Source organism: Pelobates fuscus, chromosome 5 (genome assembly GCF_036172605.1).
Source record: "Pelobates fuscus isolate aPelFus1 chromosome 5, aPelFus1.pri, whole genome shotgun sequence".
NCBI lineage: Eukaryota > Metazoa > Chordata > Amphibia > Anura > Pelobatidae > Pelobates > Pelobates fuscus.
This window is the reverse complement of record NC_086321.1, coordinates 19,466,620-19,754,977: the sequence shown is the minus strand read 5'-3', so window position 1 is coordinate 19,754,977 and position 288,358 is coordinate 19,466,620. Positions and strand designations below refer to the sequence as shown.

The 288,358-nt window shown below is 41.0% G+C and overlaps 2 protein-coding genes across 2 annotated transcripts; one reads left to right on the top strand and one right to left on the bottom strand.

The window, feature by feature from the left end:
- Positions 1 to 81,513: 81,513 nt before the first annotated feature.
- TMEM232 (transmembrane protein 232) lies at positions 81,514 to 212,995 on the bottom strand. The gene is made up of 13 exons (XM_063456373.1): positions 212,863 to 212,995; positions 210,721 to 210,832; positions 210,001 to 210,106; positions 207,666 to 207,823; positions 205,985 to 206,084; positions 200,105 to 200,232; positions 198,457 to 198,629; positions 175,174 to 175,297; positions 162,808 to 163,021; positions 154,002 to 154,180; positions 136,124 to 136,368; positions 102,935 to 103,028; positions 81,514 to 83,037 (listed from the first exon to the last, which is right to left on the bottom strand). Exons 1-13 carry the CDS (start codon positions 212,985 to 212,987, stop codon positions 82,858 to 82,860), a joined length of 1,938 nt encoding a protein of 645 aa, XP_063312443.1. The 5' UTR covers positions 212,988 to 212,995; the 3' UTR covers positions 81,514 to 82,857.
- Positions 212,996 to 261,481: 48,486 nt separating this feature from the next.
- Positions 261,482 to 287,949, top strand: SLC25A46 (solute carrier family 25 member 46). Its single transcript, XM_063453636.1, has 8 exons — positions 261,482 to 261,774; positions 268,292 to 268,334; positions 271,025 to 271,082; positions 272,625 to 272,702; positions 274,573 to 274,673; positions 275,061 to 275,117; positions 278,466 to 278,523; positions 285,822 to 287,949. Exons 1-8 carry the CDS (start codon positions 261,528 to 261,530, stop codon positions 286,398 to 286,400), a joined length of 1,221 nt encoding a protein of 406 aa, XP_063309706.1. The 5' UTR covers positions 261,482 to 261,527; the 3' UTR covers positions 286,401 to 287,949.
- Positions 287,950 to 288,358: the final 409 nt, after the last annotated feature.

Below are 288,358 nucleotides of genomic sequence, written 5' to 3'. Positions count from 1 at the left end.
AAATAAATTATTTCAATGAGAGACATGTTTAGTTTATAATCCGGACAGGCCACACCTATCAATCACAGAGTCCATCATTTTCTCATGCATTAATTCTTCCAAATTGTCCAAATCATATTTAACTTTCAGTTGAGAAAAGGAGAGAAGTGTGTTAGAATTAAGTGAATGTTTAATATGCATGATTGAATTAGATGACCAGTAATCTGTGTTAAAATTGGGAATATCTATTTTCAGCACTGATATGGGAGAGGCTCTGGACCACAATGTAGATGGTCTAAGTTCCCTGTACAAAACATCCCAAGCTTTAATCGTAGTTTTTTTTAGATGGAAACATATTTGCTAAACGCGGTCTTTGAGGTGAGGGCAGTCATAACACCTCTTTTATGAGATGTGGAAGAATATTGTCCGCCTTCATCTCAAGCCATATTCTAATTTCAGCCACTATGGCTCTTCCACCTCACTGGAAGTCATCTGCAGTTCCGGATATTAAGGAAGTTTTTAACCATTTGTTTGAAAATACAAGATGAGAAATTGTGCTTAGATTACCGTCCCATACTCTTAACCTTCTTAGATGTGAATGGGATATCAAATAAAAATACATCAGACAGAAGTTTAACTTACATTTTTGACCTCACCTGACCAAATTGTTATATATACATTGTGATATTGTGTACCTTATTACTCTACATTTGATTTTTATTACATTATACCCCGGTTTGTTTGTTGTATCACTATTTTACTTATCTCATATTGATTGTTCATTTTATTGTAAACATTTTAAATGTTTCAATAAAAACTATTTAAAAAAAGGGTGCATGCTTTGCCGTTGTCTAAGATAGACACTAAAAAGTGAGCTTCGCTTACCTCCTCTATTGTCATCCTTATTATGGGCAGAAAGAATAGATCTTTGGCCTCACTATCTTTCTGCTGTGCTGCTTTGGCAAAAACTATCTTCTAACCTGACACATTGAAAATATATCTAACAGACGCTCCGTTCATCTTGCCAGCATCCAAGACGGTGGCTCTCCCTTCCAAGCTTTCCCTTTTTTATAATTTATGTAGTTGAGTTTTATATTTTTAGCTTTCATTTTTTTACATTTTCTCTCACTTCCCTTCAATGTTTTGAATTATACTGGAATTTTGTTTGTTTTATAATCCTCCTCTTGCTGTATTCATGTTCCAACATGTATAACCCTACTTGGATGCTCTTGTTAATTTGTAATGCTTGCATACAATGTGCTGTGACTTTTGTTTTTCTAAAAAAAAAAGTTGTTTAAATTAATAAAACATAATTTGATTAGGCTCTTCCCCCTGCAAAACGTGTCTTCGTTACATTTGGCAATAAGCCATTCTTCTACAGTGGGAGTTGCTTGGATTCCGATGAGTAGGATATGACCTTTCCTACCATCTGAGACTCACTGAAATGACATAGCAAACCATTGCTCTAAAGTAACCTTACAACTTAACTTCTTTACATACAGATCATCAAAATGCAGGAAATAGATAAGTAAAAAAAATCCAAAATTGCAGGATTCAGAAAGTAACACTGTCTTTGATACAAAGTATTTTAAATCGTTCTGTGCTAAGCTAGTTTTGCGCACAGATATTCCTCGATAACCATGACAAAGATGAAATCCTTGGATCTACCAGAACTTTAAGCTTAAGAGATTATATTACCGGAAAAGAAGATTTAGAAGCTGAACTCCTGGCCTGGGAGGAAAGAGTTTATTTCTATAATTGCAGTTCTGCATTAACTAGAACACTTTTCAGCTGACAAAATGTTTGAGATCCTCTGTAGACTAGTTTGGCCAAGTGACCTCTATCTACTTTCTCAACCACCATTCTTACATTACTTGTACATAAGAAATAAGCCGTAGTAAGGAACGTTCTGCTAAAGGAAATGTATTTTGCCTGGTTATCTGTCTACTTTATGGTTATTTTTTTCAATGAGAATTCTTTTAAGAAAAATAAATGAATGTGGAGCCTTGTTCTAGTGAAATAAGCTCATTATAAAATGATTTGCATGCTTCCTTTGCTACGATTTAATGCTGTGATGTATTTTGCAGCAACTCTTGTAGCATACTATTAGCTTAATAGTGTGTGCAGTTCAGCAAATGGTATTGAAGCAAATTAGTTTTACATTTCGCAGATAAAACTAAAACAACAGTCAGTAGAAATAGGCACGAAGCAGACATTTAAATTATACAGCGGTTTTTACAGTACTTTTAAAATTAGTTCAACTCATGTGTTAATGTTGACTGGATTTTTAAGAAGGATGCCGGCTCCCTTTGTTGTGTTGTTTCATAAAAAAAATGTTTTTTCAATTGTGCTCATATAATATCTTAGAATAAACTAGTTATTCCTATTGTGAAATTGGATTTTTGCATACATGCTTTTTTTTTTTTTGTCAGTCTGGGTTAGAACAATGAAAATAAGACTAAATATATCCCTGGGATGCAGAATTACAATATTTTTGATTAGAAGAGAGCAGATTTCCATCTAATTACACTACGTAACCGAAAAATGGTCTGCTCAATAAAATCTAAAAAAATATCCTGTTATGTTCTTATAAGCTGCTGTCAGACAGAAAAAACTTTAACATTCTATTTTTGGATTGTTTAATAAACGAGATAAATAAGGCCAGAAAAAAGCAAATATTCATTTAGTTATTTATTGATAAAATATGTTACCACGAAGGATCTATTGAGATTTCGCTCATTTTCAAGTATGTCCTGGGCCCACAAACATTGCATCGTTACAATAGGGTACAATATAATATTAAAAATACAAAATAATATTAAAATAGACATATATACATTTAACATTGAACAGGAAAGAAATATAATCAACCATGATTACAGGGGCGTTCTGAACTGAGATATGTTGGCAGAGATCTCTTAAAGGATTTTAGACGGGAGGAAGATTTGATTGTGTCCGTGAGCTTATCCCATAATTGCGGCGCTCTGTAGGAATATGAGAATCAACTCACTTTCTTTTTGTATTGTGGTATATTAAGTAACTTGCTAGTACTGGATCGGAGGTTATCGTCTTCTATATAATATTTAATATTAAATGTTAATTTACCTTTACTGACTAAACAGATTTAAAAAAGGTACAAATGCATTTTATCATGAGGTTCCGAGTAATAATTTTTTTCCTGACCTACTTTTTCATTGCATTACTTGCTGTGTACTGTGAAATTTGCAGCCTTTACATGATGTAAAGAGCACAATTGCACCGATATTTAGCTCTCTGTGCTTCTGTCCGAAAAGCTACGGTATATTAAAAAAGCAGTCTGTTGCTAAGAGACCAAAGAAATGTTGGCAGAAAATCCTAAAAAGAGAAATAAACCAGCTTGGTATAATTTGCTGTTATTTGCACAGCATTTTTGGTGGAAAAGAAATAATTTAGAGATTGTGATATGCATATGATTCAGTCAATGGAGAGTTTCCGTGGTGTATTTTCCTACGAATATGTTAGAATTCATCTTCCTGAGCTTCTGGCTGTGAATTTTAAAACTGCGGGCGAGGAGGGGTGTGAGATGCATTGACCCTGAGAGTGCCAAATTCCTAGCAAGGGGTAAGTTCCTGTTCTCTCTTCCCATGAGTATAAGGCAAAACACACCAGACCCACCAGTCCTTGTCCTAACCAAACCAGCATTCTGAATGTCCCACCAGTGGACCACTGTTGCCAACAGGAGCTGCTGTTAAAGCAAGGTCAAGTGTTACCTGCACTTAGATAGTAGGTTCCCTTTCCACCTAAAGGGGGCCAATTGAACTCTGGGTCCAGTCAACTTCAGTAGGCTCCATTGGTAGTAGGTGCAGGTCCTTCCCTGTCCCTCAACCCAGTAATTATTGTATATTTACATTTATTTTTCTAAGCTGGTATGATAAAATAATTTGTAATATACTTTTTGTACAGATTTTCAGAAGACAGAAATATATAGATTGGTAGGTAACTATGGATAGACATATTTCTGTTAATATTTCTAGAACAATTGTGCAATATAATTGGCGCTACAAAATAAGCTATGAGTATATAGCAAAGTACAGCTATTTGACACCGTGAAATCAATCACACATATTTCACCTTAATAAAACAAACAAACAAACATAAACCAATAAAAACGTGAAAAGTGTGATGTATGAATATATTTGAAATTCTCTGTTTGCATGTTTTTCTTTTTATCTTTTATCTTTTGTTGGATGTTTATTATGAGGTACTGTGCATTTGTGTCCTTTGCCAAGACTCTAATTGTTTTTTTCTGCTTTATTTCGTATATATCACTTTTGCCCAAACTGTATCACTGGTTGAGGACTTTCCAAAATGGCTGCCGGATTTGTTTTGGTGGATTGGAGCATTTATGGGTGTGTAGCAAGGAGGACCAATGTGGCCAAAACTGTAGCATGGCCACCGCTACATACACGACGCAAGACACACACATCAAGACCAGAACCGCGTCATAACAATGTGGATACAAAATGGCTGTTGGAACACAACCGGCGGAAGTGATTAAGTACACTTTCGCGAGCAGTAAAATGGCTGCTGCCAGGATAGGTGTAATATTGATAGGCCAAACCGTATAAGATGGAATATAGAAGAGGAGGCAGAGTTTAGAACATTTTGGCTCCGAAAACGACTTTAAAGCCTGGGACAGTATCCACTAGAATTATACACCTGAGGAAGACGCTGGGACGTCAAAACTAACTGTACCACATCTGTTATTGTGGACTCCATTTACCTTTAAGTGGCACTGTCATGCTGAACTTACCTTTACCTATTCATTTCCTCTTCTCTCCCTCTCTCAGGATTCTTCTTTTCTTGCTAACTGCTCTAGTTTTCTTTAAAACATAAGACAAAGTAGGGAATACTTTGCCTTATGTATTTTTCCTACGCTTGACTAGCTCTGACCTACTTCCTGTGGGTCAGAGAAACTTTCCCACAATACTCACCCTTTCCTCCGTGATCTTGCAATGCCTGCTTTCATTATTCCCGAATGTCCTGTCATTTAGACAGAACGCCGGCGAAACTACCGAATTTCATCCTAACACAATGAGAACAGTTTGTTCATTCATGTTTGGACGACATTCGGTACTTTTAGGTCGGTTTGGAATTTCATTTGAATTAATGAAATTCCGATCCGATCCGTGCTGCCGCTTCATCTTGCAGCTGCTTAGTAGATAGCTCCAGAATTCCCATGGTATCAGGGAGCTATCTACCAAAAGGCTGAAAGACCTAAATGTCCCCTCTGAGCTCCCACCCATTCCCCGCGAGTGGGGGCTATTCAACTAAACGGGGGACATAGGGTCCCCTTGGCCCCAACTCATGAGTGGCATGTGGGGGCCCTAAAGGACAATGTGGGGTATCTATTTTCCTCCCCCGGCCCCCACCCACTTTTTTTTATTTTATAAGTTCGATAGGTATTATGGATTTTTATTTGGCCATTTTTGGGGCGGAAAAAATAAGGTTTTAGAAAAAAGAAGACATGAAATGGTAAGTATTTTTTTTTAATTTATTTACAGGTATTTCATTTTATTGTCTCCCCCCTTAATATTTTTAGGGTGAGCGGGGTAGGTAGGGCTTTATTATGTCCCCCAAAGATGGTGGCGCCCAGGACCTTGGTAATATGGGGTAATATGGGGGGGCCTAGGGGCATTTGGGGGTGACTAGGGGGGGGGGAAATAAATGTAGTGGAGTCGGAAGGGGTTTTAAAAAAAACTGGATTTGGCCATGACAGTGCCACTTTAATATAAGAACTTTTCAGACTGTGTTTTAATAAATATTATTGGTTTTACTTTAACTGGTGGTTTCGTTCTCCTATTTACTATTGAGGCTCAGTTTACAACAAACTCTATATTGGGATATCTCTATCACACTCAAGCTGATTTATCTAAACACGTTTTAAAATAGGCTCAATAAAATGTGAGTGCGATACCACATAAACTGTTTTTATCTGTTTATTTACTCTGTGCGTCTACTCTAATGCACTATCAAAGTGTCTTATCTTATTATTTAGTGATATCAAGTTCAGGCCATTTCATGCTGGATGTATTTATGTTTTATATCACATTATCACACATCTTTGTATAGTGTATTTTACACATATCATTTATATACTTTTTATTAGTTTATATCTGTTAAAATGTTGTTTGTCAATATACCCATGCTATGATATAACGCACTGAAGAATATGTTTTCGCTATATAAAAAAATAATAATAACATATAGATAAATATATATATATATATATATATTCCCTTTTATTTGTTCTGGAGGATGTTTGGCACAGATCAGAATTCTGAATGTTCTAGGAGATTTATTGTACAAGGCAGAATTCTAAACCTAACAATGTAAAGAAAAATATAAAATAGAATTTTAATACTAACACTGTCAAGATGTTAATTTGCATACAAATTACTATTATATGCAAACCATATAATACAAATTCAGTATTAATTAATGTCATGTTCAAAGTTAAATCTGGTATTAAAAAAATAATAGTGATAGTTTTTTTTGTTTCCTTTTGAGGCTGTCTTTAAAGATAGGAAGGATTGAAGTTGTTGAACGCCGAAGCGAACGGACGCCAGCAAAGGGAGCTCCGAGCCTTAGGCAGTGAAATATCTGAAATACCCCCCTCCTCTGCACCCTAACTGGCAAGCAAACACCCCAAGACCTCATGGGAAGAAAGGGGAAGAAAACGATACCACACAAGCCCACCTCGGGACTTACGATAGGGGAGATGTGGAGGCAAACACGTGGAGCCCCAGAATCCAGCATGGCGGCTCTGCATGGCGGGTGCTCGGATTTCTCGGAGGACATATCCGAGGAGGAGGAGTACCCACAGCCTCTTCAACCACCACAGAAGGCAAACCGAAACGGCATGGGGACAGAAGCGGAGCCGATCACTACGGCGGTCCTGAAAGCGTTATTAGCGGACCTGAAACGCAGCATCCACGAGGATGTCACAGCGCTCCGCGCTGATTTGAAAGGCCTGACGGGACGCATCTCCACACTAGAGGGCTCCTCACAATCCCAGGCCCAAAGTGTCACTGCACTGCAACACACCGTACAAGCCCTGCAACAGCAGAACCAGCAATATGAAGGCCGCCTTGCGGCGATTGAGGACGCCAGGCGAGCTCTAAACATCAAGATTAGGGGAGTCCGGGAGGACATCCCGGAGGCCGACCTGCCTAAACTTATGGGGCGCCTGATACCAGCAGTGCTACCACAAAGACCCACCATGACAATCACCCCAGCGGAGGTCTTCAGAGTCCCTAAACCAAAAAGCGCGCCTGACTCGGCCACGAGGGATGTCATTCTGACCCTCCGCACCAACAGGGAGAAAGTGGCGATTCTGTCTTCCCTCCGGGGCAATACCCCCTTTCGCTTTGAAAATATGGACCTTTCATTTTATACAGACCTGTCCTCTGCCACCCTCGCCTGGCGCAGGTCGCTCAGATCCATCACCTCAATGCTCCGTGCCCACAGGATTGACTACCGCTGGCGGTCCTCTAGAGCACTAACGGTCCAGCGAGGATCCAACATACTTACCCTTCAGGACATCCGGGACGCACCGACCTTCCTACAAGCTCTAGACCTGCCACAAGACTCGCTACCCCAAGCAGCATTGGTCGCCAACGGTTCCCCAAACCGCACCCATGTCTGGGACCCGGACCGGATTGCCCCATTCATCCCCCAAAGCTCCACACCGGACATGTATGCTACAATTACGTCCTAAAGGCACAGAGACACCTCACACCGCGGTCTTGGACCTGCCGCTTGGCCCCGGTAAGGACACGGTACACATCACCCTAACACCTGCTGGTCTACCTATAACCGGGAACGGCACAGACGGGCAGGACCCCCTGAGACCCAACGACACGGACCCCTGACACCACCGGAAAATCCCCCTTTGCCGGGCAACACTGGGTCCTCGCCCCAACGAGACCAGACGGGCGGGCCCATGCCGAGACTCTGGAGACTTTTGGGCACTTACCTCAACTGTTTTAATTTCAATTTTAATTCTTTGCTTTTCACTTTTTACTTTCTGGTTCTTATCCTGCAACTCATTAGCTAGGTTTAGCCTGTATGCATGCTTAATTCGTCCAGGTGGGCATCGAGAACCAAACCTCACGTCATCACATGACCCGTACAGGTCTATTTAACTATGTACCAACATACAGTTGCGTAACCTGGGCGCCCTCATTTGCCCCCATCCACTGCCACTGCGGCTCTCATGACTTACACTTTTTTATATTGACACCCCGGTCAGTAGCTTGCGCTCCCACAGACTATAGTAGGTACACTTACTGTAAAAATTGAAATTAGTCTCTGATTAGAGCACTAGCTCTCCTCCAGGCATGGCCTCAGGGGCCGCAGTAAGGCATGTACTGTTGAATGGTTAGTTTAGTTTATCGTATTTTCGGTTATGCTTCAAAATTTTATCGCATGCCAATTGCTTCTGTTCATGCTTTCATGTTGACTCAACCACACTCCACACTAGTGGCAGCAAAGTTTACTCAACTAACATACATACTGATGCCAAGGCATTAGCTCACTATTTTCAATGCACCTGAATATACCTATTCATGTCCCTAGTTGAAAACCCACATCTTGCCTACCAGTCGTAACAACTCAGCGTAAAAAGGCGACTGGCGTGACAATTACCTACAGTGAACGTTTGATAGCATTATTTTTCACCTTTTATGTCACCTCATGCCTACAGCATGCCCTCACCCCCCTATTACTGAGCGTGCAACTGAGGACACTGCTTAGCAGGTCCATATTACCCGTAATTTACGGCAGTACCTGCTCAATCATAAATGCGCTCAGCCCATGCTGCCTTCAGTACGCATTATAGGCTAATCAAACATTTACATTCACAGACAGCACTTACTTGTATATTGTTTTTCATTAAAGTACATACCCTATGTACAGTTCCTTGCATGCATGTTTAATATAAAAACTGTGCAGTACTAAATTGGTTAAAGTTATAAGCATTACGTAAAAATGCACTACTGTCAATGCCACTGTTTCGCCAGCTTAACATGCACCTGTTCTCTCATCTTGATTTTTGGTTAGAGGGTACAAGTATACTTCATTCATGTTAATGCACATGCTATATCCCGCACTTAGCATATACACCCACAGGAGCTGATGCATAGGATGTGAGACCACGCATACAGATATAGCACTGGTAATATGCTAAACTATGTGCACAGCCATTATATTGCTGCTTATTGGATAGGAACAGGTATTGAGCTATGTTTACCTACTGTTTAGGTTTCCTCTTAAAAGCTAAAACTCAGCGACTATTACATTTTTTATCTGATATGTATGCACAAACATCTAGGAAAAGAACAGCCAACGTTTAAGCAGACATAGTATTTTTAGTGTGTACAGCTAGATGTCAACTCACTGGAAACGGGACTTAAGCTACGATTTACCATTGATTGTTTTAACTCTGTAACAACCCGACTGTTTATACTTTAAAAATGTGCACATATTAATGCCACGAATAAGCTTGTATGCATATCTATATGAACGCTGTTGTGGCGTATAGAAATGTTATGTACCTACCTGCACAATAAAAACATAGAATTTAAAAAAAAAAAAAAAAGATAGGAAGGATTATAACGTTTTAATGGCAGGTTTTCAGAATGTGAACATTATCTCTTATAAGAGATCTTATTACAGAAGAGATTTTCTGTGAATGAATAAATCATGACAGCAATATCTTCAATCTCTGGAAATATTAAAGATGCCATTTTTAATGTAACTCGTGTCTGGAATCCAGTTAAAAGTGGGAAAAAAAGATTGAAAAGCGCTGTGGCCCATTTTCATGTAGAAGTGTCTTATAATGAAAAAACCCGAACGGTTTCATGCAAAATAAAATAGAAGAAATTATTGATGTTTTATCTATTTGCTCTTAGAATACTTCAATTGTAAACTTTGATAAAAATGAAAACGATAAGTGTCCCAAACCATTAAATATTTGCCATGGCTAAAAACGGATAAAGTACTTGTACTTCAAGGGCCGTGATGATTTGTTAAACCCATTGAATAGTTTTTTTTAAAGTATTGTCCATCTTTCCTAATATGAATAAATGTGCTTTATATAATGGAAATATCAGCAGTTATTTAGCCAGGTCAGTAACTTCAAGGAACATTATAGTCGCCCAGACCACGTCATCTTAATGAAGTGGTCTGGGTGCCATGTCCCTCTCGTGTTAACCCTGCAATGTAAAACATTTCCATTCTACAGGAAGCAACAATGTTTACATTCCAAGGTTTAAAAGCCTCTGGTGGGTGTCACAATGACAGACATTAGTGATGATTCCACCAAACTAGCCGAGTAAAACTCTATTTCAATCAGATTGTCTCATAGAGACCATTTGATTGGTGCTATGTGGCATTTTGCCGTGCAAGCGCACCAGTCTCCCCATGTTTTCGTATGAGAAAGCATTGGATTGACTGAGATTATTAAGACTGATTATATCAGCCAAGGAGATGGGGCTGGCTGCGGAGTGAGCACTGTGGCTTTTAAGAAAGGACAAGCAAAAGTAAATTTTTACTCCATCCCAAAGGACAACGGGGTGTTCTAGACATGTAGTCCTGCACTATAGCATTTGGAAAACGTCTATATTCTTAACACTGCAGTGCCCCATTAAATACTACATTGTACTTCAAGAAAAAAGAGTTATAATGCCCCAAAATACGTTTTAAAACAGAAGGTTATTGGAGATGTTGAACATTCGGCATTCGAACAGTAAAAAGTATTTTCATGACCTCTAGATTGCCATCTAACATCAACATCTTAATGTGGTAAAAAAAAAAAAAATTAATTATCCTCGCCATCAGTAATAAAAGTCAGCTAGTTAATTATCTCAGTAAAGTTTAATTGAGATAGTGGCTTAATCTGTAAGACAGAGCATTATGTGTGCCCTGACCTTTATCTATTCTCGTCTCGGAACCCGTCACATATATTCAATGCAGAACATACAGAATGTTTATCTAGGAAATCCAGGGAACACAGATACTCTATAGAACAAGATGATTTTTGTCACTTTACATATTATTAGGTTATATATTAATTTGTGCTATACTATATTCAGAGCTTTTATCTTGATTCACTTGCTTGTCTGAGGAAAAAGGTTTCTGTAGTGTTCATAGCTATGGGTAAAGCAATGGTTAGCTATTGGTAGAGCTATGGGTAGAGCTATGAGAAGAGCTATGGTTAGCTATGGGTAGAGCTATGAGAAGAGCTATGGTTAGCTATGGGTAGAGCTATGGGTAGAGCTATGAGAAGAGCTATGGGTAGAGCTATTGGTAGCTATAGATAGAGCTATGAGAAGAGTTATGGTTAGCTATGGATAGAGCTGTGAGAAGAGCTATGGGTAGAGCTATGGGTAGCTATATGTAGAGCTATGAGAAGAGTTATGGTTAGCTATGGGTAGAGCTTTGGGTAAAGCAATGGTTAGCTATGGGCAGAGCTATGAGAAGAGCTATGGTTAGCTATGGGTAGAGCTATGGTTAGCTATGGGTAGCGCTAAAGGTAAAGCTATGGTTAGCTATGGGTAGCGCTAAAGGTAAAGCTATGGTTAGCTATGGGTAGAGCTATGGGTAGAGCTATAGGTAAAGCTATGGGTAGAGCTAAATGTAAAGCTATTAGTAGCTATGGGTAGAGCTATGGGTAATGCTATGAGTAGCTATGGGTAGAGCTATGAGAAGAGCTATGGGTAGAGTTATGGGCTAACCATAGCTTTACCTATAGCTCTACCCATAGCTAACCATAGCTTTACCCATAGCTCTACCCATAGCTAACCATAGCTTTACCTTTAGCACTACCCATAGCTAACCATAGCTTTACCCATAGCTATAGAGCTATGGATAAAGCTAACATTAGCTATGGGTAGAGCTATGAGCAGAGGGTATAGCTACAGGTAGAGTTGTAGGTAAAGCTATGGTTAACTATCGGTAGAGCTATGAGAAGAGCTATGGTTAGCTATCGGTAGAGCTATGAGAAGAGCTATGGTTAGCTATCGGTTGAGCTATGAGAAGAGCTATGGTTAGCTATCGGTTGAGCTATGAGAAGAGCTATGGTTAGCTATCGGTAGAGCTATGAGAAGAGCTATGGTTCGCTATGGGTAGAGTTATGGGTAAAGCTATGAGTAGCTATGGGTAGAGCTATGAGAAGAGCTATGGTTAGCTACGGGTAGAGCTATGGCAAGAGCTAGCGGTAGCTGTTGAAAGATATATGGATAGCTATAGTAGAGGGATGGGCTAAGGGCCAGATTACTATTGGTTCCATGTCCTCTGTAATCTCCATATCTATGTCTAAACCCTCATTTCCTACTCTGACATGCCCAGCTCCGGCCTTGTATATCATCGGTTTGACAGCCTGTCTTGTCATCCTGTCTCGTCATCCTGCTTTTTGCCAGGAACCTAAGTGTAACAGACATAGGGAATAAAAGCATGAACTGAATAATGAACTAAATTCAATAGGCAGCAATTGCCCAGTGCACCTGCCCTGCAAAGACTTCTCAATGAGCTGCATTGGGAAGTCTGTGATTGGACAGTCACAGAAAGTCTGGGTGGAGTTAGAAGGGGAGGGCTTACAGGCAAAGCTGCAGACAAGAGAGCTGCAGCTTTTGCAAACTGTTTATAGATATACAACCAAAGAAACAATGCACAATTAAATACATGCATGTATTCATTGGGAATATATCTGATAAATGTTGATATTTATTTTTATTTTGGCAGTGAAATATATCTTTAATGTTTTACATATTCTTTAAAGTGAATTAAGCTTTGGATCCATGTGTGAGTGCATTTGTGCGGTCTTTATGTGATTTATATTTGCATTGAGCAAGCATGACAGGTGAAGAATAGCCTTAAACACAAATAGACACCAAATCGAATCTTATGACCACCCAATTAGTACAATTCATTAAGGTCTCTTGTACATACAGGTCAACTTTAATTGTCCTTGCTTTATCCACTCCTGGCTTCTATGCTCCATTTGGTACTTTAAAACAATAACTCCACGTCACTTGTAACTGCAAACTATACACCCCTCCTGGGGACTGTTAACATCAATCACCTGTAGTCGGTCTCAGATAACCCTCACCATAAACAGCGCTCAGCAAGTGACACATGCTGTTAGCTACACAGGACTAATAGAATGATTTGTAACTTGTGCAAAATAGGAGAAAAATACCCCGAAGATATCTTTTTTTTTCATTAAAGAGTCGAAAATAACTTAGACATACACAGCTTCAGTTTTTGATGAAATAATTACATTTCCAGATTTCTAGACTGTGTGTTTTGAATATAAGATAATGCGATTACAATTTAACAGTCTGTTTTGGCTGAAAGAAACACAACAAAGATTTCAGGGAGAGTTTTATTAGGAATAGAGAACCTTTCTGTTCAGACTTTGCCATGGCCACTAATTTTGTAATTTCAAGCAGAAAACCTTTTTTTTTCTCTCTGAAAATGTGATTCTTCCAAAAGGATTCAGGAATGTAAGTTACAGTCATTTATGTTCAATTACTTTGTTGATCTTATTGTGGGAAGCTCGGATTTCCATCATCATATCAGCTGTGTCTAGTATGTGTATTATTTGAAGTCTAATATCTCCTTTAAAGGATCACTATAGGGTCAGGAACACAAACATGTATTCCTGACCCTATAGTGTTAAAACCACCATCTAGCCCCCCTGGACCCCTCATGCCTTCATAAACATAGCAAAATCTTACATGAATTCAAGCCTGCATGCTGTTTGACTCAGAAAAACAAGCAGTCTGCTGACATCATCAGAAGTGGTAGCCTTATCCAATCACAGTGCTTCCCCATAAGATTGGCTCAGACTGACAAAGAGGCAGATCAGGGGCAGAGCCAGCATGATTCAAACACAGCCCTGGCCAATCAGCATCTCCTCATAGAGATGAATTGAATCAATGAATGTCTATGAGGAACGTTCAGTGTCTGCATGCAGAGGGAGGAGACACTGAATGTTTGGATGCATTTTAGGCAGCCATGACCCAGGAAGGATCTCTAACAGCTATCTGAGGAGTGGCCAGTGAAGTTATCACTAGGCTGTAATGTAAACACTGCATTTTCTCTGAAAAGACAGTGTTTACAGCAAAAAGCCTGAAGGTAATGATTCTACTCACCAGAACTATTTCAATAAGCTGTAGTTATTCTGGTGACTATAGTGTGCCTTTAAGCCTTTATCAGTTATGAATACAAGATGGCCATTCTCTTTATATAGTGTTCACAAATAACTGGTCATATCTTTATCCTTTGGGTTGTCCAAATTGTTTTATGTAGAATAATAAAATGGTTCGGATGGACCAAATTTCATCCCTGTGGCATTTTTGATTGGATGAATTTTTACGATAATTCCAGGAGAAATGTTTCTGATCAACCAAAAAATAATTGGCAACTAGAGGGTTAATCATGTGGCGGCTAGCCAGTGCTTGCTAGTCAGCCACTATGTATAAATGTTTCAAAAGAATTTTTAAAAGACCTATGGGGGTCAATATTGCCCTCCATATTAGAATAAGGGAGGTAAAAAAAAAAAACGAATTTATGCCCCGACCCACCATGCTAAGAAAACTACCTCATCCCATGGGGCCTGTAAATACCAGGGGTAACTGGCACAGATACGCCCCATGCCCTCACCCTTTAGCATCTTGTAGGGACTTAAATTAATGCCTCTGTCCCCACACTCCCCACACATGGCCTGTGGGTAAAACAATATAAAAAAAACATGGATGTCTCATGTCACTTCACCCCGAGTGTCCCAGGTCCCTTAAACCTGAGCAGGTAATTATTGCAGTTTTCAGGAAGCTGCAATAATGACCTACTATTGTTATTATTATTATTATTATTATATTTATAGAGCGCCGTCAAATTCCGCAGCGCTTTACTATGGGTGTACGAACAGACATGTAGTTGTAACCAGACAAGTTGGAAAAACAGGAACAGAGGGGTTGTGGGTCCTGCTCAATGAGCTTACATGCTAGAGGGAGTGGGGTAAAATGACACAAAAGGTAAGGATAGCATTAGACTAGTGACAGTTGCAGAAGAGGAATCAGTTGGGAGCTATTAACAGTTTAATTGATACGCTTTTATGAAGAAGTGGGTTTTTAACGATTTTTTGAAGGAGTGGAGACTGGGTGAGCATCTAATTGAGGAGGGAATCGAGTTCCACAGGAACGGTGCAGCCCTCGAGAAATCTTGAAGGCGAGCATCAGAGGTGGGAGTACGGACAGAAGACAGACGTAAGTCTTCAGCAGATCGTAAGGGCCTAGACGGGACATACTTGTGTATAAGGGAGGATAGATAGGTGGGAGCAGCATTATGTAGAGATTTGAAAGCAAGAACCAGAATTTTAAATTGAGCTCTATATTTTATAGGAAGCCAATGTAGGGACTGACAGAAGGGTGAGGCATGGGAGGTGCGGGCGGACAGGAAGATGAGCCTCGACGCCGCCTTCATTATGGACTGTAACGGCGCAAGTTGGGAGCACGTAAGACCACTGAGAAGCGGATTACAGTAGTCAAGGTGAGAAAGGACAGTGGAATGGACCAGCACCTTAGTCGCATCTGGCGTTAAGTAGGGTCGGATGCGCGCAATGTTTTTGAGATGGAAATGACAGGATTTGGCGATAGATTGAACATGAGGCTTGAAGGAGAGGTCGGAGTCAAAGAGAACACCTAGGCAGCGAGCCTGCGTGGTGGAGCTGATGGTAGCACCGTTGACTTGGAGGGAGACAGACACAGGAGTAACAACACTTGAGGGAGGAAAGACCAGAATTTCAGTTTTGGTCAAGTTTAGTTTAAGGAAGTGGGCAGCCATCCAGTTAGAAACAGCAGAGTGGCAGTCAGAGACACTAGTCAAGAGGGACAGGGAGAGATCAGGAGAGGACAGGTAGATTTGCGTGTCATCTGCATAGAAATGATATTGGAAGCCAAAGGAGCTAATGAGTTTACCAAGGGAGGCAGTATAGATGGAGAAGAGTAGGGGACCAAGGACTGAACCTTGGGGGACACCAACAGAGAGGAGTTGGGGAGAAGAAGCAGATCCAGAGAAAGAAACACTGAAAGAGCACTGGGAGAGGTAGGAGGAGCACCAGGAGAGTGCAATATCTTGTAGACCGATATTGCGGAGGATGAGAAGAAGCTGTTGATGATCAACAGTGTCAAAAGCCGCAGACCGGTCAAGGAGAATTAGGATAGAGTAGTGACCACGAGATTTTGCAGCGAGTAGATCATTGGATACTTTGGTCAGTGCCGTTTTCACAGAGTGCATAGCGCGGAAACCAGACTCCACCTCGAGTGGCTGTATACCAGACAGCCACTAGAGGGACAACCAGGCTGTTAGGTGACTTTTGGTCGCCTAACTAACACTGAACGTTCTCACGCTATGCATGGGGATGTCCAGCCTCACCCAAAATCCCATAGGAAAGCATTAACTAATGCTTTCCTATGGGGAAATCCTAATGCGAACATAGCCATTGTCGCGCATGCGCATTAGTTCTCCCCCGCCCGCTGATGTTGGCACTGGACCCAGGTAGTGACAGAAGGAGTTATCAACCACTTCTACACCGGAGTGAGGGGAGGGAAGGGAGCTTGATGGGGGGGGGGGGGGGGGGAAGCTATAGTGTCTGGAAAACATGTTTGTTTTAATACCACTATAGTTTACCTTTAATGATATTTAAAGAGTGCGGTGCATATATATTTATAATTATACTTGTGCATTTATCTACATTGAAACTCTTCATAAGCATTCAACACCTCTGTTGAATGTTTCCACAATTTAGTGTTACCCAGAATTTTATTGGCATTTTTACCTTTACTTTACATCAAACATGTCAAACTCAAACGCTAACACGGCCAAATAAAAAAGGTTAATGTTTATGTGGGCTGCAAAAAAAAAAAACTTCAGTTTTCATAGAAACGTTGGCTTACTTAGAAAAGTACAGTATAAAAAACTGACACTGGACGTTCTCACGCTCGTAAGACTTCAAAGTAAACAAAAGAGCTAATTTATTTTAAGGAGATATGTATTTGCATATAACCAATGTTTAAGTCCAACTACCTTGACATATTAAGAAATGTTTGGTAATGGGATTGAAATGGTGAATGTATGCTGCTGCAGAGCTGTAAAAAGCAAATTACGTTATCTTGTTGATTTTGAAGTCCTATGAGTGTGTTCATCACTAGTGATGTTGCGAACATAAAATTTTCGGTTCGAGAACGGCGAACTTCCGCAAACGTTCGCGAACCGGCGAACTGGGCGAACCGCCATAGACTTCAATGGGCAGGCGAATTTTAAAACCCACAGGGACTCTTTCTGGCCACAATAGTGATGGAAAAGTTGATTCAAGGGGACTAACACCTGGACTGTGGCATGCCGGAGGGGGATCCATGGCAAAACTCCCATGGAAAATTACACAGTTGATGCAGAGTCTGGTTTTAATCCATAAAGGGAATAAATCATCTAACATTCCTAAATCACAATGGATATGGATTGACACCTGACATATGACATATTGACACCTTGACATATGGATTGACACCTGTCCTCAGAGACCCTGATACACACTGACACAGAGTAGAATAGGGACTGTTCCCCCTACATAGGGTCACTTGGCAGATATGGATTGACACCTATCCTAAGGATCCCTGATACACACTGACACAGAGCACAATAGAGACTGTTGTCCCTACATAGGGTCAGTTGGCAGATATGGCTTGACACCTGTCCTCAGGGACCCTGATACACACTGACACAGAGCAGAATAGGGACTGTTCCCCCTACATAGGGTCACTTGGCAGATATGGATTGACGCCGGTCCTCAGAGACCCTGATACACACTGACACAGAGCAGGATAGGGGCTGTTCCCCCTAAATAGAGTCACTTGGCAGATATGGATTGACAGCTGTGCTCAGGGACCCTGATACACACTGACACAGAGCAGAATAGGGACTGTTCCCCCTACATAGGGTCACTTGACAGATATGGATTGACACCTGTCCTCAGAGACCCTGATACACACTGACACAGAGCAGAATAGGGACTGTTCCCCCTACACAGGGTCACTTGGCAGATATGGATTGACACCGGTTCTCAGGGACCCTGATACACACTGACACAGAGCAGAATAGGGACTGTTCCCCCTACATAGGGTCACTTGGCAGATATGGATTGACACCTATCCTAAGGATCCCTGATACACACTGACACAGAGCAGAATAGGGACCTACTGTCCTCCCCCCGCCCCCACCCCTGCGTGGTGGGTGGGGGTAATAAAAATAATGAGGGGGGGACCTACTGTCCTTCCCCCCGGCCCCCACCCCTGCGCGGTGGGTGGGGGCCATAAATCACAATGGGTTGGGGGGACCTACTGTCCTCCCCCCCACCCCCACCCGTGAGCGTTGGGTGGGAGCCATAAAAATAATGAGGGGGGCCTACTGTCCTCCCCACCCCGGCCCACACCCCTGCGCGGTGGGTAGGGGCCATAAAAATAATGAGGGGGGGACCTACTGTCCTCCCCCATGGCCCCCACCCCTGCGTGGTGGGTGGGGGACATAAATCACAATGGGTTGGGGGGACCTACTGTCCTCCCCCCCACCCCCACCCGTGAGCGTTGGGTGGGAGCCATAAAAATAATGAGGGGGGCCTACTGTCCTCCCCACCCCGGCCCACACCCCTGCGCGGTGGGTAGGGGCCATAAAAATAATGAGGGGGGACCTACTGTCCTCCCCCCCGGCCCCCACCCCTGCGCGGTAGGTGGGGGCCATGAAAATAATGAGGGGGGACCTACTGTCCTCCCCCCTGGCCCCCACACCTGCGCGGTGGGTGGGGACATAAAAATAATGAGGGGTGGGGGCCAGGGGCGGTGGACAGTAGGTCCCCCCTCATTATTGTCATGGACCCCACCCACCGCGCAGGGGTGGGGGCCAGGGGAGGAGGACAGTAGGTCCCCCCTCATTATTTTCATGGCCCCCACCCACCGCGCAGGGGTGGGGGCTGGGGGGAGGACAGTAGGTCCCCCCTCATTATTTTCATGGCCCCCACCCACCGCGCAGGGGTGGGGGCTAGGGGGGGAGGACAGTAGGTCCCCCCTCATTATTTTTATGGCCCCCACCCACCGCGCAGGGGTGGGGGCTGGGGGGAGGACATTAGGTACCCCCTCATTATTTTTATGGCCCCCACCCACCGCGCAGAGGTGGTGGTGGGGGGAAGACAGTAGGTCCTCCCCCCACTGTGATTTATGGCCCCCACCCACCACGCAGAGGTGGGGGCCAGGGGGGAGGACAGTAGGTCCCCCCCTCATTATTTTTATGGCCCCCACCCACCGTGCAGGGTTGGGGGCCGGGGGGAGGACAGTAGGTCCCCCCCCTCATTATTTTCATGGCCCCCACCCACCGCGCAGGGGTGGAGGCCAGGTGGGAGGACAGTAGGTCCCCCCCTCATTATTTTCATGGCCCCCATCAACCGCGCAGGGGTGGGGGCCAGGGGGTGGAGGACAGTAGGTCCCTCCCTCCTTATTTTTATGGCCCCCACCCACCGCGCAGGGGTGGGGGCCAAGGGGAGGACAGTAGGTCCCCCCTCATTATTTTCATGGCCCCCATCAACCGCGCAGGGGTGGGGGCCAGGGGGGGAGGACAGTAGGTCCCTCCCTCCTTATTTTTATGGCCCCCACCCACCGCGCAGGGGTGGGGGCGGGGGGAGGACAGTAGGTCCTCCCCCATTGTGATTTATGGCCCCCATTCACCACGCAGGGGTGGGGGCCGGGGGGGACAGCCCCCACCCACCGCGCAGGGGTGGGGGCCAGGGTGGGGAGGACAGTAGGCCCCCCCCTCATTATTTTTATGGCTACCACCCAACGCTCACGGGTGGGGGTTGGTGGGAGGACAGTAGGTCCCCCCAACCCATTGTGATTCATGGCCCCCACCCACTGCGCAGGGGTGGGGGCCGGGGGGAGGACAGTAGGTCCCCCCCTCATTATTTTTATGGCCCCCACCCACCACGCAGGGGTGGGGGCGGGGGGAGGACAGTAGGTCCCCCCCCCCCAGTGTGTATCAGGGATCCTTCGGATAGGTGTCAATACATGTCTGCCAAGTGACCCTATGTAGGGGGAACAGTCCCTATTCTGCTCTGTGTCAGTGTGTATCAGGGATCCTTAGGATAGGTGTCAATACATATCTGCCAAGTGACCATATGTAGGGGGAACAGTCCCTATTCTGCTCTGTGTCAGTGTGTATCAGGGATCCTTAGGATAGGTGTCAATCCATATCTGCCAAGTGACCCTATGTAGGGGGAACAGTCCCTATTCTGCTCTGTGTCAGTGTGTATCAGGGATCCTTAGGATAGGTGTCAATCCATATCTGCCAAGTGACCCTATGCAGGGGGAACAGTCCCTATTCTGCTCTGTGTCAGTGTGTATCAGGGATCCTTAGGATAGGTGTCAATCCATATCTGCCAAGTGACCCTATGTAGGGGGAACAGTCCCTATTCTGCTCTGTGTCAGTGTGTATCAGGGATCCTTAGGATAGGTGTCAATCCATATCTGCCAAGTGACCCTATGTAGGGGGAACAGTCCCTATTCTGCTCTGTGTCAGTGTCTGGGGGGAGTATCTGAAGTAATACAGAGTGTCTGAAGGGTGTATCTGCAGTAACACAGGGTGTCTGGAGGGAGTATCTGCAGTAACACAGGGTGTCTGGAGGGAGTATCTGCAGTAACACAGGGTGTTTGGAGGGAGTATCTGCAGTAACACAGAGTGACTGGGGGGAGTATCTGCAGTAACACAGAGTGTCTGGAGGGAGTATCTGCAGTAACACAGAGTGTCTGGAGGGAGTATCTGCAGTAACACAGAGTGTCTGGGGGGAGTATCTGCTTGCAACATTTATATGCACTGAAAAATAATAAATAATAATAATAATAATAAATTGGAAAAAAAAATGAATGCAGCTGCCGAATGAATCTTAAATGAATGCTGTCCAGGAGGTGGGAGGGTCTGGAAGACAGGGTCTGCTGCTGATTGGCTGGAATGTGTCTGCTGAATGTGAGGTACAGGGTCAAAGTTTACTCAATGATGACGAATAGGGGGCAAACCGAACATTGCATATGTTCGCCGGGAACTATTCGCCAGCGAACCGTCCGGGACATCACTATTCATCACTTTGGCTGAGATCATCAAACGTGAGGATCTCAGCCAATGCAATGCTTTCCCATAGGATAGCATTGGCTGCTGTGCATGTGTGGCAAAAAGCTTCACGGCCAATCAGCAGACCCAACCTGGATTCTAATACACTAACCACGAATCCAATACATTTCCCCCAAATCCAATACACTGCCCCCCTCCCTCCACTCTAATACACTGCTCCCTCCACCCAATCTATTACACTGCCCCTTAATCTAATACACTGCCCCTCTTCCCTCCACTCTAATGCAATGCTCCCTCCCCCATTCTAATACACTGCCCCTTAATCTAGTACACTGCCCCTCCTCCCTCCACTCTAATTGAATACACTGCCCCTCCTTCCAGCACTCTAATTTAATACACTGCCCCCCCCCCCCCCCACCACCACCACTCTAATACACTGTTCCCCTTCCTCTCCCAAATGAATACACTACCCACCCACAAAGTGGCACCAGGGCCGCTGGGCCGCAAATATATCCACATGCGGCCTGCGGGCCACAAGTTTGACATGCTTGCTTTACTTCATACAACAAATACAGGGTGCACTAAGTAGGACAATGAGAGATAATAAACAAAAATCAGCAATAATATAAAAAGTTTCTTAAGGTACAGCGAAGACCTGGAGTGCATATTCTTCAGTCCTTGCTTTGAATCCTCAGTGGTAAATATGAAATACAAAAGCAGAAATAGAGACCAATAGTGCAAAACCGTTTTAGGAAAGCTGGATCACGAACAACATAGAAGTAGAGAAGTGACAACTCACAATTTAAAGAGCTATGCCCAGCCCTAGGTAAAACAGCATACAGTGGTATTTAATACTCCCCACATGTAGGATATAACTGGACACTTGGAGGTGTATCCTCAAGACTTATTACAGCATTCCAGATAAGCGTCAGCATATAAAATACATAAAAGGGGGAAAAACCCAATGGTGCAATAACGTAGGTTAACTGCAACAACAGACAACACTGAGGTCCTAAGAGTGCCAACTTACAATTGGGAGAGCTATAACCAGCTCTGAGTAAAACAGCATACAGTGGTATTTAAACTCCTCACATGTAGGATATCCTTCTAGCGATGCTTGCAGTGCCGGTCTTATGAAATTAGAATCACAAGAGAGGGCCCATAGTGTTTACCGTATAAAAAACAGCAGTAAAAGGTAAAATGAAACGTACTTACAGTGTTCAGAGCAGCCACACTGCTCTATGAACCAGGCGTAGGTGGAATAATCCCCAACAGGGATTTCTTGTGTAGTACTGGATCTTTAAAGTGATAACAAATCAGCCAGGATAAAACAGCAACAAATAAAAGTGTGCAAAATAAATTTATTGGATTCTTATAAAAACACAATGCGTTTCGCCATAAAAGGGGGAAAAACACAATGGTGCAATAACGTAGGTTAACTGCAACAACAGACAACACTGAGGTACTAAACACAGGCTTTATCAAGTGTAGACAACTGATCCTGGCTATTGGTGAATTGGTTGTGTTTTTATAAGAATCCAATAAAAGTATTTTGCTATTGGTGAATAGCCAGGATCAGTTGTCTACACTTGATAAAGCCTGTTTTTAGGACCTCAGTGTTGTCTGTTGTTGCAGTTAACCTACGTTATTGCACCATTAAGTTTTTCCCCCTTTTATGTATTTTATATGCTGACGCTTATCTGGAATGCTGTAAGAAGTCTTGAGGATACACCTCCAAGTGTCCAGTTTTATCCTACATGTGGGGAGTATTAAATACCACTGCATGCTGTTTTATCTAGAGCTGGGCATAGCTCTTTAAATTGTGAGTTGGCACTTCTCTACTTCTATGTTGTTCGTGATCCAGCTTTCCTAAAACGGTTTTGCACTATTGGTCTCTATTTCTGCTTTTGTATTTCATATTTACCACTGAGGATTCAAAGCAAGGACTGAAGAATATACACTCCAGGTCTTCGCTGTACCTTAAGAGACTTTTTATATTATTGCTGATTTTTGTTTATTATCTCTCATTGTCCTACTTAGTGCACCCTGTATTTGTTGTATCTTGTTCTCTCCATTCTTTGAAGGGTTGTAGGGTTACCCTTCCCCTCAGGTGTGCAGCTCTATTCTCCCCTGTGATCAGTACTGTAGCGCTGTTCCTCTCCTATTTATTTTGCTTTACTTCATACCTAAAAATTGGAAGGTGCTAAATATTTTTAATGTAACACAACTAAATGCCCAACATACCTGTATGTATACACAGTGGAACCTCAGAACTCGAACGTTCCCATTTTCAAACAATTCGGAAGTCGAACTAAAATTTTACATAAAAAAATGTCTACGTACGCGACCAATCCTCGGTACCCAAACCAATCACGCAACATTCACAGAGGGATACAAGTGTGGGGAAGCATGGGATGCAAGTGTAAGATGAGGAAATATGGGCAGATGGACTATGTAAAGAATATAGGTGAATATAGGGAGAGGGAAACCGGAGGGCAGAGGGACACAAGTAAAGGGTGAAGGGATATGGACAGAATTATTATTCAAGGACAAAAAGGAAAATTTGAGGAGAAGGACACCACAGGACAAAGAAACACAAGTAAGGGAAGAGGGACTATGGACATAAAGATACAAGCAGAGGAAAGAGGGGTATAAGATATTTTGAACCTGATACAGCCATGTTATACGCTTTTGTATGTAATGCCAGAAGAGCAGTTACCTATCCCCATCCATGTAATTTTGGGGGTCTGGAACGGATTAAACAAATTTACATTAAGTCCTATGGGAAATGTTAATTCAGTTCTCGAAAAAGTCTGAACTCGAACAGCCTTCTGGAACGGATTAAGTTCGAGATCTGAGGTTCCACTGTATAAATGTAAAGTCCTGCTCAGACTGTGTTACCTTGACTAATATTGTGTCATCTACATATATGAACATGTGACTTTTGATGCCTTTTGCAAGATTATTAAAAAGTTGAGTTACATTACTTTTGACCAACTTGCTAATTTTTACAGTACACTATAGTGCCTTTAGGTCCATCCCTGCCTCGTCCCACTCCCCAATTATTAAAAAAAAAAAAAAAAAACATTTACTGATTCCAGCCCAGATCTCCATTGGTGCTCGGTTGGTGCTCCACCTCCTCTAGTGTCATCCAATGGGGGGACCCCAAGTGCATCAGGCCCTCCCCATAGGAAAGCATTAAATCAGGGCTTTCCTATGGGGATTTTAATGAAGCTGGATGTCCTTATGCAGAAAGTGAGTATGTCCAGTGTCATTTAGGCGAACTAAAGTCTGGTAAACTCCCAGAAGCTCATCTAGTGACTGTCTGGTAGACAGCCACTAGAGTCTGTCTTAGTACTGCAATGTAACCATTGAAGTTTTTCTGAAACTGCAATGCTTTACATTACATGACTAAATGGGACAGAGACATTGCACCCTGACCACTTCAATGAGCTGAAATGGTCAGGGTGCCTATTGTGTTCCTTTAAGGGTAACTCTATGAATTCTATGTTTCAGCTGGTTTTTATAACAAGTGTAAGCATTTTCCTCTGTACCAATCACTTCAATTTGTAGAGTAACATTATGAGAAGAGCATATCGAATGCTTCCGCAAAATCCAATTACATTGCTTCCTCTGCAACATCCTTATCAATATAATTACCGTATTTATCGGCGTATAACACGCACAGGCGTATAACACGCACCTCATTTTTAGAAAGAAATTCCAGGAAATTTCCCCCCTCATGCCATAGTATTCCCCCCCCTCATGCCATAGTATTCCCCCCTCATCCCATAGTGTCCCCCCCCCTTTCCATAGTATTCTCCCCCCCTCCCATAGTATTCCCCCCCTCCTCCCATAGTATTCCCCCCCTCCTCCCATAGTATTCCCCCCCTCCTCCCATAGTATTCTCCCCCCTCCTCCCATAGTATTCTCCCCCCTCCTCCCATAGTATTCTCCCCCCTCCCATAGTATTCTCCCCCCCTCCCATAGTATTCTCCCCCCCTCCCATAGTATTCTCCCCCCTCCCATAGTATTCTCCCCCCCTCCCATAGTATTCTCCCCCCTCCCATAGTATTCTCCCCCCCTCCCCTCCCATAGTATTCTCCCCCCCTCCCCTCCCATAGTATTCTCCCCCCCTCCCCTCCCATAGTATTTCCCCCTCCTCCCCTCCCATAGTGTACTTCCCCCCCCTCCCCTCCCATAGTGTACTTTCCCCCCCCTCCCCTCCCATAGTGTACTTTCCTCCCCCTCCCATAGTGTACTTCCCCCATTACCCTCCCATAGTGTACTTTCCTCCCCCTCCCCTCCCATAGTGTACTTTCCTCCCCCTCCCCTCCCATAGTGTACTTTCCTCCCCCTCCCCTCCCATAGTGTACTTTCCTCCCCCTCCCCTCCCATAGTGTACTTTCCTCCCCTCCCATAATTACTTACCTGCCCTGAAGCGTGGGCCGGCTTCACAGCGCGCACCGCGGTACAGGAACTTTAATTTAAGGTTCCGGTTTCCGGCGGGACTGAAAGGAAGTGTGCACAATAGTGTGCACACTTCCTTTCAGTCCCGCCGGAAACCGGAACCTTAAATTAAAGTTCCTGTACCGCGGTGCGCGCTGTGAAGCCGGCCCACGCTTCAGGACAGGTAAGTAATTATGGGATATCGGCGTATAACACGCACCCACGATTTTTCCCCTATTTTCAGGGGAAAAAAGTGCGTGTTATACGCCGATAAATACGGTATTCAGTTTTTCATATATTTCAACAAAAATTAGTTTGATATGATCTAGACATGCACGTGACGAAAATGTCGATGGTCCAATAACAATCGATACAGATGAACAAAATGTTGTTCGTGTGGTAATTTTGTATGTGCGAATTAACTTAAAACTATTTGTTTTGTTCAGACAAATCTCATTGTAATGCAAATCGAATGCAATGCACAATTAAAACCAAAGATATTACAAGGTATTGTACATCGTTAGTGACACCATGCAGCAAATCTAACCTCAACTTTGGCCAAAATGTTTTAAGAGACAGTATAAGCAGCAAACATCTTTAGCTTAATGAAGCAGTAAAATCACTCTTGTTTTGGTTTATGTAGCCCTGACCATATATCCCTAATTGCTACTCGCAGGATACATGAACATGGTTTAATTTTCAGATCGTTTTACTTTAAACGTTCTTATGTTCAGCTGGGTGAATTTAACTTTAATCACACAGAAGATGCTGTTGCTGGCTCTAGCAGGTTATTGACAGAGCAGGAGACGAGACCTTCTAAATTAAACACACTGTGCAATAAGGGAAACTAAAACCATTTTTAAAAATCAGTAAATGTGTAGGGAGACTGTTTGAGCCTTATGCAGGGAGGTGTGGCTAGGGCTGCATAAACAAAGTGATTTAACTCCTAATTGGCAGAGAATTGAGCAGTGAGACTGCGGGGGCATGAACTGCTTCATTAAGCTAAAGTTGTTTTGGTGCTAATAGTGTCCCTCTAAGGATTATTCACTAAACAATATATTGTTGTTGTCTAGTTTGAAGTCTGAAATGGAACATCTTATTTTGCTTTTTTTAATCAATCCATCTATCACAACATTCAAGTTATGGCTTGCAGATGCATTTCAATAATGCAGCTAATGTTTTAATATTGTATGTGGTTCCTGTCTAGTGACTACTACCTACCTTGATATCTACATAATGCAGGTAATGTATTAATGCTGTATGTGGTTCCTGTCTAGTGACTACTACCTACCTCGATATCTACATAATGCAGGTAATGTATTAATGCTGTATGTGGTTCCTGTCTAGTGACTACTACCTACCTTGATATCTTCATAAGGACACAACTGGAATATTTCCATCATGTGTCCTTAAGGGGTTAATGCTGTATGTGGTTCCTGCCTAGTGACTGATACCTACCTTGATATCTACATAATGCAGGTAATGTTTTAATGCTGTATGTGTATGTGGTTCCTGTCTAGTAACTACTACCTACCTTGATATCTATATAATGCAGATAATGTTTTAATGCTGTATGTGGTTCCTGACTAGTGACTACTACCTACCTTGATATCTTCATAAGGACACAACTGGAATATTTCCATCATGTGTCCTTAAGGGGTTAATGCTGTATGTGGTTCCTGCCTAGTGACTGATACCTACCTTGATATCTACATAATGCAGGTAATGTTTTAATGCTGTATGTGTATGTGGTTCCTGTCTAGTAACTACTACCTACCTTGATATCTATATAATGCAGATAATGTTTTAATGCTGTATGTGGTTCCTGACTAGTGACTACTTTGATATCTTCATAATGCAGATAATGTTTTAATGCTGTATGTAGTTCTGATGTGGAATTATTAAAAATCTTTATTGTACTTGTATTGAATTATTGTACTAACTCCATTTTAACTTTATACTGTGACTTCGTCCTCCATTTTGTCCTCCTAACCTGACTTCTTCAATCCTCCATTTTGTCCTCATGACTTAACTTGTTCATTTTAAAACTACATTACGTGACTGAACTTCTCAACCCAATTAATACAGTAGACAAAGACCGTGTTTCCTTCAAGGACAAGTACCAGGAGGTGCTGGCTACTCCTTAAGACTTGCTGGCTACTCCTTAGAGCTTGTAAGATAGTACAGTTTGAAGGCCACAGAACACAGTAGTAATGAAATGTTCTATTCATAAGAGACCTTGCACCTGGACATAAAGCCTGATATCATTGACCGTGTAAAATGACGCTTAGGACCCCCTTGTCCCCCACCCGTGTCCAGAATAATCCCACCTCTGATGGGTGGGCACGGGACTAACCTCTTAATTTTACGAACCAATAGGTAAGACACTAACCCCGTCACTTAACAATTAATCCAATTGATGATGTTTATTTGCTGATATTCTAATAATCAATGATGACGCAAAATGCCTCTTAAAAGGGCCTGCGCGCCCGCTTTTTCTTCACTTGCCAATAAACTTTCTCGAAGTTATTTTAACCTGAACCTCGTGTGTCAGACTTAATTACTTCAGCGTATATACGCAATTTAATTTTATTGATTTGGACAGGAACAGATAGACTTTGAACATTTTGGTTTACTTTCAAAAAGTACCATAACAACTTGGCGCCCAACGTGGGGCATCGGGCTATGTCCGGCCGGTGAGCCGTCCTAAGGAAGACAAGGGTGGACGGAGGAATCCAGGGGGAAGGAAGGGAGATTGATCACCTCCAGATACACGGTAGAGACTTCTGCAGAGCCACCGGTACGTTCCGGCCCCTTTGATTGACCCGTCCACGTGTCTGTGACTGCTTCCCGGGAGGACATCAAAGACAGGTAATATCTTGCCCGGTGTCTCGTTACTCACTTGTTTACCTGCATTTTAGTCTATCTGTTGCCTGGGTGTGTTTGAATTGTGTTTGAATTGTTTGCCTGTTTCCCCATTTTGAGATAAAGGGGGGGGTGGACCTGCAGGGGATTTGCCTGGGGTTCTGTCTTGCTTGTTTTCCCCTTTTTGGGATAAAGGGGGGTGGACCTGAGGGGACTTGCCTGGGTCTTCTGTGTGTCTGTCTATCTGTTTGTATTTTACCCCTTTTGGGATAAAGGGGGGTTGACCCGTGGATGTGTTCCTGGGGGGTCTTCTGTTGCCTGTTTTACCTCTTTTAGGAACCACGGTGCTGTGGTTGTAAGGAAAAAGGGGGGTTGACCCGTGGATGTGTTCCTGGGGGGTCTTCTTTGCCTGTTTACTTCTTTTAGGAGCCTCGTGGCTGTGGCTGTAAGGAAAAAGAAGTTTGTGGAACTGTGGGATCTGTGTAGAATCATAGTTTCCTGTGATCCAAGTTTGTGACACTTTGATAGCCTAGCTAGCTTCACTGTGCGCGTTCGGACTATCCAGCTCTAGTTGAGTTGGGGACGTCCTGACCCGGACCATCCAGCTCTAGTTGAGTTGGGGACGTCCTGACCCGGACCCGTCGGCTCTAGTTGAGCTGAAGGTCCACTGATTATTTAATCGTGGTAGGAGACTTAGCCTTGTGGCAGGGGACTTTGTTTCCTGGGGGAATTCAGGCAGGTATTGCTTGTTTTTCGCATCACGTGGTAGTGAGACTTATAAGTGGGTTTTATAGGGGCACTACGGGAGTGAGGATAGACGTGGCCACATTCTTGTGGACTGCAGAGTAGAGGGAGGCTGGAAAGGATTTCGGACCGGTGTTAGCTGTTATCCTTGGCCGCTGGTAGTGAGACTTATGAAAGTCGTTCTCCGAGCGGGGACACTACGAGGTTGAGAAAGGTGACTTTGGAGTAAGCACATGTAGAAGGAAAGGGATTATTGTTGATTTTATTTGAACTGTAATGCATGCACTGTATTTCAATTGTATTGTTGTCTTGTCTGTTTTATTAGGAGTCTCATGAACTCCTGTGTCTGTCTCTAAGGATTTTTCCTTGCCTTTCATCTTTTCTAAACTTCCTATATTATTATACTATCCACTCCCATTTCTCTTGAAAGAGAAGTGATTGGTCACACACTTCTCACCTCGCTCCAATCCGTGTCTACCACCCCGGGTAGGCGGATTCAGTGACTAGTCTACGTTTTGGGAAGACGCACCTGAGAAAGTCCCACGATTCTCGGGTGGCAGTCGAGCATTGTAGACGTTCTTGTTCAGTTTTCCTTCTCTCTCCCTATATCTAGGACGCTGGTATAGGGGTAAAGGGATTATGGGACAGGATTTAAGCAAGCCCAGTAAGGGCTGGTTAGCATGTGATTTAGTCGAAGACAGAGAGGGTGAGGAAATGGTTAAAGGTGTTGAAAAGATTGCAAAAGTATGTAGAATTGCTGTACCGACATGTGGAAGATTGCAACCAGAAAGTTGGCGTAGGTTACTGACAGAAAAGAAAGGCAAACTTACAGATAATGGTTTATTAAAGACTGCTGAAGCATGGTATAGAGTAGCGAAGGCTATTCAGCTAGAAGGTTGGGTTGAGGAAGAGATAAATCACAAAGGTGTGAAATTGTTTGTGTATCATAATAATTGTGTTGCTGGGGTCTATCCTCAGCCAGCGCCCAAAACCGGCGCCCAGGGAATGTCTATCCCCAAGGTTCAGTCAGCAATTAGTGATAGCCAGCTGACTATGTTCCCCACTCCCAATACCCATCCCATCACCTCCCCTGTCTGCCCGGTCTTGAATTCTGATGGATCTTTCTTTTCCCCTGCCCCATCTTTAACATTCCCATCATCCTCATCCATCCCTACGCTACCTGCTATACCTTCCCCTAACATTTCATCTGCCATTCCTGCCCTACACTCTCTCTCTGTTCATGACCCCCTCCTCTCTTCTTCCACCCAACTAACCACCTCCTCCGCCCTTGCCCCGGCTCCTCCCTCTACACCCACCCCTACCAATCCCTCTCCGTTCCCTCCCATCTCCACCCCAGCTCAATACCCCACCTCCTTCCCCTCCCCAGCCTGGCCCTACCCCTTCCCATATCCCATGGCCCTGCCCTATCCCGGATATCCACTCCCCACTCCCCAAGCCACGCCCCAGGTTCCGGTCATGCCCAGTCCGGCACAGTCTGCCCCGGATGTGCCCTCTTCCAACATGGCCGCCACTTCTTCCCTTAACCCTAATGTAGTACCTTCTCCGGCCACCAATATGGCGGCCCCCAGTTCGGCCCTGATGCCGGTAATTCCCGGTGACTACCTATCCCCAGGTTATGACTCGCTAGCCACCCCTGCATCTGGGGCTCGTTCCCAACCACCGATCCTTTCACCTCATTCAGGCCCTGCACCACGCAAAAGAGCCAATATCATAGAATTCGATGATGACGAGATGGACAGGGTGTCCCATGTCTCATCGGAGCTTGCCGCGGGAGCCCCAACTCATCGTTCTATCGATGACCCCTTTGGCCACAAGGGTCGGGGAGAACAGGCCCCTCCTAAATATGTTGCTTTCAATCCCACTCAAGCTAGTGCTCTAATGAAATCACTCCCTGACCCAGAAAAACAGCCTATGCCCTTCTACCGAGGGATAGTTCAAATTCAAAAGACTTATTCCGCAGCATGGCGTGATCTACTGAGCATTTGTGCTATAAAAGCAGGGGATGCATATTGGCCAAGCATGGCCCGACACCTCAGTACAGATCTGCTCAGCAGTGATGTTGATTACCCCTCTGGAGTAACTTTTTGCACCCAATTAAGAGAATGGGCTAAGGACAAACTTGCGGATCAGGCTGCTGGCCTTACTGATGTTATTCAAGATAAAGGAGAATCAGTGGAAAGGTTTCATGCAAGACTGTATCAAATGTTCACAGATTTGGGGTTTGATCTTACAGATAAGATTCATTCACAAATGCTGTCAGGTGCGTTTGTACAAGGTGTTAAAGACTCTATACGCAAGGGAATCATTGCTGCACGTCCTGAATACAAGGTTGTTCCTTTGGATACCCTGCTTTTAGTTGCTAGAGGTCTGGAATCTGTTCAGACCCCAAGAAGACCCAATCCAGCTCCACTCATGGTGGCCCGCGCTACCCCCATCACCTCTGGCACCAAGGGTGCCAAGCTAGAGGATGTAACTTGTTTTAATTGTGGGGCTCAGGGACACTACAGAAGTGATTGTCCGGAACCTAAAAAGGAACCTGGGGCACCCAGAAAGTTCTCTAAATCTGCCCCAGGCCCCAAGACCGAGAAAAAGATTCCAATTATTGAAGAACCAGATGATTAGGAAACTGGCAAGCCTGTGTCTGTAATCCCTGTAATGGCAGCGTCTACAGGGGATAAGGGAGGGCCACTTGCCACAGTGACTTTGCCCATTGAAGACCATCCTACTACATTTCTAGTTGACACAGGTGCAGCCCGTAGTGTTCTACGAGAACAAGACCTGCCAGACCCATCCTTCCTGTCCAGTATTGATGTCTCTTGTGTTGGAGTGGATGGCCAGCCAAGACGTAGCCCTTTAACAACTCCACTACGAGTTGGCTCTAGCCTGCTTGCTCGCTTTGTAGTATCCTCCACATGCCCCATTAACCTGTTAGGTGCTGATGTTCTCTCACGCCTGCAAGCATCCATCACCTTTACCCCGGATGGGCAGGTAGAAATGTTTACACCTCTGTCTGTATCAGACACTTCAGCCCTATGCTCTTTGCCTCTGATGCTGCATATAGAAAAGCCCCGTGAGGAGGCAGCAGAATTAAGGTCCAATTTCCCAGAGGAATTAAAAACACAGGTGCCCGCTAAGTTATGGTCCTCAGGCCCAGAGGACATAGGTCACCTAAATGTTCCCCCTGTGGTGGTAAAGCTTATTTCAGGAGCTAAGTTACCAAGAAAACCACAATATCCATTAAAACCAGCACAGTCTGCTGCAATTTCTGTCCACATCAAGGCACTCTTGGGGAAGGGTGCCCTTGTCAAATGTAAATCTGAATGCAACACCCCGTTATTTCCTGTGAAAAAGAAAACTCCAAAGGGTGAGCCAGAGAAGTACAGGATGGTTCAGGATCTCCGTGCTGTTAATGAAGCTACCGTCCTAGACACCCCTCTTGTACCAAATCCTCATACTCTGCTCTCCGGAGTCCCACCATCTGCAAAATTCTTCACAGTTATTGACCTGGCCAATGCCTTTTTCAGTGTCCCACTGGACCCATCCTGTCAATACCTGTTTGCTTTCACTCATGAAATGCAACAGTATACCTGGACTGTCATGCCCCAAGGGGCACAAAATTCTCCAAGTCAATTTGCTAAGGCCATGGGCACCATCCTTGACCCATGGCAAGCTGAGCACCCAGAAGTTGTCCTACTTCAGTATGTGGATGATCTACTGCTGTGTGGAGATGATATTCCCACTACTGAAAGGTGTTCAATCAGTCTTCTTTCCTATTTGGCAGAACAGGGATGCAAAGCTTCACTCATCAAGCTACAATTCTGTCAATCTTCAGTGATCTTCCTTGGACATTGCCTATCTCAAGGTACCAGACATCTTACTCGGGACCGGGTAAGAGCTGTTCTGGACATTCCACCTCCGAGGACTTCAAAGTCTCTTCATGCCTTCCTAGGCCTCATTTCCTACTGCAGAGCATGGATCCCAGAAGCCTCTCTGCTTATGCAACCTCTCTATGACGCTCTTAAGTCTGACCCGTTTTGTCTGACCAATGACGCCCTGGACAATTTCGATGCTTTAAAACGTGCCATTGCTTCAGCTCCTGCCTTGGGCCTACCTGACTACTCCAAACCTTTCAAATTATTCGTCTCTGAAAGACAAGGCCATGCTACAGGAGTCCTCACCCAAACTAATGACTCAAGAGGCCGCCAGAGGCCTATTGGATATTTCTCATGTCAACTGGACATTGTGGCCAGAGGGACTCCTTCCTGTCTCAGGGCTGTTTTTGCTGCGAGAGAACTCATAGAAAGAACCTCAGACCTGGTCCTTGGCCACCCTCTGGTTGTTTTGGCCCCTCATGACATTTCTGCCATCATCAACCAAGTCCAGCTCAAACACGTGTCTCCAGCCAGACATCTGCGCTTACAGTGTCATCTTCTTTTGCCTGACAACATTTCCATACAAAGATGTCAAGTGCTTAATCCGTCCACTCTTCTTCCACTCCCTGAGGGGGGTATCTATTATGGATTTATCACGGATGAAACCTACATTCACCTGCTCTGTGGATGTATCAAGAAAGTCATGCATCCACATTTGACATTTTATGAAGGCGAGAAACCTCTCTGTGAAGGCCCAGATCACGCCTTCTGCACCATGTGGTACAAACCGAACATTACTCCTGAACCTTGCTATGAAGATGAGCTTTACCACCGGACCGATGTAAAGCTCACTGCACAAGACTTCTATTGTGACTCTGAAGGCAATAGCATGGTCTTGATCCAGCTACCTCAACAACTTAACTACCTTTACCGTCATTGGGATACTGCTATCCCACATATTCCTGTTACCAAGTTGAAGACAAGGTCATGGAATGATCTTGGGCCCATGGCAAAACTATGGGCCACCATGAACGAAGAACAGCTACAGGAAAATGGTATTGTCAAATACCCAACAACTGACCTTCTAGAAGCATGGCCACGCCATTTCCTGGAAAAGGAATTCCAAGATCTGGTCATAAAGAATGATTATGACCCAGAAACACCTCATGACTGTTTTGAACAGATGAAAATGGAAACAGTGCACTTACCAACTGTGCATGAGAACCCATTACCAGATCCGGATTTTACCCTGTTTGTGGACGGATCGAGATATGCCGATGAAGGTGGAACATATCACACAGGATATGCCGTAACCACAACAGATGAAGTCATTAAATCATCATCCTTACCGCCAGCAATGTCTGCGCAAGAAGCTGAATTACAGGCTCTGACTTCAGCATGCAAAATTTCCGAAGGAAAACGTGCCAACATCTATACAGATTCAAGATATGCCCTGGGTGTGGCACATGACTTCGGCCTAATTTGGAAGACTAGAGGATTTCTTACCACCGCCGGTACACCAGTCAAACACAGCACTGCAATCAAGGAGCTAATGGATGCCCTCCTACTCCCCAAAGAAGTGGCCGTTTTGAAAGTTAAGGCCCATGGGAAATTGGATACAGATGAAGCAAAGGGCAACCATTTGGCTGATCAAGCTGCTAAGTTAGCGGCCAGGGATCTGCAGGAAGTGGATGAAGAAGTGTCCGGACAAGAAGAAGAAGAAGAAGCCCCTATTTTTGCTTTGCAAACTCTTCCTACTGATTTGCGAATTTTACAAGAACAACAAGCTGCAGTCACTCCTGAGGAAATCCAGAAATGGAAAAAGAAAGGAGCTGTCCAAAAGGACGGAATATATTACAACAACTTCAAATTTTGTCTTCCCAGAAATTTATACCCAGCAGTGGTCCAATGGGCACATGGGCCTGCACACCTGTCAAAAGAACTGATGGCCGCCCTCATACAGAAGTATTATGAAGCACCCGGAATCACAACATTGATAAGCAACTTCTGCAAAGCCTGTGTTATTTGTGCAAAATGCAACCCGGGAAGACCAGTCAAGGTGCCTGCAAAGAACCTGGCAAAGCCCATGTACCCCTTCCAACGAATTCAAATTGACCACATCCAAATGCCCAAGAGTGGGCCCCATGAATATGCACTAGTAATAGTGGACATGTTCTCAGGCTGGCCAGAAGCCTACCCAGTGGCCAATATCACTGCAAAGACAACCGCGGCCTCACCTGGGTACCGTACCTTTAATCCTACCCGTAGATATAGAAGAATGTGTTTTAAGCCTTTTTGCCTATCACTATAATTTTAACAGGTCCATATGTATTGCATGGACAAAGGAGTATCCTCTTCTAGCCAAAGACGTCAAACCCCCTGATGGTATTACCGTATATAAAGGTAATTACACTTGCTATGCCATGTACGATGGTATTGGAAAATTTGTAGGTAACTTTTCCAAAGGCTATTGTGCTACATACAGAACTGTCCCTGTACGTTTGCTGCAACATCACACTAGGTCACTAGGGGATATTTATTGGTTGTGTGGGGATTTACAGCTAAGATCCAGAATGGACACAGAATGGTGGGGAGAGTGTACTTTGACTAAGGCCATTATGCCTATACATATTATTTCTGACACACACCTCAACACCCATGAGTTCAGCCACACTAAGGTTAAACGTGACGCCCCAGTGAAAGGAAGTTTTGATCCTCATGTATACATTGATGCCATTGGAGTGCCCAGGGGGGTGCCCAATGAGTTTAAAGCAAGAGATGAGGTTGCTGCAGGATTTGAATCAATTTTTACCATAGTTACCGCAAACAAGAATCTAAATTGGATAAATTACATTTATTATAACCAACAGCGTTTTGTCAATTACACCAGAGACGCCCTCCAGGGGTTGGCCGAACAGTTGCAGGCCACATCCCAAATGACTTTCCAGAATAGAATGGCCCTAGATATGATCTTAGCCGAAAAAGGAGGGGTTTGTAAGATTTTGCCCGACACTATGACATGTTGTACCTACATCCCAGAAAACACAGGCCCTAATGGTAAAGTCACACTAGCTATAGAAAAATTAAATGACCTGTCTGAAGAGTTAAAAAGGAATTCGGGGATAAAAGATCCCTGGGAAAGATGGTTTGGTTGGATGACAGGATGGCAAAAGGCTTTAATACAGATTGGTATGGCTATACTAATTTTTCTTTTTATTTTTGCTCTTCTCTTTTGTTGTGTCCTCCCATGTCTGAGAAAATCCCTCATGAAGACTGTTGACCAAGCAGCACCCACTTTGACCCATCTCGAAGTTGATGACCAAGAATTCCAAGACATCAACTCACCCTGTCTGCCGCTGCAAACATTCCCTTTTGTTGATAAAGTGCAGGAATTCTAGGAAGGGACTAGCTCAGGGACAGCATCTGTCAGTGAATGGTAAAGGCCCCATGTGGAGAAGTGGTGGGTTAGCTGCCATGGGATACCCTTGGGTGTGAAGCGTTCGAGAGCCATACTGACGGATGGTTAGCCTATTAGGGTCAGATCTAGGGACAGCCTTGCACTTTGCATTAACACCTAGCTAGCGGCCACGGGGTTTCTGTGCCTTTGGGTTAACACGTCTTCTGATACTAATATAATAAAGTTTTATCTCTTAGAATCTAACATTTCATAGGGGGGACTGATGTGGAATTATTAAAAATCTTTATTGTACTTGTATTGAATTATTGTACTAACTCCATTTTAACTTTATACTGTGACTTCGTCCTCCATTTTGTCCTCCTAACCTGACTTCTTCAATCCTCCATTTTGTCCTCATGACTTAACTTGTTCATTTTAAAACTACATTACGTGACTGAACTTCTCAACCCAATTAATACAGTAGACAAAGACCGTGTTTCCTTCAAGGACAAGTACCAGGAGGTGCTGGCTACTCCTTAAGACTTGCTGGCTACTCCTTAGAGCTTGTAAGATAGTACAGTTTGAAGGCCACAGAACACAGTAGTAATGAAATGTTCTATTCATAAGAGACCTTGCACCTGGACATAAAGCCTGATATCATTGACCGTGTAAAATGACGCTTAGGACCCCCTTGTCCCCCACCCGTGTCCAGAATAATCCCACCTCTGATGGGTGGGCACGGGACTAACCTCTTAATTTTACGAACCAATAGGTAAGACACTAACCCCGTCACTTAACAATTAATCCAATTGATGATGTTTATTTGCTGATATTCTAATAATCAATGATGACGCAAAATGCCTCTTAAAAGGGCCTGCGCGCCCGCTTTTTCTTCACTTGCCAATAAACTTTCTCGAAGTTATTTTAACCTGAACCTCGTGTGTCAGACTTAATTACTTCAGCGTATATACGCAATTTAATTTTATTGATTTGGACAGGAACAGATAGACTTTGAACATTTTGGTTTACTTTCAAAAAGTACCATAACAGTTCCTGTCTAGTGACTACTCCCTACATTATTATTATGTTATTATTATCATTATTATTATTATTATTATTATTATTATTATTATGTTATTATTTATATAGCGCCAACAAATTCTGCGGCGCTTTACAATGGGTGGTCGAACAAACATGTAGTTGTAACCAGACACGTTGGACACACAAGAACAGAGGGGTTGAGGGTCCTGCTCAATGAGCTTACATGCTAGAGGGAGTGGGGTAAAGTGACACAAAAGGTAAGGATAGTATTAGACTAGTGACAGTAGCAAGAGAGAAATCAGTCGGGAGCTATTAACAGTTTAATTGATTCATTTTTATGAAGAAGTGGATTTTTAATGATTTTTTGAAGGAGTGGAGACTGGGTGAGCATCTAACGGAGGAGGGAAGTGAGTTCCACAGGAACAGTGCAGCCCTGAAGAAGTTTTGAAGGCGAGCATCAGAGATGGCAGTACGGACAGAAGATAGACGAAAGTCTTCAGCAGATCGTAAGGGCCTAGACGGGACATACTTGTTTATTAGGTAGGATAGATAGGTGGAAGAAGCACTATGTAGAGAATTGAAAGCAAGAACCAGAATTTTAAATTGAGCCCTATATCTTACAGAAAGCCAATGTAGGGACTGACAGAATGGTGAGGCATGGGAGATGTGGGCGGACAGGAAGATGAGCCTCGCCGCCACCTTCATTATGGACTGTAACGGCGTAAGTTGGGAGCACGTAAGACCACTGAGAAGCGGATTACAGTAGTCAAGGTGAGAAAGGACAGTGGAATGGACCAGCACCTTAGTCGCATCTGGCGTTAAGTAGGGTCGGATGCGCGCAATGTTTTTGAGATGGAAGCGGCAGGATTTGGTGATAGACTGAACATGAGGCGTGAAGGAGAGGTCGGAGTCAAAGAGAACACCTAGGCAGCGAGTCTGCGTGGTGGAGCTGATGGTAGCACCGTTGACTTGGAGGGAGACAGACACAGGAGTAACAACACTTAAGGGAGGATATCAACACTTGAGGGAGGATACATTGATATCTGCATAATGCAGGTAATGTATTAATGCTTTATATTGCTCCTGCCTAGTGACTACTACCTACCTTGATATCTACATAATGCAGGTAATGTTTAAATGCTTTATGTGGTTCCTGCCTAGTGACTACTACCTACCTTGATATCTACATACCATACATCTGCTTTGTACATACTTAGTCCCAAGTCCTGCCTACAAACCTATCTACCTATTTCTTGTTTTTTTTTTATTCTTTATTTTTGTTGTGCACATATAACAACTCAATCTTGCCTTGCCACAACAGCAACGACAAACTTGATCATGACATTGAATTGAAAAGACATTAGTGTGGCGCTTCTGAAACTCGGCACATTTTTGAGAATAGTTAACATTTGAGTAAGACCAGCATGTAGTGGGACAAACAAATAGGGTAGTATTGGTAAGACTAACTAGGCTCATCATAGATATGTAAGGAGATAGAGATCGAGAGTAGTAACTGATTAAGCTGAACTGACAATGTAGATTTTGTAAGTAGGACATGAGTAATAAGATATGTGTCATAATACTTGCACAAGGATTACAGAAGTAGCAGCTAGACAAGAAGAGGTTAATATACCGCTGTAACTGACATCGCCCCTGTAAGGCTGAGGCGTGTAAGGTAAGTGTGTTAGAGAGTTTAAATGAAAACATATGCAACTGAATGATAACGCTTCGGGTAAGATGGCTTCAACGGATATTTTGTAGGCCTGGTGATTTGGGCACCTGGGAGGTAAGTCCGCAGTCAACCAACTCCTGATTTCAGGATGCACAGAGGATTTGTAAGGCAGTCCTGCAGGGTTGACAAGTGAGTCAACTGTAGTTGATAGGGAGTTCTGCACTGCTATACCAGGGTGAGGTACCGCTCCCCCCGACCAAAAGGAAAGCCTGCACCTCTTTACCCGAAGCACCTCTTTACCAAGGACTCTTACCCGAAGCACCTCTTTACCAAGGACTCGGCGGCATGGGGTGGCTAGGTGCTTCCCAGACGTGAAACTGCAGCGGGTTCTGGATTTACCATGTCGCTTGGGTCTTCCAGTCCTCTGCTTACGTGGGTGATGTGGTGGGGCTAGACCCTGTCTGGCTTTTGGCCCATGAAGGCCCTGAGAATGAGCAACAGCAGCCTGAGTAGGTAGCTTTTTTATGTGAGGCCTCCCCCTCTTCAGCTTCCGGGACTTCAGCTCTTCCTTAATCATTGGAGAGTCAAGTGCCGTCAGCCCGAACCCTCTATCAGCTTGTCACAGAACTGCTGAATGGCTGTCTCTATGTGGGACAGTATATTTTCGCGTGAGCTGGTCGCGTTGGTGCAGTGCAGCGTCAGGCCTCGCAGTTTTGTAGCAGAAGTGTCTGCCATCTTGTGCAAATCTGATGTCGCCATTTTATTCAGGTCCCTTATCTACCAGTTTTCACAGCAGATATCGATGACAATTTAAAAACATATATTTTATTAAATGGATACTTACATGTGTTCATGAAATTCTCTACCAAAGCACATAATACTGACAGCAGACTGACAGGGTTATTCATTAAAAAGAGAATGTGAGCTAAATTCAAAGAGAATTTCAACATTAAAGTAAAGAATTCTTTGTCAACTATGCTTTCAGTTCAGCTATTCTGATTTTAAAATGGAAATTCGTCCACATGAGGTCAGAATGATACAGACAATCAACTGCCCGTTATTCCAAATCGCTTCAACTCCTAGTCTTAGGTTTAATCCTGAACCTAACGCATTGAAGAACATTTTCAAAGTGTGTGTCAGCTTTGGAAAACAAGTAGGATCATATCTACCTATTGTAGTTATCCCTATTTTTAACACTTTAGTTGAGTTGGGAAGACCTCAGCTGGAAACTATTACTAGAATTATTTCCCTAAATACTTGTGGGTGTACACCATATAACCAGAGGTGTTGAATTCGACTTTAACAACACTGATTTGAATATCAACAGTCCTAGCTTTTCCTTGCTATATGCTTAGATATTTTTTAATAATTTTCTTATTTTTTTATGCCTTATGTCTAATATTTTATGATGTTTCTAGTAGTATACATTTGTTTAATTATTTGCTTTCATATTAATTTTCCTAATAAGTTTAGAAGTTTATTTCTGGAACATTAGCTAAAAGATATATATCAGTTCTATGTTTGTTTTTTACTTTTTTTTTTTTTTTTCCAGAGAAAAGTTCATCTCAGTCAATGAGGTGTGAAGAAGCCTTCGGCTTGTTGAAATTGCCCTTTTTAAAAGTAAGTATTTTGGCAAATCCCGTACAGAATTGTTTATATATATATTTTTTTATTGATCTGTAATGACAGCATGTAATTGCCAATATTTCCTAAATGTGCCCTTACTCAAATGTTTCATAAAAGTTCTACCTCTTTAGTTATCACCAAACCCAGACAATCATTTTTTTCAATGAAACAAGATTGATTTTCCTTAGCTGAAATACTAGTCACAGTGTCCTAATAATGCTGGGTACATTTACATCTTCAGCGATTGAAACATGGTACAGATATACAACATTTTCAGTATGAGATCAACATTTCTTGATGCCCTTTATATTGAAAATGTGCATTTCCACCAATAATGCCTCGACATTAAAACCACTTCATTACACACCAACAATTCTAGCTTACCAACTTTGTTTATTTGTTTATCGGGCTCCTTGCATTCACAAGAAGACATTTCCGATTACCAACCATTTTTGGTACTTACTTTGAAAAAATATAATTTTAACAATTATCTCCTTATAGTCTATGACTACCAAACACCATAAAATTCAATTCAAAATATACTTCTTTTCTACTTTCCATTTACATCTCTGCCTCCTCTAGCAAATCCTAATTTTGCATTCATAATTATAGTAGCAACTTTCTCATATGTAAAATATACACACATAAGGTGGAGCTATTAGATAAAAATACAAAAATGACAAAAAATAGTGCAATATTGCCAGAACACGTGGGTTAGTAAGGTTAAGAGTATCACTCACAAGTGAGGAGCCATTGGCAACATCTGGCGTGGATGGTAAGCATGGATGGACACTTTATAGGATGTCCAACTCTTTTTTCTCTCCGATCCTCTATATGCAACGTTGTCAATTTTGACACACATGATACCAGAGGTTTTCGTCCAAAGGGTCACATAAAATAATCTTTCTAGATGATTTCTTTGAGGTGCATTCATTACTCTCCTTCCTGTTCCAAATCCCTAGGGACATTTAAATAACTGGAGGTTTTTAGTATCACTCCAGGGACCAATTTTATGTGTGGTAACTGGGGTGATACTAAAAACCTCCAGTTGGTAATTCGTCCATATACAGTATATTGTTATATGTTAAAAGTCCCATAAACAGAAATCAGACAAAAAAAAAACATTTTCTGTTTTTTGTACTAAAATCTAGATGTTAATCAAACATTAACCTGACTAATCCATGCTGGTTTTCTATCTTAGTGCATGTCTTAGGTAATATCTCCTGAATATTACCTTGAAGATTAATTTTATAAGAGAGCTTCCTATTTCCCTGAACTCATTCTTCCGAACAATACATTTAATGCTAGTTCTGTCAGTGGTATCAATATGGACCTTACAGGAGGTCATCTCCAGTCCCTATCAATAATCAGCCCCCTTAATTAGTAACAGCCCAAGCACTATGGGGACAACAAACTGCTCACTTGCAACAATCCAAATGTCACATTATTCAGCTTGTCCTACTTGTACCATAAAATTAAAATAAAGCAAAAGTTACCTGCACACTATCCTAAATCCCTATGTACATTTATAGAACTGGAGTTTTTTTGGCATGACACCAATGGCCATTAACGTGTACGCTCACCTGTCACATCAAAGCAAAACTTTAGGTGATTCCTATACTAATAATTCACCTTGCTTCTTCGAGCAAAAAGGCAAAATCTCTAATGAGACAGAAAGGGATATTTTTTGTAAACCCCTAGATACGTATTAACCCTTAATAGGGAACACATGGGGTGGGCGGAAGCATTGTAACATAGCTGTATAATATAAAGGCAAATGCAAACACACAAAATTAAGCCCTGAGCTCAGACTCCCACTACTCCTGGGCGGTAGCACACATCAGCCCCAACACATACAATAAAAACAAAAAAAAGTTACCTGCGCACTATTCCAAAAATCTTTAATGAAACAGAAAGGGGGCAATTAAAGTGATGCTAAAAAAACTCCAGTTATTTAAATATGCTTAAGGATTTTGGATAGTGCGCAAGTAACTATTTGCAACATAATCAGATACCACCAAAATGTATACCCTTTGCTGCATTTGGGATTCTTTGCACACTACCAGCCATTTATACTTAACAGTTAGAAAGAGCAAAGTCCTTCGGCATGTCATGCCTAAACTGAAACTCTCACCATCTTCACTCAAATGGAAAAAAATAATCTTCTGAGATGGCCTAAATCAAGACTAAATCTCCTCCTTCCCCACCGTAACTACATCTGTTACCCAAACTACTTACTTGTTCTAAACATTCCTTGTGACGGTAGTAGTTTGTACCACCGTCCAATATTCCCTTTTTCCCCATAAAAGAATATTCCCAATAATCCACAGGAATAAATATCGCTGGTATCGCCAAATAATCCACACATGAGCCAAAGATTAATGCTGGAACAAGACTGATTTACTGGAAGCAACAGGCATTCAATTTAAACAGTAACAGACTCCTCCGCTGGGCCAGGCTAGATAATTGAGTTTCAGCAACATACTAAACTCAATTATCTGCTGGCCAGAAACATTAAAATTTTCAAAATTTTTAGAAAAGTACTTTCTACAACACATACAAATATAACATTTATATCCCTGGGTAGCTGAGGGTATTGGGAGTCACATATTGAAATCTCACGAAATTCCGTTTGGTAGTTTCCGTGTCACAACGTGTGAAAGTTTGACCGGCTCGCCATGTGGTGGTATCCGCTTTACAGTTCCATGGAATCAGCAGCAAGAGCCGGTCTCCGTTCGCGCCTAATCACACGAAAACTACTATACGAACGTTGCAGTTTTATATATGGAAATGCTCCCCTTGTTCGGTAGGTTCTACCTCCTGAATGCCGGTTTGATTCGTGGGGTGGAAAGTAGTCAGCCGGGACTTCCATGATGACCGGGAGTTCGCATGGTTGCCCTGACGAAAACAGTTCCAGGCAATTCATGCGTAAGTCCCGCTGACCGCATTCGTGAGATTTAAGATGGCCACCATCCTTTGTTCTCGCCACGTGTTCGTATGCCGAATAGCGGCCACCTAGGAGCAAATAGTTTTCACAACATTACTAATTGCTACCCAGGGTGGTCTCTGTTCGGTAGACGAATACATTGATCAACTACATAAAAGAAACAAACCGATTATACGAATTTACACAGCAGGGAGAGGACATAACCGAAGGCACACAGGTAAGTACATAAAAAATCCTTTACATTCCTCATCTGGCATTTCCTCTTTCATGTTGCTAAATGTCTCTACTAAACTCTGTCTGTTGAAGAGCAAGCCCTTCTCCAGTTTGTCAGTTTTCCTCAGTGCCACTGGGACAATTTGCAAGTTTTACATTTGCCCATAGGCGTGCGCAGCCTATTGTATAAGGGTGTGCACCCTAAAGCACCAACACACACGCCACATGTATATATATACATACATACACATACACACACATATACTGCTGTGTGTGAGGGTGCTGTGTGTAGGTGCTGTGTGTGTGTGTGTGTGTGTGTGTGTGTGTGTGAAGGCGCTGTGTGTGTAAGGGTGCTGTGTGTGTGTGTGAGGGCGATGTGTGTGTAAGGGTGCTGTATGTTTGTGTAAGGGTGCTGTATGTGTGTAAGGGTGCTGTATGTGTGTGGGTGATATTAGTGTGTGTGTGTGTGTGTATATGTAAGGGTGATGTTAGTGTGAGGGTGCTGTTAGTGTGTGCTGTGTGTGTGTATGTGTAAGGGTACTGTGTGTGAGGGTGCTGTGTGTGAGGGTGCTGTTAGTGTGAGGGTGCTGTTAGTGTGTGTGTGTGTTTGTGTGTGTAAGGGTGCTGTGTGTGTGAGGGTGCTGTTAGTGTGTGTGTGTAAGGGTGCTGTGTGTGTATTGCATGTGTGTAGATGATGTGATGTGTGTGTGTGTGTGTGTGCTGTATGTTTTGGGTGATTGTGTGTATTGTGTGGGGCCGTTTAGTAAATATCCCCCCTCCCTTCTTACCTTATGCCTGGGAGGGGGGATCGTGCTGCTGCTGCGATTCCTTCCCTGGTGGTCCAGTGGAAAGTGAACTCCTGCGTGGCTAGAGTTCACTCTCGTGAGAATCTCGCGAGAGGTACCCGGCGGAACTGCTGGAAGGAGCTCCCCGGGTCCTCTCCTGCCTTCCTCACTGCCTGTGGGTCGGTGAGGGGAGGCTTAGAGCAGAGCCGGCGCTCAGATTGCGTCGGCTCTGCATGAGCCGACAGGGGGGATTCTGAGATCTCCCCTGCCGGTCCCACTCCATAGGTGTGCCGCGGGATTAAGGTGTGCCCAGGCACACCCGGCACACCCCGTGCGCACGCATTTGCCCAAGATGATGTAAAGTAGGATGTAGTTCAATAATAGAATATGACATCTGCTCATTGCTCCCGAAATGAGTTATGAAAAATTAAATAATGTTGTAATACTACAAATTGTATCCTAATAGATATAAAAGTATGCGGAAAACCTAGAACATTACACAAGCAAACATATGAAAGGAGCACTATAGAGTCAGGAACACAAACATATATTTCTGACCCAATAGAGTTAAAACCACCATCTAGACCCCCTGGCCCTTTTCTTGCCACCCTAAATATAGTAAAATCTTACTTGCATTCAAGTCTGCAGCTGCTACCTCTGCTACTGTCTGCTGACATCATCAGAAGTGATTCTGTGAGCCAATCACAGAGCTTCCCCGCAGGATTGACTGAGACTGTCAAGGAGGCAGATCAGGGGCAGAGCCAGCACAAGTCAAACACAGCCCTGGCCAATCAGCATCTCCTCATAGCGATGAATTGAAACAATGCATCTATATGAGTTAAGTTCAGTGTCTGCATGCGGAGGATGGAGACACTGAATGGCAGTGCTGCTCACTCTGCAGCACTGCCTCAGGAAGCACTTCTAGCAGCCATCTGAGGAGTGACCAGTGGAGTTATGAGGCTATGATGTAAACCCTGCATTTTCTCTGAAAATACAGTGTTTACAGCAAAAATCTTGAAGGGAATGATTCTACTCACCAGAATTAATACAATAAAGTGTAGTTGTTCTGGTGGCTGTAATGTCCTTTTAAGCAATTAGTATTCTCAAATTGAATACTGATCAATGGAAAATGCATAACATAAACATTTCTTGTTGACTGCACTGAACATTCACAAATAGAAATGTTGGTTTAGGAGAAAATATTTCCATCTCAGTGAAGATCAGACGGACATCGCAACCAGCAAGAAAACAAATGATGTTAAGTTTTCTGTCTGTGAGCTGAATATTGAATAAAAGACATGTTTGCATCAAACTACATTTCGTTGGTTTTTGTTTGACACCACTCATGTCTGACTAACGTATCTGAACAGAACGTCCATTTAAGCAGGATTCAAAACAAATTCTGTAACAGGAATCATATCTAGCCATTGGGATCCCTACGGATAGATCAGAACTTGGTGGTCCACATGTGATACATTATGATACTGAGGTTAAATGCAGTATATAATGACACATAAAACACGTTTTCTGATCAGTTGTTAGAACTTACAGTATATTAGACTGTGAATCAGCTTTCTGTAGCATCTAGAGATATTGCCACTCTTTATAATTATTCAATCAGTGTGTATAGGAAACCACTTCATAATATGATGGTGTGTACAGAGAGCTATTAACAAAATGAATCTCGGTAAAGAGACGCACTAACTGGTTCTGTCACTATCACAGATGTGCCCTTGGATTCCGGCCAATATATGTAATTTTCCTTCTGCTTTTCATCTGCCACATCGACACGGTATATTTAGCTCACATTCCACAAATCAATTGGACGGCTTTAAGAAATAAAACTGGATTAATAAAAACATGTTGTGGTATTTGCTTTCTAGGTATTACAGCATCTACAATTTATTCCAGCTTGTACAACGCAAGAGACAAAAAAATATTATCCGAGAAAAGAGTAATGCATTTTGAAATAATACAAAAAAAAAAACGAGTTAATTTAAAAGCAAATATCCTTTGAAGGTCTATATCACTTAAAAAAATAATGTAAAAAGTACTCATACTGTATGACACATTAATTAAATGTGTAATATTAATGCTTTAAAATATACTGTGTCTCCCACTAATAACAGCGACAATGTTTGTTAATGATTAAATAAAAAATTGAAAATGGCTGGTAACGCATTTAGGTAAAGTAGGCATTCAAGAGCCCTGTCTCCATAGTAGTGCGATTAATGACTAGGGGCTAACTGGAGAGATGAGATCTCACCTGATCATCCCAGTGCACAACGTTCTGTAAGGAACCAAAGCAGGAACAAAGGGGAACAAAGACACTAGTTAGTGGGCATGGGTATATAAACAGCAAACAGAAAGAGATGGGTGGACTGATCTCTCTTTGCTTCTAGCTACTATTCTAAGGAACAATGATTTCCCCCTTGCATGACCCTCACATTTGTCAACTGATTGGAGAATCCGGCCTGCAATGCTTTATGCACTTTTTTTTTTTTTTTACCGAATGCTCTCTCATTACTTTTGAAGACCTCTATACCAGGATGTCTCTGTCCATGTGGCGCAACGTGCCATTCTTTTGTACTACTTTAACTTTTCGTCCATTCTGGAGTTATTGTACTTAGTTCGACTCCCAAATGTAGACCACCCCTGTACCTCATTAGAACCTTGGAACAGCAGTGAACATACATGCGAAACCGCAAGGGAAATAATTAATGAGTGCTTCCCCTTTGTGATCGCCAGTTCAGGTAACCGAATGCACATGGTCGACAATAGGATGGTGGCCGTTTTGTCTCCCGAATGCAGGCAGCGCTACTTGGTCATCGAGTGCCTGGAACTATTTTCACACAAACCCTGGCAAAGATTGTACCGCTGCATCCCACTTCCCAGACCAGCTATACAAATGACGTTCAGGAGATAGGAGCTACCAACTGGGGTGAGCATTTGCTCCCTGAAAGCAAGGGAATAATTTGTACGGTGTTTGCACAGGAACCCCCGAACCAAGACCGGCCATTGCACCCATTTCCATGGAACTATTTTGGGCTTTCACCTCGTGGCCGGCCAGTCAGGACTTTACCCTGGTGGCGATTCTATTCTACCGAATGAATCTGAGAGCTATTTGGCCAACTTGGGTGCTCAGATCAGGACTTTACGGATATGACTCTTGTGGGGTTCCTGTTAATATTAGGGGTATTTTTGGGGTATTGTATGCATTTTATGTATGTTTTCCTGTAACTGAGAGAAAATGTAGTTATAGTTTTCTGCCAGCTAGTGGCTTGCTATGTTTCTATATGGAGACCCCCAACAGGGGTTTGTGTATAAATTGAGAGTATATGAATAAACCTGATGACTCCCCGAACTAGGTTTTGTCTAGTTAAAGGGGGGAGGGGGAGAATCCGATTTAATCACACAATGGTTCCATTCTGGCTGAGAGGGAAAATAGCGGAGGTAACCAGTTGGGTTACCCGGAGTCCGGTACAGACCCCCTAGAGATTTTTTCCATTTTAACCAAATCTGCAGTTTTGCCTAGTCACCAAACGCACTGCTTAAAAGACATAGTATAATGCTACTATGTCTGATGAATAAATTTATATTAGGAAACATGAGTCAAGGACATGATATCACTTTGATACAACTCTTTAACCTCAACGCTAGACTGGAAAGATTATTTCTTACATAACTAAATGGGCTGCTGACTCAGGCAACAACCTTGAAGACTGGGCTGATATCTGGAAACAAACTCCCAAATATTATGTTTGTGTAACTATCATATCAAACCTTATTCGATGGTTTGTCACTCCGGTCTCTATCACATGGGTTGTAATTTAACTGACCTACGCTGGAGAAAGTGTGGAGAGAAAGGTGACCACATATATGTGTGGTGCACATGCCCTCAGGTTGCCCCCTTTTTGATCTTAAGTCCATCACTTATAGGAGCAGGTCCAGAAAAAAAACTATTTCCATGGACCCTTGTTCCTTTCTACTTATTTTTAAATCTAATGTCTCTCTGGAAGCTTTGTGAAAACAAACATATCTTTAAAATATCTTTTGACGTACTTGCTGAATATGTATCTCCTCCATCAATGTCTTCATAAAAATTAAAGCTGTAATGCGTATGGACAAGATAACAGCTATTATTTATCATATGTTCCTTGTTCTATAAAGTCTGGATCCCCTGGTTGGACTACACCTCGTAATCACTGGTCACTCTCGTATTGCTATGCTTTGATTATTTTTTATTTTATTTTTATTGTTATTTTCCTATTCTCTCCTATTCTTTTTATTTTCTCTCTGATTGATATCTATTCTTCTCTAGATTTTTGCGACAAATTGGAAGGCGTAGCCTGAAGTTGTGGGAGGGGTTACCCGGCTATTTAAACTCAGGCCCCCTACACCACAGGGCTGATGCTGCCTGGTTCATGACTACTTCCGGTTCAAAGGTCATCAACACAGACTGCCTAAAACTCCAAACAAGCTGGTCTGGGCCTACTGTGGCTCCCATGCCGATCGGACCAAGTTTTTCCCTGCTCCAACAACTCCCATCCTGCTGTTCCAGCCACATGCGGTCAGAGACTCCCACGCTGATTGGTCCAAGTTCTCCCTGCTCCAACAACTCCCATCACGCTGTTCCAGCCGCATGCGGTCAGAGACTCCCAGGACGATCGGACCAAGTTCTCTCTGCTCCAACAACTCCCATCATGCTGTTCCAGCCACATGCAGTAAGAGACCCCCACGATGATTGGACCAAGTTCTCCCTGGTCCAACAACTCCCATCACGCTGTTCCAGCCACATGCGGTCAAAGTCTTCCAAGCCGATTGGACAAGTTCTCCCTGCTCCAACAACTCCCATCACGCTGTTCCAGCCACATGCGGTCAGACTCCCACGCCGATCGGACCAAGTTCTCCCAGCTCCAACAACTCCCATCATGCTGTTCCAGCCACATGCGGTCAGACTCCCACGCCGATCGGACCAAGTTCTCCCAGCTCCAACAACTCCCATCACGCTGTTCCAGCCACATGCGGTCATTGACTCCCACGCTGATCGGACCAAGTTTTCCCTGCTCCAACAACTCCCATCACGCTGTTCCAGCCACACGCAGTCAGACTACTCACCTCCTCTCCAGAACTGGCTGTTCGTTCCCGCTGGTGCTATGAGACCCCTTACCGGCTTATCGGGCCTTTTCCTGGACCAAACCTCCGTGTCCACCAAGTCTGGGTACTTTCCAGCCACATAGCTGACCTCTCGTTTGTTTCCTGTACCAGTCAAATCCACGAACCGTGAGTCTGCCTGTACGGGCCAAATCCATGAACACACAATTGTTCACACGTTTACGTTTTTGCATACCGTATATTCTGGACTTTTTCCCGTTCAGGACTTAAGTCAGTTCACCTACTCCTGCCTGCTCTTTGTTCCATTCCTATTCGCTAGTTTCTTTTCGTCAAATTTCTACCGAACTAGTCTCCAGTCTATCTCAATTACATGCTTCCATATTCCATTCCATGCTTCCATCAACGGCCACCACAATCATAGTACCAATTCGTTAGTTTTACACTGTTCCCTGATACATGAAATGTCCAGGTTCTTTAGCCTGCTACTAGTTATCCTTACATGCCCCCTGTAGTTCTGTTATATTTGCTATGTTTCTTGTTATTATTTACGATTGTGCATGGATATTGTCAGTTTCCCATTACTAATTCAGCTCTGGTAAGCATTTAATATTCACTACATATATAGCATTACCATCATATATCGCATATGTCTTATTCTATCACTTATGGACCTGGTACTGTTCTGAGGCAGTCATCACGTTCACATTTGTTACCATGTGTTATGGCCAATCTGTATACTTGCTCCCACGATAGGTATATTACTTATTTGGAGGACGATCACCTATTCGCTAAACCTTTTTTGTAACACCCCACACTCCTATGTTCATATGTATCGTCATGTTCCCTGGGACAAACCCTAGTGTACCAGGCTTTACCATACAATCATATGTTCCCCCTGACTCTACGTCAAAATAATCACGTATTATGCACTAAAGGTTATTTACTCATTGCTGCTATATTCTACTCAAGCAAGTTCATCATCCTAACCGACCCTTGTATCACTAAACCTACAGCAACTCCACTCTAACTGTTCTATGTTACATCAGCCAACGCTGGCACGCAATTCCTTTGCCAGGCCGTACACAGGCCCACGCCCGGGGATCCTTAATTCCCCACACATACACCCTCCTTCCCATGCTGGCACGACCATAATTACATATTCTAAGTCCTACCGGGATAGCTCAAAACTGCCATCATAGCTTGGTATTCCATATCCCCCTATATGTATTTTAGCTTAAGAAGTCACAGGACCAATTAGCGGTCACTCATGACTCTGCCTATCCCCCATTATTGTCGCAGTATTGGTTAAACACTCCCCATGGTCTCTGGTAATGGCCTAGGATCCTCACCCTACTCACTTATAGGGATATTTGATTTATGTCCTATGAATCTTTTACCCACCATTGTAGGGTCAGGATTCTAACAACTATGTCCTCAGGTTACCTATTCATAGACCAGCCTCAAGAACAACCACCCCGATTATACAAGCGTATTTCGTTCACAGTAAGTCAAGCCCAATTCCAGTTCCAACTTGCCTCCCACCATCATTTCACTGTAGGTTCTCCAATATCTCATTCCTCTGGCAAGGAAACCACATTCTACCCCAAGCAAGGTATGTTTACCCACCTCGCTACTACCCATTACCCGTCCCATTCTCGGATCCGCTATGTCAGCTATCGGCCTGGTACCCAGCTATGCCAGTAACTAGCCTCATCATTATCAGTTCCGTGAGGCCAACACCCATCTTCATCCGCATATGGAGGTACACGCCCCTCGGCCCAACACATAGCTAACGCCTCACATCAACCTCTCCAGGTTACGAGTTAGGGCCTCACCCAGCATGGCCTCTTATATTGACTCTTTTTACAGTCCCCAAGAGGCCAACATTCTTGCCACACCTTTCAGTGGCCCCTGCCCACTAGTCCAAATCACATGAAGTCAAACCGTTGATATCCACTCTACTTGCCTCCATACATAACATCAACGATGGACTACAGAGACTGGAATCTCCACAGACACTGATGCACATCCCAGCCACAGGACTCCCAAATCCCTCTCATGGTTATGTTATCCTTTCAAATCCCTCCCTTAGCACATTGGTTTACATTATTACTCCCTCATACTTTGTGTCCCATACCATACGCAAAGACATCTGGAAAGGTTAATTTAGTCTCCTTACTGATTGCCTCCCACGATGTCTTAGAGTACAAGTCTTACTACTACGATGATCTGTACGTCATTCTATACACCAGAATCCCAGACTCAATCAGAAACTCACTATCCCAGAATTCATCCTAGCCTTCAGACTTTTGTGATGTAAGTGGCTCTACTTCTCCTCACCATAGAGAAGGTTTGCATCGACAACCTGGAGTTTTACCTCTAAGCACAGCCTTTCTGTCACTCAGTCGACTTCTACATCAAGGTTTCCACACACCAGTTCCACACAGGTCTGGTCACACTCCTGTCCGGTATTCACGAGTGTCAGAACCTTCTGTCTGCATTAATAGACCCCGCAACACAATCACGTTGCTTAAGAAGTTATTCAACCATATTAATTACCCACCCCTAGCCTCAACTCATTGATTTCCTCTAAGGAATTCTCCCAGCACTATGCCAAAGGGGTTGACCAGAGCTTGGGTGGGCAAGACAGACATTTCCTATGCCTCCAAGCTTCTACCTATTCAGCCATCCCAAGGGCATGTTCATGGCATTTTATGGAGGGATTGTCATGAATTTCCCACACGTGTAACTTTTAGAGCAAAGAGTAACCCCAAGCTGTTTATCTTATTTTCTAACACACTATGTTGACTAACACTCAATATTAGCGAATGTCCTGCAGTCACCGGTTATCTTAGATAACTTCCTCATGATAGAACACCCTCACTCCGCTTTGGTTAGTATTCACAAGACGATGGCACTTTTCCTCACTATGGGTTCCACTTTCACAAACTGACCTTCTTAGGCATTCATCTTGACACTAATAAGCTACAGAACATGTCCACCTACAGAGAAGGTACAGCGCATCGGAGTCCTGGGAACCTTTCCTTCTGAAGAACAAGCGGGGAGGGTGGGGGGAGAATGGATCTACAGTCCTACTGGGCACATTGAGGTTTGCCATGAGAATTATTCTGCACATTTATTTCCCGACCGCTGAGTCTTCTTCCCACCGACAGTTGCCAGGTTATTCCCGCCATTTCTCATCATTTCCCAGTTACATGGACCAATGCGTCCGCACACACTGATTTCACAGCCAATTTGGTGACTTTTGGTTCTGAGTTGCCTGGCCAGTTGAAAAAAAAAGAATTTCTATTCCTCGTCAACATTTCTTTGGAATCTGCCCCATAGTGGCCGCCTACAAGGCCTGGGGAGGTATGATCGGATAGGGGAAGTCAAGTGATTTTCTGACAATAAAGCAGCTGGCTATACCCACATTCCATGGCTTAATACTGCACTAACTCGCCTCATGGCATTTGGCAGATTTCTGGATTGAGCTGCCCTCTCTGATTATACATCACAAGCATACAATAGACATTTCACCTTTACAACAAGTTTACCACCGATTACCATAAAACCGATATTCGTTCACTAGTCACCATTGCGACACTCCTCTCCTTTTTGCCCACACAATTTATAAAATCTCTCTTAACACTACAAAACTTACCTGGCTGGCTACACCATGTCTTAAGTGCCCATCCTGGTACCAAACAGTCCACATCCTCTTGCCATATGTAATACGTAGGGACAATCATACGGGCAATAAGGTGCCGGTCAAAATGTCAGACCTTTACAGGTTATCACTCACAGGACCAAATCTCAATATGCCCCTATTTAACTGCAGGGCAAACCACTCACTACAGCTAAATTCATAATATACCTCAGAACCCTCTTAACTAGGCGGGGACTCAACCCCAATGCCTTTTCAGGACATTCCTCCAGAATCAGGGCAGCATCAGCTGCTTCCAGAAAAATTTCCCTGCTCACACCATAAACATTAGGACGCTGGAAATCCACAGTATAATACTAGATACATACCACAACCAGAGCTAGATTTGAGTAGGACAAGCCGTTATGAATCTTGCAACGTAAAGATGTGTAATAAGGTATCTTATTCAACTTTTTGCCCTCTTTTATTACAGGCCTACCCCATACGTCGGTTTCGGCACACTACAACCGACTTGCTCATATATCTAACTTATCATGTATACGGCTTTTGTCCCCGACTACAACTACACAATATTGTTCAAGCTAGTCACTTCATGGATTATTCAAATTACCAACAAAACTAGAGCACTTATCTTCAAATCATTTAAGCCCATCTTTGTGCTCTTTCTCACATTGTAGTTGCCTTTTCTACATAGAGATTTAAATACAAAACAAATAAGACTTGGAAAGTTGATCAAAGTATGTGCAACATGAGGACACACGAGGATGGCAAAGGAGATTGAGAACATCATATTTATAAAGCAATGCTGAAATGTGTACATACCAGACTATGATATGCAGTAATTTTTTTGTTAAAATTGTTACATTTCCACTAAAATATTCACTGGCCTCAACAAAAGATACACACGTTGTGGTTATGGTGCTTAAAGAATGACTTTAAGTGCATCAAAAAAAGTTGAGGGGTCTAAAATATTCTTGCGCCAGGAACCTTTGTTTTATTACTTCCACCACTGAAAAAGCACAGAGATTATTCCATAAAAACTCCATAAAAAATTGATATTTAAATAAGCGAATTTAGACCACACTAGATATTTTTTAGAATTTACTTTTCTTACTGTTACACCGTATTTAGTGATCGTTTTGGAATCCACGTTGTTTTTAGTGTTTTGTAAAATGTTATGTTTCTTATTGAACCATTTTTAACATGAAGAATGATTAATTCACCCGCTACCATGATACTGATACATCTGCACCTGTAGTGTAAGCCCCATGCTGTTTTAGTTAGCCGTTGGAATGTCATGAGGCTGGTAAACGTCGTTTGAAGGAATTGACAATATTTTCCTTCCCTGGGGAGAACTTTGACAAAAATAGTATGTCTGCGCATAAAATCGCATGGGAAATTCTGTAGGCAACACTTTGACAGGCCTTTTTCTGACAGTTCTCGGAATATTTAATAAGAAAGTATGAATATTGTAAGATGCAGACTTGTTTGATAAGAAAATGTATTTTAATTAAACAGAGCATTTTAATAATATTTCCCAATTAAAATCTAGCAACTGGATAGACAACAGAAAATATATTGTAATCCTATCTTTTAACTTTGAATGTGCTCCAACAAATAAATTAGATTACTTTTTGATGAGCCACCCACCACTCGTTTTTGGTGTTTTTCTTGTTTTGCTAGTTGGAAAAATACTTCACTACCTGTCTATTTTTATCTTGAACAGGGGTGACCAGTAAAGGTTAACTCTAGATTGTAAGCTCTTTGGAGCAGGATCCTCATCAACCTGTTGTTTCTGCAATTTTGTAATTGTCTCATTTATTGTTAAATTTCCCAATCTATAATATTGTACAGCTCTGTAGAATACGTTTGCGCTATATAAATGACAACGAGAATAATATAAATAATAACATAATCTGTCTGGCTTTTCACTGCCCCCCTCACATGCCCTGCCCCCCTCACACGCACTGCCCACATCACACAGACACTGACTGCCCCCCTCCCACACACTGACTGCCCCCCTCACACACACACTGACTGCCCCCTCACACAGACACTAACTGCCCCCTCATACACACACTGACTGCCCCCTCACATACACACTGACTGCCCCCTCACACAGACACTGACTGCCCCCTCACACAGACACTGACTGCCCCCTCACACAGACACTAACTGCTCCCTCAAACATACACTGACTGCCCCCTCACACACACACTGACTGCCCCCCTCACACAGACACTGACTGCCCCCTCACACACACACTGACTGCCCCCTCACACACACACTGACTGCCCCCTCACACACACACTGACTGCCCCCTAAACACACACTGACTGCCCCCCTAAACACACACTGACTGCCCCCTCACACAGACACTGACTGCCCCCCTCACACAGACACTGACTGCCCCCTCACACAGACACTGACAGCCCCCTCACACAGACACTGACTGCCCCCTCAAACACACACTGACTGCCCCCCTCACACACACACGCTGACTGCCCCCTCACACACTAAACCTCTCATGCAGAAACTAATTGATGTTGTTTTGTAATCAAAATCCTTCCATGGTAATAGAAACTCGTATTATATGTGAGTGAATAACAAAAAGACAAGAAAAGCTACCATTAAAAAAACACTCTTTTCCAGAATGGATATGAAAGGGTTAGAGTGGTAATAATAATAAATATTACCATATAATGTCCTAATAAAAATTATTCATTCAGAAAGAGACGTAAAATATACTACCAGCTTCACCTTCGCCAATAGCCGAAAATCTTAATGTCCTGGACTCATCCGTATTAATTACTCTCATCAAAAAGTCCAACTTTGTGACAGAGCTGCAATAGCAGAAAAACATGTGCTCTCATGGCAACCGGACTATATTTAATGCTCCCCACACTTTATCCGATTCATTAAGATTTCCAACTCGTGGATTATGAATGAACTTTGCACAAAGAAGCATTCGGCATGATTTTTAATAGCACCGAATGCCCTTCTATTATCATACATCAATCAGCGTTCCATGGTAATTGTTATGCTAAATTCTATAAACAGCATTTTAAAACTGCAGCAGCAAATGTCTTTCTCAAAATAGTTACAGCTAATAGTTGCTTAATTGACCGTTAATATTGATCCCAGAGCGTTCTTTATTTTCTATATGCATTTTCATCTCTCTTTAACATAATTATATGAGACAAAAAGCATGAATGATGTAATGCGTGCTAAAGTTTAAAGCAGAAGGCTTTTAAATGTCTGACATCCCACATTCCAGCCCTGCACAATGACAAATTAGCCGCGTAGCAAAGAAAGTTATTTAATTAAGTTTTTTTTTTTTTCTAAAACAAGGGCAGGTAGACAGATAGGTCAAACATGATCCAAGGTTTCCCAGAAGACAGTGAGCACAACACAAGCCTATCTTCTTCCCATAGGGCATCCTGTTGCCATCTTTTCCCCAGTTAAATGACGCACATGCGGGGGGCGGAGCCTGACAGCAGAGGCAAGCAGACGCAAGACAAAAAACAGAGAAAATAAACTTAAAAACGGCTGATACAACCCCCAATAACCACTGACTGAAAGCGGGAACCCCTTAAGCCCTAATGGGACACAAACACAAGAAACAGTTGCTGGACAAACGAGCCCCAGGACTCACAATAGGGGATATGTGGCGGCAAGCATGCGGATCCAATATGGTGGCGCTCCACGGAGGCTGCTCGGATTTCTCAGACGACTGCTCAGAGGGAGCTGAAGATGAATGCCTCCTAGCCCCAGACCCAATGCCGAGGGCAAAACCCAACAAACCAAGGAAGGACCCAGACGCTGACCTGGTAACCACCGGGGTGTTAAAGACCCTGCTAGCGGACCTACAAAAAAACATCCTTACGGATGTCACCGCACTAAGGGGAGAGCTGAAGGACCTGACAGGCCGCATTACTGTATTAGAGGAATCATCCCAAGAACAGCAGCGCACTATTGGCTCACTGCAAAACGACATGCAGGACCTGCGCAACCAAACTATGCTGTATGAACGGCGCTTTGCAGCCCAGGAAGACGCAAGATGGAGACTCAATATAAAGGTCAGGGGAATCCCAGAGGGGTTGCCGGAGGTTGACCTACCGCACACGATCAAACGCCTGCTTACCACCATACTGCCCACAGACCAAGCCAAGGCCGTCATGCCCACGGATCTCTTCCGGATTCCAAAGCCCGCTGGGGCCCCAGACGTGGCGACAAGGGACACTATACTTACCTTTAAAAACGGGACTGACAAATCGACGGTCCTCACAGCCGTCCCGGGTAAAGCCCCCATACAGTTTGAAAATGCTAAATTAACCTACGCCGACCTGTCCAGTGGCACTCTGGCGTGGCGCAGGTCACTGCGGCCTCTCACCTCCACACTCCAGCGCAACAACATACCGTATCGCTGGCGGTCCTCACACTTGCTCCTGGTACAACATGGCGAAACAACACACCAAATATATAGCATGCAAGACGCAGAGGCCCTTCTGCGAACCCTAGGTCTATCACAGGATTCACTCCCACAAGCGGGACCCTGTGCCCCCACCACCCCGACCTACAGCTGGGATCCAGCAAACAGTGCCCCATTCAGACCGCGGAGCACCACACCGGTCACGTACGCCTCAGTGACCACATAAATGGAGCCGAAGGGCGCACTCTCCAAGCTCAGCAACACCACGACCTGCCTGCATGGAACTACCGAGAAAGAGAGTACCGCACTAGGGCCACCAATGCCCCGCAAGGCATCGGCTGATGATATCAATAATCAGGACCTTGAGGACTATTCTTTTCTCATCTCCTTTTTATCTCTCATTATTGACGCCAGCACTTGAAGCAGGACTCTTGCCTGGAGAACCCCAGGGGACCTCGTCGCTCTGTTTAGCATGTTTAGGTTTGCTTACCTGCAGTATTACGCACATAGCCACTGTTTGTTTAATGATCAATTAATCTACTAATACTTATAAGGCACATAACTGTCTTTTTTCCTCCCCCCCCTCTTTTTTTTATTTTATTATTATTATTATTATTTTTTCCTTTTGCAGTTGGGAAAAACGTCAGCAGGGGCTTAGATAGACCCCAGATACTCTAACACCTATCCAACAGTAAAGCACAGCAGCTTTATACACTCTTTAACCTGCGCTGTGATTGCCTTATCAAAGTCACACAGAGCACTCAGAAAATGTGGGTACCATTAATGTGTTACCAACCTGTGTTTCCACCGCCTCCTAGCCTACACACACACAGCACAAAGTACCAGTGCTTCGCCTTGTGGTCAGCTATCGTTACACTACAAAGCAGTATACCTATACTAGCAAAGCCGATCTAGCAAAGCCAATCTAGCGGGGCTAGGCACCGAACATCTTTATTTTATTTTATTTTATCTAAACCTCACTCTGACAAACTAACTGCTTAGCTACACTCGCGAACTATACAAACTGTGAGAAGTATCGTGCCACTGTTTAATGCTGGTGAATCTTGAAATGTGCTGTTGTGGCGTCTGTTGTTAACCTATAAACCTGTAAATCTCGTGTACATCAGGATGCTCATTGCAGAACACTGAATGATGGGCAGGCACTAACTGCAACCCTGCTTACGTATTGGATACTCACCTTGGCTAATCACTCATATGCTGTCAGTCAGAGTACTTAAAGCTTAGCCTGTTGTCTCATTGTTGTTTAAAGACATATGTTTATCGGGTTCTCTTTCCATTATATACCCAAAAAATTGTAACTAGCGAGTCATAGTAATTAAAAAATATGCAGTCTCCAAATGTTTTAGCATCACCAGCCTAGCACTGTTAAGCGCTGACCTTTTCTTTTTTACTCTCTCGACTTCGCTGCTTTACCAAGCTGATGATTGTTATAATTATATAAAACTGTGCAATTCCTCATGCCACTGTTCATCCTAAGTATATTCCCAGACACGTTGTTGTGGCGTATGTCGTTACTATGTATATCATGCACAAGAAAAAAAAAGAATTATAAAAAAAAAAAAATGACGCACATGCACCCAGTCTTTTGCCTAATCTAAAAGAAAATGTGATTCATTAGACCAGGCAACCTTTTCCCATTGCTCTACGGCTCCATAACTCTGACATTCACATTCCCATTGAAAGATTTTCAGTGGTGGGGTCAAGGGCACTCTGACCGGTCTACGGCTATGCTGCCCCATACACAGCAAACTGTAATGAACTGTTTGTTTGGGCACCTTTATATCATGGTCAGTATATAGTTTTTCAGCAATTTCAGCTACAGTAGCTCTTCTGTGTGATCAGACCATAAGGGCTAACCTTCACTCCCAACATACATCAATGAGCCAATTCACTGGTTGTCCTTCCTTTTCCCACTTTGGTAAATACTAATCACTGCATATCAGGCATACCCTACAAGGCTTGCCGTTTTTTTTAGATGTTCTGAACCAGTCATCTAGATATCGCTATTTTAGCCCAATTTTCCTGCTTCCAACACATGAAATACAAAAACTGACTGTTCACTTGCTGCCTCAATTAGTTTAAAAAAGCAGAAATCTATAAGGGACCCACAAGCAATGTATTCACTAAATGGGGTTGAGTTAGGGATATTAAATAAAAAGGGCTTGGGAACAATTATAGATAACTAGGTAGCAGTGTGCAATGTCGTTCTGCTGTTGCAAAGGCTAGTAAAGTGCTGTCATGTACAAAAATGGGTGCAATTTTGGGCACCACTTTTAAAAAGGATATTGTAGAACTACAAAGTGTGCAGCGATAACGGATTATCCCCACAAACAATATGAATGAAGTACTTTAATATTATATAACACTGATTTCTCAGTTCATTTTATATCTGCCATAAATTGCATCTCTTCCTGACTGTATCTGTGGGCCTCTCAGTATGATTGTAAGCTTTGTGTCAGTGTTAATTTTGTCGACTAACAATTTTAGTCAGATTTTAGTAGACTAAACTTTTTCAGATTTAGTCGACTAAAACTAGAATTAAATTAAAACTAAAACAATGTAGATGACTAAAATACAACTAAAACTAAAATGGTGTTTTAGTCAAAAGGCCATGACTAAAACTAAACAAAAATGTGTTGCCTAAATTAACACTGGCACGTAAGACACATGGGGGAGGGAGGAGAGGAAATGAGGCACATGGGTGAGGGAGGAGAGGAAATGAGGCACATGGGTGAGGGAGGAGAGGAAATGAGGCACATGGGTGAGGGAGGAGAGAAAATGAGGCACATGGGTGAAGGAGGAGAGGAAATGAGGCACATGGGTGAGGGAGGAGAGGAAATGAGGCACATGGGTGAGGGAGGAAAGGAAATGAGGCACATGGGTGAGGGAGGAGAGGAAATAAGACACATGGGTGAGGGAGGAGAGGAAATGAGGCACATGGGTGAGGGAGGAGAGGAAATGAGACACATGGGTGAGGGGGGAGAGGAAATGAGGCACATGGGTGAGGGAGGAGAGGAAATGAGGCACATGGGTGAACGAGGAGAGGAAATGAGGCACATGGGTGAGGGAGGAGAGGAAATGAGGCACATGGGTGAGGGAGGAGAGGAAATGAGGCACATGGGTGAGGGAGGAGAGGAAATGAGGCACATGGGTGAGGGAGGAAAGGAAATGAGGCACATGGGTGAGGGAGGAGAGGAAATGAGGCACATGGGTGAGGGAGGAGAGGAAATAAGACACATGGGTGAGGGAGGAGAGGAAATGAGGCACATGGGTGAGGGAGGAGAGGAAATGAGACACATGGGGGAGGGAGGAGAGGAAATGAGGCACATGGGTGAGGGAGGAGAGGAAATGAGGCACATGGGTGAGGGAGGAGAGGAAATGAGGCACATGGGTGAGGGAGGAGAGAAAATGAGGCACATGGGTGAAGGAGGAGAGGAAATGAGGCACATGGGTGAGGGAGGAGAGGAAATGAGGCACATGGGTGAGGGAGGAGAGGAAATGAGGCACATGGGTGAGGGAGGAGAGGAAATGAGGCACATGGGTGAGGGAGGAGAGGAAATAAGACACATGGGTGAGGGAGGAGAGGAAATGAGGCACATGGGTGAGGGAGGAGAGGAAATGAGACACATGGGTGAGGGGGGAGAGGAAATGAGGCACATGGGTGAGGGAGGAGAGGAAATGAGGCACATGGGTGAACGAGGAGAGGAAATGAGGCACATGGGTGAGGGAGGAGAGGAAATGAGGCACATGGGTGAGGGAGGAGAGGAAATGAGGCACATGGGTGAGGGAGGAGAGGAAATGAGGCACATGGGTGAGGGAGGAAAGGAAATGAGGCACATGGGTGAGGGAGGAGAGGAAATGAGGCACATGGGTGAGGGAGGAGAGGAAATAAGACACATGGGTGAGGGAGGAGAGGAAATGAGGCACATGGGTGAGGGAGGAGAGGAAATGAGACACATGGGTGAGGGAGGAGAGGAAATGAGGCACATGGGTGAGGGAGGAGAGGAAATGAGACACATGGGTGAGGGAGGAGAGGAAATGAGACACATGGGTGAGGGAGGAGAGGAAATGAGGCACATGGGTGAGGGAGGAGAGGAAATGAGACACATGGGTGAGGGAGGAGAGAAAATGAGACACTGTGGGGGCTGGGGGATTAAAACACATGGGGAACTGGCGGGAATGAAAGGGATAAAGAGGGGCTGGGAAAGACAGAGGCTTTAACTAAACCCATTAGACTTTATTCGTGTTTAAAAAAAAACTACTGGAGATTTAGTCGACTCAAACTAAATTCAGATGAGGAAAATACGACTAAACTAAAATGGCTTTTTGGTCAAAAGACTATGACTAAAACTAAACTGAAATTTGCCGCCAAACTGCTTTGTGCTGCAATAAAATATAAAATAAAATATATGTGTATGTATTCCCAGGAAATGTTCTTAGAGAGATATTATGATGAGAAATACAATATCTGCACATATTATCCGTAACGCAGAGAAACTATGATACAAAGTGGCAATAATGAGCATCGTATTGTCTGTAGATAGGAGGAGGCGTTTATTGAACAGTTTAAGTGACCTCTGACTTGTTACAAATGATTTCAGTTATATCCTTTGTGATCTTAAGTAGTTCTATTGTGCTCCATGGAGAGTGGAACACAATTGTAAAATGTATTACATAATATTTGTTTTTGCATTACTTACTTATAATATAAATGATTTAAGCAGCTTCACCAATTATTTAATAATATTGTATAATTCTTCTGTTGAACCATTGAATCGATACAATGGAGTACACCCTGCAGTTAATTGAAAAAAAATGCTTATAGTTTATTATAGCCAATGCTATTCATGGGGAAATAAGCTGAAATAACCCCTCCCTACATCTCTTAGAACTATATCATATGAACCACTTTCTATCGTCCTAACGGTATATAAGTAACATATTATAGAGCACCTAATATCTATTAGAGTTAGAGCTTGGCAAGTTCATGGGTTGCAGGATAAAACTTACCAGGAAAGGTTAAAGGATCTTAACATGTATAGCTTGGAGGAAAGACGAGACAGGGGGGATATGATAGAAACATTTAAATACATAAAGGGAATCAACACAGTAAAGGAGGAGACTATATTTAAAAGAAGAAAAACTACCACAACAAGAGGACATAGTCTTAAATTAGAGGGACAAAGGTTTAAAAATAATATCAGGAAGTATTACTTTACTGAGAGGGTAGTAGATGCATGGAATAGCCTTCCAGCTGAAGTGGTAGAGGTTAACACAGTAAAGGAGTTTAAGCATGCGTGGGATAGGCATAAGGCTATCCTAACTATAAGATAAGGCCAGAGACTAATGAAAGTATTTAGAAAATTGGGCAGACTAGATGGGCCGAATGGTTCTTATCTGCCGTCACATTCTGTTTCTAGGTTTCTAAGGGGTGTCATACCTGATTAGTAAAAGTTAAGGACCACACTAAACTTTCACATCTTTTCTTTTACGTCGCAGTTTTCTCCCAGTTCAAGCTGATTTTTTTATTTTTTGGTCCTATTTCTATTCATTTTATATTGCAGCGGCAGATGCTACCAGATTATTATTTTTTTGTCTATCGTTTCCGTGGCTGTTTTCTTCGCACGGTCCAAAGCTCAAAAAAGGCAAAATAGGTGTCACTGAATACACAGAGCACCGTTCATTTCACTGCTAATTATTTATCTTTCCTGCAGTTAAAATGACTCTGGGTAAGGATAATGTGTCCTTACAGACATCCCTAATATTCCAAAAAGTTGGAGAAACATTCTGTCATTCTAAGCCTAAGCACTCTGCATAGTTTGCATTAATAAAGCCGGTGTATCATTTCGGCTGGTGACAGTTCAATTTTCACCCATCCCAGTAAACACAATTAAAGCAATCAAAGGGGTGAGACTGACAGTGAAAGTAAGTACCAGAGTCTTGCCCTGAAGGACTAAGCACATGCATGGGTGTCATCTTACTATAATTGTCACATACATATGGACCAGACATTTTTATCTTCTCTATATTGGTAGAAAAACATCATAATCCAAGGTTAATGTTTAGCTTCTACCTATCTACTTAAAATGTAGACTTGTGCACAGCAAGAAAATTCAGCTTGGCTCAACCATCTTTTCCAAAAGGGGAATATATTTTTGGGGACATCCGAATTTTGGCCAAATGACACGTCGGCTCGACAGAATTCCAAATATGTACGTGATATAATATTATAGAAAGTTCTGGAGTGCTATGGATTTATTTTGTTTTTTCAGTAACTCTATGTATATATTTTGCCGTACACTGATAGGAGCATTTTTTCTAAATTTGGTTAGCGATCAGGTGAGAAAAAGTACCCAACAGAGAGAAAACCTGGAGGAGGTGTTAAAAATAATATCTAGATACATATATAGATTTGGTTACCACTGATCTTTTTTTTTAATCTTTAGCTCACTTCTCTCTTGATCTGCGTATAAAAGCAACATTTAGTGATTGCACCATAATCATCAATTAACATTTTTCCATCAAAAATCATTTTAAATTTTTTTTGTAGAAACCACAATCTCGAGCTAAATGTTCAGCATTGTGTATTTCAGGTGGTTTATAATTCAGATACATTTAGGCCCAAATTTGGCCGAATTGCAGTTCAGCCAGTTCCACCCTGCTGTGGCCACTACCCAAACTAGCCTTTCAGCAGATTAGTGTTCAAGCTATTTTACCTAAAAAAATAAACAGTTAAGAAATGAATTTTCAGTGGCTCCAGTGACCTTCTCCTGTCTGCAGCTCAAACCCCTACTGCTAACTTACACTCTAAGGGCTTCTTAAAAACAAGCTACCTACTCCAATAAGTCTCTCCCCTGAATTTCAATATTAAGACGCCCCTCAAAACCCATCTTTTCAGAATAGCCTATGGCCTCCCAAAGTAACTTTTGTTTCACAAACCTGCCTCAAGTCCTGTCTTAAAAGGCTACACTCTACTCTCACCATCGAGTTCTAATAATTTCCCACCCTGTCCCACCCACACGCTGCCCTTCCTATTGTGTTTTTATACCCCACCTCCTATAGATTGTAAGCTCTTTTGAACAGGGTCCTCAACTACCTATTGTTCCTGTAACAATTTCTAATTGTCTCATTTTTTGTTAAATGTACCCCTTTATAATATTATAAAGCGCTGCAGAATAAGTAGGCATTATGTGTACAGAATGGATTTATTTAATATTATTTGGAGTTTATAAGTCTTCACCCTGTATTTTCTATACATTTAGATCATACCTTTTAATATAGTATAGAAGCCACTTTAAATCAGAAATCAATTATAGGCTAGCCTTGTACATTTTATACTTTCAACATTTAATGGAGAACTTCCTCCGCAAACTCACAAATTTACTCATCAATAGGGATGGACTGAAGATGTCACTGGTCCTCCACATGGGAAATGTGCCCTTGGTTTTAATTATTCAAGGCTTAATATGAAAAAGGATTTGGACTTAATTAAAATAAATTAAAGTGTGACTAATGCTAAAATGCTAAGTATTTCAATATCGAAGACTTGAAAAGATTAAACTGAACCAAATCTAGAAATGCCATGGAAATCAGAAGAAATGACTACACGAACAATACAAAATAATATTAACCATTTCAATAACAGCTGTGTGAAATACAATGCTGTGAATGTGTTTGGCTTAGTACTGAAACTCAAATGCCTAAAGAGACCCTTTACAGCTCGGACTGCTGGCTATGCTGTTTGGAGTCTCTTGGGATCTCCCCCCTCCCCCCCCCCCCCCCCCCCCGGGTTCTATGTCAAATAGCTTGATAGTTTATTGACAAAAAACAAGTCTCTCCATGACCTAGAGAATGTCCTCACGCCCCTCAACTCTCATACCCCATAGTTAATAGGGAATTTAAACTTTGACATGCTTCCCTTCCCCAGCACTCTCAGCCAATCACTGACATCCATTAAGATAAAATTGACCTTAATAATGTTGAATTCTTTTCAATATGTATTTTATTGAAATGTTTTGTTTTTTTGAAAAAGTAAGTTGGGAATACAGAAAAAAAAGAGAAAGGAGAGGGGAACAACGCAGTACAAATCACAATGTATGACTTTAAACACAATATTGATCCATAGACAATTTGCAGTGTTACATCGACATGAGGGTTCTAAGAAAGAATGATTTTTGTGTCTTTGTCATTAGGCCAGCCTGACCATAAGCTGCATTAAGTATGTATTCATAAGTTATGTGTAGTTTTCTCCAATGGTGTATGGCAGATCAAGTTGTACTACACGGTCAGTATAGAGATGGTTCCCGATTGAGTGTAGAGAGTGGGGGGTGGAGTATTTATTTATTTATTTATTTATTATTGCCATTTATATAGCGACAACAGATTCCGTAGCGCTTTACAATATTATGAGAGGGGGATTTAACTATAAATAGGACAATTACAAATAAACTTACAGGAACAATAGGTTGAAGAGGACCCTGCTCAAACGAGCTTACATTCTATAGGAGGTGGGGTGTAAAACACATTAGGACAGTAGAAAGAGAGAGAGAAAGGAAGAGAAGAAAGGGGGTCTGGAACCCTTTTGGTAGGATAGATTTGTGGCATGAAGGAGCAATGTGGTGTCCGGAAGCTCTGAATTATTTATTCAAACTCTAGCAGTATTTCAGGTCACTGATAATGTGAAATTCTAAATTTCTGACAAGGGGATAGATCCCAGTAGTAGTGCAGAAAAGTACACAGGTCCCGAGCAAAAATAAAAACCTGATGAGACCCAGGACCTGTCTCATTAGGTAGAGTAGGGGGTGTCTATTTACAGTACTCATAATGGTCTTTTTTGGAGCTTAAATGGTACCAGAAACCTTGGTCAGTGCCTCCTGTAGTCTAGTTAGTTTTTGCTTAATACATGCCTCCCAACTGTCCTGATTTCAGCAGGACACACACACATTTCAGGTCCTATCTCCTGTTGTCCCTTCTTAGTTTCCTGATGTCCTGCTTTGGGGGACACCAGAGAATTGTCCCCAACATTCATAGCATGAGCGCATCATACGTTTAGAGCAGTAGGGCCCTATATGGAGCACTGAAATGGCACTCCCTGCAGGACCAGCCCTCAGTGGGCCAGGCTGTGATGGACAAGCAGCCTGGTGTGTATTCATGGCAGGCTGACCTGCCATTAACACAGGCAGACTAGGCCCCTTTCTGAGAGAATCTGCCCTTTTGTGGGCAGAACTGGTGACGAGATTGCATCACTGTCCCTCCCCCTTTATCTCTCTCCCAACGGCGTCCCAATTCACAGGATGCTAGAGTTGGGAGGTAAGTTGATATCAGAGCTACATGAATCAAAGGTGTAAAACTTAGTTCAGTCCTTGCTCCTCCAGTGACTGTGTGCAAGGCCACCATCTGCTACTGTATAACAGCTCCTGCACTGAGTACTTTGCATGTAACTCTTTAAACTCCACATGTCTGTACTGTACACAGCCCTTTTTCCCTAACCTAAATGTATCCACTCCCAAAACCAATAAACTCTTTCTTTTGTCCCAAATGTAAGCATTCAAAGCCTAAAGCTGAAGCAAAACTCTTTACCTTAAAAATAGGTTTAACTCCTCTTACATATTAAACACTAGGGATGTGCATGCGCAAGAAATTTAGTTTGGTTCGGAAATTCAGGTAAGTAAAAATATTTGTCTGCTTCGGCAATTCGGACCAATGGAATTTGGTTTGGTTCGGCACGGCAATTCAGAACTTTGGCAATTTGGAAATTCGAACTTTAGACATTCGTAAGCATCTGAATGTCCAAATTTCACAAAATTTGTCCAAATCTACATTCGCATTAACCCCTCTGTAACCTTAAAGGGAAACTATAGTGCCAGGAAAACAATCTCATTGCAGCTTCCCCTTCTGTCAAGGCCCAGCCCGTGGTGCAGAAGGGGGAGACCAAATGAGCATGTGCAGCAATGGCCGCACTCGTATTAGAATTTTCCCATAGGAAAGCATTATAAAATGCTTTCCTATGGGGATTCCGGCGACACTGGAAATCCTCATGCATAGAGTGAGGACGTCCATCGTCATTTAGACGACCAAAAGTCGTCTAAGAACCTGTAAGTCCCTCTAGTGGCTGTCTGGTAGATAGCCACTAGAGGAGGACTTAACCCTGCAAGGTAATTATAGCAGTTTATAAAAACTACAATAATTACATGCTCAGGGTTAAGGGTGATGGGAGTTGGCACCCAGACTACTTCATTGGGCTGAAGTGGTGTGGGTGCCTACAGTGTCTCTTTAAACGTCCATATACCATAACCACTTCTAACATTAACTTTAACCCTGCATGCATTGTACACAGCTGCATACACTCACAGATTTGAAACACATACACATACATTGCAAGCAGAAATGTGCTAAAAAGTTTGCATAAACTGGCAGAAATTGTGAAATATTAGCATTGATTTTGAAAATATGACTGATCGTGCAGACAAATTTCTTTTATTGAAGGATACTGATTATATGAAGCCATTTATTATCACATAGTTGTTTGGCTCCTTTTTAAATCATAATGATAACAGAAATCACCCAAATGGCCCTGATCAAATGTTTACATACCCTTGAATGTTTGACCTTGCTACAGATACGCAATGTGACACACACAGGTTAAAATGGCAATTAAAGGTTAATTTCCCACAACTGTGGCATTTTAAATTACAATTAGTATCTGTGTATAAATAGTCAATGAGTTTGTTAGCTCTCACGTGGATGCACTGAGCAAGCTAGATACTGAGCCATGGGGAGCAGAAAATAAACCGTCAAAAGAATGTGTGACAAGGAAATGGAACTTAATAAAGATTAAAAAGGATATAAAAAGATATCCAAAGCCTTGAAAATGCCAGTCAGTACTGTTCAACCCCTTTTAAGAAGTGGAAAATTTTGGATCTCTTGATACCAAACCAAAGTGAGGTAGACCAAGAAATTTCAGCCACAACTACCAGAGGAATTTTTAGGGATACAAAGAAAAACCCACAGGTAACCTCAGGAGAAATACAGGCTGCTCTGGAAAAAGACCGTGTCGTTGTTTCAAGGCGCACAATACGACAATACTTGAACAAAAAGGAGTTGCATGGTTAAGTTGCCAGAAAGAAGACTTTACTATGCCAATGCCACAAAAATGCTCGGATACAATATGGCGACAACACCTTGACACGTGTCACAGCTTCTGACACAATGTAATTTGGAGTGACGAGACCAAAAAATAGCTTTATGGTCACAACCATAAGCGCTGTGTTTGGAGAGGGGTTTACAAGGCCTATAGTGAAAAGTATACCATCCCCACTGTGCAGCATGGTGGTGGCTCACTGATGTTTTGGGGGGGTGAGCTCTAAAGGCACGGGGAATCTTGTGAAGGTTGATGGCAAGATTAGAAAATACTGGCAGACAATTTGCATTCTTCTTCACGAAGGCTGCGCACAGGATGCTCTTGAACTTTCCAGCATGACAATGACCCTTAGCACAAGGCCAAGTTGACCCTCCAGTGGTTACAGCAGAAAAAGGTGAAGATTCTGGAGTGGCCATCACAGTCTCCGGACCTTAATATCATCGAGCCACTTTGGGGAGATCTCAAACGTGCGGTTCATGCAAGACGACCAAAGACTTTGCATTACCTGGAGGCATTTTGCCAAGACGAATGGGCAGCTATACCACCTGCAAGAATTAGGGACCTCATAGTTAACTATTACAGAAAACTGCATGCTGTCATTGATGTTAATGGGGGCAACACACAGTATTAAGAACTAAGGTTATGCAGACTTTTGAGGGTCATTTCATTTTTTTTCTTTGTTGCCATGTTTTGTTTTATGATTGTGCCATTCTGTTACAACCCACATTGACTATGAATCCCATAAGAAATAAAATAAATAGTTGTTTTCCTGCTCACACATGTTTTCTTTGAAAATGGTACATATATTACCAATTCTCCAAGGGTATGCAAACTTTTGAGCACAACTGTACATAGTCATTAAACTCACTCTATTAGCATTTTTTGGAGGGGGGGGGGGGTAGTCATATCTTGGAAATATGTGCCTACAGCCACCTGACACAATCAAAGTGTCTGCTATAAGTTGTCCCTACTTATTTTGGGAACATGCAAACAAAAAAAACACCCAGTGTAAATCTCTCCAGCTCGCCACCCAGGTGTCACCATTTACTCCCACTATACACAAACACTCTATGACACATTCTCTTTGACACACACTCGCTCAGTAACACGCAGTCACTCACATACAAACTCCCTCAGACACACATACTGACTCACAGACACACTCGCTCGCACACACTCCTATGATGACACCTATCTGATATACATACCGGTAATCTCTCACACACTTACTGAGTAACACAGTCACACAAACTGCATACTTCCATGTAAGTTCATTCTTACCAATAGTACCCAGACACCTTGCTGGGCCAGATGGCATCTATATCTGGTGCCAAGTCAGTCCAATCCTGCGAATAGACGAGACAATGGAAGAGAACAAGGGTATGGGAAGCCCCAAAACTGGCAAAACATGTGCCCAATAACTTGATTATGCCACTGAGCATGTATGTAACTTTTAACGATCATGTTAAATTCTGCTTAAGAATTTAAACTGTATTTTTTTCCTATTACTGCTAGTTAAAACCTTCTTATTTATTTTTTTTTCCTTTTTGTGTTTTTACAATAGAATGGCAGTTAGGGGTCTTAAGGTAATGCAAATTAAATTCATTGTGTTCAGACTAACAATAGGTTTGTTTAACCCCCTTGTTGATTCATCAAACTTGCCAAGTCACACCTTGCAGACTGATCCAGTGATAACCAACAGTGTTACCATGGAAACATCAATATATTTTGTATTCTAAGTCAGTCTAGTGACAAGGTAACACAGAGAATGGAAAGGAAAAATCGCTGTCAACTATAAGATTTCAGTGTGTTTGCATTTAATGTTTGGAATAATGAATATTCTTTCAATATATAAAGGTAATGGACTTTTACTTGATGCATTGTGTATGTAATCAGATTAGCAACAGAACATAGATATAATGAACTCTCACTTTGGAACATTATGTCCATTAAAATAACATAATATTATAATTATTCTTGCTATTTTTTATTACAACAGCTTTTAGGAAGCCCACAAAAAAAGTTATTGCTTCATTTTCGTGCAAGAGATTTTCTTAATGTTTGATCTTTATTTGGAAATAGTAGTGAGTAATGAGATCTCATTGCACACAGGGTTGAATGCTCCAGAATACTAAAGTAAAAATTCAAAGTGAATATAAAGTGAGATTCCAATTTAAGGCCAGTATAGCTTAACTGGAAGCATAGCTCAACTACAGAATTTTTCGGCTCAGCTATTTTGACCTTAAAGGGACACTATAGGCTTCAAAACACCTTTAGCTTAATTTTATTTATTTTTTTAAATTGGACAATTTTTATTTCAAGTTCAATTCAGGTACAGAAATAAAGAGGGGTAGGGAAGGTTTGGAGCAACAATTACCAGTTATTTACTTTCAATTTTACAACATAGTCCTTACATCCGTAGTTGCTTTCATATTTACATAAGGTTTCGCGAAAACTGTGGTGTGCGACTAGGAATGTGTTGGAGTTGACAGTGGACAGTAAGGATAGCTTTGCGATCTTACACATAGTGCTTTCTGTTTTCGGGATTTACCCGATTCGCGTATTTATACTGAATCGTCCGCTGAAGCTAATTTGGTCTTTCTTAAACCTTTAGCTTAATTAATCAGTTTTGGTGTATAGATCATGACCATGCAGTCTTACTGCTCAGTTATCTGCCATTTAGGAGTTACATCACTTTTATTTCTCTTTATGCAGTCCTAGCCACACCTCCCATGGCTCTGCCAGTCTGCACGAAAAAAAAAATGGGTTTATTTTCAATCACATGTTAACTTGCTTTAGAAGTTTTTATCTCCTGCTCTGTAAATTTTACTTTAATCACACAAAGTAGGCTCCTGCACACTCTCTAAGGCTAATAACACTACGGGAGATAAGAAATTCTAGATTAAATAGACTGTGCAATAAAGGAACCTAGAATATCTAGGTTTCTTTTTGTGAAGTGTTTATAAAGGCTGTGCAAGTCCCATGAAGGGAGGTGTTTTTAGGGATGTATAAATAACGTGATTTAACTCCTAAAAGGCAGAAAATTGAGCAGTGAAACTGTGGGGACATGATCTATACACCGAAACTGCTTCATTAAGCTAAAATTGTTTTGGTGACTGTATTGTCCCTTTAACCCCTTAAGGACCAAACTTCTGGAATAAAAGGGAATAATGACATGTCACACATGTCATGTGTCCTTAAGGGGTTAAAGGGATTCTATAGTGCTAGGAATACAAAGTTGTATTCCTAGCACCATAGTTCCCTCTGCCTCCCCCTCTCTCATTGCCCTATCACTCACCCCAAACTGTAAGAATTTCAAAAAAGAAACCTTACTGCCCCCCATCCCCTCCATTCCGTCGCAATCTCCCTCGGCGCTGGGTTGGCATGCACCCTCTTTTGACATTACTTCACTCGATAGCTAATGTGCAGATTTGGCGAGCATTGCGAGTGCATTGGGCCATCCTCAAAGAAAAACATTGCTGCATTTCGTATGGGATTTTACTGACGCCGGATGTCCTCAGTAAGCAGGAAGTGCCTTTAGGTGCTGTCTGATTGATGTATTAATATATAAAAAAAATATTAAAACATCTTCAAAATATTAACTTATTTCATAGGTTTACCCAAAAATTTTAAATCACTTAAAAAGTTTGTTGAAAACTATTAAATCGAGGCCGTAATGTGTAGCAAAATGAATTCTATTAAACACCTTCATTAAACTCGTCATCATGTCCGACGAACCTCCAAGGAAGGCAGCACTGCTACAACAACCAATTTGTGGTGGGAATTTAACTGGGATCTAATTAACATGATACGATTTTTCCATCTAGGGTCCTAACACAGGGTTTGAGGATAACTTGGAATACATGAAAAGCACGCTGCCATCCCATCACCATACTTCCTGACATTGAGAGATGTGGAAGTGTGAGGTGATAAATGCCCATTAATTATAGGGAGTGTCGTATGATAATCGAGCGACTTATAAGTAGTTATTTACTTTAACCTTTCTTAGCAAAGGTCCTATGCTATTAGGTGTACTCCTGTAGTAAGAGGGGTAAAGTGGAGAACATTATAGATCCGTGTTCTAGTCTGAAGCAGTTTCTGGATTACAATTTTTTACAATAAAATCATTCACAGTTGAGCATTGTGGCTACTTTTAAATTAATTTTGCCTAAATTTAGATCAGAAGGTTAATTCACTAAACAAGGATTAATGGAGAATTGCCTAAACAGCAACATCAGACAACATATTTTAGTGCAGAGTCATTATAGCTTAACTATTTTGACCTAACATTTGCAACTCATTTGTCGATTCAACAACGTTCTCAGACTACCAAAGAAACCCCTGCAGGACCAGATTTTGGACAAGTAATGGCCCGTTCTTCTTTTTTCTGGAACTCAACAACTCCCCCACATAATGAACTACAAGTAGCTACATGGGGATAGAGGATAAAACCACATCTGGTCCACATATACCACAGCAACTGCCAGTTAAAGGGACACTATAGTCACCAAAACAATTTTAGCTTAACTAAGAGGTTTTGTTGTATAGATCATGCCCCTGCAGTCTCAAAATTCAAGAATAATGTGTTATTTGCACATATTTCTGGAAAAATAAGGGTTAAAGGAAATTGTAGGTTATTCTTCCACTACCAAAACTATGTTTATGTCCAAAACAACTGGAGGACTGTGTAATTCATCATATAAGCCATTACATTGATGGATTGAGAAATTACCAAATGTCCTTTAGAGCACATAACATGCTGTTCCGTATTTGAAAATCATCACTCATGTGTATCTTGCCACTTCACCAAGAGAAATGATACAGAACGTCATTTCTTATTTATTCCTCAAACCGTCACGGGACAGCAAAGCTAATAATGAACACTTTCGAGAGCTAGTGGAACAGTGTGTGCAAGAACATGCATAGCCATTCAAATTCATCACTATTACAGGCCAGAACACTTATTATATAAAAGTCACTTCATGTTTAGTGGAAATAAATAGACAACAGAAGAAAGCTAGCTCGTTCGAGATCTGTTTCCACTCTAGTGCTTTTTATTTACCTTACTTTAATTTTGTCGAGTTGTGCACATAACCTGAAAAGAATGATCAGAGTTTTAAGGTTTATTTACAGCCTTGTCGGTAAATAGCTGTCGTAAGTTGTCGCTATTACCAACAGCTGGTATCTTCTAGATTCTACAAATTAACATCAAGTTTAGAAAATTGTTGATTTTTTCTGCCTAACTTTTTGTGCCTACCATTAATAATGGCTGCTCATACAAACACCAACGATTCACGTGACAGCGGCTTGCTGGTGAAATACACACCTGACCATGCACACTTAAACCTGTGTGGTCAGTTAAAACAGGCAAGTAGTGGCTTATCGATAATACTTAGCGACAGGGTTGGAACTAGACTTTGGTTTAAATAAGATGTAAAAAGAGGGATCTAGCAGTTACTAAACTATTTTTGGGATAGCGGTGCATGGGATAGCACAGAGTTAAAAAACAGTCAGAAAGTAGTCGCTGAATAAAAAATAATGGACTGTTAACCCTTACATAGCGACTGGCTTTCAGTAGAGGCCACTGGTGAGTGTCTGTCACTACTGATAACATTTTTTAGTGGGTAACCAACCACGACTCACTAACAGTATTGACTGACAGTATTGGCTGGCAGGTAAAAAGTAGTAACAAGTTGTAAAGAAGCCCTTACTCTGGTAAAAACTTTAGTTTTTTTTAGTTGTAAGAACTAGCTGCTTGAAACTATGCAACAAATAAAAATCCAAATGGCCAGGCCAAAGTTGGTAAATGCTTTATAATTGCTTTAGAGGTTTGAACGTGGCCAAGTGAAGTGAAATAAACTGAACTGTGGCCTCTTACCTAGCGCACGTAATGTATTGCTCTCATACTTGAGTTACCCATTAGATAATGACACTATGTCCTTGACTTAGCAAGCCTTAATAAGTGATTCAATACTGAAAAAATGATTTATCTACAGAACTCACCATTAAAGTCTATGGGAATTTTTTTAAGATAAATCATTAGGAAAGTATCGAATCATTTGGAAAGCTTATTAAATCGAGGCCTACGAGGTTAATTCACTAAAATAGGAACTGCAGAGTACTGAGAATGGAATTGCAAATTATTAAAAAAATAGCTGAGTAAGATAGTTTTTCTTATTTTGCTTTTTTTGACCTGAGATATGTAATCCTCTTGTTAATTCTCCCGAACTCCCAGTTAAATAAATAAACCCTAAAGGGACCAAAAAGCCATTTTCAGATGTGCAATAGTGTATTATTTTCTGTTTATACGCTGTTACGGCTCAGAAAGAAGTAAAGCATTGCACGTACTGAGGCTTTTCTCACCTGATGTGTACTTTCTCAATATGGATTTTTTAATTAAATAAGGATTTGGTGCATTGATCTTGTTACAAACTGATTTCATTCCTTGACTTTGGTATGAGACTTACCTTTTTTTATTATTTTGAAAAATGTCATGTAGACTTAGTCCTTAATACAAAAGTAAATATACAATATGTGCCACCTTTAAAATAAATGTAATCTAAAACAAAAAATACAAATCAAAAGTATTAGCAATAATTCTATGCTTTGGCTTTTGGGCCGTGAGAATTAATACCACGGTGATCACTCGTTGTTATAATAAATCACTGGTCTGTGGTATGTTCTATAACTGAGATAAGGAAAACATTTGCAGCCAGGTATTCCACATGTACCATTTAAACAGTTACAAATCCACAAAGTGCTTCTGAGATACCAGTCAGCTGCTACGCAACCCAAATGCAGCTGTGATGTACTGTGTGTTCTGACACCTTTCTATCATGGCCAGCATTACATTTTTCAGCAATTTGAGCTACAGTAGCTCTTCTGTGTGATTGGACCAGACAGGCTAGTTTTCACTCCCCACGTGCATCAATGAGCTTTGGGTGCCCACGACCCTGACGCTGGTTAACCTGTTGTCCTTCCTTGCACCACTTTTGGTAGGTACTAACCACTGCATACTGTGAACAATCCACAAGACTTGCTGTTTTGGAGATGCTCTGACCCAGCCAACAAGCCACCGCTATTTGGACCTTGCCAAGCTCACTCAGATCCGCTTGCCCATTTTTCCTGCTTCCAACACGTGAAATCCAAGAAGCCAAATAATAAGGCACCTCTAACCAACCCAGCTGTACGGTGCTCCTGCAGTCTGGTACCTGTGGATTTACTGCATATTCCCTGTTCCTGTATCCAATTATTGCGTTCCATTTCCTGTTGTTTACAAACCTTTGCTACCTAGACCAACTTATACCTGTATTTGACTATGATTCCTGGATTTCCCTTGTCTGTGCTTATTGATGTAACTACTGCATATTGGGCTCTATCTCTACAAACCGTGACTGACAACTAGTTATTCAATTCCATTTACACAATTCTATTACAATTTTGTAAATCTGCAATAAACATAAGCAAGATATTTGTAAATGTTTGTCACAGTTACTGTATGTGACAAAAATTATTTTGTCTTTAATTATCCCTAAATGCCAATACATCGTAACCAACTGGACATTGATATAAGGTACAGTTTTATATTTGAATACTTTTCAAATCTGAAGTTCAGATTTTGCATTAATCATATTGTTTAATCGAACTATCAAATATTTTACAGAGGCTGTGCTTGTACGTGTATGTAATATAACAGGGGTAGGCAACCTTTTAGCAGCACTGTGCCGAAATGTGATTGTGATGTCCCGTAGCGTGTCGGTCCTATTTCTTTAAATTAAGGTGTGTATGTGGCCATATTCTGCTTGTGTTATTTATACTGCATTTGCTTTGTATCATTGTATTTGTGCGTATATGAGCTATTATATTGTATATGTTCATTAATAGTTTGTGGTATCGTGTATGATACCTATGAATTTGGGCTGTGTATGGGGGCTGCTTGTGGAATTGTGTGTGGATGGATATGTCACATGGTGTATTTGGTAGTGTGTGTATGTGTGGGGCTGTTTGGGGTATTGCATGTGAGAGGCTGCATGTGGGGTTGTGTGCATGTATGTGGATTGTTGGTGGTGCTGTGTTTGTGCAGACTGTGTGTTTGTTTGTATTATTTGTACGAGGGGAGGGTTATTCTGCAGCTCTGAGGCTTCCCTGGGTTTTAGTGGGGACCAGGCTGGCCAGGTACAGCTCAAGGACAGAAGCTGCAACAGGAGGCTGTGGGCTGCTTTACTTCATTGTGGATTCCTATTCATAAGTGCTGGGAGGAAGTGATCTGAGATCACTTCCTCTACATGCTGCAATGCATAAATGGAGGATTGTCCTTCACCACCTTTTCGTATTAGCAGATATCTGAACTTTCACTGGGACTCCTGACAGGCCAGAGCCTGTTTGGCTCTTGTAGCCTTGAGTGCCGTGCATGGCACTAGTGCCGTAGGTTGCCTACCCCTGTAATATAAGAATAAAACACATAGAAACATTGACTAAAACATAGTAATGATTTTTAACTGTTGTTAGATTCTTATTAAAAAAAAAAAAAAAATCCTATCTCTTTATGAAATATACATGTAAATGTTGTCTTCCATTGAGACTAAATAAATGAATTTAAAAAAACATGAGACAATTTATTTTGTGCATCAATTATGGATTCAGCCGCAAACATTGTTTATTGACAAGTATTAATAATTTACTGGACGTCATGGCATTTGTGTTACTAAATATTTTGTTTGTGAAATGGAACTTGACATTTTATTTGCACACATGCAATTTTATATCGTGAAATAAAATAAAGCAAGTAAGATCAAAATAAAGCAATAGACGTGATGTTTTCAAAAATCGGTTCATAAACTTCGTTTTTTAATTTTTTTTAATTTAATTTGAAAATAGAAGCATTTTAAATATCCAATGTTATATTTAGTAAGGCAGCCAATAAAATCTATCTCATTGTTATTACAAGAACATTACTCCGTATTTACATATTACATTTACATATCATCTATCATTTTAGGAAAAAAGTTTTTCTGTGATAATTATAATTTCTACCCAACATAAGCACCTGTTCAACAAGATTTCCATACGACTTTCACATAGATGGGATTAGTAATAAACGCGTCCATCCTTTTCTTGGGAAAACATTTTATGATTGTGAGAACTCCTATTAAAGATCTGTAAAATCTTTCACAGAAAGTTAAAAAGGTTAATAAAAATAAACATTTGTTTTCAAACATAGGCAGATTTTCTTCACTTTCTATTGGGTGGGAAAGTTGACAAAATAATTAATTAATAATTACTACATTAATATAATTATTGCATATATAATATGTATCGACATTTTAATTATTACTTATGTAGCACCAACATATTTTGTAGCACTTATAGAGCTTACGATCTATGAGGAGTTGAGGGAGGTGTGACAAATACTACTCTGGACTGGGAACATTGGGTTCAGGGGTTACTGTTAGTCTTATATAGGGCTAGTCCCTCCAAGTCATTGGTGGAATAGTGGGTGTCTTCTTTCCTCTGAAATTCATTCGTTGCCCGGTATTTTTCTTCAGGTGTAGATTCTTACCGGAGATTCCAACTCCTTCTCGTGTAATTTTTCTATCACTTCCGCATACGTCACGCGTTACGTTCCGGTCACGTGACCCGTATGCGTTCCACACTCGAGAAAAATAACATGGCCGTGCGTTCCACCATAAAAAGGAATAAGTCCGTTTATTACTTGATGGTGCTTGAGAATCTAAACGAGAGGGCTGTTATACATTGCATAACAAAATACCCATAATACTGGTAAAAACATTAATATATCCTCTATATCTCGAAATATAAATAGAAAACAGAAAAAATATGAAAAATGAATGCAACAACTTCCTATCCAAGTGTGCATACAAATATAATTCTAAAGTTATATATCACAAAAAATTTTTATTTTATATAATATACCATTAGTAATTATCCCAAATAGTTTTGTGAATTCTTATAATACCTTAAACCAATGATTAATGTGAATATATAGCTATAATTTTAATTTTCATTTTAAAGTGACATATCCATATTTGCATGTGCATGTTGTGTTTAACATAGTTTATTTCTCGTGCCTAATCACAATCCTTAATTGCATGTGCATATAGTGTTCAACATAGTTTACAAAAAATTTGTGATATATAACTTTAGAATTATATTTGTATGCACACTTGGATAGGAAGTTGTTGCATTCATTTTTCATATTTTTTCTGTTTTCTATTTATATTTCGAGATATAGAGGATATATTAATGTTTTTACCAGTATTATGGGTATTTTGTATGCAATGTATAACAGCCCTCTCGTTTAGATTCTCAAGCACCATCAAGTAATAAACGGACTTATTCCTTTTTATGGTGGAACGCACGGCCATGTTATTTTTCTCGAGTGTGGAACGCATACGGGTCACGTGACCGGAACGTAACGCGTGACGTATGCGGAAGTGATAGAAAAATTACACGAGAAGGAGTTGGAATCTCCGGTAAGAATCTACACCTGAAGAAAAATACCGGGCAACGAATGAATTTCAGAGGAAAGAAGACACCCACTATTCCACCAATGACTTGGAGGGACTAGCCCTATATAAGATTTCATGTGTTAGCGTTTTTTAGGATGCCATTGTCAGTCATTGTACATGTTACTGCTGGTTTTATTGAAAAGGTCCCTGAGGAAGTCCTTTTGTACAAGGACGAAACGCGTAGGACCGGTGACCTGTTTTATCTTTATATTTGTTTTTATTTATTTTGTACACCTCCTGATTTTATGAGTGAATAAATTGCCTTGGAAGGATTCTTTTTGGTCGGAGTCTGTTTTGAATCATCTAGCTGACCCTGACACCCCATTCGGCTACCACTCGAGGAGGGATACTGATCGACACCCCCCATCTACATCGTGGGGTGGCACCTTTAAAACGCTAAACCATTTGGAATTTGTGAGTGCATATATACCAGTACACTACCTTTGAGTATCAAACAATATTTGCACTATGTTTTATCCTCTATTCTAGGTACATCAGCAGAATCCCTAAAATATCCTATCATTTACACTATTCTACTAAACGGTTATCAACTGGGAAATAACCTTGGGAGCTGTGTACCACGAAGTTAAGTTTTTTTCAATCACTTTGTTTCACGGGTGATTTTGTTTGAGTTACTGTTAGTCTGTGAGTTGGTCATGTTGGGGCGGGCTATCCTGGATTTCCAATATGCACAGGGTGACTTAGACAAAAGAGGATACCATGAAGTTGCCATGGCCCCCCTCCCAAACTCAAACTTACCCCTATATGTCCAGATTTTCAGGGGGTTGACCTGACCAAACCACATATGAACAGTAACCCCAGAACCCAATGTTCCCGGCCCAGGGTATTATTTGTCACAGTAGGCGAACGTATACCATTAGGTGTCTTGCTCCAAATGCACCAAGTGAATTTTTGACAATACTAACACAAACATAATTCCATTATTCAGATTTTCTGACAATATTTTTACTATTATAGGACTGGTAAAAACAGACCCCTTTACCTTTGTTTAACATTTTAGTTTTGGCATCTAAGTCCTGTGAAGGAGGAGACAGCAAAACTGACATGGGACCACCATCAACATAGTGAATTCAACACCTCTAGAAGAAGGTTAAAAAATGCCAGAACCCCAAAATATTTCTACATTTTCTGCGCATGAACTGAATGAACATCACAAACACCTCCCTGACTTGATGACATATGCAAACAATGCCAATGATTCCTCGTTAATCAGTTAAATCAAATAAAGTATGCAATGTATCAAATAAGTAGGCACCCTAAATACATGTATAACTAGCCAAATCAATAACATAATCAATATAGATGTCTCAAAGTTTGACATTGTAGTGGATCAAACCATCTTAATTATCAATAAACTATTGGCGGATCTCCTGAAACTCATACTGTACTCAGGTGAGGCTCAAAACATCCATACTTAATGTCTTTTTGAGATTGAAATATGTTTGCTTTCTTCAAATAAGTCCCATGAGTTCCTCTGTCTTTGCTGCTTTGGGTCAAAAAAACATGGCGTTACTTATCCATTCTCCATCCATGTTCACTTAAAGGTACACTCTTAGCACCAGAACCCTAAGAACCCCTCTAGTGGCTGTCACTCTCACAGTCAGTGGAGGTCAAGCAAATATTGCAGGACCATCATCCAGCAAATACTCTCCACAGAGATTTATTGGGGTAATCCATCTCTTTGAGGAGATGGATCCTTTCACATCTAATCGACAGACTAACAGGGATTCGTGAAGACTAGACAAGCATCAGAAAACAAGGAAATGATGGAAAACTATTTTCAAGTGTCATCAATAATGTCAATGTGAAGAGTATCTACTCAACATGTTCGAAGATGATATGCTTATCACAATGTTAGACCCCAATATTTTACTTGTGATATAAGGCTGACAATGCTGATAAGAATGCTGCACATAAAGGGTTATATTAGGGGTTTTCACTAAACCAGAAATCATCACAAATTAACCATTGGATTTAAAACTTCACACTAATTATCTGAATCGTAAAAATTCTCAAACTTGGATATTTTTCCAGCTCCACTGTCTTGGCCCTGGTTTTCAATTCTCCACATTTCAGTGTTTTCTATAAAGAGCAATACTCAACAAACAAAATACTCCCAACAAAATAATAGAATTTCCACTCCAATGATTTTATTAAAAAAATCAAATTCTAGTTCTCTGTAACAAATAAGACACGAACAATAAAAAATAATGAACTGTGACACAAAACATTCTATTTGTCGCAGAACATGTACAGAATGTGACATGTAGCATATGGAGAAACGAGTCAGACCACTAGAAGACATAGGACATGCAGCATATGGAGAAACGAGTCAGACCAGGACAAGATATAGGACATGCAGCATATGGAGAAACGAGTCAGACCAGGACAAGATATAGAACATGCAGCATATGGAGAAACGAGTCAGACCACTAGAAGACATAGGACATGCAGCATATGGAGAAACGAGTCAGACCAGGACAAGATATAGAACATGCAGCATATGGAGAAACGAGTCAGACCACTAGATGACATAGGACATGCAGCATATGGAGAAACGAGTCAGACCAGGACAAGATATAGGACATGTAGCATATGGAGAAATGAGTCAGACCACGACAAGACATAGGACATGCAGCAGCACTTCAGATCAACAATAAAAATCCCATTTACCAGTCTTCTTATATGTTATTCTTTATTATTAAGAAATGAAAAACGGGAAAAAAAATCAAAACACCTATAGACTCAAAAGGCTGGACTTAATGGTCTTATTGGCTGGACACGTTTTGCCATATAGGCACTTTGTCAATAGCGTGCGTTAAGCAAGATTCACCCCATTTGTCCAAGTATGGCCACTAGTAAGGACTCAAGAAAAAAGTGGGCTCCTTACCAGCTCATAGATTCAGGACCCCTTAAATTGTCTAGTTTTTTTCTGGAGTGGAACCTGGGCTCTGCAGTAGCAGTAGAAGGTAAATTGGCTCTTGGCAATCCAATACATATAGTCTAAGCTATTAAGATATATTTGAGTTCAATCTTCCCATGCTATTTTTAAGTCTAGAGTAAGGCGCAATACATAAATGAATAAACTTACAGACCTTTAATATTAAACATGCTGCACTATTGTGTATCTTTATTTGTCACAGGTAGCTCATACGGCTTGCTGGTTTTATTTAATTTTTGCTCTCTCTTTTTCATGATTTCTTTAAAATGTTCTTCCTCTTTCGTCTTCTTTTCTTGCTCTTCCACTTCCATGTTATTTTCATCTTCCTCCGTTTTAATTTTTACCTCCTTCCTCCACTATGGAAAAACATATTGTAATATTATCATTAGCAAAGTAGAAACAAGCCTTTACTTGAGAACTTAGTGTAATAACTACAAACAAGAAACACAGAGCTTTTAACAAATACGGACTCAAAACCCCCCCAAAAAGAACTTCTATTACTGGAACCCAGTTCTGTGTTTACATGGGTGATAATCACAGAGTGAGCCCTCCATAATATGAAAAGTAATTACATTGTGGCGGGGCACTCTCAAATTGAAAGAAGAAAGTATAAATATAAAAATATACCTTGAAAAAAACTTACATTTTTTTTATTGCTTTGTTTCTTCAAGATTATGTATTATTGTATATTATAACAGGTTATTGTGCAAACTCTAAGTTAATATATATGCACACACACTTAATAGTAACAGTAGTGACACACAAAAAGAAAAGAGAATAATTCCTTATATCAAAATATAACAAACATTTCCATTCCCATGCACTATGCAATGTCCTCCAATATAGCCATTAAATCAGATCAGATGAGATTACTGTGTAGTAGAATGGGGTATCGAGGAAGCATAACATGTTATAGCGTAGAGTGTCTGGCAGGTATAATACCTTTATCTAATTAAACATGTGGTGTAAGAATGGTGTGTGCGAGACTTGTAGCGTGCCAGGTGAGAGAATGAAGTAGGCTGTGGAAGAACGAGTTATGTAAGGGGAACAAAGACAAGTGAATAGAGAGGTTACCCACAAAGATAATATTTCTTGAAGAGAAGAGTTTTAAGGAATTTCTTATAGCACCGGACACTGTGGAAAAGTCTAATAGGAGACTCATGTAAGAAGTCTTGTAGGTGAGAATAACCCTTGTGAGTGGGAACAGGTCAAGAGCAGAGTATTAGCAGAAATTAGCAATCAGGAAGGAGAGTAGCTGTGAATTAGAGAGGAGATGTAACCAAGCATGTCATTGTTGAGGGCTTTGTAAGTAAGTGTCAGCAATCTGAATTAGATGAGAGAATAAATAGTTGCGGCGCACTCAGACTACAAAAAATATAACACAAAGAAGGCTACTAAAATGCCTATCTAAGAATAAATATGGGGATTTGGTTCCACCATATGGCCATATGTTGTTAAGCCCACCACTACTTTAAAAGTACCCCAATATAATACCCTATGCTAAAATGTGGGGGACAAATTAAATACTACTAGTGCTAAAAATAAAAGGTATTAAATTAAATCCTGGTAAGAGTATACTCATTTTAGCACCAACATGTTAATTGTTTAGTTTTAACACTGTTTTTAATTGCTTTCATCACTTATTTTTGTATACTCACTATGCTCTTACCAGGATTTAATTTAACACCTTTTATTTTTAGCACTAGTACTATTTAATTGGTCCCCCACATTTTAGCGTAGGACCCACCAATATTGGGGTACTTTGAAAGTAGTGGTGGGCTTAACAACATATGGCCATATGGTGGAACAAAATCCCCATATTTATTCTTAGATAGGCATTTTAGTAGCCTTCTTTGTGTTATATTTTTTTGTAGTCTGAGTGCGCCGCAACTATTTATTCTCTCATTTATGAAGTTTGGTCACTGCGGCAGCACCTTTCATGCAAAATACAGGTCTCAGGTGTGCCCCCAATCCTTTCTCTGTAAGCAATCTGAATTATATCCTGAAGAAGATCATTTGTGCAACTGGATAGAATATATACTTTGGGTAGCACGTTATGAATGCAAGTGTATCTGGCATTTGTACTCTGCAAAATAAGGTAAGTCAGTGTATCTTTCAGATATCAATCCGAAGCCACCTACAAACATGTAAAGTACTGCAAGATGTTATTGTATCCATGAAGATAGCTTGGGGGTAGGTTAACATGTGTCATAGATTAACCCCTTTCTTATATTACCTAATGGTATCAATAAGATGAAACTATCATTAATCATCAAGCTTGTAATGGGTGTTTCCCTAGTTCTAATAGGCATTTATTATATTTCTTTATTTTAATATTTTTTTCCCTCTCTATCAGTATAACAAACCGCAGCAGTCAACCATTCAGTATATTGATATGTTGTACATTATGCAGGCAGAGACTATCCTTGCCTCAGCCCTAAAACAAGTCAAGGAACAAAAAAGAACATTTTTAAAATAAAACGCTCAAGAAAATAGATCTCTCTCTCTCACTAAAATACAAAGTGATGTGAAAAAAGAAGGTTTCTCCTGACAAAATCTTATACTCAACAAAAACTGGTGATGGATTCCAGATATTCCCAAACTGTGGCATTGCATGGATTGAAGTGATGGGTTACATATTGGTTGTCTAATATAGAATCTACTTTTTTTTTTTTTAATAATTTTAAAAAGAGCGTGTTTCTGCAGATTTTAATTTCAATTAAGTTTATAATTTGGCAGTCATAAAAATAATTATTTTGTCCCCAAACCTGAGAGTAAAATATTTTATAGAACTGCTAAAAGGAATCTTGGAATCCAAATGCAGAATAAGTGCTGGAAGTGTTCAAAACCCTTAAATCCCATAAACCTAATATTTTAGAACAGATCCACTATAATATACGAAGCACACAAAATATGGAGCATATTTCCCCTTTCCCACATCTCCTCCAACATTGATCCTCCAACATTGATCAACGTGAACTAGACAAGCCGGAGTTATACACTACGTCATAAGAACTTTGTGGTGAATCCCCTGATATTTTGTACAGTGAGTAACCTCAGCCATCGACCTAATTGCTTCTCTTATTTTTGTTGTTGTTCCTTTAATTTAAACATTAATTATCTCTTCAATCTAAGAAAATAGTCAAAAGGACCCCTATATCATCTCTCAAATAAGTTTTTATAACACAAGGTGTTTTGAGCCTGCTTTGAGAAAGGACTTCCCAAAAAAGAAAGGACCATTAGCTGAAATCTGTCATTTTTGTTTTCTTGTCCGTATTTATTGATCACATGCTTTATTCCTGGAATATATAATGTTTCTTAGGGGATAACATAAATCTCTGTTGAAGGTCATCAAAAGTGTTCAATTCACATTCAGCCAAAATGTTTGTTACACTCTGAATTCCATTCTGTAACCAATACTTTAACCTCAAATCCAGAGAAAAAGTCTTAGGTTGCACAATCCTTAACCATTGCCATATCCTTAACCATTATATCAGGAAATAGTGAAGATTCAATAAAGCCATTCCATATTTTCACAGAATGCATAGGTACTGGGAGGGCCTCACCGAAAGAATGCTGAAAAGATTTAGATAAGCATAAAAAATCCTAACTATTACACGGTCTTAAATACATACTTTCCAAACGTGACCTTATTGGTTAATTTGGGTTCTGTGCCGGTCTTGAAACCATATGTAATATATAAGAAGTCACCATTAAAGCCTACGAGATTTTTTTGTAGACAAATCATTTGAAAAGGTTTTCTAACAGTATTAACTCTATTGGAAATATTATCAATTCAAGGCCATTGTTTCGACAATTAGGTTTGGACAAAATTCTTCGATGTTGACTTTACTTCTATTTTGAAACTCAGAATCTAGTTTTCCTAACCTAACTAAGACTAATGAACACAGAGATGTTGCAAGCTTGCCGCTTGAACGATAAATGCAGAATGTTCGCCAAGGCATTACCATAGCCAAGAAAAGCTGCTGGGAGCATTGGCCACATGGAAAATGCCAGGCTCTTCCAATAGAGCTCATACTTGCACAGCAATCGTTCCTTCTGACCCTTGACTGTATCATTGCTTGGATGATACATCCTACTCCGTATGCGTCCAAATGATCAGCGCTGGAGTTTCCATACTATTTCACATTTGTAATGTATGTTCTCACTAATTAGATTCTCAGGCTGTGTTAATGGGCAATGAATATGGGCTAATTCCAAGCTTCGTCTATCAGAGAAATGAACTGCCAACAAAGGGCTTTCAAGGCCTCAGTCGAACACAATGAACATTACATTTCAATTATAGTTTTTTACGTTTACTTATTTTGTTTTTAAGATAGGAGCCACAGTTAGCAGTAGCATATTATTTTGCACTTTGGAAAAAAAGTATATTAGTAACAATTAATGTTATAGCTACTAACCTTTAGTGTTGTGCTAGAAACCCGACAAAGGGCATACACCTTAAATTGCATAAAATGTAATTATCATAAAGTTCCACTCCTAGTTCTATATAAACAAACAAAATAACAATAATCCTAATAATACTAATACATAAAGTGTTTTCACTGTTCCCATATCCTATAAAATGAAAAAAAAAAACACATATCTATAATGCATACTGTTTATTATATATAAAAGTGATTCATTATCCACCCCCAATTGGTACACTCACATGTACAAGAGCCTCTGTGCCCTGCTCTAGGTAAAAACAGCTCCCAAGCAGAGGGTTCAATAACCCACAAGATTCTTGATTCCCTCTTGTATAGATACTGCAGCAACAAAATAAAAGAAGCATCAAGAAATACAAATGTGTACTCCTGACACAATAGCAGTAAAAACATAGTTTAGGACCCCGGTGCCCCGGTAAGTAAAGTAAAAGGTGTTTTTACTCACCTTTATTCCAGCGCTGCGTGGGTCTCCTCTCCTTGGCTGAGATAGTCAAAATTGATGATCACAGCCAATTCAATGCTTTCCGAATGCGCAGCAAAATTGGTGCGCTGTGCCAATCAGCATCTCCTCATAGAGATGCTGTGAATCAATGCAGATGTGCTGAATGTAGGCACTGCACATTGTGCAGCACTGACACAGGAAGCACCTCTAGTGGGCATCAAAGTGGCTGCCAATGGAGGTGTTACTATAAAGCAGTGTAAACACTGCCCTTTTTCTGAATATTAAACTGTAGTGGTTCTGGTGACTATTGTGTCCCTTTAATAAAAATATTATTGACTCCTCAAACCCTATTCTGAATTTTGTCTGACCTTGTATACAGTTGTAAGAAAAAGTATGTGAACCCTTTGGAGTTATATGGATTTCTGCACAAATTGGTCATAGAATGTGATCTGATCATCATCTAAGTGACAACAATAGCCAATCACAGTCTGCTTAAACTAATAACACACAAAGAATGAAATGTTGCCATGTTTTTGTTGAACACACCATGTAAACATTCACAGTGCAGGTGGAAAAAGTATGTGAACCCCTAGACTAATGACATCTCCAAGAGCTAATTGGAGTGAGATGTCAGCCAACTGGAGTCCAATCAATGAGATGAGATTGGAGGTGATGGTTACAGCTGCCCTGCCCTATAAAAAACACACACCAGTTCTGGGTTTGCTTTTCACAAGAAGCATTGCCTGATGTGAATGATGCCTTGCACAAAAGAGCTCTCAGAAGACCTACGATTAAGAATTGTTGACTTGCATAAAGCTGGAAAGGGTTATAAAAGTATCTCCAAAAGCCTTGCTGTTCATTAGTCCACGGTAAGACAAATTGTCTATAAATAGAGAAAGTTCAGCACTGCTGCTACTCTCCCTAGGAGTGGCCATCCTGTAAAGTTGACTGCAAGAGCACAGCGCAGACTGCTCAATGAGGTGAAGAAGAATCCTAGAGTGTCAGCTAAAGACTTACAAAAGTCACTGGCAAATGCTAACATCTCTGTTAGCGAATCTACAATACGTAAAACACTAAACAAGAATGGATTTCATGGGAGGATACCACGGAGGAAGCCACTGCTCTCCAAACAAAACATTGCTGCACGTTTACAATTTGCACAAGAGCACCTGGATGTTCCACAGCAGTACTGGCAAAATATTCTGTGGACAGATGAAACCAAATTTGAGTTGTTTGGAAGAAACACACAACACTATGTGTGGCGAAAAAGAGGCACAGCACACCAACATCAAAACCTCATCCCAACTGTAAAGTATGGTGGTGGGGGCATCATGGTTTGGGGCTGCTTTGCTGTGTCAGGGCCTGGACGGATTGCTATCATCGAAGGTTAAATGAATTCCCAAGTTTATCAAGACATTTTGCAGGAGAATTTAAGGCCATCTGTCTACCAGCTGAAGCTCAATAGAAGATGGGTGTTGCAACAGGACAATGACCCAAAGCATAGAAGTAAATCAACAACAGAATGGCTTAAACAGAAGAAAATACGCCTTCTGAAGTGTCCCAGTCAGAGTCCTGACCTCAACTCAATTGAGATGCTGTGGCATGACCTCAAGAAAGCAATTCACACCAGACACCCCAAGAATATTGCTGAACTGAAACAGTTCTGTAAAGAGGAATGGTCAAGAATTACTCCTGACCGTTGTGCACGTCTGATCTGCAACTACAGGAAACGTTTGGTTGAAGTTATTGCTGCCAAAGGAGGTTCAACCAGTTATTAAATCTAAGGGTTCACATTCTTTTTCCACCTGCACTGTGAATGTTTACATGGTGTGTTCAATAAAAACATGGCAACATTTCATTATTTGTGTGTTATTAGTTTAAGCAGACTGTGATTGTCTGTTGTTGTGACTTAGATGATGATCAGATCACATTTTATGACCAATTTGTGCAGAAATCCATATCACTCCAAAGGGTTCACATTCTTTTTCTTGCAACTGTATGTGTTTGATACCATTAGGTTACCGTAGTGAATAGTTTTAGAAAGTGATGCAGATTTACAACAGTATTTCTTTTCATATATCTTTTCTGCCGGTTTCTTTAGCAATTAGTAAATTGAGCAGAAAGTGCAGCCATAATATACCAAGTATGGTATATTGACTGCTGGATTGCATTGCCATGATCCCCATTCCAGTGAAGGATAATATGTAGAATCTACTATCGTAAGGTGAATCAAGCTGGAGAAAGCGAACTTTCTAATAACTCTGCTTTCACAACTTGACAGGAAAATACATTATGTAAAGGTGTCATTCTTAAAAACAGGGTAGTGCATAATTTAACACCATTATAATATAGCTTTCAGGATCCGCACCTGCTTTAAATTCCAGAACAATGTGATTAAATAGCTTTCTGAATTGCCAAGGGTAAGTGATGGTCACTAGTAAATTGAGTCAGGGTATTTCAATTTAGTGTTCAACATACACATCAGAAGAAATCATTGTCTAAACACTCAGAAATCAGGTTGCTGTCAGATGAAATCAGCACTTGTCAGGGCAACTAGTTCTTCCAAACGTGAAAGGGTGCAAAAGGTGACTATTTTCAAATACTTTATTATAAACATGCAGATCATTTTTTCCACACAACCTGTAAATATGAACTTTGTATTTGGTTTCACAACATCTAATTCAAAGATTTGTTTTGCATAAAACCTACAAAGAATATACAATTCTACAGACAAGATTGCAGACACTGAATAAACGTTAAAATGTTATCTTGAGAACACATGATTTAATTATGTAATGCTCCTGAATTTTGTTATTTTACACTGGTGTATATACTAAAATTTGAAATAAAGCTGTACTGCGCTAATATTCAAATTAGCTGCTGCCTAATGTCACGAGTTCCACTAACCATTGAATCATTAAAGAACAGAATATTTTTGTGTTGTCATGTGTTAAAGGAACACTATAGAGTCAGGAACACAACTATGTATTCCTGACCCTATAGTGTTAAAACCACCACCTGGCTCCCCTGCACCCTGCCCTTGCTCACAAAATCTTACCTTTTTTCAGTCTGCTGCTGCTGGTTCTGCCCCTGATCTTCCTGATTGTCTGACATCCTCAGAAGTAGTGATCTGAGCCAATCACAATGCTTTCACATAGGACTGGCTGAGACTATCAAGGAGGCAGATCAGGAGCAGAGCCAGCACAAGTCAAATACAGCCCGGGCCAATCAGCATCTCCTCATAGAGATGTATTGAATCAATGAATCTCTATGAGGAAAGTTCAGTTTCTCCATGCAGAGTGTGGAGACACTGAATGGCAGTGCTGCACACTGTGCAGCACTGCCTCAGAAAGCACCTCTAGTAGCCATCTGAGGAGTGGCCACGGTAGGTACCCCTAGACTGTACTGTACACACTGCATTTTCTCTAAAAAGACAGTGTTTACTGCAAAAAGCCTGAAGGGAATGATTATACTCACCAGAACAAATTCAATAAGCTGTAGTTGTTCTGATGACTATAATGTCCCTTTTAAGTCTTACTGTAACCAAACAACAGTGTTTTAATAAAACAATTTTTGGTCAGAGTACTGTCCTGTTCCCTACCTAAATGTAAAAAAAAAAAAAAAAGATAAAACTTCTCCAGGGGTCTGATCTCCTCCAGTGATATCGCTCCTCCTCATTATAAAAATACATCTCTGTGTCAAGATGCCTTCTAACTACCATAGCCACTGCAGTTCATTGTAGTGGTTATAATGCAAAGAGTATTTGGTGCCTTCAACTTGTTTAGAGTGCTATTGTTTTTAAATGTTTCAACCAAAAAAATCAGGCTGTCCTATATTCTTCTGCATTAACTGTCCAACTGTGAACAACAATGGCAGGCAGCGAGTATTTGGGGGAAAATTCAGGAAAAATAGATAAAGAACCGTGTGATTCCTATCTCTAGTTACTATACATATTTCCCTGAGATGAGCAATGTGACGAAACCAATCTCGCCACATTGTATTGGAGGAGCCTGGTTGCCCGTCTGCTGCCTTTGGATTATGGACCGGCAGCTAAAGGGTTAATTTTACTGTGCAGAAGGATTTATTTCTCCCTTTCTGCACAGCAGTTCGGTAGATTTCATCTACCGAACACACAGCCGTTTACCAACCTTCCCAGAGCCGTGGGAAGCCTGCCGGCGTTGTTAATTGGCCACCCAGAAGCTGGAGTGTGCCGCCTATTTACCTCCCTGAAGCTGCGGTTGACCGCAGCTTAATTGCTTGTTACTGGGTGGCCGCTGTTACACTTAGCGGCCGCTAGGTGGCGGTGTTCTGGAGCTCCCCGGGCAGCCAGCGCTTTTCTGCCCGGCTTTCATGCACCAAAATCGGACACTTTTACGTGCAGGCACCGCTGAACCTCCAGCCCCTGGTTCTAATTCGTATGGATTTGGTGAATGCAGGGAAATTCGGTATTTTATGTTTTATGTGAATGCTTTAACCCAGATAGCCATGCCATGGAGCCTGTTCGTATAATTAAAGACTTTAGCTCCATGGCACTTAAACTGTATTCGGGTGGTCTGGGTGCCATTCACCTAATAATGTGCACCCAGACCTGAGCTATCTGGGGATATGTTACAAGTCTGTGTTTTATGTATAAAATGTGTCTTTATGTATTTTAAAGTGATATACTGTTTCTGTGTCACCACGTGTATAATGGAGTCTTGCCTTTGTCCTGGGAGATAATTGAATTACTTCATTAATTATCTCCAGGACAGAGAGGAGGAAGCCAGGATGCATTGTGGGAAAGTATTGTGGCTGTGTGTACGAAATTGATACATGTCTGTCTGCTGTTTCAGTCTTCCATTTGGTCCCCTAGGGGAGTGTCCACCAGGTGGGAGACCTGCATAAATACAGGGGCAGGTAGCCCTCAATAAACAGACCACTGCTTGACCCTCAACACGGAGCCTTGTCTCGTTCTTGAGGGGATTTACTGTATGCTGTTGGAGATTGATTGCTAGGAGTGTAAGCTGATGTCTGCTTTTCCTGCTCGTCTGCTAGCAGCTATTCGTGAGGTTCCAGTTGGAGTGCTACCTTATTCCCTTGTATGCAGTTCGGGAGTTTGGTGCATTCATTTATATCCGAATTTGTGAGTTTTGGTGCTTTTACAGTAGCTGTGCCTGTCTGTGAAAAGGGGATTATCGCCTAAACGGATTTTAACCCCTTGTCTGCTGAAACGGTCCGTTACAAGCAACAACAACAATGATATTGCTAATGACATGTATAGTGTTTTTGCACAGCCTTTTTGCTCATCTTTAGCAAGAATGCCAGTCATTTTGGATGTAAATGCATTATATACATTAAATAGAGTCTGTCCAGGTACATTACTTGGGAATAATTTATGTAATTCCGTGAGATAATGGAGGAGAGAATTTAACACGTCTACGTTATATAAATAAACAGAGTAGGGTTATATTTGAGTTTGCAATGTATATAAATGCTATTTAAAGAGGAATTTTATTAATTCCAAAAATGTGAAAATAAAACAATTTAAGCATTTTTCACCTCTGTTTGTAGTACTACATAAGACCTATTAAGCTGGAAACGGAGAGTGTATTGTTTTACATAAATTTTACATAATGGCAATGTTTTCAAAGGATGCAAAGAACTACTGATAATTCTTCACGGGAACATATAACAAGTGATATCATTTTTCCTTTGCTGTGCGTCTGGTTATATTGTCCACTAATTATGTCAAGTGAAACCTTTGAATCCAAAGATAAGAAATGCAAGCAGAGAGTGATTAAATACAGAGAGAAGCCAGTCCTTGCTTAGGGTACTTTGTCATGACTTTAACTTCCATTCAATTTGCCTGGAACATTGCCACCAACACAACCTTTAAACAAAACAACAGCAGTAAAATGTCCATTTAAAAACAGAAATAAACAAACAAATTAATATTTTGCTGTTGTTTTTTTAACATTAACGTATTATGAGATGACTGTACAGAAGGCTGTGAGATACTTAAAATGTATGAAATGGATCACATAATTCATTACTGGGAAATTAGGTTTTTCCTTTGACCAGTTTTAATTACCGTAAGTTGTATAATTTAATAAAAGGATAAGAAACATCACATATACCAAACATTTGGCTAATTCATTATATAGTATTGGTAATGCAGTACAAAGCAGAGAAACGAAGATTTGATACATTTATTTGTCTATTTTTTTTTTTATTTACCACAATTGTCTTTTCATAATTATTAACGATAGCAGCAGCCACACCTGTGCAATCCCATTCTCGGCAAAAAACCAAAAGGACAGGATTAAACAAAAGTAAATTATCACGTTATACAAGCACTCTCTGCTCCAGACTTGTAACCAGCTGTAATCCAAAAACACAGAATGGCTGGTGGGATGTCATAGCTGCTATAGATAATAATATAATAGGAACTAATGGTAAATATGGTAAATCTTCAACTGTCCTAGTTACCCATAGCTGCGTTTACACATGTATATTACCCAAGTTGAAATGTAAAAAACTACACCCCTATGCTATATTGAAACACAGCAGAAAGAACCTTAATACTAAAGTAGTCATGAGAAGAGTAGGCTGTATGACGTGTGTAATGTCATATAGAAACATTAATGGTGTTCTGGTCAGGCAATCAGATCACTTATTTAGCGCTAACCAGGGGAGTGGAGGAATTAAGACATATTTACAAGAATGTCTCTTTACTCTGGACCACTATCTTCTGTTTGGCCTGGTCTTCAGCTCCTGATTGCTTCATCTGCAAGAGCTGCATCATTGGTGAACTCTTACACATACAGAATAGTAGAAAATGGGGGTCTATTGTAGGTTCTGAGACTTCAAGAACCCCAATAGATATTCTGAAACATAGTAATCTACTTCACCTCCCATGAAAACATTCCTATTCCCACCAGTTAGGTGACATAGAAAGATGTGGCAACAGAGGTACCTTTACCACATTTTCCCAAAATTTGTCTTTTTCTATAGTAGTAATAGTAGTACACAACAGGTCTCCCAACTGTCCAGATTTAGGCGAGAACGTCCATATTTTATGGTCTTGTCCAACTGTCCCGATTTAGATCCATTGTATCCCACATCCAGGGACACCAGGGAACTGTCCACAGGCAGCACAGCATTTCCACTGTCATATGGGAATAGGACCAATTAGAGATCTGGTTAGAAGCACTCTCTGGTTGGTCTGGAGTGCTTGTCACCTGGCTGACATGGCCATCCATTTTAGGCATCGCCAGTGTGTGCCAGTTTCATCACTGGAAAGGCTCCCGTAGGGCCCACCCACCTGCATCCCAATCTCATAATGTTGGGAGATAAGAAATAGTAGTAATGTCCCAAGCTATCGTGTAATTCTATTGGATCTACTAAAGATTCTTCAATGTACACTCAAATGTGACAGTGCTGGTTTAAAGTGATAATATAAGGAATATAAATGAAGGCAAAATCATAAGATATTACTGAAAACTTATTCGGTCTGCTGCACATGTCGCTGTCTTCCTGTAGAAACACATAGTGTCTGCATTACATGCAAATCCTAGATAGCCACTATTTAATGCTTCTTTTTATTATTATTATTATTATAATTATATTTATATAGCGCCAACAAATTCCGCAGCGCTTTACAATGGGTAAACTAACAAACATGTAATTGTAACCATACAAGTTTGACGCACAGGAACAGAGGGGTTGAGGGCCCTACTCAATGAGCTTACATGCTAGAGGGAGTGGGGTAAAGTGACACAAAAGGTAAGGGAAGTAGATTGGTAGAGTAGCATCCACTGAAGACTTAGTGTTTCTTTTGTTTTCTTTTTTACTGACAGTTGCAGGATTTGAATCAGTTGAGAGCCATTAACAGTTTAATTCATATGCTTTGGTGAAAAAGTGAGTTTTTTTATTTTTTGAAGGAGTGGAGACTGGGTAAGCGTCTAACGGAAAAGGGAAGGGAGTTCCACAGGAAAGGTGCAGCCATAGAGAAGTCTTAAAAGCGAGCATCAGAGGTGGGAGTACGAACAGAGGATAGACACAGGTCTTCGGCAGAGCGTAGGGACCTAGATGGGACATACTTGTATATTAGGCAGGATAGATAGGTGGGAGTAGCATTATATAGCGCTTTAACCCCTTAAGGACACATGACATGTCTGACATGTCATGATTCCCTTTTATTCCAGAAGTTTGGTCCTTAAGGGGTTAAAAGCAAGAACCAGAATTTTAAATTGAGCCCTATATCTTACAGGAAGCCAATGCTGGGGCTGACGGAGGGGTGAGGTGTGGGGGGTGTTGGCAGACAGGAAGATGAGTCTCGCCGACGCATTCATTATAGATTGCAATGGGGCAAGTTGGGAGCATGTAAGATCACTGAGAAGCAGATGGCAACAGTCAAGGCGGGAGAGGACGGTGGCATGGACCTTAGCCGCATCTGGCGATAAGTAGGGGCGGATGTGCGCAACGTTTTTGAGATGGAAGCGGCAGGATTTGGCAATTGACTGGACATGAGGGCTGAAGGAGAGGTCAGAGTCAAAGAGAACACCTAGGTAGCGAGTCTGCGAGGTGGAGCTGATGGTAGCGAGTCTGCGAGGTGGAGCTGATGGTAGCTGATGGTAACGAAGAGAGAGACAGAAACGGGGGTAGCAACACTTGATGGAGGAAAAAACAGAACTTCTGCTTTGGACAAGTTGAGCTTAAGGAAGTGGGCAGCCATCCAGTTAGAAATTGGAGAGAGGCATTCAGAGACACTAGTCAAGAGGGTCGGGGAGAGATCAGGGGAGGATAGATAGATTTGCATGTCATCCACATAGAAGTGATATTGGAAGCCGAAGGAGCTGATAAGTTTAACAAGGGAGGCAGTATAGATCGAGAACAGTAGAGTACCAAGAACTGAACCTTGGGGGACACACACAGAGAGGGTTGGGGGGAAAAGAAAGAGCCATAAAAATAAAAATTAAAAGAGCGCTGGGAGAGGTAGCAGGCGCACCAGGAGAGAGCAATATCTTGTAAACCGAGATCACGAAGGATGAGAAGAAGCTGTTGATGGTCAACAGTGTCAAAAGCAGAGGAAAGGTCAAGGAGAATTAGCATAGTATAGTGATCATGAGATTTTGAAGTGAGTAGATCATTGAATACTTTGGTCAGAGCCATTTCCACAGAGTGCTGAGCGTGGAAACCAGACTGAAGTGGGTCGAGCAGAGAGTTGAACTCGAGGAAGTCTGTCAATCTCACATACACAAGTCTTTCAAGGATCTTGGACACAAACGGCAGTAGCGAGATAGGACAGTAGTTGGACGGGGAGTTAGGGTCAAGGTTGGGCTTTTTTAGAATCGGGGTTACAGTTACAGTTGCATGTTTGAAGGGTGATGAAAATATGCCAGAGGAGAGGGAGAGATTGAGAATTTTAGTGAGAGGCAGAACAGAGTATAAATTAATTTAGAAAATAACGTTATTAAAATATCCTCACATTTTAATTTATGAAAATTAAGCAAGGACATTTCTGAATTTCAACTGTTTTTTTCAAGGCCCTATTTAGATAAATTTAGTTGATAATATGGTCAGATATGGTTACCATATCACCGTTTCAGCATTGACAATCAATTAACATTTCGTTAAAACCCATCTCTTTAGGAAAGCTCATGGCCTCCCAGAGTAACCTCTACCTCACATACCTGTTGTCACGGTTCTCACCGCGACATCCAGACTGCCGGACTAGGTCGCCCCGGAAGTGCCAGATGAGGGATTTGAACCTGGGTATTCTGCAGTGCTGGGGCTGTTGTTTGGCATCTGAGCCACCATACAACTCAGGAAATATTCAGAAGTCTACTCTTGCCTTGTATCCAGCACTGGGGGCTGGACGTTATCTGAGACTGCTCCTGTCACTCATGGTTCACCTGTGGCTGATCACTGATTAGCCAGGTATAAGACACTGCCTCTCCCTGAGGGCAGTGTCATTTCATTGACTCTGATTCTAGTATTGCTGTTTCATGTTCTCCTGTTGATTTCTGACCTTGGCTTGTTATTTTGTGTGCCCTGACTTCTGGCATCCTCTGACCTCGGCTATTTACTGGTTTATCCTGATTTCTGGCACCCATTGACCTTTGGCTTACCAATGATGATTCTCCTGTTTATATCCGTATCTCCACTGCAACTTGGAGCATCATCCTGCACAGCCCCCGTGCACCGACTCACAGGCAAGGTAAATTCTTACCTGACCACCTTGGCCTGTGTTTACTTGCAAGGGTGAGCACATATATTTGCGCTACAGACTCCAACTCAGGTAAGCCCTGACACCTGTCCCTTGCTCTCTCCTAAAGGGTAGCACTTTACTCTCTCCACCAGCTCTGCTCCACTCCCACCTTATTTGACTGCTATTTCCTGTCCTAATGTGTTTTATACCCCACCTCCCATAGACTGTAAGCTCGTTTGAGCAGGGTCCTCTTCAACTTATCCGTCCTGTAAGATTTCTTGTAATTGTCCTATTTATAGTTAAACCCATCCTCTCATAATATTGCAAAGCACTACGGAATCTGTTGGCGCTATATAAATGGCAATAATAACAATAATTAATACAAAGTTAATCAATCATCAACGGTAAATTGGGAACTTGGAGAAAAAAAGGATATTAACATGCAGGGATGATATGATGTAATATTATTTAGAAAAAATGCATGGGATATCATTTGATGTTCAATAGTAGTACTAATTAAACAATGTAACGTAACCCCATTCACTACTGACTCATTGTCATTCAGAAAAAAATACTTTAAATGTATTCAAAACCAAGTATACATAGCTAGCACATATACATGGGACACAATGGAAACTGTGGGTATAGGTTTAGTAATATTTTAAAAATAAAATTATGTGAAAATGAATATTTACATTTTTAGGTGGCCAGGGACTTGCAGATTATGAATAAAACCTTGTGAATTTCAAGTAACAGTAATTGATTAATTGTGGTCTAATGATTACTATTGAAAGTACATTGTAAAATGTTGGCAGCCAGGATTGGCAGCTAGGTGACACATAATGGTGATGTAATACAATGTAAGCAGGATATTTCTTTGCTACAGAGGGACTTGGGATAAATTAGGGGACTAGGCAGCTAAGTTGCATATGAAATTTAATGTAGATAACAACAAAGTTGTGTATTTTGGTGAGAATAATGCACAAACTTTATACCCTAAATGCTACTATGGTAGGGAAAGTAATAAATGAGAAGGACTTGTAAATTAGTTATAAATCAGACTAAGGCACACTTTGTAATATCAGGGAGCAGTTGCTAGATCAGTATCACGTGTAAAAATGATTATAAATTCACAATACCAAAATATAATCTTTCTTCTTTATAAATGCACAATAAAATCCCCCTTTAAACCCGTGGTGCACTTTTTTTTTTAGCACCTATTGGTATGGAAGTAGTAGAAAGAGTGCAGAGGCGGGCTATAAAATTAATTAGGGGAAGCGAAGATTTTAGTTAAGAAGAAAGGCTAAAAAAAACGTTAAACTTATTTACTTTAGACAAAACTTATAATAACCTTCTACATATTTATACAGAGCCAGCACAAAAAGCTTCTTAGTAATCTCTTTATTAATAGGACTGTACAAAAGACAAAAAGTCACCAACTTAGACATGCAGAGAGGAGATTTCACCTATGGCATTAGGAAATACTTATTTACAATAAGAACAAACAAAATTGTGGGATTTCCTGCCTTAAAAAGGTTATTTATTAAATTCTGTAGATATTTGCAAACATTTGTATGTTTGTTTGTTTTTTGGAATAACAATAGTTAATATCTGGGGTCAGAGCTTGTTGGTCAAATGAGAAATATGACTGACATTTTAATCCAAGGAGGAATTTCCCCCCGATTTGTGGTAAAATTGTAAATTGCTTCAAAACTGTTTATTTTTGCCATCTTTTACTTCTTTTAGAACAACATAAGTAATTAAGATATTTGAAAGGCTGTGTCATGATTCCGGGAACCAAACACGCTAACACACACACAGAAAAGGTGCCGTACCGGACCTTGGAGTGGCCGGGCTAAGCACTCAAAGAATAGACAGGAGACAAGCCGAGTAAGTGGAACCAGAAGACAGAATAACGAGAAACAAGCCGAGGTCAAAGGGTAGGAGAAAGTCACAAAGTCAGATTAACAAGCCAGAGAGTACGTAACCAGAAACACAAGTTCAGTAGCAATACTAGCAAGCAAAGACCACAACAGGGCAGGGAGGAACAGGACAGGTAAGTATTTAAATCAGAATTAACAATCACACGTGGGAGATATCTAGACCTCCCACTGTGATTGAGGCACTGTGCCTTTAACGCCGGGTCAGGTGGCTGACCCCGGCGTTTAGTAAAATGGGCGGTCTTCCAGCGTGCAGCGTCATGCATGCTGCCGCTGGGGGACGTAGAGGAAGACGCGGGCGGCATCCGTGGCTGGGAGGATGCCACCCGCCGAGCGCACGCCAGGAAGGGGACCGCGGACGGCTGGAGGGTGAGTGTCGCGAGCGGACTGCAGCCTCCCCTCGCAGCCGCCCGCGGGATCCTGACAGGCTGAACTTGATTGACTTGGGTTTTTTTTTAACCAGATATTATTATGGAATTATGAATAATGCATAAGGGTGGGATGAACTACCAAGAGCATATGCTTTTAAACTATGTGCGGTAATCAGCTTCACTTGACAGAATGATCAGTCTGTTAGAGGAAAACAGTCGTATTTGTATTACTGCTGAAAACAAAATATTACATGTGATACATCCTCATTGTGTATGATTTTTTTTTTTTTTAAATGTAGTCAATACATTTCCAGTGTGTGTTTACGCTCACTCTTGGTCCTTGGGGGACATCTTTAGCTCTCTAGGGTAGGAAGTACCATGTATCTGCTAACACCACGCACAATTTACAATACACAAGATACAGCGCACTCTCCTATCTACTAAACAGCAACTTCAATGTTGACAGATTTTATTAGTTTTTAAAAGGTTTTTTTTTTAAAAACACCTTATCTAGGCAAAAAATAATGGGGATTTAGTTACATTATATGATCATACATTGCATAAGCCTGCCACAACGTCAATGTACCCCATCTTTGGCAGGTCCTACTCTCACAGTCTAATGTCTGCTCTTATGAGATTAACCCACTTACTTGGGAAAAAAATTCCATCTGAGGCTCTCTGCAGTACAAGGCTAAATAGGGACCTGAGATGAGGCACCTGTGACAGGGAGGGGTGCAAAACCAAGGAGTTGGCTAGACTCCCAAATATATACATATGGAACATGGGGGGGTGGCTGCACTCATATGTATATATTTGGGAGTCTAGCCAACTCCTTGGTTTTGCACCCCTCCCTGATACAGGTGCCTCATCTCAGGTCCCTATTTAGCCTTGTACTGCAGAGAGCCTCAGATGGAATTTTTTCCCAAGTAAGTGGGTTAATCTCATAAGAGCAGACATTAGACTGTGAGAGTAGGACCTGCCAAAGATGGGGTACATTGACGTTGTGGCAGGCTTATGCAATGTATGATCATATAATGTAACTAAATCCCCATTATTTTTTGCCTAGATAAGGTGTTTTTAAAAAAAAACCTTTTAAAAACTAATAAAATCTGTCAACATTGAAGTTGCTGTTTAGTAGATAGGAGAGTGCGCTGGATCTTGTGTATTGTTTATTGTATAATATGGCCCCCAGCAGCACCCCATTTAAGCATGTTCAGGTGAGTGCAGCCACCCCCCCATGTTCCATATGTATATATTTGGGAGTCTAGCCAACTCCTTGGTTTTGCACCCCTCCCTGTCACAGGTGCCTCATCTCAGGTCCCTATTTAGCCTTGTACTGCAGAGAGCCTCAGATGGAATTTTTTTCCCAAGTAAGTGGGTTAATCTCATAAGAGCAGACATTAGACTGTGAGAGTAGGACCTGCCAAAGATGGGGTACATTGACGTTGTGGCAGGCTTATGCAATGTATGATCATATAATGTAACTAAATCCCCATTATTTTTTGCCTAGATAAGGTGTTTTAAAAAAAAACCTTTTAAAAACTAATAAAATCTGTCAACATTGAAGTTGCTGTTTAGTAGATAGGAGAGTGCGCTGGATCTTGTGTATTGTTTATTGTATAATATGGCCCCCAGCAGCACCCCATTTAAGCATGTTCAGGTGAGTGCAGCCACCCCCCCATGTACCACGCACAATTTGACAGGCTGAAACTGTATAGAGTGCATTTTTTTAGATACTTGGCATATGCTCATGATGTCAGGATATGTGAATGAAAACTGGTTTTGGCTTCCAAACACCGCCCTGCAGGGAAAGGTATGGCAGTTTTTTCACAGAATAGGAGTATTTACTCATATTTATGAATTACAAAATAATGAACACAGGAGGGATAGAACATATCTTTTTTTTAAAATAATAATAAAAACATGCTTACAGTTTTATTTTTTAACTGTTGATTTCTTTAATTTAAAGTACAGGTTTCTGAGTCAAAGCTCAATGTAACATGCCCAAAGGTAGCAGCAATTTGTTGTTTTGAAAGAATTTAACTTTATAAATTGCACCATTTATAAAGTCATTATCTACACCTTAAAGGGAAACTCCAGTGCCAGGAAAACGATCCGTTTTCCTGGCACTGGAGGGTCCCTCTCCCTCCCACCCCCCAATCCCCAGTTGCTGAAGGGGTGAGAACCCCTTCAGTGACTTACCAGAGGCAGCGACATGTCCCACGTCGCTGCTTCCTCCTCCCCCGCCGCTCCTCCTTCTGCTTACGTCGGACAGTGGGCGAGACTGATCTCACCCGCCGGCCAAGGAGACCTAATGCCGCGCATGCGCATTAGCGCACCCCATAGGAAAGCATTGAAAATGAATTTCAATGCTTCCCTATGGGGAATAGAGTGACGCTGGAGGTCCTCACACAGCGTGAGGACGTCCAGCGACGCTCTAGCACAGAAAACCTGTGCTATAGAGCAGGAAGTTCCCTCTAGTGGCTGTCTAATAGACAGCCACTAGGGGAGGACTTAACCCTGCAAGGTAATTATTGCAGTTTAAAAAAAACTGCAATAATTACACTTGCAGGATTAAGGGTAGTGGGAGTTGGCACCCAGACCACTCCAATGAGCAGAAGTGGTCTGGGTGACTGGAGTGTCCCTTTAAGTTACCAGAAATATATTTATATTTGAAATTGTTTCTTTTCTGGGATGATACTTATATGGCATTATTTTTTGTGGAAATCGAAACAAAATCGAAACTGTTTCATAAAGTGTTTCGTGATTATATAAATTAACAAATAAAGTATAATCATTCATATATACTTTTTGCAAATGAAAACATAACAATCCCATTTAACGATTCGTTATTCATTACCTGATCCTCAATAACTTTCCATAAATTCAAGTTTGTACGGGTTACAAAATGTGGATGTGTAGAAGAAACTCGTTCAGTAAAGGAGAAGTCATTCCTGTTAGAAAAAAAACCGAGATAAGAGATATATTAAAACAGAATCAACACTGAACATACACACATATGTATACATTACATAAAAAACAGGGTACAAGAGAATACTGAGAACGGACAACAAGTCAATGATCTTGCTCTTCGGTGGGTCCCGCTCAGATCTCAAACTGGTTTTAGCTCATCTTGTGTCATTACCGAGAGAACCTAGTCTATTTGCATATCAGACTGATCCCACCCAAATATAAAAAACATAAACATAGTTTTTATCAATATTCACATGGAAGAATATTTGCACAATAGTAACCATAAGATATCTTTTGGAGTTGCGTAAAAAGACATAAAAATAAAAATAAAGAATCATAAGCCAGACATATTATTTGATAACACAATTTCCAATACATTTACTTGCACCCATATGTATCAAAAATTTAAAAACCTGTATCGATTGGTAATTATCTTTTACATTGCTCAAAATTAAGCAATAAAAATGTATTTGTTCCCTGAACTAGAATTTCAATAAACTAAAACCAAATATAAAAATGTAAATAAAATAAAACGTGTCTATGTTACCATCATAATTTTTGTAAATGTGCACTTTGTTTAATTTTATTGCACCATGCAATTCACTGTAATAAAAACATTTCATTTGCTGTTTATTATTATTGAAAATGAAAGATCACACATAGGTTTCTGGGTGTATTATCTTATAATTAATACAATAAAGGATATGTCCCTTTTAATGCATCTTCTAACAGCCTCTTGGGTTAAAAGCAACACATATCCGATAAGACTATGGACAATTTGAATGTGGAAACTATCTCAGTGCACATTTTTGAGATGTCTGTTACTTGTGCATTTTTTAATTGTGAATGAGCACTAGCCTTGATTCCTGTAATGGGTTTTGGTTGGATGAGTTCTGCTTCTGACAAAAAAAAGAAAGATGGCTGCCCTTATAAAGCATATGTAAGCCAAGTGAAATACTGAAATAAGATATGTATTAGCATCTAAGCATTAACATAATGCATACATAGGTTACAATATATGAAAGATATTATTTGAAATGATAAAAAAGTATGACAGGAAGGTATCACAAGTTGCATTACTTGTTTTAGTAGAATATTACCGGAGGACAAAGCTTAACTTCCTAGCAAAACTTACAAAGATATGTTATGCTGAACTATAGTGCCCTCCACTAATATTGGCACCCTTGCTGAAGATGAGCAGAAAAGGTTGTAAAAAAAAAAAAAAAAAACATACAAACATATTCTGCTCTCATGGGTATCAAACAATTGCAAACACAACACAAGTTTATTAAAAAAAAATAAAATAATGTTTAATATATGTGTGGCACAGTTATTGGCACCCTTTTAGTCAATACTTTGTGCTAATTTCCTTTGCCAAGATAACAGCTCGTTGTCTTCTCCTATAATGCCTGATAAGGTTTGAGAATACATGTCAAGGGATCTGAGACTATTCCTAGATATAGAACAGCTCCAGATCCTTCAAATTCTGAGGTCAATGCTGTTGGACTCTCCTCTTCAGTTCACCCCACAGGTTTTCAGTGGGGTGCAAATCGGGGAACTGAGATGACTACAGCAAGTCTTTGATATTGTAGTCAGTAAAGCATTTTGTGTTGATTTTGATGTATGCTTTGGATCATTGTCCTGCAATGGAAAATAAAATGGCTTATTTTAACCTTTCTGGCAATGGCAGTTAGGTGTTCATTTAATATCTATTGATATTTGATATAGTTCATGATGCCATGTATCCTAACATCCTTGCAAAAAAAAACAAACACAAATGTTAGAGCCATCACCATATTTAACCACGGGCATAAGGTATTTTCCATATAGCTACCTCTCTGTGTGCCCCAAATCCACCTCCGATGTTTATTACCAAAAAGCTTTATTTTGGTATCATCTGACCATAGAACCCGATCCCATTTTATGTTCTAGTAGTGTCTGGCAAACTAAAGACAGAAGTTTGTTTTTGGATTAGAGTAGAGATTTTTTTGTTTGTTTTTTTAAAACCTTCCAAACAAATTGTGGTGATGTAGGTGATGTCGGATTGTAGCTTTGGAGACTTTTTGACCCCAATACGCAACTAACTTCTGCAATTCTCCAACTGTGATCCTTGGAGATTTTTTGGCCACTCAAATCATCCTCTTTATATTGTGTTGAGACAATAAAGGCACAAGTCCTCTTTCAGGTTGATTTATAACATTTCCATTTACTGAAACTTCTTAATTATTGCCCAGATGGTGGAAATGGGTATTTTCAATGATTTTGCTATTTTTTTTTTATAGGCACTTCCCATTTTGTGAAGCTCAACAACCTTTTGCCGCACTTCACAGCTATATTTCTTGGTCTTACGCATTGTGATGAATAACTAACGTAATTTGTTCTATGTGTTACCTCGTATTTACACCTATGTGAAACAGGAAATCATGGTTGAACGATTTCATGTTCCTAGTCACCCAGATGTACTAAAAAATGTAAAATATCAATGGTAATATACTTCAAATATGTTTCTCTTATGAATTTATAGGAATGCCAATAATTGTGCCACAAATATATTTAGCATAGATTTTTAACTTGATAAACCTGTGTTGTGTTTGCAATTGTTTGATACCTGCCAAAGATGGGGTACATTGACGTTGTGGCAGGCTTATGCAATGTATGATCATATAATGTGTAACGGACCGTTTCACTTACAAGAGGATAAAACCCAGTTTAGGCGATAATCCCCTTTCCAGATGCACAGACAGCTACTGCAAACACCATTCTCCCGACTGGAACCACACGAACACTGGAACAGCTGAACAAGAAAAGCAGACATCGGCTTACACTCTTGGCAGTCAGCATACAATCCCATTCCCCCAAAGACCGAGACGACACATCGCTTTGAGGGTTAAGCAAGAACTCTGGACTGGGACACCCAGTCTGGCTTTTATTACAAACAAGTACATACAGGACACTCCCAGGGGGAGGATGAATTTAACCAATCACATGGATGTACCTCCCACACATTTCCTCCCCTTAGATTAGCACTTAACATAATTATACCGTACACCCTTTTCCCCAATTCCTGGATGTACCCCAAATACATATGCTACACCTCCAAAACAGGTATCCCCTGATAGCCCTTATTCAGGGGGACAACATATCCAAGAATCAGGTCATTCGGATGAATGGTTCGGGAGATATGAGGTTCCAAAGATTTGACCGACCGCATGGGTAAAGTATTCGAAAACAGTTCCATGCATTTTGGCCCTGCGGTCGGTCATAAACAAGTGAATGAAACAGACGAATTACTGGTGTTATAGAGACTAAGGGGGATTCGCATGAATCCCCTAGTTCGTACGTTTCTTTCTACCGAACGGCGGGCCATTCGGTAGTTTCCCCACGAAATCCTGGAAGTCTGGAGGTCTCAGCGGTGTTTGCCTAGTCGAGTGTCCGATTTCAGTTCCAGACACTCGACGGCAAAACACCGCTGTTCGGTAGTTTAAGATGGCCGCCGCCACGTGTTTGTTTCCCGAATGGCGGCCACCCAGAGGACAAAGAAGATATTACATGGATTGCCAATTACCTGTTTGCAACATTGTTGCAAACGGTAATTGGAGGCACACTTATTCCTGGGTGGTCTGGTTGTTCGGTAGTTTCACTCAATATACTGAATGGAGTGATTCTACCGAACAGTCAGATGAATACTGCATATCTATATCCCAGGTTAGCTCAACACATAGATACATACAGGATATTAAGCAGGGTTAAAGTACCATGTTCTACAGTCTTAAAGGTACAGTATCACAAAAGTCCCAATAAGTTCACGGATGGCCCTTAAAGGCCCAGTAGCAGTAATATAAATCATTACATGCCCAAATATAGTTTTTATAGAGCAATATGTCCAGGGGCCGTAGTCGCAGGGCAGGAGGCTAGCAACCAGGCCTCTCCAGTTCACAGTGGCGAAGCTGGTTTCGCCACATTTCTCCCCTTTGCCAATTAGACTAACAGGGTACCTGACTTTCTGCCGGTCAGTGCCCTGGTTAGTCCAGCAACCCACCCACAAAACAGAAATAACAGAGCAGCCCACCCCCACTAACCGGTTACTACATCTGGGTGAGGAAGAATTCTGTCCAAGTTCTGGTGTCTCACCACTGCTGGGTGGGAGACGAGTAGGCTGTCTTGGTGGGTTGCTGAGGGGGCAGAGACCAGCGGTACTCTGTCCTGTTGCCAGCACTACCACGGGAGTAGTCTGGTGGGCGCCTGGTTGCTGGAGACTGACTGTCTCCCCTTTAGGTGCACAGCTCGACTGCCGGAGGGGGAGACCGACTGTCTCCCCTTTGGATCCTTCACACTGAGGCTGGGGAACAGGACCGACCGTCACTATCTCTTGTGCGGTAGGTGCAGAGACTACGGTCCCATCTGCACAGTTGTGGGGCTTAACATCTCCCCTTGGTGGGTTAGGTTGCCGTGGGAGAGAGGGTGTAACAAGCTCCTCTCTCTGGATGGCAAACTGCCACTGGGGAGAAAGGATGGCACCTTCTGCTCCTTGGGGTACACACTGCCGCTGGGGAGGAAGGACGACACCATCAGCTCCCTGGGGTACACACTGCCGCTGGGGAGGGAGGACACTGCTTTCCTCTCCCTTCCCTTCACACTGCCTTCCTGGCATATCACTTTGCTGCTGGGGGGCAGGAAAAACAACCTCTGCCCCCTGTAACTCAGCCTGCCGCTGGGGAGGAAGGACGACACCTTCATCTCCCTGGGGTACACACTGCCGCTGGGGAGGATGGACGACACCATCAGCTCCCGGAGACACACACTGCCGCTGGGGAGGGAGGACGCTGCTCTCCTCTCCCTTTACTTCACACTGCCTTCCTGGCACATCACTTTTCTGCTGGGGGGGAAGGAACAACAACCTCTGCCCCCTGTAACTCAGCCTGCCGCTGGGGAGGATGGACGACACCATCAGCTCCCTGGGGTACACAATGACGCTGGGGAGGATGATCGACACCATCAGCTCCCTGGGGTACACACTGCCGCTGGGGAGGGAGGACGCTGCTCTCCTCTCCCTTTGCTTCACACTGCCGCTGGGGAGAAAGGACGGCACCTTCATCTCCCTGGGACTTACTCTGCCGCTGGGGATCTGGGCCTGCTGCCCACCATCCCGTTGGGCCCGGTGGAGAGACCTCGGTCCCATCTCCACCTGCCTGTTGTGGTTCCTCACAGGACCAATCTTGTTGGTTCCTCTGCGTCATTAACAGCATGAGGTACGCCTGTACATCGTCGTAGACCCGGGATGCCATCTGCTCCGCTCGGGCTGGTGAGAATAGAGCCATCCTGCTCCTATATTCCCTGATAAACTCGGATTCCTCCCTCGGAGGTGCTGTAGCAGCTGCGACTCTGTCTCCTTCCATTTTCCTGATTTCCTTTGTAGATAGGGTCGCTGTACGGATACTAGCGTTGCCCTCAATTTGTAATCCAGAAATGGTGTTGTCTGTAGCTGTCCCTCTGGTTGTAGGAACGATCCCACCGCTGCCACCAATTGTAACGGACCGTTTCACTTACAAGAGGATAAAACCCAGTTTAGGCGATAATCCCCTTTCCAGATGCACAGGCAGCTACTGCAAACACCATTCTCCCGACTGGAACCACACGAACACTGGAACAGCTGAACAAGAAAAGCAGACATCAGCTTACACTCTTGGCAGTCAGCATACAATCCCATTCCCCCAAAGACCGAGACGACACATCGCTTTGAGGGTTAAGCAAGAACTCTGGACTGGGACACCCAGTCTGGCTTTTATTACAAACAAGTACATACAGGACACTCCCAGGGGGAGGATGAATTTAACCAATCACATGGATGTACCTCCCACACATTTCCTCCCCTTAGATTGGCACTTAACATAATTATACCGTACACCCTTTTCCCCAATTCCTGGATGTACCCCAAATACATATGCTACACCTCCAAAACCTCCCTGATAGCCCTTATTCAGGGGGACAACATATCCAAGAATCAGGTCATTCGGATGAATGGTTCGGGAGATATGAGGTTCCAAAGATTTGACCGACCGCATGGGTAAAGTATCCGAAAACAGTTCCATGCATTTTGGCCCTGCGGTCGGTCATAAACAAGTGAATGAAATAGACGAATTACTGGTGTTATAGAGACTAAGGGGGATTCGCATGAATCCCCTAGTTCGTACGTTTCTTTCTACCGAACGGCGGGCCATTCGGTAGTTTCCCCACGAAATCCTGGAAGTCTGGAGGTCTCAGCGGTGTTTGCCTAGTCGAGTGTCCGATTTCAGTTCCAGACACTCGACGGCAAAACACCGCTGTTCGGTAGTTTAAGATGGCCGCCGCCACGTGTTTGTTTCCCGAATGGCGGCCACCCAGAGGACAAAGAAGATATTACATGGATTGCCAATTACCTGTTTGCAACATTGTTGCAAACGGTAATTGGAGGCACACTTATTCCTGGGTGGTCTGGTTGTTCGGTAGTTTCACTCAATATACTGAATGGAGTGATTCTACCGAACAGTCAGATGAATACTGCATATCTATATCCCAGGTTAGCTCAACACATAGATACATACAGGATATTAAGCAGGGTTAAAGTACCATGTTCTACAGTCTTAAAGGTACAGTATCACAAAAGTCCCAATAAGTTCACGGATGGCCCTTAAAGGCCCAGTAGCAGTAATATAAATCATTACATGCCCAAATATAGTTTTTATAGAGCAATATGTCCAGGGGCCGTAGTCGCAGGGCAGGAGGCTAGCAACCAGGCCTCTCCAGTTCACAGTGGCGAAGCTGGTTTCGCCACATAATGTAACTAAATCCCCATTTTTTTTTGCCTAGATTAGGTGTTTTTAAAAAAAAACTTTTACAAACTAATAATCTGTCAACATTGAAGTTGCTGTTTAGTAGATAGGAGAGTGCGCTGGATCTTGTGTATTGTTTATTGTATAATATGGCCCCCAGCAGCACCCCACTTAAGCATGTTTAGGTGAGTGCAACCATCCCCCCATGTTTCCTATATATATTTGGGAGTCTAGCCAACTCCTTGGTTTTGCACCCCTCCCTGTTACAGGTGCCTCATCTCAGGTCCCTATTTAACCTTGTACTGCAGAGAGCCTCAGATGGAATTTTTTCCCAAGTAAGTGGTTAATCTCATAAGAGCAGACATTAGACTGTGAGAGTAGGACCTGCCAAAGATGGGGTACATTGACGTTGTGGCAGGCTTATGCAATGTATGATCATATAATGTAACTAAATCCCCATTTTTTTTTGCCTAGATTAGGTGTTTTTAAAAAAAAACTTTTACAAACTAATAATCTGTCAACATTGAAGTTGCTGTTTAGTAGATAGGAGAGTGCGCTGGATCTTGTGTATTGTTTATTGTATAATATGGCCCCCAGCAGCACCCCATTTAAGCATGTTTAGGTGAGTGCAACCATCCCCCCATGTTTGCAATTGTTTGATATCCATGAGAGCAGAGTAGTTTTGTGTATTTTTTTAAAAAAAAAAAGATCAAATGTTAAACAATAAAGACAAATTTCATAGCCTTGTTTGCTCATATTTACCAAGGGTGCCAATATTAGTGGAAGACACTATATAGGAACCTAGCAAAGTAAATTAACTAAAAATATTATTTAACTTGTCCTGACAATCCGAGGGATGTCCGTTTGTCATTGAATGGATATTAAGAGAATTGTGATAGATATCACAGATGTGACAAGTAATTTTCAGTAAATCCTATGCCAGAACTGGAGGGGTAATGATCACAGTGCAAATAAAGCCAGAAATAAAAGCCAACAAAAGTAAAATGCAAACATTTGCCAAGGTGCGTAGCGGTATATAATGTTAGAAACGTTAAGGATAAACTTTTTGGCACCGAAGCCGAGAATGACTGAACAAAGCTTACACAACACCCAAAGGACAAAGTGGAAATCAACTGCACGTCAGTCCAGACTGGTTTTCAATTTGTATTTTTTATTTTAATTTTAAAATTTGATTTCCATTCATTGTGGTTTTAAATGAATTCACTGCCTGTGCCAGATGACTATATTTTGTCTAATTGCCGTTTTCAGACTGCTAAAGTAAAGGACACTTCAACAAAATTCAAAGTCAAATTGTCTACAGTATCAGAGTTGGATTTGGTTAAGCACAGTGCTGCTAGCAGATGCATATGAAGTCTAAATTAAAGGACAAGGGAGTTTTTAAAGGGACACTCTCAGCACCAAAACCACAACAGCTTAATGCAGTGGTTTTGGTGCACAGATACTGTCCCTGCAGTCTAACAAATGTAAGCATTGCTGTCTCAGAAAAATGGCAATGTTTCTGCTTGTCATTTAGCGTGTCTCTTGTGACTGTCATTTAGACAATCATTCAGTCAATTTGACATCCACAAGATGTGCTTCCTCAAGGACGCCCTTTTTGTTTTTTAAAAGGAAGAGCAGCAGCCATGTGAAACCAGGACGCCTCTGGACGAGATAGGAGTTTCTCTTATTTAAATGTGTAAAAGGGAGCACAGTACTGTATAGCCACCAAGAACACTCTAACAATAAAAACACATGAGAGTCATTTTAGAGTGTTCCTTTAAATAGTCTTTAAAACTTCGATAACTGTTTAAACTTTAACACTATAACCACTTCAACTCAGTGAAAGGCTGCATAGTCTTTACATCTAGCAATAGTTTACTGTAATGTATTTAACGTAAACGTGTCAACAACACACAAAGCTCTAAGCATCTAATTTCAGAGGTATATAAAAATGCAAGATTAAATATTTGATAAAGAAAGGACACTTTAATTCTGTTATTTATTTCTCTGTAATTTTGGTTTATTTTGTTGAATGATATATTACACCATAACTGCATTTTATCTTTGTTTCTCAATTAAAAATAAATTACCTTCCTTGTGCTCACGGTTTTATAATATATGGGTATATATTTCATAATTAGAGTTAATATAATATTTCTAGAATAGCATCTGGAACTATTCATCAAGTTCTTTGAAACTTAGTTGTGAATCTAAGGTAGTCACTTAATAGGCATCTGTTCTTTCTCCTGTCCTGCAATTACTAATGAATATTCCATTAATATTTTACTAGACATCTGTTATCATTTTAGACGTGAAACAGAAGTGATTTTACCACTTACTTCCTAATATCTAATCTTTATGAAGCTGTGGACATGACAGTGGCAACTCATTTAGTTTTGTTTGAAAACTTTTCAATTTAGCAAAAAAACGAGGTATTTACGCAGTACGTTATGCTCCCGTTCTGATTACTATCCTGACAATCATTTGAATCACTGGAAAATGTTGTAGAACATTCATTGTCTTTTACTAGGGTAAACTGTACTTTTAAATGCAAACCTTTATCACTCAATGGCACCTTAAACTATGAGATCGGCAGAAAGTTTAGTGATATTTATAGAAGCAAGATTAAAAATTCTTAGACAGACAGAGACGGGCAGATATACCAACAAATTGATAGACAAACCAACTGACTGACAGGCATGCAACCAACATTTGGGGACCCCAGATCAAGTAAAATATTTTATTTTTGATTTTCAAAGTTATAAGATGTTAACACAACCTATGTAGTGATAAAACAAACTACATATTTCATAAAGTAAAAATTAAGCTTATGTGGCTACAATCATCCAAGGTACATTTAGAAAAAAAGAAACAAACAAAAAAAGAATATGCATTTGAAGAAAAGAACATCTTGCCAACATCTTCATGCTATAAAGTGGTTTTGGTTCAAAGACCCTATGCCTTTGTAATGTAAATGTAAAATACATGAATGTAAATGTAAAATATTACCATTTCTGACTGACAGCCACTCAAGGATCTTTCCTCATTCAAATTTGGAAGGTCTTCGCGTTCAGTGACATCACACTAACCGCATGATGACTCTATACGTGTCCAATGCTTCTAAAACAAGCCTATTCACTAAAGTCACATTTTAGACCAGGTGACTTTGAACTGCAAGCTTCAAAATCAATACTTCCTCTAAGGAAAGCAGAAGTTATAAACCCTCACCAATAAAACTTGCATAAACTCTATTAGTTAATTGATAAAAAATTCACAATAGTCGAATACCACTTAAAACTTGAAACCAGGAGCTGTCTCATAGATCAACAGAACAAGTGAAAGATTTGAAGAATAATAAATTTCCCATGTATTTAAATCTATTGATAGTAAGGCAAAGCCCCAGATGAAGGCGCAATTCTAAGTGCCGAAACGCGTGTTGGGTTCCTTGTTTCTTTTACGATCACTATGGGCACAGATTTTTATCACTTTACTTGATTTTGGTGATGGAGTTTGATTTTTAGGAGCTGTATTTAGGCGATAAACTCCCTAGGGGCAAATTAGCTAATTTTGGTCCTTGCGGAACCTGGATCCTTTTTTTAGCTTAAGGGACAGTTTTTGATGATTTTCCTTTCCCATATAGGACTTGGATGTAGAGTTTAATGAGGGCTTTATTATTTGTGGCTTATGTCAATTTTTGATATTATGTATCAGGGCAGTTAGATAATATGTATGTCTGAGCTACTTATGAGGGACTCTTGTTTAGTGGACTAGGTTTTTACAGATTCTAACCTCTATTACTTGGCCATTAGGAGTATTCCCTTTAATACAATATTCATGTCTGATTTTGGAATTAATTAAGGTTTATATCCTCATATTTAAGACTGAATTTATACTGGATTTAGTCTGTCTAATCCAATTTGGTCTGCTTTTTAAGAGAGGGTTATTTTTAACTATTATAGCCCACCTGAGTTATGCACCTTATTAATCACTGATTTCTAATTGTCTAATCTAATGGCACAATCTAAAAATCTTTGCTCTCAAATTACTTATCCCTACAGTTTTAGAATCACCTATGGCTTCATTTATATACCTATACAAAGGGAGTCTTGTAGTTCACCTTTCTATCAATATATTTAAATATATGGGAAATGTATTATCCTTCAAATATTCTATGAGACAGCTCCTAGTTTCAAGTGGTATTCAACTATCATGAATGTTTAATCAATTAACTAATAAAGTTTATGTATGTTTTATTAGTGAGGCTTTATAATTTCTGCTTTTCTTAGAGGAAGTATTGATTTTGTTTTTGTCTGGAGTATTTAATGCTCGATATATGGTTACCCCCTTGCTACCCTCACAAAAAATAAGGAATGTGGTCTAAATTAAATTAACTGAAAAGAAAGAACACAATAACTGTATGTTTGTTTTATATGTTGGAGTGTTAATTTAACCCCTTAAGGACCAAACATCTGGAATAAAAGGGAATCATGACATGTCACACATGTCATGTGTCCTTAAGGAAAAAACAATGGATCTACAATACAATAATAACAGGAACAAACATAGCGTAATACTGTGACTTATTTGAAAGAGTGGAAGTATATATAATAATTCACACTCACAAACCAAAATTGATTGTAGGCATATCTCATAGAATGATGAGTGTCTCAGGTTAAGTGGGTCATCATATGGTACATGGAAGGGAATAGAAAAACAAAATAGTGCAGAGTATCTTGGTAAAAAGTTATACTTTAATGATAAGGCACACTTACAATGTTGCAGTGGCAAGTAGGCATATAAAATCAGCTGGTCTCAGGATCACAGGGTCTTGCAGGATCAACTTAAGCCAGTCGAAATGATAAAAACAAAATAAAATAAAATAAAACAGCCTAATATAGACAGTGAAAACTCTGACACTATAAGTTAGCCCTACGCGTTTCGTTCAAACGTCCTTGAACTTCCTCAGGGGCAAAAACGTCCTTCTGTGTGCAGATACAATCTTCCATATGATGCCGATTGCCCTTTTCAATCCGTCCGGTTTGGCGCGCTCGGGAAAACATCCAATCACTCGCTCGCTTCCGGGTTCGTCTGTCCATAGTACTTCCGGGTGCGAGCCAATGACGCAACCGGATATGCGTCTCACCTCTCTCTTCCGGATTTTCGTGCGTTCCACCTGATATGCGTTCCACCGCTCGGGCGGAAACATAGTCACAAATAGAGAGGTCTTTTAATGTCTAAACCTGATAACAATAATTATTACTCATAGATATTCTCTAGGGGATAGAGCCCTTGCAATTATTACTAAACCTTTAGAGTATGTATATCTGACTAATGGCCATAATACATAGTAAAACACTCCACAGAATAAATCTCTCATAATTATTAATAGGAATACATAATGTAATCAACAGATAACATGAAGATATATATCCTTCAAGACTTATATAGCACATAATCAAGACTCATATTGATCATAAAATTAGAAAAGGTGCAAAAAAAAGTACAAAAAAGTAGGTGTAAAAAATGTAAACAAGGAAAAAAGAAGAATTATGGTGAGGTATCAATTAAAGGAAACAGACCAAATCAAAATCAACATTGAGTCCCCTAGGTTGCATGGTTTGTAGGGTATGTATCCAGTACCCCTCCCTTTTTCTTAGTAATAGCATCTTATCGCCCCCTCTCTCATCAAGGGTTACTTGTTCTATAATGATGCATTTAAATGTGTTGAAATTAAATACTGGGCATTTATTACAGTGTACTGGCACTGAGTGGGTCAACAAATGATTTTTAATATTGCGTCTGTGTTCTTGAAACCTCACCTTTGCTTTTCTTCCTGTTCTTCCCACATATTGCATACCACACCCACACGTGAGTAGGTACACAACATGTGTCGAGAAACAGGATAAATTGCCTTTGATTTTAAATTTCTTTTTATTAACCGTACTCTCAAAACTCGTGGTACTGTTGAGTTTATAATCACAACTGACACAATTGCCACAAGTGTGATAGCCTTCCTTACATTTTGTCTTGTTCTTTCTAGATCTAAAGGTACTTGGTGCCAAAATTTGCTTTAAATTGACCCCTCTTCTAAAAATAACTCTAGGGGTTAAGCACTGATATTGTAAAAAAATATATTATACAAGTAAAAGGAGGGAAGAATGGATTTTATGAATATTTAAAATCCTGGAATCTAATATGCCATAATCAGTGAAGAAACTGGATCTGACACAGATTTGAAATTCCAACAAGACATTAATCCAAAACACAACTTAAAATCAACCACAAACTACGTCAAGAAACCGGAGATATATAGGGTTATTCAATAAAGTGAGAATTCAAAGTGAATTTCTAATTTAGGGCCAAAGTAGCCGATTTGGATGAACAAGTGGTTTAGAGAATAATTCCAGTTCAACTATTTTTAGCTTAAATTTGAAATTCACTTTGAATTTACTTGGAATTCTCACGTAGATGAATTATCCTATATACGTTTTGCAATGTTTTTCATGGTCTTTAAGCTTGAATATTATTAAAAATCACTGAGTTGATCTCAAACAATCCGTGCATGTGAGACAACCTAAGACTATTTCTGAAATAGAATTATCCTACAAGGAAGACGGGGAATAATTCCTAAAGCAAGAATAAAAAGACTTTTAGTTGGCTACAATTAGCTATGTAGGCATACTTCTTCCAAATGTCGTGTTAATAACTGAAAAAGTGCCCGTATGTTTGCAACTGTATGTATTGTATGTATTGTTTTCTTTTCTTTTCTTTAAAAAGTTGAGCAACTAAAACCCAGAAATATGTCAGGTTTATTTACTGCAAACATTGAGTAAACTTTGTTTCCCACTTTGAAACAAACTATGCTATTTGTTCAGCAGTCTCCAATTTATTTTCCATACAACGATATATATGTTATATATATATATATAGACTACTTGGAGCTAACTTATCTCATCTCATCACATCAGAGGAGCCACATCCTTCAGGACTGTTTGCAGACTCTGGCTATCTATTCAAATTCATCTACCTTATCCCTAAATTACATTTTCCTCCTCAATAGTCTTACTCAATATTACTCAACTGATCTTGCAACTTGCTACCTTGCCAACTTCATGCCACTGTACTTTTCAGCTTCATATCTACTTGTCACCAAGTTTTCAAAATTAAATTAATCTGATTCCAAGGGGATTTAGAGTTTTTTTTCCCTTAACATGCTCATTAATCAATCATCTACCTACAGTGACCTAGATAAAAGGTGTTGTATAAGAAATATAAAATAAATGCAGCTCATCATTTAATCAACTGGGTGGGATGTAAGTCACGTAAACAGACCTTCCAGTGTTGCATAAAAATAGATATATCACTTACTAATCCTTCTAATTAAATTCTGAATTAAAAAAATAAATAAAAAATCAACTACATCAATGAAAAGTTTGTTGAGTATCTTTGCAATGTAAATGCTAATCCATCCCAATTAACAAACAACACTAAACTAATTACTTTCATAAACAACATGATTCATTTACCATCACAGCATGACATTTATGGTACTATAGGACTTTCAAAATGGTTTTATAGAAATCCACAGATAGATTTACGTTGCCATCTACTGGTAGGTAGATAAATATCATAGTATATTTATGCAAAACATAGTTTTAAGTTTGTTTTTACAGTTTCTCTCAGTTTCTATTTGAGAAGTTGATCATTTGAAAACAAAAGCCAAACAAGGAATTGTACTCATCCATATGGAGAAACTTCGGTGCAACCGCACCAGGGACCAAGTCCCTAGATACAGTTTGCAACAGAAAAGAAGTTTCAAGGAACCCCGAGACTCCAGAAAGGCAAATTTATTGGAACCCAAAGGTCCAGCAGCAAAGTTTAACCAGAACAATCCTTTTCAAGCAGCGAGCTTGCGAGGTAGGAGGTGATGGTAGCGCCGTTGACTTGGAGGGAGACAGACATGGGAGGAGCAACACTCGAGGAAGAAAAGACCAGAAGTTCTGCTTTGAGTTTAGGGAAGTGAACAGCCATTCAGTTGGAAATAGCAGAGAGGCAGTCAGAGACACAAATCAAGAAGGGAGGAAAAAGATCAGGAGAGAACAGATTTGTGTGTCATCCGCATAGAAATTATACTGGAGGCCAAATGCAATCTGAATAGGGTTATGGTAAATTTATAAATGTTTACTACATACTTTTCAAAGTCTCTCTGCTTTATTTTGGTATGTATACTTGTTTAAAAATGTTTGCTTCTTGCTGGTTTAAAAATATAATTGTCATGTGATACATGTCCCTTTAACTGATTAATAGGAAAATACATACAAAGAAAAGTAAGAGCAGAAAAACACGTTTTACATTTTCGCATTATTAGTTAGTTGTGGATAAACAACTGGTACAGTGAGGGGGAAAAGTATTTGATCCCCTGCTGATTTTGAATGTTTGCCCACTGACAAAGAAATGACCAGTCTATAATTTTAATGGTAGGTGTATTTTAACAGTGAGAGACAGAATAACGAAAAAAACCCACAAAATATATCCACAAAAACGCATGTCAAAAAAGTTATAAATTGATTTGCATGTCAATGAGTGAAATAAGTATTTGATCCCCTATCAATCATCAAGATTCCTGGCTCCCAGGTGTCTTTTAGACAGGTAACGAGCTGAGATTAGAAGCTGTCCACAGAAGCAATCAGTTCCAAACTCTCCACCATGGCCAAGACAAAATAGCTATTCAAGGATGTCAGGGACAAGATTGTAGCCCTACACAAGGCTGGAATGGGCTACAAAACCATCACCAAGCATCTTGGTGAGAAGGTGACAACAGTTGGTGAGATTATTTGCAAATGGAAGAAACACAAAATAACTGTCAGTCTCCCTCTGTCTGGTGCTCCATGCAAGATCACACCTTGTGGAGTTTCAAGGATCAAGAGAATGGTGAGGAATCAGCCCAGAACTACACGGGAGGATCTTGTTAATGATCTCAACAAAGCTAGGACCATAGTCACTAAGAAAACAATTGGTAACACACTAGGCCGTGAAGGACTGAAATCCTGCAGCGCCCGCAAGGTCCCTCTGCTCAAGAAAGCACATGTACAGGCCCGTCTGAAGTTTGCCAATGAACATGAATGATTCAGAGAAGAAACCAAAATCAAGCTCTTTGGCATCAACTCAACTCACCGTGTTTGGAGGAGGAGGAATGCTGCCTATGACCCCAAGAACATCATCCCCACTGTCAAACATGGAGGGGGAAACATTATGCTTTGAGGGTGTTTTTCTGCTAAGGGGACAGGACAACTGCACCGCATCAAACGGACGATGGACAGGGCCATGTACTGGGTGAGAACCTCCTTCCAAGGCATTGAAAATGGGTTGTGGATGGGTATTCCAGCTTGACAATGACCAAAAACACACAGCCAAGGCAACAAAGGAGTGGCTCAAGAAGGATCACATTAAAGTCCTGGAGTGGCCTAACCAGTCTCCAGACCTTAATTCCATAGAAAATCTGTGGAGGGAGCTGAAGGTTCGAGTTGCCAAACGTCAGCCTTGAAACCTTAATGGCTTGGAGAGGATCTGCAAAGAGGAGTGGGACAAAATCCCTCCTGAGATGTGTGCAAACCTGGTGGCTAACTACAAGAAACGTCTGACCTCTGTGATTGCCAACAAGGGTTTTGCCACCAAGTACTAAGTCGAAAGGGTCAAATACTTATTTCACTCATTGAAATGCAAATCTATGTATAACTTTTTTTTTACATGTGTTTTTTTCTTTTGTCTTTTGGTGGGGGGGAGGGTTATTCTGTCTCTCACTGTTAAAATATACCTACCATTAAAATTATAGACTGATCATTTCTTTGTCAGTGGACAAACGTTCAAAATCAGCAGGGGATCAAATCGTTTTTGCCCTCACTGTAGTTTATTCATTTGCCATGTTTAAATTATGTTCAACCTATTTGCCAATCTACAATAATTTCTTCTTAATTATATTTAAAAAAAAAAGATGTTGACATATGCTGTTTAGTCCTTTACGGGACACTGTAAGCACCCAGATCGCTTCATTGAAGTGTCTGGGTGTAATTTCCCTGTCACTTTAGATCTCATTGAAGTGTCTGGGTGTAATTTCCCTGTCACTTTAGACCTGCAGCGGCAAACATTGCAGTTTTAGAGAAACTGCAATGTTTACATTGCAGGGTTAAGCCTGCCTCTAATGTCTGTCTACCAGACAGCCACTAGAGGCATTTTCTGGCATTTCATAGAGTTTGACTCCATGAAATTACACTGGACACCCTGACACTTTGTATGAAGACATCCAGCATCTTCTAAATTCCCATAGGGATGCATTGACTCAATGCTTTCCTTTGGAGAATGCCTAATGTGTGTGTCACTCGCCCCTCATGTGCTTTAGGTTCCCCCACGTCAGGTGGCGTCTGAGGAGGAGCCTGATCAACTGCTGAGAAACCTCAGAGCTGGAGTCAGGTAAGTGTAAAAAGGGTTTTTAGCCCATTATTTGCCTCTGGCGAGCAGGAGGGGTGGACAGAGGGATAATTCCTAACACTATATTGTTCCTTTAAATTAGGCATATATTCTTGTGATAATTGATCAATAAACATGAATTATGCCCATATGATTAACATGTTGAATTACAATTACATTCTGCAATGTTTTAACAACAGAAAATGTTATGATTACATTTAAACATGAGTATACTTAAAACTGTGGATTTTCAATGTTAATGAGTGATCTAATACCCACATGTGTTTTAAAAGGTATGCAATAGGCTGCAACAATCCACATAAAGTACACTGAAGCCTTTAATTCGATAGTTAATATGATCGATAGGTTTGTACAGGGAAACCTCCTTTATATATTAAAGACCATGTGATTCTCAAATCATTCTACACAATGATAACTTATACCTGTTTTTTTGTAAGAAACACAAGGAGTGCTCCTTTAAATTTACTGTGGAATTCCCAGCATAATAACTTAAACCGACAGAGTTTACTTAATAAATTCATGTACATTATGTTCACATGTTTGTTCTTTTAAATCATATTACGATCGGACTGATCCATTGCAACTCACTCCATTCACACAAATCTGATTTGAAAAAAAGATATGTATTTAATGCGGAGAGGTTTTCCAGTTACATTATTCCTATATACATTTCCCTAGAGTGGCTCTCTGTTTTGTGTAGGCTGTTACAAATTACACCTTGCAATAGAAACATAGAAACATAGAGTGTGACGGCAGATAAGAACCATTCGGCCCATCTAGTCTGCCCAGTTTTCTAAATACTTTCATTAGTCCCTGGCCTTATCTTATAGTTAGGATAGCCTTATGCCTATCCCACGCATGCTTAAACTCCCTCACTGTGTTAACCTCTACCACTTCAGCTGGAAGGCTATTCCATGCATCCACTACCCTCTCAGTAAAGTAATACTTCCTGATATTATTTTTAAACCTTTGCCCCTCTAATTTAAGACTATGTCCTCTTGTTGTGGTAGTTTTTCCTTCTTTTAAATATAGTCTCCTCCTTTACTGTGTCGATTCCCTTTATGTATTTAATTGTTTCTATCTTGGGATGTTTTCATTAAAACCAAATCTATATAATCAATGAATTACTCTTTACTCGGGCTTGTTTCTGCTGCTAGAAAATATTATTGTACAGGGTCTATTACACTGAAAAAACAGAAACTCAAGTTAAACCTTACCTAATACTGTATTATGTATTCTAGAAGAAGGCAAACAATGTAATGGTACTTTTGAAAAATTTGGTGAAATGGTAATGGTTGCATTCTCAACCCCAAAATAATACCATGTTTTCCTTACGCAACAATGTTACCATAACTAAAGGCAATTGTTTCAATGCTTCTACTACAAGACACTGTTCGTAAAGATTGTTAGAGCAGTGGCCACACCACTGCCTTAGAACTGGGAAACTCAATCTTGGATATTGGTCAGACCACTTCACCAGTAAGTGTCCTTGAGCAAGACACCTAACGAACTGCCTACCATCAGCCTAGATCTTAAGTTGGCTTGAGCAGGGCCTTCATCACAACTTTCTCAAATTGTAAAGCTCTGTGGAATATGTTGTCTAGCCTGAGAAACAAATTTAACCACTTCTTTGCTATCTCCTTGGTCGGACCATACAGTCTCGCATCATGAAGATCGAATAAAAGTTCTTTATAAGTCCATTGTGCACTGAGAAATTTCAAGGTCTATTTTGTTATTGTTCTGCCTCGTGGGGGTGAATATGACATCTTCATAGTATCATTATTGCAGAGACTGTCTCTAGGTAGGCTACAATGTGTCTATGATAAGAGGCTGCATGTTACAAAGCTGTCATTCTAAGCACTGCCTTCTGTGCCTCTAAAGTCCATTGTGTATCTTCACATAGACACTTCCCTACAGATTGAAAACACCTTACCCTCTCATATTGAGGACTGTCAGATTTTGAAAATATGTTTATATATTACATCTGACAGCCAGTACTGCATAGACACGTGTCTTCTCATGTCAAAAAGATGTAATTTCTTGGCCTAAATGACATCTGAATATTGATTATTATACTACACAATACAAATGTCATACAATCCATAAACAATGAAGCCATACAAACTCCTGTATTAATAAAAGGAAACTATGTCTTATGAAATAGTAAAGATTAGAATATATATATATATATCTCAATGCACACTGTTAGATATTTTTAAAGTCAATGTTGTTCTCAATTTGCGACATTCTCCGACCGAAACTCCTTTGACCAGAAACTATTTTTTTCCCCTCTTTGTAACTGAAACTGTATATAGCTAAATGGTTCTTTTGTTATTCATTATTGCAGTCAGCTGATTGAGATCATTTTCCCGCAGTATACTAGACCAACGCATATCTGTTCCAGGCAGTATTCCCTGTTGTAAGTCAACCCACCTCATATGAGCTAGAATTTATATCATCCATCATTTTGACACAATTGTTGTGAATAACTTTAATAACAGAAAATAGAGTTGGTAGAACCATACCAGTGAAACCTAAATATAACATTAACGGTAGGAAGCAGAGAAACATTATAATATTCCAATCAACCAGGGTTTATGAAATATGTTACAGATGTTGGTTATTTTTAGCTAATACAGAAAGTAAAAAAGAACCCAAGGCACACCAGAGTTTGCACATAAAAATTGTTTTTATTCATGTAATACAACACTGAATTAAGCAGACTTGGCAGAAGAAAAGGTGCATAAAACAGTGCGATATATGTTACAACAATAGTTCTAAACCACTATTAAGCAATAATAAAGTGTTAGGAGTATCTACACACACCCATACAAAAATGGCATGCTAACCAAGGGCAGGAGAAATTATAGCCCCGACGTTTCGGCCTTTAAGCCTTCCTCTGGGAGACCTCTTACTGACTCATCTAACTTCCCACTTATATACCCCATACCTACTTAAAATAATTAGTACTAATTAGCCCAAGTGCAGCCAGCTGAGTGAGGGGGGGCACCTTCAGTATATGATTTGATAGAGAGACACTTCCAACTTCCGCCAGAATCTACTTACGGGTTCTTGTGACGTCATGACACACATGCGTCAAATTACATCATCACGTCTATGCGCAATGACGTGTCTCCTCTGCTAGAACACTACAGAGGGAGATTGTGGCCAACATTGGTGAACGAAAAAAGATATAAACTTATAACCACACTTGCACAACGGCCAGCTGATCCAACAATAATTTCGCAAACATAGTATATAACCCCTGCTACTATTCCATAGATAACCTTCTAGGCACTAAAATGTAGAGGAAAATCCTAAATAAAGTAAAAAAGGAAGCTCAATGATTGTAAATGTTATCAGATGATTTAATCTATAGCCGCAATAATGGCATTTTAGTAGAAATGCTACAAAACATATATAATTAACAATCTAAGCTTAACCCAAGCTTGAATACCCTTTTATTATACTAACAAAGAGGTCCATTTTCCATACTACCAGAGTATATACGTACATATGATATATAGAAGACCACAGTACATAATATATAAATATCCATAGTACAATAAATTGTTTTGCCACTTTTCAGAAATCCGAAACACTTCGGCACTTCCGAAATTTGGCACTTCGGCAATTTGGTTCTGTTTAGCACTTCGGAAATTCAGCAATTATGTTTCTATTACATGCCAAATTCAACAATCTGATTGGTAATTATATTTGCATATTTGTGATAGTGGCACCCTCACTGGTATATGTTTTTAACAATACTATTTTTGTATCTTCCATGGGATATCCCCTACTCCTAAATCTTTCCATCATCCCCTCCGCCCTTACCTCAAAAATGTAGTCATCCGAGATGATCCTTCTCAGACGTAATAGTTGTGAGTAGGGTAATCCTTCCTTTAGTTTGGGCGGTTGGAATGATGAAAAGTGAAGATACACATTCCTGTCTGTAGGTAAACTGAAAACCATCTGATATTCATGTGACACTCATATCCAAAAAATTAACCTGCGTAGGGCTCAAATTTGAATGTAATGGTGGGGAATATTTGGTTAATACTTCCCCAAAACTCTAACAAAGTTTCTAGGGGTCCCATCCATAGAAAAAAGATGTCATCTATAAAACGTAACCACAATTTAACAAATTGAAACTTAGGATGAGTATACATGTGCTCTTCTTCAAAGCAAGCCATAAATAGGTTGCCATATAATTGGACATAGTGCCCCATCGCAGTAATTGTTTCTAGAAGCTTTGCTTGTATAGGGGAAAAAAAAAAAAAGAACAGCCCTGTTGTGCATGTTTGGATAGCATTATTATTATTTTTTGCAAGCTGTTATAAATAAGCTTGTATGAGAGATATGTAATATATACATATATTGGAGATATAATTTTATGAGCTACACATAGAATCAAAGAAAATGGAGTAATAATTAGGAAATGCACATGCTACACTTATTTAATTACCAACGACTTAAAGTGAACATGTTATGGAAAAATAAACTTAAATCGCCCCAAATACATTGAATACATCAAATATCACAAAGATACATGATGTATCCAATGTAAGATATCGAGATATACTTACCTCACTTCCGTTCCAGTGCCGCCATCTTCAGCGATTCGTGGGTGTTACTCTTACTGTCTGATGCTCTTACTGTGTTTTCTGTGATTTGCTCTGCTTATGGACGCTTCCTCAAGTAGGGCAAACCTCCTCAGGAACGCCGATACCCTGACTTTTTTGCCAGCATATCATTCCACTGAACCCTAAGGAACTGGAACTCTGAAACAAGGCACCGCAAAGTGAATAGCTCTATCCCTCCCCAGTATCTGGACGACACACAGTTCTGGAAGTACAACTGATTTATATTGAGCCAAACTTGACCTTTTATGAACAGACCCAAGCATGGGGTCTCCATTCAATATAGAACAAACCTGTCCTAGGCGTCAAAGACTATAACTTAATTATTTCTCAGTTACAGGGAGCCATACATAAAATATACAATTCTAATTCTAATTGTACAGGAACCCCACAAGTCTTATAACCCCGAACAGCCCGGATCTGAGCGACCAAGTTGTCCAAATAGCGCTCAGATCCTTCCAGTGTAAATAAAATCGTCATCAGGGTAAAGTTCTGACCAGTCGCACACGTGGTTGTGGCCCAAAATAGTTCCAGGAAGAAAGAGGCAGTGGCCGGTCAACTTTGGGAAGTTCCTGCGTGAACATAAACATAATGCTCCCCCCAAGCCAGGAGAGCGCTCTCCTGGCTTAAAGTGAAAAAAACAGATGGAGTCAAAGCACTTAAGAATATCTGCAGTGCTGCTGCACTACCCCCAAGTGACACACAGTGGCACAAATTAATAATAGATACCAGAAAGTTGGAGTGCGCTAGTCAGGGTCTTCTCTGAGTACTCTGAAAAATATATACAGTATATAGTGCAGACTATCTGTATATACAGGGTATGCAAGATAGGCAGTATAAACAAATAGAGAGGCAGGAGCCCAAATTGAATAGTATCAAACACAGTATTTATTTAAACAAAAGGTTAAAAACTCTTACTTGAAGTAGTGGGTTTGCCAGCAATAAACCCACAACTAGATAAGCAGGTTGAGGGGGCAGTCAATCAAACTAGGATTTATTTCTAGTCCTCCCACTCATTGTGGGTGTGTGCACTCAATTCATAAGTCTTTTCTAGGGCTGTTTACAAAATCGGTTCATACTGCCTATAGTAAAGGTTACAACACTGCAGGCTGATATTGCCTAAAAGATCACATTATGAAAAAAAAATTGTAAAAAAACTTCCTGTAAAAAAACTTTTAGAGATATTTTAGCTTCCAACAATGTATAATCACATTTATATTCTTTATTTTCAGATGTTCTATAGCAATGGGGATCATCGACTAAATAGAATTATACATAAAATTATATTTCTTGCAATCAAGTGAAAATTAGAAGCTAGAAATATCAACCCAATGTCCAGCCCTGGGATAACATTATTAAAAACAAAATTTGAAAATAAGAATAAAATCTAAAATATTTTAATAGAAAATTGTAAACATTTCAGGGGATTATCACCTAAATGCAAATGTATCAAACATCTAGCTTGACATAGTATGTGGATAGTTTCTCTATATAGAGAGGGTCAAAAAAATGTAGATAGAGATCAGTATTCAATATTAGAACTGTCTATACTGAGACATGGACAAAATTCTAAATGGGGATTATCTACTAAACAGAATCTTTTGTACCAAATATTACATTCTAAAACAATAATCTGTTATTAAATATGTCCTCTGTTGTCAATCATCAGCCTACAGTGTGTACATTACATACCAGTCATTAAAACATTGCATCATCTATATACATCTATATACTCATATTCATATACACATGCACATTGCATTATCTATATTATGTTTGATGATATAGAATGTATCTCCTATATATCTAGAAAAGAGAAAAATAGTTTAGCATATACATTTATGTATTTAAAAACCATTCTTATTGGACTTATAGAAAGTGACAGATCTCGAAGTCCTCGTTAAGGCCCCTAGGTGATAGGTATTTTAATTTAAATATCCATCTCATTTTTTGTTGGGCTAACTTCTTATCTAGATCCTCTCCTCGGCAATTTCTATTAACTTTTTCTAGTCCTCAAAATCTGAGTTTAGTGGGATCACTATTATGTTTTAGTGCGAAGTGTGCTGATAGAGGATCTTTTTCGGATGTAACGAACATGTTCTCCAATACGTACATATATTTGTCGTGTGGTCTTGCCCACGTATTGTAAATTACATGGGCAAGTCAAAACATAGATGCAGTATTTACTGTGACACGTAATAAGCTGTTTTATCTTGTATGTATTGGATTTTGTCCTATCTTCCAATTCTTTCACTACCTTTTTCTGCGTTCCTGTCCCCCTACAGGCCAAACAATAGCCACATTGAAAGAAACCAATTTCTTCAGTGAGGAATGTTGTGTTCTTTTTCTCATTTTTAAAACTACTTTTTACTAATTGATTCATAATGCTGGGTACTCCTCTATAAATAACCCTGGGTTTTTAGGGATTATTTCTTCTAGCAGGGGATCTCCAGAGAGAATAAACCAATATTTATTTACAATCTTTCTTAACGTCTTACTATTTCCTGAGTAATTGAATATTAATGGCACTCCTTGGGTTTCTATACTCCTTAGGCCATTTTTCCCAGTTTTTTCAGTTTTCTCCTCAGGTTTTTTCTCTTTTTAAAGGTCTTTTCTGTCAATCCTTTGGACAGCTTGAGATGCTTTCTCTAGTGTTTTTTCTGGATAATTTTTCATCTTAAAATCTTCTAGCAATTTTGTCGCTTGGATAGTATAATCGTCCTCATTAGTACAATTACGTCTAACTCGCATAAGTTGGCCTTTGGGTATGCCATCCAACCAGGGACAATAGTGACAGCTGTCGAAAAAAATAAAACTGTTGACGTCCACTTCTTAAAGAAGGTTTTAGTCTGGATCCTCATGGCAGATATAAAAATATGAAGATCTAAAAAATTTACTTCGCTGTCACTATGGTCCATGGTCAGACTGACACCCCAAGTATTGGAGTTAAGAAACTCAACAAACAGCTGAAGTTCTTGCACGGAACCCATCAAAATAAAGAATAAATCGTCAATGAAACGGCGATAGGTGACCAGATTTCGAGCCCAGCCATGCTCTCCATATATATACGTCTCCTCCCAGAATGACATGAAGAGGTTGGCATAGCTGGGCGCGAACCTGGTCCCGATCACTGTTCCCAGTACCTGTAGATAAAAAGAATCCAAAAAAATAAAAATAATTGTTAAGAAAGATTTAACAGCTTCAATCCCGATTTGGTGGGGGATAATCGAGTAAAGCGACGAAATGTCGGCAGTAACTAAGAGATCTCCCGTCTTCCACTCGATATCCTCCAAGATTCTCAAGATATGTCCCGTATCTCGTAAATATGCTTTGGTTTTCTTGACTATGGGTTGGAGAAATTGATCAATGTATTCTGACAAGGGGGCAGATATTGATCCTATGCCCGAGATGATGGGTCTTCCCAGTGGTCTTGTTTCATGTTTGTGAATTTTAGGCTAGAAGTAATACACTGGTATCCTAGGGTGTGTTACCATCAAATATTCATGTTCTTGTTTTGTCAGTATTCCCATACTTAGGACTATATCTAGATATTCTGAGAATTTCTTCTTCATATCTTTAGTTGGATCTCCTATTAACTTCTTGTATGTGACTCAATTATCTAGTTGTCTTAAGGATTCTTCAAAAGTAGTAGGATGTATCCATTACAACGATCCCTCCCCCCTTGTCAGCAGGTTTGATAAGCTCTCCTGGCTTGTCTTCAAGAGGAGCAGGCCACAGTACAGTTTTTCCGGGGATCGCGAGGTATGGTATTCGAAAATAGTTCCATGCGTTTGACGACTAGGTACCACTGCCAGCATTTGGGAGACAAAATGGCCGCCATTTAATAGAGCAAGTGTGTTCGGTTATACGAATGGTGGCAACCCAGAGAGATCATTTAAGGTAATTAGCTTCTATGAAGTTAATGAGCAAGGGGGTGGTCGTTTTTCGGTAGATATAAAAGGGGGATGAGTCTTATGTTCGTAAACAAACAAAGGGAGTACTAGCAATCAAACGGGAAGAGGACCAAGTCTGCTACAGTATTGTGGTTCTATGCTTGGCGGGGGCAGAAGGACCGCATGTGGTGGCCTTTTTTACGCTCTATTGTCTGTCAAATCATCGGCATGATGCCAAAGTCTATGCCAAAGGTTGGATTGAGAAATGGGAGAAATATCTATTCATGAATAGGGTTTTCTCCCAATCTTTCACTTGTTTATGTTTTGTGTAGTTTTCTATGGCTCATATTATTTTACACTTAAATAATTCAAATTACTTATATTGTGTTCATTTTCTTAGAAGGATCTAGTGCCACACTCATACACACACTGCCACACAGCTCCATCTTCACTACTGGCAGTTGGGGTTCACCACCACTAGCAGTCAACGTTAGACCCTCTGGTGATGCCAAGAGAACAATTTAATTATTTTATTGTCGGCAGACAGAGGATTATGGGAGTGCAATCATGTGGGAATGTTTTATTTAAATGGAGCATATTGAATATTTGAACCCGTGTGACAATTAAGATATATGTAGTTTAATGTGTTAGTTAATGTCCTACTTTCAGTTTGAGTGATCGATCTCCCCAGACAGTGATATTTGCTTGTATAAGCTAAAAAAAAATTAGGATTGTGTTTAAATTATGTCAGGGGTTTAATTTTCTAAATAGTGTTCACTCTTAATAATGGAGGGGCCCTCCTTACACCATAACTACTACTACATGTGGTGTTCCTTGAAGAATGCCAAGAAAATACAGCATTTTGTGGAGGTCCAAAGCTGCAAAATGCATTAATATTGTGTTGGTGTCCATAGTGTCCATTTAATGAACATGGATACTGCCTATATTACAACATGTTTATATTGAAAGTCTATGAAGGGAAATGGATATCGAGTTATATATCATATTTTTTTATCTTGAAGGACTACTAAGAGACATGGATACTTAGTATAATTCGTTTTGCAGTTCAGGTTGCCTGGGAAAGTGAAGTTCTACTAAATTTGTGGATGATTTTAATATATCTGTGATAACATTTTATTTTTCTATGAAGAGCTTCTCATGGGTATTGTTTGGCCTTTTGCAGATACCCGCGCACATGTTCAATCTCGTCAGTGCTATGAGGAAGAAAGGAACACAAGTAGATATGTGTGAGCTGTCAGCGGATGACAGAATTGCGGGCTCATAAGCGACCAACTGACCTCCCTAAAGGAACAATATCAATTTTACAGACAATAAAGCTTTGCATGACATATGTCTTCATATTCGCATGATTCATTTATTCCTGCAGGACAGCAAGGTTACATTGTGGCTCACATCTATTACATTATGCAAATCCGAGAGAGCATCACATACAAATATATTTACTCTCGTGGGCAAATATAATGGTAATGTACTTCAAAATCCAAGGTAAACCTCCCTGTCAAAGCAAGTATACATGAAGCTAGATTAATGTCCAAAGAAGCAAATTCGGTTAACCTTCTTTATATCGCAACCAAAAGAGAAATGTCCCACAAAACAGAATTTAAGCACTTCTAGAAAAAATGATTTATTAAACACACTTGCGAAAGCTTGAAAGAAAAGTAATTGTAGAAAAAGATTTTAAAATGTCTCTACAGGCAATATTAACATAATGAAATCTATCAACAGTATAAGTAGCAGGGTAAGAATTGCATGGGCATCTTTAGATCTAAAGTTATGTTCCAGAACGTCAATGGAGATGGGGAAAATGCCAGGTACCATCAACACGCTGATGGAAAAGTGAACGAAACAATTATAATAAATTATTCACACAATGTAACACAAACAAATATGTGAACCTTTGTAAGGCTGCGCTTTGCAATGTCTATAGCAGACAGTTAAAACCACGAGGATGCAAAGGGAATATAGAAGGAGGTGAAGTGATACCAAACAAGCTACTATCAAAGACACCAGAACTCTAAGATTTAGGAATTTCCAAAATCTGTTTCAATGAGGATACTGGTGGAACGTGAAAACTTAGGTTGGAACCTATTGATCTATGAAATTAGGACATTACAGAACATGTAAGGTAGCCATTTAAATGTGGCACAGCAAGTAGATTACATTCTGCATGGGTCTTCGTATCGAGAGTGTGTTTCATCCTGTACACATGGTATTTTCTTCTCATCTCTATTCATGTGAAAGACTCACTTAAGAGATTTGCCTTGACAGGGCAGGCGAGCTTGCACTTTAATAGAGTGGTACTAAAAATCTCATGTTATTTAGATGTGCATAGGGATCTGTGATAAAGGTAGGTTGTTTTTCTTTTTTTTTTTCCTTTTATTTTATATTCCTGCAACTCAGACATGCATTCATAGATCAGAGAAGAGGATTCAACAAAATTGCAAAGAGGACGGGACCCCTTTTGTATCTCACTGAAAATTTCAAAACAGCAAGTCTAGAAGAGGGTGCATCTACACATGTGTTGGGAAGCAATACCTTGGATTGTATCCAAGACATTGCCATTCTCTTTTAACAGTAATGTTGTTGAAAAGACATCTCAATCTTAAGGTGCAACATGGACAATCTGAATATGAATTAATAACCATAGAGTTATATACTATATTAGTTTAGTTTCTATTCATAAACAGGACTATATATAGGACACAAGGTAATGTGTCTAGACTGGAAGAAATTAGATTTTGTCTAAGGCAAAGGAAAGGTTTTTTTTTTTACAGTAAGAACAATAAGGATGTGGAATCCTCTGTGAGAAAATAAGCAGTTTTATCTGTACAGATGTTTATACAGCAACTGATTGCATACTTGCAAAAACCTAATATTCAATGATATAATGTTTAATTTGTGGGGTAACAGCTTCTTAAACCAAAGATTAGTCTGACTGCCATTCTGGGGTCGATAATTTTTTCCCTAGTTTGCTGCAAAATTGGAAGTGCATCAAACTGGGTTTTTGCCTTCTTTTGGCTCAACAGCAAAAACTGATGTGAGGAAGGCTGAACTTGATGGACACATGTCTCTTTTCAGCCTATGTACGGTAACTGTGTAGTTTGCATGTTTATATTATAGGAGGAATCTCCTTTATGAATGATAAATACCTTTCTTTTCACAGCTTAACATAATTCTAAATATTTTTTGTCATATTACATGTCATGTTGTGGGTGGTTGCTACGAGACCTGTTTCTCCTGTAAAAAATTTTTCGAACATCTGTTACCAGCCATGATGTATTCCCTTAATGCAGCACTGACTCAAAATCACGTGTTCTACTGAAGTAGCAGAACACCAGAAGGAAAATTATGCTTTTCAGTATCCAGAAGATGTGCCTCAATGAGTTCCAAGAGTGTGTTGTATTTTTTTTTTACTTGTTCTTCATTCAATTTAGGCTTGTCCACAATTATGTTTTTCTCTGTAATTCTGACCTGTCTTGGTATACAGTACCAAGTCTTGGTATACAGTACATTGGTGAGAATTCTGACTTTGTGTACCTACACTCAGGTTTATTTGCTTTCATCCACTTTGGATATCTCTGATGCCCAGACAGTTCTGAGGACATGGGGTATGATGGTTTATCTCGTTTCTAGTTTCTCTGATCCATATTCAGCAAGCTACTAGTAGTTTGTATTCTGATAATGTGTTGATGAAGTAAACATTCACTAGACATCACCGTTATAATAAATCCAGTGTTAATACAATAAATGTTATGACAAACAAACGGAGGGCCATTTCACAATCTAGTTAGCTGCATATATCCTAGATATAACACATGTGGCATGTTTTAAAATGGCAGCCAGTTAATCATGAAGAGACCAACAAGGGAAACGGAGATGTCTGTAATACATATTGAAGAAAGATTGTAGAGGAAGCTATTACTACAAGCTGAAAGTGACCCTCAATGACTTATGCATTATATAGAGAGTGCATTACAAATTTATTATGCTTTTATAGTTAACTATTAACTTGACCCTGCATCTTCCCTTTTGAAGGAATGAAGGGGGGAAAAAAAGACTAAAATTTCTATTGGAGTTAATATTAAAGTATTATGAGATGACTGTACAGAAGGCTGTGAGATACTTAAAATGTATGAAATGTATTACATAATTCATACATGGGAAATTAAGTTTTTCCTTTGACCAGTTTTAATTAAGTTGTATAATGTAAGATGAATGCAATAAAAGGAGAAGATACATCACATATTCGTTCTGCTAATTCATTATATATTATTGGCAATGCAGCACATACCAGAAAAAAAACAAAACAACATATTTAACTATTTTACCACAATTAACTTTTTGTGCCTATTATTTATAGCAGAAACCACACCTGTGTAACACCATTTATATCAAAAACAAAAAGGACAGTATTAGATTAAAGCTAATTTTCATAATGTTATATAAGCATGATCTGCGCAGGACTTGTAACTAGATGTAACAAAAAAAAAGAACACAAAATGGCTGGTGGGATGCTATAGCTGCCATAGATAATAATAGGATAGGAACTAATTCCAAAGCCAGAATGTAAAAAATGACACTCCTATGCTATAGTACAAACAATTATTGAAATGCAAAAGAAAGAACATTAAAGGGACTCTCCAGTGCCAGGAAAACAAACAGTTTTCCTGGCACTGCAGGTCCCCTCTCCCTCCCACCCCCCATTCCAGGTTGCGGAAGGGGTTAAAACCCCTTCAGTGACTTACCTGTATCCAGCGCCGATGTCCCTCGGCGCTGGTTCAGGGTCCGCCCACGTTCCTCCCCCGCCGACGTCATCCGGCGGGGGAGACCTATTGCGCATGCGGTGCAATGGAGCGCATTAGACCTCCCCATAGGAAAGCATTGAATAATGCTTTCAATGCTTTCCTATCTGGATTTCAGCGATGCTGTATGTCCTTACATAGCGTGAGGACGTCCAGCGACGTTATAGCACACTTTTCGTGTCCTATGAACCCGGAAGTGCCCTCTAGTGGCTGTCTAGAAGACAGCCACTAGAGGAGGACTTAACCCTGCAAGGTAAATTTTGCAGTTTATAAAAATGGCAATAATTACACTTGCAGGGTTAAGGGTAGTGGAAGTTGGCACCCAGACCACTCCAATGGGCAGAAGTGGTCTGGGTGCCTGGAGTGTCCCTTTAAGCTCAAAGGACTAATGAAAAGAGGAGGCTGCAAGCAGGTCATACAAAAACATCATGGTGTTCTAGAATGCAGCTGGCAGATACTTTTTGGAGAGACTTCCAAGAGAGCATACGTACATGCATGCGCACACACACACACACACACACACAAACACACACACGCACACACACAGTGCTACTTCATTTTGGTACAAGAGTAATGGCCAAGTTACAAATGCATGTTTGCATACACTGTACATATATACATTCATATATACATGAGAATAAATTGAAAACTACATATTAATACAGTGTTAGCAAGCCCAAGGTAGCACTTTACCAAATCCAACAATATAGGGACTGCACATCTCATTCCCCACCTTCCCTAGTGTCCTGCATACATCTCACTCCTCCACTTTCCTTGGTGTCTCCACTTCTTATCCCTCCAATCTCGCTGGTGTTCCACTTACGCCTCACACCTCCACTTTCTCTTTTCTCCTGCATACATCTCATTCCTCCACTTGCCCTGGTGTCCCACATACATCTCATTCCTCCCCTGGTTTCCCACATACATCTCATTCCTTTCTATGGCATATTGCACACATCTTATTCCTCCACTTTCCCCAGTGTCCCACATTCAACTCATTGCTGCAACAATTGGTTTGCATAACCAAAGAATTTCTGCACAAACTGTCAGAAACCGTCTCAGGGAAGCTCATCTACATGCTCGTCGTCCTCATCGGAGTCTCGACCTGACTGCAGTTCATCATTGTAACCGACTTGAGTGGGCAAATGCTCACATTCGATGGCGTCTGGCACTTTGGAGAGGTGTTCTCTTCAAGGATGAATCCCGGTTTTCACTGTACAGGGAAAATGGCAAACAGCATGTATGGCGTCGTGTGGGTGAGCAGTTTGCTGATGTCAACGTTGTGGATCGAGTGGTCCATGGTGGCAGTGGGGTTTTATTGATGGCATTTTGAATGCACAGAGATACCGTGACGAGATCCTGAGGCCCATTGTTGTGCCATTCATCCATGACCATCACCTTATCTTGCAGCATGATAATGCACAGCCCCATGTTGCAAGGAACTGTTCACAATTCCTGGAAGCTGAAAACATCCCAGTTTTTGCATGGCCAGCATACTCACCGGACATGTCACCCATGTTTGGAATGCTCTGGATCGTCATATACAACAGCGTGTTCCAGGTTCTACCAATATCCAGCAACTTTGCACAGCCATTGAAGAGGAGTGGATCAACATTCAACAGGCCACAATCAACAACCTGATCAACTCTATGCGAAGGATAAGTGTTGCACTGCGTGAGGCAAATAGTGGTCACACTAGATACTGACTGGTTTTCGACCCCCCAAGCTCACCCAATACAGTAAAACTGCACATTTTAGAGTTGCGTTTTATTGTGGCCAGTCTAAGGCACACCTGTGCAATAATCATGCTGTCTTATCAGCATCTTGAAATACCACACCTGTGAGGTGGATGGATTACCTCAGCAAAGGAGAAGTGCTCACTAACACAGATTTAGACAGATTTGTGAACAATAGGCCTTTTGTGTACTTAGAAAAAAAGTCTTAGATCTTTGAGTTCAGCTCATGAAAAATGGGAGCAAAAACAAAAGTGTTTATAATTTTGCCCAGTGTAGTAACACAAAAAGCAGTACATGTATATCTGTGGCTTTAGTGTTGCTAACCTCTATGGTGTGATTTACTGACCCTGAACCATCTATCCCTGGACTGACCATTGGAATTGTTTCTGACCATACTTATTGGATTATCCATGCTGGTACCTTTCTATTTCTGTGCCATCATTGTTGTCTGTCATTCCATCAGGTTCTCGCGTTAGTGGTGTCGCTGCAAGAGGCAGACGTTCTCTGCACAGTGAGCACCTCTCAACACAGATCCTGACTTATATACACAGATTATGTAGGCACGAAAGTAATTGGAGATCTATATAATTATATGCATAGAGGCACACGGTGCTAATGTATGTAGGCACAAGAGCAAAAGCAAGAACAATCTGCACATCCAGATTAAATATAGCTTAACTTGTCTTATACCTTAATGACAGTTCCTCAGGTTTTCTTTTCATGGTGTGTTCTTTCCATACAGGGGTCTTTATATGCAGCTTTGGAACAGGTTTCCTTTGTACAGGAATATAGGGCACCGCAGGAGGCAAGAACTTCTGTGACAGTGCCCTTGCAAGTCTATATCCCACATACTGACAAAAGGCCAGACTCATGCAAGGTGATGAAGTCTTAGCACTTCCACTAATGAAGGGATTTTCTGGACCATTTACTTCAGCCTATTGAGGAGAAAAGACAAAAAAGCATGCTGTATAAATCTCTCGAAAACACGTTAATGGAAAAACATAAAGCAAACACACATAATATGAAATCTGTGTAATAAAAAAAACACCTCCCTGAGATGCATTTTTGCAAGTTGGGATGTCTGCCAATATCTTAATCAGCTTCCAAAACAGAAGCTGGTTGAGATGTGAGGAGGAAATATCAGAACAATACCTGAGGAACCGGAACAGTGCTATTTGTCTGAGGATCCGTAAGCCTGGAGAAAAGGTATTTAATATTTAAAGTAACTAAAAATATAGCGTACTAGAATGTTTGTCACAAATAAATACAATTAAAACTATTTTGTTTTAACAATATATTTACAAACAGGGAAGAAGCCACTAAACAGTTATACATATAAGGAAGGACCTTTCCACACGTGAAAACAAAGCAAGTTGAGCTGTGTATTCACCCATGTTTGTACATATATCTTAAGAAAAAAAAAAGTTTAATTTTCACCTTTTATTTTCAATAATATGTGGGGCATTTTTTTCTTAAACAAATTTTCTTTTTGCGCAGACTATTTTGATTTTACAAAGACTCCCCAGACACACTCTGGGCACCAACACAATGTAAGTGCAAAGTTCTGGAGCTTTCTGCCACATACCAAAACCCCTTAGCCACAACTAGTCATGTCACAAAATGACTTCCTCTGAGGACGTACTCATCTCAGCCAATGAGATATCGGTATGAGCTGAGCTTCTGGCATGGCTGCTCTCCATAGCCAATGACTGTCCTCTTTTTATCTGACCTGTCATTGAAATACTATATAAATATAAGATGAAAGAGATTGACTGATCTCTCATTTACTGAGCTACACTGTGTACCTTCCAAATAAGGAAGACATTTTTAAGAAGAGAAAAGGCACAGCTATGGCGGCACGGCTATGGGGACCCAGTTACACTGCAGAAAGCTGCAAAGCACGTTTTATTTAGAGATTTGGGTGTAGATAAGAAAAAACACAGCATGAATATGAAGATAAAAACAGTCAAATATGGTTCCTTTAAAAAGTGGAACATCTTCATCCATTCCTCACAGACACAGGGCCCGTAAGATCTATGTTATGAGGGTGCTAACCCAGTTATTTATGTTAGGGAAGTATTTCAGTCAGGCTAAAGTTAACATTTACTAATAAATACGGACCTATCTGTGAGACCAAATCAATATGGCAGCAAATTATAGAATATAGGAAGTTTGTGTTGGACAACACGTCCCATATTACAGAAGATAAAGAGTTAGAACGCATGCGCATGTTTTTACTGTAACTGTGAACTACTCTAAGCAGTCACTTACAGTTAAATTACTTTTCATAGCTTTGATTTAAAACTTTGTTTAAAGCTAAGTAATATTATAAAGCAAATGATTTTCTTCTGGCGATTCTCAAAAATGACACTTGATGTACGGCAGCAAAACAGAGCATTAACATAACCAATTTTCAGGCTGCGTTGCTTTCTTGTCTAAAAGCCTTAGGCTAGAAATGTATATTTAAATCTCCTACTCTTAAGGAAAACCTAAATTGCAAATTAATGTGACATTTATATTTTGTGCATCTCTAGTTTGAAAGTTGAAATACATTATTCAAAAATGCTGAACTAAAGTATAAAATAATCTAAAAGTAAAAAAAAAAAGACATCCACAATGTTTAGAGGGGACCTGGGCGAGGGAGTAATAGAACAACATAGACTGAGGCCATACATCAGGATGAACAATGAGAAAATAGAATCACACTGGTACATACAGTGGAAACAAAATGCCCTAATATTAAAGGAGAGCTCTGAGGAGGAGTGGGAGACAATACATGGACCAACGCAGAATACATTTGGTAGGAGAGGGTAGAACCCTCATGGACCATTGCCCCTGGCAGGGGAGACTAGTCCAGGAACAACTGATGAACTGGAAGTTTGGGAAAGCTGGCACCCAATCTGCAAAATATCTAAAATGAAAAATAAAAATCTCCATCTTAGTAGAGTCTAATTCTTAATGATCAGATGATCAGGTTTTACAACATGGTTGATGTTGGAACCTATGAGATACTGCCATACGTCACCTGTGATAACAACTGTGCCTGTCTGCCTCAGCTCTTTGTGCACGGCCGACCCTGAGTAGGAATGGACAGCAGTCATCAAGACATGTGCCAGGAGGGCATGTGTCATCAGTAGTAAGCAAATAACACCACAACAACTGAATGGGAAGGCACTAAAACATCAGCTCACAGAGAATAAAACTTAATTTTGCAAATCCAGTTGTTGTTGATCCAATTGTTGATGTTCTTTCTTACTCTGTGTCCCACATAAAGTGGAAAGCAATGCTCTATGAGAAGTATTACAGGCAAACTATGGCAATTGCTGCGCATGTACCCTACTTTCCGATATACTCTGTGAGTACTGAGGATTCCCCAAGCGGTTGAGATGGAGCTGTGGCTAGATTTCAGTAAACAAATCCCTTATTTAGGGACTTTGGGTGGGAGGGGGGGCACTAATTTAAATCTACTTCTCCCTTAATGTCACATTTTCTTTTAGGACATATTGCAAGTTAGCAATCACTAACATGTCTTTTTCTCTTTACACTTAGATGAAGTAGGTAATAAGTTGAGTGAATTGGTGAAGGCAATTTCTATTGCCTACTAAGATAAAAAAGGAACAGAAGGAGTTAGAGGTCAAGAAAAAAGGTAACCTTCGTAAATAGGGAACCTATGCTGTTAGATAGTCTACCACAGCTGTAAGTTTATTTTAGTGTTAAAGGGACATTCCAGGGACAGTGCACCTTTATTTACATCGTATACTGTAGACAGTGTTTAGAAAAGTATTCAAAGATTATTTTGCATGCTAGTGAATCAGTAAGAGAAGAAAACGAAATCTTCTACTTTTAATTTTGTTTTATTACAGTAACTGTAGTTTTATGTTCATTAAAATGCGTACCTGGAATTAGCTCATAAAAATAAATTGGAGTCAGTTTAAATCGCACATTGACCAGAAGGACCTTTGCAGCTACAGTCAACTTATAATTGACTTGAGAGGTTTTCACCCCTTTGATGCTCGAACATACTTCCCAACATTTCAAACTTTATGAGTGGGAGGTGGCCAGGGGAGGGAGTGTTCTGAGAACTATGAGGTGACATACTAATAACATATACAGCTAAAATGTAATTTAGAACAAGATCAATGAATCATATCTTCACAGACTGATTTTATTGTAGAGTGAAGACGCATTACTGGGAATATTATTGATGTGGAGCTCTCTTATACACTCAAGCACACCAACAATATAAAGCTCCTAGAAGATAGAAACATTAGAATGGAAAAGAGGGACAGAGGGATTTGAGCCCAATATAGAGAATGCCCTTTCTAACTAGAGACACGAGCAGGATGACGTCATCACATTAATCTAGTCATTAAATACTCTCTACTACTCATTTCAGTCAGCTATTGGTTGAGCTATTTTTTTTTTAATCTTTAGATTTGATTTGCTAGGCAATTAAAGGGTTACTTCAAGCACCATGACCACTTCAGTGCTTTGAAGTGGTCATGGTGATAGGAGTCTGATTGTGCAGCATTTCAGTTTGAAACTTTGCACATCTCAATTTTGCATTTAAAGGAACACTCCAAGCATCATAAACACTATAGCAGTGCTTCCTTTAGCTCTCCTGAGCACCCCTGAGAACTCATTCGCTGAGAGCATCAGCTTGCAAATCACGTTGTTGTTTTGTTTTTTTTAATTATTTATTTTTGTGGTCAAGCATAAACATTGTACATTGTGTGAAGAAAAGATATCAATCAACAGGTATACACATTAGCATGGACCACATCACAGTTAATGTATAGAACCAATTTTTTAAATGTTAGATAAGCTTAAATCCCTCCTATATCAGCCATAGTCAGATTATGGGCTGGAGGTTGCTTGCTGTGAGCTTAAAGTGCCTGTGTAAGTAACTGTATAGGGTATGTCATAAAATATCTTAGTTTAAGGCGCGGGTAATTTAAAGAGCTTAAGCCTGGTCATTATCTATAACCTAGGACCTTCTGAACCGATGGCTGGTGGGTGGTAGGGTCGGCTAGAACCCTTTCTGGACGTGTCACATATTGCTTGGCAGCTGGAAAGGAGACAGTGCGTGTCCCAGTAGTGGAGGGGGGGTTATTAACTAGACAAGGTGTCTGCGTAACAGCTTACATATCCAGGCGCATTATTAAAATAAAGTTACCTCAACAGTTGAAATATTAACTAAGCATACAGTTAAAATTAAAAAGTAAACCAAACGTTGGTAAGTAGAACATGAAGTTGCAGCACAAATATCGACAGCAGTTGATTCAGGTGGGTAAGACAGATGTACCTAGTCCCGGTCCCCTGGGTTGATGCTGCCAACAGACCACCATGGGCCAGCTGCTGTGCGTATCGCTTCCGCCGGTATGCCCTGAGACCTGAGGAAGGTCAGCACCTCTGACAGATGTACCAAAGGGTGCTTTTCGCGATCCTTATCAGCCAGTAATCGGTGGGGACCCCATTTGTAGGGGATAGAGTGCTCTTGAAGCTGCTGTGTGACCTGTCAAAACGATCTCCTCTAAGTCAGGGTGTGCCTGGAAAAGTCTCTGAAAAGTGTCAGGTGTGCCCCCTCAAAGGGTACTATGGGAGAACCCCTTGTGGCTCCCATAAGGACCCCCCTGTTTGAGTACCGAACAAACTTGATCAGCACCTCACGGGGAGCATCTTTGGGTGCTTTGGTGGCCCTGGGGAGATGAAAAACAGAGTCGACTCCAAGCTGCTTCACCTGCTTAGGTAATAATAGCGTGGCTATGAGCCTCCTCTAGTAATGGGGCAATTTAGTATTGGTGACTGATTCCGGCACCCCTCAAATCCTCATGTAACATGCCTTGGCTTTATCCTCCATGCTTGCTAGTTGTGCTGTCAGGGAATTGCATTGTTTCTGCAGCGAACTCAGGGCAGTATCCGTGGCCGTTTGAGCCACCCCTGCGCCCTTGATGTGTTCTTCAGCTGTCGCTACCCGTTTGGTGAGTGTGGATACCTCTTCCCTGATGAGTGCCAAGACTGCATGGAACATGGCTTGGATGTCTTTTACCAGTGCTTTTATGTCGGCTTTCGTGGCAGGAGCATTGTCCCCCAGCTCCAAGGGTGCCATAGGCTTCTTCCATACCTGCGAGAATCCAGGTAGGTTGGTTGTGGGGCTGTCGTCGTCTGACGAGGGAAATGTATAGGCCCCTGCCAGCACCATCTTGAGGGGATCAGGCTGCATGGCGGTGCGCATGAGAGCCCCGATATCTCGGGTTCCCGAGCTGGGATCTGCTCTGTACTTTTTCACCTTTTTCCCCATGATGTAGGGTACTTGGGGCAGCAGTTGAGGCTTAGTATTGGTGCCTTTTATGCCAGTAAACAGCAGTTTGCAGGTTTTTCATGCAAAGCTGCTGCGAGACGCGTCTGGCTCATTCAGGCACTGGCTCCGCCCCCCAATCACATTGTTTTATAACTACCTTCATACAGATACACACATATTTAGCTTTAGTCATATAGATCAAATCAAAAGAGGAGAAGTAGTGTCCAGTGCTAAGTTTACAGTTGTAATCCCAGTGCGCACAATAGTGAGTAAACATAAATATATATATACACCTAATGTGAACAAAACATAAGGTTCATTGCTGAATGGTAAAAAATACACTCTCATAGAGTAGTACAGTAATAATCAATTTTTGGAAGGTATATTCTCTTTAGGTAGTTAACTTACACGGGCGCTTTACTTTCTGCCGAATGTAAAAATATATTCTGATTAATGTTTCTCGAGGATACAATACCAGATGGCAGAGTAGCTACAATCAGTAGATTTTGAGATATTTGCCAACATATGTTGCTGAACTAGTTAAAAAAGACGCTTTGCGGGGCGGGGCCTGACCGCCGAACAGATCAGACGTGTCTCGTCTGAGCTCTGGGATCTGGACCGGAAAATCGGAGCCAACTCCGCACCATAAGTAGCCACCAACCCAAATTGGCACCTAAACTGCCCACAAGATGAGGGCACACACAGCGATACCTCTCAAGATACGGTATGGCGCCGGAGTAACCCGACCACGGCCTGGGGCCTACTCGAGCTTGAGCCGGGGAGAGACGGCCGCTCCCCCGGGTCTCCGAACGGTGGCCGGCTGTCCCCGTCCCCCCCCCCTGGACCGGCGGGGGTTATCCCGGTCCCCGCGAGCGACCACCACGGATGACTGCCGAGCCAAAACACAATCCAGGCCGCAGAACCCAGCCCAAAGGGAGAGCTCCAAAATGGCGGATTTCCCGCAACCACATGGGCATACAAAGAGCGACCCGCCACATAATCCAAAGCCCCCCAAAGGCAGAGCCGACTTGTGGACCTCACATGCCCACCAGCAACCCACCTTAAGCAGCTACCAGTTCCGGCAAAGAACCGCGAGTGGAGAGACAAACGGCGGGAACAGAGAGGGTTCCCCTCAGGCATCCCTAACGCACGGACCACACAGCAACACCAAACAAGCCCAATCCAGCAGCAGACATCCAGGAGCTCCTGCCCTGAACACCAAACTCCGGCACGGAAGACCCGAGCCCACTGGAGGGAACTTCATACTCGGATCCTCGACAACTCCCACACAGGGAAGGAAAGCGACCCACAGCTGAAGCACTCGAAACCGCAAGCCGCAGAAGCAGGCCCCCAGGATTACCCAGGGCTCTGAAGAGTGCTTAATTGAACTCTGCAGCCGGGTCTCCTACCGCCCTATATGTCCACAACCAAGCCTAGGCTTCGGCTAATTTCTGGTCACTAACTATGGACGCTATAATGCCGTACCTGCAAACACTGAAAAAAAAACGGTATCCACTGACTCACACACACTCTGACTAACCTGACATCACAACCTGACAACTTCTGGTATAAACAGGCCACTGCAGACAAAGATGCCGCACATAAGCCCTGACAAATACCCCCATTAATGTTAACTACGTAGACCCCAGGCCTGACAGCAACTAACCACACAAAACTCCACATGCTCCGTGGGGGCGCCTGAGGTAGAGCTTAACTCATTAGACCAAACGACTTATCAGAGACCAAACACTCATATGACTATAGCCAGCAAACGACTAACTTCATGTCATGCTAACTCCAGTGCAGCAAATTGTAATTCTTAGCCATGCTTGTCTTTATGTACCTATAGCATAAACTGATTATACTAGCGGTGAAAACAGCTGGAGCACCAAATGCGTAATACTCTAATGTTATCATAATATAAAAATTGTGCAGATCATCTATATGCCATATGTGAAATGTATGTAGACACTGTGCTTGTGACTGCTATTGTGGCATCACGACCCGTTTTGTGAAATCTTGCACACAAAAAATAAAGAATTAAAAAAAAAAAAAAAAAAAAGACGCTTTGCTCACATTATTTCATTATGCCATATCATATTCCACCAAACACGTTTCCTCCTTAAATGATTTTCAACCCACTTACTGATAAATCTAGTTTTTATTGCCAACACCTTTTAGGGATATTTGTAACTTACAAGATGATACATTTGTTGTTATTTTATCTTCTTGTTAGAGAAAGAAAATGGTATTTAAGCATACAGCTGGCATTTACAAATAGAAATGGACTTCTAAATAATTTTTCTTTTTTCATTTTTCTTTTTAATACAACAGACACATAGTTTTGTGGTTAATACTCTTATACAATAATTCATAATTGTATAGAACAAAAAAAATTGACAGAACTGTGTGTATACATTAACCCCTTAAGGACCAAACTTCTGGAATAAAAGGGAATCATGACGTGTCAGACACGTCATGTGTCCTTAAGGGGTTAAACAACCAATGCTATCAGTTAGATGCCTGAGGCGGTACTTACCTTATCCGGGGGCCGGCCGCGGTCCTCTCTTCAAGCCGCGCGCGGTCCTGCGGCTCATCCGACTGCTCAAACAGGAAGGCGGCAGTGACCACGAGAAGCGGTCACGTGTCCCGCCTGCAGCTAAGAGCGCGCCGCAAATCTCGGGCGCGCTCTTAAAGAGACAGTGGGAGCCTAAATTGCAAAAAGGCTCCCATTGGCTCCTGTCATGCCAATCACCCCATACACTTACCTGTTGGGGGAGTGGAAGTGACAGGAGCCAATCACATTAGTTTGAAGGCTACTTATACTTACCCTTTTCCCTTAGTTCCTTGCCCTATCGTGGTTTCTGCTACAGTTCCCTTTAGTGCTTGTTGTATTCAGTTGTGTTTCTCCGTACTTGACCTTGGCTTTGTATTCTGACTTCGTTTTCGCTTTATCCTTGTCTGTACTGTTTGCCGGCTTGCTGATTCCTGTGTACCAGACCCCGGCTAGTTCTCGTTTACGCTGTCTCTTTGTGCCCTTGACCTCGGATCGCTCCTGACTCTGTACTTCTCCTTTACGTCGAGTCCGGCAACTCTAAGGTCCGGTAGACGTATCTCTCCTCTGTGCTGTCTTCTGTTTGGCTGGATCCTGCGTGTAGGGGTATATACTCGTTACATTACGATAGGGCCATGGACCCCGCAGATTTAGCTCAACAGATGGCGACCCATGAGGGTAGATTTGTAGAGCAGGATCACCGTATGGATCAAATAGCTCAGGCTCTCCAGACGCTCTTAGCTAGAACCATTCCAGCAACCGCACCTAACCCTCCTACAACCCTGCTTCCTGAAGTATCGACTATCGACTATGCCTAATGCTACAGCACATTTAACGCCTCCTCCTAGGTATGGAGGGGATTCTAAGACATGCAGAGGGTTCATTAACCAAATAGAGTTTCATTTTGAAATGTATCCACGTTCATTTCCCACAGAGAGGTCCAAAGTTGGGTTCTTTATGCACCAACTTACCGACAAAGCACTTGAATGGGCAAACCCTATTTGGGAGGCTAATGGACCTATGGTGCATAACTTTCACAGTTTCCTAACAGCTTTTCGCAGAACTTTTGACACTATGAAAAGGTCTAAGAATGCCGTTAGAGCATTAATGAGGGTTAAACAGGGTTCTAGGTCTGTGGCTGATTACGCTATACAGTTTCGTACCCTTGCCTCACAGGTCGATTGGACCAATAATGGGTTAACTACTGCCTTCATGGAAGGCTTATCAGATTCTATATTGGATGAGGTAGCAGCTAAGGAACTGGCTCTTATCTTCGCTAAAGAAGTGTTTCGATTACATGGTATTCCCTTATCTATTGTATCCGATAGGGGTAGCCAATTTATTTCCAGGTTCTGGAAAGCCTTTTGTTCGGAGATGGGTATTTCCCTCTCATTTTCTTCCGCTTACCATCCCCAGTCTAATGGAGCTGCTGAACGTGCCAACCAGTCTCTAGAGCAGTACCTCCGTTGTTTTGTGTCTCACCATCAGGACAATTGGTCTGACCTGCTTCCTTGGGCTGAATTTGCTCGGAATAATGCCACTCATGATTCTTCCGGCAAAAGCCCTTTTTACGTTGTCTATGGCCAGCATCCCGTTGTTCTTCCGGCTGCATTCTCCTCACAGGGCATGCCAGTTCTGGATGAGCATTTGGCTGGTTTGCGTAATACTTGGGAGCAGGTTCAGCGTTCTTTGGTGGACTCTGCTGCCCGCCAGAAGACTCAGGCTGACAAGCATCGCAGAGCGGCTCCTTCCTATGTTGTGGGGGACAGAGTTTTGCTTTCCACACGGAATATTTGCCTCCGGGTGCCTTCTATGAAATTGGCTCCCCGCTTCATTGGTCCTTATCGCATTATACATAAGGGTAATCCCGTTTCTTATGCCTTGGGTCTGCCTAAGAATCTGCGTATACCCAATGTATTTCACACCTCGTTGTTGAAGCCTTACGTACGCAACCGCTATACCCAGCATACTCCCCCTCCTGTCTCTGTGGAGGATCATGAGGAGTTCGAAGTGTCTGCTGTTATTGACTCTCGTTTCCTCAGGGGTCGGCTTCAGTACTTGGTACATTGGAAGGGTTATGGGCCTGAGGAGCGCAGTTGGATTTCTGCGGATGCTGTTCATGCTCCCCGCCTTGTACGTTCTTTCCATTCGCGTTTTCCTGCCAGGCCTGGTCCTGCCCGCCCGGAGGGCGTGTCCTCAGGGGGGGTACTGTAGCGGTACTTACCTTATCCGGGGGCCGGCCGCGGTCCTCTCTTCAAGCCGCGCGCGGTCCTGCGGCTGCACGAGCCGCGCGCGGCTCATCCGACTGCTCAAACAGGAAGGCGGGCAGTGACCGCGAGAAGTGGTCACGTGTCCCGCCTGCAGCTAAGAGCGCGCCGCGAATCTCGGGCGCGCTCTTAAAGAGACAGTGGGAGCCTAAATTGCAAAAAGGCTCCCATTGGCTCCTGTCATGCCAATCACCCCATACACTTACCTGTTGGGGGAGTGGAAGTGACAGGAGCCAATCACATTAGTTTGAAGGCTACTTATACTTACCCTTTTCCCTTAGTTCCTTGCCCTATCGTGGTTTCTGCTACAGTTCCCTTTAGTGCTTGTTGTATTCAGTTGTGTTTCTCCGTACTTGACCTTGGCTTTGTATTCTGACTTCGTTTTCGCTTTATCCTTGTCTGTACTGTTTTCCGGCTTGCTGATTCCTGTGTACCAGACCCCGGCTAGTTCTCGTTTACGCTGTCTCTTTGTGCCCTTGACCTCGGATCGCTCCTGACTCTGTACTTCTCCTTTACGTCGAGTCCGGCCACTCTAAGGTCCGGTAGACGTATCTCTCCTCTGTGCTGTCTTCTGTTTGGCTGGATCCTGCGTGTAGGGGTATATACTCGTTACAATGCCTCTATTTACTACTTTACAAGCACTGTTTCAAAAAAAAAAAAAAACAGCTTTATCTTTCTCACGCCCTGGGGCGATCTCATTCTGGTCCAGTGTGCTTTCTCTCTGACGCACCAACCAAGCCATGTGATTTCATAGTGTTCAGGTTTATGAATGAATATTCATAGTGGAAGAATTCTGTAATTAGGCCAATTCTGCTTTCTTATCTTCGCGTTACCCAAGTTTATAAGTCATTCACTCCCTTTGGCTAATGTACTAAATGTCATTACATGTATATACTGATACACACGAGCGCCTGGCTTCTCTTAACACAGTAAGGGTCTACTCTGCTCACTGAATAGTATTTTTTCCAAAGATTTCAATAAAGGAGATTAATTCTATTCATTAAGACTCAAAAATGATATGTTCATCATCTACCGCGTGCCAATATGGCAGCATACTTTCTGCTATTTATGAGGTTACATTTGAGAAGGGGTAATGATTATATCTCAATATCTCTCCAGAGAAAAATTAGTACAAATGTCTGATTTTGCATACTTTTTCATTTGTAGCTGGAAATTGTATAAATACTTGGTTAGACTATCCCAGCAAACTTCCACTATGCGTACGCATGTATTATTGACAGTGGAAGGCATGGCTGGTGAGTCAGAATCATTTTTGGGATGTTTTTTTTTTTACACATATAATGTTGACTTCTACGCCGCCATATACAGTAAATTATATTACAACAGCTGGAACATAATTATATATTGTATAGTGAGTCAGAGTCAGGGGTAAAATAAATTGAGGGATTGCAGTCAGAATGGAAGATTTTGTGTATCAACTCTACAACCCTGCTGAACAGGTTAATGCTTGTCTCTCAGAATTCCTGATAAAAATGGTAATAAATGTACTTGTGATTTTGGATATCTGAATATCTTGTCTGTCTGCCAGTAAACAATAACATGATATTCATTATGCACTCTAACCAGATCACCCTCAGCAATGAATACAGTAAAGCGTGACCTACGATAGCTAATGCTGACGTTTGGACGGAAATCTACATATTAATAACAGTAGAATAGTTTAGCTGTTGAACATAGTATTTTGTTATTATAATGTTTGCTACAGGCACCTAGAGCAAATGAAACACAAAGAATAATATAATTGGCTTTAAGCAACATAGAATGACATGAAACGTCTTTCCACGCACAACGCCGAATATTTTAGTTTATATGATTTTTCATGAATACAAAAGTGTACGCAAGTGTGAATAATTCACAGTGATTCCTAAGGACACTTGCATTATGTGAAGTATATGAAATGTGCAGTGTTAGTGGCTTCATGAATAAACTATTGTGGTTTGAAATGAGTTGGGTTTAGATACAAATAATTATAGGGACTGTAAGGCAGCAAAAAATAATATATTAAATTTAAACAATTTACTAGTTGTGCTTTAGATTTAAAGGAACAGTCTGATTGAATTTCTAAAGCTAGTTTAAGTATTTAGATTAATGGGCCTAATTTTTTAAAAAGAAAAAGGAAACTGAGACCTTTAAAAATACACTAGACTCATCAGTAATCCTGCTCCATAGACTCCTCCAATCCTCCAACTGTGAAGTCATCAAGCTTGATGAGTTCTGTCATCAAATGTTTTGACTGAGAAGCAATAATGCATATGGCGCATGCGCAGGGATGACCACAATCTGCCAATCCATTAGACACATATCAAGAAATATCACCATGCTACCAGGGTTATGTACTAAAGTGGGAATTCAAAGTGAATCTTAAATGTAAGGCTAAAATAGCTGAACTGGAAAAATTATCTAAGTCTTTGTTTTATGTTCTATACTTTGGCATTTATTTCTAAATTCCCAATGAATTCTCATTTTAGTAAATTACCTTATAAGTCCCTACCTAATGGCTGTCAGAGTGACAGTGACTAATAGGCACGGGGACTGCACACAAAAACATTGCCTTTTTCCCTAAAAAGATTTTTTTACAAAAATTCACATAATAATATATACACTGATTAGCCACAACATTAAAATCACTGACAGGTAAAGCGAATAACATTAATTATATCGTTACAATGGCACCTGTCAAGACGTGGGATATATTAAGCAGGAAGTAAACAATCAGTTCTTGAATTTCTAGTGTTGGAATCAGGAAAATCGGGTAAGCGATAAGATCTGAGTGACTTTGACAAGGACCATATAATTATGGCTAGACGACTAGGTCAGAGCATCACATACACACAATCATAAACCACCATAACAAATATAAGCACACAATTATACACACACAGTCACTTACACTGACATATTCCTAGACACACATATACACCAATGTAAACAGTCACACATATACACTATAGTCATATACAGTCACACACAGTAACAGACATTCAATCACACTCTAACACTCAGAAATAGGCACACAATCACACACAGCCACATACAGTAACACAGTCAGATGAACAATCAGACACATACACCATCACACACAGTCGCATGAACACAATCACATCTCCTCTCGTCTCACCACCTGTCCACTTGATCCTGTACCTTCCCACCTTATCAGATCTCTCTCCCCTTGTCTTGTACCATTCTTAACACACATCCTAAACTGCTCTCTTTCATCTGGTGTTGTCCCATCTCCCCTTAATCATGCTACTGTCGTAACCATCCTGGTACGGGTGGGAATCAAAATGTAAGGAAGGCAAGACAGGTTGTGGTGGTAGGGGACTCTATCATTAGGAGAGCAGATAGGGCAATCTGCCGCTCTGATCGGCTCAACCGGACAGTTTGCTGTCTCCCGGGTGCTAGGGTCCGGCATGTTGCTGACAGAGTGGATAGAATATTGGGAGGGGCTGGGGATGACCCAGCGGTCATGGTCCCTGTTGGCACCAATGACAAAGTAAGAGGAAGATGGAAGGTCCTAAAGAATGATTTCAGGGAATTAGGTAGCAAACTTAAGAAAAGGACCTCCAAGGTGGTATTCTCTGAGATATTACCTGTGCCACGTGCTACAGTGGAAAGGCAGCGGGAGATTAGAGAGGTTAATGCGTGGCTGAAGTCTTGGTGCAGGAAGGAGGGTTTGGGGTTTTTAGAGCACTGGGCCGACTTTGCGATTGGGTACAACCTTTATAGTAGTGATGGATTGCACCTAAACAGGAGAGGGTCTGCAGTGCTGGGGGATAGGATGGCTAGAAGGTTGGAGGAGATTTTAAACTAGTAGTAGGGGGGAGGGTCATATCAATTTACAAAATGGAGATAGGACAGAAAGGAGATGGGCTTTAGGGAAACCAACTATTGGTTGGGATATGTTATAAACCACCTAGTGTTAATATTGACGAGGAACAACAGCTGTTTGAGCAAATTGAGAAAGCTGCAAATCTGGGTAACACTTTAATTATTGGAGATTTTAATTACCCGGACATAAATTGGGACAGAGGGACTAGTAGCTCAGCAAAGGGAATTAGGTTTTTAAACTTGTTAAATTACACCTTCATGTCACAACTAGTACAAGCACCAACTAGAATGGACGCTTGTCTGGACCTGGTTTTAACAAACACCGTTGATCTTTTGTCCAACATTCAAGTAGGTGAGCACTTGGGAAATAGTGATCACAATATAGTGCCCTTTGAAATAAACTAAAAAAAACAAAAGCACATGGGGTATACTAAAACATATAATTTTAAAAAGGCCAATTTCAATAAGTTAAGGGAAGCTTTACAATATATTGACTGGCATAAACTCTTTAGTGAAAAGAACACTGAGGATAAATGGATCATCTTCCAACAAATATTAGAAAGGTACATTTCTCAGTATGTACCATTGGGAAATAAATATAAAAGAAACAAATTAAAACCAATGTGGCTTAGTAGAAAAGTAAAACAAGAGATTAAAAATAAGAAAAGGGCATTTAAAGCATTTAAATCGGACAAATCAGATGCATCTTATAATAGATATAAGGAAGCAAATAATGCGTGCAAAAAGGCAATTAGACCTGCTAAACTTCAAAATGAAAAAATGATAGCTAAAGAGAGCAAAACCAACCCCAAAGCATTTTTTAAGTACATAAATTCTAAAAAACCCAAAAATGAAAGTGTAGGTACACTAAAAACTGAAATGGGGGTGTTAGTCAATGAAGACCAGGAAAAGGCAGTAATTTTAAATAACTATTTCTCGTCTGTATATATTAAGGAAGAACCCATGGCAATAGATGTGCAAATGATTGCTACTAAAAACTTGCAGAATAATTGTAATTGGTTAACTCAAGACAAGGTGCTGCAGCAACTTAAGAAAGTTAATATAAACAAAGCTCCAGGGCCTGACGGTATCCATCCACATGTACTTAAGGAACTAAGTGTAGAAATAAGTGAACCTCTGTTTTTAATCCTTCAAGATTATTTTCTTTCAGGAAGTGTTCCGGAGGATTGGAGGAAGGCAGATGTGGTTCCTATAATCAAAAAGGGTTCAAAATCCTTGCCTGGAAATTATAGACCTGTGAGATTAACTTCTGTGGCTGGTAAAATATTTGAAAAGTTATTAAGGGATAATATTCAAGAATTCCTTGAGAAGAACATGGTTTTCAGCAAAAATCAGCACGGTTTTATGAAGCACAGGTCGTGTCAAACTAACTTGATTGCATTCTACAAAGAAGTAAGTAGAAGTATAGATCAGGGTGTTGCAGTGGATGTGATCTATTTGGATTTTGCCAAGGCATTTGATACAGTTCCACGCAGAAGATTAGTGTTCAAACTCAATGAAATTGGTCTAGATGAAAATGCTTGTTCTTGGGTAGAACAGTGGCTTAAAAACAGAGTACAAAGTTGTCTTTAATGGTAAATTTTGGTGTCCCTCAGGGGTCCGTTCTGGGACCCCTACTATTTAACATGTTTATAAATGATCTTGAAGACAGCATTGAAAGTCATGTTTCAGTGTTTGCAGATGACACAAAACTTTGTAAAATAATACAATGTGAGCAAGATATTACTTTGCTGCACAGGGATTTAGATAGACTGGAGGACTGGGCACTCAAATGGCAGATGAAATTTAATGTTGAAAAATGCAAAGTTATGCACTTCGGCGTAAAGAATACACAAGCAACGTATACCCTTAATGGAAGCGAATTAGGGATAACAACACACGAAAAGGACTTGGGAATTGTTATAGACAACAAACTATGCAACAAAGTGCAATGTCAATCAGCAGTGGCCAAGGCCAGTAGGGTATTGTCATGCATGAAAAGGGGCATTCATTCTCGGGACGAGAATATCATTTTGCCTCTTTATAAATCACTGGTAAGACCACACATTGAATATGCTGTGCAATTTTGGGCACCTGTTCTAAAGAAGGATATTATGGCACTAGAAAAAGTGCAGAGGCGGGCTACAAAATTAATAAAAGGAATGGAACATATCAGCTATGAAGAAAGGTTAACAAATGTAAATCTATTTAGTTTAGAAAAACGTCGCCTGAGAGGGGATATGATAACATTATACAAATATATTCGAGGCCAATACAAACCATTGTGTGGAAATCTATTCACAAACCAGACTTTACATAGGACACGAGGTCATGCGTTTAGACTAGAAGAAAGAAGATTTCGTCTAAGGCAAAGGAAAGGTTTTTTTACTGTAAGAACAATCAGGATGTGGAATTCTCTGCCTGAAGAAGTGGTTTTATCAGAGTCCATACAGATGTTCAAACAGTTACTAGATGCATACTTGCAAAAACAGAATGTAGGGTAATAACTGCTTAATCCAAGGATAAATCTGACTGCCATTCTGGGGTCAAGAAGGAATTTTTTTCCTAGCTTGTTGCAAAATTGGAAGTGCTTCAAACTGGGTTTTTTTGCCTTCTTTTGGATCAACAGCAAAAAACATATGTGAGGAAGGCTGTACTTGATGGACGCAAGTCTCTTTTCAGCTATGTAACTATGTAACTATGTAAAAAAGCCATCCATAGACCCGTCTTCCCCTTTCAACTATTGTCCCATACCTCTGCTTCCTCTTTCCTCAAAGCTTCTAGAAAGATGTGTCTTTACTCGTATGTACACATACGAGCCACAGGCAAATAGTCAGATGATTACACAGATGTACAAAATAACATGCACATAGTAATACACAGTTACAGGCTACCAGTCACACACACAAACAGGAACACAGTTACCAAATGTTCCTCTTACCTTCATGGGGGAGCAGCGGAGGCTGGAGGCACAGTGGTGTCTGTTGTCTAATGGTTGGGGAAGCAGGGACTTCCTCCTGCTTCCCCATTGGTATGCAGTTAACAGGCAGCAGGTGGCGGTATCATATAACTCTCCCTCCGCTGCCTGTGTCAGTAATGCAGCTTTCTCCCTGCTAGATCGGGCAAGGGGTTAATTAAATCTTCTACGTAGGTCCCACGTAGCCATGCTTCAAAGAGTAACAGGCAGGACATAGGTGCCATGTGGGCACCCACCTACCCCTTAGTACGCTATTCTTGTTTATTCAATAAAATAGAAATGGTGGCAAATAGAGTTTCATATGACAAAATGTAGGTTAAAGCATCCGATATGGAAAAAGTCTCTGATTCAGCTACAGGCCCTGCGTGGCTATTTTACCCTAAATTGTGTCATTCAGATTTAAATATGTTACTGTTTGGTACTTATACAATAAGGTACAATAAACCTTAATATGTTCTTTGACAATGTTCACCCTCTGCATTATAAGGACGTTTGCTTCATAGTAGAAGTCTTTTTAATTCTTCTTCCAGACTCTGCAGTAAAGCTAGACACCTAACATTTTCTTACACCATAAATAGAAACACTTCTGTCAGCCACTATGCATCATCTAAAATACTCACCTCTGCTAGTTTGACAGCATCTAGAGTGCTTCCATCCTTCTTGTTGTTTCGGTGTTTATACAATGCTCTCCATATGGCATTTCTAAGACCATCTCTGCTCGAGTCCCCGAGGAGTTCATGACAGATTTTAGCCAGGTTGTAGACCGCACAATAATGAATAATCCACTTCGTTTGATCACCTTCAATGAACAGAGACAAATATGACTTTCTTATCTTTGCAATCTTATGGAATTGTTCAGAAAACAAGAAGCAAGATGTGCTGGACAGCCAAACTAGATCTGACAGCTGGGAATTAATTTTAATTACACTAGGATTCAGAAAAACAGCCTGTACGGTGTGTTGATATTTTATAGAGTTTTTACATATATTGTATATATTGTATATTGGGTAATATCTATGCTGCTAATGTTTACAAAAAGTGAAGATTTCAATAGCAATTGGCACTTTCATAAACTTCCCTTCTAATAACACCTTAAGTGTCAGCCAGGCAATCAGCCCTGTTACTTCCTGCGTATTTAGCTCAGTGGTGCTAAACTCAAGAGGCAGCAATAGCCAAGAGCCCCTGCCTTGCAAAGACTTCTCATTGAGCTGCATTGAGAAATCTGTGATTGGACAGCCATAAAAAGTCTGGGCAGTGTTATAAGGGGAGGGCTTGCAGAGACTGCAGACCAGAAATTTGTAGCTTATGCAAGCTGTTTTCAGATATGTCCACAATTAAAAAAAAAAGAATAATTAAATGTGTGTGTGTGTGTGTGTTTTCATGGGGGTATATCTACTAACTATTTTTGGGGGGTATATCTACTAACTATTTTTGGTGGGGGCAATGGAGCGTCCTTTTAAATATGGTAACTGGTACAGTATAGGCAACATAAAACACCCTTGGATAAATTACATGATGTATATCGATTTAGTCATAAGTATTAGTGTGTGCAAAACATGACCCAAAATGGAAAATTAATGGGACGTAATGGCATCACAGAGTCTTCTTGTCTTAAACACATTAAACGCAAGAATTGAGCATAATGCTGACGTAAGAATACACTTCTTTACAAAAAGGGCGGATGTTCCATGAAATAGACTTCCAGATAAGGTGGTAAAAAAGTAGTTATTGTATGTACGTATATATATAAAAAACATACACAGTCAACTGGTATTTGTTGTATGAATGTTTGAAGATTTGTTAAATTTAGCTGGATGCAAGTTGGAATATACAAAGATCAGTGTGGGCTTCAGTTATTTCAAATAAAATTCAAGAACAAGATTTCTTTTTTTCTGTGGAAGGAACACAAAGGAGCTATTTACCTGAGCCAGTTAGTTGGCAGTATATTAAAACGATATCGCTGAGTTAGCATACGAACATGCATTAGGAAAGCAAAGAAGAAAGCTTTATTATGCTGATAAGTTTGTTTCTTTTTCATATATGGTAAGCAAAAAAAATATCATTACTACATAAATTGTTATATTCTTGCTCAGAACAAATCAGACATTCAGATATTATATTTGCTGGCTATTATCTCAATGGGAAAATTATCTTTTTAGATTCCATCCTATATGGTGGGTCACGTAATGCTATAAACTATAGTCCATGTGTGACTAGCACTGTGCAATGGGGGCCACTGAGGTAGCACTGAGATGTCCATGTCCTGGTCTGTCCAAGTTACACTCTGGGGCAGCAGATGTCATCATTATTTTTCCCATTCCTGTTACTGATACGATGGAAGAGAGACTGGGAAGTCCTGGACAGTATAAAATAGTTACCGGTATTTACTAAAGAGAGAATTCCAAGTGAAGGAACACTATAATGTCAGGAACACTAATTTGTATTCCTGACACTAATGTTTTAAACTTGCTATTTAGGTCCATTCCCCCCCCTCTTATCTCAGAAAAGAGGTGTTTAAAGTTACCCTTTTCCCACACTGTGTCAGTGCCTGAGATCATCATACATGATGATCTCAGCCAATCCAATGCTTTCCTACAGGAAAGCATTGGGAAGTTATTGTGCATTTGATTTAAAACGTCACCCTGAGCAATCAGCATCTCCTAAACCTGGAGAAGGTGAATGTAAGTGTTGCACACTGTGCAGCACTGACCAAGGAAGCATTACTTTGGCCGTCTGAGTGAATGCATCTAGAGGTGTTACTAGGTAGCAATGTAAACACTCACTTTTCTCTGAAAAAGATATATATATATATATATATATATATATATAAATAAATATATCCCCTGCACTCACGCATACAGGACAGTCCAATGCCGGGTGCACCACCAGAGCTCCAAGACATGTAAAAACCAACGAGAAAGGCTGCACTCCGGACTTTAAAACAAAAAAGTTTATTAGATAATGTTAAAAATTACGACCAACGTTTCGGTCCCCGTTCGGGACCTTCTTCAGGGTCAAAAATAGGTCCTATTTTTGACCCTGAAAAAGGTCCCGAACGGGGACCGAAACGTTGGTCATAATTTTTAACATTATCTAATAAACTTTTTTGTTTTAAAGTCCGGAGAGCAGCCTTTCTCGTTGGTTTTGTACAAGTAATACTGTAGAATGCAGCAGGGTTAACAGAGGCACTGGCATACATTTATGATTATGCAGTTGGAAACAGTAACAGGTGAGCTCTTTAATGGAACTGTTTTAATCATACACCACTTTTCCATACTAGCCTTCAACACAATGTTAATAGTTTTTGAGTAAAGGTTCTTTGTACTGCCTACGTCAGACCCCTAGCATAGAGTGGATAATCCCTACAGACAGCCTCCAAGATTATTATTTCTCCTATACTGGTCTGATTTAATATGATATAGATCATGTAACCAGCAATCCAGTGTGTGGCGTTCCTGAAAGCATAATTCTAGTTATGACAACAGAAAAGCCAAGTCACTTGGGGTTCTCTTGGAACATCAAATATTTTCTAATCAAAAACCCATTTGACTTGTTATGTTGACAGTGTGCTTGTACCTTTATTCTATAAAAATAACATTCATTTTTTAAAATGTAATTTCACAAGTGTAATAAATATTTAATTCACATGTTATCAAAAAGTACATTTCTTTTGTTCCCACTGTCTATATAAGTTGAACCAATATATTTCTATATTCATAGGCTACTGTATACACTAACGCAATGTGAATCCAATATTATGAAAATATTTCGCTTAGCCCTGCAGAAGACAATTCTGGCTATTATAACAGAATATTTCTATAAATATATAGAAGTAGTTTAATATTACTCATCCATAATTCATATTTCAATAAACCAGTGCACAACTTCTTTAAAAGGTCGTCAGGAATACTGACTTTGGACATAAACTTTCTTCTGAAATCACCGTATCAGGTATTTATACGTTTACTATGCTTTACCAAAAAACGTTTATCCAAATAAAAATGTTTCATACTATTATGTTTGAAAACCGACTTTGTCAAGCATATTGAACGTAATGTTTTTGCCAATTACACAGCATTCAGTATTAGAGAAACTGTCAAGGGCGACATTCGACAGTGTGTCCCTCTGTGCCTTCTTGACCCTACAGTGTTAAAACTACCATCTAACCCCACTGATCCCCTCTTGCCTCCCTAAATATAGTAAAATCTTACTTGTATTCAAGTCTGCAACTGCTGGATCTGTCTGCCTCTGACCTGCCTGTTGTCTGCTGACATTATCAGAAATGGTGGTCTGAGCCAATCGAAATACTTCCCCATAGGATTGGCTGAGACTGGAAAGGAGGTAGAGCCAGCACAGGTAAATACACAGCATTCAGTATTAGAGAAACAGTGTGCCCCTCTGTGCCTTCTAGATGTGGTTATGTTTCTTGTTGTATGTTGAGGCATGAAATGTGTACATTGCTATTTTGCCCATGTGTGAGTTATATGCATATGGACACTGTTCAATAGTGCTTGGAGTGGTGTGACTCACATGTTGTGAGAGCAGGATGAAACATAAGGTGACTGTAGTCAGCTGCCTAGGGCCCAAATAATACTTAAAGGAACACTATGGGGTCAGGAACACAAACATGTATTCCTGACCCTATAGTGTTAAAACCACAACCTAAACCCCCTGACCCTCTCTTGCCTCCCTAAATATAGTAAAACACTGCATTATCTCTAAAAAGACAGTGTTTACTGCAAAAGGCCTGAAGGTAATGATTCTACTCGCCAGATCAAATGCAATAAGCTGTAGTTGTTCTAGTGACTATAGTGTACCTTTAAAGGGGGAATCCAAAGGTGGCAATCCTAATACAAGCCTGTATTCCTAACCCAATAGTATATCTGCCCCTAGTTAAAATCAGCTACCCCCACTCCTGTTTGAGATAAAAATTTACAAAATATAGCTTTGTACTTATATTTTCAAGTGCCAAGACTCCCTACATTGCAGGGTTAAAAGGACAGGTCCAATGTATCCATACCACTTTATTGAGATGAAGTGATCTGGTTGACTATAATGTCCCTTTACAATTAGGCATTAAAGTGGCTCTGTCACCTTCAGGTGCCTTTACCGGCGGTGCAGTGGGGGGGACAGTATTATACTTACCTGAAACTGCCCCATGCGGGTGCTTCCATCTGGTGTTTCATCTTCCTGGAGCCACTTCTGTTCTGTACTCTCATGCATACAATCTGGGAAAATCAGTCCAATTCCTGTTGCTAGCTGTCATAGAAGCTCCACTTTTTTTTTTTTTTTTCAATTCTTTATTTTAGTTGTGCAGATGACCACAATAGTTCAACAAGCACCACAACAGCGTATTTCAAGTTTCATACAAGTTAGACAGTGGCATGATAGTTTGCACAATTTTTATATTTAACATGCTCAACTAAACAGTTGATTTGTCCGAGTAAGATTGAATGAAATAAAATGGAGTAAAGATGCTGAATGCTTAACATTGTTAGGTCGCCTATGCTACACGTGCACCTTTGGATGTTGTATCATGAGGATAATAGTAGATCACAGGTTAGGTAGGTAGGTGTGTTGAGTGCAATAGTTAGTAAGGTTAGCATGTCAAGATATAAACCAGTATAACACCTGACCTGTTCTAGGCATTAAAAGAGTGATAATTCAAAGCTTGGATTATATATATGTTAGGGTGTAGTTCCAGGTTGATTCTATGCTAGTCACAGTTATTTCTCCGCTTATGCTGAGGCCGCTCTAAGTTAAAGGCATGCTTAAAAGAAAAGAAAGAAAGAAAAAAGAAGGTCGGTCAGAAGCTCCACTTTTTGGAAAGTTTTGTCAACCTTAAGCTAAGTAGACCCTTTTTTGGTTGATTGGTGTCAAATGAATTCTTCTTATTAGAATATATAACTTGGGCCTCAGTTTAATAAGCTTTTTAAATGATTCAGTACTGTTGGAAAATCCTTCAAATATTTTATAATAAATAAATAAATAAATCCAGCTACCAAAGTCGTCATTAAAGTCTATGGGAATTTAGCAGATAAGTTATTTGGAAAGCACTTCTAACCATATCACATCATTTGGAAAGCTTATAAAATCGAGGCCATCATTTTTAAGGGGATATTTATTACAGAAGTAGGCATATTTTTTAAGAGCCTGCAAAATGCCAATAAAAGCTACAAATCAGAATAATAAAGAAATACCAATCAGCAAAAAAAAATAAAAAATCAATATACGCTGCATTTAATAAAAAATAAAGTCCGCTCCATTTTACATAGGGAGACATGGGGACTGATGTAACAATTACAAATATATTTTGAGGTAACAAGAAGACAATTCTCAAGAAATTCTCAATAGGTACATTTTTTAAAGTATATGTTTCCACATTTTTTGTGCCTGCTGTGAAGATGAGCTGGCCGGTCGATGGCCCCCACACATACGAACAGAATGCATTACTCTTCTTTAAATTTTTATAGGTGTTAATTAGGTTCACCTGTGGCAGACCTATAAAAAGCAAGTCTTCCCTCTCCAGTGCCCATTCGTAGTTCTGACCTGTTAGGAGTCTTCTGTAACAGATTACTTGATTATCCATTCTTCAATACTCTTGACCTGGCTTATTTATTTGACAACTTTCTGACTGCCCATACCGACCCCTGGTGTGTTTATAAAACGACCCTGACTTCTGGCGTTCATTATTATTGTGGTGTTTTATCAAACTCTATAAATTATGTACGCATACACATATTCACTTTGGTCCATCTACTTTAACAAATATTTATTCAGAGACAAAACAACAACAACATACAAATAATGACACACAATCTAACTAACTAAAACAACAACAACAACCACAATCAAACTAACTGACAATAACAACTAAACCTTATAAAGTCATCAGATCCCACTCACAGTTAACCATGATAAAAATTAGCCCATGTCTACTCACATGTCTGCTCAGTAGAACAGCCAAGAAGGAACAGGGCGGAATGAAGATAGGGGGAAGTGGTTATCTCTTTCCTTGTAAAGGTATTGAATTACCTAATTACCATACCAAAGGGTAAAGCTTACCCCCTGTAAGAAAGGCATACCTGATCACCATTTTCGTTTGATGACAGAATGTCACCACAATTATTATTATTTATTATTTTATTATTTATATAGCGCCAGCAAATTCCGTAGCACTGTACAATGGGTGGACTAACAGACAAGTTCATGACCTTGGTTTGTATCTGTTTATGATATTTTGTTTACAACTATATGTGGTCTCTTTGGGTTCTGTTACCACCAACCTCTCTATGGTTGGTATTATGTCTTTCTATCACTTTTTTTTGTTGCTACGAGTCAGAAACTGACCTTTAAGTCCCATCCGAGCCTGTCAGTGACCCATTATTTGGAAGAATGAGAAAATCAAACATACAAGTAAGAAGCAGGCAGTGTGGCATCATGTCCTGATTGATGGCTTCAGTTCTACGTACCTTCCTTAATTGCACTATATTGCTTTATATATTTCTTCATTTTAAACAGAGACCCTTCTTGTTTGTGAATTCTATAATCTAAGTTTTTCATTCACTTATAAGATAAGGCAGTATTAACAGGTATATACTTTTAAAATATGTTGTAGAAGACTAATTTAGCTGTCTATTCAGTGTATAGTGATATATGGAATTTAATATGTTCCGTTCATCTACCAATTGAAAAACAAATTTGCTTTTCATTTTGTGGTATTTGCACAAGATTTATAGTGCCAATATTTTTCTCTTTTTGTAGGCTATATTTTATCTTAATTTAATTGCAGCAACATAATAACATCTTCTTAGCTTGCACATGCTGTTATCTGGAGCAGAGCCCTGCGTGGCTATATACAGTGTAGAAAACAGATAAACAAAAGAACGCCTTTAGAATTTCCAATTTCCATACTCCCAAAAATACTGTTTATAGAGAAATATTTTTTTTTAAGTAGAAGGAAAGGGAATACAATTCTGTGTGTGCTGAATTTACATAAAACTGCAATGATGGTGTATTAGATCATTAGGACTTGTTTTTATATTATCTGCCCGATATTACACAGCTGTTTATTAGGTAGATTTGTTGGACTGCAACTAGCAATGATGATATGTAAGGGAAACTGATACAGATGTACCTAGGTCACCTGGCACCTATGGTGGAAATGTATATTTGCGCTCCCACCTACCCCTGAACTGTAATATTTTATTTTTTTTGTATCTAATTTCAATGTCCATAACAACCTTTTGTTAGGGAAATTAAACACACAAACACACTCACATTTGCACTCATACTTACACATGCCCACAGTCTTGCACACACATTCATATACACAATCTATGCACACACACTGTGACAGAAGCTCCCATGCCAGACGAGCTCTTGTCACAGCAATTGATTTACAAACTATGCATTGTTAGTTTTATAACACTGCAGCACTGACTGAACAGAAATGTGAACATTTGCATAATGCTGGTAATGCAAATTAGGGCAGCCAAATCAGTAGTTAAATGTATATGTTGTTGCTTTTCATAGTGTTTTTTTAAAATGTTACTTGTATTCATTAGTCCATGTATTAATTATAATTGCTTGTTCTCCGATGCTCTGTATATTTATATTATAAATGCTTTTCACCACATGTTTAAGGACAATTCGCCAAAGGCTAGTCCTTGTCCAAAAATAAAGAATTGTGTATTAGTTTTATTGGAAACTGTGTGCCCTCTGTGGTTTGTTCAAAATCCCAGTAACAGTGTCTTCAGACCCGTTTTATATTGCTTATAATAATTTGTATACAACTACAAAAGTTAAAAATATATTTATTAATTAGCCTGGATTTTGGAAATATATCTAGGATTTTGACCAATTATTTAATTATTAGCAGTTATAGGTCCTGTAGTAATAGGAAAGGATTTTTTTATTTTTTTTACGTAAACCTTTTTCTTTTTCTTTTTAAGCTTTTCACATGCATGCATACCTAGCAAAAAACACAACACTTTAGTTTTAGCTATTTCCCCTGAGTATAGCAATACCTCCATTTATAGTTTACCACTTTTTGGTGATGTTTGGCTAGATATAAACTAAAATAAGAGACAAATAAGATATCTGTCTATTTTAGAATTCTGACTTGCGATTTTGGCAGTCACCAAATGCAAATTATTACACCAAGGCATACCATTTGCAATTAAAGACTACCTAAATTATTTCACAAGTTTCTGCAAAATGTGATATTCATTTTCGTTTTCGACTTTTCATACACACATTTCATAATCATGGTGAATTTAACAGACCTGGCATGTTCTAAAACGGTGATGGGGATTGAATACACACACACACACACACACACCTAGATACACAATGATTTAGCTGTAAGTAAACAACAAAATCAGATCTGTTATGCATTTCCTCTAATAAGTCAGTCTTACTTACGTGCTTCTTGCTGCATGTCAACATTTAACATCCCATGTAAACTTGCTTCTTTGATTTCTATATTGTCAGTGCTTTTGTCTTGGAATCCAGTAAATGCATACTTTTGGATTTCAGATGTGGTGCCATGCAAACAAATGTCAGAAAGCACCATGCTGAATGCACAGACAACTTCCCACGGCCACGGTGATACACAAACTAGGGAGAAGCTCGAGTTCTGAAAAACAAATGGTAATAGGATTTAAACTCATTTTTACAAAAATGTAAATAAAATAGAAAATGCTTTTATTGTATATTATTTTTAGAAGATTTAATACATCTTTGTCTATTACAAATATTCTGTTAAACTACTATGTTCAGTTGGATTTGGTGCCCTATCCCTCATTCAAATAAATGTTTTACCCCATTTGGCCTCTAAAGTGGACAAATGCCAAATTAACTGCATTCCCATTTTTGCTGCCAGCGGGTATTACATTTTTTTGACAGGTGTTTGCATTTTTTAAAATTAATTTAATTTGACTTCACTAATGTGGTGAGTAGTGATGTCGCAAACCCGAAATTTTCGGTTCGCGAACGGGAACTTCCGCAAACGTTCGCGAACCGGCGAACCGGGCGAACCGCCATTGACTTCAATGGGCAGGCGAATTTTAAAACCCACAGGGACTCTTTCTGGCCACAAAAGTGATGGAAAAGTTGTTTCAAGGGGACTAACACCTTAACTGTGGCATGTTGGAGGGGGATCCATGGCAAAACTCCCATGGAAAATTACACAGTTGATGCAGAGTCTGGTTTTAATCCATAAAGGGCAGAAATCACCTAACATTCCTAAATCGCAATGAATATGGATTGACACCTGACATATGACATATTGACACCTTGACATATGGATTGACACCTGTTCTCAGAGCCCCTGATGCACACAGACACAGAGCAGAATAGGGACTGTTCCCCTTACATAGGGTCACTTGGCAGGTATGGATTGACACCGGTCCTCAAAGCCCCTGATACACACTGACACTAACTCCCGAACTGTTCATCCGAACGAGCCAGATTTCGGATATGTTGCTCCCCTGAACGAGGTCTATCCAGCGGTACAGGATTTAAAGGTGTACCCCCTGGTTTTTTGGTACATCCAGAACGTGGGTGAAAATGTGTATAGCATAATTGTCTTAACTGTTTATCTGAGGGGAGGGGACATGTGGGTTGCACCCAATATGTGATTGGTTATTTTATGCCTCCCCCTGGGAGTGTCCCTTTTGTATGTGACCACAATAAAAAGCAGGCTGGGCACCCCAGTCCTCAGTTCTTGTTTGACCCTCAAATCGCAGCCTTGACTCGTTTTGTGGGCAGAAGGGTATCCTAGCTGTGCTATAGCTAGTGAGATTATTCTACATTTACAGGACTCGTATGGAATACTATGGAAAGCAGCTTCTCTTCTCTTCAGCAATAGGAATCCAGACTATTAAGCGGTCCAACTCTCAGCAAGACTAAGGGTAACCGTAACACACACTGACACAGAGCAGAATAGAGACTGTTCCCCATCCTCAGAGACCATGATACACACTGACACAGAGCAGAATAGAGACTGTTCCCCGTCCTCAAAGCCCCTGATACACACTGACACAGAGCAGAATAGAGACTGTTCCCCGTCCTCAGAGACCATCATACACACTGACACAGAGCAGAATAGAGACTGTTCCCCGTCCTCAAAGCCCCTGATACACACTGACACAGAGCAGAATAGAGACTGTTCCCCGTCCTCAAAGCCCCTGATACACACTGACACAGAGCAGAATAGAGACTGTTCCCCGTCCTCAAAGCCCCTGATACACACTGACACAGAGCAGAATAGAGACTGTTCCCCGTCCTCAGAGACCATGATACACACTGACACAGAGCAGAATAGAGACTGTTCCCCGTCCTCAGAGACCATGATACACACTGACACAGAGCAGAATAGAGACTGTTCCCCGTCCTCAAAGCCCCTGATACACACTGACAAAGAGCAGAATAGAGACTGTTCCCCTTACATAGGGTCACTTGGCAGATATGGATTGACACCTGTCCTCAAAGCCCCTGATACACACTGACACAGAGCAGAATAGAGACTGTTCCCCGTCCTCAAAGCCCCTGATACACACTGACACAGAGCAGAATAGAGACTGTTCCCCATCCTCAAAGCCCCTGATACACACTGACACAGAGCAGAATAGAGACTGTTCCCCGTCCTCAGAGACCATGATACACACTGACACAGAGCAGAATAGAGACTGTTCCCCCTACATAGGGTCACTTGGCAGATATGGATTGACACCTGTCCTCAAAGCCCCTGATACACACTGACACAGAGCAGAATAGAGGCTGTTCCCCGTCCTCAAAGCCCCTGATACACACTGACAAAGAGCAGAATAGAGACTGTTCCCCCTACATAGGGTCACTTGGCAGATATGGATTGACACCTGTCCTCAAAGCCCCTGATACACACTGACACAGAGCAGAATAGAGTAGTACTATTCTTATCAGTTTAATTCCTGTTGCGTCTCCTATCAATGGACGTGTATATGGCAGCGATTTTTGGAACAGGGAGATGGAAGAAGATGCTTGGTCGGTCCTCCTACTTCAAATTTGGGGCACTGCGCGGGCAATCTAATGTGCCACCAGATAGGAGTGGTGTGTTAAGTAGTACTATTCTTATCAGTTTAATACCTGTTGCGTCTCTATCAGTGGACGTGTATATGGCAGCGATTTTAGGAACCGCACACCTGGGACCCGAGCAAGGTCACCTCGTTCAACAGGCTACAACATTTGTCCCTGGAAACCTAGCCTGGACATCATGCACAACTTGAATGGAAAACGGGACTAACAGGTCAACCCTGCTTACGGAGACTCTCAGGTCATTGATCTGTCATGCCTTAACTATGGTATCCTCTTACTTCCTGGTTCCACGGAGCCTAGCCACACCCCTTTATGACACGGTCTCCTTATTTAATCTGACCGCACCAGCTGATCGACGCTGGATTATTGAACTACGTTCCGTACTCACGAACCGGCTACAACTTCGTTGTGAAAGCCCTCTGTTACCGGACCAGACTGGAAGACACTTCAAGTTCCCTTCACCTCTCCTCATCCACGACTAAAGCTGAACTCTCTTCACTCATGATAACCGCCTCTGAGGAGATCTTGGGAACCAGTGTTCTATGTGCCGGAAGCTAAGTAAAACCTCTGTGATAAGCGCTACATCTAAAAGCCGTTATTTCCTGTCTCCAAAGTCCTTCGATAAAACAAACCAGTTACAGCTAACTTCAACTCATACTCTATATAAGTTAGCTGCATCTGTCTTGCTTCAGTTAAATGCTATGGAACAGCTATTGTAACTTCTTATCACCTAATTCATTAATACTACTAAGAGACTCTTTCTGATTCAGTGTCTGCTAATTACTACCGTTTACTACTTAAAGCTACAGTGCCTGTAATTGTGGACTTCAGTTATCGTTTACTACTTAAAGCTACAGTGCCTGTAATTGTGGACTTCAGTTATCGTTTACTACTTAAAGCTACAGTGCCTGTAATTGTGGACTTCAGTTATCGTTTACTACTTAAAGCTACAGTGCCTGTAATTGTGGACTTCAGTTATCGTTTACTACTTAAAGCTACAGTGCCTGTAATTGTGGACTTCAGTTATCGTTTACTACTTAAAGCTACAGTGCCTGTAATTGTGGACTTCAGTTATCGTTTGCTAATTAAAGCTACAGTTCCTGTAAATTGGACTTAACGTCACAATACCTTTTACTTTTTATAATAAATATTCAAACTATAAGAAATCTGCAGTTGTGTTCCTTCATAACAAATGTTTAGACGTGACATGATCATGACAAGAGGAGGGGAACAACTTCAAAAAAAGATTCCTGGCAAATTCTTAAAAAAAAGGGGAAACTGCTGCTGCCGAAAATTCCAATACCTGACTAGAACGCTACAGATCCCATTACCCAATGTGTACTTGCGACGTCTACAAAGGACTCTATAGAGACTGTTCACCCTACATAGGGTCACTTGGCAGATATGGATTGACACCTGTCCTCAAAGCCCCTAATACACACTGACAAAGAGCAGAATAGAGACTGTTCCCTGTCCTCAAAGCCCCTGATACACACTGACACAGAGCAGAATAGAGACTGTTCCCCGTCCTCAGAGACCATGATACACACTGACACAGAGCAGAATAGAGACTGTTCCCCGTCCTCAGAGACCATGATACAAACTGACACAGAGCAGAATAGAGACTCAGAGACCATGATACACACTGACAAAGAGCAGAATAGAGACTGTTCCCCGTCCTCAAAGCCCCTGATACACACTGACAAAGAGCGGAATAGAGACTGTTCCCCGTCCTCAGAGACCATGATACACACTGACAAAGAGCAGAATAGAGACTGTTCCCCGTCCTCAAAGCCCCTGATACACACTGACAAAGAGCGGAATAGAGACTGTTCCCCGTCCTCAGAGACCATGATACACACTGACAAAGAGCAGAATAGAGACTGTTCCCCGTCCTCAAAGCCCCTGATACACACTGACACAGAGCAGAATAGAGACTGTTCCCCGTCCTCAAAGCCCCTGATACACACTGACAAAGAGCAGAATAGAGACTGTTCCCCCTACATAGGGTCACTTGGCATATATGGATTGACACCTGTCCTCAAAGCCCCTGATACACACTGACACAGAGCAGAATAGAGACTGTTCCCCGTCCTCAGAGACCATGATACACACTGACAAAGAGCGGAATAGAGACTGTTCCCCGTCCTCAGAGACCATGATACACACTGACACAGAGCAGAATAGAGACTGTTCCCCGTCCTTAAAGCCCTTGATACACACTGACAAAGAGCAGAATAGAGACTGTTCCCCCTACATAGGGTCACTTGGCATATATGGATTGACACCTGTCCTCAAAGCCCCTGATACACACTGACACAGAGCAGAATAGAGACTGTTCCCTGTCCTCAAAGCCCCTGATACACACTGACACAGAGCAGAATAGAGACTGTTCCCCGTCCTCAAAGCCCCTGATACACACTGACACAGAGCAGAATAGAGACTGTTCCCCGTCCTCAAAGCCCCTGATACTGCTGCTGCCGAAAATTCCAATACCTGACTAGAACGCTACAGATCCCATTACCCAATGCGTAATTGCGACGTCTACAAAGGACTCTCACTAGCTTCGTGTGGGCACACAAAAAAATCAGGGTAGCCACTAGCATACTCACCAAACCCCTAGAGCAGGGAGGGCTAGGACTACCAGAGGTGAGAACCTACTATAGGGCAGCGCTGATGACCACCGCCCTGCAGGCACACACAGCCCACAATGGGTGGAGATGGAATCAACGTGGGCTTGCCCCAAGGGCCTTAGGTAATTATTCTGGGTCCCACATAGACATCGCCCTAAACTACCAGACACACCGGCCACTACCGCAATCCTGCTGAAAACCTGGGATACGATTAAAGAACAATTAGGTTATACAGATAAATGGGCGCTGGCCACACTATAGTGCATACACATGATGAATCCCACATTTGACCATCGACTATGGACCGAGCGACGATGCACGTTGGTTAGACACCTCTATAATCAAGGACAGCTGAGACAATTCCCCAACCTGCAACAGAGTTACGATTTGCCACAAAGAGCGATATTCTCCTACCTACAACTAAAGGGAGCACTGACAAACTCCACTATCCTGACAACCCCGACCCACACGCGTTGTATAGAGAAAGCATGCGAATCTAGAACAATGCCCAAGAAACCGCTTTCACTCATGTATGCAATTCTAAATAATCCTACCCAACAGCCACCACCGCAGCTAGACAAATTCAGAGAGGCATGGCATAAGTATTTGAGTACAGTCTTCTCAGAAGAACAATGGAACCAAGCCTTCATAGCCCATAAAGGTAGATCCAGATGCGCATCCCACCTAGAGCTAATGCACAAGATACAATATAGGTGGTACTTGGTACCGACTAGACTAGCGACCATATATCCCAACACCTCGAGACTTTGCTGGAGATGTTTAATAGAATAGGGCACAATGCTCCACATCTGGTGGGCCTGCTCGGCCATCAGAGGATACTGGAAGGCAGTTGAGGGGTGATACAAGGGGCACTGGTCACGAGAACCAACCTGAGACCAGAAAATGCCCTACTCTTCATCTCGATTGACCCATTCCCAAAAGCACATGCCGACCTAACATATCATATTTTGATTGCTGCCAACTTATTAATAGCCAGAGGGTGGAAACAACAACAGCCACCGGAGAGATCTAGCCTTCTCCAACAGATCTCCCTAAACCTAGCATATGAAACAAAAACCTGCCAGTGGCTACACCCCCCACACCACATAGTGGAAGCCAGGAACATATGGGAGGCGTATCTGAGGAAGGAGGAGGAGGGAGTCGTGTTAGAACAATAACATATAACACATATATATATATATATATATATATATATATACACGAAGGATGAATAGTACCACTCCTAAGACCTAACTGCTCTGACGCAGAGAGACAACGACTCCAAACACCATGGTACAACAGCCAACATTGAGGTATACCAAGCTGAGGTTAAACAATCTACAGGGCATAACGGAACAAACACCCACATTGTACATAGTTAAGTAGTTAGATAAGGAATATATGTGTGGATGAATCCCTGATGAAGTATAAGGGAAGGCTGGGATTCAAGCAGTATGTTCCTTCCAAGCGCTCTAGGTATGGTGTAAAGATGTATAAGCTCTGTGATAGCGAGACTGGGTATACTCAGGCCTTCCGGGTGTACGAGGGAAAGGATAGCCACCTTGACCCTCCAGGTTGCCCAGAACATATGGGATGGAGTAGGAGGAGTAGAGGAGGTGGCAGCAGGCCTGCCTGCAAGTCGTGGCGGTGTCACCAACTCCTCTGCAGAGCCACGCATTCCATGCTTGGCAGCAGTCAGCAGGTTTACCCAATGCGCAGTGTAGGTGATATACCTGCCCTGACCATGCTTTGCAGACCAGGTATCAGTGGTCAGATGGACCCTTGCCCCAACACTGTGCCAGACATGCCATTACTTCCTTTTGCACAATCGAGTACAGGTTGGGGATTGCCTTTTGTGAAAAGAAATTTCGGCTGGGTACCTTCCACTGCGGTGTCCCAATAGCTAAACATTTTTTGTATGGTAAAAGCTGGCGGGCTAATAGTACAGACAAGCCAGCTGTCAGACACCGGGCAAGGGGGTAACTTTCTGACATTGGCTTCTTATGCTCAAACATGTCCTTGACAGACACCTGACTGTGGGCAGATGAGCAGGCCTGACACACAGACGCTTGGAGACAACTAACTGCTATTCAATCAATAACAGTGAAAAACTTTTTTGGGGTTTTTAAATGCAAGCTATTGGGACACCAGATATGAGTGGCAAAGTACACTGGCAGAGGTCTGCAGAGCACACGCTGAAGGCCTGACACACCCGCTTGAAGACAACTAACTGCTATTCAATCTATAACAGTGAAAAAAAGTTTTTTGGTTTTAAATGCACTCTATTGTGACACCAGATATGAGTGGCAAAGTACACTGGCAGAGGTCTGCAGAGCACACGCTGAAGCCCTGACACCCGCTTTAAGGACACTGACTGCTATTAGCTTAAACTGAAAAACGTTTTTTCTTTGTTAAAGCACGCTATACAGACACCAGATATGAGTGGCAAATTACACTTGCTGAAGTTGGCAGAGCACACGCTGAAGGCCTGACACCCGCTTTAAGGACACTGACTGCTATTAGCTTACACTGAAAAACTTTTTTTCTTTGTAAAAGCACGCTATACAGACACCAGATATGAGTGGCAAATTACACTTGCTGAGGTTGGCAGAGCACACGCTGAAGGCCTGACACCCGCTTTAAGGACACTGACTGCTATTAGCTTACACTGAAAAACTTTTTTTCTTTGTAAAAGCACGCTATACAGACACCAGATATGAGTGGCAAATTACACTTGCTGAGGTTGGCAGAGCACACGCTGAAGGCCTGACAACCAGATGCTTGCAGACAACTAACTGCTATTAGCTTACAGTGAAACCCTTTTTTTTGTTTTTAAAGGCACGCTATAGTCACACCAGATATGAGTGGTGGCACTGGGCAAATGGGCACAGTATCCACTGAGCCTGACACAGAAGCTGGCAGGCAGGCAACTGCAATTAGCTTACAGTGAAACCCTTTTTTTGTTTTTAAAGGCACGCTATAGTCACACCAGATATGAGTGGTGGCACTGGGCAAATGGGCACAGTATCCACTGATGTACAAAAAGTGGGTGAATTAGGCGCTCGCTATACAGTAGAAAGCAGGCAGCAGTAACCAATACAAGGAACCCCAACCTTGTAAGAGAGTGACGTGTACAAAAAAAGGAAGTTAGGAAACCGCGCCTTAAATACAGAGAGATATACAAATATATAAATAATATACGTACACACTGATGGAAGTGGTCTCTATACAATATGACCTCAAAAAAAGGGGAGAGAACATACAAAATAATGGTATAGTATATCAAGTATGAGTATGTGAATGAATAATTTAAATAATTTTCACTCACATTTCCCAGAGCTACCTAGGAGCTCTACCGTTAGTGCGCGTCGACGGAACAATCCCCGTCTGATGATATATGTGGAGCAGTAGCTATCTCAGTCGTCTCGGGTGGAATAATATGTAGAGAGACAGGAAATCCAAATAGTGCAGATAGTACTGATGAAATAATTATATAAAATAATAAAAGTATCGTACTCACACTTGCTCTAGTTATTGTAGCGTAGGTGGTACAGTCCCCACCAAGGAGCAGGATGGTAACCAGGAAGTAAAGTATAAAATCCAGGTATAAATAAACAAAGGTTAAATTTATTATACCAAAATAAATGAATAAGATAAAAAAGTACTATATAAAAAGTCTTTTTCAAAATCCACTTTACGCGTTTCACCTGTTAAAGGCTTCTTCAGAAGTGACACTGCTATTAGCTTACAGTGAAACACTTTTTTTGTTTTTAAAGGCACGCTATAGTCACACCAGATATGAGTAGTGGCACTGGGCAAATGGGCACAGTATCCACTGAGCCTGACACAGAAGATGGCAGACAACTAACTGCTCTTCAATCTATTACAGTGAAAAAAGTTTTTTTGTTTTAAATGCACGCTATAGAGACACCAGATATGAGTGGTGGCACTGGGCAAATGGGCACAGTATCCACTGAGCCTGACACAGAAGCTGGCAGACAACTAAATGCTCTTCAATCTATTACAGTGAAAAAAAATTGGTTTTAAATGCACGCTATAGAGACACCAGATATGAGTGGCAAATTACACTTCTGTGTCAGGCACAGTATCCACTGAGCCTGACACAGAAGCTGGCAGGCAGGCAACTGCAATTACATTACACAGAAAGAAAAAAAGCAGCCTGATGTTCTAGCCCTAAAAAGGGCTTTTTGGGGTGCTGTTCTTACAGCAGAGATCAGATGAGTCCTTCAGGACTGTAGTGGACACTGAATACCCTAGCCTAGCTATCAATTTCCCTATCTAATCAGCAGCAGCTACCCTTTCCCTCCTCTCACTAAGCATGCAGCTTCAGAATGAATCTAAAATGGATGCTGGGAGGGAGGTGGTAGGGTGTGGAAGGGAGGGTCTGCTGCTGATTTGCTGGAATGTGTCTGCTGACCGTGAGGCACAGGGTCAAAGTTTGCTCAATGATGACGAATAGGGGGCGGATCGAACCGCCCATGTATTCGCCCGCGGCGGCGAACGCGAACACGCTATGTTCGCCGGCGAACAGTTCGGTACATCACTAGTGGTGTGTTATAATATTTATTATCCCCGTATTTTATAGCTGAAGAGAGAAGAATTAAGCCAGATAAGTATGAAATGCTATTTCTATTTTTATTTTATTTTTTCATTGGTTACTGAGCCTCCTTTAATACATATTAGATTGAGGGAAGAGGTAGGGAAATTTGTATCATGGAGGAAGGGAATAGGATGAGTCTCAGCCTAGGCCTAGGGTCTAGGGACCCCTAGTCACAAAGAGTGTGGCTCAAACTCTTGTGGGCCAGGGATGGAGTGAATCTCTTGTCTGTCTATTACTGGGCTTGGAAGCTTATGGACTTCTGAGTTCACAACTTCTGGAATAAAAGGGAATCATGACGGAATATTTCCGTCATGTGTCCTTAAGGGGTTAAACAGTATTATTGTCTCCACACTCCCGGGTTGTGCCAAGGGGGGGATGTAAGATGGTGATGTTTGCAACTGTTTGTTGCTGCATATGTCAAGCTTCCTCACCGAGTTGGGAGACTCTGCACTTATGTTGGCAAATACCATTAGTGTCAGTGATGAGTAATGCTCAGTGGATAGTAGCAACGAATAATAGCACAAGTCTTTTTTCAGGTTTTTAAGCAGATTATTCTGACAATCTGCTTGAGCAACTAAAAATATTGACAGTAAGAAATATACTGACAAGCTTAAAGATCAGTTATCTGTTGTATTACTTCTATACTATAATTATCTACTAGACATATACATATGTTGCTTAAATATAATGGCTGTGTAACGTAAGGGTTCTGTTTGGTGGAGGTTCATCTCATTCATAAATAGAAAGTTATTTGGCATTCCATGCTTAAACTTTAATGCGTTTTCTCCCATCCTCAGGCTGACGTCAGAATTCAATAATGTTACAAAGCAGAAAAAGCCAACATTCTAATAGTGCCAAGTACAGAAGATCTTTTTTTTCCCCCAAACTAACATCACTATTGGTGTAATGCAAAGACACTTAGCTTAAATGTGGTTGTAGGGATGTGGCAGCTACATCTAAGGCTTTTTTTAAGAAGTATAATTTTTTTTTCCCCAGCAGTAATTTCGTCTATTGAGCTTCCATCACTAATATTAGGGTAAGGGGTAGGGTATTTTTTGAGGAGTGTCAGCCACAATACTATGTCTTCCCTCTAGTATATTTTATAGTCAGACCCCGCCTGCCACCAATGGTGGTCCTGGGGGTAGACATAGCTCCGCCAAGTTAGTGTATTTAGAGACTCAACCCACTACCAATGGGAAAGGTCTGGAGGGGAAACCATGTCTACCCCATTCATTTTATTTAATAGCCTCCACGTGATGGCCACAGGTGGAGATGAAGGTGAGACTAAAACCCCATCTTTGCCAGGTAACCCCCTTTATTCTTGTAGTGAAAGGCCAGCAATAGCGAGTCGTTTATGGCATTGAACAGTCACTGGCTGCTTGCTGTTTTAGTACACAGTCGGGCATGAAGGAGGATTTAAACCTTTATTTACAAACAGCTGAAAGACCAAGATTAGGAAAAGGGCTTTTCTTAATTTTGATCTTTCAGCTGTTTAGCAGATAGCTCCTAATTTGGTTGGTATCCTGACATGGGATTGCCATATTCTGCCATGTACAAGTCAAGTTATTATAGCAACGATGTTAATTTATAATGTATTTAAGCTGGTTGTTATTCTCTATGCTTGCACATCTCACTGCTTCATGATGGAGAATACTTTGTTTCTAAGTGACTTAACTTTGTAAAATGGTGTATCAGCCCATGGAATGGACACATGGTGCAAGATGGAACACGTCTTGAAAGACACACGTGGCCTAGGAAGTTAGGGATGATTGAAGTCAGCCAGAGGAGGGCAGGTGTGATGATTATGTTGTAAGTAAGCAAGATAAATCTAAGGCGCAGGTGGAACAAGTGCACACACTCACTGGACCTATAATGCATGAATGAATATGGACACAGATGTAATGGACCCATTTAAGTGGGAACTTAGTTATTGTTTGTCGTTTGGCTTATTTTTTAGACATGGTGATGGTCGTCGAAGAAGTCGCTTTCACAAGACAAAATGCGTGAAGTTTATGTTTAAGTTTATGTTTACTTTTAAATACATGAAATAATTATTCTCAAGTTTTTTATTTAGTTGTTAAATCCCACTTGAGCCTTTCTTTGCTAAAAAAAGAAAAGAAAAAAGATATCTGAAGAAAACTAGGTCAACTATCCCCCCAGGACATAGGAGGAGGCACCCTTAGGCTGTACACTTTGCATCTATCTAGTGAGTGCAATAAAGTCATTAGTACTTTCTTTGTTAAAGTGAAATTACAATATTATTGTATGTTTTATTCTTTCGATTTTATGCTTTATCCCCATTTTGTTTGTTGAAATTCGAATCGAGCTCCTAGGAAGTAAAGCCCATGAGGTTATGCAGTTCCTACATCCAAACAACAATAATTTGAAAGGTAAAAGAAAACAGGACAAGAAATTCAAATGTGACATGTATTTTAATATGGTAAATGAAATCAATGTTACCTGTTCAGGAAGACGATTACAGTATGAAGTAAGGTCTTTTGCCAGTTCCATCAAAGCTTTTAAGCACAATATTTCTCGTTTTGCAGCTTCTCCCAATATAAGCAAACCTACAAGAGAGTCCAACCTGCAAATGAACAAAGAATGGAAATTGCTTGAATTGTAGATTATAAAAAGCAACCATGAAATTAGAGATGGCATGGATTTGACAGTTGGGGTAGGGTTCTAAATGCTGCAATAGTTTGAAAGATATTTCCAAATGCACGCTTCAGACTTCAAAAGACAAACATGCTTCTGTCAAAAGGGAATATTACAATCTCATATCTGGTATTTATTGACACATTAAAGACTGCTAACCCATCATTACCAATGTTGAAGCAATCGCAATCCCACCACTCTGATACTTTTCAACAACACTTCAGTATTACGGATGAGTGAAAAAGGGCCCTGCGCCTTAAACTGTCACTTTTAAAACTATTTATTAAAGGGTTACTATAATCCTTTTGAGGGGGCGGGGGACCTTTCTGGAGTAATATTCCCTACTGGGCACTATGGTGACGGTCTCTACTCTAACTTTTCAATAAAACCTAAAAAAAAAATGTTTACTCATGCTGACTCCAGCACCGGATGAAGCTTGTGCCGCTGCTCTTCTGCACTTAGTCAACTTAGTCAATTAACTTAGTCAATTAACTTAGTCAATTGTAGGATTGATACAGTTAGACATTGAAGCCTTAAACTTAGTTTCAATTATATCCAGGACTTGCAAGTCTTATGTGATATATTGCTATTACCTCTAATTACTGAGCTTCACCAAAGTGCCTAAGATGAGCTGTCTATGTAAGGGGTTAAATGCCCCAAATTGCTTAGTATATTGCTTTACAAAAAAATAGTAAGCTTGTGCAGAGGTTTAGAACTTGTAATCTCTCCAAGAGATTCTGTAGCATAGCCTTAATCGAATCCTCGAAGATCAACACTACCCTCTTCCGTAAACCCACTTCAACAAACAATATGCTTAGATGGGAGAGCTATCATCCTATCCCTCTGAAAAGAGGTATCCCAGTTGGACAGTACCTTAGGCTAAGAAGAAATTGCTCATCAAGGAGGATTTCAAGATAAAAGCCAGGGTATTAAGAGAAAGATTCAGAGAAAGAGGGTACCCTATAAGATGCCTGAAACAAGCCTACCAAAGGGCACTGGATAGTGACCATGAAACCCTTTTGCAAAACAATAAAACTGATACAGATAAACAAATTAGATGTATAGCCAACTATGATGCAGGCTGGGAGGAAGCAAAAAAGATCTTATGTCGATTCTGGCCACTCTTGACACAAGACCCACACCTAAGGGATATCATCCCCTCTAGAGTGTCTGTCACGGCCAGAAGAGGGAGAAATATAAAAGACATATTAGTACCCAGCCATCTATCCACATCTAGACATACATCCAAGAACTGGTTAACGGTGCAGGGCACATATCAATTTGGGAGATGTGTAGCATGTGGTTTTACTGCTAAGGGATATAAAACAATTACCGATTCGACTGATACCACTACAATCCCCATAAAACAGTTTTTCAATTGCAACACGTCTGGAATGGTTTACTTATTAACATGCAAATGTGGCATGAAATACGTTGGAAAAACCATACGTCCATTCAAGAAACGAATAATGGAACACGTCCATTCAGTGACATCAAGTAGGGACACCCCAGTGGCCAGACACGTTAGGTCTCAACATATGGACACACCCCGCTGCATCAAATTTGCGGGCATCGAGAAGATCCAGATGGGTAGGAGAGGTAGTGATCTGGACCAGGCCCTCAAAAGAAGGGAATGCTACTGGATCCACAAACTGGACACCCTATCACCCAAAGGACTCAACGAGGGGTTTACATTCACTCCCTTCATTAGTTGAGTGACCTTAGGAAATCCATAATTGTAAATATGTATATATGTATAAAGAGTTTGTTTACTCGTGGCGAAGTTTGATTTAACACCAAAGATACAATAGGGTTATAATACTTAACATAAGCTTACTCACATTGTGACACTATTCTAGCACATTAATTACACTCCCTATCATACAGCAGGGAAGTATATGAGCCTAATGGGGATCTACATTAAGCGTACACCGTCATTTTGTACATCATATTCAGACCACATATGATAGAGATGTTTTTATAACAAGATAAGGATAGATAGATATGAGGATAACAGAATTATTTAAAGCATTAGTATATATGCTGGTATTCTCTGTTACCTCTATACACTCCTTCTTTAAAATAAAATTAAATATCTCTCCTTATGGCAATAACTACCCTTTATGCTTTTGATATGTATGTTACACTATATCTCTGGCAATAAATTAATAACTGTAGTTTTCTATAAATCCTGTAATTGACTGTACCCTTAATAGCTTAATCGCCCCCTGGTCATATTGCATCCAATTAATAACACATATAATATCATATCCTTAGGGACAACAAGTATGTGACTGTCCTTATTTGTTCCCTGGAATATACTGTGCCTTTAAGATATGAATAAATAGTGCTATGGACATGTATGTAATTAGGATATATGCATATGCCCTCCACATTTCTGGGATTGAAACTGTGTCCTGAATTGTTCTTCAGGATAGGTGTACCATGTGCAACAAGGACGTTTCGTAATCTCATACCTTTTTTGGTCATGACAAAACCAGTATCACATGGGCGGCAGCATCTGCACACGCCCCCAATGACGTGGATGGGCGGAGCTATGACGCATAGACCGTCCATCCTAATTCTGGCGCACGAGAATCCAAATAGATGCGCCCTGTGATTGGTTATCGGACAAAAGTAAAGAGATATAAAAACGAGCCGGCGGCAGTGTCACATTTACCTTTGAAAAAGGCGCTTGCATAGCGCCGAAACGTGCGCAAGCACTTTTTGTGTGTTCACTAGGTGGGGGGAGGTAGATGAGAACATAGGAGACTGATGTTTATATCAGATTAGAGCAATTTGGTGCTTCTCAAAGCTAATGGCCGTGATGTTCTAATTTAGTAACTCCTCAACAGGAGCAATAGCGTGAATATTTGTTTCTTAAGGCTATGCTACAGAATCTTTTGGAGAGACTATAAGTCCTAAACTTCTGCACAAGCTTTCCAGTGTTTGCAAAGCAATATACTAAGCAATTTGGGACATTTAGCCCCTTATATGGACAGCTCATCTTAGGCACTCTGGTGAAGCTTAGTAACTCTTCAACAGGAGCAATAGCGTGAATATCAGTTTCTTAAGGCTATGCTACAGAAGCTCTTGGAGAGATTCCAAGTTCTAAACCTCTGCACAAGCTTACTATTTTTTTGTAAAGCAATATACTAAGCAATTTGGGGCATTTAACCCCTTACATAGACAGCTCATCTTAGGCACTTTGGTGAAGCTCAGTAATTAGAGGTAATAGCAATATATCACATAAGACTTGCAAGTCCTGGATATAATTGAAACTAAGTTTAAGGCTTCAATGTCTAACTGTATCAATCCTACAATTGACTAAGTTAATAGCTCTACTCATAAGAGATACTATTTTTCCTTATCTCTTTCAAGGGCTTTTAGTCCTCTACAAGCAGTGAATGTTGTCTATCTCCTACACAGACTACATGGATACTTAAAGAAACCCCTGATTATATGGTTTCAAGTATTGGACTGTGTAAGATTTAATTGCTCACTCCTTTCTCAGTTGTATACATTACTACCTCCCTCAATACAATTTATTAGATGTGTTAGCATTATTTATAAGTTTCCTTTACTTTTCTGGGGAATTTATACCCTACAATAAAGGTGTTTTTTTATTTTAGTCCATAAAGAGTAGACTCATAGAATCTTTCCTGGTGCCCCTGAGCTCATCTGGGCTTGGGTCCACCCTCAGTTCCTACACTTAATTCATGTACAGAATCGTCAATATCTCTGGATGTGCAGTGTTTCAAATAAATAAGTCTTTGGATCCGCTCCCTTTTCTCGCACTTCCACTAAACGACAAAATGCAGCTGCACACTTTTAAAACACAAATGCAGTGTTTTATCTTGGGTATAAAAGGTCCTACGCACGTCTTTCTGTTTGTCATATACTTATTATCATATACTGCGCATTACATCACTTGGGACTTGTCACTGAGGACCTGAGTTTAGGTAAAAAGTAAGGATCATTTGTTTTAAGTCTCGCTTTTTTTTCTTCAAAGAATTAAAGACCAAAAAAGGTGCTATACTTGCAAACACAATATGGTCGATTCACTGGTTGTGTATAAACCAGCATAGCTCATAAAGCAGGTTATGACCATCGAAAAAAAGAAGAGACTTCTGTTTATTAGAGCAATGTATGGATAGACTGCGGAGACAAAGTCTCCCTTGCAGGATATGTGTTTTCCTGCTTAAGTGCTGAGTTAAAGCTAAGACGGGAAAACCACGTCAAACGTTGTTAATTATAGTTGCAAATATTAAAACATCATCGTTGCTTGTGGCCATGACAACACCGTTACAAATGTAACATATCTGTGAGACCCAAATATTAACCCAGGATAACTGACTCCCACAGACCTGCCAAGTCACTGTTTTGGTGTGTCCGTACTGCTAACTGTGTATATCATGTAATTATGCAGATATTATGTAATGGTAAAATTTTGTGAATAGGGAGTCTACTCCCATCCGATGCATGCATTAACAATAAGAGTAAACATTGTATGGGCACTCCCTATTGGTCTAAATTATCAGCTGTATTTTTGGCATGCCCGATTGTATTGTATTTTGCAAATAAATAAACAGATATTGTGCATCATCCTCTACACACACTGCATTCACTAAACACAAACCACATCCCATACACACACACACACACACATTCTCGCTCTCTCGTTTTATGTTTCAGTGGAGAAATTGTATATTTAATATTGGCAAAACAAATGTCATCTACACCTATAGATGCTGTTTGATTCTGGTATTAAGACATCTGGAGTCCCCTATTTCTGTATTCATCCAACACACAATGAACTGCTTTGCCTATAATGAGAAAAGTAGGAACTTTAACTGCTATGAAGACAAATGAGTAGAAATCTGTCTGGTAAAAAATAAATAAAGAAGCAGACCAAGCTTTCGAGAAGAGGAGACAGATGTGACTTGAGTATAAATGAAGCTGGATGGGAAAGTGGAGGCACAGTTTTAGTACGAAGAACGTTATGTTTGGGGGGGGTATATGATGGGTCTTGCTTGAAACACAGTGCTAGTTTGACACTGTCTGAAACTTCACAAGACAATCTTCAGGCAAGAGGTCAGATAATTGGTTTACAGAAAGAACATTCAAGAATTGTCAGCAGAAACATTCTGTAGGAAGTCAAAGTGTCTCAGCAAGAGCTGTGTGTGAATTGAAGTAACTGCCACTTAAATGAAAGGAAAAAATAAATAAATAGAAAGAAAGAAAGAAAGAAGGAAAATCTTGTCTGAGACATCACTCGTTCTGACGCTTAATAACAGCTTAGTGCACTACCTATTGCTGCATTCATTGAAATCTGTCTTGCAGTTGCACGAATCTTACTAGTGTGAGACATGATACTGAATGTAAAAGAAAAGCATCTACTTCTGTCCCGGAACAGGAAGTACGGCCAGAAACAGAACTAAAGAAAATGAAACTCGGCATATGGACAGTTACTGCTGAGCAGCAGGATTTATGTTGGAAAGTCGGAGACGAATTAAAGGAGACCCATACCACTGAAAAGTACAGTGAAACATGTGAACCAATGGTCAGTATTAGAATAAAACAGGAGCACGGAGAGACAAAGAGGCCACGCGAAAGTCACAATGTGTAGCTCTGGACTGAAGAGAGTTGTCATGTAGGGTAGTAGATGTGAAATAGGTTCCTTTAAACATATTACAAACAGGGAGAAGGGATACCACAATGCCAAGTGCATCAGTCCTAATATTGAATCAACAGTAGCATAAATATGTACTGCTGAAATTTAATCTATAGAGAAATGTCTAGCGTTCTCGAAAATCAGAGGTTTAAAAACAGCCTTTCCTGATAGTCAATTCAGTCTAGGGCCAGCTCTGTGTCAGATCACATCATTTGAAACTTTCCTATGGCTTACCCCCACCCCACTCCCCCCAACAAGAGCATGTTATGTTGGTGAACCACACCATGTGCAGGTTATAGCTAGCAAAAACAATCGAGAACAAGCTGTTCGGCTGTGTTAGTGTATTGTACACACTGAGTTGAGGAATTAGTGATTGTAAGTGCATGTTTTACTTATTGATTCACGTAACTTAAAGGAACACTGTAGGGTCAGGAACACAAACATGTATTCCTGACCCTATAGTGTTAAAAACACCATCTAGTCCTTCTGCCCCTCCACACCTCCTAAATATAGTAAAATCTTACTTTTTTCCAGTCTGCTGCTGCACTGGCTCTGTCCCTGATCTTGGCTGACATCATCGGAAGTGCTGATCTGAGCCAATCATAATGCTTTCTCAAAGGAAAGCATTGGGTTAGCTAAGCTTGTCAAGGAGGCAGATCAGGGACAGAGCCTGCAAAAGCCAAATACAGCCCTAGCCAATCAGCATCTCCTCATAGAGATGAATTGAATCAATGCATTTCTATAAGGAAAGTTCAGTGTCTCCATGCACTGAATTTTGCCTGCAAATGTATCGTTTGGGATAAAAAAAAAAAAATTCTCTCACTCATTTCACAGTCAAGTATTTGGTACAAACGTTATGCCTATAATTTGGCTACCAAGGGAGAGCTGAAAAGACTTTCCACAGGAGGCCCTTCTGCTCCCCCAGACATGGCATCTGCAGCAACTTTTCATTTGCAACTTTTGTCCTGGCTTTGCCTTGTCTGAACTGAAATATGATGTAATTTTATAAATATATAAAATAAATGTAAAATAAAATGGAGCATCTAATGAAAAAAAAAGGTTAAAACAAGTCAAATGTGAGTTTTAATGTTGTATTCAATTGTGTAAATTCCAGAGAAGTAACAGTTTCCCTTTACATGATGAATGATTTATGCAAAGTCAGTTTTGATAAAAGCAAAATAGAACAGAATACGAATATGGTAGCATAACAAAGTTAGAGCACCAAATTAGAGCCAAAAAAAGATGGTACAGACTGTACTTTGCAGAACATTTCCAAGACATACTTCCACTAACAGTGAGAATTCAAAGTGAATTTTAAATTGCAGGTAAACGTTAAAATGAAAAGATTCTCTAAGTCAGCGATGAAGTTTGACTTCTTTGGCCTTAAATTTTAAATTCACTCTGAATTCTCACTTAAGTGAATACCCCAGTAAGTAAATGTTAGATAAGACACTGAAAGTTAAGACATTATTTAAATACCGTTTATTAAGATGATACACCGTTGGCATGATAACCTCATCGTATCGAAATCCCACGTGCCACAACACATTAACCTAGGTCTAATTTTTTGTTTTTAATAAAATATACCGTATGTCTAATTTGTAGATTATATGCTTGAACCGCACTTGGTCAGGCTTAAAATGGTAGCACAAATGACAGAGATTAGAGAATTGTGTGGCGTTGCAGCTAATTGATATAGTTCATTCCTGGCCATTGGAACTGTGCTGACATCTCATGCATTATTGGGCAAAAAATCTAACTAAATGTTTATTTGTTGTGCTTATTTATGTGTGTCACCCCATGGGATGAGATGGTTCAAATGAATTGGTTAAGGGATAACACAAGTGTTTTCCAGCTCTATTATATACAGTTATTGAAACCTACTAAATTTGAGTGGTTTGAGTTATTAGAAGCCTAATTTCAAGAACAGAAATATGCTTCGATTGCATGTGTAGCCTTTACATTATGTCACCGTCTTAGTTACAGATGGAAGGTACCATCAAGGGAACTAAATTTGCACCTAACTATGATTTTTGATCTTTTTTATGGGTTAAGCAGAAGACTAATTAATTTGTTTATAATCAATCTGATCCAATGGTGGAAGTATATAAATGACTGAATCTTCACCAGGGAATCTTGGACCAGGGAACAGAAACATTTTAAAACCTTTTTTTATGTTAAACTTTATAACAATGTTTTATTTTAGTCATCCTAAAGAAAGAATATATTTTTTACACCTTGAAGTTTATACTATATAAAATAAAATCCATACTAAGACCTATAGGAAGCTTGTGAATTGCAAAAGTTTTATTCCGGCTATAAGACACCATAAAAGAACATGATTAAATAATATTCCCTGTTGACCATCCAGGAGGTTTAAATGCATATCTTCTGAAGCAGTCGTGTGTTACACTCAAATAATAGAAACAGGAAAGCTATTTGAAAATAAGGGCTGCAAAAATAAGTTCTAATGCAGCTCTGAAACAAGTAGATAATATCCCCAGAGAAGAAACCTCGAGAATGCAAAAGATTATGAAGGATAAAGAGGAAGAAGAAACTGCCTTCAAGCAAGATCAGCAAGAAACACTCGCACGTTGTGAAAGGTGACTTGGTTTTAAAAACCATTTTGCAAAACAGAACAATAATTAGCAACTCAAAAGCCCCTAGTTTCAAACATCTTTTAGTCTCAATTTTTAAATGGGACCAAGAAGACCTATCACTTCCTCCAAAGCCTCGTTTGTTTTCAACACATGTGATGGTTGGAAGCACTTTGTTAATAACCAGGATCTCAAATTTTAAAATTAACTTAAAGGTAGACTGTCATTATAATTTTTTTTAAAATAATGTTTACTAATCCACTATATTTAACAAATATGCATTCATGAGGTTAAAAATAAAATGACTGTATTTTTAGGAATATAATATAATTTAACTATATTGTATCTTATCCCCACTTTGGTGTCCTTTGCACCACATTGTGTCTCATCCCCTGTGTCTCTTTCACCATTGTATCTCTTGCACCCCTCCTTGGTGGCTCTTGTGTCACCCCCACATTTCCCCCAAACCCCCCCTTGTGGTTCAGAACGCCTTTGGTAGTGTGGCCTTGCAGACTATGGTAAAGTAATCTATCAGACCAGATAAAGGATAAAGGAGTTACTCTACAGCAGTTTGCATGCATAACAGAGTGACTGGTGGAAGAGGGGAGCTCTGTGCACCAACTTTCAGCAAGTCACGCGGACATTAAGGACTCATCCTGCTGGTAACTGTGTGACCTTCAGAACAGATTGTAACGAATGATGGTATTGCAGATACCCGTTCGTCTGTTTCCTCCTGAACTTCTAGAGGCTGAGTGATTATTGCTCGCAGTTCGGGTGTTGATTCGAGCGTTCTCCAGACGAAGTACAGCATCCAAGTATATTCATCAAGCAAACCAGACGGATACCCAAACATCAGCCTAAACTAGATGAAGGGTACAACAGAATTATAATCATTCCCCTGTACTTGGGAGATAATTGAGTCAAGCACTATACTAAACTCAATTATCTCTAAACACAAAAAACAAATTTCCACAAAACCCAGAAAGTACCCCAAACTCCATGGAAACCCTACAAAAGTCATATCCCCTGATAGCCCTGATCTGGGGGACCAACATATTCAAAAATCATATGTATTATAATACAATAGTGCCTTCCACAACTAGATATTCAAAAAACACCCAGATCGGTTCAGGGGTTCGGTAGTTCCATGGAAGTCTTAATTTGAGCGACCGCACACAAGACTCCTGCCCAGAAATAGTTCCATGAAATTAGGATGTGCGGTCGGGTCTATTTTGAAAAGTCTAAAAACCGAACAAATCCACTGACGGTTGCCCTGGCTCATGGGTAGCGTTTGTTCCCCTAGTTCGTGGGAACAAACCTACCGAATAGCACTCTCCTGGCTGATCGGTGAATGGAAGCAGGCGTTCGCGAAGTTGACCGTCCGATTTTAGTTCCAGACACTCGACAACCAAGTCCCGCTGCCTCTTTTGTGCGACAAGATGGCCGCCGCGTTCGGGTATACAAACAGCGTCCACACAGAGAGAGCACTTAATTTGCGGTCTGCTTTGTAGTTAATGAGCTGGGGGGGTGGTTGGTGTTCAGTAGTTTTATCTACTCAACTAGGAAAATCAAAGGTAATGAAACAAAAGACAACAAATACAGGGTGCGCTAAATAAAATAAAGGGAGATGAAAAAGTCTTTAGGTACAATGTGGACCTTGAGTGAGTGTTCTTAGGTTCTTTCTTTGGGATATCAGTAGTCGAATATGGAATACAAAAGCAGAGAGGGGAGACCAATAGTGCAAAACCGTAATGCGGAAAGGATTACGAACAACACAGACGTGGAGAAGTGCCAACTTACAAATTAAAGAGCTAAGCCCAGCTCTAGGTAAAACAGCATACAGTGGTATTTAGTACTCCCCACATGTAGGATATTGCTGGACAATTGGAGGTGTCTTCACAAGATTCTTTACACAATCCCAGACAGACGTCAGCATATAAAATATATAAAAGATGGAAAAACCCAATGGTGCAATAACTTTGGTAATACTGCAACAACAGACAACACTGAGGTCCGTGTAGCTTGAAAAAGCCTACTGTTTGGCGAAACGCGTTGTGTATTTTTACTTTGTTTTTAATTAAAGTATTTTGTGACTACCACTTATCTTTGGTTAGTACATTTACTTTATATGTTGCTGTTTTATCCTGGCTGATTTTTTTTAAACAAGATCCAGTACTTCAAAAGAAATCCCTGGTGGGGATTATTCCACCCACGCTTGGTTCATAGAGCAGTGTGGCTGCTCTGAACACTGTAAGTACGTTTCTTCTTTTTTATTCCACTGTCATTTTATATATGGAAAACACTATGGGCCCTCTCTTGTGATTTTATTTTCATAAGACCGGCACTGCAAGCATCATTAGAGGAATATCCTACACGTGGGGAGTTAAAATACCACTGTATGCTGTTTTACTCAGAGCTGGTCATAGCTCTTTAAATTGTAAGTTGGCACTCTTAGGACCTCAGTGTTGTCTGTTGTTGCAGTATTACCAAAGTTATTGCACCATTGGGTTTTTCCATCTTTTATATATTTTATATGCTGACGTCTGTCTGGGATTGTGTAAAGAATCTTGTGAAGACACCTCCAATTGTCCAGCAATATCCTACATGTGGGGAGTACTAAATACTAAGTACTAAATACTAAATACTAAATACTAAGTATGCTGTTTTACCTAGAGCTGGGCTTAGCTCTTTAAATTGTAAGTTGGCACTTCTCCACGTCTGTGTTGTTCGTGATCCTTTCCGCATTACGGTTTTGCACTATTGGTCTCCCCTCTCTGCTTTTGTATTCCATATTCGACTACTGAGATCCCAAAGAAAGAACCTAAGAACACTCACTCAAGGTCCACATTGTACCTAAAGACTTTTTCATCTCCCTTTATTTTATTTAGCGCACCCTGTATTTGTTGTCTTTTGTTCTCTCCATTCTTTGAAGGGTTTGAGGGTTACCCTTCCTTTCAGGTGTGCAGCTCTATCCCCCCTTGTGATCAGTACTGTAGCGCTGTTCCCCTCCCTTTCTATTTACTAATGAAACAAAAGGGAAATTTTCTTCACACAGAGGTTGCAGGCAGTTTTTTGGGGGGTCTTGGGGTAAAAATCTGTGTCCTATATTCTGACAAATATGGTAAATATAGAAATCCACACTTCTTTATCCTGCAACATCTTAGTTCACTGCCAACCTTAGTTATGAGGTCTGCTCTTTGCATTTGGCAGTCAACAATGAGAAAGCAGACAGAGAGGAGAAATTAAACAATGTTTCTATTTCTTCTCCTCATTTGCAAAATGTGCCCTGGCTGTGTCTTGACAGAACTGCATTGTGATGCCATTAGAAAAATACTTTATATAAATTTAAAGTTAGCACATATTATAGATGATTTTACATTGTTTTATTCAACGGTGTAGTTTCCAGAGAAGCAACTATTTAAAATAAAACCACATTCATTTATTAGTTAGGGTGCCCCTGCAATTAAAAAACAAACAAAACAAACAATATGTTAGTAACATAGAAACATAGAATGTGACGGCAGATAAAAACCATTCGGCCCATCTAGTCTGCCCAATTTTCTAAATACTTTCATTAGTCCCTGGCCTTATCTTATAGTTAGGATAGCCTTATGCCTATCCCACGCATGCTTAAACTCCTTCACTGTGTTAACCTCTACCACTTCAGCTGGAAGGCTATTCCATGCATCCACTACCCTCTCAGTAAAGTAATACTTCCTGATATTATTTTTAAACCTCTGTCCCTCTAATTAAGACTATGTCCTCTTGTTGTGGTAGCTTTCTTCTTTTAAAGGGACACTCCAGGCACCCAGACCACTTCTTCCCATTGGATAAACTGCAATAATTTCCTTGCAGGGTTAAGTCCTCCTCTAGTGGCTCTAACAGACAGCCACTAGAGGGACTTCCGTGTTCTTAGAACACGAAAAAAGTGTTTCAAACAACGCTGGACGTCTTCACGCTATGTGAGGACCTCCAGCGTCACCAAAATCCAAGGTCTAATGCGCGTGCGCGGCCATTGCCACACATTAGGTCTCCCCCGCCGGCTAACTTCGGCAGGGGAGGAGAGTAGGCAGAGCCTGACCCAGCGCCGAAGGACATTGGCGCTGGACTCCAGTAAGTTACTGAAGGGGTTTTAACCCCTTCAGCAACTTGGGATGTGGGTGGGAGGGAGAGGGGCACTGGAGAGTCCCTTTAAATACAGTCTCCTCTTTTACTGTGTTAATTCTCTATATGTATTTAAATGCTTCAATCATATCCCCCCTGTCTCGTCTTTCCTCCAAGCTATACATGTTAAGATCCTTTAACCTTTCCTGGTAAGTTTTATCCTGCAATCCATGAACCAGTTTAGTAGCCCTTCTCTGAACTCTCTCTAAATATCAATATCCTTCTGAAGATACGGTCTCCAGTACTGCGTACAATACTCCAAGTGAGGTCTCACCAGTGTTCTGTATAATGGCATGATCACTTCTTTCTTTCTACTGCTAATACCTCTCCCTATACAACCAAGCATTCTGCTAGCATTTCCTGCTGCTCTATTACATTGTCTGCCTACCTTTAAGTCATCAGAAATAATCACCCCTAAATCCCTTTCCTCAGATGTTGAGGTTAGGACTCTATCAAATATTCTGTACTCTGCCCTTGGGTTTTTACGTCCAAGATGCATTATCTTGCACTTATCCACATTAAATGTCAGTTGCCACAGCTCTGACCTAAATCATTTGCCATTTGGCTAATCTCTCCTAAAACATCAACCCTGTTACAAATCTTTGTATCATCAGAAAAAGACATAGTTTACCATCAAGACCTTCGCAAAATCACTAATAAAAATATTGAAGAAAATGGGTCCAAGTACCAATCCCTGAGGTACCCCACTGGTAACTTGTGAGAAGATATGCAGGGACTTTCAATTAAACAACATATTACATAATTTTTGTCAATGTGTGGGAATAGTGAAGGTGATCGCTAACTGGGGAATGTATTAATCAAAAACAGGATAAGATTGAGGTCAGATGGATTTACCAACTTTGCACATTGGAGCCTAATGTTAATTACGAGTTAGATACATTTAAAAAAAAATAAGCAATGCTTTCTATTCTAATTGTTGATGTTTAACAATCATTTCCCATTGCTCGCCTCTTTTTAATTACATCTTTTCACTATGTGACTGGTGCATATACATTTTAGCTATTCTTTGTTTTAATTTATTACTATTTCCCATTTATATTTTTACTTTATGATATCATTTTATTTTCACAATGTTACCACACTTCGTATTCCTACTTTACAGACTGTTTTCCAATTTTTCACTCAGCCGCAGTGACATCTAGTGGCAAACCACAGTAACAGTCAAGGTTTGAAGTTATGTTTATAGATTTGGAGTTTCTCTTATTATTATTATTACGTTTTTGTTATTCACATTTATATAGCAGCAATATATTATGCAGTGCTTCACAATTATAGACACAGAATATTAACAGAGACAAACGATGAAGAAGGGCCTCCTCCTCTATATTACCTACATAATATTATATTGTATATTATATATACGATAGACATAAAACACACACACACACATATATCTCCTGCACCATTTGATACAACAGAGTCCAGAGCACTCACTAACTAAGCACTAACTTCAAAGTTGACAAAACTGAATAGTTATTTAAAATACCTGAGTTGCATTTTTGGCAGGTCCTACTCTAACTACCTAATGCCTGCTCTTATGAGATTAACTCACTTGGGCATTTAACCCCTTAACGACCAAACTTCTGGAATAAAAGGGAATCATGACATGTCACACATGTCATGTGTCCTTAAAGGGGTTAAAAAGCTTTCCAAATAATTCAATATTTCCCAAATGATTTTATTCCCACATACACTACTGGGGGGGTGGGGAGGGGGCTTTTCAAAAATCATTTTAAAGTTTATCCAATAATATTAAATCATTTGGAAAACGTATCCAATAATATTAAACTGTGGCCAATGTTAGAGGTGGTGAGTGTCAAGGAAGGTTTAAGGTTACACGGGGGGTTTAGTGTTAACAGGATTAAAAGCTGGAGAAGGATATAGTGTGTGGTGAAAGGGTGTTTACTGTTGTTATTTCATTTAGTGTTAAAGTTAGGTTAAACTCCATAATGGGGTACATGGGATGTTTAATGTAAAGGGTTATTTTCAGATTGAGTCTTAGTACCGAGATTTAAGACCAAGAGATTGGCGTGTTATATTTAGTTTTGGGTACTGTTACATTTAGGATTAAGGAAAATGGGTTATTAGCGTATGCAGGTTTTAAATGGTTCCTATGATTTATTGTTGATCTGCATTAACTGTTATACAGTGTGCATCACTCAGTGCTGTCCTGTGATATACAGCAGTCCTTAATTCTCCTGCAAGGTATTTCCTGTGTGTGAGGTTGCTAGAGGGCGGATGGGAAGTGATCCCTTTTACTTCCTGTCCAGCCTCAATCACAGACACTTCAGGAGTTGGGACAGCACTGAGTTTTACACCCTCTATAACGGTTCCTGTAGCTCTGCTACCAAGCATAAGAGGCAGACCGGCCTACAAATGACACTAGTCAAGACTCCTGGTATTTATTTCCTCACATCAGCCCACTTAAGCATCGAAAAGACACATTATATGTGCTGACAACTGGTGCCCCCTATATGACATACACTTTAGGTAGGTGCCTAACCTGCCTAATGGGAGATCTGGCACTGATTGTACCTGGGGTTCAGTGAGGAAAAATAATAACTTAATGTTTTTTTTTTTTTTTTAAATCATTGAAGACAACTCATTGCCAACAAAGTGCAATGTCATCCATCAGGTGCAAAGGCCAATAGGGTCAAGGCTAAAAAGACAGTGATTAATTAAAACTTAATTTTTGTCTCTTTTATCTCTCAGTGAACTCAAACTTAAAGGGACACAATAGTCACCAAAACAACTTTAGCTTAATCAAGCAGTTTTGGTGTATAGGCCATGCTCCTGCAGTCTCACTGACCAAATCTCTTCCATGTAAGAGTTAAATAACTTTGATTATGCAGTCCTAGTCACACCTCCCTGCATGTGACTTGCACAGCCTTCCTTAGCACTTCCTGTACAGAGTCATCTAATGTTTACACTTCTTTATTGCAAATTATGTTTAATTTAGTATCTCCTACTCTGTTAATAGCTAGCTAGACCTTGCAGGAACCTTTTGTGTGTGATTAAAGTTTAATTTACATAGCAAGAGATAAACACTTTTAAAGCAAGTTACATTTGATTGAAAATGAAGCAATTCTTTTCATGCAGGCTGTGTCAGTCTCAGCCAGGGGAAGGGTGGCTAGTGCTTCATAAAGAGAAACAAGGGTGATTTAACTGCGAAATGACAGAGAATAGAACAGTGATATGATGTATATACCAAAACTGCTTCATTAAGCTAAAGTTATTTAGGTGATTTTAATGTGTGCGCTCCTGAATATAATCAAATAAAACTATAAAGATAGAAATATATTTATTAGAATAAAACTCATATGTATATATAAATAAATTAAATCATGAATGAAAACATGACCACACTGATCTAGTGCTGATAGGCAGAAAGTAATACAAAAAAGAAAAACAAATACAACCTAACAAATATAAATACAAGAGAAGGCAAAAAAAACACTATAGACACAATGTGTAAAACAAAGTATCCAGTGGTTCAAATGCCTATAAAGGCCAATAAAAACCACTAGACACAATGCATAAAACAAAGTATCCGGTGGTTCAAATGCCTGCAATGTAAAAAAATATAAAAAAAACTAAAATATATGCACACAGAAAGTACCTTGCCTCGGTGTGGGCCCCCACCGAGGTATCTATATGAAAAATGATAGTAGAAACCTTGAGAGGATATTCTCAATAGGGTTAGTGATGGATGATTCCAAATAACAGACCCCCAGCAAAGCCAAATAGGATCCGTCAGTGGGGGGTTAAATGCTGCACCGCGGTCGGGATCTTCTAAAAAGACCGCGGTGTAATCGATGCAAACTCCCAGCTGGAACAAATGGTGATCCGTCGGTGAGTTATAATCTGTTATACCGCGGTCGGGGTCTTCAAAAAAGACCGCGGTACAAAACAGCAAACCCACGACAGAAATCCCTGGATGTCAGCACTCTCAAAAGGTCAAAAAACGTTCTCTGTCTTGAGAAAGTCCCGTGGGCGGGATGAAACGCGTTGACTAGCTACAGCAGACAGCGTGATCCTCTGATCTGTTGCTGCGGGGAGTGCTTTGTTATTTGTTGAGAGCGATAGTTTTTTGACCTTTTGATAGTGCTGACATCCAGGGATTTCGGTCGTGGGTTTGCTGTTTTGTACCGCTGTCTTTTTTGAAGCCCCCGACCGCGGTATAACAGATTATAACTCACCGACGGATCACCATTTGTTCCAGCTGGGAGTTTGCATCGATTACACCGTGGTCTTTTTAAAAGATCCCGACCGCGGTGCAGCATTTAACCAGGGCCGGACTGGGAATGAAAAGCAGCCCTGGAAAAAAATTCTATACCAGCCCCATAATGCATCGCGCCAGCATAGTGCGCAGATATGGAAGCGGGAAAAAAACTGAAAACTATCACTCAAACATAAAAGAAAGCACTTATAGGGCTTCAAAATAAAGCAGAGCAGATTTATTGTAAGCAGACGCAGACGTGCATTTGCATATAATCCATGTTTCAGTCCAACTACTTTGATATATTAAGAAATGTTTGGTCATTTGGATTGAAATTGTGAATGTATGCTATTGCACAGCTGTAAAAAAAATTATGTTATCTTGCTCATTTTGAAGTAACGAGTGTACTCTTCACTTTGGCCGACAACTGGATGATCTCCCATAGGAAAGCATTGGGAGGCTATTGAGTATGTGTGGCAAAACGCTGTGCTTCACCGCACCAATCAGCATCTCCTCATAGAGATACATTGCATCATGACCTCCATGCAGATAGTGTAGATGCTCAACATAGGTGCTGCACACTGTGCAGCACTGGACTAGAAAGCATCTCTAGTGGTCGTCTGAGTGACTGTCACTAGAGATGTGCCTAGGCAGCAATGTAAACACTGCCTTTTCTATGAAAAGGTAGAATTTACAATACTCAGCCTACAGGGACAGGTTATAGACACCATAACCAATACATTAAACTTTAGTAGTTTTGGTGACTATAGTGTCCCTTTAATATCAAGTCTTTCTCTCACCAGCCGACTTTGAGTTATAGGGAGAGCAGGAGACACAAGTGAAGTTTGTTTGTCTTTCTCCCCCAATCCACTTTCACGTGTCTCTCAGTCCCAGGCCCCAGCACCTCTATTTGCATCTTTCCCCACAGCTCCTCTGTGTGTCTCATTCTCTCCTTCCCCACTCCCTCTGTGTGCCTCTTGTTCGTCTTCCTCAGCTCCTCTGTGTGTCTCCTGTTCCCCTTTCCCAATCCGTCTGTCTCTTTCCCACACACCTCCGTGTGTCTTTTTTACTCCCCAGACCCTCCATGTGTCTCATTACCTCACAGCCCTCCATGTGTCTCAGTAGCTCAAACATGTGTCCCATTAGCCCCCCAGCCCTTCATGTGTCCTATTAGCCCTTTCTCCCAGTCATCCATGTGTCCCTATGCCCCCTCCCAACCTTCCATGTGTCTAGGGTGACCAGATTTTGAAAATATAAAAATGGGACACCCATTAGCGATACAAAAAAAATAAAAAACAGAGAAATACATAAGTCTTTAACCTCTTCTTGGCCAGAAGTGGCTGCTACAGCTCATCCCCTTCCTGGTACTCAAATTAGTGTATTTTCATTTACATTTTGTAGGAGCATGATCATCAGAGCACACACATACCCTAGACCAGGGCCATCGTAACAGCATAATAGCCCTGGGCAAACCAATGCACTGGGGCTCTGACTATGCAACCACTCAAAGGAATAAAAATATAAATTATCAATAAAATAAGGCTTATATTTATTGGTACCTCCAATAAATACAATACTTACACACACAGACAGACTGCTGAATACACACACACACACTGCTGAATACAGACAAACCGCAAAACACACACACAGACTGCTGAATACACAGATATAGAGACTGCTGAATATATACACAGGCTGGTGATTACACGCGCACAGACTGGTGAACGCGCACAGACTGGTGAACGCGCACAGACTAGTGAATATGTAGGGGTTCAGTGTGTGGGGAGTGCAGTGTGTGTAGGTTTTCTGTGTGTGGGGGGTGCGGTGTGTGGGGGGGTACAGTGTGTGTGTGCGTGGAGAGAGTGCCATTTGTGCGTGGAGGGGTGCTGTATGCGCGTGTGGGGGTTCTGTGTGCGTAAAGGGGTTGTGTGTGCGTGAGGGGGTTGTGTGTGCGTGAGGGGGTTGTGTTTGTGTGAGGGGGTTGTGTTTGCGTGAGGGGGTTGTGTGTGCGTGAGGGGGTTGTGTGTGCGTGAGGGGGTTTGTGACGAAACCAACCTCGCCACTGAGAACTGGAGAAGCCTGGTTGCCCGCCTGCTGCCTTTGGACTATGGCCCTGGGAGATTGGGCCCTTTACAAACAGTATTCGGCCCTAACAGAGTGCATGTCACTCATTCTGGCCCTTTAAATACAGTGGGGCCATTCGGTACTTGCCCTGTGTGAGCAGTGATACCCCCCAGATAGCTATGCCATGGAGCCTATTCATATAATGAAAGACTATGGGAAAGACTTTGGCTCCATGGCAATTAAACTGTATTTGTGTGGTCTGCGTGCCATTCACCTAATAATGTGCACGCAGACCTGAGCTATCTGGGGATATGTTAAATGTCTGTGTTTAATGTATAAAAAGTGACTTTATGTATTTTAAAGAGTTTTATGTTGTTTTGCAACCATGTGGTTAATGGAGTCTGCCTCTAGTCCTGGATAATTAGATTTCCTCTCCAATTATCTCCAGGGCAGAAGGGAGGAAGCCAGGATGCATTGTGGGGATGTTTTACTTTTACTGTTTGAGCCAGAAGGAACAAAAGATACTTTTAGTAACTTTTTAACCCCTGGTCGGATTCATGCCATTTTTTAATATGTTGTTCCCCTGAATGGATTGATTGTGGATATGTTTTTTTATGTGAATGTGATGTATGGTTTTAAAGTTATGAAAGTTGTGTAAAAGTATATTTTGAACTGTACACATAATGGGATTAAGTGTCACACTAAGGGGAGGTGATGTGTGGGAGGTAACATCTATGTTATTGGTTATTTTATGCCTCCCCCTGGGTGTGGCCTGTATGTGTACTCATGTAATAAAAACCAGGCTGGGTGCCCAGCACCTCAGACCACTGCTTGACCTTCAACACGGAGCCTTGTCTCGTTCTTGGGGGGATTCACTGTATGCTGTTGGAGATTTGACTGCTAGGAGTGTAAGCTGATGTCTGCTTTTCCTATTCATCTGCTAGCAGCTATTTGTGAGGTTCCAGCTGGAGTGCTACCTTATTCACCTATATCCAGTTCGTGAGTTCTGATGTTCTGCAGTAGCTGTGCCTTTCTGAGGAAAGGGGATTATCGCCTAAACTGGGTTTTATCCTCTTGTATGCTGAAACGGTCCGTTACAATTGGTGGCAAGCGGCGGGATCGTTCCTACAGCCAGAAGGACAGCTACAGAACACCATTTCTTTGGATTTACAATTTGAGGGCAACGCATGTCTGAGTACAGCGACCCTGACAGCACCAGGATGGAACCAGCAGTGGAGTACAATAAGGGTGACATGGATGACCGGGATGCAATAAGGAAAGGCATCTGGTACCAGGCCCTGGATAATGTACAATACCAGCGGGGTGAGAGTCTCCCCAGTGAAGAGCAGCGGTTGCAGAAGCAAGTGGCCCTGCGGATGCCCTTCCTGGGAGAGCAGCCCCTGGAGGAATGGGTGAAGGAACTAGAGCACCGGGTATGGCAGGAGCTATGGCTGGAGGATGCCTACCAGGCGCTCTGGTGGTATATGGCACAGTATATACCCTGGACAGCCGAACATGACAAGCCAGAGGGAGAGGAGTTTGATGGTCCTGGCTTGTTATGGGAGTCCTTTGCAGAGCCTGGCTTCGGGAGCCCTGCGCAAACCAGACTGCAGGACATTTTCTATGAGAGGGAGGCTAGGCATGAGTGGGATGACCCCCATGAGGTAGAGCAAGACCTGGCTCACCTAGCAGCCCTGGAGTGGGAACTGGAGCAAAACTACCAAGATCTCTTCCGCTTCATTGGGAAGGCTCAGCAGGACAGTAAGGTGACAGACCCAGATCCAGACCCCTTCCGCTGGGAAGATATTGTAGAGATTTACTGGGAAGAACCCCAGGTGGCCTGTAGAGATGGGACCGAGGTCTCTCCACCGGCCCTGCAGGGAATTGGGAGCCCAGTCTCCATTCCCCAGCGGCAGGCTGAGTTACAGGGGGCAGAGGTAGTTGGTCCCACCCCCCAGCAGCAGAGTGATATGCCGGGAAGGCAGTGTGAAGTGCAGGGAGAGGAGAGCAGCGTACAGGGTTGTGTGTGCGTGAGGAGGTTGTGTGTGCGTGAGGGGGTTATGTGTGCGTAACGGGGTCCTGTGTGCGTAACGGGGTCCTGTGTGCGTGGATGGGTGCTGTGTGCGTGGAGGGGTGCTGTGTGCGTAAAGGGGTTCTGTGTGCGTGGATGGGTGCTCTGTGTGTGGAGGGGTTCTGTGTGCGTGGAGGGGTGCTGTGTGCTTAAGGGGTTGTGTGTGCGTGAGGGGGTTGTGTGTGCGTGAGGGGGTTGTGTGTGCATGAGGGGGTTATGTGTGCGTAAAGGGGTCGTCCTGTGTGCGTAAAGGGGTTCTGTGTGCGTGGAGGGGTTCTGTGTGCGTGGAGGGGTGCTGTGCGCGTGGAGGGGTGCTGTGCGCGTGGAGGGGTGCTGTGCGCGTGGAGGGGTGCTGTGTGCGTGGAGGGGTTCTGTGTGCGTGGAGGGGTTCTGTGTGCGTGGAGGGGTTCTGTGTGTGTGTGTGTGGAGGGGTTCTGTGTGTGTGTGTGGAGGGGTTCTGTGTGTGTGTGTGGAGGGGTTCTGTGTGTGTGTGTGTGTGTGTGTGTGTGGAGGGGTTCTGTGTGTGAGGAGGGGTGGAGGGGTACTGTGTGTGGAGGGGTTCTGTGTGTGTGGAGGGGTGGAGGGGTTCTGTGTGTGTGGAGGGGTGGAGGGGTACTGTGTGTGGGGGGGTTCTGTGTGTGTGGAGAGGTGTTCTGTGTGTGGGGGGGTTCTGTGTGTGGGGGGTTCTGTGTGTGTGGAGGGGTTCTGTGTGTGTGGAGGGGTTCTGTGTGTGTGGGAGGGTTCTATGTGTGTGTGGGAGGGTTCTGTGTGTGTGTGGGAGGGTTCTGTGTGTGTGTGGGAGGGTTCTGTGTGTGGGGGGGGTGCTGTGTGTGTGTGTGGGGGGGGTTCTGTGTGGGTGGGGGGGATTATAGCATTGATATATTTATATTGAAGAAAAAAAAAGTTATTTTACTCCCCTCCCCCCTTACCTTTGGTCAGGTCCCAGGGGAGAGGGGGAACGGCTACTCTTCAATCCCTGGTGGTCCAGTGGTGGTGCGTGCTGTTCAGCCTGCAGCTCCTCTGGCTGCAGGCTGACTTCGCTCTCCTCCCGCGAGAACAGCAGGCAGGTCGGAGCGTTGCCATGGTAACGCACGGCAACGCTCCAACCTGCCTGCTCGCAAGAGGAGCGTTCTCGCTTGCAGGTTCCTGTCAGACCGGGTAGGGGAACAGAAGCTCCCCTACCCAGTCTGCCTGCTCGGCCATGCTACATTCTGTGACCGGCAGGAGGGGAGCACATCCCCTCCTGCCGGTCACCCTGTAATTCCAGCCCAGGCTGGTGCACACTAGGCGGCCGTGCGCCGGCCCACCGGGAAATTTCCCAGTATCCCGGTGGGCCAGTCCGGCCCTGCATTTAACCCCCCACTGACGGATCCTATTTGGCTTTGCTGGGGGTCTGTTATTTGGAATCATCCATCACTAACCCTATTGAGAATATCCTCTCAAGGTTTCTACTATCATTTTTCATATAGATACCTCGGTGGGGGCCCACACCGAGGCAAGGTACTTTCTGTGTGCATATATTTTTGTTTTTTATATTTTTTTACATTGCAGGCATTTGAACCACCGGATACTTTGTTTTATGCATTGTGTCTATAGTGGTTTTTATTTGCCTTTATATGCATTTGAACCACTGGATACTTTGTTTTACACATTGTGTCTATAGTGTTTTTTTTGCCTTCTCTTGTATTTATATTTGTTAGGTTGTATTTGTTTTTCTTTTTTTATTACTTTCTGCCTATCAGCACTAGATCAGTGTGGTCATGTTTTCATTTATGATTTAATGTATTTATGTATACATATGAGTTTTATACTAATAAATATATTTCTATCTTTATAGTTTTATTTGATTATATTCAGGAGCGCACACTCTTTTGACTTATGAGCTTACACTCATTCTTAGACGCTTGTGGATGTATGTAGCTGCCCATATTTTATTACTTTTTATTATTACACCTTCTCCCATTTGATTTATATAGGTGATTTTAGTGTCCCTTTAAGTGCTATTATTTAGCCTTATGTTTTAAAAAAAATTCATAGTACTGGGAGAGTGCTCTAACTTTTTTCAGAACACTGCTGCCAGCCTGTCAGTGAGTTTTGGGGATAAGCTCATCACTCCCACTGAAAGTAATGGGAAAGATACGATTGGCTGAAAAAAAGACAGATACCTTGTAGGCTTCCAAAACTCAGAAAATTAAATCCTGAGGATTTGCAGCAAATATTTCACTTTAATTGAGCGGAAGGTTATATATATATAAATGTGGCGTTTCATACTCACCAGTTGTTTTGGTGTAAACCCCTTTCGATTAGAAAGAGATGATCAATGACTTCACATAAGTGGACTTTGTTCCTCTGAACATGTTGCCAAATAAGAAGACAATGCCAAACAAATGGATTTATATCCTCTGACGCCATACCCTCATTCAATATGTCAGCGGATTGTGATGGTGTCTGGAAAAACATAAATGTGATTAAAAATATTACGAAAAACAGTCAAATAACTTTTCACCACATATTCCACATTTTTGTTACAAAAAAAAACAAAACAAAAATCAGAAGCCACAAAGCAGTGATAGCTAGCTTTCTGGATGGCTAACAATCAGGGGAAATGTCATTCAGGAAATATTCTTAGTGCCAAGCTAAGCCTTTACTGGCATAGGGGTTAATTCCCTGAGAATTGTGGAGAAGGAAAATTCTCCTTAATGTCCTCTATAGTGAATACAACTCATGGGGTATTTATGATACATGTGATTTATACAGACAATTATTTTATCAGTTTCGTTCTGGTTTTAAATTTGATGACTACATTTTTATTTAAAACAGCACTGAAACGTGTGGGCATATCACAGGATATCTACACATCTTCTGAAAAAGAGATTAAATGTTTAGCTTTTCTTATTGCACAGTGTGTTTAACTTAGAATTTCTTATCTTCTGCTCTGTTAATAGTCTGATAGAGCCTATAGCAGCCTCTTGTGAGTGATTAAAGAGATTCTCCAGTGCCAAGAAAACGTTAGTTTTCCTGGCACTGCAGGACCCTCTAGTGCCCCTCTACCTCCCACCCCCCCATCCCAAGTTGCTGATGGGATTAAAACCCCTTCAATGGTTTACCGGAGTCCAGGGCCAATGTCCCTCGGCGCTGGGTCAGGCTCCAACTACGCTCCTCCCCTGCCGACATCAGCCGGCGGGGGAGACCTAATGCGCATACGCGGCAATGGTCGCACACGCGCATTAGACCTCCCCATAGGAAAGCATTGAATAATGCTTTCAATTCTCTCCTATGAGGATTTCAGCAACGCTGGAGGTCCTCACAAAGCGTGAGGACGTCCAGCATCGTTTTAAACCACTTTTCGTGTTCTAAGAACACGGAAGTCTCCTCTAGTGGCTGTCTGGGACTTAACCATGCAATGTAAATATTGCAGTTTATAAAAACTGCTATAATTACACTTGCAGGATTAAGGGTAGAGGGAGTTGGCACCCAGACCACTCCAATGGGCAGAAGTGGTCTGGGTGCTTGGAGTATCCCAAGCACCCAGATTAATTTAAAGTTAAATTAAAATTAAACACACGCCCTTGACCCTCCCTCTTTTCTTTCTGTACCCCACCTTGCTTTGAAAAATAAAATACAAGTGGGGGGGAGAAAAAGTAAACACACGGTGCTGTAAAAATGAAACCTTTTTTTCATGCAGGCTGTGTGAGTCTCTGCCAAAAGAGGTGTGGCTATGGCAGCATCCACAAATGGATTTAACTCCGAAATGGTAGAGAATTTAGCAGTGGCACTGCAGAGGAATGATTTATACAACAAATGGCTCCATCAAGCTTGAAATGCTTTGGTGCATACAGGGTATTCATTTAAGATCAATCCTAGAGGGCTATAGACCATTTCAAGTCCAGGGATTAGCCGTCTCAATCAAAGTACAATCATACCTGCAATGATGTCTCTGTTTGCGAAGGTGGTGTGATGGCACATACAATCTCTCCAACTTTTAGCATCACACGAATGAAGAATAATACATTTGGACAAGGCTGATATGATGGTTCACATGACGGAAGAGCTATTAAAGGAGAACCTTGTCAATAGTTAGCAAGAAAATTGAGGAACATTCACTAAATCATGAACTTTCAAAAATTCACATGGGGATTTCAAATTTAAGGCAAAGCTGGAGAATTGATTTTTTGGCCTAAAAAATTCCACACTTGAGATTAGTGAATTCTCTTACTGTGTTTACGTTAGAATACAAATTTAATAAAGCTAGATTTAGAGGACTGTTTGCTAAACAGTGGCTTGTAGTTTAATGAAAACAGAACTGCAAAATGTAGGTCACTATAAGTCCACTATAGATTACTGAATATTTTAGCCTGGATTCTTTAATTCTGTTTTCAGTTTACCACAATTTACTATTTATCGAATAAAGTCTCTAATAAAAACTGATAAAAGGCAAAGGATGTATGATTTATAAACACCATGAAAAAATTATCTACTGTTTACACCGAAAATGTACATGGTATGGCTTTGTACAGAAAAAAAAAGAATAACGTATAAAAAAAATTGAATGAACACACCATGCTAAATAATAAACTGCTAGCGAAGATATATATACACCGGTATATATATATTACATTCTATTCATAACATTCATTTTAGCCTTTACCTTCCTTTCCTGGGTTTAGAGGTTAAAAAGGAAGTATATCGATTCGACCTTACTGGGTTTCTACATTCCCACACATATATGTATACAATGAAGATATTGTAGCATTCTGCAGATAATATTTCACAACGACAGCACTCTAAATACTGCAGTGTTTTTCATTTAATATCCACAATGAATGCACAATAGATAGCTCATGCTAAATGAATGTAGTTTGCTGCACAACAGCTCTGAATAATATCCTGCAATGATTGCACAACAGATACTGTAATATGCTAGAAGTGATCATTCACAATCACTACAATTAAGTAATATCACACAATAAGTGCACATTAGACATAGTAGTTTGCTGGAAGTAACAATCACTGCACACTAGTATTTGTAGTTTTCGGAATTTAATATCCCATAATGAATGCATGCTAAATATTGTAGTATATGCTGCATGTAGTACCCCATAATCACTGCCCATCAGATACTGTAGTATACTGTAAGCAATATCCTGCAATGACGGCACAACAAACACTGTAACATGCTGACAGTAATAGCTAACAATGACCGCACGCTAGATATTGTAACATGCAGTAATTTCCCACAACAACTGCACATTAGACATTGTACTTTGCTGCATGTAATATCCCACAATGACTGCATATTACATATTGTACTTTGCTGCATGTAATATCCTTTAATAACTGCACATTATATATTGTACTTTGCTGCATGTAATTTCCCATTATAACTGCATATTACATATTGTACTTTGCTGCATGTAATATCCCACAATAACTGCACATTATATATTGCGATTTGCTGCATGTAATATCCCATAACAACTGCACTTTACATATTGTGCTTTCCTGCATGAAATGTCCCGCAGCAACTGCACATTAGACATTTTAGTTTTCTGCATTTAATGTCCCACAATAATGCACGCTAGACATTCTAGTTTGCTGCATGTAATAGTCCACATTAGATATGGTAATATGTTGCATGCACGCAGTAATTGAAAGCAGACATATTTGTTCACTTGTTTATTTTTTAATCTGTATATTTGCTGTGTTATTTTGCCAGTGAAATGTATAAATTAAATTAAAAAAACAAATAAATGATGTTCCATCTCTTGATACTATTGCGTATCAAGGCTTGAAAAGGATCAAAATATGAGATGTTAATGAATTATAAACATGTTGCATGGAGTGATGGGGTTGTTTGAGATTCATATCGACAGTGTTTGTGTACTTGCTGAGTGCCTCTATTAGTCTTCAATGTGCCAACACTCCCAACATATATCAGTACTACCAGCCCACTGAAGGATTGCCAATAAGTGTGGGAACATGGGTACACTTCTGCCCAAAATACGACAAATGTCCTAAAGCCATTGGACACAAGTGAGATACACAATGTTACTGTAGTCATAATGCAGTCATTGGAGACCAATGGGACATATGAGTTGATACCATTAAACACAACTGAGCTGGGTGACTGTAGCGAAAGCCACTTCACCACTGTGTTTTGGAGGGGGCTGCTTGCCCGCCTCTTACCCTGTGACTACGGTCCCTGGGCGATTTGGCCCTTTATGCACGGTATTTGGGCATACTGTGGGTTATTGGGCTGCCCCAGGATTATGGGCCCTCTCATCAGCCCATACGAAACTTAAACCCCATGGCGTTTGAACTGTGTTTGTGGCATCTGAGCGCTGTTTGGATATGTTGAGCGCTCAGATCCAAGCCATCTGGGGATGGGCTGAATGTGGGGGTTCTGTTCAGTATAACAGGAGTTATGTATTGTTATGTCTTTTGGTGGTTGCTGGTAACATGTGCTTAATGGAGGCTGTGTTTGTCCCTGGATATAATTAAATCAGCTTCTCCATTGTCTCCAGGATAGAGGATTCTGGGGAACTAGTTGAGCTGTAAAAACCATGCTTCCAGAAGGTCAAATGCACATATGTACTAACTTTTGAACCCCTGGTCCAATTCGTATGATTTTTGAGTATGTTGTTCTCCCGAATGGATTGATTGTGAATATGTATTTTTATGCGAATGTGATGTATATTTTGGGAGTTATGAATGTTGTGTAAAAACTGTATTTTCCCTACCTATGATAATTGTATTTTCCTGTGTGTACAGATAATTAGTTTACAGGTAGAGGGGAGGGCTATGTGTGGGATGTAACTATTGTGTGATTGGTTAATGTACGTTACTGTGTGTGTCCCTCCCCTTCATGGGAGCACCTAATAAAAAGGGCCGCAAGCTAGCAGCCAGAGAGTTCTATTTTTTACCCTCAACTTGAGTCCTGTCTCTTATTGGGGGAACCTGCTACAAGGGATTGCTATGCTAGGCATATTCCCTTGCTATAATCACTGAGCTCTTGTAAGAGCTTGTTCCTGCTTCATTCTGAAGGGAGATAGCTGCAGCCTGCGGTGCTTATGGTGTCTGGTGGAGTGCTTGGAGTCCTCTGGAAGCGCTAGGAGCATCCTTTAACGGAGGTACCCAGTCGGGGTGCCAGTGGATCCATTACATTGGTGGCAAGCGGTGGGATGGCGTCCTAGTGCGAGGAGAAGCAGCTCAGAGACACCGGTAACGTGTGGAGTTGTGCAGCGTCCCTATCGTCAGCAACATAATGGAACCAGCAGTGGCTACAGCAAGCATGGCGTATAGCTACTCTGTACTAGAGTTTGGCACGATGGTAGGGTTGCACCTGAAGTTTTACGGACCCAATCCAGAGGAGAAATACGTGCGGTTCGTGTGGGACATGGTGACCCGGAACCTACAACACAGGGCGTTGAGGGAAGGCCAGTGGGCACGTTGGGAGAAACTCCAGCCACAGGTAGAGTGGGACGAGGAAGAAACCGAGGTGGCCGGTGGAGATGGGACCGAGGTCTCTCTACCGGCCCTACAGGGATGCTGGGCACCCGGCCCAGATCCCCAGCGGCAGTATGTTTTACAGGGAGGGGAGACAGTCGGTCTCACTCCCCAGCGGCAGAATGTGTTATTGGAGGAAGAGACAACCGGTCTCCCTCCCCAACAGCAACCAGAGGTACCCGAGTTAGAGGACCTCATAGACTGGTCCTGGGAGGACCCCCTGCAGGCAGGTGGAGATGGGACCGAGATCTCTCCACCGGCCCTACAGGGATGCTGGGCAACCGGCCCAGATCCCCAACTAGAGCTGGAGTTACAGAAAGTGTAGAGCATCGACCTCCCCCCCCAGCAGCAGCCGGAGTACCAGGGGGAGGTAAGTGATATTTCTCCTCCCCAGTCAACTCCTTTGTTCCCTGACCCCCCAGACAGCGCCGCTGGCCTCTGTCCTCCCTTGTTTCCTTCCCCTTAGCCTGACTTTCTACAGGCTGCCCCAGCAGAAGAGCTGGCAACTGGGCAGAGCGCCGCTGGCCTCTGGCCTCCCTTGGTTCCTTCCCCTGAGCCTGACTTTCTACAGGCTGCCCCAGCGGAAGAGCTGGCAACTGGGCAGAGCGCCGCTGGCCTCTGTCCTTCCTTTTTTCCTTACCCTGAGACTACCCCAGCTCTGACCCCGGAGCAGAGCACATCGGGCATCTGGCCCCCAAGTACTCACAGCCATTTGCCCAGCAAGGCCGAGGGTGCCACAGTTTCACCCCACAACTTGGGACCTACAGGCCAGTATGACTTATTGTGGGGGGGCTATTCTGTGAATTCTTTATTGTGGGGGGGCTACAGTGCTAAATTTGTTTTGTGGGTTAGACCCTCTGTGAACTATGTACCGTGGGTGGGCCATTCTGTGAATTCTTTATTGTGGGGGGGCTACACTGCTAAATTTGTTTTGTGGGTGGGCTCCTCTGCTAATTTTGTTTTATGGGTGGGCTGCCCGACTAATCTAGGTACTGACCGGCAGAAGGTCAGGTACCTGGTTAGTCTACCCCCGAATGGGAAGATATGTAGCGAAAGCCACTTCGCCACTGTGTTTTGGAGGGGGCTGCTTGCCCGCCTCTTACCCTGTGACTACGGTCCCTGGGCGATTTGGCCCTTTATGCACGGTATTTGGGCATACTGTGGGTTATTGGGCTGCCCCAGGATTATGGGCCCTCTCATCAGCCCATACGAAACTTAAACCCCATGGCGTTTGAACTGTGTTTGTGGCATCTGAGCGCTGTTTGGATATGTTGAGCGCTCAGATCCAAGCCATCTGGGGATGGGCTGAATGTGGGGTTTCTGTTTAGTATAACAGGAGTTATGTATTTTTATGTCTTTTGGTGGTTGCTGGTAACATGTGCTTAATGGAGGCTGTGTTTGTCCCTGGATATAATTAAATCCGCTTCTCCATTGTCTCCAGGATAGAGGATTCTGGGGAACTAGTTGAGCTGTAAAAACCATGCTTCCAGAAGGTCAAATGCACATTTGTACTAACTTTTGAACCCCTGGTCCAATTCGTATGATTTTTGAGTATGTTGTTCTCCCGAATGGATTGATTGTGAATATGTATTTTTATGCGAATGTGATGTATATTTTGGGAGTTATGAATGTTGTGTAAAAACTGTATTTTCCCTACCTATGATAATTGTATTTTCCTGTGTGTACAGATAATTAGTTTACAGGTAGAGGGGAGGGCTATGTGTGGGATGTAACTATTGTGTGATTGGTTAATGTACGTTACTGTGTGTGTCCCTCCCCTTCATGGGAGCACCTAATAAAAAGGGCCGCAAGCTAGCAGCCAGAGATTTCTATTTTTTACCCTCAACTTGAGTCCTGTCTCTTATTGGGGGAACCTGCTACAAGGGATTGCTATGCTAGGCATATTCCCTTGCTATAATCACTGAGCTCTTGTAAGAGCTTGTTCCTGCTTCGTTCTGAAGGGAGATAGCTGCAGCCTGCGGTGCTTATGGTGTCTGGTGGAGTGCTTGGAGTCCTCTGGATGCGCTAGGAGCATCCTTTAACGGAGGTACCCAGTCGGGGTGCCAGTGGATCCGTTACAGTGACCTTACTGGATATACTGGATATAATGACTTTACACAGAAGCGTGGTACGTGATCTATTTCTCTTAAGATGAAAACTGCTGACCACTTTAAAAGGCATGTAAAATAAAGAAAAAAAAAAAAAAAAACTAATGGTAACCTTCTTTCATTTACGAATTTATGCCAGCAAAAACATTGAGTCAACAGGTGACTTCTAAATTGATTTCCAAAGCCCACCTTTAAGATACAAACTGAGTTTTTCTTTTTGTTCTTCAAATGCTTGCAGTTGTCCAGTAAGATGAAATATGTAAAGCCTTAAGAACGTCAGAAATCCAAGCTGTTAAAACAAATACAAATATCTTTATGGTTAGCAAGAGTTTAAGAAGTCAGTTATTTGCACAATTCCACAATGAACAGAGCTCATTTTATTATCTTCAAATAAGAATAAAAAATTCCTTTTAGTCACCTATGATTATAATTGGAAACAAAAAAAAACAATATCTAATATTATAAATAAAAGAAATCACAGACCACAAACAGTTCAATGAAAGAACCAGAATTATGAGCTATGATGAATAATTATGAGGCTTAATTTAGAACTACTTTCCCCAAATGTATATTAGACAAAGGACGGTTCAGCCGCAAGGTTTAGTGTGTATCTAGAGATCTTATGATAGATCTTAAAGAAGAATTGGCAATTTACTGGACATTTACAACTCAGTAAACTTTACAAGGAACACATAGCTTGTGGTAAAGTACCATTCTGGGCACCATAACAACTTCTTCACAAATTAGTTGTTATGGTGTGAGGCGGTCCAGAGCACCGCCTTACCTGAAGGGGTTACACCATTAACGAATGTTTTAAGCCTGAAGTCTGCAAGCTGGTGCACGATCGCTCTGTTCCAGCATTTCCGCTCAGTGTCCACAGCTTCAATCAGGAAGAATCAGATTAAGCACTGCTAAACAGGAATAGTTTCCATTGAGAAAATTGAGTGAAAAATGTATGTAACTTTTTCAGTGGGGGGCTAATGTAAATCTGAAAGTGGCACCCAATCCTAGACTTCTTGATTGAGCATAAATGCAGGGGCATAGCGATTGGGCAGACTTTGGGGTTAAACATGTTGTTAACTGCTCAACCCCATTACGTAAGGCGTGGGACCTCCTCACACCATAACAAATTAATTGTGATTAAGTTGTTATGGTACCTGGAATATCCCTATAACCTTTTTTTCTTGTGAGGCTCCATATTATTTTACATTTATATAACAAATTAGCATTACAAACTATTAAAAGAGGAGAAAGAGTAACATGGTTTGCACCTCCAAATACTACGTTCAATGACAAAAAAAGGGTACAGTTTACAACAATGGTAGTCATGAAGCCAAGATCGAGCCATGCAGTTCTAGATGAGGATTTCTATATTTAATTAGATTTTTCAAACCTCTCAAACAAATGTTTATTAAATATAAGGTAATTAAACATAATATTAAAACCCTGAGAAGTGACAATTCCTTTTTAAAGAGACACTCTTAACGCATTTCTGTTAGCTTTCCTGAGCTAAACCCTGCCGCGCAGTGATGGCTCATTGACTAAGCGGTCTCCGCCAATGAGCATCTCCCTGCACTGCCTATTAGACAGATTGACAACTTACACTGGGAGGGTGCCAGGAGTGCACTGGCGCAAGCTATAGTGGTTAAGGTGCTTGGAGTGTTTTAACAAACCTATGAAAATCCCACGAGATTTCTGTGGAGTTGAACTGAACAGATCATAATAAATATATATGTTTTGAATCACTTGCTGATCCTAGAGTATGTATGAAATAAGACAGTAAGAAATCGAAATTAACAATGTATTTTTGCAAAACACAGTAAACAAGTATTTGCTCAGTTAGAGGTTGAAAGAAACACAATAGCAATACCTTGGAAAACTTGACCTCGTTTGAGAACAAGCATTTCTTGTCAGTTACATCAAAGCAAAGTCTGTAAAGAACAGATTCAGCGATGAAGAACAACAAAGGAACATGTTCTTCATCGATATGAGCAAGATCCATGGAAGTAAGCAGGATATCCAAGGCATCTGCAAGGAAACAAATGTATATAAATAAAAAAATATATCAAAATATCTTACACTGATTAAATTAACACTATAGCAATAGGAATACAACCATGTGTTCCTAACACTACAGTGTTCCCATTGTCACTCATTGTCCCATTGACTCACCGTGGCTGCTCCGCCTCCATGGCTGATATCATGAATATTAATGATCTTACTCAATCCAATTCTTCCCATTGGGAGGCTAGAAGGCTAGTACGTATGTGATGCAAATAGCTGCGCTGTGCCGTGCCACTCAAATGCTGCTGTAGGAGGGGAACTGCTTCCAGTGGTTGTCAGCAAGACAGCCACTATTGGTGTAAAATCCAAACAAAAAAAGGTGACAGTGTGCATAATGATTACAATTGACCATTTCAGTATAAAATTACTGATAGGTCCTTTTTCAATATAAAATCATTTATAGACCCTATATAATATAGAATTAAAAGTACAATCTTATAATGTGTAAGCACAATAGTGAGGTAGTAAGGTAAAATGGAAAACTCACATTTACAGAGCCATTTTAGAGCCATGTATGGACATGAGGTTTGTCAGGACAATTAACACACATGTGCCTTATGTGACTCATTTGAGGGGTATATAAGTATTTACAAACAGTTGTTAAAGGGACACTATAGTCACCTAAACAACTTTAGCTTAATTAAGCAGTTTTGGTGTATAGAACATGCCCCTGCAGCCTCACTGCTCAATCCTCTGCCATTTAGGAGTTAAATCCCTTTGTTTATGAACCCTAGTCACACCTCCCTGCATGTGACTTGCACAGCCTTCCATAAACACTTCCTGTAAAGAGAGCCCTATTAAGGCTTTCCTTATCCCCTGCTATGTTAATAGCTAGCTAGACCATGCAAGAGACTCCTGTATGTGATTAAAGTTCAATTTAGAGATTGAGATACAATTATTTAAGGTAAATTACATCTGTTTGAAAGTGAAACCAGTTTTTTTTTTTCCATGCAGGCTCTGTCAATCATAGCCAGGGGAGGTGTGGCTAGGGCTGCATAAACAGAAACAAAGTGATTTAACTTCTAAATGACAGTGAATTGAGCAGTGAAATTGCAGGGGAATGATCTATACACTAAAACTGCTTTATTTAGCTAAAGTAATTTAGGTGACTATAGTGTTCCTTTAAGATAGGTTTCACCTGAGGAAGACCTATATGGTTGAAACACGTTGTGTTTTTTTTTTTTTTTTAACAATATCAATATAAATAAAGTCTGTACTTTTATTTTGGTTCCTGATTCTTCTGGATACTGCTGTGTTCCAGCGAACCTTCTTCAATTCCCAGCTATCACTTTTGCGGGTGAAATGTATCTGTAGTTCAGAGCCAACGTTTAACCCCTTAAGGACCAAACTTCTGGAATAAAAGGGAATCATGACATGTCACACATGTCATGTGTCCTTAAGGGGTTAAAAAGACTCTGTAAATGTGAGTGTTCCATTTTACCTTACTACTTCACAGGTACACAGTGGTACTTTTATGTCTATATTATACAGGGTTTACTTATTAATTTAAATTGAAAAAGGACCTGTCTGTAATTATACTCTGAAAAGGTAAATTGTTCTCATTGTGTACACCTTCTTTGTTTTTTTTTTTATCTATTTACTGAGTGTATACAGTGACAATACACTTGGGTATGTTTTTAGCTACACTGGTTTATATTTTATTAAAAAGCGACACTTATTCCCTAATAAAGTTTTTGTAGCCACTATTGGTGTGTTTAACCCTGCAATACAAAGCATTGACGTTTCTAAAAAACTGCAATGCTTTACAATGCAAGGTTAAAATTCAAAAGACGCTGTACCCAGTGGTTGAGAGTACTTGGCTAACGCTCTCAGCCAATGAGCTCTGTATTACACCGCCTTGCAGGAGTTACCATCGCCAGGGAAGGCACCGATGGTTCCTCCGTGGGATTCAGGTAGAAATTCAAGCCATTCTTAAATAGTTTAACTACTTACTCTAGAATGGCACAAGCGGGCTGCAGTGGCTATGGTGCTTGGAGTATTCCTATAAATACAGGGTTTTTCCCCAGTTATTTAAATAAAGTAACAGCCATCTAAAATGTTTCTGAATGTAACTAATCTCTGGCCAGGCACACTTATATCTAAGAGTTTCAATATATAATAATAATAATAATAATGTTTACCTTCTTGAATCTTGCCTTTGCATTGTGCAAGGAAAATTAGTTCAGTCCATGCAAGGGGGAGATTTATATGACTTCCAGAACCACGGGAATTAAGTCCAGATCTTCTCTAAAAATAGACAGAAACATAAATACACATATAAAACTGATACCATGTACAAGTACACCCCAGGGATTTCTGTATACAATCCTGGTTTTAACTGATACAGTCTCCTCTGCTTCTTCAGTTAGGAGACACAGCATCCTAAATCGTCGATTTTTTGGCCGACATTTTACAAGTCATTAGTCAGCTCCAAAAGGCCCATTACTAAATAAACTTGGTGAGATGATAGATCATTTAGGTCTGTCCAAAAATAGAAATAGCAAATATTGATTAACATAAAGCTTTTAAACACGAACCTCATTATTCTTTGAAGAGGTGAAAATGGAAGTGAATGTGTCATTTAGGAACTATTTTCTTCTAAAACGACTAATTAGATAATATTCACAAATAATGGTTTAAATCATTGACAGTTGCTATGGTAAATATTTAGTGTTTGCCTAATTTGCACTTTTCTGCTTCTGTGTTTACGGTGAATACAAAACACTGGCAGTAGGATATTTATTTAGGCATGGGCTCAATGCATGCATAATAAAATGATGGGCTCAATGCATGCATAATAAAATGATGGGCTCAATGCATGCATAATAACATTTTCGTTTTACTACAAACACAAACCCTACCTTGCATCGCTGAAGGATTTTTCTAGCAGTATCTAACAAATGTTCCTCTTCATCTTGATCTTTTGCATTGTTAAACTGTTTGATGAATTCCTCTGTGACTTCCAAAGGATTTCTAAACAAGATCACAGGAAGCATAATGATTTTAAATGTCATTTACTGACCAGAAACCTAATCCCTTATTGACTTTTCAAAAGAAGCAGAGAAGAATATATACCCCAATGGATAAAAAGAGATTAAATCATCACCAAAAAGTCATTGGTTTCGATATAGCTTCCCTGCATTTGTTTTATATACACTGATCAGCCACAACAATAAAACCACCTGCCCAATATCGTGCAGGTTCCTCTCGTGCTGTCAAAATAGCTCTGATGCTCCAAGACCTCTGAACGTGTCCCGTGGTATCTGGCACCAATACATTAGCAGTAGATCCTTTAAGCCCTGCAAGTTGCAAGTTGGGGACTCCATGGATAGGAATTGTTATTTCAGCATATCCCCCATATGCTCAATTGGATTGAGATCTGGAGAATTTAAAGGCCAAAGCCTCCAAATTCCTGAATAATTGTTGCAGTGTGAATTATCCTGCTTAACCCCTTAAGGAACAAACTTCTGGAATAATAGGGGATCATGACATGTCACACATGTCATGTGTCCTTAAGGGGTTAAAGTGGCCAGTGCAATCATGATGCCACCCAATTCCTTCTCTGTTATGTAGCAGAATAAGCTCAAATAGTAGTTTTTTCAAATTTATGTTTCAATCTATTTTTTGGGGTTTACTCTCAAAAGGTAATATGTATACCTATTATCCTATATTATACAGGTATATCACATTCACACTGGCAAATCATTGTGGGAATTGTATTTCTATATTTAGAGGATCTACCACTAAACCACCCATGAATTAGAACAACATTAAGATCAGATTAGAACCACTAGTTAATCCATAACGTCTAACATGGATCCATAACTGGTAGTGGGCAGGCCACAAAAGAGCACTGATGAGGTGCAGTCCTGTCTGAGAAAGGGGCAGATCTGCCCAGATAGCAGGCAGACTCCCAACAATGAGTAGTTTTAACATAGTGTGCCTGCACACCTGGTTTACACAGAAATCCCCTGGCTGGTGCCACTAAGGGCTGCTCATAGACAAAGCACTACTGACATTTTCTGAGCATAGGCTGAATGCATCTACTGATGGGCTGACGCTGTGGCTTCTGGATACAATTCTCTGGTAGCCAAGGCCGCAGAACAGCAGGGAGAAATCACATGACTTCAGGGCAGGGCCTGGAAACCAACACTATCCCACCAGATTCAGGACTGCAAAGCAAAGGCATTGTTAACTGTGTCAATGCCATGTTATTTGTGAATAAATGATCTCAACCTGGGTGTTATATACACTGAAAGTTAATGAGTATACGTAAACAGCACATTATATAAAGACAACACGACAGTATCTTTGTTGATCTTAAAATACATTTAAAAAATACAAATGATTTACAGAATAATGGAGTTAAAGACAGATTTTATTTCTGTTAAAATGTTGATAAGTATTTATACAAGAAATTGAGCTGTGGATGCACACCCCTGCCAGATACGTCTACACATTATGGTGAATGATATCTCGTGTATTTAAAGGGTTACTGCAATAATCATTACCAACCACTACAGCCCTCTGTAGTGCAAATGATGTCAGAACTACCCAAACCCTGTTTAGCAACAGTCAGGTGAAGCGATTCTAGTTTTTGCAGAGCTAAAAGCGACTTCATTGGCTGAGAAGCTCAGTTGTATTCTCCCAGCCAATGACTGACATTCTGTGCCACGAATGTTCAGGGCTGGCTCATGACACTTCTATGACTCTGCTGGATGTAACGTTACACCTCCAGCAACAGAGGGGATAAACTCTGTATGTGCAGAGTTTCATAGCGAAAAGATGCACATATAGACCCCAAGTACCATGACCACTTCCAATCACTGAAGTGGTTATGGTGCTTAGAGTAACCCTTTAGGAATCTCACATGTTTATCTGATGTTACAGTGGAAGCCAGCGACGAGAGAGGGTTGGGAGGAGTGATAATCACTGATTTGAAGTATCAGAAACCTTGCTGTACTCAGCATGGCACGTGGTCTTTCATTTCAGAAAATATGTACCCATGAACCGATGATTTATTTTTCATTTCTTCCATTTTCTCCAGGTGCCTTCTTTGGAGTTCAAGATGATGCGTGGTTGAAATTATTCCAAACTTCTGCACCACGGAAACCTTAACAATCGGCATTGTTTGCTTGTGGCAAATGACCTGCAAGATATAGGATATACAGTGAGCTATGTGAAATACCAACAATAAAACACTGTAATATTTATACATCCCCCGGCTTGCCCACATTCCCTCACACCGACATATAGACAGCTCAAATGTTAAACATCACCTGGCACAACCATTTGCTGGTCTCTGGATTTAAGGTCAATTTTAATATAAAAACAAAGTGTGAATGCACCAAAAACAGATTCCATAAATCTCAACAAATACCTTAATACAGTGAGAAGATAAAAAAATATATATGTTATTAAAGTATATTATTATTAAATTATGAGGTGTTATTTATACATTATGCTAAAACATGGGTGAGAATATAACACGTAAAAGTCTACTTTGTAAATCTAAAAGTGACAGTCCAGGAACCATAAGCACTTACATCTATCCTGATTATGGCGCAGCCGCCACTCTGTACAAGTTTGTGAATGACATAAGGATATCACACAGTGATTCAGAAGGGCTCTTCAATAGTTTTCAATGAAACTCTCTGCATAGAAGCCACACACAATAGGCATGCACAGCAGTGGTGACTGGTCCATAGGGGCAGGTAGGGCTGTGCCACCTTTTATTTGTAAGAAAGAAAAAAAGGGGGGATGGAAGCTAGAAGGAAACACTCTGTAACGGACCGTTTCACTTACAAGAGGATAAAACCCAGTTTAGGCGATAATCCCCTTTCCAGATGCACAGGCAGCTACTGCAAACACCATTCTCACGACTGGAACCACACGAACACTGGAACAGCTGAACAAGAAAAGCAGACATCGGCTTACACTCTTGGCAGTCAGCATACAATCCCATTCCCCCAAAGACCGAGACGACACATCGCTTTGAGGGTTAAGCAAGAACTCTGGACTGGGACACCCAGTCTGGCTTTTATTTCCAACTCACACATACAGGCCACACCCAGGGGGAGGCATAAAAGAACCAATGACATAGATGTTACCTCCCACACATCCCCTCCCCTTAGTGTGACACATAATCCCATTATGCATACAGAGTAAAATATACTTTTACACAACTTTCATAACTTTAAAACCATACATCACATTCACATAAAAATACATATCCACAATCAATCCATTCAGGGGAACAACATATTAAAAAATGGCATGAATCCGACCAGGGGTTTCAAAGTTACTAAAAGTATCTTTTGGGCCCTGGCTTGCAGCATGGCACAATCTGGCCCAAACAGAAGTAAAACATCCCCCACAATGCATCCCGGCTTCCTCCCTTCTGCCCTGGAGTTAATTGGAGAAGTAATCCAATTATCTAGGACTAGAGTCAGACTCCATTAACCACATGGTTGCAAAAAGACAGTAAAAGACATAAAATTACATACTGATACATTTAACACATAAAACACACATTTCTACATATCCCCAGTTTAAGTGAACACATAAATACCTACATAATATTTAAGACAGTATTACTGTGATATGTTACAAAGTCTTAAAGGGACATTAGTCCCAAAAGTCCCAATATGTCCATTGCTGATTTTAAAAGGGCCAGTAGCAGCAATATAAATTATTACATGCCCAAATATAGTGTTTATAGAGCAATATGTCCATGGGCCGTAGTCGCAGGGCAGGAGGCTAGCAGCCAGGCCTCTCCAGTTCACAGTGGCGAAGCTGGTTTCGCCACACACTCTTAGTGGGGTTAACCCACAATGAACTACCAAGGTAGTAATAAACAAACAAAGAACTATTGAGTGCCCTGGGAAAAATTAAATATAGCTTTTAATGGATAAACTTAAAATAAAGATTCAATTGCTGGATAAGTGAGAATAATAAAAAACGCTATATCACTATACCTATATGAGGTTATGTAATAATACAGCGCTGTGGTAACGTTCCTCTATTTACATCAACATTTCAAAAGTATAGAAAACTCAGAGCACCTGTTCAAAAGTTTTCAGTGTACCTCTGGTAGAGCTAGGCTGCAACAAAACAATGTTGCAGTTTTTGATTAACTGTGGCAAATGCTAATACATATTGTTAATAGAGCCCAATCAAAAAGTAGCAATCTGGGCTGATACAACGAAAGTGATGTTAAATAGCCTTGCTGAAAAATCTATAACCACAGGAAAGACAAAAAAAAAAATGATGAATATAAATGTAATATTACTATAGAGTAAACGTAACCAATAAATATAAAAAGTTTTGCCAGTTAGCTAAAACTCAAATATAACCAAATAGCCTCAAGTGGCTAGTTAAAGTCATGAACCTGTAAGAAATCTTGGGAGTAGACTAATGGTGGACTAGATAGCATTATCAAGTAAAAATGACATCATATTTAAGTAATGTCATTAACCCAGACCTAAGCACAAGTGATATTAATAATGTTTTCTCCCTTGAACCCTTAATAAAACAAAATTTAAATGACATTAATGAAAGTTTTTTTGACATACAAAACTTATATAAACAACAGATCAAGGGGCATTGGGAAATTACCAGCTTGCGCAAATATGTTGAGGATAAACTAGTCCCAAGAGGACTGAGATCTGACATTTCGAGACCAGAGAAAGTAAAAAATGACGTACAAATCAAGGAATGGAACAACATTCTAATTGATAGCTCAAGCAGACTTATGGAATTTTTGATTCAACTTGAGGAGTCTCACTTAAAATGTGTTAATCAAAATTTGCAGACAGAAATTAATAATATCAAAACATTTCAAACTAACCCAGATTTCAAATCAATGGAAACTAAGTTAAATAATAACTTAGAGGTTCTTAAAAAATACATCAGGGAAAAAAAAAAAACATCTGAAGTACCAACGTGATCATAGGGACTTCAAGGAAGGAACTATTTTTAGACAGAGGAGTTATAGGAAACGCTATAGTAGCAAACAGAATTCCACAACAGGAGACACAGAGTGGTCTGATTCAGACCACAGTCCGCAAAGGAAAGATAGGAACTTTGTTAGAAATAGAAATTATTCACAACAAGGAAGGAAAGGCATATTAAAACTAGCCGAGAGAAACGTATCCTTCCCAGATCTACAGAATTCCAATTTTCCAAACACAAGCACCAATGTTGTTACCCCCAATACATCCTCACAATAAAAAAAAAAAAAAAAAAAACATGCAGCAGACATTCTCTTTTTTATTGATGACTGAAGATGCAGTTGGTTTTGGCATATCATGGTTTTAAGATTGTAGAGCCCACTCTAGGAGGGCAGCACAACACCATCTTTAAACGTCACTGTTGCCACCAGTGAAAAGCTTCATTCACCAAAAAAATGCTTAATGTTATTGTGGCGAAACCAGCTTCGCCACTGTGAACTGGAGAGGCCTGGCTGCTAGCCTCCTGCCCGCTGACTATGGCCCCTGGACATATTGCACTTTAAAGACTATATTTGGGCATGTACTAATTTATATTGCTGCTACTGGCCCTTTAAAATCAGCAATGGACATTTTGGGACTACTGTCCCTTTAAGACTGTGAAGCATATCCTATTGTACTGCCTATATATTGTATATGTATTTATGTATGCAGTTAACCTGGGTTATATATATATATATGCCGCATTCATCTGATTGTTCGGTAGAATCACTCCATTCATTGTATTGAGGAAACTACCGAACAACCAGACCACCCAGGACTAAGTGTGCCTCCAATTACCGTTTGCAACAATGTTGCAAACGGGTAATTGGCAATCATGTAATGTGTTCTGTGTCCTCTGGGTGGCCGCCATTCAGGAAACAACCACGTGGCGGCGGCCATCTTAAACTACCGAACAGCGGTGTTTTGCCGTCGAGTGTCTGGAACTAAAATCGGACACTTGACTAGGCAAACACCGCTGAGACCTCCATACTTCCAGAAATTCGTATGGAAACTACCGAATGACCCGCCGTTCGGTAGAAAGAACCCCACAAACAAGGGAATTCATTCAAACCCTCTCCAGGCTCTATAACACAGGCAATTCGCCTGTTTTCATTCCCTTGTTTGTGACCGACCGCAGGGCCAAAATGCATGGAACTGTTTTCGGATACTTTACCCATGCGGTCGGTCAAATCTTTGGAACTTCATATCTCCCGAACCATTTATCCGAATGGGCTGATTCTTGCATATGTTGTCCCCCTGAATAAGGGCTATCAGGGGATACCTGTTTTGGAGGTGTAGCATATGTATTTGGGGTACATCCAGGAATTGGGGAAAAAGGTGTACGGTATAATTATGTTAAGTGCTAATCTAAGGGGAGGAAATGTGTGGGAGGTACATCCATGTGATTGGTTAAATTCATCCTCCCCCTGGGAGTGTCCTGTATGTACTTGGTTGTAATAAAAGCCAGACTGGGTGTCCCAGTCCAGAGTTCCTGCTTAACCCTCAAAATGAAGTGTCGTCTCGTTCTTGGGGGGGATTGGATTGTAAGCTGACTGCCAAGAGTGTAAGCCGATTGTATGCTTTTCTTGTTCAGCTGTTCCAGTTCGGAGTGTTATTTCGTATCCAGATCGGGAGTGTGATGTTCTGCAGTAGCTGTGCCTGTCTTTAGAAAAGGGGATTATCGCCTAAACGGATTTTTCCCCTTTTATGCTGAAACGGTCCGTTACAATTGGTGGCAGCGGTGGGATCGTTCCTACAACCAGAAGGACAGCTACAGACAACACCATTCCTGGATTACAAAGTGAGGGCAACGCCAGTACCCGTACAGCGACCCTATCTACGAAGGATTTTGGGAAAATGGGCAACACGCACACCTGGGCAACACACACACCTGAGGAAGAGAGTGAATTAGAATGGAGAGATAATGCCCGGATAGAATTATGGGATGATGCCCTGGAAGAAGTCCAGTATCAACGGCAGCAGCGCTTTCCTGGTGCCGCATACCAGTTGGAGGAACAAATGGCCTGGCGGATGCCGCTTCTGGGGGACCAACCCGGAGGGGAGCGGGTAAGACAACTTGAGTACCTCGTGGAAAGGGAACTGAGCCTGGACGTCTCATACCGGGCACTGTGGTGGTGCACTGTCCAGCCAGAGACGTGGAGGGCAGAGGGCATCCAGCCGGAGGGGGATCACTACACTAGCCCTGGCCTGTTGTGGAAGGCCCTAACAGAAGACGTCGACTTCGGCAGTCCAGCAGAGTCACGGTACTGGGCTATCGTGCATTACCGGAGTGAGATGTTACAGGGCCCGAGATCTATTGGACTGGGACAAGACCTCCGCCGTTTCGCTGGCATGGAACAAGGGCTGGAGATGGACTATGTAGAACTATTAAATTCCGGCCAGCCGCAGAGAGGGGACGCAGACCGGGAAAACTGGGTGGCAGACCCAGACCGGCTAGCCTACAGCTGGGAAAACGGGGCCGAGGTACCTCCTGCTTCACTACCAGCTGCAGAAGTGGGGGACCTCATGGACTGGCCCTGGAGAGACCCACAGATGGCCGGGGGAGATGGGACCGAGATCTCTCTACCGGCCCTACAGGGATGCTGGGCAGTCGGCCCAGATCCCCAGCGGCAGTGTGTGTCCCAGGGAGCAGAAGGTGCAGTCCTTCCTCCCCAGCGGCAGTGTGTACCCCAGGGAGCTGATGGTGTCGTCCATCCTCCCCAGCGGCAGTGTGTGCCCCAGGGAGCAGAAGGTGCAGTCCTTCCTCCCCAGCGGCAGTGTGTACCCCAGGGAGCTGATGGTGTCGTCCATCCTCCCCAGCGGCAGTGTGTGTCCCAGGGAGCAGAAGGTGCCGTCCTTCCTCCCCAGCGCCAGTGTGTACCCCAGGGAGCTGATGGTGTCGTCCATCCTCCCCAGCGGCAGTGTGTGTCCCAGGGAGCAGAAGGTGCAGTCCTTCCTCCCCAGCGGCAGTGTGTACCCCAGGGAGCTGATAGTGTCGTCCATCCTCCCCAGCGGCAGTGTGTAACCCAGGGAGCGGATGGTGTCGTCCTCCCTCCCCAGCGGCAGGCTGAGTTACAGGGGGCAGAGGTTGTTGTTCCTGCCCCCCAGCAGCAAAGTGAGATGCCAAGAAGGCAGTGTGAAGTGAAGGGAGAGGAGAGCAGCGTCCTCCCTCCCCAGCGGCAATGTGTGCCCCAGGGAGCTGATGGTGTCGTCCATCCTCCCCAGCAGCCGTGTGGGTCCAAAGGAGCCGAAGGTGCAGTCCTTCCTCCCCAGCGGCAGGCTGAGTTACAGGGGGCAGAGGTTGTTGTTCCTGCCCCCCAGCAGCAAAGTGAGATGCCAAGACGGCAGTGTGAAGCGAAGGGAGAGGAGAGCAGCGTCCTCCCTCCCCAGCGGCAGTGTGTGCCCCAGGGAGCTGATGGTGTCGTCCATCCTCCCCAGCGGCAGTGTGTCCTGCAGGGAGCAGAGACAGTCAGTCTCGCACCCCAGCAGCCGGACAAGAGAATGACCGGGGAGACAGCTGGTCCCCCTTTCCACCAGCAGAGAGAGTGGCAGGGAGAGGAGCCTGCTAACCCCCCTCCCCAGCGGCAGTTTACCGTCCAGAGAGAGGAGCTTGTTACACCCTCTCTCCAGCGGCAGCCTAACTCACCAAGGGGAGATGTTAAGCCCCACAACTGTGCAGATGGGACCGTAGTCTCTGCACTTACAGCACAAGGGATAGGGATGGTCGGTCCTGTTCCCCAGCCTCAGTGTGATGGATCCAAAGGGGAGACAGTCGGTCTCCCCCTCCGGCAGTCGAGCTGCGCACCTAAAGGGGAGACAGCCAGTCTCCAGCAACCAGACGCCCACCAGACTACTCCCGTGGTAGTGCTGGCAACAGGACAGAGTACCGCTGGTCTCTGCCCCCTCAGCAACCCACCAAGGCAGCCTACCCGTCTCCCACCCAGCAGTGGTGAAACACCAGAACCTGGACAAAATCCTTCCTCACCCAGATGTAGTAACCGGTTAGTGTGGGTGGGCTGCTCTGTTATTTCTGTTTTGTGGGTGGGTTGCTGGACTAACCAGGGCACTGACCGGCAGAAAGTCAGGTACCCTGTTAGTCTAATTGGCCAAGGGGAGAAATGTGGCGAAACCAGCTTCGCCACTGTGAACTGGAGAGGCCTGGCTGCTAGCCTCCTGCCCGCTGACTATGGCCCCTGGACATATTGCACTTTAAAGACTATATTTGGGCATGTACTAATTTATATTGCTGCTACTGGCCCTTTAAAATCAGCAATGGACATTTTGGGACTACTGTCCCTTTAAGACTGTGAAGCATATCCTATTGTACTGCCTATATATTGTATATGTATTTATGTATGCAGTTAACCTGGGTTATATATATATATATGCCGCATTCATCTGATTGTTCGGTAGAATCACTCCATTCATTGTATTGAGGAAACTACCGAACAACCAGACCACCCAGGACTAAGTGTGCCTCCAATTACCGTTTGCAACAATGTTGCAAACGGGTAATTGGCAATCATGTAATGTGTTCTGTGTCCTCTGGGTGGCCGCCATTCAGGAAACAACCACGTGGCGGCGGCCATCTTAAACTACCGAACAGCGGTGTTTTGCCGTCGAGTGTCTGGAACTAAAATCGGACACTTGACTAGGCAAACACCGCTGAGACCTCCATACTTCCAGAAATTCGTATGGAAACTACCGAATGACCCGCCGTTCGGTAGAAAGAACCCCACAAACAAGGGAATTCATTCAAACCCTCTCCAGGCTCTATAACACAGGCAATTCGCCTGTTTTCATTCCCTTGTTTGTGACCGACCGCAGGGCCAAAATGCATGGAACTGTTTTCGGATACTTTACCCATGCGGTCGGTCAAATCTTTGGAACTTCATATCTCCCGAACCATTTATCCGAATGGGCTGATTCTTGCATATGTTGTCCCCCTGAATAAGGGCTATCAGGGGATACCTGTTTTGGAGGTGTAGCATATGTATTTGGGGTACATCCAGGAATTGGGGAAAAAGGTGTACGGTATAATTATGTTAAGTGCTAATCTAAGGGGAGGAAATGTGTGGGAGGTACATCCATGTGATTGGTTAAATTCATCCTCCCCCTGGGAGTGTCCTGTATGTACTTGGTTGTAATAAAAGCCAGACTGGGTGTCCCAGTCCAGAGTTCCTGCTTAACCCTCAAAATGAAGTGTCGTCTCGTTCTTGGGGGGGATTGGATTGTAAGCTGACTGCCAAGAGTGTAAGCCGATTGTATGCTTTTCTTGTTCAGCTGTTCCAGTTCGGAGTGTTATTTCGTATCCAGATCGGGAGTGTGATGTTCTGCAGTAGCTGTGCCTGTCTTTAGAAAAGGGGATTATCGCCTAAACGGATTTTTCCCCTTTTATGCTGAAACGGTCCGTTACAGTTATAATTAGTAGAAACTATATTATCATATAATGTTAGCAGAACAGACTCAAGAAAATATATGCACAGCACTCCCATTTAAAGCAATAGGTTGGGAAACCGAGGCACTTCCTGCCTCTGCAGACTAAGGGGAGTTGCAGCAAATGATGGACAACAAAAGGTCATCTTTATCGCATAGTTTTTTTGCCTGGTGGTTATATTAATAGATTTAACTTAGTACTTGCAATTCAGCCTAGAGGGTCCATTTAACAAGTTCAGACACAACTGCTCCAGTACGTGTAATAAACTGCTAACAAATTAATTAAGTATGAACAATTCGGATATTTCTGCAGTTTGTTTTTTCTAATGTCATTTATATCAACTTTTTTTCATTATCTTTTAAAATGGCCATAAAGAGGATAAATTATTATTATTATTGCCATTAATATAGTGCCAACAGATTCCGTAGCGCTTTACAATATTATGAGAGGGGAGATTTAACTATAAATAGGACAATTACAAAAAAACTTACAGGAACGATAGGTTGAAGAGGACCCTGCTCAAACAAGCTCACAGTCTATAGGAGGTGGGGTATAAGACACATTAGGACAGGAAATAGCAATCAAATAAGGTGGGAGTGAGGCAGGGCTGGAGGAGAGAGTAAAGTGCTGCCCTATAGGAGAGAGCAAGAGACAGGTATGTAAGGAAGAGGTTATTCTGGGAGGCCATAAGCTTTCCTAAAGGTTTTAAGCCACTTCTTAAAAGATGCACGACTAGGGGAGAATCTGATGGTGATAGGCAGGCTATTCCATAGGAAGGGAGCTGCAAGCTCCTGCTAATCTAAGTTGGCCGTACGGGTGCGAGTAACGGACAGGAGAGAGAGAGAGCGGAGAGACCGAGAAGGGGCATATCTATGGATCTGTGAAGAGATATAAGAGGGGCTAGAATTGTTCAGTGCTTTGAATGTATGGGTTAGCACTTTGAATTGACTCCTATAGGATACAGGAAGCCAATGTAAGGACTGACATAGGGGTGAGGTGTGAGAGGACTGACTAGAGAGGAAAATCAGTCTGGCTGCAGCATTCATTACAGACTGTAGCGGGGTAATACGGCTTTTGGGAAGACCAATTAGGAGAGGGTTACATAATCCATGCAGGAAATTACTAGAGCATGGAAAAGTTCCTTGGTAGCATAGAAAGGTTCCTTGGTAGCATCTTGTGTAAGAAAGGAGCAGATGCTGGCTATGTTTTTAAGTTGGAATCTACAGGATTTGGCAACATACTGGATGTGAGGCTCAAAGGTGAGGCCAGAATCAAGCATAACGCCAAGACAGAGATGGAAGAAAGGCAAGCAGTGACACTTTGCAGGATGGCAGGGGAGAGGTCCGGGGAGGAGAGAGATATCTGGGTGTCATCAGCATATAGGTGGTAGCAGGACCGGTGCTAGGATTTTTAGTTACACAGGCGAAGATGCATTTTGGTGCCCTTCACCCTCGTTTAAAATAAGGTTCATACAAACACAGAAATAATCATACAAAGACATACAGACACAGACAGAGACATACATGCATACAGAGACATGCAGGCATATAAAGACATACATACAGAGGCATACCGTAATTCAGACACATACATACATACATACATACATACATACATACATACATAGACATACTGTCATGGCCGTTACCAGTAATTCCTGTCTCTTCCGGGTTGACGGACTGTTGCCACTCCCCCTCTCTGACGCGGTCTCGCTGCGCTACATAATGCGACCGCGCCAGACAACAGACGTTGGATTAATGAAAAGCGTACCGCGGACTTAAACCGGCTGCAACTCCTCTCTACAATTTTCCTGTGTACCGAACCGGACTCGTACTCGACTGACCTCCTTCTCCTTCCCTCGATCACGGCTAACACTTTGACTCCTCTCGACCTCTCTACAACAGAACCTCCCCGAAGGGGACTCTGGGACTAACTTAAAGCCTCTGGAAGCTAAGTTACCTCGCTTGTATATACGAACTTTTCCTCTGACTTCTGAGCACTCAAGCTTTAGCCTGCTCGCACGTTCTCCTATCGTTATAGGAGTAATTCCTATTCATTAACCCCTCAGTCTCCAGCTGATATGTTTTCTACCAATTAATCTAAATCAATTCTCTGCAAGTTAATATCAACTACCTTCCTTCATTGAATTATTGCTGCAAATCAATTGTATAAGACAATCTAAGAATCACTCACCAATTCTGAAGTATTTAAAGATACAGCACCTATGTTCCTCCAATCAAAATATTAAAGACACAGTATAAGTGAATTCTCTGGTGAACTGTCATCTCTTTATTTCCTCACTAGATTACATTCACATCTATTCAGTCTGAAATCTGCAGTTGAGCTCCATCTGACTATATGTGAACGTGACACATACAGAAACATACATACAGAGACATCCAGGCATACAGACACATACATACATACAGGCATACAAAGACATACATGCATACAGAGACATACCGTCATACAGACACATACATATATACAGGTATACAGAGACATACAGGCATACAGACACATACATTTGTACATACAGAGACATACAGGCATACAGAAACATACAGACACATACATTTTGTACAGAGACATACAGGCATACAGAGACATACAGGCATACAGAGACATACAGACATACAGAAACATACAGGCATACAGAGACCTACATACATACATACATTTTTACAGAGACACAATTACATACTTACATCAGTTCAATCTTGTCCCCTGGATGCATGCTGTCTGGCTCCTTGGAGTCCTGTCCTGCAGCCCAGCCCCATCACAGGGCGCCAGCTGCGCTGTGTGGTACACAGGGAGCAGGGATATGATGTCATTCATATCCTCGCCCCCTCCACACAGCCTGCGGCAGACACCAGGGTAGGTGCAGTGGCGTACACATGACCCATGGGGCCCCAGTGCGCAAATTGATCCGTGCCCCCCCCCCCCTCGCGCTTACTCTGCGACCGCGGTATGTACGCCAGTGCATGCAGATGCACACACACTTAAAGGACCACTACAGACACCCAGATCACATCAGCTCAATGAAGTGGTCTGGGTGTCAGGTCCCTCTAGTTTTAACCCTGCAGCTGAAAACATAGCAGTTTCAGAGAAACTGCTATGTTTCACCGATGGTTAATCCAGCCTCTAGTGGATGTCTCACTGACAGCCGCTAGAGGAGCTTCCGCTATTCTAAAACACTGAACATCCATAGGAAAGCATTGAGTAATGCTTTTCTATGGGCGGTTTGAATGCGTGCGCGGCAAGAGCATTCGGAGCTGAGAGGCGGAGGGATCCCCAGCGCCAAGGGAGTCCGGCGCTAGAGAAAGGTAAGTGCTGAAGACACACACACACACACTCTCATGAACAGATGCATACACACCAGCTAACAGACACACACATTTACTGACAGGCACACTCAGCGACAGACATACATACACACTCACTTACAAAACATACACTCTCACTGACAAACACACACTCACTAACAGACATCAAACAGACTCACTAATACATACACAAACACACTCAGTAAGAGACACACAGTAACACACTCACTGACACTCACTAGCAGACACACACACTGACACTCACTAGCAGACACACTCACTGACACTCACTAGCAGACACACTCACTGACACTAGCAGACACACTCACTGACACTCACTAGCAGACACACTCACTGACACTCACTAGCAGACACACTCACTAGCAGACACACACACTGACACTCACTAGCAGACACACACACTGACACTCACTAGCAGACACACACACTGACACTCACTAGCAGACACACACACTGACACTCACTAGCAGACACACACACTGACACTCACTAGCAGACACACACACTGACACTCACTAGCAGACACACTCACTGACACTCACTAGCAGACACACTAGCAGACACACACACTGACACTCACTAGCAGACACACACACTGACACTCACTAGCAGACACACTCACTGACACTCACTAGCAGACACACTCACTGACACTAGCAGACACACTCGCTGACACTCACTAGCAGACACACTCACTGACACTCACTAGCAGACACACACACTGACACTCACTAGCAGACACACACACTAACACGTTTTTTTTTTTATTTAATCCCCCAGCCTCCTTACCTTTTGGAGTGCTGAAGGGATTCCCTGGGGTCCAGTGGTGCTGCTGGGCTCCTGGGCTTCTGGGCGGGCGGGTAGGCAGGCAGGCAGGCAGGCAGGCTGGCTGGCGGGCACGCGCGAGGGAGCACTCTCCCATGTGTGCTTCCTCTTCAGCTCCATCGCGCACCGCGTAGGGATGCCGGCGCCGGAAGATGACGTCATCTTTCGGCTCCGGTATCAGTATGCGGCGCGCGAGGGAGCTGAAGAGGAAGCACACATGGGAGAGTGCTCCCTCGCGCGCCCGCAGAACCGGGCGCTCGGCCACGCTACAATAGGTCGTCGGTTGGAGGGGAGCGCAGTGCTCTTCCCTCCTTCCGGTCAGCCTGATTTTGCGCCCCCAGGGCCGGTGCGCCCTAAAGCGGCCGCCTGGGCCGCCTTATGGTAGCGCCGGCCCTGGGTGGTAGTGGAATCCAAAAGAGGTAAGAAGTTTGCCAAGAGAGGTACCTCTGCTTAGGTGATTCTGCAGAGCTTGGTTGCTTGTGAGTACTGTGTGTTGCTAATCAATGCTGTTATATTGTTATACAAATGATTTAAACATAAAGGATAAATGATAAAATGAACGTCTAGAAGTATTTTCTTGTTGTGTACAGTGTAATTAACTTGCTAGTAATCAAGCTGTGTGCTCGTTACACAAGCTACAGAAAGAAATAACATTTTATCACTATTTTCAGAAGCAATTGAATGTTTGAAGCCGGTAGCATCGACTGTTGAAACGTTTTAAGATAAAAAGGTGATTCCAATCAGTGCTTGGAGTAACACAATGGGGATCATTTATCATTTAGTCTTACACAGAGCCTTGGTATTGAATGGCACTGCAATATATCTTAATATAATATCTTATAAATCTAACCCTTGGCCCGACCTCTTCCCCTCAGCCCAGTCTATAGGTTTCATTAAAATAATAAAATAAATATTTTAACATTTTAAAAAAATTATCTTTGTCTGTTCAAACTCAGATAATTGCCAAACGTAACATAAGTATTATATGCATGTGTTACAATGTCATAGTATTTTAATTACAATGATCATGTGATTTACAATTTGCGGAGAGCTAGCTGACAGCTTCACAAGAGTGAACCTTTTATAAATATTAACAATAAATAAACAGTCAGCCCACTAACAGATATCAGAATCTAGATACAAGTCTACATGTCTAAGATGGAGGCATTAATGAAGTCAACTGTAGTTATTATTCCCATCTAATTAAAATGTTGTCCCCATATTTTCCTATTGGATGTAAAGATGATATCTAAAGCCCGTTTAAAATGAAAAATGAAAGGAAAGATTTGTGCAAATAACTATACACGATCACCCACAACATTAAAACCACCTGCCCAATATCGTGAAGGCCCCGCTCATGCTGCCAAAACTGCTCTGATGCGTGGCAGCATCAACTACACAAGCAGCGGCAGCAGGTGACGTTTTAAGATGCTGGGGCATCAGACTCCTCCCCCAGAATTATACTCCTCACTATACAGTACAGATATACTCATACAATACAGAGAGTATAATACAGAGACACTCATACAATACAGAGAGTATAATACAGAGACACTCATACAATACAGAGAGCTGAGCATAATACAGAGATACTCATACAATACAGAGAGTATAATACAGAGATACGCATACAATACAGAGAGTATAATACAGAGATACTCATACAATACAGAGAGTATTGTGGCGAAACCAGCTTCGCCACTGTGAACTGGAGAGGCCTGGCTGCTAGCCTCCTGCCCTGCGACTACGGCCCATGGACATATTGCTCTATAAACACTATATTTGGGCATGTAATAATTTATATTGCTGCTACTGGCCCTTTAAAATCAGCGATGGACATATTGGGACTTTTGGGACTAATGTCCCTTTAAGACTTTGTAACATATCACAGTAATACTGTCTTAAATATTATGTAGGTATTTATGTGTTCAGTTAAACTGGGGATATGTAGAAATGTGTGTTTTATGTGTTAAATGTATCAGTATGTAATTTTATGTCTTTTACTGTCTTTTTGCAACCATGTGGTTAATGGAGTCTGACTCTAGTCCTAGATAATTGGATTACTTCTCCAATTAACTCCAGGGCAGAAGGGAGGAAGCCGGGATGCATTGTGGGGGATGTTTTACTTCTGTTTGGGCCAGATTGTGCCATGCTGCAAGCCAGGGCCCAAAAGATACTTTTAGTAACTTTTAAACCCCTGGTCGGATTCATGCCATTTTTTAATATGTTGTTCCCCTGAATGGATTGATTGTGGATATGTATTTTTATGTGAATGTGATGTATGGTTTTAAAGTTATGAAAGTTGTGTAAAAGTATATTTTACTCTGTATGCATAATGGGATTATGTGTCACACTAAGGGGAGGGGATGTGTGGGAGGTAACATATATGTCATTGGTTCTTTTATGCCTCCCCCTGGGTGTGGCCTGTATGTGTGAGTTGGAAATAAAAGCCAGACTGGGTGTCCCAGTCTAGAGGTCTTGCTTAACCCTCAAAGCGATGTGTCGTCTCGGTCTTTGGGGGAATGGGATTGTATGCTGACTGCCAAGAGTGTAAGCCGATGTCTGCTTTTCTTGTTCAGCTGTTCCAGTGTTCGTGTGGTTCCAGTCGGGAGAATGGTGTTTGCAGTAGCTGCCTGTGCATCTGGAAAGGGGATTATCGCCTAAACTGGGTTTTATCCTCTTGTAAGTGAAACGGTCCGTTACAATTGGTGGCAAGCGGCGGGATCGTTCCTACAACCAGAGGGACAGCTACAGACAACACCATTTCTGGATTACAAATTGAGGGCAACGCTAGTGTAGCGGAGTAGAGGTACGATCCAAGGTAGCTCCGCTGGTAGACAGGAACAGCAATCCAATACGGGTATCAAACGGGTAGCGTGGTTACAATCCCTTCTCTCCAAGAACTAGACGACACATAGCTTGGAGGTCAACTGTCAGCTTTATTCACACAATTTCTTTTATGGCTTTTTCCCATGCAAGGGAGGTAACTCAAAACAACCAATCACCTCACAATCACCTCCCCTCCCTCTCCTCCCCTTAGATTAACAGGTAAATTAATCAGAGGGAACCGAGTTTTCCCCAGTTTCTGAATGACCCCTAAATACGGGGGGTACGGGGATACACGAGGGGTCCCCTGGTAGGTCTGCTCTGGGTGAGTAACATATTCAAATTTCACCCAGATCAGACCAGGGGTTCGGGAGTTACAGGTATTTAAAGATTTGACCGACTGCAGGGACACAGTAGCCGAAAACGGCTCCATAGATTCTGGCCCTGTAGTCGGTCTACTTCTCTGCCTAGAAAGTGCCGAATAGCTCAGCCATCCGACCCCAATCTTTGGTTCGGATGAATCCCCTAAACTGGGGAATGCAAACTACCGAACGGCGGGCCGTTCGGCAGTTTGGATCATACGATTTGGGGATCCTGGAGGTCTGAGCGGTGTCTGGGTAGTCGAGCGTCCGATTTTAGTTCCAGACGCTCGACGACCAAACACCGCTGTTCGGCAGTTAAGATGGCCGCCGCCACGTGGAGATTAGGCGAACGGCGGCCACCCACGGACCCAATAACGGTATGTATACACGGATTCTTCTTTAACATGCTGGTATAATATGCAAGATACATTGACAGGGACAAATAACATTGTAAATGCGGGTTTTGGTGGCTGCTTCTGCCACAATGCTCCCCCAGAACCAAGCCAGCATACACAGTCTGATCCCAACGGATCGGCTTGGGGATGTCTGGAGGAGTACCCACAGATCACTGGTCTAGTTCCGTCTGTCGGGATAACCCGTCAGCATTTCCATTGAGCTTCCCCGGGCGATATTGGATATTGAAATCAAAGGGCTGAAGCGCTAAGCTCCAGCGCAGCAGTCTGGCATTGTCTCCGGACACCCGGTTCAGCCAGACCAACGGGTTGTGATCTGTGAGCAGGGAAAATGTTTGTCCATACAAATAGGGCTGTAGTTTCTTGAGGGCCCACACCACGGCAAGGCATTCCTTTTCGATGGCGGCGTAGCTTACTTCTCTGGGTAAAAGTTTTCGGCTGAGGTAAGCTACGGGGTGTTCACCGCCATCGGCTCCGATCTGGCTCAGTACTGCTCCCAATCCGAACATTGAAGCGTCTGTATGGACGAGAAAGCGTTTAGTCGGATCGGGAGCAGCCAACACAGGGGCATTAACAAGGGCATTTTTTAGGAGTTGGAAGGCCTGTTCACACTCTGGGGCCCATACTACTAATTTGGGAAGGTTTTTGCGGGTTAAGTCGGTAAGGGGCTTGGCTAGGGCGCTGTAGTTAGGTACAAACTTTCGGTAATATCCTGCCGTCCCCAAAAAGGCTAGTACCTGGGTTTTAGTGCGGGGGGTTGGCCATTTAGCTACGGCCTCTATTTTGGCTGGTTCGGGTTTTTGGTGGCCGCTGCCTACTCGGTGTCCGAGGTATTGGACCTCGGCCATCCCTATATGGCATTTACTGGGCTTGAGGGTCAGTCCGGCTTCCCGGATGCGGTCTAGTACTGCTCCAATATGGTCTAAATGATCGGCCCAGGAGTAACTAAAGATGGCTATGTCGTCCAGATAGGCGCAAGCGTACTCCTGAAACCCGTCCAATAGTCGGTCCACCATCCTCTGGAAGGTGGCCGGGGCGTTCTTCATCCCAAATGGCATGACCCGGAATTGGTACAGGCCAAATGGGGTGACGAAGGCCGACTTGGGAATGGCGTCCTCGGCTAGAGGAATTTGCCAATATCCTTTACAAAGATCAATGGTGGTTAAGTATTTCCCCCTAGCCATTTTGTCTAATAGCTCGTCTATCCGGGGCATGGGATAGGCATCGGATATGGTTTTATCATTGAGCCTCCGGTAATCTACACAGAAGCGGGTAGTTCCATCCCGCTTCGGCACGAGTACTACGGGGGATGCCCAGGGGCTATCTGAATGCTCAATTACCCCTAACTGCAACATTTCCTTCAGTTCCTTGTACATGTTCCCCCTCACTGCTTCGGGAATGCGGTAGGGCGGTTGACGGAGTGGGACCGGATCTAGGGTTTCTACCCGATGGGTAGCTAACGGGGTATATCCCGGGAGGTTGGAAAAAGTGGCTCCTTTTTCCCTAATTAAACTTTGGGCCTGAGCTTTTTCCTGGGGATTCAAGCGGTCTCCTAGCTGTACGGCTGCGAGATCCTCTTGTAGCGTTTCTCGGGCCAGCATGTCAGGGAAGGGTAGGTTATCTGTGTCCTCTGCAGCCGAGGCGCAGATGGCGGATACTTCCTCTGTGCGCTCGTGGTAGGGCTTCAGCATGTTCACATGGAACATGCGTCGGTCCCCGGTCCCGGCGCAGGGGCCGATTATATAGGTGGTATCGCAGACCTGCTCTACCACCTTGAATGGGCCCCGCCAGGAAGCCTGCAGCTTGTCAGTAGGGACGGGGCGTAAGACTAGTACTTTCTGGCCGACCTGAAAGCTGCGGTCCCTAGCTCCCCTATCATACCAGTGGCGCTGGCGTGTCTGGGCCGCCTGGAGGTTGTTGCGCACAGCTCGGGTCAATTCCTCCAGGCGGTTCCGAAACTCCAACACATAGGGTACGATAGGGGTGCCGTCAATGGTCGTCCCCCCCTCCCAGTGTTCCCTTATTAGGTCTAGGGGTCCCCTTACCCTCCTTCCGAACAACAGTTCGAAGGGAGAGAACCCAGTGGACTCTTGGGGCACCTCTCGGTAGGCGAACAGGAGATGGGGTAAGAACCGCTCCCAGTTCTTCTGAGTGGCTACGAACGTGCGGATCATTTGTTTTAAGGTCCCATTAAACCGTTCGCAGAGGCCATTGGACTGGGGGTGGTATGGGGAATTAAGGATAGGTCGGACCCCGCATACTTTCCAAAGCTGTTGCGTGACCTCGGCCGTGAATTGGGTACCCTGATCTGAAATGATCTCCCGGGGGATCCCCATACGGGTAAAGATACGCATGAGGGCGTCTACTATGGTCTCTGCGTGTACATTCGTTAGGGCTACTGCTTCGGGATATCTAGTGGCATAATCTACCACGGTCAATATGTATTTCTTACCAGACGGGCTTTTTTGTTTCAGTGGTCCGATAATGTCTACCGCTACTCGGCTAAAGGGTTCTTCAATAATGGGCAGGGTGTGTAGTTTGGCCTTGTATCGGTCCCCCCGCTTTCCCACTCTCTGACAGGTATCGCAAGTATTACAGTATTGCTTAATATCCTGTGATATCCCTGGCCAGAAGAAGTTCTGTAGCAGCCGATGTTTGGTTCGGCTGATCCCTAGGTGTCCAGACAGGGGAATGTCGTGGGCGATTCGCATTAACTCTTGTCGATACTTTCGAGGCACAATTAACTGTTTAATGGGTACAGGAATCGACCCGGCTACTACCTTTTCTGCATACCGGTATAATAACCCCTTATCCCAAGCATATCTCTCCCCCTCTCTGCCAGTCTGGTCTTTATCTATTCTGTCCTTGTAAACCTGTAGGGACGGGTCCAGGGCGACCTCGCTACCAAATTCTAATGGGGCAGCCCAGGGTAATACAGTGTGATCAGGGGGGTTTGTGCTTACCTGAGCCTCAGAGTCAAGGTGGGGTGCCGTGGTGCGAGCCTGTTGGCGGGTGACGACCGGGTAAGCTTCCTGTGGAGGAGGCCGGGTAACAAACGCGGAAGTTAGCTCCCCCAAATCGTTCCCCAAAATCACATCGGCAGGTAGGTCCTGCATCATCCCCACTTCAATTTGTCCTGCCCCCGCTCCCCAGTCCAAATGTAGTTTAGCAGTGGGTACCTTGTATATAGCTCCCCCTGCCACTCGAACTGCAATGCACTCCCCAGTGAGATGGTTCGGGGCCACTAAATGGTTCCGTACCAGAGTGATGGTGGCCCCAGAATCTCTTAACCCCTCCAGCCGCTTGCCCTCCACATGGACCACTTGTCGGTGGCCCTGGCGGTTGTCTGAGGCCGCCTGGACCGGGTTTACCTCATGGAGGGTGCCCAAGGGTTCTGCTATTTGGGTAGAGGTGAAAGGTTGAGCCCAGGGCCTGCCCTGATAGCAGTGTACCGCGGCTCGGGGGGTGGTTGGTGGTCGTTGAGGGGTCCAGGCTGGTCTGGCCCGGTTTTGGGGACAGTCTCGTTGCATGTGACCCAGCTGGTTACATGCATGGCACCGGACAGATGCCCGGTTGTTGTACCGGGGGGTTTGAGACTGGTAGGTCCCCCCTGGTCGGGGCGGATTTACTGGGGTAAGCTGGGGAACAGCTGGCGTAGATTGCACTCTACTGGATACATGCTGTTCCCGTCGGGAGTCCTGATGCTCATCTGCTAGTTGAGCGGCCTCATGCAGAGTATGGGGCTTACGTTCTCTTACCCAGATCTGTAACTGTGGAGACAAACGTCGGTAGAACTGCTCCAGCATCATCAATTGCTTGATCTCTTGGGCCGTGACGGCTTTGGCTGCCTCAAGCCACCCGTCAGCTGCCCGTTGTAGGCGGTGTGCAAATTCTGCATGTGAGTCTTTTTCTGATTTGGGTAATTCCCGGAACTGTGTTCGGTATGCTTCAGGTGTAAGGGCATACCGTGCGAGCAAGGTTTGTTTTACCTTTTGATAGTCCCTGATATCCTCTGCCGGCATAGCTCGGTAGGCATCTGCTGCGCGGCCGGATAGGTTACCCGCTAGCACTCGTACTTGTTCTTCAGTGCTAATGGCATGTAGCTGGCACAAAAGTTCAAAGTTCTGTAAATAGCCATCAATGTCCCCCTCGGTATCATTAAATGCTTTGAATACCTGGTACGGTATTTTAGCTTTCGCTGGTGGGGTGGGGGCCGCTGTTGCGCTTCCCTGCGCTGATCGCTGCATAAAGAGAGCCTGTACATCGTTGTACACCTGGTCTGCTTTCTGTGCTGCCATGGCTGGTGAGAATAGAGCCATCCTGGCCCTATATTCTCTGGTAAACTCAGTTTCTTCCCCCTCCCTTGGAGGTGCTGCAGCAGCTGCGGCTCTGTCTCCTTCCATGAGTTCTGCGATTAGGATAGCCTTTGTTTTGTTGCTTGCTATCCTCCCTCTCGCTTCCAGTAACTCTTTTAGCGTGTCCCGTTTCAAGAGGGTATAATCTGTTTCCATTCAGTCCTTTTTAATTCCTGCTGAATGCCTCTTGCTGTGTAGTACGATCCCACCGCTGCCACCAATTGTAGCGGAGTAGAGGTACGATCCAAGGTAGCTCCGCTGGTAGACAGGAACAGCAATCCAATACGGGTATCAAACGGGTAGCGTGGTTACAATCCCTTCTCTCCAAGAACTAGACGACACATAGCTTGGAGGTCAACTGTCAGCTTTATTCACACAATTTCTTTTATGGCTTTTTCCCATGCAAGGGAGGTAACTCAAAACAACCAATCACCTCACAATCACCTCCCCTCCCTCTCCTCCCCTTAGATTAACAGGTAAATTAATCAGAGGGAACCGAGTTTTCCCCAGTTTCTGAATGACCCCTAAATACGGGGGGTACGGGGATACACGAGGGGTCCCCTGGTAGGTCTGCTCTGGGTGAGTAACATATTCAAATTTCACCCAGATCAGACCAGGGGTTCGGGAGTTACAGGTATTTAAAGATTTGACCGACTGCAGGGACACAGTAGCCGAAAACGGCTCCATAGATTCTGGCCCTGTAGTCGGTCTACTTCTCTGCCTAGAAAGTGCCGAATAGCTCAGCCATCCGACCCCAATCTTTGGTTCGGATGAATCCCCTAAACTGGGGAATGCAAACTACCGAACGGCGGGCCGTTCGGCAGTTTGGATCATACGATTTGGGGATCCTGGAGGTCTGAGCGGTGTCTGGGTAGTCGAGCGTCCGATTTTAGTTCCAGACGCTCGACGACCAAACACCGCTGTTCGGCAGTTAAGATGGCCGCCGCCACGTGGAGATTAGGCGAACGGCGGCCACCCACGGACCCAATAACGGTATGTATACACGGATTCTTCTTTAACATGCTGGTATAATATGCAAGATACATTGACAGGGACAAATAACATTGTAAATGCGGGTTTTGGTGGCTGCTTCTGCCACAGCTAGTATCCGTACAGCGACCCTATCTACAAAGGAAATCAGGAAAATGGAAGGAGACAGAGTCGCAGCTGCTGCAGCACCTCCGAGGGAGGAGGAGGAATCCGAGTTTGCCAGGGAATATAGGAGCAGGATGGCTCTATTCTCACCAGCCCGAGCGGAGCGGATGGCAGACCGGGTCTACAACGATGTACAGGCGTACCTATTGCTGCGAACGACGCAGAGGAACCAACAAGCTGCGGGATTGTTCCCACAGCCAGAAGGACAGCTACAGAACACCAATTCCTTGGAGTTACAAATTGAGGGCAACGTTAGCATTCGTGCAGCGCCCCTGGCAGCAGAGGTATCCAGCGACTTGGAGCAGACAACTATGGAAGGCTCTGACGCTGAAGATGATTTTATGGCCAAGGTGAGGCAGCAAGTGGCCCAGTATGGGGGTTATATATCCATGGACACATTCCAGGGGATCTGGAACCAGGTCATGGCTGAGCAAAACTCAAAGATGGACGAAGAGTATGATGAGCAGGAAGAGTGGTACAGCAGCAGAGTAGAGGCTGCATCCGAGGAGGTTAGCCGCCCCCCCCCGAGGCGGCAGGAAGAACCCGAAGTAGGGGTCCTCATAGATTGGTCCTGTGAGGAACCACAACAGGCAGGTGGAGATGGGACCGAGGTCTCTCTACCGGCCCTACAGGGATGCTGGGCAGTCGGCCCAGATCCCCAGCGGCAGTGTGTAACCCAGGGAGCTGATGGTGTCGTCCATCCTCCCCAGCGGCAAAGTAAGTCCCAGGGAGCTAAAGGTGTCGTCCTTCCTCCCCAGCGGCAGATTGTATCTCAGGGAGATGAAGGTGTCGTCCTTCCTCCCCAGCGGCAGGCTGAGTTACAGGGGGCAGAGGTTGTTGTTCCTGCCCCCCAGCAGAAAAGTGATGTGCCAGGAAGGCAGTGTGAAGTAAAGGGAGAGGAGAGCAGCGTCCTCCCTCCCCAGCGGCAGTGTGTGTCTCCGGGAGCTGATGGTGTCGTCCATCCTCCCCAGCGGCAGGCTGAGTTACAGGGGGCAGAGGTTGGTGTTCCTGCCCCCCAGCAGCAAAGTGATGTGCCGGGAGGGCAGTGTGAAGTGAAGGGAGAGGAGAGCAGCATCCTCCCTCCCCAGCGGCAGTGTGTACCCCAGGGAGATGAAGGTGTCGTCCTTCCTCCCCAGTGGCAGCGTACACCCCAGGGAGATGAAGGTGTCGTCCTTCCTCCCCAGTGGCAGCGTACACCCCAGGGAGATGAAGGTGTCGTCCTTCCTCCCCAGCGGCAGGCTGAGTTACAGGGGGCAGAGGTTGTTGTTCCTGCCCCCCAGCAGCAAAGTGATGTGCCTGGAAGGCAGTGTGAAGTAAAGGGAGAGGAGAGCCGTGTCCTCCCTCCCCAGCGGCAGGGTGTGTCTCAGGGAGCAGAAGGTGCAATCCTTCCTCCCCAGCGGCAGTGTGTACCCCAGGGAGCTGATGGTGTCGTCCTTCCTCCCCAGCGGCAGTGTGTACCCCAGGGAGCAGAAGGTGCCATCCTTTCTCCCCAGCGGCAGTTTGCCATCCAGAGAGAGGAACTTGTTACACCCTCTCTCCCACGGCAACCTAACCCACCAAGGGGAGATGTTAAGCCCCACAACTGTGCAGATGGGACCGTAGTCTCTGCACTTACAGCACAAGGGATAGGGACGGTCGGTCCTGTTCCCCAGCCTCAGTGTGATGGATCCAAAGGGGAGACAGTCGGTCTCCCCCTCCAGCAGTCGAGCTGTGCACCTAAAGGGGAGACAGCCAGTCTCCAGCAACCAGACGCCCACCAGACTACTCCCGTGGTAGTGCTGGCAACAGGACAGAGTACCGCTGGTCTCTGCCCCCTCAGCAACCCACCAAGGCAGCCTACCCGTCTCCCACCCAGCAGTGGTGAAACACCAGAACTTGGACAAAATCCTTCCTCACCCAGATGTAGTAACCGGTTAGTGTGGGTGGGCTGCTCTGTTATTTCTGTTTTGTGGGTGGGTTGCTGGACTAACCAGGGCACTGACCGGCAGAAAGTCAGGTACCCTGTTAGTCTAATTGGCAAAGGGGAGAAATGTGGCGAAACCAGCTTCGCCACTGTGAACTGGAGAGGCCTGGCTGCTGGCCTCCTGCCCGCTGACTATGGCCCCTGGACGTGTTGCACTTTAGAAACTATATTTGGGCAGGTAATAATTTGTATTGCTGCTGCTGGCCCTTTAAAAGCAGCGATGGACATATTGGAACTTTTGGGACTACTGTACCTTTAAGACTGTGGAGCGTAGTACAGTAATCCTGCCTTTAATACTTTAATGTCATGTATGTATTGTTGTATGCAGTTACCTGGGTTATATATATGTACAGCATTCATCTGATTGTTCGGTAGAATCACTCCATTCATTGTATTGAGTGAAACTACCGAACAACCAGACCACCCAGGAATAAGTGTGCCTCCAATTACAGTTTGCAACAATGTTGCAAACGGGTAATTGGCAATCAGTGTAATGTATCCTTTGTCCTCTGGGTGGCCGCCATTCGGGAAACAAACACGTGGCGGCGGCCATCTTAAACTACCGAACAGCGGTGTTTTGCCGTCGAGTGTCTGGAACTAAAATCGGACACTTGACTAGGCAAACACCGCTGAGACCTCCATACTTCCAGAAATTCGTATGGAAACTACCGAATGACCCGCCGTTCGGTAGAAAGAACCCCATAAACAAGGGAATTCATTCAAACCCTCTCCAGGCTCTATAACACAGGCAATTCGCCTGTTTTCATTCCCTTGTTTGTGACCGACCGCAGGGCCAAAATGCATGGAACTGTTTTCGGATACTTTACCCATGCGGTCGGTCAAATCTTTGGAACCCCATATCTCACGAACCATTCATCCGAATTACTTGAACTTTGGATATGTTGTCCCCCTGAATAAGGGCTATCCAGCGATGCTGGATTTAAAGGTGTACCCCCTGTTTTTGGGGTACATCCAGGAATTGGGGAAAAAGGTGTACAGTATAATTGTGTTAAGTGTTAATCTAAGGGGAGGAAATGTGTGGGAGGTACATCCATGTGATTGGTTAATTTCATCCTCCCCCTGGGAGTGTCCTGTATGTACTTGTTGGTAATAAAAGCCAGACTGGGTGTCCCAGTCTTGAGTTCCTGCTTAACCCTCAAAATGAAGTGTCGTCTCGTTCTTGGGGGGGATTGGATTGTAAGCTGACTGCCAAGATTGTAAGGCGATTGTATGCTTTTCTTGTTCAGCTGTTCCAGTTCGGAGTGTTATTTCGTATCCAGCTCGTGAGTTCTGATGTTCTGCAGTAGCTGTGCCTGTCTATGGAAAAGGGGATTATCGCCTAAACGCATTTTTCCCCTTTTATGCTGAAACGGTCCGTTACACCCTCAAAGCGATGTGTCGTCTCGGTCTTTGGGGGAATGGGATTGTATGCTGACTGCCAAGAGTGTAAGCCGATGTCTGCTTTTCTTGTTCAGCTGTTCCAGTGTTCGTGTGGTTCCAGTCGGGAGAATGGTGTTTGCAGTAGCTGCCTGTGCATCTGGAAAGGGGATTATCGCCTAAACTGGGTTTTATCCTCTTGTAAGTGAAACGGTCCGTTACAAGTATAATACAGAGATACGCATACAATACAGAGAGTATAATACAGAGATACTCATACAATACAGAGAGTATAATACAGAGATACGCATACAATACAGAGAGTATAATACAGAGATACTCATACAATACAGAGAGCTGAGCATAATACAGATATACTCATACAATACAGAGAGCCGAGTATAATACAGAGATACTCATACAATACAGAGATACTCATACAATACAGAGATACTCATACAATACAGAGAGCCGAGTATAATACAGAGATACTCATACAATACAGAGAGCCGAGCATAATACAGAGATACTCATACAATACAGAGAGCTGAGCATAATACAGAGAGCTGAGTATAATACAGAGATACTTATACAATACAGAGAGCTGAGCATAATACAGAGATACTCATACAATACAGAGAGCTGAGTATAATACAGAGATACTCATACAATACAGAGGGCCGAGCATAATACAGAGATACTCATACAATACAGAGAGCTGAGTATAATACAGAGATACTCATACAATACAGAGAGCTGAGTATAATACAGAGATACTCATACAATACAGAGAGCTGAGTATAATACAGAGAAACTCATACAATACAGGGTGCGGAGCATAATACAGAGATACTCATACAATACAGAGAGCTGAGCATAATACAGAGATACTCATACAATACAGAGAGCTGAGTATAATACAGAGATACTCATACAATACAGAGAGCTGAGTATAATACAGAGATACTCATACAATACAGAGAGCCGAGCATAATACAGAGATACTCATACAATACAGAGAGCTGAGTATAATACAGAGATACTTATACAATACAGAGAGCCTCATACAATACAGAGAGCTGCGCATAATACAGAGATACTCATACAATACAGAGAGTATAATACAGAAATACTCATACAATACAGAGAGCCGAGTATAATACAGAGATACTCATACAATACAGAGATACTCATACAATACAGAGAGCTGAGCATAATACAGAGATACTCATACAATACAGAGAGCCGAGTATAATACAGAGAGCCGAGTATAATACAGAGATACTCATACAATACAGAGAGCCGAGCATAATACAGAGATACTCATACAATACAGAGAGCTGAGCATAATACAGAGATACTCATACAATACAGAGAGCTGAGCATAATACAGAGATACTCATACAATACAGAGAGCTGAGTATAATACAGAGATACTCATACAATACAGAGAGCTGAGTATAATACAGAGATACTCATACAATACAGAGAGCTGAGTATAATACAGAGATACTCATACAATACAGAGAGCTGAGCATAATACAAATATACTCATACAATACAGAGGGCCGAGCATAATACAGAGATACTCATACAATACAGAGAGCTGAGTATAATACAGAGATACTCATACAATACAGAGAGCTGAGTATAATACAGAGATACTCATACAATACAGAGAGCTGAGCATAATACAGAGATACTCATACAATACAGAGAGCTGAGCACAATACAGAGATACTCATACAATACAGAGAGCTGAGTATAATACAGAGATACTCATACAATACAGAGAGCTGAGTATAATACAGAGATACTCATACAATACAGAGAGCCGAGCATAATACAGAGATACTCATACAATACAGAGAGCTGAGTATAATACAGAGATACTCATACAATACAGAGAGCCTCATACAATACAGAGAGCTGCGCATAATACAGAGATACTCATACAATACAGAGAGTATAATACAGAGATACTCATACAATACAGAGAGTATAATACAGAGATACTCATACAATACAGAGAGCCGAGCATAATACAAAGATACTCATACAATACAGAGAGCTGAGCATAATACAGAGATACTCATACAATACAGAGAGCTGAGTATAATACAGAGATACTCATACAATACAGAGAGCTTAGTATAATACAGAGATACTCATACAATACAGAGAGCCTCATACAATACAGAGAGCTTAGCATAATACAGAGATACTCATACAATACAGAGAGCTGAGCATAATACAGAGATGCTCATACAATACAGAGAGCTGAGCATAATACAGAGATACTCATACAATACAGAGAGCTGAGCATAATACAGAGATACTCATACAATACAGAGAGCTGAGCATAATACAGAGAGCCTCATACAATACAGAGAGCTGAGCATAATACAGAGATACTCATACAATACAGAGAGCTGAGCATAATACAGAGATACTCATACAATACAGAGAGCTGAGCATAATACAGAGATACTCATACAATACAGAGAGCTGAGTATAATACAGAGATACTCATACAATACAGAGAGCCTCATACAATACAGAGAGCCGAGCATAATACAAAGATACTCATACAATACAGAGAGTATAATACAGAGATACTCATACAATAAAGAGAGCCGAGCATAATACAAAGTGTGGCGAAACCAGCTTCGCCACTGTGAACTGGAGAGGCCTGGCTGCTAGCCTCCTGCCCGCTGACTATGGCCCCTGGACATATTGCACTTTAAAGACTATATTTGGGCATGTACTAATTTATATTGCTGCTACTGGCCCTTTAAAATCAGCAATGGACATTTTGGGACTACTGTCCCTTTAAGACTGTGAAGCATATCCTATTGTACTGCCTGTATATTGTATATGTATTTATGTATGCAGTTAACCTGGGTTATATATATATATGCAGCCTTCATCTGATTGTTCGGTAGAATCACTCCATTCATTGTATTGAGGAAACTACCGAACAACCAGACCACCCAGGATTAAGTGTGCCTCCAATTACCGTTTGCAACAATGTTGCAAACGGGTAATTGGCAATCATGTAATGTGTTCTGTGTCCTCTGGGTGGCCGCCATTCAGGAAACAACCACGTGGCGGCGGCCATCTTTAACTGCCGAACAGCGGTGTTTTGCCGTCGAGTGTCTGGAACTGAAATCGGACACTCGACTAGGCAAACACCGCTGAGACCTCCAGACTTCCAGGAATTCGTATAGAAACTACCGAATGACCCGCCGTTCGGTAGAAAGAAACATACGAACTAGGGGATTCATGCGAATCCCCCTTAGTCTCTATAACCCAAGTAATTCGTATGTTTCATTCACCTGTTTGTGACCGACCGCTGGGCCAAAATGCATGGAACTGTTTTCGGATACTTTACCCATGCGGTCGGTCAATACTTTAAAGTCCCATAACTCCCGAACCATTTATCCGAATGGGCTGATTCTTGCATATGTTGTCCCCCTGAATAAGGGCTATCAGGGGATACCTGTTTTGGAGGTGTAGCATAGGTATTTGGGGTACATCCAGGAATTGGGGAAAAAGGTGTACAGTATAATTGTGTTAAGTGTTAATCTAAGGGGAGGAAATGTGTGGGAGGTACATCCATGTGATTGGTTAATTTCATCCTCCCCCTGGGAGTGTCCTGTATGTACTTGTTTGTAATAAAAGCCAGACTGGGTGTCCCAGTCTTGAGTTCTTGCTTAACCCTCAAAGCGATGTGTCGTCTCGGTCTTTGGGGGAATGGGATTGTATGCTGACTGCCAAGAGTGTAAGCCGATGTCTGCTTTTCTTGTTCAGCTGTTCCAGTGTTCGTGGGGTTCCAGTCGGGAGAATGGTGTCTGCAGTAGCTGCCTGTGCATCTGGAAAGGGGATTATCGCCTAAACTGGGTTTTACCCCCTTGTAAGTGAAACGGTCCGTTACACAAAGCTACTCATACAATACAGAGAGCTGAGCATAATACAGAGATACTCATACAATACAGAGAGCTGAGTATAATACAGAGAGCTTAGTATAATACAGAGATACTCATACAATACAGAGAGCCGAGCATAATACAGAGATACTCATACAATACAGAGAGCTGAGCATAATACAGAGATACTCATACAATACAGAGAGCCTCATACAATACAGAGAGCCGAGCATAATACAGAGATACTCATACAATACAGAGAGCTGAGCATAATACAGAGATACTCATACAATACAGAGAGCCGAGCATAATACAGAGATACTCATACAATACAGAGAGCTGAGCATAATACAGAGATACTCATACAATACAGAGAGCTGAGTATAATAAAGAGATACTCATACAATACAGAGAGCTGAGCATAATACAGAGATACTCATACAATACAGAGAGCCTCATACAATACAGAGATACTCATACAATACAGAGAGCTGAGCATAATACAGAGATACTCATACAATACAGAGAGCTGAGCATAATACAGAGATACACATACAATACAGAGAGCCGAGCATAATACAGAGATACTCATACAATACAGAGAGCTGAGCATAATACAGAGATACTCATACAATACAGAGAGCCTCATACAATACAGAGAGCCGAGCATAATACAGAGATACACAATACAATACAGAGAGCTGAGCATAATACAGAGATACTCATACAATACAGAGAGCTGAGCATAATACAAAGATACTCATACAATACAGAGAGCTGAGCATAATACAGAGATACTCATACAATACAGAGAGCCGAGCATAATACAGAGATACACAATACAATACAGAGAGCTGAGCATAATACAGAGATACTCATACAATACAGAGAGCCTCATACAATACAGAGAGCTGAGCATAATACAGAGATACTCATACAATACAGAGAGCTGAGCATAATACAGAGATACGCATACAATACAGAGAGCTGAGCATAATACAGAGATACTCATACAATACAGAGAGCTGAGCATAATACAGAGATACACAATACAATACAGAGAGCTGAGCATAATACAGAGATACTCATACAATACAGAGAGCTGAGCATAATACAGATATACTCATACAATACAGAGAGCTGGGCATAATACAGAGATACACAATACAATACAGGAAGCTGAGCATAATACAGAGATACTCATACAATACAGAGAGCTGAGCATAATACAGAGATGCTCATACAATACAGAGAGCTGAGCATAATACAGAGATACTCATACAATACAGAGAGCTGAGCATAATACAGAGATACTCATACAATACAGAGAGCTGAGCATAATACAGAGATACTCATACAATACAGAGAGCTGAGTATAATACAGAGATACTCATACAATACAGAGAGCCTCATACAATACAGAGAGCTGCGCATAATACAGAGATACTCATACAATACAGAGAGTATAATACAGAGATACTCATACAATACAGAGAGCCGAGTATAATACAGAGATACTCATACAATACAGAGATACTCATACAATACAGAGAGCTGAGCATAATACAGAGATACTCATACAATACAGAGAGCCGAGTATAATACAGCGAGCCGAGTATAATACAGAGATACTCATACAATACAGAGAGCCAAGCATAATACAGAGATACTCATACAATACAGAGAGCTGAGCATAATACAGAGATACTCATACAATACAGAGAGCTGAGCATAATACAGAGATACTCATACAATACAGAGAGCTGAGTATAATACAGAGATACTCATACAATACAGAGAGCTGAGTATAATACAGAGATACTCATACAATACAGAGAGCTGAGTATAATACAGAGATATTCATACAATACAGAGAGCTGAGCATAATACAAAGATACTCATACAATACAGAGGGCCGAGCATAATACAGAGATACTCATACAATACAGAGAGCTGAGTATAATACAGAGATACTCATACAATACAGAGAGCCGAGTATAATACAGAGATACTCATACAATACAGAGATACTCCTACAATACAGAGATACTCATACAATACAGAGAGCTGAGCATAATACAGAGATACTCATACAATACAGAGAGCCGAGTATAATACAGAGAGCCGAGTATAATACAGAGATACTCATACAATACAGAGAGCCGAGCATAATACAGAGATACTCATACAATACAGAGAGCTGAGCATAATACAGAGATACTCATACAATACAGAGAGCTGAGCATAATACAGAGATACTCATACAATACAGAGAGCTGAGCATAATACAGAGATACTCATACAATACAGAGAGCTGAGTATAATACAGAGATACTCATACAATACAGAGAGCTGAGCATAATACAGAGATACTCACACAATACAGAGAGCTGAGTATAATACAGAGATACTCATACAATACAGAGAGCTGAGCATAATACAAAGATACTCATACAATACAGAGGGCCGAGCATAATACAGAGATACTCATACAATACAGAGAGCTGAGTATAATACAGAGATACTCATACAATACAGAGAGCTGAGTATAATACAGAGATACTCATACAATACAGAGAGCTGAGTATAATACAGAGATACTCATACAATACAGAGAGCTGAGCATAATACAGAGATACTCATACAATACAGAGAGCTGAGTATAATACAGAGATACTCATACAATACAGAGAGCTGAGTATAATACAGAGATACTCATACAATACAGAGAGCCGAGCATAATACAGAGATACTCATACAATACAGAGAGCTGAGTATAATACAGAGATACTCATACAATACAGAGAGCCTCATACAATACAGAGAGCCTCATACAATACAGAGAGCTGCGCATAATACAGAGATACTCATACAATACAGAGAGTATAATACAGAGATACTCATACAATACAGAGAGCTGAGCATAATACAGAGATACTCATACAATACAGAGAGCTGAGCATAATACAGAGATACTCATACAATACAGAGAGCTTAGTATAATACAGAGATACTCATACAATACAGAGAGCCGAGCATAATACAAAGATACTCATACAATACAGAGAGCTGAGCATAATACAGAGATACTCATACAATACAGAGAGCTGAGTATAATACAGAGATACTCATACAATACAGAGAGCTTAGTATAATACAGAGATACTCATACAATACAGAGAGCCTCATACAATACAGAGAGCCTCATACAATACAGAGAGCTTAGCATAATACAGAGATACTCATACAATACAGAGAGCTGAGCATAATACAGAGATGCTCATACAATACAGAGAGCTGAGCATAATACAGAGATACTCATACAATACAGAGAGCTGAGCATAATACAGAGATACTCATACAATACAGAGAGCTGAGCATAATACAGAGAGCCTCATACAATACAGAGAGCTGAGCATAATACAGAGATACTCATACAATACAGAGAGCTGAGCATAATACAGAGATACTCATACAATACAGAGAGCTGAGCATAATACAGAGATACTCATACAATACAGAGAGCTGAGTATAATACAGAGATACTCATACAATACAGAGAGCCTCATACAATACAGAGAGCCGAGCATAATACAAAGATACTCATACAATACAGAGAGTATAATACAGAGATACTCATACAATAAAGAGAGCCGAGCATAATACAAAGCTACTCATACAATACAGAGAGCTGAGCATAATACAGAGATACTCATACAATAGAGAGCTGAGTATAATACAGAGAGCTTAGTATAATACAGAGATACTCATACAATACAGAGAGCCGAGCATAATACAGAGATACTCATACAATACAGAGAGCTGAGCATAATACAGAGATACTCATACAATACAGAGAGCCTCATACAATACAGAGAGCCGAGCATAATACAGAGATACTCATACAATACAGAGAGCTGAGCATAATACAGAGATACTCATACAATACAGAGAGTTGAGCATAATACAGAGATACTCATACAATACAGAGAGCTGAGCATAATACAGAGATACTCATACAATACAGAGAGCTGAGTATAATAAAGAGATACTCATACAATACAGAGAGCTGAGCATAATACAGAGATACTCATACAATACAGAGAGCCTCATACAATACAGAGATACTCATACAATACAGAGAGCTGAGCATAATACAGAGATACTCATACAATACAGAGAGCTGAGCATAATACAGAGATACACATACAATACAGAGAGCTGAGTATAATACAGAGATACTCATACAATACAGAGAGCTGAGCATAATACAGAGCTACTCATACAATACAGAGAGCTGAGCATAGTACAGAGATGCTCATACAATACAGAGAGCTGAGCATAATACAGAGATACTCATACAATACAGAGAGCTGAGCATAATACAGAGATACTCATACAATACAGAGAGCCGAGCATAATACAGAGATACACAATACAATACAGAGAGCCGAGCATAATACAGAGATACTCATACAATACAGAGAGCTGAGCATAATACAGAGATACTCATACAATACAGAGAGCCTCATACAATACAGAGAGCCGAGCATAATACAGAGATACACAATACAATACAGAGAGCTGAGCATAATACAGAGATACTCATACAATACAGAGAGCTGAGCATAATACAAAGATACTCATACAATACAGAGAGCTGAGCATAATACAGAGATACTCATACAATACAGAGAGCCGACCATAATACAGAGATACACAATACAATACAGAGAGCTGAGCATAATACAGAGATACTCATACAATACAGAGAGCCTCATACAATACAGAGAGCTGAGCATAATACAGAGATACTCATACAATACAGAGAGCTGAGCATAATACAGAGATACGCATACAATACAGAGAGCTGAGCATAATACAGAGATACTCATACAATACAGAGAGCTGAGCATAATACAGAGATACACAATACAATACAGAGAGCTGAGCATAATACAGAGATACTCATACAATACAGAGATACACAATACAATACAGAGAGCTGAGCATAATACAGATATACTCATACAATACAGAGAGCTGGGCATAATACAGAGATACACAATACAATACAGGAAGCTGAGCATAATACAGAGATACTCATACAATACAGAGAGCTGAGCATAATACAGAGATGCTCATACAATACAGAGAGCTGAGCATAATACAGAGATACTCATACAATACAGAGAGCTGAGCATAATACAGAGATACTCATACAATACAGAGAGCTGAGCATAATACAGAGATGCTCATACAATACAGAGAGCTGAGCATAAGAGATACTCATACAATACAGAGAGCTGAGCATAATACAGAGATGCTCATACAATACAGAGAGCTGAGCATAATACAGAGATACTCATACAATACGGAGAGCTGAGCATAATACAGAGATACTCATACAATACAGAGAGCTGAGTATAATACAGAGATACTCATACAATACAGAGAGCTGAGTATAATACAGAGATACTCATACAATACAGAGGACCGAGCATAATACAGAGAGCTGAGCATAATACAGAGATACTCATACAATACAGAGAGCTGAGCATAATACAGAGATGCTCATACAATACAGAGAGCTGAGCATAATACAGAGATACTCATACAATACAGAGAGCTGAGCATAATACAGAGATACTCATACAATACAGAGAGCTGAGCATAATACAGAGATACTCATACAATACAGAGAGCTGAGCATAATACAGAGATACTCATACAATACAGAGAGCTGAGCATAATACAGAGATACTCATACAATACAGAGGGCCGAGCATAATACAGAGATACTCATACAATACAGAGAGCTGAGCATAATACAGAGATACTCATACAATACAGAGGGCCGAGCATAATACAGAGATACTCATACAATACAGAGAGCTGAGCATAATACAGAGATGCTCATACAATAAAACAATCTGGGCACAACATAAAGATATCTATAAAATACATCCTGATGAAAGTTTGGGTGACAAACTGAAACGTTGATCTCTTAATTTAAGAAAATAAAAGTTATGTTTTATTTTTAAATACACTCGGAGTGCTATCTTTATGCTACATGGTTATATTATGCTGACAAGCAACGGGCAAAGACACCAGTAAGTTGGAGTGCAAGATTATTTTTTTCTGTATATATATATATATATGAATCGAGGAGGCTGCACTCAATTTAACATGCATACTGTTGGGGCACTATGCAAAGCCTACACTGTCCACAAGACCTCTGAACGTGTCCTGTGGTACCTGGTCCCAAGACATTAGCAGCAGATCCTTAAGCTCTGCACGTTGTCAGGTTGGGCCTCCATGGATCAGATTTTATGTTCCAGCACATCACACAGACGCTTAATCTGATTAAGATCTGGTGAATTCGGAGGACAAGGCAACATGAAAAAACAATTCCTGAGAAATGTGTGGCAGTGTGCATTATTCTACTAAAGACGGGCACGTGGTATGCATCAATCTCTAGGTAGGTGGCATGTGTCAATGTAACATTCATATGAATACCAGGATCCAAGGTTTCCCAGCAGAACATTGCCCAGAGCATAGCACTGCCTGCGCCGGCCTTCTTCCCATAGTGTATCATGCTACCACCTCTTCCCAAGTAAACGACACACTCACGCACCGGGCCATCCTCCTAATCTAAAAGAAAGCACGATTCATCAGACCAAGTGTCCTTCTTCCATTGTGCCATGGTTTAGTTCTGATGCTTACGTACCAGTTGAAGGCACTTTTGGCGATGGACAAGGGTGATCACGGGCACTCTGACCGGTCTGCGGCTACGCAGCCTAATACCCAGCAAACTGCGATGCACTCTATGTTCTGACACCTTTCTATCATGGTTAGCATTAGTTTTCTTCTGTTTGATTGGACCAGGCAGGCTAGTCTTTGTTACTTACATGCATGGTAAAGTTCTGCTTGTTAAAGTCAAGATATTATTCACATAGAGTGACACAATACCTCGGCAATATCTTGATTAATTTATATGACTTTAAAAAAAAAATGTAGTAACAAAGTTTAAAGTAAATCACTGCCATCTAGTGTTCAAATGTGAAATAGATTTAGCACTAATCCTATGTGACTATTGCCGATGCCTAATAATGCTATCCCACAGTAAGAGCGTCGTGTGGACTAAAGGTGTTCTAAAATCCACTTGTGGCACGTGGAAATATTTCTCTCATATAACATATAATAGTGTTCTCTAATATAATGTAGAATTGCTCTCAATGCTATACAATACATATTGGATTGGATAGAGTCTTGGATTGGATAGATAGTGAAATTTCTAATAAAATTTAACTGGAAAAAAAGCTAAATATATTCTAAGCCTTTTTTTAAAGAAGCATTTCAAACACAACCCTAAAACAAGCAAAAACAAACAAACAAAAGCAAAGATATTATATTTTCCAATAAGAAATTTTTAGAAAGCAGGTACATTGTCAGTTTAAATGATCATTATAGGGCCAGGAATACAAACATGTATTCCTTACCCTATAGTGTTAAAACCACCATCTAGCCCCTCATGCCTCCATAAATAGAGTAAAAAATCTGACTGTATTCAAGCCAGAAGCTGTAACTCTGCATGCTGTTAGACTCAGAAAAACAAGCAGTCTGCTGACATGTGGTAGCCTGATCCAATCACAGTACTTCCCCATAGGATTGGCTGAGACTGACAAAGAGGCAGATCAGGGGCAGAGCCAGCATGATTCAAAAACAGCCCTGACCAATCAGCATCTCCTCATAGAGATGAATTGAATCAATGAATCTCTATGAGGAAAGCTCAGTTTCTGCACGCAGAGGTAGGAGACACTGAATGTTTGGATGCTTTTTAGGCAGCCATGACCCGGAAGGATCTCTAACCGCTATCTGAGGAGTGGCCAGTGAAGTTATCACTAGGCTGTAATGTAAACACTGCATTTTCTCTGAACAGACAGTGTTTACAGCAAAAAGCCTGAAGGTAATGATTCTACTCACCAGAACAAATTCAATAAGCTATAATTGTTATGGTGACTATAGTGTCCCTTTAATATATTGTCTATATCTCAGAGTGCTACAATGATATCTATCTAAAGGCTATGCATTAGTGTAAAGCCATCTACTAAAAATGTAACAATGGGGGCAGACCTCCTGCAGTTTTATATGTGGGCCCCAAGAAAACATAGGGCGGTACTGCACACAGACTGCCTGTCAATACTAATTTTCCTTTGGGTTTTGGACAAGAACGTGACGGAATATAATTTCTCTCCTTTCCCATTGATTGGATTCCTAAGGAATAGAGCACTCCCCCTGGAATGAAAGCACATGACTTTAGAAGTATCGAATACACAGGAGTGCAGACAGTATATCATCTTTATGAGGGCAGGCTGATTATACCACTTGAGGAATCAAAAGACAGAGAGACATTAAAACCATCAGACTTCTTTAGAAACCTCAAAATGTGAGACTGCGAAAAAGACTCACTTAAGGGAAGGCCGCTAACAAACAGCTGACGTTTTATGAGATAATGTGCCTGGACAAAACCTCTCAGAGAGGTGTAATAACAATCCTTTATACCCTCCTTTGTTCTAAGACCTCAGATTGGGGGAATTTATATTATACAGATCAGTGGGAGAAACTGAAAGACCTAGAGGAGGTTCTAGAGGGCACTGATTGGGAAGTGATATGGGAAGCAAATAAAACAACATCTATATAGATGTGTGACCTTGTGTGACCTTGCAGGAACAGTCCTAGAAGACTACATTTTGCTGGTATTCCACCCCTGTCAAACTGTACCATATGAAAAAAGCACTGGGTGATCTATGTTAACCAGGTTGCAGACACAGAGGCACATATGTGCATATGTTGTGGGAGTGCCCACGGGTACAGATTTTCTGGGGAAGGCTTGGTGATATACTGTCACAAGTTTTTCAGAGACAGGTAGAACTAGACCCTTGGGTTTACCTGTTATTCAGAACACTTAACAATTGGATGAAACTGGGACTATATTGCTTCTGTATATTTCCTATTCCTGACACTAGGCAGAGCTACTGCAGTCTAGAACAGTCAATCACCTCAGTCGTTACCCTTGACGGCTGCAGGGAATTGTCATTAATGCTGCAGCCTTGCACATTCACAAGAGTAGAGCAGTGATGTTGGCTACTGGTGCTTTAAAGAGGACCTGCTGGAAGAAGATGCAGATGCAGATGGTGACAGTGCTGCTATAGGGCCAGGAACACAAACATGTATCAATGCATCTCTATGAGGAAAGTTCAGTATCTGTATACAGAGGGTGGAGACACTGAATGTCAGTCACACTATGCAGCACTGCCCCAGGAAGCACCTCTAGCAGCCATCTGAGGAGTGACCAGTGGAGGTATCTCTAGACTGTAATGTGAACACTGCATTTTCTCTGAAAAGACAGGGTTTACTACAAAAAGCCTAAAGGGAATGATTCTATTCACCAGAATACATACAATAAGATGTAGTTGTTCTAGTGACTATAGTGTCCCTTTAAATATGTAAATCCAACATAAGGGTACCAATTTTATATATATTTACTAAACAGCTGAAAGATCAATATTAACCCCTTCAGGACCGGCCTGTTTTTGCAATGTTTGTACGTTAAGGACCAGAGCAGTTTTAACACTTTTGTGGTGTTTGTGTTTAGCTGTAATTTTCCGCTCTCTCATTTACGGTTCCCATACAAGTTATATACTGTTTTTTTCACGACAAGAAGGGCTTTCTTTACATACCAGTATGTATATTATGTCATATATTGTATTTAAAAAAATAATAAAATATGGTGAAAAAAAAAAAAAAACATGTTTTTGGACTTTTACTTGAAAAATCTTTTACTTATCTACAAAAGCTAATGAAAAAAACTGCTAAATAGATTAAAAATTTTGTCCCGAGTTTAAAAACACCCAGTGTTTACATGCTTTATTGCTTTTTTTTTGCAAGTTATAGGCCTATAAATACAAGTAGGAAATTGCTGTTTCAATATATATATATTTTAAATGTATCAATAGTGACATTGTTACACCGTTATCTGTCATAAATCCCCGAAACACACCTAACATGTACATATTTTTTAAAGTAGACAACCCAGGGTATTCAAAATGGGGTATGTCCAGTCTTTTTTAGTAGCCACCTAGTCACAAACACTGGCCAAAGTTAGCATTTATATTTGTTTGTGTGTTAAAAATGCAAAAAACGCTAACTTTGGCCGGTGTTTGTGACTAAGTGGCTACTAAAAAAAGCTGAACATACCCCATTTGCAATACCTTGGGTTGTCTTCTTTTGCAAATGGTATGCCATCATGGGGCTAATTCTCATTCCTTGGCTACCATACGCTCTCAAAGGCAACCTAACCAATCTGACAAATTTCAATAAAAAAAAAAAAAGCCTTATATTTGACCCTGTAACTTTCACAAACACTATAAAACCTCTACATGTGGGGTACTGTTATACTCAGGAGACTTCGCTGAACACAAATATTAGTGTATCAGAACAGTAAAATATATCACAGCAATAATATCCTCAGTGAAAGAGCTGTTTGTGTGTGAAAAATGCAAAAAAACTTAACTTTCACTGACAATATCATCGCTGTGATATGTTTTACTGTTTTGAAACACTAATATTTGTGTTCAGCGAAGTCTCCCGAGTAAAACAGTACCCCCATGTACAGGATTTAGGGTGTCATAGAAAGTTACAGGGTTAAACACAGTGCTAGCAAATTAAATTATCTGGACTTTTGGCCTGGGTTGGCAGGCAGGTCCCTCAAATTGCAATCATTAAAATTACTTAATTAGGTAAAAATATTACATAAATATGCACGTAGAATTTTAATATATATACATATTTATATATTTGACGTCTACGTGTATATTTATGAAATTATTTATGTAATTATGTATGTGGACATATGTATATTTCGTATTATTTTTTATTTATTTATTTATACATAGATATATATATCATTACATTCTAAGTGTATTTTGATATAAATATATATATATATCAATATCAAAATACTGTTAGAATAAAACTGAATATATATATATAATTTTTTTTTAATTATTAAAAATTATTTTTATTTTTTGTTATTTATTTTTATTAACATATTATTTGTATTTTATAATAATATATATACCATATATATAGTTATTATATATATTGTATATATTCGTGTGTAATTTAAATATAAGTGTATTTTTATAATTATATACGTATATATAAATATAAAAATACACTTAGTGTGACATTATATATATGATATATATACATATATTATATATAGGTATATATAGATATAATACATGTATATATAGCATATATATATATATACACATATTATTATTTTTTTTACACAGATTTTTTTTTTACACTTTATTTTTGATTTTACAGATGCAGGGAGACTGCCTGTCAGCACAGACAGTCCCCCTGCAGGCAGATACACAGACCCCTATTGCGGTCATGTGATCGAGTGATCACATGGCCGTGGGGTCCTGATCTGCCGAGGGGGGACTGCCCGGGCAGACAGGCAACCCCCCTGGACCGGGAGGAGAGCTGATCGCCGCCGTGGGACCGACGGCGATCAGGTAAGTAGCCCAAAACCGTTATGACGGTTCAGGACCGTCAGCGGTCCAAACGCACGTTTTACCGCTGACGGTCCTGAACCGTCAGCGGTCCTTAAGGGGTTAAGAAAAGGGCTTTTCTTAATTGCTATATTTTAGTTGTTTAGTAGATAACTCCCTAATTTGGTATCCTGATTTGGGATTGCCATATTGAAAGATACCAAATTAGGAGCAATACCCACTAATAAGCACAGCTAATTTGATTTCCTACAATATTTCAATCCCAAATCAGGGTACAAAATTAGGGAGCTATATACTAAACAGTTGAAACATTAAATTTAAGAAAACAAGTCTTAATAATTTTCAACTTTCAGCTGTTTAGAAGATGGCTCCCTAATTTGGTATCCTTATGTGTGGTCTCTATATCTAAGGATGCCATAATAGGAAGCTCTGTACTGAATTTGATACCCTTAAAGTGACACTGTAAGCACCCAGACCACTTCAGCTCATTAAAGTGGTCTGGGTGCTGTGTGCCTTTTGCACCTAGTGCTGCAATCTTAAACATTGCAGTTCCAGTGAAACTCTAAGCTCTAAGTCTCCCAAGAGTCTCCCAAGAGACAGCCACTAGAGGGCTTCCGGAATCGTAACAGACGATTCTGCATGAGGACCTCCAGAGTCAGATGTTTTCCCCATGGGAAAGCACTGATTCAATGCTTTCCTATGGGGAGGTGTAATGAGTGTCCCAGCGTCGAGGCGCATTGGCGCTGGGATCAGGTAAGTAAATAAAGGGGGGGAGGCAGACGGAATACGTAGTGCCAGTAATACAGCTTTGTATTCCTGGCCCTACAGTATCCCTTTAAATATAGCAATGCCACATAAGGGTTCCAAATTAGAGACTTATTTACTTATCTAAACCCCTGAAACATTCTCCGGCAATCGCTGCATTTCATTTGTCATTAACAGTCAGGATGTAAATTGTTTAATGGCCACTAGATGGGGATAAAGTACTACAATCAGCTATTTTAATGGTATCCACAGTACCACATTCAAGAGACCTGTCAATAGAGGAAACCATCCCATATCTCTAGCTCATCTCACTACGTATATATCACACACATGTACTGTATTGGTGCTAGCAGAGGATAGTAAAAAAGGAAAATAAAGTATCTGAAAGTAGTTATACAAAATTGTGTTTACAAGTTTTGTTACTTGGGAGATGGCTAGGGCATTGTGGACTAATCGTGGGGGTGGACATCACACATTTTGGGGGGGTTGGACATCACACATTTTGGGGGGGTTGGACAATGGCACGTCCACTCCTCCCAGTATAATCAGAGTGCCCACCCACTGCCCATGAGTGAGGACGGGGCATCAATAAGTTCCCCCAATCATTTTAGGTATAGCCCCTACCCCCAGGGGATGTATGTTACTAGTGACTGGGCAGCAGTATGTTGCCAACTGGTTTATTAATTAGAGCCCCTACCCTATGACAATGGGTGGGTGCTGGGGGGGGGGGGGGGCTGGTTTATTAATTAGAGCCCCTACCCTATGACAATGGGTGGGTGCTGGGGGGGGGGGCACATTCAACTCAATCCCATTAATTTTAATTATAGCCCACCTGCTGAAAACAAAGCTTTGCATGTGTAAAGTGATGGAGGAGCCTAACCCTGCTGTTAATTGCTACCCACGGACGGGAAACGATTTTTGTTTTCATCTATATACATTTTAGTTACCAATTGAGCACTGTTTATATATATGTATTGTAATATATATATTACAGTTGAAATCAAAATTATTCAGCTCCCATTGAAAATCAGATTTATTGTCAAAATGTACAGACTTTCAGCTGATTGCAATGAACAAATCAAACAAAAGCAATTGAAATCGCTCAACACAACGAATGCTTCAAGTTTCCCCAAATTCAACTGAAAAAGCAACCATACCAGGACCAATTTTCTGAAAGTAGCAGATTTTATAACAGGAGAAAGAAAATAGCTTCAGGCATTGGGCATTGAAAACTGCTATTTGATTACCAAGAGGAATGATAATATACTGGTGATCATTTTTTGAGATTTAGCTCCAGTATTGAAGCGTTACCCTTATTGTTTTATATATTTTAGTTTTTATAACAGTTTGACTTTTTAACTGGGTTTCACCAGGTCTCCATTAGATTATTAAAATATATATTTTTAATGTATATAACCATATTTTTCGGAACATAAGACACACGGGCATTTAAAACGCAACCATATATTTTAACAAGAAAAATAGAAGGAAAAATAAAATCATCAATTAGGGTAAACTTATGAATCATCATATTATTTAAAATAATCATCCTCAGTGTCAATGGGAATAGCATATATTAATAAAAAGCTTCCGGTTCCCTCCTAATTTTATTTTTACCTCCCTATTCTGCCTCTTAAAGGGACCCTGTAGTCACCAAGCATACTTTAGCTTAATGAAGCAGTTTATGTGTATAGATTGTGCCTCTGAAGTCTCATTGCTCAATTGTCTGCCATTTTGGAGTTATTTAATTTTGGTTATGTTTATGCAGCCCTAGCCACCCCTTTTTTGGCTGTGACTGACACAGCCTGCATGAAAACAGAACAATTCAATTTTCAATCAGCTGTAACGTTCTTAAAAAAGTTTTTTCTCCTGCTTTGTAAATTGAACTTGAATTGCATATAGGAGGCTCCTGTGGGGTCCAGTAAGCTTTTTCTTATCCCCACTTTCACTAATCCCTAACCAGTTGGCAACCTAAATATTCTAATCCTTCTCCTCTTCGTTTTTTTTCCCACTTTTGTTTCATCACTTGAAAAACGTTTGTCCCATATCTCTTCCCTTTACCCCCTCACATCACCTTTTGCAATGATTTTTCATCCGTTCCCCCGTTCACATTAACAAAATGGAACAGGAGCTGAGGACAGACAAAGTTACACGAGAGTCTCTGAGGTTGAGTAAGCCTGCCCTCACAAATATGTCAGCATGGGCTCTCTCTTAGTGATGTCTGTGAAGCAGAGCCCTCAGCACTTTCGGAGCTCAAAGGAGGAAGCTTTGGACAGGACCAGTAATTTATTGCACCATTTTTGTTTGCTCAGGCAGGACGCCCCCTCCAAATTGGTACTCAGGTATATGGAACGCAGGCAGCTTTGTATTCCCAATGGTGGAAGAGCTTCAAACATTCCGAAAAATACAACGCCTTGATCAAACAAGCTAACAAACTTTGAGAATATGAGGTAGGCGGATATATTTATCGTTAGGTGTCTTGCCTCAGGACACTGGTATGGTTGTCTGACCAGGATTTTAACCTGAAGAAACTCCCCTAGCTGAGAGGTGTGCCCAACAATGTCATCTGACCAAGTTTATAGTAAGTTTATAAATGTTATCACATACTTTTTGAAAATTTCTATTGCTTTATTTTGGTTTCTATATCTGTATTAAAGTGTTTGTTTGCTGTTTTAAAAAAAATAAAATGTCAAGTGATGCATGTCCCTTTAGACCTGAAGGTATCTCATTGGCTGAGGATGATCAGTGTATGTTCCTTGCACTGCAGGACTTAGCTCAGGAGAGGCTCTTCAGTGAGTGTGTGTGTTGGGGGGAGGGGATCGGGCCATACCTCCCAAGTGTTCCTATTTTGGAGGGGTAGTCCCTATTTTCTTAAAGTGACTCTGTCACCCTAAACTTACCTTTCTTCAATCTGTTTTTTTTTCCTTACTCCCAATCAGTTATTTGCAAGTATTGCAAGGACCATAGAAGAAGACAGAGCCTGCATGGAGAGTATAAATTCCCATACTGAAATATCCATTAATACTTGTAGACTGTAAACTCTTTTGAGCAGGGTCCTCATCTACCTATAGTTAACATTTTGTAATTGTCTCATTTATTGTTAAATTTCCACTCTTTATAACATTGTAAAGCGCTGCAGAATATGTTGGCGCTATATAAATACTAATAATGACAATAATAAAAAGGACAAACTATAGGTTATGTACACATGGAGACATGATAAACCGATAGAAATAATTAACAAATGGGAAAAAGAACTACAAATACATATAAAAGAAGAAGAGTGGATAAGCTCTCTCAATAGACTAAATAAACACGTACACTGCCTAAATCTTACGGAAATCCAATTCAAGCTTTCAAACAGATGGTATTTAACACCAAAACAATTAAAGAAAATCTTCCCAGAGTCATCAGATAGATGCTGGAAATGTAACATAAATGAAGGCAATTTAATCCATAGTTGGTGGCAGTGTAAATCCATAAATAAATTTTGGAAAGATGTAATTGAGGCCATATTCTCCTGCGAACCCAAACGACTATTTCACACATTTAACTCTTTCTTCGCCCTGCTGTTCCTCCTCCACCTACTAACTTGACCGCCTCAGACTTTGCAACTCACTTCACTGACAAGATCTCTACAATCAGAGTAGAGATCTCTCATCTTTCATTTTCCCCTTACAATACTTCCCCTAACTTCACTCCCTCTTCTTTTCTATGTTCATTCGCACCCGCTGCATTGGAATAGGTTTCTGCCCTACTCCAGTCCTCCCGCCCCACCACCTGCTCCCTAGATCCAATTCCCTCGCATCTCATCCGTACTCTGTCTTCTTCTCTTTCTCCACCTCTCACTAAAATTCTCAATCTCTCTCTCTCCTCTGGTATATTTCCATTGCTCTTCAAACATCCAACTGTAACCCCAATTCTAAAGAAGCCCAATCTTGACCCTAACTCCCCATCCAACTATCTCGCTACTGCCTTTTGCATCCAAGATCCTTGAAAAAATTGTGTATGCGAGATTGATAGACTTCCTCGAGTCCAACTCTCTGCTAGAACCGCTTCAGTCTGGTTTCTGTGCTAAGCTAAGCTATGGAAACGGCACTGACCAAAATATCCAATTATCTACTCGCTGCAAAATCTCGTGGTCACTACTCTATCCTAATTCTCCTTGACCTGTCTGCGGCTTTTGACACTGTTGATCATCAACAGCTTCTTCTCATCCTCTGCAATATCGGTCTACAAGATATTGCTCTCTCCTGGTGCTCCTCCTCCCTCTCCCAGCGCTCTTACAGTGTTTATTTCTCTGGATCTGTTTCTTCTCCCCAACTCCTTTCTGTTGGTGTCCCCCAAGGTTCAGTCCTTGGTCCCCTACTGTTCTCCATCTATACTGCCTACCTTGGTAAAATCATTAGCTCCTTTGGCTTCCAATATCATTTCTATGCAGATGACACGCAAATCTACCTGTCCTCTCCTGATCTCTCCCCGTCCCTCTTGACTAGTGTCTCTGACTGCCTCTCTGCTGTTTCTAACTGGATGGCTGCCCACTTCCTTGAACTAAACTTGACCAAAACTGAAATTCTGGTCTTTCCTCCCTCAAGTGTTGTTACTCCTGTGTCTGTCTCCCTCCAAGTCAACGGTGCTACCATCAGCTCAACCACGCAGGCTCGCTGCCTAGGTGTTCTCTTTGACTCCGACCTCTCCTTCAAGCCTCATGTTCAATCTATCACCAAATCCTGTAATTTCCATCTCAAAAACATTGCGCGCATCCGCCCCTACTTAACGCCAGATGCGACTAAGGTGCTGGTCCATTCCACTGTCCTTTCTCGCCTTGACTACTGTAAACCGCTTCCCAGTTGTCTTACGTGCTCCCAACTTGCGCCGTTACAGTCCATAATGAATGCGGCGGCGAGGCTCATCTTCCTGTCCGCCCCCGCACCTCCCATGCCTCACCCTTCTGTCAGTCCCTACATTGGCTTCCTATAAAATATAGAGCTCAATTTAAAATTCTGGTTCTTGCTTTAAAATCTCTACATAATGCTGCTCCCACCTATCTATCCTCCCTTATACACAAGTATGTCCCGTCTAGGCCCTTACGATCTGCTGAAGACTTACGTCTATCTTCTGTCCGTACTCCCACCTCTGATGCTTGCCTTCAAGATTTCTCCAGGGCTGCACCGTTCTTGTCGAACTCACTTCCCTCCTCCGTTAGATGCTCACCCAGTCTCCACTCCTTCAAAAAATCGTTAAAAACCCACTTCTTCATAAAAGCGTATCAATTAAACTGTTAATAGCTCCCAACTGATTCCTCTTCTGCAACTGTCACTAGTCTAATACTATCCTTACCTTTTTGTGTCATTTTACCCCACTCCCTCTAGCATGTAAGCTCATTGAGCAGGGCACTCAACCCCTCTGTTCCTGTGCGTCAAACTTGTCTGGTTACAACTACATGTCTGTTCGTCCACCCATTGTAAAGCGCTGCGGAATTTGACGGGGCTCTATAAATATCATAATAATAATAATAATAATAAAAATATATAGAATAACAAACATAATATTAGCATTCAAACCAAAAGTAGTTCTGTTAAACTTGCACTGGCCAAAAATGACCAAAACAATATTAATGATAATACTACACATAATTCAAGCAGCTAAATTACTTTACCTGGTTAAAGAAACTGGAAAACAGAGATAATCCCACAAGTCATTTGGCAAGCAAGAATGGAAAGGGGTATCTTGGTGAATTTAGGAAACAGATATACTCAAATAGAAGACTGGGACATTTGGATAGATAAAATGGAAAGGATAATTTAAAAGAAGGCATAGATCTTATCCCCTAAACGGGCAGAGAAAACAGTATAATAAAATAAGGATAACATACTATATATAAGTGACTCTCACTCTATCCAAAAAGTAAAATGATAAAGTAAACTAGACAAATAAGTAAATAAAATTAGGGTTGGGGGGTAAGGGAGGAGGGGGGGGGGACAAGAGGATTCGGGAAGGGGTGGGAGGGAGGGAAATCAATAAGAAAATGCAAAATATTGATGATGACAAAATTACCATGTCCTGACATATAGAAGCACTAGCATACTATACAAGGCAGGTACATGTCTGAAATGAAACTATACTGCTCCTAATCCTCAAATATCAGGCAACAAAAACACAATAAGAAACCCAGCACAGTGAGCTGCCAGGTAAATATTATATAAACTACTTATCTAGACAGGCAGTGTATAATAAGAATAATGTATTTACTATATCTGCATCAGTTATTATATTATATCTGTGTGTGTGTGTGTGTGTGTGTGTGTGTATCTCTCTCTATTTATTATATATATATATATATACCAGCTATTATATCTGTGTGTAATAAGAAATAATAATAATATATACAGAAATAATAATAATATCTATACAGAAATAATAATAATATACAGAAATAATAATAATATCTATACAGAAATAATATTATTATTTCTGTATATATTATTATTTCTGTATATATATTATTATTATTTCTGTATATATTATTATTTCTGTATATATATTATTATTATTTCTGTATATTATTATTATTTCTGTATAGATATTATTTATTATTTCTGTGTGTATATATATATATATATCAGATATTATTTCTGTATAGATATTATTTATTATTTCTGTGTATATACATAGATATTATTTCTGTATAGATATTATTATTTCTATATATTATTATTATTTCTGTATAGATATTATTATTTATGTGTATATATATATATATATATATATATCAGATATTATTTCTGTATAGATATTATTTATTATTTATGTGTATATAAATAGATATTATTTCTGTATAGATATTATTATTTATGTGTATATATATATATATCAGATATTATTTCTGTATATATTATATCTATATGGGATATTCATGGTGTGCTCAGTAAGGTCCTACTTTGCTCACACTCCCGCCTGGTGACAGCTCCCCTTGGGACCCTGCGTTGCTAAGGACGCGAAATCAGTGACATGACGTCATGCGCCCCATTACACCCGCCCATGTCCCCGCAGCCAATGAAAAACAAGGCGTCTGCACACTGTTGCCAAACGCGTCCGACGATTCGTGGATCTGACCGTCAATCAAGCGTACAGCGCACAGGAGTTGTATACACCAGAGAGAACACAAAGCTGGTACAGACATAGACATAGCCTCCTTCTCTAGTGTTTGTAGCCCCCTGTGTCGCGGAAGGCAGGGCGGTCATGTGACGCGGGGTGGGAAGGGCGGTCATGTGACGCGGGGTGGGAGGGGCCGCCCTGACGCCAGACACTGCCCGTGAAGCCGTCCCGGAGAGCATGCAGCCGCGCAGGCCCGAGGGCTTTGATGGGCTGGGGTACCGGGGAGCCGCCTACGGTGCGGACTATCAGCTCGGCTTCCCGGCAAGGTCACTGAGCTCCTCGGGGGACCTGTCCCAGCACTGGGTGACCACCCCGCCCGACATCCCCGGCAGCCGCAACCTGCACTGGGGGGACAAAACACCTGTGTATGGGGGAGACGGCAGCCTGCCCCCTGCCGGCCTGGGCGAGGAGAGCAGCGGCCGGGGTGAGAGCCTGCAGCCACAGGGGCCGGGGAACTACAACTCCCAGCATGCTTTCCCACTCCATGGGCTCACAGAGCATCATGGGAGATGTAGTTTTACAACAGCTGCCTCTTTGACCTAGTAATACAGTCAGGGTTATCACCTAGCTGCCAATTGGGAAAGGAAAAGGGAAATTAAACTGAATTTCTTATTTTAGGCCGAATTAAAAAAAAAAATGTTTTTCTAGTTTAGTTAATATGGCCTAAAAATAATGAAATTTAATGTAAGTTGCTGACTGTTACCAGTGGTTATTAACCTTTTATGACCGTTCCACCTTACGTACATGCTATTTTTTATCTGTTGTAATTAATTCTACAAAATGTATATTATTTTATTATTTATATAGCGCCATCATATTCCGTAGCGCTGTACATTGGGTATATATTAATAATGTAACAAATACGTAAATAAAAAAATAACACTAAACACTTTAGAGTGTTCTAAATGTGAAATTATATCAGTTGCAATGGGGAAAATGGTATTGCTAATATATTGCTGGCTATAGTATGGGGCAAATTTTAGTTTTAACTTCTTCAGCCGTGAGGGAGGGGGGCACTCCAGGAGCATATAGTGCCAGTATAATTTCCTTGTTGCAATCAGTGGGCAAGATGGGGATCCACTGATGCGTCCTGGCCCAAGGGTTAACGGCTTTATTTTTTATTACTGGCATTTATAAAGCCCCGAGAGATTCCACGGTGCAGTTGGGGAAAAAAGACAAGACAATACAAACAGACCGATAAAAAAAGTAGAGGGCCCGGGCGGTAAGCTTATGATCTAAAGGTTAAAGGGACACTGTAGGCACCCAGACCACTAATTAAAGTAGTCTAGATGCTGTGTCCCTTTTGCACTTAGTGCTGTAACGTAAAACACTGCAGTTCCAGAGAAACTGCAATGTTTACATTGCAGCTCTAGGTCTGCCCTCTGTGGTTGTCTACCAGACAGCAACTAGAGGGCTTCTGGAATCCAAATTGACTTTTTGTCCATTATCTGATGCTGGACGTCCTCACGGACCCCCAGCGTCAGATTTTCCCCATAGGAAAGCATTGAATAATGCTTTCCTATGGGGAGGTCTAATGCACATGGGGCTATTGCCGCACATGCACATTAGGTCTCCCCAGCCGGCTGATGTCGAGGGAGGAGCTTGGGCGGAGCCTGACCCAGCGCCGAGGGACATCAGCGCTGCATTCCGGTAAGTTTTAACCCCTTCAGCCGTGAGGGAGGGGGACACTCCAAGAGCATATAGTGCCAGGAAAATGGGTTTGTTTTCCTAGTACTATAAGGTCCCTTTAATGGGTAAATAAGACAAGAGGTAGCAGAGGAATTTGGAGGTGATGGCAGAGAGAATGACTTGCAGTAACTGGTAACATACCTAAAGGATATATTTGAAAAAAATAAATTTTAATATATCTGTGCTGTTAAAGGAACTCTCCAACCACCATAACCACTTTCACTGGTACCGTCCCACAGTAAGATGTCAAGCTATTCAGCACAGTTTGACACCTCACCTAAATCCCTTCAGGCAGGAGAAGCTGGATATTGCTGCTTAAAGTAAAACAAGACAGCAGGCATTGGCTGATATGCCCCCTGAGCGCTGTCAGCCAGTGAGTGTGGTCACAGTCACACATCAGCTGTGCTTTATACTACATAGAGAGAGTAGTTATATAACAGAGAGCTGTAGTAGTTATGGTTATTGGAATGTTCTTTTAAAATGCATTCTCAATAAATTCTGCCCGTTGTAGAACTCCAGTCGCTATGATTCTTGTGCATCATTTATACTCTATATTTCAGCCTGGTATTTAATGCACAAACGTATTAGGTGTTAAAAAGTGTTAACATTTTCTCACTAAATTAAAGTGGATTTGATTCGCTAAACTAGAAATTGTCAAAACAGACAAGGGAATTACAGTTTATTTAACCCCTTAAGGACCAAACTTCTGGAATAAAAGGGAATCATGACATGTCACACATGCCATGTGTCCTTAAGGGGTTAAGTTAAGAAAGATGATCTTGGAAAAAACTTTCAACTCGGTTATGTTACCAGCTGTAGTTTTTTAAGATCTAAAATTTGCAATTTTCTGTCCATTCTCAACAAATAGCATTACCGAATAACTGTACTATCGAATTCTAAACTGCTACCCAACAGCATGGTGCATGTATCACCGAAGAGACCTGGAAAAACATGTATTCAGGTTTTAAAGGAGCACGCCTGCTGTTGTGGTTAGTGTGCCAGGAGCGCCCTAGCTCCCTCCCAGAGTCAATAGTCAAATAATTTGCAAACGGTTTGGCAACTTTCCTATGGCAGCCTCTTATTTTTCTGCTGTCAAACTTGAAGCGTGTCTTTAATTCCTGCTGGAATTTGATGGCGTGAAATATTGTTATTCTCCAAGCTTTACAACTACACTTACAGTTGTCTGTCTGTTGTACCACAAATGCTGTCTTATGTTGTGCAAGATAGAACCAGCAGGTTTTATGTACAAGTACCTATGTTGCATTGTTTATTTGAGTATTAATAATTTTTCAGAGAAAATGCAGTGTTTACATTGTTGCCTTGGGACACCTTCAGTGGCAGTCACTTCTACATCCAGCCACTAGAGGTGTTTCTTGAGTCACTGACATTAAGCGTCTCCACGCTCTATATGGAGACGCTTAACATTCTACGAGGAGATGCAGATTGGCCAGCACAGTGTTTTTCCTATGAGTAAGCAATGGATTGGCTGAGTCTGGATCCCTTGTGTATAGGGATGTCTGACTGCCATTGGTTTTCCATATTATCTGGCAGTTACAAATGTAAGACGTACATTAGTTACACATTTGTATCATGCCCCTGTCTCCTGGAGTAATTTAGTAGGCCATCCAATCGACCCACAGACATGCATATCTCAGGATAGGACAGCATCAATCAGGGTTATTCACTAAAAGTGAGAATTCAAGGTGAATTTTAAAGATCAAAATATCCAAATTGGGAAAACAATCAGCTATGCTTTCAGCTACTCTGGAGTTAAATGTGAAATGTAATTTTAAATTCACTTTGAATTTTCACTTTGGTAAATAACCCCTGAGCTTTTTTTCAACATGTTCAGAGCTATTTTGCCACTAGTATTGGTGCTGTTCACTCATAGCCATTACATAGTGAATATTATTTTATTTTCTTCGGTGCACAAGTTTATTGCATGCAGTCTTTTTTTTTTCCACACATTTATTTTCTACTTACCTGACTGTCTACCTCTCAGCCTGAAACCTGGTTTATGTGAATGCTGGACTCATTGAGTATAAATGCAGGGACGTTGTTTCACTCTTTTTCTCACAGGCCCACTTCTTTCTGGACCAGCCATCCATGTGTGTTATTACCCCATGCCACTAGTCCAGTCATGGCTCTCTTCTTTGACAAGCTACTCCCTTCAGTGTGTCCCTAGCACACGTCACTTGCGCCTCCTTCCCTTTTTAAGTTTCTAAATGTATTCTAGATAAGATGCTAAGAGTGACAGGGACACCCTTGTCCTATAACCTACACAAGGACCATTTGGCTATCCAGTGATCCACGTTAGAATTTAAAAAGCAAATGTAATTTAGTTACGAGTGTTTTGTTTGAGACAAAATCCAAGAACTTAATGAAAACTAGATGAGTTTTAATCAGAGACACAATGAACAGGTTAAACCCCTTCCAGTTTTAATACATTATATAGAATATGCATTACAATTTTTTTTTTTTAGCTTTTAAAGGGAACCACCTGGCACTATAACAACTTCATTGGAATTAAGTTGTTAACACAGGAAAATCTAATGGAAACCATCGACTATGGGCAGACCTAAATGGCACTGGAGAGAAGGCTTTGGGGTTGAACTGTTTGTGAACAGTTTAACCAAAAGTAAGCTGGCGCCAGGGATCTCCTAGAACCATAACAACGTGATTCCAATGAAGTTAAGGTGTCTGCCTGTCTAGAGTGTTCCTTTAAAGTTAGTCAAATTGAACCCAACTTCTCAAATTGGATTCAACCTGTCCCTGACCAGATTAAGGCAAACCAATTAGAAGCCTTTCAATTCTGGTCTGTTTTTTTCTTTTCTTCTTAAACCTTTAAACTCCAGTCACACTTTGTGGGGGGGGGTAGAAAATATGCAGCAATCAAGAATTGGGCATTGCCTCTGCTAGCCCAGTACGATATAGGTTTGTGCATTGGTCTGTGGCAATTGCAAGTACAGCCTTCCTGTCTGAGATTGGTTAAAAGATTAGTCAAATGAATAAGAACTTAAGATACTTGTTAAAGGCTTATGGTTTCTGCTTTGTCTAAGCTAGATATTTGAGTCGACACATGTCCTGACATAACGTGACTGTTAATTTACTTTTACCTTGTAGCTGCAATATCCCCTTGCTTGTACGCTAGATGTCACTGCAGGCTGTATTTGAGCCTTGTTACATGGTTGCATCCCATTTAACTTGCTTGCAGCAAGTTCCTGATTTGTGACATTCTCGATGACTATTGCACGTGGAAAGTAATAAAAAATGGAATGCAGAGAATCAATACACATAATTACCTATGTAAAAAATACAATCTACAAACAGAAATAGACATAAAAAAAACACAGTGTAGTCTGTTTAAACACCATAAGATGCGCTTATTTAAATTGCACTCACAGAATAAAAGTGCAATAACGGGCATATAACGATCTTTGAAGACTTGACGGAGTATCTGTAATCTTCTTTAAAACAAAGGATCAGTTGAAATCCAGCATATCAATCACTAAAAGGGATTATGGTGTCGACATCCTTCCTCCCATAGTTGATAGAAAATCGCTGGATTGAAAACACATATAAAAATACATTTAAAACAGAAAATAAAATTAAAATTGGATTCTAATAAAGTCTAAGAAAAGGCAGTGTTTACATTGCTCCCTGGTGACACATCCAGTGGCAGTCACTCAGGCGGCCACTAGGGGTGCTTCCTTGGTCTGCGTCTCCACACTCTACGTGTAGCCACTGAACCTTGCACATAGAGATACATTGATTCGATGCATCTCTGAGGATATACCGATTGGCGCATGCGCAATAGCCTCCCAATGCTTTCCTATAGGAAAGCATTAGATTGGCTGAGATTGTTAATTTTGATTATCTCAGCCAAGAGGGCGGAGCAAGCCGTGATAGTCCCGCGCAGCGCTGGAATAAAGATTAATAAAAATCTTCTTTGAAATTGCTTACAGGGTGGCCGGGAGGGGGTTCACAGCTATATTGACAGGAATATATATTTGTTTTCCTGTCACCATGGTGTTCCTTTCATGTTGAATTAACTGCAGTGTCATGAACTATGACCATATGTGTAGTGTGTGCAACTTTTATTTTTATTTTTTTATAGCCATTACAAAATATATATGAAATCAGATCTGCTGTGAAGTAGTGATAGATCCTATTTTCACAAGAGGTGCACTATGACTTTCTTTAGGATGTCCGATGATGAAATCTATATTCATTGGTTTAGTTTCTGCATATGTGACTCAAAGGGTGACTGTACTAATAATGTCTGAAAGCCTCCACAGTTTATTTTAAGTTTATTTGTATTTATGTTTTTATGAGCTGTCCATATTTAATTTACTTATTCTTGTTCATTCATAATTGTGAACTATGAAAGTAAAATGTGGAAATGTATCTGATTTTATTTCTGGATCTATCTGTGCTGGCAAACATTCTGTGTAGGACATTTCAAAACAGAACAGTAGCAATCACCTGGAAAAGAATACTATTAACCCCTTAAGGACCAAACATCTGGAATAAAAGGGAATCATGACATGTCACACATGTCCTGTGTCCTTAAGGGGTTAAACTTTATAAACATTGGCAATAAAAGGACCACCTGCTAATTGTAAAGGTTTTATGCCCTGGAAGTGGTCTGACCTTTAGGGATTTATTTTGGGATATTTTTCATCTTGTCAGCTGACAAATTGAGTCATGAATACAGAAAGCAATGTGTGAAAAACCCTCGGGCCGCATGGAGATTTTCACCCTCAGGGTTACAAAAAAGAATGCTAAAATTATTCATTTTGGAAATTTCAGAAGTCTACTAAAGCATAAGTCATTTTTCTTTAGTTGCACATAACGTGGGCAAACGCTTATTAGATCAGTGCATCATTTAACAGGTGGCAGTCTGATACCTGTATGAGATCGTTCTAAACATCTCTCGTAAAATGCCCTCGGTTTCTGCTTTTTTTTGATATTTGGACTGTTTGCCAAATTGAAACACTTGATATCCACGAAATAACAAAAGAAAATTACAATTCATCTGTGGGAATTTCAAATTCAGAAACGTATAGGAATACATTTTGTTTTATGTTACCTGCTATGGACAAATATATATATATTTTTTTTAAATACTGCATTTGTCATATTATTATTTTATATAGCGCCAACATATTCCTGCAGTGCTTTAGAATTATAGAAGGGTGTATCTGACAAAAATAAGCTAATATTCACTAATCTTGTGTCTTTCTTTTTAGAACAATTGAATCGATTTGCTGGATTCGGTATTGGACTGGCCAGGTGATACTTTTTTTTTTTTTTTTTTAAACATTAACACAACATAATGTTAAAGGAACACTCCAATTCTACATTAACAAAGTTACACCATTTTATCACTTTATTAAAAGTAAGATAAGTCAGCACTTTAATAAAATCTATCCAGGGTGGATTTCATCTGGTCAGTAACACTTGGTTAAATGAGTGTTTTCTACATAAAACCGTATTCTTTCTGATTAGTTATCCTAAGATTTACAACCAGATGAAGGTTAGATTTTTAGAATGATAACTTTTCAGATTAGTTTAATAAAAGTTATACAATGAGATTAATGTATTTCTGAACTCTGTCAGGATTATTCACTGAAGGGAGAATTGTTAAAAATTCGAAGAGAATTTCAAATTTAATGAAAAAATATACAAACTGGAATAAATCTCCAAGTCATCTATGCCTCCCGTTCAGCAATGTTAGTGTAAAATGTGATATTCACATGGAATGCACCTTGAATTCCACAAATTCTTACTTTGGTAAATAACCCTGTGTAAATTTACTTTAAAACAGTTTAGCTGTGAAGAGGAGGACTCAAATTCGAAGAACTGCAAATCCAAGCATTTGTGATCATATCTTCTAGATAGAAAAAAAATGTCCAAAATAATAAGGAATTATTTTCCGGATCATGACATTGTGAACGGATTGATAGAATCAATTTCCCCCCCAAATGTAAATATTGTATGAATGTACATCCTCATGCTACATATTTAAAGTTCAAGGGTTACTCTAATCCCTTTTTCTGATATAGTCATTTTTAGTTTTTGATGGCCTGTCAGGGTCTTACCTGAGTTGGGAGTCTGTAGCGCAGATATGTTGCTCACCCTTGCAGATAGCCACAGGCCGAGGTGGTCAGGTAAGAATTCCCCTGGCCTGTGGGTCTGTGCACGGGGGCTGTGCAGGATGCAGTACCAAATACGCAGGACAGGCAAGGACTGAAGCAGCAGGATAGTCGAGGGATAGCCGAGGTCAAAGGATGCCAGAGGTCAGGAACAACGAGGAGTAGCCGAAGTCAAGGGATGCCAGAGGTCAGAATAAACGAGTGAGAAGCCGGGGTAAATAATACGAAGTAGATAAACAGGAGCACTGGTACAAACAGAAACACAAGATCAAAGACTTGACCCTGAGCACAGGGCGAGGCTAGGTTTAAATACCCTGCTGATGACCGATCAGAGTCAGGTGAGACACAGCCAAGTCAAGGTGCAGCCCCCGGTGTAGTAGCCATGCCAGGATGAACAGGACCGGAATCAGTAGTCTCTGTGTAAAGCTGCTGTGGCTCAGAGGCAGAAAGCAGGACTAGGACTGATAAGTTCCCCGGTTCAAGTCCCCTGTTGGGAACTCCAGGAGCGACCACGTCTAGCTGTCTGTCTAACAGGTGAGAACCCTGACATGGCCTACTGGTCATTATTTATTAGGTCTCCTTTTATAAACCTAAAAATAAAGGGTTAAACCTACCTGGAATCCAGTGCTGGGTGAAGCTCCCAGCTATGCCTTCCACACTCCGTCTGATGTCAGACATGCTCAATCATGTTCCAATCAAATGCTTCGCCTAAGGAAGCCTTTGATTGGACCTGTGCTAGATTTAAATTAAAAACAAAAAACAGGCGGTGCAGGCGGGAGGGTGGAGCAAGCGTTCCCTAGCAGACACGCTGCCTGCAAGGGAGAATCCCTTTCATGTGTCACCAGGACGCTGATGACATACATTTTGGACAGAATTGACAATAGGCAGCCCGTAATGTGTGTTGGGGGTGTAACGAGCTCCCAGCACAAAAGTGCATAGATCTCAGTATGTGGAGCGTTTCAAGCACAACCACTTCTTAAAACATAGATATGGTAATGCTTGGAGTAACCCTTCATTTTTTATTTAATTCTTGGAATCAAAAACTATATTCAGATAGATTTTGCCTCTAAAAAAAAAAAAGCATTTTACTAAACAATAATAGATTTATTAAAAAAAATTTGATTTAATTTATTTTAAAATAATGATCCTGTGCTTCGCAGGCACAGCGATTGCTATTCATGCACCATGCCTCTGATAAGCAATGGACTGGCATGGGAAATCATCAGTTCAGATCCCAGAGTTGGAGTGGAGCTGAGACGAGCAACCCCCTTGCCACTGGATTATAGGAAAATAAATTTCTGGATAGATTTTGAGTCAATCCAGAGTTATAAAAGTGTTAATTTAATTTATCATGAGGTGTTCCATTAAAGCAGGAGTTCTGAGTACTTCATTCTGATTGGACGCCTTTAATGCTGAGGATTCTGAAAGGTACGTTTCACCATCTGACATCTCCCATTAGGGCTTTGTAAACAGTGCTATAGACCTGACCACAGGATCTTGTTTTGACGGTGCAAAGCATACATTCCCTTAGACTGGCAGTTCTGTGTCACAGGATGATGCTGGTTGTAGTTGCTGATCAGGACTCTGTGCAAAGCAAATTCAAGAAACCTCAGTTGAGTGTCTTTTTGAAGCAGCAATGGGCGATTTTAAGTTTATCTGCTCACAACATTCCTGCAGCTCATTGTATCTGATTTTTTATTTTTTTTGATGATTGTGCTAAGATAAGTTGCTATAGATATTGGGCAGCAATATGTTTTTCCAGGTCACTTGTTATAAACCTAGATTTTTGGTATCACTTTGTTTAAGTATTTTTTTCTCTTTCCCAAGTCTCTTTACAGAAAATGTTTTGGCCCACCCATGCATTGTGCTGCGTCGACAGTGCCAGGTATCATTATTATTATTATTAATGATATTGTTGTTATTGATACTTCTCTGTTTATCTTGTTTATCTCTTGGTGGTATCACTTTTTTTTTTTTGGAACTGCTACGTATGTATATTTATACCCTATATTTAACAAGTATGTGTTTCCTGATGTGTGAATTATAACATTTTAATGTATACATCCACATTGCTCAAGCCTAGAAATGGGCACCTCCACCTTAGCTCCCTGTTAGTCATTGTTACAAGCTCTTTCCTTTGCACCTGGCAGTCAGCATACAGAGAAGAGGAGAAATAAAACAATATTTTTGTTTCTTCTCCACATTTTCAGTGGGTGCTTGGACTGCCTGGATTGAAATTTAATTTGCTAAATTTTTAAAGGGTTAATTCAAGCACAATGTTTTGAAGTGATTATATTACCTAGAATCTGTATATGTAGAATTTTGCAATGAATCGCTGAACATACGGCATTAGACCCTTCTGCTGCCGGCTGTGTATCCACAACAGCGTTATTGGGGTGTTATTAACTAGACCTTCTGTGCATATTTCATCATACAGAATTGTATTCATTCTCTGAGAGTGATCGGTGAGTGAATGGTCTGCATCAGAGCTTGGGGAGGCTGTTTTCAATTGGTTTGCCTCAGACCAGGATACTTTTGGCATTATAATCACTACAGCAGGCTGTATTGTTTATAATGATGAAAGTAACCCTTTAATCGGTTTAAAATGACAATTTACAATAGAGTAATTTCCAGCAAAGTGATATTTCCCCTTTACATTGTTTTTTCTTTAAATATTATAATACATTTTCTGTAATGTGTTTATTGTGCAACCTCGTTTTGTACATGGATTTGGTATAACAACCTGTCTGTATGCCTATTTAAGAAGATTTTGTAAAATTTTCTATAGGCTTACAGAGATCTCTTAAAGGGGCACTATAGTGTCAGGAACACAAACATGTATTCCTGACACTATAGTTCCATTCAGGGGGTCGGCGCCCTTTATCTGGAATTAGAAATGTGGTATACTCACCTTTTTTCCAACGCCTCGTGTGGCTCCTTGATGGGCAGCACTGCCCAGGAAGCCCTTCTAGTGGCCATCTGAGGAGGGATTGCAGGTACTTTGCATGTTTTAAGGTGCGTGGGGGTATTTGTTCCCTTCCACACCCCTATAAAGTTTGCCCTATGAGTGTCACAGCCATTAAATTGCTATTTTTCTAAATTTATTGAATTCATTGGGCTGTTTTCTTCACTTTATCTCAACTGAAATAGTCCACATTACCTCTATCTGTTCTTCTTTCCCATCTCACTCCCCCTCTTTTATTGGCAATGACTTTGTATGCAAAACTGTATTGCTTACGTCGGCGTGATGGATGCTTAACTCGACCACTGGTGCCGAGGTTTGCACATTTCTTGCCACATTATCATGGTTAATGAAGTAATGGCAGGTGATAGACATTTGAAAAATAAATATCTCTGTTTACGGATCCCAAACATAAATATTATTGCATTTGTCATGTTTTAACATCCATTTTTTGTTTGTTTTCAGGTTAATTACCATGCTAGAAATTACCAGTTATCTCCATTTAGCATCGTCAATATTATGTATAACTTCACGAAAACCCAGGTAAGGTTTGGATTTTCATAAGAAATGAATAATAATTAATAAATATTAATATTTGAATGTATTTATTTAAAGAAAAAATGTTCACAAGGCTACCACTCTATTTATTTATAAAATATTTTACCAGGAAAGATGCATTGAGATTTCTCTTGTTTTCAAGTATGTCCTGGGTCCACAAAATATTGCATTGCTACATTAGGGTACAATAAAATACAAAACCAATATTTAATATACAATATATACAAAATGTAACATAGAACAGGTAGGAAATATATAATCAACCATAACATGTGCATTTTGTTTTGAGGTATGTAGAGAGGGATCTCTTAAAAGACTTTAAGATTTAAGAGTATGCGGGAGGTCGTTTCACAATTACACACTCTGTAGGAAAAGGAGGATTGGGCCGTTTTCTTTTTGTATTGAGGTAGACTAAATAAAGTGTTGGTACTTGATCGGAGGTTTTAGGAGGTGGGAACAGCTGAGGAGAGCATTTTGTTCAGGTAGGGTGGGAGTTTCCCAGAAAAGCTCTTAAACACAAGGCTGGAAAGATGAAGGGTGCGTCTGGATTCCAGCGACAGCCAGTTTAGTTCTTTTAGCATGTCACAATGGTGTGTCCTGTAATTACATTGTAGCACAAATCGGCAGAACGAGTTATACAATGTATTAAAGGAACACTATAGTCACCTAAATTACTTTAGCTAAATAAAGCAGTTTTAGTGTATAGAGCATTCCTCTGCAATTTCACTGCTTAATTCACTGTCATTTAGGAGTTAAATCACTTTGTTTCTGTTTATGCAGCCCTAGCCACACCTCCCCTGGCTATGATTGACAGAGCCTGCATGAAAAAAAAAACTGGTTTCACTTTCAAACAGATGTAATTTACCTTAAATAATTGTATCTCAATCTCTAAATTGAACTTTAATCACATACAGGAGGCTCTTGCAGGGTCTAGCAAGCTATTAACATAGCAGGGGATAAGAAAATCTTAATTAACCAGAACTTGCAATAAAGAAAGCCTAAATAGGGCTCTCTTTACAGGAAGTGTTTATGGAAGGCTGTGCAAGTCACATGCAGGGAGGTGTGACTAGGGTTCATAAACAAAGGGATTTAACTCTTAAATGGCAGAGGATTGAGCAGTGAGGCTGCAGGGGCATGTTATATACACTAAAACTGCTTCATTAAGCTAAAGTTGTTCAGGTGACTATAGTGTCCCTTTAAGTTTATTAATGTGGGATTGCGATGCAGATCCATGTACTACATCCCCATAATCAATGATTGGCATCAGCATTTGCTGTACAATCTTTTCCTTTACTGTAGAGCTTAGGCAGGATTTGTTTCTGTACAGGACACCTAGTTTTGGATAAAATTTAGATGCAAGTTTTTCTAGGTGGAGGCCAAAAGATAGGTTGGGGGGTCTAACCACATACCCAAGTATTTGAAAGAGTGGACTGCGGTCAGTGTGCGATTTGAATTAGTTTTGAATGATAGGTGACAGTTTTGTCAGTGTTTAGGAAGCGTTTGTTTTTTTGGCGATCCACTTTTCTACCTCTGTAAACTGGTCTATGAACTCTCTAGTAAAAGAAACACTGCTTTTATTTGCTTTTTAAAATAAGTATCAATGTTTCAATTTGGGGGGGGGGGGGGGGGGGGGGGCTTGCTGTTGTTTTAAAACTGAAGCTTTGACACCTATTTGAAAAGCAAATAAAAGCTATGTTTTGTTTTGTTTAGTCCCTACAGCTCTATCATTGTGAATATTATATATATATTTTTTTTTATTTGCACATGTTTCTAATATAATTTCAGTATTTTATAGTGTGTTTTTGGATATTCTTAATTGTGTTCATATGGTAACCATTTGCTGCTGCTGTTTCAGGGTCCCCGAGCACTTTGGAAAGGGATGGGAAGCACCTTTATTGTTCAGGGTATAACTCTTGGAACGGAAGGCATCATCAGTGAATGTACTCCTTTACCCAGGTATTGCCATTTAAATGCGACAGGTCTGATAGATCTATATTTTCTACTCTGCCAGGTTTGGGTTTAAAGTATATTTTGGTTTCAGCTACCATAACCTAGAAATAATGCTTTGTGTCTCTGCACTCACCATTATATGACTGGAATGTCTATTTGCCAGAATCGGCTTCCTCTTTGGAAACTTCAGCCCTGAGATCTAGAAAGCATGGGTAAATGTGATTCTTGCAGCTGGGCTACAAAGTCATTTTTTGTGATTAAATACAATCAAAATAAAATAATCTCTATTTGATCATTTAGTCAGTAGAAAAAGAGTTTAATCTAATCTTTGGATGTGTCTTTTAGAGTGTTTGTTTTTCTTTGTACAGTTTATATTACTGTGATTCTTTCTAGGGAAGTCACCCATAAATTCAATCCAAAGCACATAGCCGGACATCTTCTTCTGAAAGGGTAAGTCACGATGTGTTTCCTATATTGCCAGGCCTGGTTTCACTTAAAGTAACTAAAAGCTATTAAGTTAAAATTCCTTTTATAATTGTAGTTGTGTTTTGGGGTGTTTGTTTTAATTTTTATGAAACATTTATTTTTAATATTTGAGAGACTGAGAAATACTTTTCTTCTTTGATATATTTTGATTTAAAATAGCGTAAATTGATTCTGGAGACGCATCGTAAACCTCTAGACAGTCTCGAGAACCCTGGTGTCCTGGAACCTAGTGCAGTGCACATATTGTGGGAGATTTATTTCTTTTTATTTATGTTCCTTTAGGGTGAGATTCAAGAACCTGTCCCAACTTCCAATTTATAAAAATGTTCTAATAGTAGTCTGGTATATTGAAACAGACTTTTATTTTACCTTTACAATTATCTCCCACAAATCTTAGTAAATGGAGTGCGTTACACAAAATAATAACGCAAAAGAAAAAATAATTGAAAAGTAATAAATAGTATAAAATACTGTCGGAATAATTCATGCTTGAAAAAAGGCAGATTTTAAAGACACTTTGACAAAAGTCCCCCCATTGTATAGATTTTAACTGAGCGTTATGGAATTTGATGGCGCTATATAAATAATAATAAATAAAAATAAAAGATTGTCAAGAAGCGTAACATTGTTTTGGCAAAGATGGGAGGTGAGGCAATCCCTTTCTTCATAATTCTAAGTTAAAAATTGATCAAATAAAACAACAATTTTAAAGGAACACTCCAAGGCCCATAAATACAGCTCCCAATAGTCTGACACTCTCAATGAGTTATCCCTGCATTGGTGGGCTTATCTCAGGATAGCCAATGCAAGCTGCGGCTTTGGAACCTCTGCCTCTCCATAGGAAGTAGTGGAGGTGGGGAGCAGCGCCTGACAGACACTAGGTTATAAGTCAAACAGTTTGACTACTTACTAAAGGAGGGGGTACATCATAACTACTACAGCACGCTAGTGGAAGCTGCAGGACTGGACATTTTAGGATAGATTGTAATTATCATGGACACTATACTGAGGATTCAGGAAGCCTTATTTTATAATTCCAAGCCAGAGGACAGAATGTCCCAAATCAGTCACAGATGTAGTGAATTCAGTGAAAGTGATTCAGACACAGAGGTAGCAATGTACCTCCCCAAGACATTCTTAGCAGTATAATATCAGACTAAAGAAAATTTTCCATTGAATTTGTATCTATTTTACATTTTCACTGCTTAGTAGATATAGCACAGAAGAAAACACTTTTTTTTTATTTTTTTTTGGGTGCATGAAAGCCTTTCCCTTTATCCCTGACACAGGCTGAAAAGTCATTGAGAAGCCTCTGTGCTGTATCTGCAGGCGCACATGTGCAATGTCATCTTTCCAGCGCCTCTCAATGCTCTGTATTAAAGCACATTGACAAGTGGGGAAGGCAGGAAGCCACTTCCCTTAGCTCTGTGATGGCTGGAAGCCAGGGAAGAGTCTCTGCCCCAGTTGTAAAAGTGCAATTTTTGGTTGAAATTAGCACTTTTAGGAACTGTGGAAAAAAAAAAAGACAGACTCCAGACACACAAAGTACTTTAACCCTTTAGTAACCAGACCGTTTTTCAATTTTCGTACCGTTAAGGACCAGGGCTCTTTTTACATTTCTGCAGTGTTTGTGTTTAGCTGTAATTTTCCTCTTACTGAATTACTGTACCCACATATATTATATACCGTTTTTCTTGCCAGTCTTTTTTAGTAGCCACTTAGTCACAAACCTGCCCAAAGTTAGCATTTATATTTGTTTGTGAGTTAAAATTGCAAAAATCAATTATGATTGCTAACTTTGGCCAGTGTTTGTGACTAAGTGGCTATTAATAAAGACTGTGAACATACCCCATTTGCAATACCTTGGGTTGTCTTTTTTTGCAAATGGTATGCCATCATAGGGGTTATTCTCATTCCTGGGCTACCATACGCTCTCAAAGGCAACATAACTAATCTGTCAAATTTCAGTGTGAAAGAATGGAAAATCAAGCCTTGTATTTGACCCTGTAACTTTCAAAAACACTTTAAAACCTGTACATGGGGGGTACTGTTCTACTTGGAGACTTCGCTGAGCGCAAATATTAGTGTTTCAAAACCGTAAAATGTATCACAGCGATGATGTCATCAGTGAAAGTGCCACTTGTGTTTGAAAAATGCAAAAAACTTCACTTTCACTGACAATATCATCGCTATATGTTTTACTGTTTTGAAACACTAATATTTGTGTTCAGCAAAGTCTCCCGAGTAAAATGGTACCCACATGTTTTAGGGTGTCATGGAAAATGGAAAGTTTTTCTTTCGGCCTGGGTTGTCAGGCAGGTCCCTCAAATTGCAATCAATAAAATTACCTAATTATGTAAAAATATTAAATAAATATGCACGTAGAGTTTAAATATATGTACATATGTATTTGAAGTCTACGTTTATATTTATGAAATTATTTATGTAATTATGTATATGGATATATATTTCGTATTTCTATAGATATATATTATTTTTTTTTCATTTTAAGTGTATTTTGATATAAATATATTAATATCAAAATACAGTTAGAATAGTTTTATTTATATATATATATATATTTATTTTTAATTTGTATATATATTAAATTACATATATATGTAATTTAATTATGTGTATTTTTATATTAATATAAAAAAATGGTTAGTATGACTATATATATATATATATATATATATATATATATATATATATATATATATATATATATATATATATATATATAATGTATGTATGTTGCTCCCGGTCTGGGGGGGACTGTCTGACAGCCCAGACAGTCCTCCCTCGGCAAATTAGGCCCCCTTGGGCCATGTGATCGTTCTGAAAAAGTGATCACATGGCCGCAATAGGTGTCCACAGCGTGTGTGTGTGTGTGTGTGTGTATATATATGTGTATATATATATATATATATATATATATATATATATATATATATATATATATACACACACGTTTTTTTTTTTTTTAATTTTTTTTAACAACATAACAGCGCTGTGGACACCTATTGCAGCCATGTGATCACTTTTTCAGAACGATCACATGGCCCACGGGGGCCTAATTTGCCGAGGGAGGACTGTCTGGGCTGTCAGACAGTCCCCCCCCAGACCGGGAGCAACACTGATCGCCAGCGGGGGAATGGCAGCGATCGGGTAAGTAATAGATTTGCCGCGTACGTACTAGGTTTTTGTCGGACGTGCCTAGTACATCCGCAGTCCTTAAGGAGTTAATATTGGGTAATTGCCTCTATGTATTGTATAATGGGTGGTAACTTTACTTTACATATTTTACAGGTTGGTTTATGCCATTGCAACACCATTTTACTCAGCAAGTTTAATTGAAACTGTACAGGTAATGCTGTATAATTCTCTTTTAGTTTTTGTATGTAAGAATATAGTAATACTTTATATATATATATATTGCTCTGTATATGCAATATTTAAAATTGATTTCTAAGCTGTCATGCTGAACTTTTGTTTTTGTTTTATTACATTTTCTTTTATTTGAAGCATACGATGCGTAACTAACTTGTAGATTTAGCTCATCCCATATAGAACTCTTTGGGAATGGAAAAGGTTTGAGATTACATGGTATTCATTATTTTGCAATATTTCACCCCGGGTCTACAAGACAATCATAGTGTAATGTTTGTCACCCTATTAGTGACAACGTCCAATAATATAACACATACCCTGTTTATGGATTTCCTGATAGTATCTTTAGAAATACAGTTTTCTAGAATGCGGTTATAATGCAAAAAACCCAAAGTACAGCTATTAACTATACTTTAGTTAGCTATACCACACTGCCATAAAATGTGACCCACAAAGGTAGCCATAGAGAATGCCATTTACAGTGCCTTTGCAGAAACATTAAAAAAAAAGGATTTTTTTTTCAACTGGGTAAAAACTATCCCTGGAGCAAGGAGTCTGTAAATTGGGGTATCTATAGGCTACAAATTCTTTGTAAATGCAAAATGAATGTTAGCCCATGTATGTGCATTCTTGGGAAAGAAGGGGGTTAAAAGCACTGTAATCGATAACCTGGTGTTGAATTAATATGAAGTCTTGCTGGTTTGTACCTGCTTCAGTGGTAATGGCTCTATGCCAAGGAGTAGGAGTGCCGTTATTATGTACATGACACGTTTTAGATTTTACCTTCTTGTTTGAGTGCCATGCACAGGTTAGTTTTTATCATTTTTGTTTTGTTGTTCTTTTGTTATTTTGCTGTAAGTCACTCGTTTCCATCTTTTTATCTGTTTTCAGAGATAATGTAATGTATTTTGCTGTAAGTCACTCGTTTCCATCTTTTTATCTGTTTTCAGAGATAATGTACTAATGTTTATAAAAGTTTGGGAAACCTTTTTATGTGTTGCCTAGGGATGGCATGTGCTGTTAGATGTGAGAAAATATAAAGAACCGGTATAAGGCAAATGGATCGCTTGACCATGAGCCTGGAAATAGAGAGATTAAATTGTAGTGTCAAGATTATTTGAGGTCAGATATAAGGCTGGCTATAAGAATTAATTTTTTTTTTAAAGCTGCGTTATTCACCACTGGATGGTTGCCGCCTTCTCTGCTGCTTTAAACTAAGATTAATCATTAAATATTCAGGCTTTCTCCTGATATGCCTTTCAACATAGTGAATACTCTTACTTCCCTAGTATTTCCTTTAGCTCAGGCTCCCTTTATTTATTAATTTATGTATTTATTTATTTATAAAATATTTTACCAGGAAAGATACATTGAGATTTCTCTAGTTTTCAAGTATGTCCTGGGTCCACAAAACATTGTATTATTACAATAGGGTACAATAAAATACAAAAACAATATTAATACACAACATCTTCAAATTTAACATAGAACAGGTAGGTAATATATAATCAACCATGACAGGTGCATTCTGTTTTGAGATATGTAGAGAGGGATCTCTTAAAGGACTTTAGGCTTAGGGAAGATTTTAAAGTGTGCGGGAGGTCGTTCTATAATTGCAGCGCTCTGTAGGAAAAGGAGGATCGGTCTGCTTTCTTTTTCTATTGAGGTAGACTATGTAAAGTGTTGGTACTGGATCAGAGGTTATAGGAGGTGGGAACAGCCGAGGAGAACATTCTGCTCAGGTAGAGTGGGAGCCTCCCAGAATAGCTCTTAAACACCGGGCTGGAAAGATGAAGGGTGCGTCTGGATTCCAGCGACAGCCAGTTTAGTTCTTTTACCATTTCACAATGTTAAATTTCAGTGTGTCCTGAAATTATATTGTAGCACAAATCGGCAGAACGAGTTATACAATGTGTTGAGTTTATTAAGGTGGGATTGCGGTGCAGGTGCATATACTGCATCTCCATAATCAATAATTGGCATTAGCATTTGCTGTCCAAGCTTTTCCTTTACTGTAGAGCTTAGGCAGGATTTGTTTCTGTACAGGGCACCTAGTTTTGGATAAAGTTTAGATGCCAGTTTTTCTATGTGGAGGCCAAAAGAAAGATTGTGGTCTAACAACATACCCAAGTATTTGAAAGAGTGGACTGCGGTCAGTGTGCTATTTGAATTATGAAACAAAGAAATAAAGTATATACACTAAGAGAAAACACGTATACTGAGATAGTTCCAGGTGAACTTCACAACCACCTGTGGAAATATGTTACAAAAAGACAAAAGTGGAGACCACCCAGAATACGTATAATAAATGAAATATAAAAGGACAACCTGATATGGGTCAAATTCCCTAGAATGGGATCTGTGTGAAAATGAAAAACACTTTCATAGCGTAAAAAAGTGAATATAAATGGTGTTTAAAGTGAGATTAGAAATGCACTCACAAACAAACGGTTATTCAGGCCTTTCACCCTCTCAGGGGTAATGTGATGAGCACAGAGGTCCTCCAGCACGATATATGTGGATGTAAAGAATGCAATATAGTGAAGAATGTTTAGAAATATATAAATTCACATTTATTCATTGCACTTACAAATTTTCAGCATAAAAAAGGCATCTCTCCATAAACATATGGAACTCCTGGTGGTGATAGTCGAGTATCCACAGTCCAGAGTCAGGAAGAAGATACAGCATACAAATAAAATTAAATAAAAACAATTATAAGTACATAAGAAGTGTAGTAATATCCAACGCGTTTCGTCCTATTGGATGTCGGACTTCTTCAGGGATAATAGTAGATCCACTTCTGAGGGTTTATGTACCCTTCAACATCCTTTTCTTAATCCGGTACAGCTGTTTACGAGCATGCGATTCACTGTGAACCGCAGAAATCCGGCGCGGAATACAGGAGGCTTCTCCGACAGTTCCGGGTAGTAGTGCGCATGCGCGTAATGTCCGCGCATGCGTCTACTGAAAAGACCACTGCCTGTGGGGGACAAAAGGCATAGAGAGGCGAAAAAACGCCTGAGAACCAAACCGAACACTTATTGCTACAGATTCTAATGAAGTAGAGGAATTACCGAAAATATTACATCATACATACTAATTATACATATTAAATATATCTCTCCTAACAGTATATATGCACACACTTTTACACATAAGCACAGAATAAACTACATAATATAAACTGCATAATATGGATTGTGCATATATATATATACAGCTATATGTAAATATAAATTAATACATGAGGATGGATTCAAATCCAATTAATATAAACCCACTTAAAGGGACATATATCCCCATAATAAGTTAATTAGTATACAGGAATACTGGATGTGATTATTATTATAGGATTATTATGTGTAAAATAGAGAGTAAAGCTCAATTTAAAGGACCATGTATACCCATCATATATTGTTGATATACAAGAAAAAAGGTATAGATTAAATTGGTTAAAGAGCTTCTTTATACGTGAATTAAGGAATGTATTATTTATAGTGAGGAATAAATATACTTAAGTATATTTACTCCTCACTATAAATAATACATTCCTTAATTCACGTATAAAGAAGCTCTTTAACCAATTTAATCTATACCTTTTTTCTTGTATATCAACAATATATGATGGGTATACATGGTCCTTTAAATTGAGCTTTACTCTCTATTTTACACATAATAATCCTATAATAATAATCACATCCAGTATTCCTGTATACTAATTAACTTATTATGGGGATATATGTCCCTTTAAGTGGGTTTATATTAATTGGATTTGAATCCATCCTCCTGTATTAATTTATATTTACATATAGCTGTATATATATATATGCACAATCCATATTATGCAGTTTATATTATGTAGTTTATTCTGTGCTTATGTGTAAAAGTGTGTGCATATATACTGTTAGGAGAGATATATTTAATATGTATAATTAGTATGTATGATGTAATATTTTCGGTAATTCCTCTACTTCATTAGAATCTGTAGCAATAAGTGTTCGGTTTGGTTCTCAGGCGTTTTTTCGCCTCTCTATGCCTTTTGTCCCCCACAGGCAGTGGTCTTTTCAGTAGACGCATGCGCGGACATTACGCGCATGCGCACTACTACCCGGAACTGTCGGAGAAGCCTCCTGTATTCCGCGCCGGATTTCTGCGGTTCACAGTGAATCGCATGCTCGTAAACAGCTGTACCGGATTAAGAAAAGGATGTTGAAGGGTACATAAACCCTCAGAAGTGGATCTACTATTATCCCTGAAGAAGTCCGACATCCAATAGGACGAAACGCGTTGGATATTACTACACTTCTTATGTACTTATAATTGTTTTTATTTAATTTTATTTGTATGCTGTATCTTCTTCCTGACTCTGGACTGTGGATACTCGACTATCACCACCAGGAGTTCCATATGTTTATGGAGAGATGCCTTTTTTATGCTGAAAATTTGTAAGTGCAATGAATAAATGTGAATTTATATATTTCTAAACATTCTTCACTATATTGCATTCTTTACATCCACATATATCGTGCTGGAGGACCTCTGTGCTCATCACATTACCCCTGAGAGGGTGAAAGGCCTGAATAACCGTTTGTTTGTGAGTGCATTTCTAATCTCACTTTAAACACCATTTATATTCACTTTTTTACGCTATGAAAGTGTTTTTCATTTTCACACAGATCCCATTCTAGGGAATTTGACCCATATCAGGTTGTCCTTTTATATTTCATTTATTATACGTATTCTGGGTGGTCTCCACTTTTGTCTTTTTGCTATTTGAATTAGTTTTGATGGATAGGTGGGAATTGTGTAATTTAGGTACTGCCGCAAGTCGCAGAAATGCCCTGTGTCTGCCCAACTGCACTCTGACAAAGATCCAGAAATTTTCTTGATTTGATCTTCGATATCTGCCAGTATCAGGAATATAATTTTAAGGTCTTTCATGGCCGCAAAGTATCGGTCTACCCTTGCTCAATGATATTGTAGACTTTAGTCTCTAGTTTGTGTCCTTGCTCCCAGGTCAGCGATTGAATTTTGAAAAAACAATAAAAAGAGGCCGTCCACTACATAAAATGTGTGGAGGGTCCTTAAAGGGTTACTGGCAATCTAGGAGGGGAATAACCCTAATTAGGAGCTTTTAGGAAAATGGAGGAAGGAAAAGACACCAAGTGTGAATCCCATTAGATTACTGTAGATTTTAAACCACTTATCAAGAATAAAACATAACTTTATTATTAAAAGCAGGTATGTAATGTAAACAAACAGCAAATAGTGTCACAACAAAGTGAATATGTTAAAATTGAACCATGCTGTTTATATGAAAAAAGAGAGTGTCCTATCTTTAAAATATAACTTTTAATAGTTCAGTTAAAATTGTTGAATCAACAAAGATAGAATATCCGGTTATTAAATGTATATAAATAAGTATTTAATACCAATGTACTGAGATTAACTGTTTAGTAGGTAAGTCCCAGAAATTATTCTAAATCCTTTTCAAATCAGCTCAAAAACGAAAAATAAATAAATATGCAACCAGGATCCCTCTATTGTTAAGTTTAGTATATGAGATCCTGGAAGTACTGATGCTGTACTTGAAAAGGGATAAAAGATTCTAAATAAAGGGGTTAAATAACCTCAAATCCCTATTACATACCGATATGCTGAGATAAGATATTTAGTAAGTAAGTCCCAGGATTGTGTTCTAAATCCTTTTAAGTCAGCTCTAACGAAAAGTAAATGAATATGCAACTAGGATATCTGTATTATCAGGTATGATATATAAGATCCTGGAAATACTGGTGCTGTAAAAAGGAATGGAAAATTCTAAATGAAGGGGTTGAATAACCTCAAATCCGATTTTCAAAAACCTTTTCTAATCAGTTCGACCGGTACAATTATATGCAACCAAATATTTTGCACCAATGTGTTTTCTACGTGAATTACATGGATTATTCAGAATCCTTTTCAAAACAGTTTGAACAGTAAATAAATGTGCATCAAATCCAAAAACTGAAAAGATAAAATATAGGGAGGTTCTGTTCTCAAGTTTTCAGAACCTTTCCCCAAATACATATGCAAAACGAAAGTTTTGCAATCCACTGTGGTCAAAATAAGTGTGGTTACTGAATAGATCGTGCAAGAATGGTTAACAAAGTTAAATCATTGCCCGTCGGCAAAGCCGATACAATGTAACCATTCTGAAACTACTAAATGAAAATTGACATCCCTACGTGTGGTTACAAATATGGGTATATCAAATGCAATGTTTCAAAGCACAGAAATTTTCAATAATGCCACCTTGGAGAAAAAAACGTGATTGCTGTGGGAACGAAAGAGTGCTTCCTATTTTAATAAGTAATGAGACTAGCAAGATAACTAGAAATATAAAGCGAGATAAAAGCCCTCATCGTTTGAATGGCAATGACGGTTGCAAAAATATCCGGGCACAAGCTAGGCATAGTTCCAAAAGTGCAGATGATTCATGTTCAGTAAATTTCTTGTCCCTGACGCGCGTTTCGCCCACAACTCATCAGAGGGGAACTGATGTGTGGGAAAAGACCGGGATTTTAAAGGGAGGATAACCATTCTGATTGGTGGATTTCAAAAATCGTCACCACTCTGAGTGCCAATAGGAATTCACTCAGATGGTGACGTGGAAATGGTTTGAATCCTTATGGGGAGTTTTAACCCTTCATGCACTGAGTCTATCAGAAAAATCAGCCCGTGTCAAGATCTTTGAAGGGAACTATTAACCCTTTACAGATCAGAACAAAGTCCCGAATTGCGTCCTAACATGAATTCACAAACTGTTCTCATTCTGTTAGGACGAAATTCGGTAGTTTCGCCGGCGTTCTGTCTAAGTGACAGGCATTTCGGGAATACTGACAGGAAGCATCACAAGATCACGGAGGTGAGAATTGTGGGAAAATTGCTCTGATCACCGGAAACGAAGCACACTTTGCTCCTCCGCTGGTCAAGCGTAGGAAACCGCCATAAGAAAAAGTAGTCTCTACTTTGTCTTATGTTTTAAAGACAACTAGAGCAGATAGGAAGAAATGAACAGATCCTGACAGAGGGAGAGAAGAGGAATTGATTAAAAGGCAAGTTCAGCATAACAGTGCCGCTATACTATGTGCCGCTTTAACATTAAGATTTTTATTTTTTTTATAAATATATACTTTGCCTCTACGAACTTATATTGTGTACTTTGTTAATCCACTTCCACACTTGACCTTTTTTAAAAATATATATATTTATTTTTTATCTGTCATCTAGAGTGAGATCATACATGATAATCCGGGAATTCTCGATTGTTTAAAAGAAGGGATTGGTCGCATCGTTGGACTTGGAGTGCCGCACAGTAAACGGCTGCTACCTATACTTGTTATCACATTCCCCACTGTTCTTCATGGTGTTTTACATTACATTATCAGCTCTGTCGTTCAGAAGTGTGTGCTGTTCATCATTAAGAAAAAGGCCCCACCGCGCGATTCGACAGACAGGCCAAACATCGTTCAGAACACCTTGGATGATTACTTCCCTGAACTTATTGCAAATTTTGCAGCAAGCCTTTGTGCTGATGTCATGCTTTATCCCCTAGAGACAGTGTTACATCGCCTTCACATTCAAGGTACGCGCACGATTATAGACAATACAGATCTCGGCCATGAGGTTGTCCCAATCAACACACAATATGAGGGAATGAGAGACTGCATGAATTCCATAAACCGTGAAGAAGGCATCCTTGGCTTTTACAAAGGTTTTGGAGCTGTGGTGGTACAGTATACGCTTCATATGGCCGTTCTGCAAATAACAAAAATAATTTATGCATCTTTATCACGTAATACTAGCTGAAGATTCTGAGTTCTGATGATTAGAATGTCAGATATAATTATTGTTTTTGTTTTTTTCTTGAAACGCCAGTGCAAAAAAAAAGTGTAAATCCTTTCCCACTGTGTCTCTGGTTTTTTTTTTTTTTTTTTTAATCCGTTAAAATATCCGTCGAATGAAAATTTACAAATTTTAGTAATTAGAAAGAAGTAGGAAAGTACTATTGCTTTTCCATTGACAGGTGTTGCATATTCCTCAGTCAGGGGACTAGCCCTTGTACAAACTAAACTACTAAAATATGGAATATAAAAGACCTAACGTAAAAAAGATCCCAGCGATGAGTATGATAAAATCTTAGAACTTTATTGAATTAGACTAAAATTGGTGATACATAAGAAAAATGATAGTGTCACTCTGACGTGACATACACAGTAGCCTCTCTTGAAGAAAAAAAAAAATAATTTAAAATGGAATCGGAAAAGGCTGAATAGGCTCCAAAAAACCTGCTTAACACCTTGAGTACCTGGACCGTAATTTGTTACAAATTATTTACTTTAGAGCCAGCGTGTGCAAGTTAGTGACTTGAAACATTGGCTAGGTAGCAAGTTTAAATAAAGTGATACTAGAGGTCGTCCAAGTTGTGCTTGGTAGGATATTTTAGCTGGATACATTGCTTAAATGCTGTACTAATAACTATCACTTTTTAAATGCTCCTCACTGGTATCGTTTAGATTTTAGATCTTTTAAATGTATAACTACCCAACTTTTCTTTAGGTTTCCCAAAATGTTTGCATCTTGAATATAAATCAATCTGTTTAGTAAATTTATCAAGATGTCCAAAGTTAGAGTAAAAACAAACTATTGCATTCTGTTTATACCTTCTCTGAGGAACCGGTTCTATAGCAGTAGTTCCCAAACTTTTTAGGTTCAAGGGGCCCCTTAACAGTTTGGGAACCGCTGTTCTATAGAATACCAGCTCACATTTTACTTTTTATCTATCACCTCATTGTAATCGTCAATGCTTGTTTAAAAGGGGCACCTATTAAAGTAAGGATTGTTCGTATCCATCTGTTTCATTAAATGTGCACTGCTGATGAATCTTTTAACTGTTGGTGCAACAAAGAGAAGCAACGTATGGGTGGACAATTTGGGTATCTGAACCCATTTAAAATGTTTAATTGCTTTAATTCAGGAATACGTTTTTGGCTTTAAATGTGTGTACTCGGTTTGTATTCTTTGATACATGCATGTGTAAAAGTTACTAATTATGTGTCTTAAGCTAAAGTGGGTTTTTAAGGGTGTTTTCAAAATACATATAAACGCAACTATTAAAACAAAAGTATATTTATAAATAAAAATGGAGAGAAGTATGATGCAATTTATTTTCCCTTTTAAATGCCTGATAAATATTACTGCTAAAAGCTTATTTAATGTATTTGAATTTAGGAAATACATTTACAATTTGGTGTTTTGAAGAACCTATAAAAACAAAACTCAATTGCAAAATAATAAGACAAAGCTATTTCGTCTGAATCAGTGAGACCTCAATTAAAGCAATCAATGTATTAAAACATGTTTGAGAATTTTTGTTCTGTATTAAATGGCTCCAAGTAGGTCACGTATGCTAAATGGGTATTTTTGGCACACCTTCGCTGGGTATATTGTGTTCTCAGTATATTTTCTTGCATCATTACAGGGGGGGCAAAGAAACATGGACTCTTTGCAAAAACTGCTGTCATTACAGGCCTGCCCCCCTGGATCATTGGCATCAAAAGACAAATTATACTCCATCCTTTCCTTTTCAAGACATGTTCAACATCACGCAAATACCTACCTCATCCCAATCCGCGCCTACACACAGGCACTGTGTGTTTGCTGTCAGCTTGTTGAGAAATTAATTTTGCCCTAATTGAAACTGTGACTGGTGGACCAAACTACGTGTACCGTTAATTTGGTTGGTGAAGTCTCCTGATGTAAGAAGT

What these genes read in the sequence shown, in the direction of transcription:
- SLC25A46 (XM_063453636.1), top strand. Translation starts at nt 261,528, where the DNA reads ATGCAGCCGCGCAGGCCCGAGGGCTTTGATGGGCTGGGGTACCGGGGA. An exon ending in CGAGGAGAGCAGCGGCCGGG is followed by an intron (nt 261,775 to 268,291) that starts GTGAGAGCCTGC and finishes CTTTCTTTTTAG; the next exon opens with AACAATTGAATCGATTTGCT. An exon ending in TGCTGCGTCGACAGTGCCAG is followed by an intron (nt 271,083 to 272,624) that starts GTATCATTATTA and finishes GTTTGTTTTCAG; the next exon opens with GTTAATTACCATGCTAGAAA.
- TMEM232 (XM_063456373.1), bottom strand. Translation starts at nt 212,987, where the DNA reads ATGCCGATTGTTAAGGTTTCCGTGGTGCAGAAGTTTGGAATAATTTCA. An exon ending in AAATCCTTCAGCGATGCAAG is followed by an intron (nt 210,107 to 210,720) that starts GTAGGGTTTGTG and finishes GTCTATTTTTAG; the next exon opens with AGAAGATCTGGACTTAATTC. An exon ending in TGACATGCAGCAAGAAGCAC is followed by an intron (nt 154,181 to 162,807) that starts GTAAGTAAGACT and finishes TGTTCATTGAAG; the next exon opens with GTGATCAAACGAAGTGGATT.